This window comes from Oryx dammah, unplaced genomic scaffold (assembly GCF_014754425.2).
Source record: "Oryx dammah isolate SB20612 unplaced genomic scaffold, SCBI_Odam_1.1 HiC_scaffold_25, whole genome shotgun sequence".
NCBI classification, from domain to species: Eukaryota; Metazoa; Chordata; class Mammalia; order Artiodactyla; family Bovidae; genus Oryx; species Oryx dammah.
Window position 1 is genome coordinate 37,512,836 of NW_024070209.1, and position 285,653 is coordinate 37,798,488.

At 37.3% G+C, this 285,653-nt stretch overlaps 3 protein-coding genes across 6 annotated transcripts; 1 reads left to right on the top strand and 2 right to left on the bottom strand.

The window, feature by feature from the left end:
• The first annotated feature begins 19,755 nt into the window (after nt 1-19,755).
• Nucleotides 19,756-50,938, top strand: CFAP36 (cilia and flagella associated protein 36). Of its 2 annotated transcripts, XM_040224873.1 has the most exons (10): nt 19,756-20,092; nt 22,996-23,060; nt 23,661-23,762; nt 34,324-34,438; nt 38,096-38,183; nt 39,976-40,027; nt 45,366-45,468; nt 48,912-49,051; nt 49,243-49,392; nt 49,867-50,938. In XM_040224873.1, exons 1-10 carry the CDS (start codon nt 19,978-19,980, stop codon nt 49,966-49,968), a joined length of 1,032 nt encoding a protein of 343 aa, XP_040080807.1. In that variant the 5' UTR covers nt 19,756-19,977; the 3' UTR covers nt 49,969-50,938. The 2 variants fall into 2 exon arrangements, with proteins under 2 accessions (XP_040080807.1, XP_040080808.1); XM_040224874.1 differs by lacking the exons at nt 22,996-23,060; nt 23,661-23,762 and having other exon boundaries at nt 19,782-20,092; nt 49,867-50,030.
• A 2,454-nt stretch (nt 50,939-53,392) lies between these two features.
• Nucleotides 53,393-104,571, bottom strand: PPP4R3B (protein phosphatase 4 regulatory subunit 3B). 2 transcript variants are annotated; one of them, XM_040224862.1, is made up of 16 exons: nt 104,033-104,571; nt 102,682-102,737; nt 91,999-92,097; nt 86,631-87,254; nt 83,440-83,517; nt 81,991-82,107; nt 78,678-78,794; nt 74,851-74,982; nt 73,436-73,538; nt 71,080-71,121; nt 69,561-69,719; nt 64,189-64,358; nt 62,158-62,297; nt 61,592-61,776; nt 59,946-60,148; nt 53,393-53,719 (listed from the first exon to the last, which is right to left on the bottom strand). In XM_040224862.1, exons 1-16 carry the CDS (start codon nt 104,172-104,174, stop codon nt 53,624-53,626), a joined length of 2,463 nt encoding a protein of 820 aa, XP_040080796.1. In that variant the 5' UTR covers nt 104,175-104,571; the 3' UTR covers nt 53,393-53,623. The 2 variants fall into 2 exon arrangements, with proteins under 2 accessions (XP_040080796.1, XP_040080797.1); XM_040224863.1 differs by having other exon boundaries at nt 61,592-61,755; nt 104,033-104,516.
• Nucleotides 104,572-114,523: 9,952 nt separating this feature from the next.
• PNPT1 (polyribonucleotide nucleotidyltransferase 1) lies at nt 114,524-155,329 on the bottom strand. 2 transcript variants are annotated; one of them, XM_040224864.1, is made up of 28 exons: nt 155,140-155,323; nt 150,832-150,892; nt 150,151-150,225; nt 149,356-149,461; nt 148,172-148,221; nt 147,222-147,285; nt 147,075-147,122; nt 145,996-146,109; nt 142,271-142,457; nt 141,196-141,247; nt 140,845-140,902; nt 138,461-138,557; nt 137,872-137,974; nt 133,479-133,549; nt 131,498-131,534; nt 128,749-128,815; nt 128,576-128,665; nt 127,345-127,398; nt 122,306-122,412; nt 121,777-121,848; nt 121,628-121,691; nt 121,222-121,305; nt 120,822-120,905; nt 119,829-119,935; nt 119,681-119,736; nt 118,118-118,196; nt 116,574-116,621; nt 114,524-115,397 (listed from the first exon to the last, which is right to left on the bottom strand). In XM_040224864.1, the coding sequence occupies exons 1-28, from the start codon at nt 155,298-155,300 to the stop codon at nt 115,239-115,241; spliced, it is 2,355 nt and encodes a 784-aa protein (XP_040080798.1). In that variant the 5' UTR covers nt 155,301-155,323; the 3' UTR covers nt 114,524-115,238. The 2 variants fall into 2 exon arrangements, with proteins under 2 accessions (XP_040080798.1, XP_040080799.1); XM_040224865.1 differs by having other exon boundaries at nt 115,119-115,397; nt 150,151-150,221; nt 155,140-155,329.
• Nucleotides 155,330-285,653: the final 130,324 nt, after the last annotated feature.

Sequence of the window (285,653 nt, forward strand, 5' to 3'; positions counted from 1 at the left end):
CCGATGCCTTGTGATAGCAGCTTTCGCACTTCTGGGTAGCACTCCTTTTCTCCTCCTTTTTCCTCTAGGCCTCTCAACACCTTTGTATCCATTTCCTAGAATTAAGTCCCCTTCTGTTTCAACTACATACAGTGGTTTCTATTTTCTTGACTCAACTGATTGAACTGATTACAGACGAAATTATTTCCTAAACTACCAGAGCTTTGGGAAACTGCAATGTTTGTAAGTCAAAATAGTGGAACATTTCTCTGGAAGCCATTGCTCCCCACAAACTCATATTAGGCAAGTTTACAAAGTTCTTAGTCATAAGGACACATGAGAGTCCGCCCAAGTGAAATGGATTGTGGAGTCTGACTGAGTCCTGTTTTGGGGGTACAAATGAGATACCTAGTGTGCAGTTTCAGTACCCTGAACATTGGCTATAGGTATCACTGAAAGTCCTTGGCCTGTGGGGAATACAAACAGCTAGGTTTATCTGCTCTTCAGATACTCCAGACTGAGGTCTCAGCTCTGGTAGTTCCTTGAAAATTCATTGAGAATATTTAGTAATTTGCAAGTGGGAAACGAATTTGGTCAGGCAATAAAAGGTTTAGGCACCTAACTGAAGGTGGAGTGGTAGGTTAAGTCTGTTCTACCCAGGTTTTCATCTGTTTGACAAATGTGTCCAGTAGGACCCTCTCAGTCTATTTTGAATCCTTGTTTCAAAAATCAGGGATTTGGGATGGGCAACTCCAAAGGGAATGGTGTCAATTAGGGTTGGATTTCCTGTGGGTAGTTAAGGTCACACTGGAGAGGGTTCTGTGGCTACCATGATTTCTGGGCTCCTCAAATTCTCCACTCCAGGAACAGATGATGTATTTATCAGAGTGAGTCTTTATTTAATGTCCATCTACCCTTGAGGTCTCTTTTTCTCATCAGTAAACCTTCAGAGCACAGGAGGTGCTACATGTATTCATTCACTTTATTAATATTAAACAAATGCCTTTTTTATTGATTGCCAACACACCAAGATAACAATAACCTCTTCAAAGCTTCACAAGTTTATGGCAACAAAGTTTCAAATACCCTGAAAGTGATCTTTCCTCTAATGAAATCTTCCCCATGCACCCTGGAATGTCTAAGCAGAAACTGCTATTTCTAAATTGATTTGTTGGTATTCTGGAGTATAATTTGCCTATGTTATTCTATTCTTCAGGCAAGAGCCCTTTCTCTATATGATAGATCAGTGCTATCAACCCTACTGAGTCTTGAACTTTAATGAACATTATGTGCATGAAATGAATAGATGTTATTTTTGATTAAGAAAATAGAAAACAAAAGAAATTTCTATTTTGGGGAAAGAATATAGAATAAAGAGTTCAGAAAAATGCTTGGAAATAAGGTAAATATATAAAATCGAAATAACATTAATATATACCAATCATACTCAGTTTGATATACTTAATTAAATAGGAATCCTAATTTGTAATACCAGCAGATATGTTAATGAATCAATGGGAAATAGATCATTCAGTTCAGTTCAGTTCAGTCGCTCAGTTGTGTCCGACTCTTTGTGACCCCATGAATCGCAGCACACCAGGTCTCCCTGTCCATCACCAACTCCCGGAGTTCACACAGACTCGTGTCCATCGAGTCAGTGATGCCATCCAGCCATCTCATCCTCTGTCGTCCCCTTCTTCTCCCGCCCCCAATCCCTCCCAGCATCAAAGTCTTTTCCAATGAGTCAACTCTTTGCACGAGGTGGCCAAAATACTGGAGTTTCAGCTTTAGCATCATTCCCTCCAAAGAAATCCCAGGGCTGATCTCCTTCAGAATGGACTAGTTGGATCTCCTTGCAGTCCAAGGGACTCTCAAGAGTCTTCTCCAAAACCACAGTTCAAAAGCATCAATTCTTTGGCACTCAGCCTTCTTCATAGTCCAACTCTCACATCCATATATGACTACTGGAAAAAGCATAGCCTTGACTAGATGGACCTTTGTTGGCAAAGTAATGTCTCTGCTTTTGAATATGCTATCTAGGTTGGTCATAACTTTCCTTCCAAGGAGTAAGCGTCTTTTAATTTCATGGCTGCAGTCACCATCTGCAGTGATTTTGAAGCCCCAAAAAATAAAGTCTGACACTGTTTCCACTGTTTCCCCATCTATTTCCCATGAAGTGATGGGACAGGATGCCATGATCTTCGTTTTCTGAATGTTGAGCTTTAAGCCAACTTTTTCACTCTCCTCTTTCACTTTCATCAAGAGGCTTTTAGTTCCTCTTCACTTTCTGCCATAAGGGTGGTGTCATCTGCATATCTGAGGTTATTGATATTTCTCCCAGCAATCTTGATTCCAGCTTGTGTTTCTTCCAGTCTAGCGTTTCTCATGATGTACTCTGCATATAAGTTAAATAAGCAGGGTGACAATATACAGCCTTGATGTACTCCTTTTCCTATTGGAACCAGTCTGTTGTTCTATGTCCACTTCTAACTGTTGCTTCCTGGCCTGCATACAGATTTCCCAAGAGGCAGGTCAGGTGCTCTGGTATTCCCATCTCTTTCAGAATTTTCCACAGTTGATTGTGATCCACACAGTCAAAGGCTTTGGCATAGTCAATAAAGCAGAAATAGATGTTTTTCTGGAACTCTCTTGCTTTTTCCATGACCCAGCGGATGTTGGCAATTTGATCTCTGGTTCCTCTGCCTTTTCTAAAACCAGCTTGAACATCAGGAAGTTCACGGTTCACGTACTGCTGAAGCCTAGCTTGGAGAATTTTGAGCATTACTTTACTAGCGTGTGAGATGAGTGCAATTGTGTGGTAGTTTGAGCATTCTTTGGCATTGGCTGTCTTTGGGATTGGAAAGAAAATTGACCTTTTCCAGTCCTGTGGCCACTGCTGAGTTTTCCAAATTTGCTGGCATATTGAGTGCATATAGATCATAAAGATCATATAGATCATTAATATGAAGAAAATCAGAAGATTTTCTTGAAAGATACTAAGTGCAAGAAAAGAAGTACCGTTATTTAAGACTAATATTTTAATAATGCCACCCTCCTACCAATTCATTAACACACTTAAAGCAATGTGGCAAAATCCCAATTTGATATACTTTCAAAGAACTTGATAAAATAATTCTGAAATTTACCTGAAAAAATAACAGGTAGGGAATTCCCTGCGGGTGTAGTGGTTAGGATTCTGCGCTTGCACTGCAGGGAATCCAGGTTTGATCCCTGGTCGGGGGACTAAGATTTCACAAACCACACAGAGTGGCTAAGAAAGCCAAAAATAAAAACAGGTTAAAAAAGTTAATATCCTGAGCCAATATAAAAAACGATCTTACATTATATAACTCTAATGAGGTAATCACAGAAAAATAGATTAATATAAAGGACAATCTCATGTTCTTATGTTATTTACTTTGTTCACATTATTATTCTGATAGCAAAATGTTTTCCTAAGAAGCAGTGCAAACTTACATTTTATATCATAAATTGTGAGCTAGTGGGGACCAAGGTAATAAGATTACGTTTTATCAAGAAGCTAGACTAATCTTCTGTTACTGATCTGAGTGAGGTACAGCATCTCTTTTCTGAAGAGTTTGTGAGTTACCTCCCTCATCATTATTAGAATGACCTCAACCACCAGACTCAGCATCTTAATAGAAACTTGGGTTCTTTTAGTATCCAGCCAGCCCAATATTTCAATGTTTTCAATATGTGAATTCCAGTCACAGATAATTTCATTTAAAATTAGCTTTTTTAAAAAACGTAGGTAGTGATCATATTCTCAACTACTAAATGATGCAGGTTTAGCTTCAAATGAATGGTTATTCTGATCTCTCTAAAATAGTACTCTGCAATCTGTTAATCAAAAGATAATTAACAGAAATAATTCCTGCATCTTATTAGATCATTTGAAATCATAAACCTTCCAAGTATACATTCAGATTGCTGCTACAGAAATACAAGCAGCAGTATATGTAGTATTGTTACAAAAACATAACCACCAAATCTTAAAATTTTAATAATACTGGAGTTAGATGCTGAGACTACATATAAAACTGGTATATACTGGAATGTATATTCTCAGAAAGTTTAAAGTATAATTATAGTAAAGGATTAAGCAAAATGACTTCATTTTTGAAAAGCAGTTCAGTGATATAGCTGCAATTTCCTTACTGAAGTGCCAATTCTGTTCTTATAAATTCTCATTAAAATTTTTTTTGCAAATTCTTCTTGATTATTTTTTACCCATGACTATTTTACTGATATAATTCTGATATTATTATCCATCATAATACACGGCAGAATGTTCATGTCCAATTTTTGAACCAAATCACTTTTTTTAAGAACGTGACAAAAACTCAGTTGGTTTGGATACAAATTACAAAGATACCTAATGGCAGAGCTAAAAGCATGTAAACAAAGGGGAACCACCACAACAGCAAATGCTTAATGACAGGAAAAACAGAACATGTCTCAGAATGGCAAAAGAAGGTGGATCAGATAGGAGGAGGTAAGTATTAAATCAAGTTTTTAAAACGAAAATATAAATAATTTTAGAGAAGTGAGCAGAGACTGATTTTGATTCTCAGTTGTCAAAACACTGGTAAGTGAAATTTACTTATGCATAATAAGGAACTGTTTAGTGGTGAAAACATCCTGGGTTTTTTGATGTAACCCTACCAATTAAATTTTGTACCTTAAAAGTTGAGCTGTTCAACCTGGTAGTCATTAGCCACAAGTGGCTATTTAAATTTAATTAAAAATAAGTAAAAATAAAAATTTATTTCCTTATTTGCACTAGCCACATTTCAAGTCCTTACAGTCACCGCAGAGACTGGACAGAGAAATAGAACATTTCCAACATGGCAGAAAGTTCTATTTAACAAAGCTGTAATCTTTCAGAAGTTTATCAATATTATTCATCTGGAAGTTTACCATAGCTACCTGCCACGAGCGACTTCAACAGGCAAGATGTACAACTAGATAAAACAAGAACCAAAATTCTTTATTGCCATTTTTTGCCCCCTAAGAAATGCACTTCCTTGGAACAGTATTATCTGCCAGTTCCCAGGTGCTAGTGGTAAAGAACCTGCCTGCCAATGTAGGAAACGTAAGAGAGGCGGATTTCATCCTTGGGTTGGGAAGAGCCCCTGGAGTAGGAAAAGGCAACCCACTCTAGTATTTTTGCCTGGAAAATTCCATGGACAGAGAAACTTGGCAAGCTAACAGTCCACGGGGCCACAAAGAGTTGGACATGACTGAGCGACTACACACATACACAGTATCTAAGCAATGCAATAGCTTATTGTGAAAAATATATAGGCAGCAACTTACTTTTGACTTGGTATACCATTTCAGACGCTGAATCACTAGGCATAATTTTCTCTCCATGATTGAGCAGAACAGCTGAGAAAAAAAGGATTCTGTTTGCCTTATGTAATGTATAACCCAGAGCACACCCAGACAGAGATAATCTTTTATAATGGGTTTGGGAGGCATGTCTTTAACATTTTGGAGTGGGGAAATAACTTTTATTACAGTTCTTTAAGGTTTTGAATTATAAAGCATCTCTAATACAAGCCTTTGTTTACTTTCATTTAAAATTTAAAAATAGCACTTCTTTCAGAACAGCCTTAGAAATATAATAATAATACAATAGATAAAAATCATTACATATTTATTCCGGAACATAAAACAGAGAAAATGATTGGATGTTATCCAATTCTTTTATAAGCTAAACATAGTTCCAACACTATAACATAATAAAGATGTCACATGCCAAAAAATTTTAGACAAATCTAACTTATGAAGATTAGACACAAAATAAATGAAATGATAGCAATTTTAGTTCAAAATACACCAAAACTTTAACTCACAAAATCAAGAAGAATTTGCCTTAGACTGGAAAGCTGGCAATGTGAGGGAAGCGTTAATAAAACAACCATATCAATTGATTAACTAAAAAAATTATATGATCATCTCAGTAGATGCTAAAAGGCCACCACTGAAATTCAACGCCCATTTATATCCTTATAAAATACTATATAAAATTAAAATAAACATGATGAGTGTCTATTCCAAATAAAAATTCAATTATACATACTAAAGGGCTTCCCAGGTGGCTCAGTTGTAAAGAATCGCCTGCCAATGCAGGAATCACAGCAGACCTGGGTTCAGTCCCTGGGTTGGGAAGATCCCCTGGAGGAATGAAATGGCAGGCAACTCTAGTATTCTTGCCTGGAGAATCCCCATGGAGAGAGGAGCCTGTGGGCTACAGTCCATTGGGTACCAAAGAGTCAGACATGACTGAACACACACATACATACTAAAGATATGCTACTTATAATTATTAAATATTTCATAGTTTTATGACATTTTTAGGTAATGCAATGATGGATAAAACAGAAATAAGAGAAATAAATACCAGAAAGGCAAGCATAAGAATTTTATGATGTTTTTCAGATTAAGTTATTCCACAGTAGGAAAATTAGAAAGAACTAACTCAGGGCTATTTCTTGATAAAAGAATACAGAGAATAAACACTAACCTTACAAAAATCAATATATGTCCAAGAAATCATCAAAATCCAGTTATAATATATGCAAAATAAATCTGTTCCCAAGTAAAATTTTTAATGAGGGATGTGCATGATCTTTAGAAGGGAAATTGCAATCCTTATTCAAAGATATCAATAGCGTAAGGATATTAATTTTTTCAAATTAACTTGTAGTTCTGGTGCAATTCCAATTAAAACATTATTTGGGGGGATTTCACCGGTGATCCAGTGGTTAAGACTCCGTGCTGTCAATGCAAGGGACCCAGGTTCGATCCCTGGTTAGGGAACTAGATCCCACATACCGCAACCAAGAGTTCGAGTGCTGCAACTAAAGATTCTCCATGCCACAAGGAAAATATTTTGCATGCCACAACTAAAGTACCAGCAAGCCACAACCAAGATTGAAGATTCCTTAAGAAGCAACTAAAACCTGATGTATCCAAATAAATAAATAAATAAGTTATTTTTGGAGGCCTAAATATTCATAGGAGAAGGCAATGGCAACCCACTCCAGTACTCTTGCCTGGCAAATCCCATGGACAGAGGAGCCTGGTAGGCTGTAGTCCATGGGGTTGCTAGGAAAAAAACTGAAAAAAATATAAAATACATCAGATAATAAATGACATTACTATCAAATAATTAAATACATTATTATGGTTTAAAACAATGTGTGTGACTAATCTCCCCTTCCTCCTACTACTAATAGGAAACAAAGTTCCCTAAACCTTCTGAACCACCCTGAAGCTGGGTCTTGGTAGGTATGGATTTCTTCTTTTTCTTTTGCCCTGTGGTCTGCCATCTGGTGACCTCAGTCTGCAACTACATTTTCAGTGCTGCAACATATCTAGGATTGGCTGGTACCCTTTAGTTTACATTCCATCTAGCTAACCAAAGAATTAGAGCTGAGTGCCTGGGTCAAAGGGCTCTAAATGACATTTTTCAATCTTTGGTACAAGAACTCCCATATAAAATGACATGACGGGTTTGGCAAAAATGTTGGTAACTGCTGAAGCATGGTGTTTCTTTTGGGTACATGTGCAAATTTATCCAATAGTTAAAAAAGAAACAAAAATTATTGCTCTTACAAATATAAATGACCAGTTAATACATGAAAATATCCTCAATCTCATTAACAATTAAACATAGGTGAATTAGGCTTCCCTGGTGACTCAGACAGTAAAGAATCTGCCTGCAACGGGGGAGACTTGGGTTTGATCCCTGGGTTGGGGAGATCCTCTGGAGAAGGGAATGGCTACCCACTCCAATATTCTTGCCTGGAGAATTCCATGGACAGAGGAGCCTGGTGGGCTACAGTCCACGGGTCACAAAGAGTTGGACACAACTCAGCGACTAACACTTCACTTTCACTCAGTTCAGTCGCTCAGTTGTGTCCGACTCCTGCGACCCCATGGACTGCAGCATGCCAGGCTTCCCTGTCCTTCATCTCCCAGAGCATGCTCAAACTCATGTCTATTGAGTTGGTGATGCCATCCAACCATCTCATCCTCTGTCATCCCCTTCTCCTCCTGCCTTCAATCTTTCCCAGCATCAGGATCTTTTCCAGTGAGTCAGTTCTTCACAGGTAGTCAGAGTATTGGAGTTTCAGCTTCAGCATCAGTCTTTCCAATGAATATTCAGGACTGATTTCCTTTAGAACTGACTGGTTGGATCTCCTTGCAGTCCAAGGGACTCTCAATAGTCTTCTCCAAAACCACAGTTGAAAAGCATCAATTCTTTGGCATTCAGCTTTCTTTATGGTCCAACTCTCACATCCATACATGACTACTGGAAAAACTTTGACTAGATCGACCTTTGTCGGCAAAGTAATGTCTCTGCTTTTTAATATGCTGTCTAGGTTGGTCATGGCTTTTCTTCCCAGGAGCAAACATCTTCTAATTTCGTGGCTGTGGTCATCATCTGCAGTGATTTTGGAGCCCAGGAAAATAAAGTCTGTCACTGTTTCCACTTTTTTCCCACCTATTTGCCATGAAGTGATGGAACTGGATACCACAATCCATGTTTTTTGAATGTTGAGTTTTGAATCAGCTTTTTCACTCTCCTCTTTCACTTTCATCAAGAGGCTCTTTTATTACTTTCATAGGTAAATTAAAACAAGAAAATTTTTTTACCTTTCAGATGAAATGAAATCATTAAGACACTAACAGTCTCTGGTGCTGAAAAGGTGTGGAAATGTAAACACAATCTCTTGGTATCAGCTTGTACTGCCTTTTAGAAGGGAATTTGTTAATACTGATGGAAAATTTTATTGTTCCCAAAACATTTCATATCCTTACACCCAGAATTCTAATTATTTTATGAAATGATTTGGCAAGAATGCAAAAATTCATGTACACTGGTGTTTAATGTATCAGTGTTTATAAGAGCAACATATTACAAATGAGCATGATACAATATTCATTTTAAAAAGATACCTCTACATAATAGAATGCTATGCATTCATTTGAAAGAAGAGTTTCTTTGTATTAATATTGAAAGATCTTCGGAAAATAAAGTAAAAGCAAGTTAGATAAATGAGACTGGCCTCATTTTGGTTAAATAAGGAAATAATATATGTCAACAGGTACATTAAAAAAAATTGGGAGCCCAATAAGCACACAATTACAGTGGATTTTTTATTTTAGGTGGTAGGAAAAATAGTCTTTCACTTTCTTCATTGTGTAGTTCTATACCATTTGAGTTTTTTTCAACATACATAGACAATCATTCTTTGTTATCCATGGGGGATTGGTTCTGGACCCCTGTGGATATCAAAATGGATGCTCAAATCCCATTATGTAAAATATAATATAACATATAACATCTGTATATAACATATATATTATCCTTCTATTTAAATAATCTCCAGAATACTCATAATACCTAATACAATGTAAATGCTATGAAAATAGTTGCCATTGTGTGGCAAATTCAAGTTTTGCTCTTTGGAAATTTCTGAAATCTTTTTTCAAATACTTTCGATCCATGTTCAATTGAATTTGAGGATGCAGAACCCATGGATATGAAGGGATGGCTGCATGACTTTTCCAACAGAAGAAGCAATAAAGATTGTTGTTGCTGTTTAGTCGCTAAGTCTTGTTCAACTTTTCTGAGACCCTATGGACTGTAGCCCACCAGGCTCCTCTGTCAGTGGGATTTTCCACGCAAGAATACTGGAGTGGATTGCCATTTCCTTCTCCAGGGGATCTTCCTCACCCAGGAATTGAACCTACATCTCTTGCATTGGTAGGTGAGTTCTGTACCAGTGAACCACCGGGAAAGTCCAGTAATAAAGATAGATTTTTAAATGAATAAATAAAAGAAAGTTTCCTACCCATCCTTAAAAAATGCTCCATTATTAAGCCCAATTTCCTACTGCTTCCCATATCAGGATGGTTCCCTGTCAGTAAATCCAGTTCTACCACTTGTAAAGGTGGAAGAGGCTTCTGTCATCCCTTTGTTTGAGAGTCTTGATCTCAATGTTCTGGGCTCCAAATGTGAATCTTGAAACTTTATCATTTTTTCCAGATATTCAAAATGGGACTAAAGCAAATAGGACACTCAGTGGTTTGCTTACTACGCCAGAAGTCCACACTATCAAGTTTATCAGGCCTCAAGTAGTGGCCTCCACAATGGGTCCACAAGATTATGCATTGGCACTCAGGGAAAAAGTATTAGAATTTCAACTTACATATTTTTAATCTCATCTTTTGTCAATTTCAATTTTCAACTTTTGTCTTTTAAATTATATTCCACAGTTGTTTATATTCATGTGTGTATATGTACATGTCTGTAAGTCATTAATAAATATATATTCAAATATTTTATTTTACTGATGGAGTAGCTCATCAAAAAATTCAGAAACCATTAATTAAGGCTATAGCTGCTTTTCAGAGAACTAAAGACAGATCTAAGGTCCATAAAACATGTTCTATAAATTAGTCATTGTCCCCAAAGTCACTAATATAATGAATAGTTAAAAGAAAAATAGAAAATAGATAAGAAAACACAATAGAAGACAAATGCAAGAGTCAACTTAGTAGGTAATAAAAGGTACAAGGGAAGAGAAGAAAGTAAAACATTAAAATTATCTACACATACACAAATAAAACAAGGAAAAAAAACTCTTATGACAAAAGAAAGGGAGGTCAAAGAGAAAGAATAATTCACACAAGGATCCTGAACATTTAGAGATAAATGAAAATAAGCAAACCATCATACAGTTGGAATTGAGAATGTACCATATTTGGAGCTCTTTATTCTTAGTGTCTAGCATGATGCTTGGCACATAGTGTGCAGTCAGTCAGTAAAGTAAGGATTCTAAACTATGCCATTTTCATACCAAATCAATGTGTTAAGCCCAATTTGAGAAGTCATTGCATTTTTATTTCCTTGTCGTTGTTTTATCAAGTTGTTGAATACTTTATATGAGGAACACAAAACAAAAGACAATGAAATGACAATGGAAATTCTGTGATGCTACATCTGCAAATGCCATAAAAATCTAAGGGTTCGCTGGAGAATTTGAAGATATGGCAGGTAATTATTTATTTGCCAACCCATGGAAACCTCCTCCATCCCTTTGCTGCTATATAAACCAAATAATAGTGAATATTTGGTAAGAACCTATAATTTAGAACTTCTAAAAAGTCTTTCTATAGCCAGGAAAAAAAGCGATTTGGAGGATTAAAGCTGTGACCTTTCTTCTTTCTTTACTTGAAAGCTGAATTCATACCATTTGGAATAGCAATTAGGTAGTTCATTAGTGATGTTTTATATGTTCTGTAAATTATATATGAAAATGACACTTCTGTTGCATTGGTATTTTTAAGCCTATTGCTAATAATAACTTTAAGCCATCTGATCTAGATTGCAACCATGTTTTGTTAAAGAAATAAACCCTGCTCTGCTAGTAGTTACACCTTTACTTTCTTCCCCAGAAGCAGAAAAGCGAAATGGATTCTTTTTAGGCAAATATGAGGTACTATGTACTCCAGTCACCATTCATATATCCATCAAATATTCATTGTGGATCTCTTAGGGTGAAGCATTGTATTGGAGTTGGAGATATATTTGTGAAATTAAAGAGTTTAATTCTCTGGACTTCTCTGCTGGGCCAGAGGTTAAGATTCTGCCTTGCAATGCAAAGGACATAGGTTTGATTCCTGGTTGGGGACTAAGATCCCACGTGCCTTGGAGCAACTAGGCCCACAAACCACAACTACTGAGTCGGTATGCAATACCTAGAGAGTCTGTGAGCTGCAATGGAAGATTTGGCATGACGCAGTGACAATCCTGCGTGCAGCAACTGGGACCTGGTGCAGTCAAATAAATAACTAAATAGTTTACTTCCTTTGGAATTTACAATCATTTCTCTAGTTCTCCCTTAATTAAATTAGCAATCTTCCAAGTATCTGAGATACGTCTGTGCATAACCATAATTACTGCAGAATGCACAATGTTTCTTCTTAAAACCGAAACCCTTGGTACACAGGTCTTTAAAAACTGCTTGCTGTATGATTTTTCAATTCCACTTTTAGGAACACATTTTCACAAAATGATAAAGATTAGGTGCCAAGATTTAGTTACAAGGGTGTATTTGTTTTTAAAATAGTGCAAGAAACAGCCTAGGTAGATATGGAATTGTTTAAATAAATTGTATTACAGCCACACAATGGAAAAGTAGGTTGTTGGTATAGGCTGAATTGTTTATGTACCCCTAAAATTCATATGTTGAAACCCTAACCCCAAAAGTGATATTAGGAAGTAGTGGCCTTTGGTAGGTGATTAGGTCATGAGGGTAGAGCCTTCATTAACAGAATTGGTGCCCTTATAAAGAGACCCTGTTGGGCTCCCTGACTCCTACCACTTGTGAGGACACAGCAAGAGCATGGTGGTTTGTAAACCAGGAATTGGGCTCTCACCAAATCTGCTGATGCTATTATTGCCCAGCCTTCAGAACTGTGAAAAAGAAATTTCTGTTTATAAGCCCCACAGTCTGTTGTATTCTATCAGCAGCCCAAACTAAGACAATAGGTTTCCTTCAAAGGGATCATGTAGACGGAAAAACTTCTGTGATATATTATAAAAGGAATATTGGAAGTTACATTGTTGCTTAAGTATCAAGTACAGGGAAATGCAGGCCCTGACTTTGTGCTGACACTGGGCAAGAAACTTAACCTCATAGTTTCAGTTCTACCTGTTATGGGCTGGATCATGTCCCCCAGATTCATACATTGAATTTCTAACCCACAGTACCTAAAACTTTGACTGCATTTGGAGGGCCTTTCAAGGGGTTATTAACCTCAAGTTAAAATGAGGTCATGGGCAGGGGTGGGGGAGTGGCTAGTGGAATATGATTACGTAGGGAAAGAGAAAATTTTCCTCTACTCTTTTAGGTTTAGTTGTTGGGGCTGGTGTATTAAACTGACAAAAGACAGACTGACAGGAGAAGAGGCTATAATTTTATTAATATTTAAAATTTTATATGCATGGGGGCCTCACCAAAAAAGAAGTGAAAAAAATCAAAGGGCAGACAGATTTGGGGGCTTACATATCATTTCAACAAAGGCTGATAAACTGGAGAAGGGACTACGCAAAGAAAACAGGGCTTGGGCTTCTAGGGTTGACAAACTGTGCAGAAGTGACTTGGAATATATGGAGAGGAGGTGGTTAAGAAATCTTCTAATGGAAGACAAGGGTCATTTTAGTAGAGTCTGTTATGTAGACGCATTCCAGCATTGACTCCTCATCCCTAGTGATGAGAGTGCTCTCCTTGTCTCTGCCTAGTAGGTTTCTCATGGGAAATTTATGCCCCATTTTACACAGATGGAGAAGAGTAGAGAGCTGTTTCTGCATCTGCTGTTTCTCAGCTGACTTTAGCTCAAAATAATCAACATGCCAAAGTGGCATATTTCAGAGTGCCACATTCTGAACCCCTCCAACTGATGTCCTTATGAGAGGAGGAAATCTGGACACAAATGAGTACAGAGGGAAGACCAAGTGGACATGGTGAGAAGGCGGCATCCAGACACCAAGGAGAGAGGCTTTAGAAGAAACCAACCCTGCTGACACCTCAAGTCAGCTTTCCAGTCTACAGAGCTATGAGGGAATAAAACTCTGTTGTTTAAGCTGTTAAAATCAGAAACAAAGGGAGACTGGCTTTGAAAATTCCCTCAGCAGATAAAACCAGTTTACTCATATAAACAAGGCTTAATTTAGCTTGCTGTGTGAGACCTACTTGACCTGGGTCATTTCTTGTTTACACCTCTGGAAATCATAGGCAAAACTGGAACTGTTCCCCAATGTTGATATGAGATAATTACTGACAAATTCTCTATCATTTAAGAAAATTCTAACATTATCATCAATCACTGTAAAGAATAAACAGTCACTACTTTCTCACTACATAAGCTGCTTTATGACAATATATCCCTGGGCCTCAGTCCATGTTTTAGCTGAAGAGCTCCTCCTCTGCAAACTGTCTTTTTCATGTGTGCACAAAAAACTTCAACTAATTACTACTTCTGTGATTCACTGGTTTTATTTTGGGTATTTCTTAACCTTTGACAAAGCCACCCAGAGTGTAGTACTTTGCTAAGCTGTCCAAGCAAACTAATACACATTGTCTGTAAGATGGGTGAATCTTAATACCATCTTCACTTAGCTCTTAAGGGTGCCCTGAGTCAAACAGACATAAATTCCTTTGTAGATGATGAGGTCCTATACAAATATAAGTAGTTGTTATTCACAGGGTCCCTGAGAAACCTGGAGGAATGGTGGCTCAGTGGTAAAGAACCTGCCTGCCAGTGCAGGAGATACAGGTTCAGTCCCTGGTCTGGGAAGATCCCACATGCCTCTGAGCAACTAAGCCCATGTGCCACAACTATCGAGCCTGTGCGCTAGGGCCATGGGAACGGAAGCTGCTGAGCCCCTCGCACTGCAGCTACTGGAGCCTGCTCACCCTAAAGCCCACGCTGTGCAACAGAGGAAGCCACCATAGTGAGAAGCCCAAGCAGCACCCCTAGAGAGTAGCCTCCGCTCTCCACAACTCAAGAAAAAGCCTGCACAGCAACCAAGACCCAGCACAGCCAAAAACAAAATAAAGAAAATAAAATTATATATATAAAAGCCGCTGATTCACGTTGATGTTTAACAGAACACAACAAAATTCTGTAAAGCAATTATCCTTCAATCAAAAAAAAAAATAAAAAAAAAGAGTTAGACACAACTTAGCAACTAAACAACAATCTTAACAAAAAAATTATCTTGTTAAGATTGAACTTTTGGGGGGAGTTCTGATCTTTTTAAAAAAATTTTTAAAGAAAGTTATTTAATAATGATAATCAATTAATTAGTGATAAAAATGAGAACATAAATGCTGTGCTTTGGTTTATCTGCTATTTTTCCTTTCATCAGAATTCCTATTTTCAAATTTTAAACTTTTTATTTGGTATTGAGTTATATAGCCAATTAACAATGTTATGGTAGTTTCAGGTGAACTCAAAGGGACTCAGCCATACACATACATGTATCTATTCTACCCCAAACTCCCCTCCCGTCCGGGTTGCAACATAACATTGAACAGAGCTTCATGTACTATACAGTAGCTCCTTGTTGGTTATCTATTTTAAATATAGCAGTGTACACATGTCCATCCCAAACTCCCTAACTATCACTTCCCTTCCCTTAGGCACTGGTAAGCCCCTTCTTGAAGTCTGTCAGTCTCTTTCTGTTTTTAAGTTCATTTGTATCATTTCTTTTTAGATTCTACTTATAAGGGATGTCATATGATATTTCTCCTTCTCTGTAAGACTGAACTTTATAACCCTTTAGTAAGGTAGAGGTTCAGTTCCCACAAAGGGACGGAGAGAAGCAAGAGATTTCAGTAAGACTGCAGTAAAGATCACAACTGACTCGTCAGTGGAGACAAAGAGAATGCAAATTGTTAAAGATGTAACTTACATATACTAACATATATTGAGCATTTACTAACTTACCAACACATGGTCCCAAGTGTTCTCTAATTAAACCTCTTATCAACTTCATGTAAAAGTACTGTAAATATTTATGTGTGTGTGTGTGTGTGTATCCAGAAGGGTATGCTTATTACCTATTTCGGTCTTTTCCATTACAAAACACAACTTCAATATGAAAATCTGTTCATATGTAGCAGACAAAATTGCCAAAATAAGAAGCTGTGATTTTTATCAAGAGAGACTCTGATGTGCAGAACTGCACAACATGAAAAACACTACTTGGCTGGACAAAGTGATATATGGTAAAATGCACAACACACACCACCTTTCCTTTACATTCTTACTTCAGGGCATCCACCTGCATTGCTCTAAGAGTATGAGCACTGTTCTTTTGAGTTTGTGTTTATTTCATGATAAGCATATTGAATATATTACATTAAATCTGTATAAGCATCCTGCCTGTAAAAGCCCAAGGACTGAATAAAAAGAAAATCCTTACATTTTGAGGAGAAAATTGCATTAATACAATGTTTTGAAATAAATGATAAAGCTTGCAGGCTTGAGGGAATTCACATTGGCTATATTCAAGAAAGACACTAAGAAACTTCCCTGGTGGCTCAGTGGCTAAGAATCCACCCTCCAGTGCAGGTGACTGGGGTTCTACCCCTGATTAGGGAACTAAGATCCCACATGGTTTGGGGCAGCTAAGCCTGCCTGCCACAACTAGAGAAAAGCCAGCCAGCCAGGACAGAGGATCCTGCGTGTCCCAACTAGGACATGACACAGCCAAATAAAACAAGTGAATAAATATTTAAAAAAAAAAGAATGATGCTGAGAAAATAAGTGAAAGGAGATTTTGTACATTCCAGTTATTATCTGCTTTGGGTGGAACTTGAAAGCACTTGAGACTAAAGATAAAGACCCTAATGCCAGGTAATGCTGAATGCAGTTGGACAGAATTTTGTGGCCTTCAGGCTCATTAGCAATCTTACAAGTAACTTCTTCATGAAAGGAGGAAATTGGCAAAATAGAAGTGGGCTTTCTCTTTTAAGCTGCTTTAGAAGACAGAAAAGGAGAGCAATAAACCATAGTAATCCACCGCTGGTGTGACAATATATTGGCTCCCCAAAAATAACGTCCTTCTTTCCTTTTACGTCTTCTCAGTATTAAAAAATCACCACAATTTACCACACCCATTTCTAGTAAGTGATATTTGGAACATGGCTATCCATTAAGGAAAATAGCTATTAATAACTTACTGGCTACCATTTAAAGTCTACATAAAAAATATAAAACTTCTATATGGCAGAAGACACAGTGAACTAAAAGACAAATGACAAATGTGTCACTGCAACTTATGATGAAGAGTTAAAATTCTTGTAATAATGTATAAAAATCTCTTTCAAATCAATAAGAAAAATAAATCCCAATAAGAAATGGTCAAAAGATATGAAAAATAACACAGGAAGAAACCAAAGACTAATCAACATGAAATAAAGCTCACATTCAAATTTAAAAATTCAAGTTAAAATTATGTGTCATCTTTAACCTAGTAGATTGGTAAAGCTATTTTTCAAAAGGCTTTTAAAAATAGGTTCAGAAATCTTTCCTTTGGGAATTTATCCAAAGTAAATAATTAGACTAGAGTTGAAAAATATTTGCATGTGTGTTCATTATTTAAGAAACTGATGAAATTTAATCTAGCAATTGAGGATTGGTCATATAAATCAAGGTATATATACTCTCTCACTTAGCAATTCTGCTAGACTGTATTCCTTGGAATAGTCAATAAAACCAACAGTTCTTAGAGACACAAAGATGTTCATTTCAGCTGTTTATAGAAGGGAAAAATGTCATGGTACATATATCCACACCATGGAGGGAGAGAAAAACGGCACACTAATCACATCTATGCATCCAAGTACGGTACTGTGTGTATATTTGTTATTGTTTAATCTAAATTGTGTCTGACTCTTATGCGACCCTGTAGTCCTCCAGGCTCCTCTGTCTGTGGGATTCCCCAGGTAAGAATACTGGAGTGGATTGCCATCTCCAGGGGATCTTCCCTTTCCAGGGATTGAACCCACGTCTTCTGCATTGGCAGGCGGATTCTTAACCACTGAACCATACATGAAATATGAATTTTAAAATGCTAGTTTATAGAATATCTTGTAGCTGTAAAGAAACAATTTAATGTTTACATGGAGAGATGATTATACTAAGCGAACAAAGCTTCCTAACTGTACATATGATCCCTTGTATGTAAATACATACAAAGTTGTTTGAAAACATTTTGGAGTGCCAAGTACCCTGGCAGAGACCTTTGAAGACCCATTCCACAAAGGACTCCAAGCTAAAAGTAGTTAGTGTTATTTAACATTAAGGGTTGATTACTTAGACATTTATTTAAAGGAATACTGACTTTGATTTTACTCCTGAAAAATTCCTAATTCTAGTTATTTCTATAAAACTCAGCAGTGGCCACAGGACTGGGAAAGGTCAGTTTTCACTCCAATCCCAAAGAAAGGCAATGCCAAAGAATGCTCAAACTACCACACAATTGTACTCATCTCACATGCTAGTAAAGTAATGCTCAAAATTCTCCAAGCTAGGCTTCAGCAATATGGGAACTGTGAACTTCCAGATGTTCAAGCTGGTTTTAGAAAAGGCAGAGGAACCAGAGATCAAATTGCCAACATCTGCTAGATCATGGAAAAAGCAAGAGAGTTCCAGAAAAACATCTATTTCTGCTTTACTATGACAAGCCTTTGACTGTGTGGATCACAATAAACTGTGGAAAATTCTGAAAGAGATGGGAATACCAGACCACCTGACCTGCCTCTTGAGAAACCTATATGCGGGTCAGGAAGCAACAGTTAGAACTGGACTTGGAACAACAGACTGGTTCCAAATAGGAAAAGGAGCACACCAAGGCTGTATATTGTCACCCTGCTTATTTAACTTCTATGCAGAGTACATCATGAGAAATGCTGGGCTGGAAGAAGCACAAGCTGGAATCAAGATTGCTGGGAGAAATATCAAGAACCTCAGATATGCAGATGACACCACCATTATGGCAGAAAGTGAAGAGGAACTAAAAAGCCTCTTGATGAAAGTCATATAGAGTGAAAAAGTTGGCTTAAAGCTCAACATTCAGAAAACTAAGACCATGGCATCTGGTCCCATCACTTCATGGGAAATAGATGGGGAAACAGGTCAGACTTTATTTTTTTGGGCTCCAAAATCACTGCAGATGGTGATTGCAGCCATGAAATTAAAAGACCCTTACTCCTTGGAAGAAAAGTTATGAGCAACCTAGATAGCATATTCAAAAGCAGAGACATTACTTTGCCAACAAAGGTCCGTCTAGTCAAGGTTATGGTTTTTCCTGTGGTCATGTATGGATGTGAGAGTTGAACTGTGAAGAAAGCTGAGCGCCGAAGTATTAATGCTTTTGAATTGTGGTGTTGGAGAAGACTCTTGAGAGTCCCTTGGACTGCAAGGAGATCCAACCAGTCCATTCTAAAGGAGAGAAGCCCTGGGTGTTCTTTGGAAGGAATGATGCTGAGGCTGAAACTCCAGTACTTTGGCCAACTCGTGCGAAGAGTTGACTCATTGGAAAAGACTGATGCTGGGAGGGATTGTGGGCAGGAGGAGAAGGGGACGACCGAGGATGAGATGGCTGGATGGCATCACTGACTTGATGGACATGGGCTTGGGTAAACTCTGGGAGTTGGTGATGGACAGGGAGGCCTGGCGTGCTGCGATTCATGGGGTCGCAAAGAATCGGACACGACTGAGCGACTGAACTGAACTGACTGACTGACACCGTAAAGACTCGCTGGCAGCTACAGGATGCAAACTGACGCTGGGACAATCAGCAAATCTTACAGAACTACTTTCCTCGGGTTTGTATTTTCAAAAAACAACCTTTCAATTTCAAACGTTTCTGGCTCAGCGGGTCGGAAAATGGTCGGGAGTGAGCAGTGGGGATACAACCGTGAACTGAAGCCTTTAAAACTTTCAGTCAGAGACCACGTGAGACGGGCCTTCATGGCGCCATTTTTAATCCTTGGTCCCACGGACTTCTCCCGTGAGAACATTGAGATTCCTTCCAGGATTTCCAGCCAATGGCTTGTACAGCTCCGGGCCAATGGGCGGAAGGCTATCTTTCGACTGGCTTCTACTCCTTCCAGCCAATCGGAAACATTCTTTAAATGCCACTTTCTAGGCTGCGCAGGCTCTGAGGAAGCCGGCTTCACTTCCGGGCGGCTGCCGGAGGCGGCTCCGCTTGTTGCCATAGCGACCGTTTTACGTTAAGTGGTTTGTAGATTTCAGCCAGGTGACTGCGGAGACTGCTGGGGCACATCGTTTCCCTGTCCTCTCGGTTCCTTGCGGCCGAAAGGCCTTCTAGGATCCGGGGATCTGGCCTAGGCTTCCGCGGCGCCCCACGGGGGCGGAATGGCCGCGGAAGAAGAGGATGAGGTGGAATGGGTGGTGGAGAGCATCGCGGGGTTCCTGCGGGGCCCGGACTGGTCCATCCCCATCTTGGACTTCGTGGAGCAGAAATGTGAAGGTAAAATACGAATCTCGAATCGTCAGTCCTTGCTCACCTCTCTCACACCAACAACCTCTCCACATACCGCCTCTCATCTCCTCGATCTCCCCTCCTGTCGACCAGGTTTAGAGCTGGATTTTTAGGATGTGTTGCTGTCACCGCGCCTGTCTTTTCCACGGTAATGAAAAGGGGGACGACATACCTCTCCCCGCTGGGCCCAAGCACGCATTCGAAAAACAGTAGACTTTAATCCTGTGTTGGGCCTCACTCCATCGTGCACCTTTCTGCCTTGGCCAGGTGACTGCGGGTTTCTTCCTTCATCAGCTTCCCCAGTGACTTGGCAGGAGAGATGTCAGTTGGTTCTGATTCCAACTGTTGGCCAAAAAGGGGGTGGGCGAGGGGTATGAGGTTACTCCGGTAGGCCTAGAGCCGGTAATCTCGGTGGCTTGTATTCCCTTTTTTGAGCTCTCTCTTTCGGTTATACCAAAAAGGGAGGGTATATTCCAACAAATGAGGTATGTAGACGTGGCATAACGTTCCCTGTGAGGAAAGAGTACCTCCAGGTTCTGGAGCTTTGCATTCAGTTCTTAGAGATAGTTTGGAGCCCATTTATGGAAAAGGAACCAGAAGCGATGTCATAATAGTAATTTCAGGCTGTTGTCCTGGTTGTTTAGCTGGCCAAGACCTTAAGGATAGTAATATCCATTAATCGTTCGAACGTCTGTCGTATGTCGGAGGGATTAGACTTTTTTTTTTTTTTTAAGGTTCAGTGGGCTAGAGCTAGCGCCCGTGGGTACAAGCTACAGGTAAACAAATTTCTGTGAAGGAAGTGCTTCATAACAGATAGTATCCTGGATAAATTCGCCTGTCTCAGAAGGTAATGAGTTCCCCAGGCCTTAGCAGTGTTTGAATGAATCTGATAGCACCTTAATGGAGTTATTACAGAGGGGAATTCCACTGTCAAATGGTTGGTTATCATGAATGATCTGTTAAGAGTCCTTTCAACCTGAAGTTTCCATGAATCTGGTAAAGATGAAATTTACTTTGACCACTGAATCTTTTCATTACATTCTCATTGCCATGAGCAACATTCAAATAGTATTTACTAGGTATTGTTCTTGCAGGTAATTTTTAAAAGAAGTTCAAAATAACTTTTATTTCTGCTCTATTAAAGAATTTAAAATGCTGTTTTGAGACTGAGGAAGAATGTGGTGTTTTGATCTCCTTTAGGAGAAAAAAGAAATTATGTCACTGTTTGATTCCACTTATCCCACTGAACCTAAATGCTGAAATGGCAAAAAAAAAAAAAATTTATTCCCACACTTTAAAAGTGGCTGCATCTCAGTTATAACACACCTGATTGTGTAATTTTATAGGGAAATAGTAATCTTCAGACTTGTAAACATGTAATGTAGTAATTTGGCTTCAAAATTATCTCAAAACAGGTTTATTAGCTGCTGTATTGCATGTATGCCCAGTGCTATGTAGAATAGATGCCAAGAGAAATGGAAGTAACATTTCAGAGGCACTTGAAATAATAGTGTTTATATTTCACTGACTTTGGTTTGTCAATGTGGTATTCTTCACCTTAGGTAATTTAAAAATTAGTTTTATATAACTTTGTAAATATCAGCATTTCTTTGTTTTTTTTTTTTTCAGCATTTATTTCAACATTTATTGAGTGTCTTTGAGCCAGAAGTTGAGGTTAGAAAAGTTAATAAAACAAATCTTTGTCCTTGAGAAGTTTATAATTTGGTGGGGAAGACAAGTACGTAAATGGAATTTAAATGTAAAGTGACCAGATGTTATTATAAAGGTGGACATATGGTGCTGTGTATTCAAATAGTTCTGAGGAAGGAATCTAAATAGCCAAGGGAGTTGGGAGTGGATAGCAGATCATGGCGGAGAAGGCAATGGCACCCCACTCTAGTGTTCTTGCCTGGAGAATCTCAGGGACAGGGAAGCCTGGTGGGCTGCCATCTATGGGGTCACACAGAGTTGGACATGACTGAAGTGACTTAGCAGCAGCAGCAGCAGATCATGGAGAATGTGCCTCTTACAGTATTTTGAAGAATGGTTGGGAGAAGAGGTATTAGGTAAAGGCAAAGAGATCCAAGAAGGGCTTGAGCAAAGACCTGGGGCTTTGAAGCACCTTCTATGTTTTTACATTTGTCCACATTCCAAGTAATTGTGTCCTGTTATGAGGGCAAAGTTTGGGTTTTGGAGTGGTGGGAGATGAGACTTGGGATCCAGTCTTGAAGAATTTTGTCTGGGATTCTAAGTATTTTATACTTATTCGCTAGGCAAAGAACTGAAGAGTTTTAAATAGAAAATTACCGATGTTAGTTTTGTATTTTAGAAAGAATGGGGGAATTTTTTTTAAGGGTGGCTTATGGTTTACAGTTCATGAATTTGTCTTTTCCTTGATCACACTGTAGCTTTGTGAAGGAATATATATCTTTCTAATCTACATTGTTTCACACATATGATCATTGAGTAAACATTTGTTTTTATTCATTTTTGTTTCATTATTGATTTATATGTAATAAAGAAAGAGTCAGTTTCAATAAAATTTGGATCAGCAAAATTCCAATATGGTAAAATAATCTGGAACCTGTTGTGAAAGGAATTATTTAGAAACTTACCAATAATGTTCCATTTAAAGTTTGTAAAGAAATTGTTGCCTTGTATTATTGATTGAAAACTGGCAAATGAATGCTCCTCTCCCATATGAAGTAGCTCTTAGGTACGGACAAAAACTTGTTTACAATTAATTATTATTATTTTAATCCCAAGAATTTTAAAGTGGAAGAGCCAGTTTACAAGAATGAGTATTCTATTTGTAAGTTCTGTTTGTGGAGCTGACTTTCATATTTAATGAAATTTTTTTACACTATGCAATATTTTTCTTTTAAATTTAGTTTTTGATGATGAAGAAGAGAGCAAATTGACTTATACAGAGATTCATCAGGAATATAAAGAACTAGTGAGTATTTTTAAACTGATTTTAAATATAATTTGAATAATATTAATTCAGTCTGTTCTGAATTTAAAAAATAGACTTGTCCATTTAAATTTCTTAAAAAATTCCAGTCTACCTTAGTAGTGCTATCAGTTGCATCAGACTCCAGGGGTTCTCTGGGCATTTCCTCCATAAGACTCTGGAATGTAAGGAATAGATTTAGGACAACTATTTTAAGGGATCTTGCATCTGATCTTTAAATTTTATTCCTGTTCTTCTGCTGGTATATCCAGGGGAGTGTTCATTATTAATTTAGCCATGTTGTCTTGAGATTTTAAGAAATGCCTCTGGGTAGCACAAGGATTATACCACATCAAACTTCATAATCCTGACTTCAGTTATTTCTGGTAGAGGAAATACAATTTCATTTGATTCTCTGCAAAGATTTTCACTTTTAGTTGTTTGGGGTTTTTTTGGTGAAAAAGATTGTCACTGCCATATAATATAATTTTATGTAGATTAATAATTGCAAGCAAGCATTTGATTATATTTTTCTTAACTCAATATAAAAACTCATTTGGACTCCTTCAATGTAAATTGTAAAAGTTAAACTTTTTTTTTTAGGTTGAAAAGCTGTTAGAAACTTACCTTAAAGAAATTGGAATTAATGAAGATCAATTTCAAGAAGCATGTACTTCTCCTCTTGCAAAGACCCGTACATCACAGGTTTTTGTGTTTTTCTGCTAATATATAATTTTAACAAAAATGCCCAGGATTCCACTTAGATTTGCTATGTTTGATTGTCAAAATATAATATTCTAGAGACTGTAAGAGTGAAAAGCCAGTTTAACACATATGGATTCTTTCTTTATAAGTACCTTGTGAAAAGATAGTTTGAAGCATTAATAAACTGATTCTGTTAAAAAAGAACTTCCTATCAGAACTATAATAGATCACAGGCTTTATGCAAAAAAAAAATATTTATATAAGTCTCTAATGGTTTTGCAGTTGCCCCTTTTTTAATCTTAGCAGATACACAGTACATGGTTCCTGGGGCTTTCTTCTGTAATAATTTTATTGTCTCATTTGTTCTGCAGTGCTGAATTGAAATAGGTTTTAGGTGTATTTGTAACTAATATTTACTGGGGGTTCATGCTAGCTACTGTTTTAAGCACTTGACATGTATTATTTCATTGAATCTTCCTAACACTCCTTAAGAAATTGGTACTATTTATTTTACTTTGTTAGAATTGAGAAAACTATTGCACATATATGTTAAGGAACTGGTGCACAGTCTACAAGTGAAGTAACAAAGCCAGAATATCAGCTCAGGCTCCGAGATTGAGTATAGGGATATGTTATTACTACCCAAATAGCCTTCTCAAATAGTTACTTTAGCTTTTCATCTTCTACCAAATTAACTATAATTCCTTAGTGAGATGATAGGATTATCTAGGATGTAATCTCAAATTATCATTTTCAACCTCCTGCTGTCATTCTATAGTACATTACATACTATAGTAGTTCTGGCTACTTGCTTTTGTAAGCATTGGTGCACCTGGCTTTGCTCATGGTGGTTCCTTAACTGGGAATCCTCAGCCCCCACCTTCTCACTACTCCATCCTTTCCATACCCAGAGAAACCCATCTCATCATCATGGCCTGCTGCAGTGCAACTTTCCTGATATCTCTAGTCAGACCAGTACTCATTCTGTCCCACTGAGCACTTTTACATTTTCAATTCAGTTTAATTGCCTTGAATTGAAGTTTTTTACAAGTCTATTTACCTTGAGGAATTTATTGAAAATTATTAATTAGTATTTAGATTTCTTTTAAGGCATTGGTATTTGTTTTTTTGTTGTATTTCCAGAATATTTTCTTCTTTGGTTAATATTTGTCAACCTCTTCATTAAGCTATTATGAATGAATCTGAAATACTTTGTGAAAAAAGATGTTCATAGTAATAGTAGTCACATCCATCTTTTGTTTTCATCATCAGGATAACTTGTGAATGAAGACATTCAGAATTTTAAAATACTGTTTTCAGATCAAAAGTAACATATCTTTCTGCTTTGTTCTGTTACATAACACCTTTTGATTTGGAGTTGGTTCGTAGTACAGTCTTGTTATGTACAAGCATGGAAACCTTCTGACACAGACAGACTTGGATTTGAGCTTAGATCTTTTGATTACTTTCATTTATCATGGACAAAGTTGTTTTACGGTTTTCCTGTCTTGTCTATTCTGATTCTCAGTTTGAACATCTGTAAAACAGGGACAGTATCTACTTTGAAAGGTTTTTGTGAAATTTGAGCAAAAATGTTCATAAAACTTTTAGCACAATACCTGACACACATAAAGTGGTCTATAAATGGAAGCATCTTGTAATTAATGGTAGCTATTTTGGTGGTTGATTAGCGGGGTGCTAATTAGGCCAGGGTCATGTATTCAATCCCCATGTGGACTAGTTAGCTTTATTCTCTTCTGGAGCAAACTTAGCCCCAGATACTAAGGGCTGCAGCTAAGTCGCTTCAGTCGTGTCGTACTCTGTGCGAACACACAGATGGCAGCCCATCAGGCTCCCCTGTCCCTGGGATTCTCCAGGCAAGAACACTGGAGTGGGTTGCCATTTCCTTCTCCAATGCGTGAAAGTGAAAAGTGAAAGTGAAGTCGCTCAGTGGTGTCCGACTCTTAGCGACCCCATGGACAGCAGCCCACCAGACTTCTCCGTTCAGGCAATATGACTGAATCAGCACATGGCCATCTCCAATAACCAGAAAAACAGCCCAAAGCCGGCTAGTTACTGCTTTGCAGCAATAATCTAATCTTTGTAAATAAAGATCAGAATGCTGATTCCATTATGCTAATTTAGAGTGCCTATAAGGAATTCAAGAAACCAATTGTTTGCCCAGGGTAGTTTAGGAGGTACTTTTTCTTTTGTTTTGGTCTGTTTGGTTTGATTTTTATTTTTATAAACAGTTGCTCACTCCCCTCTCATTGAACTGTACTGCTAAAGATGACTTGCAAAATTCTTTTCACCTGGTTTGGTCACCATTAGTCCTAGACCACTGGTCCTGGCATTCTTGTGTATTAAAATCAGCAGGAGTTGTAAGAAGTGCATCAGATGAAGATGTCTGGTTTAAAAAAAAAAACCAACCTTTTTTTTTTCCTTCCTTCCTTCCTTTCTCTTTCTCTCCTCTCCTCTCCTCTCTTCTCCTACCCTCCTCTTTCCACCCTTTCCATCCTTCCTCTCCCATCCTCTCAACTCTCTTCTCCTTCTCTTTCTTCTCCATACAGCTTGTGGAATTTTAGTTCTCCCACTAGGGATCAAACCTGGGCCCTCTCTGGTGGGAACACAGAGTCTTCACCATTGGCCTGCCAGGGAAGTCTCAACAACAGACTTTTTAAGAGCATGTTTTCCTGTCATATGTGTGTAGCTTCTCAAAAAATCCTCATAAATTAAGATACCTTTCTAAAAAATTCAGAAAAATATGATAATAGAATGCATATTGAGATATTATTTCAGTTGTATTCAGTTGATTTTGTAATTTCATGGTGCTTTCAACTGAAATAGGCAAAAGTGGCTTTTTTCATTGCTTGTAATATTTTTTGGTGAGGATAGAGCTCATCACTGATTTCTATGTATAGCAGGAGCCAGGGATGACTATATGGCAAGAGACAAAAGTATTTTTTGTTTTTGTTTTTCACTTGATTTACTTTGACTTTTGTAAATTAGAAATTAACGCTTTCAGAAACATTTGTCTTCTAATATTAATTTGGGAAAATTATTCTTTTTTTCCCCAATAACTTGTATCACTAAAATGATTACATATATGGTATAACTTTCATTTTCTAAAAACACACACTTGATAATATTTTGTCTGATTGCTCATAAGATTTTTAAAAATTAATAGACTTTTTTTAAGAGCAGTTTTATGTTTACAGAAAGTTGAGCAGTTAATGTAGTGTTGTCTCTTTTTATTAAAGTCTTTCATTAGTGTAGTGTATTTGTTGATGAGCCAGTATTGATATTTGATTATTAAGTAAAGTCCATAGTTTATATTAAGGTTCACTCTTTGTGTTGTACAGTTGATTTTGACAAATACATAATGTCATATATCAATCATTACAGTATCATACAAAATAGTTTCGCTGTCTTAAAAATCTCATGTGTTCCACATACTCATCTTTTTCATCTTTGCACCAAGCCTCTGGCAACTGCTGTTCATTTTACTGTCTGTATAGTTTGGCTTTTTCCAGGATATTATGTAATTGAAATCATAAAGTATGTAGCTTTTTCAGACTGACTTCTTTCATTAAGCAATATGAATTTAAGTTTTTTCATTGTTTGATAGTTTTCTTTTTATTGCTAAATAATATTCCATTTTATGGATGTACCACATTTTGAAGGTGGTATATAACCTTTTGAAGGATATTTTGGTACATTCCAGTCTTTGGCAATTTTGAATAAAGTTACTATAGCTATTCATATTCAGGCTTTTATGTGGATGTAAATTTTTCATCTCATTTGGGTAAATACCTAGAAGCAAGACTGCTAGATCATATGTTAAGATTCCCTCTTAACTTTGTAAGAAACTGCCAGACTCTCTTCTAAAGTAGCTATATCATTTTACATTTTTACCAGCAGTGAATGGAAGCTCCTGTTGCTCCATGTCTTCAGTAACACATGATATTGTCAGGTTTTTGGATTTTAGCCATTCTAATAGATATGTAGTGATGTCATTGTTTTCTTCTGCCCATTTTTAAATTGAGTTATTTATTTTCTAATTGTTGGGTTGTAAGAGTTTTTTGTATATTTTTGATTCAGATCTTCTTTATCCGATATGTTTTGCAAATATTTCACAAAATATTCTCCTGTGGCTTTTCTCTTCATTCTGTTAACAATGTCTTTCACAAATTAGAAGTCTTTTTTATTTTAGTGAAGTCTGATGTATTGATTCTTTCATTGTTTATGGTTTTGATATTTTATCTTAAGAAGTCATTGCCAAAAGCCAAGGTTAGCTAGATTTTTTCTATGCTATCTTTCAAAGTTTTGTTTTTACATTTAAATCTGTGATCCATTTTAAGTTAATTTTTGTGAAAGGTGTAAGGTCAGTGTTTAGATTCCTTCTTTTTTTCCATGTAGATGTCAGTTGTTCTAGCAGCATTTTCTAGAAAGATGATCCTTTCTTCATTGGATTGCCTTTCTTCCTTTGTCAAAAATCAGTTGACTATGTTTTTGTTGGTCAATTTTCAGGTTCTATTCAGTTTCATTAATCCTTTGTCTAATCTTTGACCAATATCATACTGTCTTGATTATTGTAGTTTATAGTAAATCTTGAAGTCACGTAGTGTCAGTCCTCTGACTTTGATCTTTATCAATTTTGCGTGACTGTTCTGAGTCTTTTACCTTTCCATGTACATTTAAAAATCAGTTTGTTGATATCCACAATTGCTCGGATTCTGATTGGGGTTGCATGAATCTACAGATCAAATCTGGGAGAAATGACATGTTAACAATGTTGAGTCTTCTTATTTATTAACATGGAATAGATCTCCATTTATTTAGATCATCTTTGGTTTCTTTCATAGGAATTTTTTAGTTTTCCTCGGGTAGATCTTGTGCATATTTTGTTACATTTATTCCTAAGTACTTTTTTGTAGTGCAAATGTAAATTGTATTGTGTTTTTTGTTTCAAATTCCAATTGTTGATTGCTTTGTTGTTGTTGTTTAGTCACTCAGTTGTGTCTGACTCTTTGCGACCCAATGGACTGCAGCACGCCAGGCTTCCTTGTCCATCACCATGTCCCAGAGCTTGCTCAAACTCATGTCCATTGAGTCAGTGATGTCATCCAACCATCTCATCCTCTGTCATTCCCTTCTCATGGCTTCAATCTTTGTCAGCATCAGGTGGCCAAAGTATTGGAGCTTCAGCTTCAGCATCAATCCTTCCAGTGAATATTCAGGGTTGATTTCCTTTAGAATTGACTGGTTTGATCTCTTTTACTATCCAAGGGACTGTCAAGAGTCTTCTCCAACATCAGTGTTTGAAAGCATCAGTTCTTTAGCGCTCAGCTTTCTTTATGGTCCACTCTCACATCCATATATGACTACTGGAAAACCATAGCTTTGACTAGACAGACCTTTGTTGGCAAAGTAATGTCTCTGCTTTTTAATGTATGTTGTCTTGGTTGGTCATAGCTTTTTTTCCAAGGAACAAGCATCTTTTAATTTCCTGGCTGTAGTCACCATCTGCAGTGATTTTGGAGCCCAAGAAAATAAAGTCTTTCACTGTTTCCATTGTTTCCCCATCTATATACCATGAAGTGATGAGACCAGATTTCATAGTTATACTTTTTTCCCCTTAGTCCTTTGAATCAATAGAAAGGCTTTCACATCATTTCTATAGGCTATGCTATTGAATTTCTGCAAATAAATAATCATTGTTCTTTTGAGAAGTAAAAGGAATCTATATCTTTTCTTTAAAGTTCTATCTTTATTTGTATAGAATTGTAAGAATTGTATAAAATTCTTTAAGTGTTTGATAGAATTCATCATTGACCCCAGCTGGGCCTGGTGCTTTTTGTTTTGGAAGATTACTAATTATTGATTCCATTTCTTTAATAGATACAGACTTATTCAGATTGTCTGTTTCTTGTGTGAGTTTTAGCAGGTTGTGTTTTTTAAGAAATTGGTCCATTTCATCTGGACTATCAAATTTGTGGTCATAGGGATGTTCATAAAATTCCTTTATTACCTTTTTAGTGTCCATGGGATCTGTAGTAGTGTCCCCTATTGCATTTCTGATATTTTTTAATTTACGTCTTTTTTTGTGTATCTCATGTCCTGGCATGTGGAACCTCCCTGACCAGGGATTGAACCAATGCCTCCTGAAATGGAAGCACAAAGTCTGAACTACTGGACAACCAGGGAATTCCACACACCCACCCACTTTTTTTTTTTAAACTTAACCTGGCCAGAGGTTTCTCAGTTTTATTTATTTTTTAAATAATTATCTTTTAGTTTTGTTGATTTTCTCTATTGATTTTTTGTTTTCCAATTTCATTATTTCTTCTCCAATTTCTATTCTTTCCTTTCTTTGGATTTAATTTGCTCTTTTTTTAGTTCCTAAGGTGGAAGCTTTGATTGTTGATGTTGGTTATTTTTTCTTTCCTAATATATGCTTCAGTGCTTTAAATTTCCTTCTAAGCACTAACTTTTGCTACACCCCACACATTTTGATAAGTTGTATTTTCATTTAGTTAGAAATATTTTTAGAGATTCTCTTCAGACTACTTCTTTGATCCATGTGCTATTTTAAAGTGTGTTTCTTAATCTCCCAAGTATTTTAGGTTTTTCTACCTGTTGTTCTGTTCCTGTTTTCTAGTTTAATTCTGTTGAGTCTGAGAGTCTCCTCTATATGACTCCTGTTCTTTTTAAGTTTATTAAGGTGTGTTTTATGGCCTAGAATGTTGTCTATTTTGGTGAATGTTCCCTGTGAGCTTGAAAAGAATGTATTTTTCTGTTGTTGGAAAATTATCAATTTGATCTAGTTGACTGAAGGTGCTGTTCAGTTCAATTATTTCTTTGTTGATTTTCTGCCAGCTGATTCTGTCTGTTATTGAAGTTTCCAACTATAGTAGTGAATTCATCTATTTCTCCTTGTGGTTCTATTAATAGAGCAGCATAAATGCATGAAATCACTTGTAACTTCAGGCTAAGTATGAACATGTTTGGAGGTTTTTTAAACTCATTTAAGTCAGATTCTGAAAGACTCAATGTTCATATTTTTGTCAATGTGCTTTTTTCAAATATATATGACACCACATTTATTTATTTATACCATTTATCTCATAGTCTTCTTTCAAAGTAGTTTGACATTTCAATTAATTTAAAGGATACTTAAGATTGTTGTTGTTTTTAAACCACTTGCTAGCTTTTTGGAGTAACTCTTGTATTTAGTTCCTCTAATTACCCTTATTGGAAGCTCTTAGACAAAGGGTGTTCCATTTCCTTGGACCAGTGTAGCCCAATTGCTGTACAGTTGTTAGGTTTAGCACACCAGTTTGATATTTAATCAAAAGGCCCAGAAAATTACTTTTATAGGACTTCTTAGTTTTAAAAAAATGCTTTCTTACACTGCTCAATTCTAACACCCAGCCAGAAAGTTGCTATATTTCCTTCATTCTCAAATGAAAATTTTCTATCATAAATATCTCATCAATGAGAATGCATTTTGTAATTGATGGCATGTTATAATTTAATTGATAGGGTTTTTTTCTTTTCTTATTGGTACATGAAATAATGGTTTATTTTGCTAATCTATTGAGTCTTAGAATTGACAAAATACTCTATTATTATTGTTGTTATTATTATGCTAATTTTCAGGTGAAGAAACTAGTGCCCAGAAGTCTAAATGATGTATATGGAATCAAACAACTAACATATGGTTAAGCTCAAAGTAGCCCCTTGATATCAGGGGCTTATTTTTTCCCCCCATTGTATCAGTAGTTCTCAAACTTAAATATTATAAGAATTATCTGGGGAGATACATGGGTACCCCTTGTCCAGAAATTTAGATTATGTCTAGGGTAGGGCTCAGGAACATGCATTTAACAGTCCGTCTTTCCTGCATTTCTTAGAAGGGTTAAACATACTCTTTGAGAAGCCCTGCATTATATGTTTAAGGATCAGCTCAAATGCAGACTTGCTGATAGCTCTAGCTGACACAGTGGCATCAGTAGCAGTGCCCTTCAAGTGTTTGTCAGTGATGAGGATAGAGAACTTGATATTACTAATAAGTCTAAGAAGACCAAGAACAATGTTATGTGGTTGTATAATCCCACAAAGGTGCCCTGGCAGATCAGATATACTATGCTATTACAGTGGCTGGCTACAGTTGTCTTTATTTATATATTTTTTATTTTTAAAGGAAATTAAAATTTTTTTTTAAAAATTGGGGTTTAGTTACTTTACATGGCTGTGTCAGTTTCTGCTATACAGTGAAGTGAATCAACCATAATGAATACATACCTGTATCCCCTCTTTTTCTGGATTTCCTACCCATTTAGGTCACCACAGAGCACCCCAGAGTTCCCTGTGCTACACAGTAGTTTCTCATTAGTGGTCTGTTTTATACTGCACTTGTCTTTAATACTGCTCTATGGGCTGTAACTTTCGGGTAAACACCAAAACACCAATGAAGCCTATTTGCCGTCCCCTGCCCTTGGCCTTTTGAACAGTATATGTGAATTTAAAGGATAAGAAACTTTCTTTTTTTCCTACAGTTGACTCCTTGTAAATGTCACTACTTTTGCACTTTATTTTGTTTGACTGTATTGCTTTTGTCTAGAATGTGAGCTGGTTGCTGCTGGAGGGACTCCTTCCTCTTTGCTTAGCACTCTTTGATGGAACATTTGTTGCGGTGTGTCTTTGACATTATCACTGCTGCCTACCTGGTGAGCAGTAGCACACCTTTGGTTGCCTCTGTATGATTCCTGTGGTCAGCTTTTTCATGAATGTCATGTAAAGCTTGAAATAAGGTTTAGTAAGGTGAATAAGGTCTGAGTGTTTTCTTTTGGGTTTTCCTACATTTCAGAGCTTATTCTTCTTACTGATTAGCTTGGGAATTTGTTTGCTTTTTTATATGATAATAGTTCTCTGTAGTTCTCTGTAGCTAAAGGAGTGTTAATTTGCCTGGAGAATCCCCTTGGACAGAGGAGCCTGGCAGGCTACAGCCTATGGGCTTGCAAACAGTTGGACACGACTGAGTGACTAAGCACAGCACAGTGCGGGGTAGATACTGTTATTGTTTCCTAACTTATTACACTTCAGTTTCATCTAGAAAAAGATTTCACATAATTTCTGTCTCTTCCATGAAACTTTTTGCCTATAGGACTACTCCTGTTGTGTTCTCACATTATTCCTACCACGTTACGCTTATTTTTCAGACTCCATTTTTTTGGCATTTCACTCAGTTCAGTCTCAGTCGTGTCCGACTCTTTGCGACCCCATGAACTGCAGCATGCCAGGCTTCCCTGTCCATTACCAACTCCCGGAGCTTGCTCAAACTCATGTCTATTGAGTCGGTGATGACGTCTGACCATCTCATCCTCTGTCATCCCCTTCTCCTTGTGGCTTCAATCTTTCCCAGCATCAGGGTCTTTTCCACTGTCAGCTCTTCACATCAGGTGGCCAAAGTATTGGAGCTTCAGCTTCAGCATCAGTCCTTCCAATGAATATTCAGGACTGATTTCTTTTAGGATTGATTGGTTTGATCTCCTTGCAGTCCAAGGGACTCTCAAGAGTCTTCTCCAACACCACACTTCAAAAGCATCTTTTCTTCAGCACTCAGCTTTCTTTGTAGTCCAACTCTCACATCCATATATGACTACTGGTAAAAACCATAGCTTTGATTAGACGGACCTTTGTTGGTAAAGTAATGTCTCTGCTTTTTAATATTTGCTGTCTCAGTTGGTCAGCTTTTCTTCCAAGGAGCAAATGTCTTTTAATTTCATGGTTGCAGTCACCATCTTCAGTGATTTTGGAGCCCAAGAAAATAAAATCTTTCGCTGTTTCCATTGTTTCCCTATCTATTTGCCATGAAGTGAATTTTGGCATTTATTCTTATTCAATTTGGCAGTTTTATTAATTAAAGGATTATTTGTAGTTACTGCTTTATCACTAAACAGTAAATTTCAAGTGGTTGTTGTTTAGTCACTAAGTTGTGTCCAATTCTTTTGTGACCCCATGGATTATAGCCACCAGGCTCTTCTGTCCATGGGATTTTCCAGGCCAGAATACTAGAGTGGGTTGCCATTTCCTCCTCCAGGAGATCTTCCTGACCCAGGGACTGAACCCACATCTCCTGGATTGGCAGGAGGATTCTTTACCACTGAGCCACCAGGGAAGCCCCAAATTTCAGATTGACAGAATCTAAACCAAGTAGTTATCATTATTTTGACTGAAAAACAGGTTTGTATACTGCAGTGGTAACTTTAAAAGAGTAAGACTCATTCCCGTGTTGTTTATCAGAGTTGCTCAGCACTGGCTCATTTGGAAAATGTGTCACTGTGTGCCCTAGCCTTGTGGGTGTGGGAGGGGTTGGAAGATCAGCCTCTTGAGAACCCTACTTTAAAGGCTTTTAGAAAAAAATCTTAAAATTGTCCTTTTGAGTCATCTAGTCATAAATAATAATGCAGCATTCTTGAATTAATGCACCTTTTGCAGTGGAAATGATTTGAGTGTGTGGGAAATAGTTCTGTAACTTCCTGACTTCTTTCTACAGGCCATTTTGCAACCTGTATTGGCAGCAGAAGATTTTACTATCTTTAAAGCAATGATGGTCGAGAAAAATACTGAAATGCAGCTGCAAGCCATTCGAATAATTCAAGAGAGAAATGGTAAAAGGTTGAATTTAGAAATCTAAGTGCTAAGTGAATTTTGTTTTGGTGTTAGTTTTAACTAATATGATCTTAATGTTGCTGCTTTGTATAAATTTATTTCAAGTTTGAAAATCTAAGACTGACTTAAGAACTATTAGAGTGTAAACTTCCTGATAACCGATTGATTGACATCTCAAAGAAAGCAGAGCAGAAATTGAGTTGACGTTTTAGGTTTCAGAGAGCTCGGTTTTTCTGCTCAGCCATCATGTTTATGAAAGTCAGTATTTTTGAGTGGTCACAGTTACAGTTACTGTTGAGTGTACAGTTACTTTTTCCCTCCTGGCTTATAGTGGTTCTAAAGCTTTAGTGAGCAATTAGAAGCAGTTGAGGGCTTGTTGAAACACATGCCCGTGTCCCAGTTTCTGACTCAGTAGGTCTGGAGTGGGGCCTAGTACTTTGTATTTTTAACAAGTTCCTAGCTGATACTGAAGCTGCTGGTCTTGGGGTAGCACTGAGAACTAGGACAGTGGGCAGATAGCATTATGACACCATAAGGTGGGAGAGAAGACAGCTCACAGGCCTGGTGACCACCTTTAGCCTTATCTTTTCCTTAATTCTCTACCTGAACTGAGTTTTTTCCTAGCTCTTTCTGCTTTTCTTCCCTTCCTGTGCACTTGAACTCTACTTGACATCTTGATTCAAAACGTCAGAGTTTCTAACCATACTTCTTGTTACTGTACTATCTCTTTTTCAACCCAGATGCATATCTAAGTTTCCCATTTTGGACTCTAGTGACCTTAATACCTGTGTGTTCCTTTGCTTAATAGATTGCCACAGATATTCCTTATCATGGCTATATACTCTCTAATGTTTTGGCAGTGGGGCCTTTTCTTTGTTTATTTCTTGAGCATATTAGAGCTATAGTTTAGTTGTACTATTTGCTTTTAAGGTTCTGGAATATGCAGCAATAGGGCTTCTGTTGTTATGCGGCAAACATTAGACTGTTGGAGGGTCTATTGTGGGTTAGACTGTTGTGGGTTCTCCTCTCATTTGTCTGAAGTGAGTAAAGACCACACCCCTAGAGCCAACCACCATCATATCTATTCTCTAAAATGCATTTCACAGCAGGAAAGACTGTTGTCCCTGATGTGGAGATAATACCACCCTAACCCTTAACAATGCTCGACACTGAACTGCAGCTTTTGTGTAAAGTTTGGAAAACAGTCTCTTTCTCTTGGTTTGTCTACCATGGTTTGCTTCATAAGATCCTTTTCTCTTGTGTTTTCCTGCAACTAGGCTTTTTATTCTGACCTATAGGATAGAGAATCTGAATAATTACTTAATGCTATTTCACATTGCTTTAGGGGACCTTTTGATAAAAGAAATAGGAAGCTTGATAATGGCACTCTGCAGTCTTTAGAATTTAACTGGAAACAAGGAGATTTTAATTAAAAGAGAACAGGTAACCATAGCTTGTATCAGCTGGGTACCTCAAGTTGCCATTAGCAGAATACCTCAGAGAAAATGGCCTAAGCAATCATCTCACAGAACCAGAAGTAGAGGAAGGGAAGGAAGACAGGTCCAGGCTTGGTTCATTTGGTGGCTCAGTGATGTTTTCAGGGACCCTCACACTTTTCCACTTTGACTCTGCCATTCTCAGGATCTTCTCTCATGATCGCACTTGAGCATCATTGAGTGCACACTCAACAATATCTCATGAAGAAAAGCAATACTTCTTCCTGTACGTCTCCTTTTATAAGCAAGACCACACTTTCATAGAAGCCCCTTAGGAATTTTCCTCTCAGGTCCTATTGGTTAGGATTCGATTCACATGGCTTTATAAACCCTCTCGCAGGGGGAATGAGACCATGGTGATTGGCTTAAATCATGACTCACTCTTGTGGGGTGGGGTTGGGACCTTCCTCTAAGTACTTGGCTGCCTGGTGGCACCCCACTCCAGGACTCTTGCCTGGAAAATCCCATGGATGGAGGAGCCTGGTAGGCTGTAGTCCATGGGGTCGCTGGGAGTAGGACACGACTTTCACTTTCATGCATTGGAGAAGGAAATGGCAACCCACTCCAGTGTTCTTGCCTGGAGAATCCCAGGGACAGGGGAGCCTGGTGGGCTGCTGTCCATGGGTTTGCATAGAGTCGGACACGACTGAAGCGACTTAGCAGCAGCAGCAGCAGCAGCAGCTGCACACAGATGGCTTCTATTAGCAAGGGAGGACCAGGGGAATGATGTGGAATGCTGCTGCAGTCAAACTGCAGGGTGGGACAGTTTGGTTACATTTAAACAAAAACTAATGCTTAGTTTTTGCCACAGAACTTTTAATACTTGTATTTAAGTATCTCACTTAACATAAATCCAGGATTGTACTCAAAACTGCAGACTGTTTGTGTGAGAAAAATTCAAAGGCTCTCAGAATTCTGGTTGTATCTTATCAAAGAATTTGGGGCAAGTGCAAATCAGAGCAATATTTTGATGGTTTTGAAGTATTGCACACTGTTGTTTTATTCTTTCCTTAGTTTTTAAAATTTTCCTTAGAAAGATCAATAGGAGAATACTAATTATATAGCTTTTGACTAAGGAAAAATGCACTTAAGATCGGTGGGTTATATAGAAGTCAGTTTTCTGGTTGTGATACTATACTACAGTTTTGAAAGATGTTTCATTGAGGGAAACGGTAAAGAGTGCATAGCATCTCTGTATTATTTCTTACAACTGCATGTGAATCTGCAATTATCTCAAAATGAAAAGTTTAATTTTAAATGTACTTAAACATCAAGGGCATTAGAATAATAAAGCTACTTTAATTTAGAACAGATCCAAAATCCCATCATCATATATGGATAAAGAAATGAAAGGTAAAAATTAGGGGATATACTGTTAACGTTTTGGGAATATACTAATTATAGATAAAAGCAGAACACTTATTACCATCTACCTGCTTATCAGGAAGATATAGGTAATAAAGTAAATTAAACCAATACTTAAAATTACTTGCTGTGAATTGCTCTGCCTTGGGCTAAAGTTGGTACTGCCCTAGTTTATAGTTATTAGCCCACTATCTGAATAGAAGGTCTGAGAGCAGAGACTGTTTTATTCATGTTTATATTCCCCTTAAGTGCTTAGCACCATGCTTTTATGCATGTAGTAAGCTGGGCTCTTTTGGTAGCATATGTTGTAGTATGAATGAAAAGTGTTAACATGCTGTTTCAATTAACAAAGTATTTTATATTTTGCTTTGTAAACTCTTTTCCCTTTTAAATAATACTTCTGAGAGCATAGTTTCATTATTAGGAGCTTGTTAATTTCATTGGTATGTCCTGTGTAGTATATGTTTATGGAAGACAATAGATTATATTAATTAATTTCTGTTATCATATATTATTATTATTTTAAACAGACAATACATGGTTACCAAGAGTCATTTTTTGGTACAGTTGTGAGGTTTTTTGTTTTGTTTTGTTTGTGGAGCTGATTCCTTAAAAGAAGAAAAAGTTAAAAAGACCATAGTCAAAAAGATAATAAAACATAATAGCATAAAACTTACTCTTTAAGTGATAGATCTTAATAAACTATTTGGTACTTCTTGATGAACTAGAATAGTGAGAAATAAAATGTTTTCAGTTGAGTTGATGTTCTCCTGTGTGATCTCTGGTTTTGAACAGGTGTATTACCTGATTGCTTAACAGATGGTTCTGATGTGGTCAGTGACCTTGAACAGGAAGAGATGAAAATCCTGAAAGAAGTTCTTAGGTATCCTCTTTAATTATTTGAATGGATCATTAATAACATTGCAATATGATCTGTACATAAAATCTAAATTCTTTCCTACAGTCCATGAACATGATTTATCATTTTATTTGTTATGACTATGTATGTATTACATTTCTTAATGGACATATCAGCCCAAATGGGAGGGTCTTCCTCCACTCCCATCATGGGCCTAGGAAACTAGCACCAATGGAAACAAGGTGCGGTGGATGCAGCCTGATGCTTGGAAGGGCTGTGTGGCCTGAGCTGAGCAGGAGACTGCATGGCTTCTGGATCTTGGCATTGGAGGAGGCTCATGCCAGGTGTCTCATGGTAGGAGGCTGGACATCCAGGCTCCACAGACCAAATAGCTGACTATTTGCTGACTTATCTATGGTCTTCCCTTGTGGCTCAGCTGGTAAAGAATCTGCCTGCAATGTGGGAGACCTGGGTTTGATCCCTGGGTTTGGAAGATCCCCTGGAGAAGGGAAAGGCTACCCACTCCATTATTCTGGCCTGGAGAATTTCGTGGACTGCAGAGTTGGACATGACTGAGTGACTTTCACTTTCTTATCTATTATGTGATTGTCAGACCAATGCCTGGCATGAAATGTGCAGTCCAGTAAAGGGAATTTTTTTTTTCCCCTAAAGCCTGTTGTCCCCTGACCTCTATGGGAGTTTGAGAAGGGAGGGGCAATCGCAACATGTAATATTTAAGTCTATGGGGATGTATAGGTTTAAGGCAAAAGGATTCCTACAGCTGCTATGTCCCCTGCACAGTGGAACCTTGGCCTTTAGGGGCCCTGGCTCTCCATTCTAACCACATACATGACAATCTTATAGCATCCTGTGGTCCTCCCACCTTCCCAACTTGTTCACAGTTCCAAAGCAGGAGGGGAAGTGGTTAGAAGGATGGGCCTAGTGGGAGTTTGTGGCAGGAGCTCTAGGATTTAGTCCTTCATTTCAGGGGATTTGAGTGAGTGGGGAGGGAGGCAAATGTGTGGGTGAACCTAGGCCTTTCCTGCCATGTCCTCCTTTCCTATGTGCCACGTAAGGGTATATAGGAGCCTGAGACAACACAGAGAGCTTTGAGTTTACAGATTGGAAGAGTTCAGGATATTTGGTAGTTGGTTTAGAAGACACTTAGTTTTGACTTACACTGGTTGCTTCTGTTGGTTGATTGGTGCTTTGAAACATGATCAGTATTGTACTTTTAGATTTTATTTTCTGTAGGCTTTTGGTGGGGGTGTGCTACTGTATAAACAGTGGAACTTAATTATGGACATGTAAGAGAGCTGACTTGTCTATTTTCCTAAATCAGATGGCCTTTGTGAGCAGTTTACAAAGATGAGAAGGCTTTGGTGTAAGGGCATCAGGAGAGCTTTGTGATAGCTCATCTGCCATGGGAAAACTAAAATGAGGAGAGAAATGGATCTTATCAGGGGACATGTAACTGATCTGTCTAAAGTAAGAGATCAGAGTCCATATTCATGGAATTTGCCATTCAGATTTGGGTTTAGAATTTCAAACCTGTTAAATTTTGTTCAGCTAGGAGTCCTTCACACAGGATATGAGTAAACCTGTGTTTTATGTAGCTAACCATATTATGCTGTTTATGTCTGTGTATATCTTTCTCGATTGTAAGCTGCTTTAAGTGAAGCCTGATTATTTCCATCTTTGTTTGCAAAATTCCTTGCACATATTGTACGCTTTGGTTAGCATGTTGCTTGTTGAATATTTGTTCTTTGACCAAAAGAGAAATTTTACTTTTCTACTTTATTTTTGTGTATTTCAGAAAATCAAAAGAGGAGTATGACCAGGAGGAAGAAAGGAAGAGAAAAAAGCAGGTGCCTATAAAACATACTAATATAAAGAAGTATTTCATTGCTGTTATCCCTTAAGTTCACACCTAGGATTTCTGTTCAAGTTTAAGCTTAGGTGAAATGACACAGTTCCTTAGAGTATTCATATTTTCTTGGCGGTTCTGAGCATTTATACTTTTTTATTCATTTTATAATTGTCCAATGACCAGCCTTTTAAATTCTCAGTGAAGAATGAGATTATTCACTCCAAAAAAACTTAATACTGTTCATATTTGGGGGAATTTTAATAGAAATGCCCCTTAAGTTTATGAATAAAAGAAGATTAAGAAAATATTTGACTTCCCCACTAGCCTTGATTCCTTTACTGTTTTGGAACAGCAGCTGCAGTTACTATTGGGGGTCCCCGTAGACTTTAACGTTGCTAGCTTAAAGCAGAATGACTCCGTTTCACATTTCCTGATGTACTGTTCTTTCATTAAAAACTTCTTCCCTAAAGTGCCTGATTCTTCCTAAGGAAAAATTAAACATGTATCTTGTTGAGGTGAGGGAAGCTAATATTTATTTTTTCCTTCCCCCTTTTCTAGCTGCCTCTCTATCCACATTTTCCCAAATCTCCCCAAAGGGAGAGGGAAACCTAATATAAACTAATTCTCAGTCACTTGATAGTCATTTTCCTTTTTTTTTCCTCAATCACTGTGATTCATGCTTATATCATTTATTGTCTTTGAAAAAACCTATTTTACTCCAAGGTACCCAATGAAGAGCAGAAGAGAGATTTTTAGGATTTACAGGGGATTTATTTCTCTTTGACTAACTATCCTTTCAGTAAGTGCAGGTGAAATTCATAGATAATACTATTTTTAAATATAAGAATATAGAACAGAAACTATTCAAAACTGGTATCAGTAGACAGTAGTATTGGGAATTCCCTGGTGGTCCAGTGATTTGAACTCAGTGCTTTCACTGCTGTGGGCCTAGGTTCGATCCCTGGTCAGGGAACTAAGATCCTGCAAGCTGCATGATGTGGCAAAAAAAAAAAAAAAAAAGAAGAAGACCGTCTTAACTTTCTGATTTATAAATAAACTATATCAGGATTCTTGAATATAATATGTTTTAGGGGCATATGATTTTTTTTTAGACTTTTTTTTAATGGGAACTTTCAAACACACTAAAGTAGAGCTGATAATAATTTCGGTCCTTGTGTTTACATCACTCAGCATATATAGAGACTTATGACATAGGTATCCATGAATTACCTAAAAAGTTACATGCGATTGGATTTTCCTATTTTTATGGGAAAATGAATTATTTTACTTAGTTCTTTCCAAGATTTAAATGATTTCTTTGGTTTAAATGCAGCATCTTATTTTAGAAATGGAAATATAGGCATACCTGAGAGATGTTGTGAGTTTGGTTCTAGACTACTACAATAAAGTGAAGATAATAATACAATAAATCACAAATGTATTTTGGTTTCTGAGGACATATAAAATTTAGTTTACACTAAACTGTAGTCTTTTAATTGTGCAATGGCATTATGTCTGAAAATTATGTACATATCTTTATTAAAAATTATTTTATTACTAAAAAATGCTGACCATCATCTGAGCCTTTGGTAAGTTGTAATTTTTTTGCTGGTGGAAGGTCCTGCCTCTATGCTGATGGCTGCTGACTGACCAGGGTGGTGGCTGCTGAAGGTTGGGATGGCTGTGGCAGTTTCTTAAAATAAGACAACAGTGAAGTTTGCTGCAGTATTTAACTCTTCCTTTCATGAACAATCTCACTGTAGTATGAAGTGCTGTTTGATTGTATTTTACCCACAGTAGAACTTCTTTCAGTATTGAAATCAGTCTTCTCCAACCTGGCTGCTACTTTATCAACTAAATTTGTGTAATGTTCTAAATCCTTTGTTGTCATTTCAACAGCATCTTCCCTGGGAGCAGATTGCCTCAAGCAACCATTTCCTTTGCTTATACCTAAGAAGCAACTCCCTGACTGTTAAAATTTTGTCATGAAATTACAGCTATTCAGGCACATCTTCAGGCTCCAGTTCTAATTCTGGTTCTCCTGCTATTTCCTCCACATCTGCAGTTACTTCCTGCACTGAAGTCTTGAACCCCTCTTAAAGTCATCCAAGAGGGATAGAATCAACTTCTTCCAAACTCCTGTTAATGTTGTTATTTCTACCTCTTCCCAATGAATCACAGAGGTTGTTAATGGCATCTAAACTGGTAAATTCTCTCCAGAAAGTTTGCAATTGCCTTTGCTCAGATCCATGAGAGGAATCACTATCTATGGCCTCTGTAGCCTTATGAAATACATTTCTTAAAGAATAAGGCTTGAAAGTTGAAATTATTCCTTGATCCATGAGCTGTGTGTTGTTGTTCAGTTGCTCAGTTGTGTCTGACTCTTTGAGACTCCATGGACTGCAGCACGCCAGGTCTTCCTGTCCTTCACCATCTCCCAGAGCTTGCTCAAACTCACATCCTTTGAGTTGGTGATGCCATCCAACCATCTCATCCTCTGTCATCCCCTTCTCCTGTTTCCAGTCTTTCCCAGCATCAGGGTTTTTTCCAGTGAGTTGGCTCTTTGCTTCAGGTGGCCAAAGTATTAGAGCTTTAGCTTTGGTGTCATGAGCTGTGTAGCAGACATGAAAACAACTTGAATCTTGTACCTCTCCATCAGAGCTCTTGGATGTCCAGGTGCACTATCAACGAGTAGTAATATTTTGTATAGAATCTTTTTTTCTTTTTTGGAGGAGTAGGTCTCAACAGTGGACTTCAGATATTCAGTAAACCATGTTGTTAACAGATATGTTATCATCCAGGCTTTTTTTCTTCCACTGATAAAGCACAGGGAGAATAGATTTACCATAGTTTTTAAGGGCCTTGAGAAACCTGTATGCAGGTCAGGAAGCAACAGTTAGAACTGGACATGGAACAACAAACTGCTTCCAAATAGGAAAAGGAGTACGTCAAGGCTGTATATTGTCACCCTACTTATTTAACTTATATGCAGAGTACATCATGAGAAATGCTGGGCTGGATGAAGCACAAGCTGGAATCAAGATTGCCGGGAGAAATATCAATCACCTCAGATATGCAGATGACACCACCCTTATGGCAGAAAGTGAAGAGGAACTAAAAAGCCTCTTGATGAAAGTGAAAGAGGAGAAAGAAAAAGTTGGCTTAAAGCTCAACATTCAGAAAATGAAGATCATGGCATCAGATCCCATCTCTTCATGGCAAATAGATGGGGAAACAGTGGAAACAGTGTCAGACTTTATTTTGGGGGGCTCCAAAATCACTGCAGATGGTGACTGCAGCCATGAAGTCACCTTGAAAGGAAAGTTATGACCAACCTAGACAGCGTATTAAAAAGCGGAGACATTACTTTGCCAACAAAGGTCCGTCTAGTCAAGGCTATGGTTTTTCCAGTAGTCATGTATGGATGTGAGAGTTGGACTATAAAGAAAGCTGAGGGCTGAAGAATTGATGCTTTTGAACTGTGGTGTTGGAGAAGACTCTTGAGAGTCCCTTGGACTGCAAGGAGATCCAACCAGTCCATCCTAAAGGAGATCAGTCCTGAGTGTTCATTGGAAGGACTGATGTTGAAGCTGAAACTCCAGTACTTTGGCTACCTGATGCAAAGAGCTCTCATTTGAAAAGACCCTGATGCTGGGAAGATTGAAGGCAGGAGGAGAAGGCGACGACAGGATGAGATGGTTGGATGGCATCACCGACTCAATGGACATGAGTATGGATAAACTCTGGGAGTTGGTGATGGACAGAGAGGCCTGGCATGCTGCAGTCCATGGGGTCGCAAAGAGTCAGACAAGACTGAGTGACTGAACTGAACTTAAGGGCCTTATTATGCATTAGCCTCTAATAAGACAGTATGTCCTTTGAAGCAAAACTTTTAAGCTGGGCATTGACCTATCCTCACTTGCTACGAAAGTCCTAGCATCTTCTTCCAGTGGTAGGCAGTTTCATCTACATTAAAAATCTGCTGATAGTGTTGTTGTTTTAATCACTAAGTTGTGTCCGACTCTTTTGCAACCGCTTGGACTGTAGCCCACCAGTTTCCTCTGTCCTTGGGATTTCCCAGGCAAGAATACTAGAGTGGTTTGCCATTTCCTTCTCCAGAGGATCTTCCTGATCCAGAGGTTGAACCTGTGTCTCTTGCATTGGCCGACAGATTCTTTACCACTGAGCCACCTTCATTAATTTTGCTAGTGAGATCTTCTGGATAGCTTCCTGCAGCTTCTACATTAGCGCTTGCTGCCTCACCCTGTGCTTGTGTGTTACAGAGGCAGCTTCTTTTCTTCAATCTCATGAACCACCCTCTGCTAGCTTCACACTTTTCTTCTGCAACTTCCTCACCCCCTCAGCCTTTATAGAACCTTGCTCTGGATTAAGCTTTGGCTTAAAGGAATGTCGTGGCTGGCTTGTTCTTCTATCCAGACCACTAAGACTTTCTCCATATCAGCAGTAAGGCTGTTTGACTTTCTTATCTATCTTGTCCATTGGAGTAGCAGTTTTAATTTCAAGAGCTTTCCCTTTGCATTAACAACTTGGTTAACTGGTACAAGAGGCCTAGCCTTTGATCTGTTTTAGCTTTCAACACACCTGCTCACTAAATGTAATCATTTCTAGCTTTTGATTTAAAGTAAGAGACCTGTGACTTTTCTTTTCACTTGAACACTTAGAGGCCGCTGTAGGGTTATTAATTGGCCTAATTTCAGCATTTTTGTGTCTCAAGGAATAGGAAGATCTGAGGAGAGGGAGAGAAGGAACAACCAGTTAATGGAGCAGTCAGAACACACACAACTTTCGTCTGTTAAGTTCACTGTCTCATATATAAGGATGCGATTTGTGGTGCCCCCAAACAGGCACAATAGTAACATCAAAGGTCACTGATCCCTGGTGATATGATAATAAATATGATAATGAAAAAGTTGCAAATATTGCAAGAATTACCAAAATGTGACAGACACAGTGAGCAAATGCTGTTGGAAAAATGGTGCCTATAGACTTGCTTGATGCAGAATTGCCACAAACCTTCAGTTTGTAAAAAAGAAAAAACAAAAAAACACAGTATCTAGTAAAGACAGTAAGTTGAAGTGCAATAAAATTAGGTATGCTGTAAATCAGTTTGTGGCTGCTTCAGACATATCATAATACTGGTAGTATTACTATTGTATTTTTTAGATAATTTTAAGTTAAAGCATCAGTTCTGTGGTGCTCAGTCTTCTTTTTAGTAGACAGTAATTTTTGAAACTAATATGTTTGAATCTGTTAAGTAGTAAATTATTTAAAATTAATCTAAAATATTTTCTAAATTGTGTTCCTGATGCCTGAAGTTATCAGAGGCCAAAACAGAAGAGCCTCCGATGCAGGCCAATGAAACGGCAAAAATGAATAATTCCCAAGGGGATGGTGAACATTTTGCACACCCAGCATCAGGTAAGGTTGAAGTGTACTGAAATTTCTGAATAATATGAATACTTAAACACTGTAAAGAGTGTATTGTTTTCTCATACATGCTTCAGCTTCAAAAACCCTGTGAGGGCGTGTTCAGTGGCCATTGGTATTTAATGCTCTTTGTGAATTTAGCTAAAGAGTTTGCCTGTAGGAGATAGTCAGCTGACAGAGAGGGTGTAGCCCCTAAATTTCTAAGTGAAGCTTGGAACCCAGAGCAGTGAGCAAAATTCCTTGGGGGAGCCCCTAGCCTGTAGGCCATGACTACAGCATTCAAGGTATGGTCATGTAACATTTGGTACTTTCTTCCTTTATCACAATCAGATGATGTGTGGGGTTAGAAGCTGAACATGGAAAGATAATATTAACTTATTTTCCTAGTGAATTAACAGTAAATAAAAGTTATCCAGTTTGTTCAGAAATTTAGTCTTAAACTGTCATTGAAACTAAAATTGAGGAGACTCCTTGTGGGAAATGTTAGTGGATGATCTTGTTCAGCATGTGGGAAACCATTTCCAGTATATGTATCCTGATTTGTTGTATAAGAAGACAGGTAATTCTGAAGCAGAACTTGAATATGATGATGCATTTAGCTCATTTTTATTTTGGATTTCTACATTTTTTAGATACATGTCCTTTTCTCAATTTAAAAACCCTGTAACTCCATGAGGTAGATATTATGATCCTTACTTTTCTTTTTTTAAACAAGAAATTCAAGGAAGTTTCAGTTTAGTTCGGTTCAGTCGCTCAGTCGTGTCCAACTCTTTTGAGAACCCATGAATTGCAGCATGCCAGGCCTCCCTGACCATCACCAACTCCCAAGTTTAGCGATGTCCAAAGTAACTGAGCTCTTAAATAGTGAGACTGTGACTTCCTTTGGTCTTCTGACTTCAAGTCTTGTATTTTTCTGCACTTTGCAGAAGTTTTATAATTGAGATAGATAGGCTTGATGTTTATCAACTATTTTAAGGAATTGTATTCTTAGTTGATAAAATAATGGGCATGTGAAACAGAAGCAGGTTTATAAAGTTATTGTGCTTTTAGATTCTTAGCAAATCTAATACTTTCTTTTGTTTGCACACCCTGAGTAGAATAACCTCATTTGAATTATGTCTGTAAAAGTACCTGCTTTAGATTTGAGTGCTTTTAAGATTTGCTGGTCCAAATTTAACTTTTTGTTTTATATAGACCTAAGCACATGTAGGGGCTTCCTTGGTGGCTCAGATGGTAAAGAATATTCTACAATGTGGGAGCCCTGGGTTTGATTCCTGGGTCAGGAAGATCCCTTGGAGAAGGGAATGGCAACCCACTGCAGTACGCTTGCCTGGAGAATTGCATAGACAGAGGACTGGCGAGCTACAGTCCATGGGGTCACAGAGTCGCACATGACTGAGCGACTGATACACACAAGTACATGTACTGTTCAAATCTCATGTCTGACATAATTTGAATATATTTGCTTATCAGACTGTTAAGCTATAGAAAACTTAATTTCAAACCATTTGTATCTCAGTTATGCACATTAACCAGAGAAACAATGGAAGGTAATTTTAAAAGTAATGACTTTAAGTTTTAAAAACTGTTCTATTTTTAAAAATGAGTATATCTGATATTCCAGGCAATCACTGCATACAAAGTGATAGGAGCCCAAGAGAAAGGCCTAACGTGGTAGGAATCATAAAGGTGTTTGGCTTCCTGCTTATCCCATTGCCCACATCTTTTCTTGGTTCCTGCTGCTGCTGCTGCTGCTGCTGCTGCTAAGTCGCTTCAGTCGTGTCTGACTCTGTGCGACCCCATAGACAGCAGCCCATCAGGCTCTGCCGTCCCTGGGATACTCTAGGCAAGAACACTGGAGTGGGTTGCCATTTCCTTCTCCTGCTAGAAATGGGTGACTTCTGTTTTTCGGTAGATTCAGGGTTGCCAGTGATCAGTTGATCTTCTTTTAAGCTGGCTGGCTTTTCGAGTCTCCATTCATAGAAATTAGACAAGCTAAGTATTTTGGTCTCAGGCATTTTTTCCTCTAGGTTCAAGTTAGAATATAAAAGATGTTCATGACAACAAACTGAAGGCAGGAACTGTCCAGAACAAGTACATGAATATAAATGCTTATGTGCCTGGAATCCACCCCACCCCACCCCGCGCACTCAGCTCTGTGGTTCAAGTCCATCTCTGCTTAAAGTCACTATCATGTGAATGGCATTTTAACTTTGCATATTTTGACCAAGTTGTTGAATGAAGCTCATCTTCATTTCTGTTATAGTTAGTCCTGTAGCTTCCTGTATAGGTTGGTTGGAGTGTTAACGGCAGCCTCATATCTTTCATGGAAACTTCCCTTTCAGTCCAAGAGCCCGAAGAACTTTGCCTCTAACCTCCTTGGCCCTACAGTCAGTCTGCTCACCCCATGCTAAACAGTGGTCCTTGTGCAAATTTCTTGCTCATGCAAAGTTCTATTTCTGGTTTTTCTGTGCTGGCAAGATTTTTAATCATTTAGAGACGTATATCATGTTCTCCCATCATGCCTTTAGTTCTTGGCATCATTTTTATGTGAGTCTTTGCTCTCACTTGCTGTCTTTCATAGTCCATGTATTATAGTGAAAATGTTTTGTTTTTAAAATCTCCACCTTATAATAAAAAATGGGTCAGAAAAGCAATTAGCATGTTAATCCAGTCTCTTGGCACAGTTACCAGATAATTGGAAGGTGTTGAGTGCTCATATTATATCCGCTTCCAAATTCTACTTTAAAATCTTTACATTTTCTTAATATGTTAGTAGGTTTATAGTTATCTTTAGGATGTACTTACACCTTATTGATACTACTTGTAGCTTTATATTAATTGTTCTGCAAATATAAGGTCACTTTAACAGTTTTTGCCTGCAGGCCAAAGTTTGAGACAGTTACACTGTTAGTAAGGGGTTTTAGTGCACTTTATTCGGCAGATTATTTCTGACTCTTTGCAATCCCATGGACTGTAGCTGGCCAGGCTCCTCTGTTCATGATATTTCCCAGGCAGGAATACTGGAATGGGTTGCCATTTCTTTCTCCAGGGGATCTTCCTGAACCAGGGATCAAACCCGCATCTCCTGTATCAGCAGGTGGATTCTTTACCTGGCTTATATGGCAACCTTGTATTACAATAGTTCTAATCTTTAGACAAGAATTATGTCTTTTTGTAGCTATAGTATCAAACGGCAGGAGCTTGGTATTTGTCAAAATGCCAACAAGAAACCATAGTTAAAGCTCCTTAAGGCCCCAGACCATGTTTATTTGTTTTCACCCAGTGCCTAGCACAACAGAGGCACTGAACCAATGCTTGTGAATGAATGAGAGAAAAAACCTAAGTATTATTAACATTAGCTCATTTTGGTAAATCTAGCATAACTTAATATTTCTCATAATATTCTAATTGGTCTCTCTAATTACTGCCAGAAGTTAAAGTGCATTTTGCTAATCAATCAGTCCAACCTTTGACAAGAAAGCTGGAAATGTTGCCTGAAACTTCTTCCCTCCCACAAAAAGGCCTGAAGATTCCTGGCTTCGAACATGCAAGCATGGAGGGACCAATAGCAGTAAGTGAAAACATTATTTTTTAAGAACTATGAGCAAATGACAAAGTACTAGAAACATTGTAAATGGCCATAGACACCCAGCTTTTGTTATGGTCTTGGACTCAAGCTTCTAATCTGATCAGTCAGCGGGTATCTGTGCCACTTATTATGCAGTCTTGAATTTAAATAGTTCCTGCTCTCATTTGACCCAGACTTTATCAACACTTCGAACAGAAGAGCTCCGCCAGCGGGAACACTATCTAAAACAGAAGAGAGATAAGTTGATATCCATGAGGAAGGACATGAAGACTAAGCAGAATCAAACTTCGGAGCAGAAAGGAAAACCTGCTGGGGAGGTGGAGGTATGGCCAGCTCTAGTATATGAAAATTTGCACATCTGTGGGTAGGATTCTCAGAGTATGTGCTCTTGTAGATGCATTCATAGTAGCCTCCCTGACTGTAGCACTGCTACACTGAGAAAAGTAAGTCTTTTCTCAGCAGTGAAAGGGTTGATAGGGTTTTGTGAGGTAGAAATTATAGCAATTTTATGATTTACTTGCCCTGCTTTGAACACTGAAGGGTCAGCTGTTTTACCTAAGCCTTTTGAAATACTTTATCATAGAACAGCATCAGTACCCTAGCCACTACCTCTAAAAGGCTTCTCTAAAGAGATTTTTACAAAGAAGAAATTTAAGGAACTCAGCCCATATGTGGCTTTTTTTCCTTTAGTTCACTGAATGCTCTACTGTTTGTTCAAGGCAGTATGCTAGGAATTTTAGACAAATGAACCCATCTTCTGCTGTAGCCAATATTTTTCTTTTTTTTTTTTTTTTAAGGAAATGACAGAGAAACCAGAAATGACAGCAGAGGAGAAGCAAACATTACTAAAGAGGAGATTGCTTGCAGAGAAACTTAAAGAAGAAGTTATTAATAAGTAAATTTAAGAACAATTTAGCAAGCAGTTCAAAATTTCTTAAAAATAAATTATTTAATCCTTAAACTGAACTTGTATATAAACTGATTACTTTTATTAGACTCTTCAGGTATAGGGCAGTGGGTTACTTATGTGGACCAGTTCAATACAAATTTCTGAGTAATATTCTCTTGTGGAGAGAAGGTATAGAAAGCTAAGTGATAGGGCATTCATTCATTCATTCATTGTTCGCGCTAATAATCAGCATTGTGCTGCATGCTAGGGATACAGTGATCAAGTAAATCGACAGGGTCCCTGCTTTCAAGTGGCCAGTGTTAGATGGGAAGAGTGCAGTGTTATAAACAGGATCCTGCAGTCAATGAGAAGAGGAAGTTAGCATATGAATTGGAGATAGGTGAGGTACTGATTTGCAAGGCCTGTAGGGAATGTGAGAGTTTTAAACATTTTATAATAGTAGTGGGAAGTCACAGAAATGTTAAAGCAGGGAAGTTTCATGATCAAAATGTCCATTTTAAAAAGATGTGTAGTTGCAGTGTGGTGATTGGGTGAGTTGAGTAGGTGTGGGTGAACAGGTATAGGGTAATCAATGTAATGCAATAGTGGTTCTGTGGCAGAATTTAGCACCCTACATTCAGGAAGGAGCAAATGGGACTTCAAAAATAGATGTGGACGATGTTCAAAATATTCAGTCACTCTTTGTAGAAAAGCAACATTAAAACAGATAAAGGAACAATCGCTTGAGCCTCCTTGAGGGGGAATTCTGCCATGGGTGTAGAGTCTTCTGTGTTTGACGTGATCCTGGGGTGGTGTGTAGTCCATTTGCTAAAAGGTAACACAAAACAGCAGGAGAAACCTTCCTTTCAGAAACTGTGTTTTGTGTCATCTGTAAGCACGTTCTTTTCTGGTTACAGGCCATTCCCAAGGTTTAATTTATAATTCCATTTAATTTCCTTATATCTATAGTTACAAGCTTTTAAAAAAGGATTCTAACACTTCCCTGGTGGTCCGCTGGAAAGACTCCACGCTTCCAATGCAGGGGGTGTGTGTCCCATCCCCAGTCAGGGAACTAAGATCCCACATGCCCAAAGGAATGGCCCCCCCCCCAAAACCCACCCAAAATGGGATACCAAAATTACCTTAGTTCCAACCTTCAATATGCAGAGAAAACCCAGCCTTACTTTATATTTGTCACATTTTCATCGCTTACATGGACAAGTGGAAAACTAGTGATTGAAACACAGAAATTTATTTCATGAAGCTTTTTATTAAAAATAGGTTTTATATTGCATACATGTTTACAGATAACTATTTTAAGAGAACCTCAGGCATACAAATGTGGGCTCTGGCTTGCTTCACTGAGTGAAGATAAAAAATCTCGATCTGCCTGAGGGTAGTCATTTAGGACAGCAGCTAACATACGTCATCTTAAGTTATTCTTTCAAGCGATATTTTTAAGTCTTGCTCTCATTTCACTGTGGCTGAGCATCTGTACCATGGAAAGTGTTTTCCTGTAATTCAAGAAAATATTCACAATTATGCTGTAAGAAAAGGTTCCTATGATAATAATGCTTCACATGTTTCACCTGTGGCAGTTCTTCAGAAAGAAAAACTTCCTAAAGATAAAACTTCCTGCTGGAACTCAAAGTTACTTTACCAGGAAGAGTCAAGAGTAGAAAGGGAAATGTTTTAAGGCTGGGCTTCTTAGATTCTAAGAGGAAATTTAACAAGAACTAAGAAGAGGAAAGGGGCTTGATAAAACTTGCTTGAAAGAAAATGTTTTCCTGTAGTAACTTTACTGATGTTTAAGTTATCCTGAGTCACTTGACTGATATGAGGTGGAGTTTCCATTATATGCACCTTTAATCAAAAAGGAGCTACTGCCCCCATGCTGTGATCCTTCGGTGCTAGGACTTTAGGACTCAAGGCATACCTTCTCTTAGTATCAGCGGTATTTAATGTGAGGTTGGCCTTTGTTTAGAATTCTTTCATTCAGATTGGTGTTATGACACAGTGGTCTATAATAAATATCTACGGAAAACATACTGGCTTTTAAAAAATACTGTAAAATGAATATAACTCAAAATGGAGTTTACTTATACTTACAACAAACCAAACAAAAGCAACAACCATAGAATTACAGGGTCACATTTTAATTCCTGAATTTTACAGGTCAGCATTAATATCACCACATGTATACAAATGGTGTAAAACAAGTACAGTGGTATTTTTAATACAAAATAAACATCTGTTTTATGGAAAAACTATACTTCGTATCTACACAACAGCCCATCCTCCAAACAATAGCCAAAATTAAAATTAACTACAAAATCTCCAAAACAGGGGAAACTGCTTCAGTTTAAGCTATTCCAGGAAAAATGGACCCATAACACATTACAAGGGTGATCTGAAGACTGTAGCTGGAATTACTAATTTTATTTTTTTTTTCCCCAATGTATTAATAGTTTGGGGGATGTTTTTCTCACTTCAGCATGATCTCAGATCACAGATGAGCAAACTAACATTAAAATATTTAGTTAACTCGCTGTTCTAAAAATAAAACCTCTTAACTGTTTGCCTCAGTTTATTATTTTAAATTTCATTTTCGTACATGGAATGTGCTTTTATTCTTTTAAAAAAAAAAAGCAGCTTTCATATTACACCCTTGTTTATGGAAAAGCTTCAGGTACTGCATTCTGACTGACACTGAAGTAACTTCTTGGACCAAAATGGCCTGTAGATATTAAATGCCACTTAATTCAGCACTATTCTTTGTATGTTAGTCTTTACACCTTAAAACTTGCCTGCAGGTCTGCAGAGAAAACTTTACTAATGAAGTAGAAAGTGACTTTAAAGTATCTTCCACAAAAGATTGTACTGGTAGGCAGTGGAAAACGTTCTGTTCAATATACTCCCGTTTCTAGAGAAAATCACTTTGGAATACTACTGTACTGATTCTTGGCATCTGTTATCTCTAAAAGTGCTGATTTTAAAGTTATAGTAACAAAACTGTCCATTTTAATCTAGCTTGTTTTCATCAAAATACACACAAATCTCCTGATGGAGAAAACTCAACATGTGCTGTAACATAGGGTGTATTTCCCTCCAACTACCAATAAGGCTGAATTTTTGTTAGATCTTCAAAGAAATGGTCCCAACAGCTTAACTTCATTTTTTAATGATAGTTGAATGTTTTCCATAAAAGTTAGAGGCAACTGATTAAAAGAACAACATGGCCAGCACCATTATACAAGTAATGTTATTGGGTTTTCAACTGAAGTTTTATAATTGTTTCTAGATCAGAAACCCCCCTGGAGCAACCCTGCATTAATAATACCTTACCAACTTTATCCCTTCCCTAAACCATCCCCAAACCAGAGGGTTTTCTTGCTGAGAAGCTACCTCCCAGGTTTCTTTTTTTTTTTTTTTTGACATTCTGAAGGGCAAACCTCTTAATTACTAGCAAGCGATCAAGTTCCTGGGAAGCCTGTTTTTGTTTTTTTTTTACAGAACTAAACTCTCCTAGCTGATATACTGAGTGTCTTTTTCTATTTCTTGTATACTTAGTTCAAGTGAGAAAGCTTTCTGATTCAGATTTTCAGCTCATTGAACAGTTGCAGCACTTTTGTTCAACCACATGTTGAGGGGCCCCAGTAGATATTTTATGAGCCAAGACGAGGTCTTTTCCTGGGAGATGTTTCTTCCTCTTCCTCTTCCTCTTCATCATCTGGATAATCCACTAAACCAACCAAACTTCCCTAGTGAAGAATAAAAAAAAAATTTAACATATGTAACTAAAAAATCATTTTTCTAAACTAATCACATTATTATATCTGAAACAGATTATTTCTGAGTTTGATAAAGGAACTGCTTGATATTATGACTACTTAGTACAATTGGTGGCAGTCTTAAATTACCCTCAACTTAGGACAGCCAGCCAGTGACAAGGAGTCTCCTTTTAGTCTCTGTTCCGCATGCATGTATTTCATCACTAAGTACACGTCATTGTTTTTGTTCTGCTTTTGAAAAATACTTAAAAATGGCTGACATAATAAACACATGAAATGGTTTCTAAAAACTAATGACTAAAAAATTGAGGGCTAGCTCTCTCTAGCCAAAAGAAAAGGATGCGGTATTTCAGGCGTTGGACCTTTCATGAGTAATGGACCCCTTTGAAAATTCTATTAAAGCTCTGGATACTTTACCCAGAAAATTATATGTCCTTGGGTATGCACTAGTATGAGCCAACCCCATGAAATTTATACACTACATCTAGTTTAAACCCTTAAGATTTCTATTGGATAAGCAAATACAACAGAAATAAAGTCATATTTCAAACCTAAGTAGCTTATCCAGGCATCTGGCATTAACACTATATCAGAATATAACTGAAGCACTGCAACATTAATCAACAAAGGGCTCTGAGCAGCTAGAAACATTTATCAGAAAGTCTGTGAACCAGATAAAACTTACATAAGTGAGCATCTTTCTGCTGCTTTCTCAGCTTGATAACACAGGATAAACAAGAAGCAGTATGGCTAAATTTAACTTATAAAGCCCTTGGTACAGTGCTTGGTATGTAGTTACTATTTGCTAATTGATATCAGCTACTATTACCATAATCATCATCATTTATTTGGTTTCTAGTTGGAGGAGTGGAGGTAAGAGGAAGAAGACATAATTACAGTACAAAAAGCACCAGTCTGATAGTCACAGGAATGACAGCAAATGAAAGTTTTAATTCTGCTTTTAATCCTATATATCACAAGGTACACACATTTCAGTTCCAAAAGGTTAACAATTAAAAATGATTTTTGGCATAAGATCAATATTCTGTCTGAAACACTCAGCTACACAATTTTTCAATTTTATCTCTTATCTATACATATACACACCATAAACTCATTATACATTTAAAAATCATGTTTAGCATGCAGAAAGAATAAAAATACAAAATAAGAAATATTGGAAGTAAAAGGAACTATAAATCCACAGATGCATACTGTGAAGAATTTGATAGGTTCCAGACTTTTCATATACAACTATAAATGTTGTTTTTAAATAAATATCAGCTTTCAATGTTAGTTTACAAAGTTCCAAATCATTCTTTTAAACTCTAGTATTCCATGGTACGGATACATCACCAAAGTTAAATTCCTTGTTGGATTGCTTTCCCAGGGATTATTATACTCTCTTGAAAATTTTTTGTTTCTGACAATAAATATATCAACAAAGACCAAAAAGGAATCGAGAAAACAGCAGATCAAAGATGTCAAGGCATTTTTGGAAAAAGAAATCAGAGAGGCAAAACAACTCATTTTTAATAGAGAACAAAGTCAAGAAAGAAGTATTTCAGGAGAACATAGAAATGAGAAGGAAGCAAACTGATTCGTCTTAATCCCAGAAGAGAGTAGACAGAGTACCAAAATACTAGGGAAAGCAGGGAAGATGGTTAATGGTCGAGTCAGTGAAACAGACAACTGAGTCCTCAATTCTGTAATTCATTCCCCTACCGCATGCCCACCCCCACCATGAAATCTCCCACCAGGAGATTCCAGCTCGCCCACCAACAATAACCATAAGGAAGAGGAGCCAGAAAGGTTCTGCATTTCAGGACTTTGGACACAGTGAAGGGCAGGTAGGGTAAGGTGCCAGGGTGAAAAGGGACAAATAAATTTTTTTACATAAACATGTTTTAAATGAAATCAGAATGTTTACTAATACCATATACAAAAATAAACTCGAAATGGATTAAAGACTTAAATGTAAGGCCAAATACTATAAAACTCCTAGATAAAAACAAAGGCAGAATGCTCCATGACATTATTTTTGTGGATCAGTTTCCTAAAACAAAGCAAAAATAGACAAATGGGACCTAATTAAACTTAAAAGCTTTTGCAAAGCAAAGATGAAAAGACAACTTATTGAATGGGAGAAAGTATTTGTAAATGATATGTATGACCAGTAAGGGGTTAAAATCCAAAATTAATAAATTGTTCAAGGCAACATTAAAAAAAAAACCCTATTAATAATTGGGCAGAAGATTTAAATAGACACTTCTCCAAAGAAGACATACAGATGGCCAACAAGCACATGAAAAAATGCTCAATGTTGTTAATTATTAGAGAAATGCAAATCAAATCTATAACGAGATATCACCTCCTCTGGTCAGAATGGCCATCATCAAAAAACGTCTACACATAATAAATGCTGGAGAGGGCGTGGAGAAAAAGGAACCTGCTTACGGTATTGGTGGTAATGTAAACTGGTGCAGCCACTATAGAGAACAGTACAGAGGGGTTCCTTAAAAAACTAGAGTTACCATATGGTACAGTAATCTCACTCCTGGGCATATATTCTGACAAAACTATAATTCAAAAAGATCCTTGCACCCCAAAGTTCAGCACAATTTACAATAGGCAAGACATGGAAGTAACCTAAGCATCCATCAACGGATGACTGGATAAAGATGTGGTAGGCATACACAGTGGAATATTAATCAGCTATAAAAAAGAATGAAATAATGCCATTTGCAGCAACATGGATAGACCCACCCTACTCCAGTACTCTCGCCTGGAAAATCCCATGGATGGAGGAGCCTGGTAGGCTACAGTCCATGGGGTCTCGAAGAGTCGGACATGACTGAGCAACTTCGCTTTCACTTTTCACTTTCATGCACTGGAGAAGGAAATGGCAACCCACTCCAGTGTTCTTGCCTGGAGAATCCCAGGGACGGGGGAGCCTGGTGGGCTGCTGTCTATGGGGTCGCACAGAGTCGGACAAGACTGAAGTGACTTAGCAGCAGCAGAGATTATCATATGCAGTGAAATCAGAAAAACAAACATGGTATTGCTTATACATGGAATCTAGAAAGAATGATACAAATGAACTTATTTACAAAACAGAGACAGACTCACAGACATAGAAAATAAAATTATGATTACCAAAGGGGAAAGGGAGGAGGGAGAGGATAAATTAGAAGAGTTTGGGATTAACATATACACAATACCATATGTGAAACATAACCAAGGACCTACTGTATAGCACAGGGAGTATATTTAATATCTTGTAATAACCTATAATGGAAAACAATCTAAAAAAGAACTTATCTATCTCTGAATCAATTTTCTGGACACCTGAAAAACAATGATGGTGAAAATGGTTAAAGGACCATTGGTGATAAAGAACTTGCCTTCACTTAGAAATGTGGTCAGTTTATTGAAAAAAGGTTGAGAGCCAATATAACTAGTGCTTTACTCTGTGAGCTCCTATCTTGCTTAATATCAAATTTTTGTGATAGTCTTGAGTGACTGAACAATTAATTTGTTTTCTAAAAACAACTGCTATTTTTCTACCTGTTCCCCCTAAAAGTGTAGATCAAATGTATTTGGCAATCTGCCGTTAGTGTCATAAGGGTGAAATAAGCATTTGTGCTTGCACTTGATTTTGCTTGTTCATAAATAAAAAATTATCTGGAAGGATAATAAACTGAAAACTCAGGGAGACAACCCAGCGAACAGAACGATTTAAAAAAATGAGTAAATGGAGAGAAAAATTATAAATATTATCAGATAAATTAACAAGGCACAATATCCAAACAGAAAGCTATAGTAAAAGAATATAAAGTATCCTAAAACTAAGGGTCATGACTTAATTGAGAAAGTCCAAAGTATTTCATTTTTAAGTTTCAGAATACAGGGATAAAACCCCAAATGCTTCCAAGAAAGACAAATTAAATTCACACACAAAGAATTAGGAATAAGAATGTCTCTGGATTTCTTGGCAGCAATATCTTCAAATTTTTGGAAGAAAATTATTTCTAATTTGGTTCCTTCTACATTCAGTTAAACTGTCAATCAAGTATGGGGATACAATAATGACATCTTCCTACATGCCAGGTCTTATACTTCATCTCTCATGGAATCCTTTTCTCAGGAAACAGAGAGGGTACGCCCCAATAAAATGAAACGGAAAATCAAGAAAGAGAACAGAGACTTGACATCCAGGAAACAGTCAATGTGAGAAAAAAAGAAAGGCAAAGCAAGTATTAGGGTGATGGCAGAGGCAGCCTTTAAGACAACAGCTGTGCAAGTCTAGAGAGCAAGCAATTCAGGCTGGGATGAGATGGGAGTCTTCAAGAGAGACATCTCCAAGGAAGAGACTATGTGGAAACTACTTGAGAGGTCCTGAAAGAATGAGTAAGAGGCACATAACTGTTGCAACTAATGAAAAAATGGTGGCAATTAAATTATTTAAAAAAGGAAGTTACAAAGCAAAATACACTATAGAAAAAAAGAGCAGGAAAAAAAATCAATGAATAAAAATATGTACAGTTATAGATATAAGATTACCAAATATTGTTTTAACCAAAAATTGTGATACAGAGAATAGTAAGGGTGAGGATGTGGTAAGGAGTGGTAAAATAATATGGCAGTATTGGCACACTGCTTAGAAATAGAAGAAACAGGTATTAACAGAAGAGATCCAAGCTTTCTCTGTGGAGAGGAAAAGAGGACTGTTTTTTCCCCAATAATTTTAATACTATTTGCTTTTTAAAAGCAAGTACATGTATTACTTTGACTTAAAAAAAAAAAAAAAGGTAGTATATATTGAGTTGTGCCAAATAGTGTTCTAAGCTCTTTACATTTATCAAATAATTTAATCTTCACAACAAATTGATAAAGGAGGTACTGATTTATTCCTATTTAAAATGAGAAAACTAAAGCCTGCAGAGATTAACCAGCTAAAAGGAGGCAGAGTCAAGATCTGAATCCAAACAATGTAATATTCTTAATACAGTGTCACAATATTTCACTAAATTGTCCTATCAAAAAAATGAAAACTTAAAAATTCTTGTTCCATAACATAAACTGTTTTACAAAACAGAAGAATCCCATTGAAAATGCTATTTCTGTGATATTTAGTCAAGAACCCACCTTGCTACAAATACTTAAGAAAGATTCTACATTTTTGTAAATAAATAAATAAATAAACAAACTCAGACTAGTATTTTGTGTTTAAAACGATCTTGACTTCAGTTAGGTTTTTGACTATGGCCTTCTCTTGTCCTTCTACCCTTATACTGAAGTTGTCCTATATTTATGCCTTTTTATTTTTAAGCCACTCCTTTTTGGGGAAAAGGATATTTTTACGTATAATGATAACGTAAAGGAAATAAAAACATTTTATATACAAGTTAAACTATTTTACATAAAAAAGGTAACCACTGGGAAATACATTTGCTCTGTTAATGACAAAAAGGTTAATAATATTCTTAAAGACTCACTAAAATAACAAACCAATTTTAAAAAGGCAAGACTATGAACAATTAACAGAAGAGCAAATCAAAAAGGCTAATATTCAACTTTACTAGTAACAAAAGACACAACTGGGGAATGAGATATATATTAATACTGTTTCTGCTACTGAATGAGTAAAGATTAAAAATTATTATAATAACACTGCCAAAGCAGCAGTGAGCCAAGCACACTCATACAATGCTTATGGTAACTAACTGGTATAGTTTTTCTGGAGAGGAATTTGACAATATGTTCGAAAACATTTTTACTCATCTATCCAAGAAAATAATTTAAAATGCAAGAGCAGCAGTAGTCAGTGAAATATCCGAATCAACTTATGTGCTCCAGAGTACTGGTCGGGGGTGGGGATGCTTACAAATACTATGATACAGCTAAATAAAATGAAATTCTAGTCATCAACAATGTTTTAATAACATAGAAAAATTCTTGTAACAAATAAAAGCAAGATACAAAACTATGCTTATACAAAGAAGGTAACTGTCAGATAAACGCCCCCCCAAGAGCAGGCAGTCGGAGGTCAGCAGTCATTTTCTTATGACTATGTGTGCAACTTTGTTTCTTCTTTTAAATTATTTTTATTATCCAATTTTTCTTCAGCAAGCATGAAATAATTTTACAGATGAAAACAGCAAAGTTTGTTTGTGTGTAGAGCAGTTTCACATACCTTGGTGGCTGTTACGGATGTGGCCAAGTTTGTAGTTTTGGAAGAGGATCCATTAGAACTTGCTGGTGGTGTCTGAGCCACTACAGATTTGCTGTTTGTACTGTTTGTTCCATTAGCAGCACTGGTGGAGTGGGAGAAAGTAAATTTGAAGCCACCAGAAGATGTCCTTTTTGGAAGGTTTTCCTTATCTTCACTTTCCTTTGCTAAAGCAAACATAAATATTTGAATCTTTGTTGGTAAATACTGCTAAGTCAAAGCATCTGAAAAGAACAATAATTTAATTCTTTTGCTTTTTTGTAAGAACTAAGAGGGCAGAGCATGATGAGTACAGTGATATGTCTTCATTAGCTGTCATCTCAGAAATCCAGGGGTTAGAAAAGACCTTAAGAATCAGGTGACTGATTAGCCACCCTACCCTAGAATTCTCCATTGCTCTATCTAGGACCCTTCCAAGGTCTCACTTGCTGTCTCTCTCTCTATTTTTATTGTCTCTCTAAAGTGTCCACTCACTGAATCTACACTTCCATACTCATGAAAACCTAATAATCTCTCTCACAAGTCAAAAATGCCTAAAGAAAATGATTATGATCATGCTTATTTATTTTCTGAATATTTTAGATTCCTTTATCTGTTTCCTTTATGACAGGGGTGTCTACTATCTTTTAACATCTGGCTGCTACTATTTTTATATATGATTCTTATGCAGTACTTCAGGTATTGCCTCACTGCCTCTCTTGACAGTAGTCAGGGCAGTGGGTGTAATGAGTAAAAAAAGAATTTGGCTACCAAAAGGTACCTGTTTCTTAGGACATTTTCACAGGTTATTTGCTCCCCTAGGCTGAAGTAAACAGAACCTAGCAGTGAGTAGAAAATGAGTGAGGCTTAGTAAGAAGAGTTTCAAGGAAAATGTAGTAAGAAATTAATGAAACACTAACTCCTGAGAAATGCCTTAATAAAAATCTAACATTGAAAATCACAAACTTACATAAAGCCTAGGAAGTGCTTTTGCCCTTCAAGATATAAATTTTTTGAAACATTTAAACGATATATGCAGTAAGGTACTAATAGTGGTAATTTCTCATGTCATAGAATTAAAAGTGATTGCTTCTTTTGAAAAACGCTAGTAAGATCTTAGTTTTACAGACAAGTTAAGCATATTTGAAAGACAGGAAATAGTACTTTTCCTCTTGACATTTTATCTTTATGAATGTTTTACTAACAGTTAAAAAATTTCAAAGAGTAAAGTACTTCTCTCTTTAAGCTTAAGTTTCCTCAGCTATAAATGACAGAGTGCACTGGAAAGTTTCTTTGGCTCTCTATGATCTCTATCATTATTGGAGACTTCAGTATAAACATAAAGCCATAACTGTTCACAGAAGGCAAAGTGTAAACAGACAATGCAATTTCTAAATAGCAAATGAAGAGCATAACAAAAGACCAAGTTTCAAGAAAAATATTTTAAACATGAGAAATGTTTTGAAAAATCAGATTTAAAAAAAGCGATAATTTTATTTAAAAGGTTTTTATTTAGCATAAAATTCATGTCTTTCATGCTTTATAAACTGTGATCACAACCTCACAAGCAACTATATAATTTCTATACTGAATAAGAGAATGAGCTAATCAAAAATTCAACACTTTAATACCTTTTTTAGTCTCCATGAATTTTTCATAACTATCTGGAAAATCATCTTCTGCTTTAGATTTTTCCACTGGTGCAACAACTGTTTTTCCTTCCTCCTCATCATCTTCATTAAACCACATTTCTTCATCCTCTTCCAATGTCTTTGCATCTCTGCGAAATCTGTTACTACGTAATATAGATGGTACACTGTAAGAAATATATCACAGGTATTGAGTAACGACTTAAAATTCCTGACCAGTTTAAATGAGAATAAATACGTATAACCAACAGGAGATGAAATAATTTTAACTGAGTATAACTTATAGCCAGTTGTGAAAGAATATGTAACCAGAGAACACTCCAAGGATGTTTGTACACTAACCTAAAAATTTATTGAGTTAAGATATGGAGCAGTAATTTTTTACATAAAGGATCCAGAGCAGGGAGAAAAGCCTACCCTCCTATACAACCCTGTATTTTCTAATGATAGAAAGGAAATTCCTGGGTAAATTTCATATGTAAGATCAAACTACATATGGCTTTGGACATAATTTTATAGATTATAAATGTAAAACACTTAAAAAATACCTGTTCAGTTTCTGATTTTGTCTGTCTTTTTCTTGCTCATATTTAGTCTTCAATCCTTTGAATGTCTGAACATATTCAATCGATTCAAGTGCTTTATAAAAGTTTTCAACTATATGTGCAGTAAGAGACTTGATATCTTCCTGTATAAGCACAAAATTTATATTTCAAATACAATACTTGCTAGAAGAAAAACTTAAAAAAAATTTTTTTATAGTTCCAAAGCTGATCGAAAAAAAGGTTTTTCAAATCACCTTCCAAAAATAAATGTCCTAGTTTCTTTATACATGAGCCAGGACTCCAAAGAAAACTTGGGGAAAAAAAGAAGCAATTTCCTGAAGCCCTTCTGGGAGACTATATAGAACATTTGAAACACAAATGTATTTACTTTATATCACCTATTTATTTGTTCCATTTACATAATAGTACTTTACAACTTAAAATAAGCACTTTCACATATAATTTCACTTGACTCTCATAACAATTCTATGAAACGGGCTTTATTATCCTTATTTTACAGACGGAAAATTGAGGCTATAAGAGACTAGATGGCCTGATCAAGAGTGCACACCTAGATAGAAAGCAGATTTTAAAATTATATTTTCAAAAAACACTGAAAGATATTATTTAATGACTCCTTGTTTAACTATCAAAGCAAGAGAAGTCTTACTAAAAAATAAACAGATTCTTCCAACTATATCACAATCACATATCTGATAAAACAACTTGACTTCCTCCTGTGTACTTCCAGTTCTCTAAACCAACGTAATAAATTCTAAACTCTTAATGAATGATTTTAAGCGATCAATGCAGATGCATGGTGAAAAGCAGGCTCATTATTAAAAACAGGTTGTGATCTAGGACTAAAGTATACATGCTGTTTCTTTAAAAATAAACCATAATCTGGACTTTCAGGATTTTTAAGTCTTTAAACTAGTTCCCCTGAATATGTGGATCAAAAAATATGCAAAGGAGAAAAATTAGAACCCAAGGTAAAATGGTTGTTATATATTGAAAGGAAAAAAAGCTAAGTCTTGGGATTCAAAGTATATTTATCAACCACTCAAAATTATTTTCAGAAAAACAAATTCAATCATAGGAATAGGGATGGCGTTATGAACCCTACACTTCATTTGATCTGTATCTCACAAAAATTTTAAAGGGAAAAAATATAAAAATTAATCTCTAATTCACAGAACAGTGCGCTGTGAACCTGGGTTCAGAAAGTAGTTGAGCTAATTAACTATTTTCCCTTTTTTCTAAGGCTAGTACTTCTATCTTCTTCATCCTTTTTGCAAACTATACTCATAGCAAATGACTACTCTAAGAAAATCTGCCAAATAATGTTGACATGAGAATAGTGTGTCATCAGTTCAAATTTGACTTGAAAGAAACAAAAGTAATTTCTAGCTTTGATTTTCTTTTTTCAAGTTCTTTCTGATCATGTGGCCATGTCCGCTAGTAGAATCATTTCAGTGTGTGGGACAGGGTAAATTTACTGTACCAGTTCTTCAGTTTTCATCTTATCCCTGCTATTCACATAGAGCTTTCTCTAGATCTTTTATGACAATTATCTCATTGCCAGAGACTGAGCTGCACCATATCTTCAAGCCCTGACTGTGCTCCTAAACCAATGAATGCATTTGAATAGGTCAGCTAATCACTTTGGGTGTCTCAAGCCCTCATCAATAAAATAAGGCAGTTGGAATAGTTCACTTAACAGTCTCTTCAACTTTAAATTCCATCATAACATCCTACCTTTTATACATCTTGTATCAATGTCTACCAAGGGAATTATTTTCAGCTTTTCTATTCATTTTTATCACTACCCTTACAACAGATCACAGAGATCATATGAATGGCATGTCAGAGTGAATCCATATATGCTAAATATCCCGAGTCATTTAGCAAAAAAAAAAAAAAGGAACTGAGAATATAAACATGATTTAAAATACTATGATGAATTTCACAATGTAAAATATTAACATCACTAAACATATATTTTTTACTAAGAATCTTTTAATATAAACTTACCACTCTTATAAATTCAAATAACTCAATAACAGCTGAATTCAATAGATTGTACCGAGTTCCATTATCCAGAAGAGCATTTATAACTGGCTCAAAAAGATTTCCCTTGGTGATGTAACGATTGTAAAATTCATCTTTAAGGCCAATTATTCGCCTCATAAAACGAAGAGCACCTAATTAAAAAAAGATATAGGGAATAACTGGATAATCTTACTAATATTAATTATTATACAGGAATTTCTACATAAAGAAACATATATGTTCATCTAAAGTAAAAAGCAAAACTGCATTAAGAATAATTGGGTTTTGAGAAAAACAGAATTAAGGAAAGACCACTCAAAACTTGTAAAACTTACGTAGGGAGCTAACAAAATTCCAACAACTGGTAGGCAGAGAGCTACAAGGCAGAGAGATTAGAAAATACACAAAACCCACACAAAACAAATGCTGGCACTACTTAAGAGTAGTGCTGGTGGACATGAGACAATATAGTGAAGACAGCTTAGAATCAGCAGGGGCTGTCATTAGGAAAGGGACAAAAATGGTGCAACCTGCCAAGAGCCAGGACTTCCTTAACTCTTTGAGGGACAGCGGGGAGAAGGGAGTGGGGGAAGCTTTTGAAGTAGGTGCTTCTTTTAAATTTTCTGAAAATACAGCCAAAAGTGCTCCTGTTACCTGTATACAGGAGAGCTAAGGGGTTGCTTTACTTTTCTGGTGAAGGCTATTCCAGTTTTCTTTGCCTTGGGAAAATCATCTGTGAAACAACACTACCTCCAGATTATAATAAGCTGTTTAACCTTTGGAAAACATGTACTATGGCAGATCAGACTGTATTTGTAAAAGAGTGACAGAGTCATAAGTAAGCAGTATAATTTGGTCTTCACATTTTAGAATACTGAAATGAAAATTTCCCTTTAACTGTCTTTTCCCTGGTTAAATAAAGCTAAACAAATTTAGCAATATTACTAAAACTTTGATGAAACACAAACTAATTTCAATCCCTTATTTTTAATGTTTATCTTTTAACTTATAACCTCTCTCCTAGGTAGCTTAATTTATTCTATAGATACCACTAAGCCACATCCTTTAAAACACAAAGCTTCTGATTTTCTTAGTTAGTCTCATTACAAACCCTCGTCACAGATGGAAGTTACTAAAAGAAGTTGTGTCTATCGAAAGAGGTTCTAAATATTATCTGAAAATAAAACAGAAATAGGCCATATAAGGTATGAATGTGTGATCACTGTAACACTTAAAACAGGTGTGGACAAAAGTGCTAGACTTGAAACATCACCTCTTTTTTATAGTAGGGTAAGAACTAGTTTATTCAGGACTAAAAAGACTGAAGTACTGGCAAAGACCTAAGAAAATAGGCAATTTCATATGTTGCTGGTGAATGAACATGCACACAAAGCTATAGTTAAAATAGCATGTTTATAATTGAAATCTTAAAGCAATATAAACATTTAAATACTGGATATTCATTCAGTCATGATCAGTTCAGTTCAGCTCAGTTGCTCAGTCATGTCCGACTCTTCGCAACCTCCCTGTCCATCACCAACTCCAGGAGTTCACTCAAACTCACGACCATCGAGTCGGTGATGCCATCCAGCCATCTCATCCTCTGTTGTCCCCTTCTCCTCCTGCCCCCAATCCCTCCCAGCATCAGAGTCTTTTCCAATGAGCCAACTCTTCGCATGAGGTGGCCAGAGTACTGGAGTTTCAGCTTTAGCATCATTCCTTCCAAAGAACACCCAGGGCTGATCTCCTTTAGAATGGACTGGTGATCCATTTAAATAGGACCAATAAGCAGTCATTTCAGAAGAGACTATTTATAGAAAGCCATACAGGAAAATTTAACATGAGAACATCAATTCTTTCAAAATATAAAGGTTTAATTTAAATCTAATCAGGATGAACTGGATAAAGTTATTTTTACATTGCTGTGGAAGAACAAATGTCTAAGAACCAAGGAAATTATGAAAAAGAAAACAGAAGACGTGCTAGGCAGATATTAAACTTTACACCAGAGATACTATAATGACAAAATAAACATTCTCATTCATTTTATCTTGTGAAATAAAAGGACAGATGATTCAGACATAAGACAAATGTATACGGTAACTTCTTATGTATCAAAAGTATTTTAATTCAGTAAGGAAAATATAATTTATTTAATAAGGTATTAGTACAGTTGGTTATCCATCCAGAGAAAAGCTAGGGGACTTCCCTGGTGGCTCAGATAGTAAAGGATCTGCCTGCAAGGCAGGAGACATGGGTTCAATCCCTGGGTTGGAAAGATTTCCTGGAGAAGGAAACGGCAACTCATTCTAGTATTTTTGCCTGGAAAATCCCATGAATAGAGAAGCCTGGTGAACTACCATCCAGGGGTTGCAAAGAGTTGGACACAACTGAGCAGGTGTGCAGGAGACTCTGATTTGTTCCCTGATGGGGAAGATTCCATGTGCCCTGGAGCAACTAAGCCTGTGTGCCACAACTATGGAGCCTGTGCTCCAGAGCCCTGGAACTGAAACTACTGAGCCCATTTGTCACAACTACTGAAGTCTGCGGGTCCTAGAGCCCATGTTCCCAATAAGAGAAGCCATTGCAATGAGAAGCCTGCACAAGGCAACTAGAGAGTAGCTGCCACTCCTTGCAATCACAGGAAAGCCCCTGCAACAATGAAGACCCAGCACAGCCCCCCCCCCCAAATCAAATTATTAAAAAACAAAACAAAACAAAACTCCACACTCCCAATGCAGGGGACTATCCCTGGCCAAGGAACTAAGATCCCACATACTAAAAAGGTGTGGCAAAAAAAAAAAAAATATATATATATCAGAAGAAAATCAAGGAGTGTATTTGTATAAACTTAGGACACAGAAGACTTTAAGCAAGACAAAAAAACCCATAAAGACATATTTGTCACCATGAAGAATTTTATAGCAATTATATGGAAAACAATGCCACAAGTCAAGGTAAAGACAAATGAGACGGGATATTTTGTTCCCCAAAATGTGATAAATTGTCAATATCTCTAATATATAAGAGCTCTAAGAAAAAGATAATAGGCAATTCAGAGCAGATAAAATACAAAAGCACTAAAATGTGAAAAGATGGTATCAAGGAAAATATAAATTAAAACACAAACAGAATACATTTTCCATCATCATCTGCATAACATTTAAAAAAGCAGCCACATTGAGTGCTGTTCAATGAGTGCATTTTTCAACCTTTTGAGAAAGTAATCTGGAGGCTATTATGTTAAATTAAAATTGAAAAAGGATATATTAAAAATATAGTAACATTTTGCCCTGGCAATACCAATACTGAGGATCCTACCTTATGGAAATAAACAGTAAAGATTTATGTACTAGGCTAATTACTACAATTATTATTTGGAATGGCAAAATACCCAAACAATCTTGTAATCCATATAGTGGAGAATGGTAGAATAAGTTGTGGAAGAGCCACTTTATGAACTGTTATTCAGCTATGTTTAGGAAAAATATTAGTTCACACCATATCCAATGAGCTAGAGTAACATGAAGGGGCTGAGATATGCGTTAGCATGATCATGTTTCTATAAAAATAAAACAAGAAAACCTATACATGTGTGAATGTTTCTGTAAATTTGCACAGGTATGGAAAAAGGAATGGAAAAGAAGTAGTGCAGGCAGTTAACACTGGCTTTATTAAGGCCTTAAAAATTAAGGTTGTAGTAGGGAGATCATGGAAAAAGCAAGAGTTCCAGAAAAACATCTATTTCAGCTTTATTGACTATGCCAAAGCCTTTGTGTGGATCACAATAAACAGTGGAAAATTCTGAAAGAGATGGGAATACCAGATCACCTAACCTGCCTCTTGAGAAATCTGTATGCAGGTCAGGAAGCAACAGTTAGAACTGGACATGAAACAACAGACTGGTTCCAAATAGGAAAAGGAGTACGTCAAGGCTGTATATTGTCACCCTGCTTATTTAACTTCTATGCAGAGTACATCATGAGAAACGCTGGATTGGAAGAAACACAAGCTGGAATCAAGAAATATCAATAACACAAGCTGGGAGAAATATCAATAACCTCAGATATGCAGATGACACCACCCTTATGGCAGAAAGTGAAGAGGAACTAAAAAGCCTCTTGATGAAAGTGAAAGAGGAGAGTGAAAAAGTTGGCTTAAAGCTCAACATTCAGAAAATGAAGATCATGGCATCCGGTCCCATCACTTCATGGGCAATAGATGGGGAAACAGTGGAAACAGTGTCAGACTTTATTTTTTTGGGCTCCAAAATCACTGCAGATGGTGACTGCAGCCATGAAATTAAAAGACGCTTACTCCTTGGAAGAAGAGTTATGACCAACCTAGATAGCATATTCAAAAGCAGAGACATTACTTTGCCGACTAAGGTCCGTCTAGTCAAGGTTACGGTTTTTCCTGTGGTCATGTATGGATGTGAGAGCTGGACTGTGAAGAAGGCTTTTGAAGTGTGGTGTTGGAGTAGACTCTTGAGAGTCCCTTGGACTGCAAGGAGATCCAACCAGTCCATTCTGAAGGAGATCAGTCCTGGGATTTCTTTGGAAGGAATGATGCTAAAGCTGAAACTCCAGTATTTTGGCCACCTCATGTGAAGAGTTGACTCACTGGAAAAGACTCTGACGCTGGGAGGGATTGGGGGCAGGAGGAGAAGATGACAGAGGATGAGATGGCTGGATGGCATCACTGACTCGATGGACGTGAGTCTGAGTGAACTCCGGGAGTTGGTGATGGATAGGGAGGCCTGGCGTACTGCGATTCATGGGGTCGCAAAGAGTCGGACACGACTGAGCGACCGAACTGAACTGAACTGAGGGAGATTAACCTCTTCTCTATACATTAAATGTTTACATTTTAACTATGATTTTCATGCTCAGAAAAAAATCCACAAAGCTCTTATTTCAAGAGCTGCTCTATCTGCAGGTGCAATTATGAGGAAGAAAAGGAGTGTGCCAAAAATCCACTTTTGAGCAAACATCAGCATTAAAGTTTGATTTTTATTGGTCCAAGTAGTCTGCTGAAGGGCTACCCATAACTTAATTTTACAAGTTTAAATAACCTGAGTTACAGAAATACATATCAAGGCCCATATCTCAAAAATAAGAGTTACTACTAAATGACAGTTTGATGAAACAGATGTAAAAGATGGCAGGAGAGCTTCTGTTAGTGATATCACTGCACATGGTATTATATTACAACTGAATCTAAATGTGAGCAATATGTGGGTGGGAGAAGCACTATGACCTATTCCTCTTGTCCTTTAAATAAAAGACTAAAACAATTAAAAATGTTGTTCCATAAGACATGTTACAAGAATGTTCATTAAAACTGTTACTTACACAAGGCCAGGAAAGTGTGCTTTGAATTCATCAAGACCAAGACTCTTCTTAGCAAGTCCTTGTTCATAATATAGTTTTTTATGTGATATGTGTGATGTTCCACACAAAATGTGAGTAGTTCTAAAATTAAGGCAAGCAGCTGTGCTGTTTGATAATTATCTGCAAAGAAAATCATTGTATGAAAATATACACTGCAACACATCTAGACAAAGAGAATACTAAGTATAAATCCTTTATTTTAGAAGAAAAGTAAAACTGTTTTCTCCTAATTTTTGTATCAATTAAAGAAGCTACAGATTTTTATTTTTTCATTAGGTAGACTCTCCAGAAGTATTAGTAGTTTTACCTACTAAATACTTTCTAAGGCTCTAATATAAAATATTTAAGTATGTTAAATAAAAGTCTACAAACATGATAATAAGACCCTCATTGCACTGAGATTTTCTTAGTAATGATTTTGTAATATGTGCTATCATTATTAACATTAATGGGTCTATAAAAGGATCTACCCCATAGTAAAGAGGAAATATCTTAAACTTTTTGCCTAAAATGGTGCAACACAAATTTCTCAAGAAAAATTAATATGCTTTCTTTAAAGACATCTTTAAGAAAAGGACATTTCTGACTGTTTGAATATCAAGTGAAAAATATTATATCAAGACTTTAAGACAATAATCTTTTTAACATCATATCATGATATCGATGAAAGGCCTACTAAAATATTCCAGCTTTTTCTTCCTCAAGAGGCTTTTATTTACATATTCATGCAATGATTTATACCTGCTTCTTTAATATCAAGATTGAATATATAGGTAATTATCCATACCTACTGTAAATATTTTAAGCAAGAAAACATTATTACCATTAAAAACAATTCTCTTTAATTTCTCAATTGCCAGATTTTATTTACAAAAGATTTTGCAACAGCAATCTGTAGTGTTAAATTAAATGTCTTGTTTTCACTTTCCCAAATTAGGATGTGAAATCACTCACTATGTATCTAATAATTCAATCTCTGAATTCCTTTCTTATTTGAAACTGGCTTCCCTAGAACTCTGATGAGCCTGGTAGAAAAGACAGGATGCTTAGGTATACACAGCATATTTTCCATATTACCAGGTCAATACTTAATAACATATGTTCCAAGTAGAAATAACAGTGCTTATACTTAGATTCATGAGCCATCTATGTATGCAAAGACTGTTATGAAGACTTCCTAACTTATTTGCCTTAGTTTACTGTATTTAAAAAATAAGAAGGAACTAATCCTCAACTTTTAGAGGTCTTCTAAAAAAAAAAAGCAGGACATAAGCTCTAAATTTACAGAAAAAAAAAAACCAAAGTTTCAAATGGATTTTCCATCTTTGATATTAGAGTTGAATTTTTTCTTTAAAAAAAATCTAATTTTGGATTTTTGGGTGAAAATAAACCTTTCCTAGTTTTGTGTAAATACATTATATTCTGAATAGGAAAAAACTTATAATTTGCATTAGTTCATAAAATAAGAATGTATACTTACCAGGACAAATTGTGCTGCTTTTGTTAGATCCAACTATATTATCTAATAAAAAAAAATTAAAATCAGTGACTTTAGTAATAATACCTCACACTTCCTTAGGACTTTACAACATGCAAAGCACATCTTTGATCATAACCTCATTTTACCAGCATAATAACCATTAAGAATTAGGAGCCTCAGTCAAATATTATACCTCTATCTGCAATTTTTTTAGAGACTTGGGTGCAGATGAACAATTATTAAAAGATGGTATCATATTCTGATATAACACAAATTTTAACAATTAGTCACTTATGCTTTGAATTAAAAAAAATTAAGAATATTAAAAGTTTCGATTCCTAGGCTCACATCTTAGAGCATATTTATCTAAGGAAACATAATAATGTACACCAGAGCATTGTCTGTAACAGCAGAAAGCTAGAAACAAGTTACTGTGAAAAACAACACCACATTATACATGTCACAGTAATATAAAAAACAGGGGTGAAAAACTCCAAATTCAGCATTTCTTGAGGGATGGGGATGGGGTAAAATGAGAATGCATAAGAAACTATGTATAATTTATTTTTTTTAAATGGAAAAAGCACAAGTCAGTACTGACAAAGCCAATGGGAAATATGTATCTGTGATGCTATTATCTAAATATTTCTGTATGCTGGAAACGTTTTACTTTAAAATGAAAGCTAAAAATGCATTTAATTTATATAAATGGAAACTTTCTGAAAGAAAACATTGTGACATGCTTTTTTTATCTATTCAATTTTATATTTTTGAGAACTAATCAGTTGACAGATCAAAATTCAATTATTTTGACTGCTAATCATTTTCATTTCCTACCGTGAACAATGCAACAACATTCTTATATCTGTCATGCATATGCATAAGTGCCCCCTGAGACATAAATTCAAAAATGGAGCTGATAGTATTATCTAGGGTGTACAATTTTTATTAGTTTAACAAACATTTTAACTGACTTCCTCTTAACTGATGTAACAGATAAACCATTATTTTCTGAGCTTATGCCCCCCAACATTTCTCATTTCACCAGTTGAGCTGTATACTTCTCAAAGAGTCAGTTCTTTAGCTAGTTATATTTGGCACATGATCACATAATTTAAATACTGCAGACTGATTAAATTTCACAGAACTGTAATATCTATGGCTAGGTTAAATATAGCAGAACTCAACTTAGATGCACAAAATTATGAATACTTAAACACTTAAAGGGAAAGTACTTAAAACCACAGCAGAATTCTACAATCAGACTGCTTAAAAAATGTTTCAGTTTTTACTCCACTTTAATAAACTGAAACCAGAAATTATAGCTGATAAATTATATGTAAGAATGCAATATGGAAATACAATTGAAGAAAAGAAAGTGAAAGTGACAGTGTTAGTTGCTCAGTTGTGTCCAACTCTTTGCAACCCCATGGACTGTAGCCTGCCAGTCTCCTCTGTCCACAGAATTCTCCAAGCAAGAATACTGGAATAGGTAGCCACTCCTTTCTCCAGGGTGTCTTCCCAACCTAGGGACTGAACCTAGTTTTCCTGCACTGCAGGCAGATTCTTTACTGTCTGAGCCACCACAATGAAAGAAAACCCATGTACAAAAAAAAAGACTTCCCAGGAGCTCAAATGCTAAAGAATCTGCCTGCAATATAGGAGCCCAGATTCGATCCCTGGGTTGGGAAGTTCCTCTGGAGAAGGGAATGGCAATCCACTCCAGTATTCTTGCCTGGAGAATTCCATGGACAGAGAAACCTGGTGGGCTACAGTCTGTGGGGTAGCAAAGAGTTGGACACGACTGAGTGACTAACATACACGCACGTGCACACACACACACAGAAAGAAAAAAACAAAAACAAAAAAGGACTTGACCCCATTTGAACTATCACTAAGAGTCAGCATGTAAAGTAAATGTTTAGTTTATTTTAAAAATTATTCTCTGCTTTAACCAACTTAATTAAACTTCTGATCCTTATGTTCTGAAATTAAAGCATTTTTTTACTGTATTGCCAACTCTAAAATGATGGTTCCCTTGGATTTTCTAAAGTAGGCAATATACTCTCCACACTTACTCTGATATTAACTCTTAAGAACTTTGGGAACAAGCTTCTTTTGCTAAGTGTTTACATTTCTCTTCCTCAAGGTGTAATACTTTCTGCCACATTTTGTATACACTTCTCTACCCACAGATACTCTAAAACATGGAAAACCATGATTTTGTATTGCAGGTTAAAATTTTAAGTAATAATTTCCCTGTCATAAAAAGCATCAAGTAAAGAGCCTGTTAGGTTTAATTCTTATCTTGATCTTTTAAAACAGAAATCATAAGCAGGTAAGTAAGAGGCCCTACCCTTTTCACGTCTGTCTTCTGAAGTATTGGTCAAAAGTGGTGCTGTGAGGACATGCATACAATGGTTGTAGAAGAAATTTAGAAATTCACTTTTTTCAGTTTTCTGAAATATACAGAATTAAAATAAAAACTTTATTATCTTTATAATTAATAGAACATCTCCAAGAATTAGCAGTGCAAGTCATATACAAATAAGAGATACTTTAGGATACTGTGAAAGACTCAACAAAATTATATTCACCTTAATCTTATTTCTGAAGAACTGACAAACCTATTTCATATTACTTATTAAATGAAAAAAAGGTTTCTCCAGGGAAAATTATTCAAAATCTTTTTTTCACGAGTATGATTTGAAATGCAATGAAAATCTATCAACAGAGAAAGCAATGGCAACCCACCTCAGTACTCTTGTCTGGAAAATCCCATGGACGGAGGAGCCTGGTAGGCTGTAGCCCATGGGGTCACAAAGAGTTGGACATGACCATGGGGTCACAAAGAGTCAGACATGACTGAGCGACTTCACTTTCACTTTTCAGTTTCATGCACTGGAGAAGGAAATGGCAACCCACTCCAGTGTTCTTGCCTGGAGAATCCCAGGGACGGGGGAGCCTGGTGGGCTGCTGTCTATGGTGTCGCACAGAGTCGGACACGACTGAAGCGACTTAGCGGCAGCAAGAACAACTTAACTGCTTAAAATTTGATTTCACAACGTATCCAAATTTGAACAAACACCAAGTTTATTTAGAAATGGTATAGATTTTATATATTTTAAAAATAGTTTTAAGAATTTGTTACTTGGAAATTTGGAAAATAGTGCCTTTTGGTTTTTTGATCTTTTTTTTAAATATAATTGGCTCTATAAACTTGTAATGATTTGAAAACATACTTTTTCTCTAAATTTGAGGGAATTCTATAAAGGAGAAATATTCAAGCATTTTGAGATAACCACTAATAATATTTTGCGATATTTCCTTAAGTCCTTTTTTGGTAATCACTCCTTTCACCATGCAATTAACATAATCTGATACATATTGTTTCTTTTTTATTGTGATAAAAAACATATAGAAGTTACCATCTTAACCATTTTTAAGTTTATATATAGTTCAGTAGTGTTAATTATATTCACATTGCTGTTTTAATTTTTAAGATGCTAACATCAGAGGCCAAGAAACAAAAATAGAAGTGCTAGCATTTTACCAAGATTTTAGCAGATTACAATCTTGTATTTTGCAGCAAAAATAACTGCTAGAGGAGTATTACCACTACTTGAATACTGAGTGTACAAATGCTTGAATGCTTTTCAAAATTGTACAAATTTTCAAAGTTTAAATATTTACATATAATTTGTCTATTTATACATAGTATATATAAAATCATCTAAAACTGACTAGACCAAAATGAGAGTAATTTCTTACATTAGTTGTAGCCAGCATGTTTTCTGGATCAATTAGAGTACGAAGAAGTCCCATTAACTGAACAGCACCTCCTAGCTCAGGATCAGTGTCACAGATCATTTGTTCAATTACTACATTAATAAGAAGGATATCCTGAAAATAAAACAGGTTTCTATGAGACCTGGTTTGGATATAAGACAAACACACCAGCTGAAAGAACAAAATCAGAATCATACAGGAAGGGATGAAGTTATTTAAACTTTCTAATCCTCATGTCTTCAAAGTTCTATAAACAGAGTAAAAAGAAACCCACTCAAAACCAAATAAAAATCAGAGCACATAACAGCTTACAGTATCATCAATATAGGCAACAGAAAGCAAAATCATTTACCAGCAATTCTTATTCGCTAATGTATTCTCAATCTCAGTAACAAAAAAAACACTGACAAAATATATGAAACTACAACTGGTAATACAGTAGACACCAGACAATGAAAGACACTAAGAGATGAGTAACAAATGAGATGAGCCCTATGATATATGTTAGGTATTATTATTAGTATTAATTAAACTGGATTCTGCAAACTAAGTAAAAATCAACTTCTAAAAACACTGGCATTAACCATGTGGCTAGAGATTATGTTGTGGAGAGTAGCATGGAATAGCAAAATGGTCTTATCCCAGAAGTACACTCACCTCAGCAAACAATTAAAATTAGTCTACCTATAATGCATGACTAAACCCACTTCAAAGTAACAATGTGCTGAGACAATGAACAAATAATTCCTAATATAATGAATGATTTAACATTCATCAATGAGCTAAAAGCATTACCAGCATTATAAGTTAGTTGTCTGTAAAACGGGCTTCCCTTGTGGCTCAGCTGGTGAAGAATCCGCCTGTAATGTAGAAGATCTGGGTTCCATCCCTGGGTTGGGAAGATACCTTGGAGATGGGAAAGGCTACCCACTCCAGTATTCTGGCCTACAGAATTCCATGGGGTTGCAAAGAGTTGGACACAACTGAGTGACTTTTCACTTTCACTGTCTGTAAAACAGGCTTCATTTTCTTAGCAAACTTGATGAACAGGAGGAATAGCTAAATTAAAGGACCAAGCCTCTAACGGCAGTACAGCTAATAACCAGCTAGGTAAGTGGCCTTATTTTAACTCTTCCATGCTGTTTTCTCCAATGGAACTAAAATTCAGCAGTCATTAAGTCAGACCACTCTCAAAATTCAAGGCAGCATTTCTAACTGCATGGTAAAGTGCTTTTCTGGTTAAAACAAATCTAATTTTCCTTAGTGTGCTTCTCCAACAATGGCATTCATCACACTAGAAAACTCAACATCAAGCAACTTACAGCAAAATAATGGAGATTTAAGACAAACAACAGGAAAATCACTTCTTTGGATGTCACACTATGACTTGATCTGAAAATAGGCCATTAAAGGGTAACCACAGTGACATTATTCCAGTGCTAGGTCACCAAAATCTACTCTTGAGAATACTCTCTTAAATTTGTAGTCTTAGGAGAGGCCTCATAACTCCTATCCCATTAATGTTGCTTTACTACCATGGTCTCTGAGTTTTACTTCTCTTTATATTATCAGAGAAGCTTTGCAATTAGAAACTTCAATTTAGAACCAGCTTCCAAATGCCACCACTGTTTACTTGGAATATTCCGGAGTCTAAGCCAGGGGTCATTAAACTACCAAACTACCTGACTGGTTGTTCACTTTGTAAATAGCTTTACAATAAAACATTTACTGGAACACAGCCACACCTATTCATTTTCAAACCATCTATAGATGGTTCATACTAAAAAGGAAGAGTTGAGTAGCTGCGACAGAGCCTAAAGGACCTACCAAGTCTTATTTACCTTTTGGCCCTTTAAGAAAAGTCTGCCACCCTTCATCTAACTAGAATGAGTGAGATTAGTTACAGCTTCTGGGAGATGCTTCAAAGCCTTGGTATAATAGTTTCTAAATCAAGTTTTAGAGAAACAATACTTCTGTTGGTTTTATCACATTCCAACGTCATAGTATTCTTAGAAATACATACTTTTATTTTTAAAGTACATTTAAGTGGGTTTAAGATTTTTTCAATTCTTAAATAATTAGCCACAGAGGAAAATAATTAGCAACAGAAGGAAAGTTCTGGGTATCTACACATGGAATTAGGTATTATCCAGATAATCGGCTGGCCTCCCTGTTTTCTGATTGGGAAACAACATACTTTATTCCATTGCTTCCAAGGTTTCTTAAAAACTTTTTAACTTCTAGATGCTAAGATATATTTTATCATCTACAGCTTTATACAGTCACTGTTAGTCAAGTGGCAACCATGACAAAGTTACATGACAGATTTGCACTGACACTTTCTGATAAGATCAAGAAAATATTAGAATCTGTGCACAATCTGTGTATAGATATAATGACTATAGTAAAAACATTTCCCTGTATCTTAACACACTTTAATCCTGTATTCCATGTTGCTAAAACCAAATCTGCTCTATAGTACTAGAAAGAAAAGTTTGAATGTTGTACGTTTATTTTGAGAGAGCATTAAAACATTAATTGCACACTGAATACAGAGGTAAGTTATTTCTTCAATGTTACCACCTATTTAATATAGAATTCAGCATGTAGACTCCTTAATTCTGGAAATTAAAGAAAAAATAATTTAGCTTCATTTGTGGGCTAACTTATTTTGATGTAAACAAAAATTTTAAATTGGAAAATTGTTAGACCTCAGAAAATTCAGGGAAATCAGACTGAAGACTGTGACTACAAGAAAAAGAGAAATTAAAAAGGGACTTTTTAATGTTAAAAATGAGTAACTGTTTCTCCATGCCTCATGCATCAGTTAAATGTAAACAAGGAAATATTTCTAATGAAAACATAAATAAAAGATTTAAGTTAAGAATTCTAAGTTACTAGGTTTTTAGAGATTTTATGATGAATGTTCATAATCCCATGCATCACTGAGGATGAAGTAACAGATGTGTTTGTTTCAAAGTTACCTTTTGTAAAAATGACACTAAGATGGTATCAACAGTGACATGGTAAATTGATTAACAAACTGAGTATTTCTTTAGTCAGCTTTAGCATCATTTAAACTTTAAAATATACTTAATACAAAATATTTCTTCTATTTCTTTCCTACTACCTGAACAACAGCATTAGTCCTGATTCTAAAAACTGCCTTAAAAAAATTGGAAATATCTAACAAAAATAGAATGCAAAAATCTAAACAGACATTAAGAAATTAAAAATAACACATAAAAAACTAGAGTTTAATTCAACAGTAACAAAAACATAAAAGAATCAAATTAGCATTGGGAATCTAGACCGTCTTTAAGAAGGAACATTATTAAATTTTAGTTATTTTCTACTTAACTAGCATATTTAATATAAAGGTACTTCATTATGAACATATGTTCATTTTGTCTTTAAAACAGTTTAAGGGGAAAGTTTGGCATTTTTGTAGTGGAAAACACAACACTGGTTTCATTATTAAATGTTCATCCTCACTAAAATAACAGACACATCTGAACAAGCAAGAGCAACTTCTAAGTTATACTAGAAAAGTCCTTGACCTAAGGGTTTAGAGTTACATTTCATTAGATTCACTAAATCTATCTCAATACGAGTTTGAATGTTTTTTTTTTTTTAAACAATAAACACATCAACTGCTATATATTCTGGGCTTGCCAAAGTCACAACTGATTAGAAATCCAATTATTCTTTATAAAAGATTAAAATTATGGTTCTATTCCTTTTCTCTCAACAGTCTGTAAACATTTTTCTATAGGTAATTCACACAAAACCAAAACAGTACCACTTACGTCATCACTCTGCTGGGCTTCTTGCATTACAAATTCTCGGACCATGGATGGACTAAACTCTACTAGATAAGAAAATATATCTGTTGCAGCTGACCTGACTTGCAAATCGTCCATACCCTGATAAAAGGAGAATCAGATTACTTGGGAGAATGTTGACCCCCTTTTCTCCCAGATCTATGTCAAACATATTTTGGATTTAGACATGGTACTAGAATCAAAATACATACCTCTCTTATCATTTTCTTTTACAAATACTAAAAACTTTAGGCAGCTTAATGATTAGTGTCGGCCAGGTGTGTTTTTTTTTAACCACTACAAATCTTAAGATTCATAGAATTCAAATAAAAGAATGAGCACAGGATTATAAAGCACTGCTCTATAAATGCTGCAAAAAATTTGGGGGGTAAGAAGGAAGATTCTTGATTTAAACAAACGCAAAAATGTGAATGATGTCTCTCAGATAAAGCTTCAAAACTTTCTAGAATCTGTCTTTAGCCCTGGATTTGCCAGTTTACACCTGAATAACTGAGTCTCTCTTTTACTCTTTTAATAGAGAATGCTTTTGAAAACAATCTGGGTATTTTCATTCCTTTCCATAACTTAGTTTTCTAAGGTAGTGATCCTGAAGGATTTTTCCCCATTAAGTAAGTACCTAAAGGATCGCCTTCTTCAGCGATCAATGCAAAGAAATAGAGGAAAAGAACAGAATGGGAAAGACTAGAGATCTCTTCAAGAAAATCAGAGATACCAAGGGAACATTTCATGCAAAGATGGGCTCGATAAAGGACAGAAATTGTATGGACGTAACACAAGCAGAAGACATTAAGAAGAGGGGGCAAGAATACACAGAAGAATGGTACAAAAAAGATCTTCATGACCCGGATAATCACGATGGTGTGATCACTCACCTAGAGCCAGACATCCTGGAATGTGAAGTCAAGTGGGCCTTAGAAAGTATCACTACGAACAAAGCTAGTGGAGGTGATGGAATTCCAGTTGAGCTATTTCAACTCCTGAAAGATGATGCTGTGAAAGTGCTGCACTAAATATGCCAGCAAATTTGGAAAACTCAGCAGTGGCCACAGGACCGGAAAAGGACAGTTTTCATTCCAATCTCAAAGAAAGGCAATGCCAAAGAATGCTCAAACTACCGCACAATTGCACTCATCTCACAAGCTAGTAAAGTAATGCTCAAAATTCTCCAAGCCAGGCTTCAGCAATACGTGAACTGTGAACTTCCAGATGTTCAAGCTGGTTTTAGAAAAGGCAGAGGAACCAGAGATCAAATTGCCAACATCCGCTGGGTCATGGAAAAAGCAAGAGAGTTCCAGAAAGACATATATCTCTGCTTTATTGACTATGCCAAAGCCTTTGACTGTGTGGATCACAATAAACTGTGGAAAATTCTGAAAAAGATGGGAATATCAGACCACCTGACCTGCCTCTTGAGAAATCTGTATGCAGGCCAGGAAGCAACAGTTAGAACTGGACATGGAACAACAGACTGGTTCCAAATAGGAAAAGGAGTACATCAAGGCTGTATATTGTCACCCTGCTTATTTAACTTATATGCAAAGTACCTCATGAGAAATGCTGGACTGGAAGAAACACAAGCTGGAATCAAGATTGCCGGGAGAAATATCAATAACCTCAGACATGCAGATGACACCCCCCTTATGGCAGAAAGTGAAGAGGAACTAAATTAAAAAGCCTCTTGATGAAAGTGAAAGAGGAGAGTGAAAAAGTTGGCTTAAAGCTCAACATTCAGAAAACGAAGATCATGGCATCCGGTCCCATCACTTCATGGGAAATAGGTGGGGAAACAGTGGAAACAGTGTCAGACTTTATTTTTTGGGCTCCAAAATCACTGCAGATGATGACTGCAGCCATGAAATTAAAAGACACTTACTCCTTGGAAGGAAAGTTATGACCAACCTAGATAGCATATTCAAAAGCAGAGACATTACTTTGCCGACTAAGGTCTGTCTAGTCAAGGCTACGGTTTTTCCAGTAGTCATGTATGGATGTGAGAGTTGGACTATAAAGAAAGCTTAGTGCCAAAGAATTGATGCTTTTGAACTGTGGTGTTGGAGAAGACTCTTGAGAGTCCCTTGGACTGCAAGGAGATCCAACCAGTCCATTCTGAAGGAGATCAGCCCTGGGATTTCTTTGGAAGGAATGATGCTAAAGCTGAAACTCCAATACTTTGGCCACCTCATGCGAAGAGTTGACTCATTGGAAAAGACTTTGATGCTGGGAGGAACTGGGGGCAGGAGGAGAAGGGGACAACAGAGGATGTGATGGCTGGATGGCATCACGGACTCGATGGACGTGAATCTGAGTGAACTCCGGGAGTTGGTGATGGACAGGGAGGCCTGGCGTGCTGTGATTCATGGGGTCGCAAAGAGTCAGACACGACTGAGCGACTGAACTGAAAGGACATATGATTCATAAGTTAAAAATCTCCAGGTTTTTCTGAAAACATTCCCTAAGTTTGCAGTTCTCAAAGTGTGGCCCAGGGAATCCTGGGGAAGGGTCTAACAACTCCAAAAGGGGATTATAACACCTTTTTGAAAAGTGCACTAGAGTAGAACTATTTTTCATAGTACTTATGAAAATAAGTATTAAGGCATTACTGGCCTTTTTCACTCCCAGTCTCTCAGAAGTCTAGTGGGGTTTTCCAGAGGCTATAAAGTGTGATATCCTAACAGATTAAATGCAAAGCTGCTATGAGAATCTAGCTATCTTCTGTTAAGCCAGACATCAAAGAAACTGGCAAAAAAAGTGACAACAATGCCACGTCTCACCAAATTTTTTTTGTTTCGGAAAAATTATTTGTTCATCAAAGTTACTTAACTATAATGTGTTATTAATAAATGAGTTAATAGTTTAAAATCTGTTAATTTTTCATACAATAAATGCCATTGTATTTAGTTCATATAAACCGAAGTGGGAAAACCACTCCCTCTACCCCATATTGCAGCACAGGCCCCCTTGGTCATCTTCCCTCCCCGTACTCACTGGTCTAAAAAGGAAAGGAATTTTATTAGTTTCTATGAAACAGACTTAACTTTGTTATAGGAAAGATAATAGTCTTGTAAAAACGTGGGATTTTTACTCACTTGAAGTCATAGTATATGAATCACACATTAATATTATAAATTTAATAAAAATCTGAAGATGACTCACTACCAAGTGAATTACAACTTAAAACATTCAGCATGCATTACTATAATAAATTATTTCCCATCCACAACATAAAACTATTACAAATTTTCAATTTCAAAAACATGAAATGAAGCTATATAATTACCATTACGATTTCAAGAGCAGGAAGAATCCCCAACTTTGCCAGAGTTTTGAAAAATGCGTCTCTGTTTTGAGGTTGTAATGTCTGAGAAAACGCACAAAATTCCTTGAAAAAATTAACCTGTAATGTTAGAAAGTATAGTGAGAAGCCCACACACATTAAAAGAAACCTTAGGGCAAACTGTAATGTGAACTACCAATGTGGAATTAAACCTCAAGGACCCGAAAACCCAGCTACCATTTATTATAGCATGGTTTCTATGTTCTTTAGGTTATGAGGAGCCAGGATACCCTGACTTCAAATCAGCAAATTCACCTTTGGTATAGTTATTTATTAATGGCATATTACTTTTTTCATTTATAAAATTACTCCTTTACACTGCTGCTGCTAAGTCGCTTCAGTCGTGTCTGACTCTGCAAGACCCCATAGATGGGAAGCCCACCAGGCTCCCCCGTCCCTGAGATTCTCCAGGCAAGAACACTGGAGTGGGTTGCCATTTCCTTCTCCAATGCATGAAAGTGAAATCACTCAGTCGTGTCCGATTCTTAGTGACCTCATGGACAGCAGCCTACCAGGCTCCTCCTTCCGTGGGATTTTCCAGGCAAGAGTACTGGAGTGGGGTGCCACTGCCTTCTCCTAGGAAACCTCTAATTCTCTTTCAGTATTTCTTTAGCATCTGACTATAAAGTTTAAAAAAATGGTAAACTGTTGGTAAACAGTAGTCACCATTCTCTTTTCCCTAAGCATGGTTTATATCTCAAAAACCTAACTATCAACACATTTGAAATAAAAACATCCCTAAGAGCCAAATTATTTAACATTTATTCAAGAAGGATTCTCCCTTTTTATTTTTTTAACATTTATTTTTAATAAAAGGATAAGTGCTTTACAATATTGTGTTAGTTTCTGCCAGGATTCTCCTTACCTGTTTTTTTAAAAAAGCATCTCAATAATGTTCCTGCAACCACAAAAATAGATGAGTTCGTAGTTCTGTCCTAACATAATCCGCATGCCTGATTTTATAAGGCACATATTCCCTCACTGGGGGGAAAATTGAGTATCTCTAAAAACTTCTAAGATATAAAAAATAATAAGTTTTAGAAATTTTGAGAATAATCATTTTATAGTATAATTTAAATATAGTAAGGGGTTAGGGAACCCACCCTCCACTAAGTCAAACACCTGCAGGTAACTTTATAGCAGGCCCTCCATATCTATTGTTCCATATCCAACCTTGGACCATGTAGTACTGTAGTATTTACTACTGAAAAAGAAAAACAAAATCTGTGTCTAGATGGACTCCTATAGTTCTAACGTATGTTGCTCAAGGGTCATCTGTTCCTTTTATACTAATTATAATAATCTTCTTAAATTAACAAGCTCAATATTAAAAGCTATGTATGCCAAAAGAGTAAGTGCTCTTTAAGAGCGTCAATTTCAATAATAACTTACCAATTCACGTCGTTTATCATCATCCGTGGCCTCATCTGTTAATTGTGCAAAAACTTCAGACAAAAATTTCTCATCTTCCTACATGAGAAGAAATATTACTATGAAATATTAAGAAAAGTATAAAGTTATACTCACTTATCTGATTTTTAAAATTGTAATAAAAGTAGATGAAAACCTACTAGCAGTTTCATTACAAACTTAAAACTCCAGTATATTCATGTTACAAGGTTCAAAATTTGACAATACCTTTCAATATTAGCTAGACAGATATTACTACCTCATTCACATTTAATCAGAAACCCCTAATGAACTGTTTGAAAACCAAAAATTTGATGTTCTAAAGGGCATGCATGAAAACTTTATTTACCTTAACTGAGTGCTTCTCTAGTTCCTGTTCAGGGTCTATTTATTTATGCTTAATTTAAACATAATTCAAACAAATTTGAAGATTTCATTATTAGTCCATGGTGGATCAGAATAATGAGAGTTACAAATTCGGCAATAAAGAATACTGAAATCTGACAGCGGTAAGATTATAAATGCTAACAGTGATTATCTTTTGGTAATGGAGTTTGAGTGATTGTTTTCTTTGCTCATCTGTATTTTCCAATTTTCTAGAATAAGTATGAACAATTAAATTACAAAGGAAAAAACTGACATGAATATTGAAATTCACTTTAGAGATTTTCATCAAAACCTGCTGAAAGTCATGCTTTAAGCTTTAGTAATCTTCAAAATTCACTTTTATGAAATATAATTCAAATAATTTAAATTAATTAAAAGAACATAACCTAAAAGTATTTGTAATAATGGTAACTGCATGGTTGATAATAAAAATCAAACCATGACATAGTAAGGATATAGCTATTGAGTATGTTGCGTACAAATCACTTCAGTTGTGTTTGACTCTTTGTGACCGCATGTACTGGGGCTTGACAGACTCCTCTGTCCATCGAATTCTCCACGCAACAATAATGAAGTGGTCTGCCATGCCCTCCAAGGGATCTTCAGACTCAGGGATTGAACCTGGGTCTTTTATGTCTCCTGCACTTGCTGGCAGGTTCTTTACCACTAGCTAATATACCTGCCCCTTTTCTTACTGTGAATCCCCCATGAAGAGCTATCAATTCCTTAAAGCCTTTCTAAAACAAGGTAGAGCATATATGAAAAAATGAATGAAAAGCACTAGGTATGACTATGGAAAATGTAATATGCTCTCCCAATAAATATCCTTTGGTGCTACTCAAAGACACATCATTGACAAATAACCCCTTTCACTGACTCAGAAGTGTTCATTAATTTGTTGATTCCCTTTGGACCTTATGTATGAAGGTCTGAATCATTCACCTTCTGAGAGAGTGCAACTGTATCAATCACTTATCCTTCAAATCATTTATCTGTCTCAATATTTTAGATTTTAGTGAATAAGTACACATTTATCTCAACACCTTTTATAAATTTTTCTTTTCCTGCATTGCTCCCAGATTAAATCCTTCTTTCCTGTCTAAAGATTTTTAACTATTTTCAGAATGTTTTCATTGGAAAATAGTTCCAGTTCTTTGATAAATGCTATTTCCCATTTAAATTCTTCTTATAGGATTCATTATTTGTGTGCTGACAGCTAAAACTCCATAAAGGATTAGAGAAGCAATTTCAAGTATTACATTCAGCTAGGAGAATGCTTTCTGATTCCTAGTTTTTTTTTTTTCCCTGATCTCTATTACTAAAAAAAAAAATTTTTTTTTTTTTTTTTTAAATTTGGCTGCACTGGGTCTTAGTTGTGGCATGAGCACTCTTAATTGTGACTTGTGGGATCTAGCTCCCCGACCACGGATCAAATCTGGGTCCCCTACGTTGGGAGTACAGAGTTTTACCCACTGGACCACCAGAGAAGCCCGTTATTCTTGATAATATTCTACAAAAGCTCTCTGTTCTGATATATGTATTAAGGAAGCTACTGAATGACAGCTTAAAGCCTATTATAAATACAGCTGGGAAATATCCCCCTAAATCCCTGCTTCTCTAAGTATTAATAATTAAACTAGTTTCCTTAGATCATTTCAGTTTTTCTTTACCATTTCACTTTAAAAGCTTTTAATAAATCATAATTATTCTAAGTCAAATTGTGCATGTGTTGGAGAAGACTCTTGAGAGTCCCTTGGACTGCAAGGAGATCCAAATAGTCCATTCTACAGGAGATCAGCCCTGGGTGTTCTTTGGAAGGAATGATGCTAAAGCGGAAACTCCAATAAGGCCACCTCATGCAAAGAGCTGACTCATTGGAAAAGACTCTGATGCTGGGAGGGATTGGGGGCAGGAGGAAAAGGGGACGACAGAGGATGAGATGGCTGGATGGCATCACCGACTCGATGGATGTTGAGTTTGAGTGAACTCCGGGAGATGGTGATGGACAGGGAGGCCTGGCGTGCTGCGATTCATGGGGTCGCAAAGAGTCGGACATGACTGAACGACTAAACTGAACTGAACTCAACTACTTCAGGTAACAAAACCTTAAGGGGAAAAGAGGAGCTGCTCCTATAAAGTCTGAAATAAAACCTTTTTTCTCTGCAACAATGTAAAAATGGGCACACGCACAAAACCAAAATGCCAAGGACTCATTCACCATTAGAGGTACAAAACTTCCATTATACAGTTCAAGGAAACAGAATAAAATCAGTTAGTCTCAGTCCTGGCTGCATATCTGAATTATCTAGGAATCTTTAAGGACACACAGTCACACATACCCACAATAATAATTAGGTCTCACAAAATGGCATAAAAGGTATTTTTAAAAATAAGCTGGTTCTGTTTAAGATGGAAAAGTTTGGGAAATGGATAGTAGTGATGACTGCATAGCACTGTCAATGTACACACTGCTATGAACTGTACACTTAAAAATTATTAACGTTCTGAATTTTATGTCACATATACTGTACCACAATGTTTTAAATGCAAAAAAAGTAAAAAAAAAACCAAACTCCAGCTGCATGACAGATTTAGAAATATAAAAGATCACACTAATAAATGACTCTACAGAAAACTATGAGATAAAGCCCTGTTTTCTGTGTTTGATAGTACATTTAAAGTAAACAAAATAAATATTTCAAAAAGAAGGAACAAACACCAGCTTAACTATTAGGGTAACTACATATTTGAAAACAGAATTGTGAAGAACACCTCAGTTTACTTACCTGCAACATGCTGACTATTTCAACTTTGTTGAAGAAAATAAAAGATGTAAGAGTAGAAAGAAAATTCTCTTCAAAAACAGATGGTGTAGGCAAAATGATGTCCTGAATGTACTGTACCCTGTAAGTCTGATGTATTTTTTGCCTTAGCTCAGAGTCTGTTATTGGTATAACTTCCTTAAACTTTGCAGTTTTGGTCAAGAATTCTCGGTGCCTTTTTGGCTGAGCCAAAGCAGGGTCATATTCAAGACATCCCACAACATCCATGATACACTCATCAGAAAACATAACCTCGAACAGAGTTGCCTTATTTAGGAATAAGATTCCTCTAATAATTTCATACAAATGGTGTAAGCCTTCAGTGTTTTCCAGGTTCTCACAAGCTTGGAATAGCTGCAGTAGTTTTTTAATATAGCCTTCATTTTCCAAGGCCAGAGCCAGCTTTTCCCTACGGATAGGTGAGGAGAGAACTGAGGTAACTAAGTCAGCAATCTCTTCAAGTTTATTGAGTTCACACGTGGGGAGGTCAATCAGATGACTGGTTTCAGGCATTTCTTCAAATCGTTCTTCTTCTGATTCATCAATAAGGTCCTGTGTGACTTCCACTGATGGATCCTTACCTTGAACCTAAAAATATACAGCTGGTTACCTTAAAATACAAAAGAATTCAAAATTTTGGAAACCAAATCACTCACCACTGAATTTAAGTAAACATACCTTTTAAGGAATTAATCCTAATACACTGTTAATTAAAAGTGAAGTGTAGAGGGGGAAATACTACTAGCTTACAGTCAGTTATTTGAGTCTTCAGTCGCTGACTGCAGATGATTTCACTTCTAAATTTCCCGACTTATAACTTGAGGTTAATTCTGATACCTAATAACTTGAATATTTGATAATGCGGAGTGAACTTTGCAGAAATTAACTCTTCTCTCAGTCCCCAAAATTATTATGTATAACAAAGCACCACCACACTGGCTTAACAAGGACACTTCCTCAAAATATTTTTGAAAAAATATTTGCTTTTGCTCTGAGTCTGAAACTGATAAACAGACTAATAAAAAAAAATCTATTATTTCAAAAACTGGCATTCATTTAACATCTGTGATAAAGCCTCCAAAGGTTCTAACATCTAGATAAAAATTACACCATAATGAATAAAGAACTGCAGGTTGACTGATTTATGATTGAAGAAAAGCAAGGCTAACAAATTTTCTAGTGAATTATTCTAAAAGAAAAAGTTTAGAATTTGACTTTTCATAAATTTTTCTAATTCCTAATCCAATGTGTAATAATCTTCTATTCTCCACCTTAAAACATCCTGAATATCCTAAATAGACAAAGTTCCACAAATTTCCAAATTCACCAAAGCAACACATGAAAAAAGATCTAAGAACTTAAGAGAAAAAAGTAGACGGATATACTAATGCATCTGTATTTTTTTTTTCTAGAGGAGGAACAGTATTTTTTTTACTTCTGAGTTTTCAACAGAGTATCTGGGCCTAAGGAGGATGAACATAAATTTAAGGTACACTATAAGCAAGGTCATAAGAACAGTTCAGATAAAATATCTTGGAAACTCAGAGGAAGGAAAATTCCTTCCAGCTCTTGGGGTAGGAGTGAGCAAAGAATACAAGGAAGGGATTATAAACGCCATGACATTTGAGATTTTAAGAAATCTTAAGAGGGAGAAAAAGGTAAGATTCAGAGGGAGAAAAAGGTACTCAAAGTGCAAGGGGAAAGAGCACAGAGCCAGAGAAATGAAAGTACAGGATATACACACGGCAAACAGCAAAACTGGAAATGCAGAGTGAATGAAACCAGATCATGGAAAGTCAAGCTAAAATATCTGGACTGTTCAGGGAAGTGAATGTGTAGCACTTTAGAAAGTTGACCTAGCATCAGCTGCATGAGATAAATTTGAAAATATAGGTAAAATAGGTTGTTATTCCAAAGGCTAAATGAACAACTGAATTTGGATTGTGATGTTGGAGCAGATGAGGAATAGCTATAAAAGAGAAAAGGAATTGCAATGACCCCACAGTTTTAAACTTGTCATTAGGAAGATCATGGCTTCTTTAACCAACTGATGTGAGTTTGAGGTGTTTGAATATCCAGCTGACAACTAAACCTGTGGGGCTACTGTTGTTTAGTTACTAAGCCACGTCTGTCTCTTTTGTGACCCTATGGATTGTAGTCCGCTAGGCTCCTCTGTCCATGGGATTTTCCAGGCAACGATATTGGAATGGGTTGCCATTTCCTTCTTCAGGGGATCTTCCCGACCCAGGGACTGAACCTGCGTCTCCTGCTTGGCAAGTGGATTCTTAATAACTGAACCACATGGGAAGCCTATGGGCCTATTACTCTGGAAAGATAAGACAGAAGATAGATATTTGGTATTAGGGTAGCAGGTAAGCCCAGAAGACTCTAACAGAAACCAGAGAAAAGAGGAATGGAAGCCTGAGGGGAAGGAAGAAGAATCAGAGGTTACAAAAAACAAAAAAGAGGAAACCAGAGGATTTAACTTACCCTTCAAATGAACACGGTTTGCATAAGTTTAAGAATAAAAGCATAGCTCTGGAACCATTAATTTGGTTATAGCATGTTTTATTTGTTATCTAGTATTAACCCTTACAAGCTTCCTCAATTCTCTCCTAAACATAACTCTGATCTGTCAATTGCACACAAACCCAAGTATCTATTTGGATGTCAAAAGTGTTGTCCACCAGGCTTCCCTAGTAGCACAGGTGGTAAAGCATCTGCTTGCAATGCAGGAGACCTGGGTTTGATCCCTGGGTCAGGAAGATCCCCTGGAGAAGGAAATGGCAACCCACTCCAGTATTCTTGCCTGGAGAATCCCATGCACAGAAGAGCCTGGTGGGCTACAATCCATGGGGTTGCAGAGTCAGACATGACTGAGAGACTAACACACAACAGTGCTGTCCACCAGGTATTTCTGGTTCTGTCTCTTGTGGCATGTGAGTTCATTGATTCAGTGAAGGTACACGGAGCTGTGTGACTTGCTTTGGCCAATAAAATGTGAACAAATGCCATGTGTAACTTCTGGAAAGAGATTTTAAAAACCAGTGCCCTTGATTCATCACTTTTCTTTCCCACTTTGCAATAACCTTGGAAATATTAAAATGAATTATCTTATCAACTTGGGTCCCCAAGTGACTCTGCTAAGCAAAGTTCCTTCTCTCCAATACTGGTCAAATAGCATTAAGGGAAAAAACCAAGCTTTTGTTGTGATAAACCACTGAAATTTCAAGATTTTGTTATTACAACATAAACTGTCCTTAACATTCTTAAAGTCAGTCAACTTTATGCTGAAAACGTTCATGGCAAGTCCACTATCAATAGGATTCTCAATGAAAATTTGTATTTCCCACACACCAATCACAGTCATCAGTGCCTTATAGTTACTGCTTTAAATTGTTTTCCTTTTCAACTGTCAAACACTATTTCTCCTTTAAGTCTCACAAAAGAGATCTTTTTCTCCAAGAGGCCACTGAGTATTCAACTTCTTCCAACATTCTTCTTTTCCATCTTACAACTTAAATCTTCACTCACTCCCTTCATCTGTTTCAAAGAAAACGTCCCTACCATTTTCTAAGGTTAAAAGTTCCATATGTATTTTTGACTATGCTTTCTAAGAGCTCGATATATTATTATCTGAGCTCCAGGTTTCAATAATTTCTTTCTTCCCAATGATTCTTTCTATCATTCACCATTACCCTTAAGATACTTAGTACCCCTTGAGCTATCAATCTTTTTCAGAGAGGAATTCTATTTTCTCATGATAAGGAGTTAAGAAATGACCAAGAAATGCGCTTTTTACTGAAATTGTTCTTTCAAAGTCAGGAATGACCTCCCAGAACTAAAACATAATGTATGATTCTGTAGAATACCACACAGTAGCTGGGAGCAATAAACTAAATGTATACTCAGAACATGGATAAAAGTGTAGAGTTGTGCAGTAAAAAATTAACCTTGGGAGACCAGCAGAGTAGTCAAACGTAACATTCCTTTCAAAGGTGGAAAAGTTTGGGTAAAAATCAATGACAAATAGGGAGGAGAAATGATAACAGAGAGCAAAGTAATGAATAAGTAGGTAATGTAATGAGAGAAATCAAGTATTAACATGGGTGCCTTAAAAAAGCTCAGGGTAAGAGATGGTATTCTCTTAGCTCAATTATAACAGATGCCTGGAGGCTGAAGCTATATATTTACTAAGTCTACCGCTGCTCCTGGGACTCAAAAAAGTTGAATGGAAGTTTGTAGGTCAACCAGACAGAACTGACACCACTCTGGGAGACACTGCCATACAATATGATAAACTCATGGACTAATTATTAACGACTAAGTGGGATTCTACTGGTTTGGCCAAAGAAGCTTATCCTTTCTACAAAGAAGCTTTGTAACATCTTCTGGAAAAGCCACAAATAACTTGGCCAACCCAACAGTAATGTGCAGTATCCACTTGGATTCTTACTTTTCAGATTATGTCTACTACCACACATGGTATAACATTGCTACTATTGATCCAACTACCTTAAGTACATAAGCTTTATGATAATATTGATATTCATAATCAAATGTACTGGAAAGTTGAAGTAAAGCTCCTTAGCATGTAATGTCAATAGAAAATGACTAACATGAAGAATAAATGGACTTACTAGCTATTAACCATCAGCTAATTTCTATACTAAAGAGTTCTCTTAAGAGTTGACCGTAAGGTATTAAAACAAATTATAGTAGATGAAGGAGGGAAATGATCAGTCAAAATAGTGCAAAAAAGTAAATCATGGCTTTATAGGACAGAATAGTTTTTTCTTTAAATCTATCCCTAGGCCAGACTGGCTCCTCCAAACGTTAGGCATGTTGATACCAGTACTACTGCTCTGTCGCATATATGCTGCACTACATGTACATGCTAAGGCAAATATGATCATTTTGGTGTAAGAGTCTCAGCCAAGGGGCCAAAGGGTGATCTCTGCAGTCAAGGAGCACTCTTGCCTCAAGAAAGGTTTGGACCTTGTCTAATTCGTGAGAGGTAATCCCTAAGCACTCTGAACATACGGTCTATTAGGAGTGGTTTTGTTTACCTGGGCGCGTTGTGCTATGCCAGATGTATCATGCACATACATGTATGGCTAACTGTATGGTTTATGGTGGAGATCTTGGGCCACACCCTATCAGCTCAACATCTGGGAGTGCTGGAAACTAGAGTCAGCCACATGGGCAGTCAGCCTTCTTATATGTTTGTTTTCTGTTTTATCTCTCCACATTTTAACATACTTCTTTTAGATAAAATGGAAAAAAAAAATCAAGAATGCATGCAAGTTAAATATTATTAAAATAACCTTACCTGACAAATTTTTTCCCAGATCTCATCACAGCCAGCTTTTTCCTGGAAACTTAGTGCCAGATCATAGTTTTCAGCTTCTGACCAAACAATTAATGTATCCTGTTTAAAAATAAAGATTTGTGTCATCACACCAGAAGAAATAACTACAAAGTATAAATAAAAAATCAAGCGGACAGGAAACAGCAAAGCAATGCCCTCAGATAAGTGCAATTAATGTGCACTCAATTGACACCATATAATTGAATTTTGTTATCCTTTGTAACTTTAGTATTATACTGGCAAAGAACTCATAGCTTTGACACTAGAAAGTGTCAGTAAGCAATCTTCTGACACAAAAAATATCAAGGTATGTTAGCAGGCTCATGTTACCGAGATAACGTTTAATCAAAAGTCTAGCACTTGGCCAAAGTATAGTATACACAGTCAGATGTCTTTAATTATCTCTCTCCCAAAGGTTATGCTTTTGGGGAAAAACTGTCAGCTCTCTTATTAAAAACTAAAGTTTGGTTTTAAATTAAAACACAAGTATAAACCCTAAAATCATTATGAGAACCTAAATGAAATGGACTTTTGAAGGATACATAATAATGGAAGTTTAATATGGCTAAAACTTTGAATTTCAAAAAAATGCAATCTGAGCTTATTCCAATTATCAAAACTATAATTTATGAAAACATTTATTAATTGTTCAGTTAACCAGTATTTATAAATATTATAGCCTATTAAAAAATAGAAAACTAAAAGTGAGCCCCAATAAAGACAAAATTTTCAAAATGAAAACATTTCAGTACTTTGGTAGCTCTAACAAGAAAGTAAAAAATATCTTTCAATTAATCTAGGTCTCAGATGAACACTTATTTGTTGTATAACCAGGTAAAAAGAACACTGAAAATCTGTGTTCTTGCTTCTTATTGGCCATGCTTCTTAGAAGGGGTTATTTGCCATCATGCTTGTGTGCTAAGTTGCTTCAGCCATGTCCAACTCTTTGCCCACCAGGCTCCTCTGTCTATGGGACCTATAGCCCCACCAAGCTTGTCTGTCCATGGGATTCTCCAGGCAAGAACACTGGAGTGGGTTGCCATGCCTCCTCCAAAGGATCTTCCTGATCCAAGACTGAACCCCTCTCTTTGTCTCCTGCACTGGCACAAGAGTTCTTTACTGTTAGCACCACCGGGAAAGCCCCTTTATTTGAGCAGGCCACTCTTTGATTTAAAAACCTTTAGTTGCTCCCATCATGTACAGAAGAGGTTTTGAATCTTTTTTAAAAATCAAGAGAGCTCTTTTTATCATCAAAATTTTACTAAGAATCTCCATTAAAAAAAAAAAAGCTAAAAACAAAGCTATTCTGGTTAAAGCACTAGGGCACCTGCAGAGGGTCCATGTTCTTTCCTTAGTTCCTGAGTTTCTCAGAGCTCAACAGAAAAGCAGCTGCAGAAATAGTGATCTCCAAACTTTTAAAAACTGTGTGCCTCAAATTACTTACATATTATTTAAGGAATATAATATTAGTAGAGTCATACGTACTTTATAAAACATTAATTTCATACTAAAACAGAAATTAAAAGGATTATATAAAGCTTAAAAAGATAAGCCATATTTTTAAAATGTTTAAACTGTAATGGCTCCATATTATTATTACTAAGAATTTTAAGACCCAATATAGTTAGGGCATAGTACATCCATAAATGACGGGAGATACAAATCCATATTTAATGCCATCCTTTTAGCAATTCTGAATTTGGGGGGGAGGGACAAGTTTTTATACTATCTATTTTAATCATTGTTTTGGCTTTGTCACTTGGCCAACAGACAGATTACACTAAGTGTAAATCAGTTTGACAACTATCTTGTTCACTTGCACTTTCGTTACTGTCTTCAACCCATTTTAAGGCACACACACATTTTTGTTAGGGTTATGTTATTTTAGTTGGAAAATATCTGTAAATATTTATCTGCATATACAGGCTATAACAACTCATAATAGGTGGGGAACAGTCTTTCATGGCAATGTTACTCTTCTCTCAGAAAAGTGAAAATTGCTCAATCATGTCTGACTCTGCGACCCTATTCTCCAGGCCAGAATACTGGAGTGGGTAGCCTTTCTCTTCTCCAGGAGATCTTCTCAGCCCAGCGATCAAGCCCAGGTCTCCTGCATTGCAGGCAGATTCTCTACCAGCTGAGCCACCAGGGAAGCCCAAAAATACTGGAGTGGGTAGCCTATCCCTTCTCCAGTGGATCTTCCTGACCCAGGAATTAAACCGAGGTCTCCTGCACTGCAGGTGGATTCTTTAAAAGTTGAGCTACCAGGGAATCCCCTTCTCTCAGAATACTATGCTTAGTTTTGATTCTTCACCATGTGACTTCATTAAATATTAGCGAAATTCAATTTTTGATGAACAGGTTTCTTCTCCAATGATTCATACTGTGAATCATATTTTTCCAACTAAAATAACATTTTGGAAATCACTAGTATAGCAGAATGAATGAAATTCAAAACCCTTTCTTTATCCAGGTATTAAATGCCCCTTCCATTTTGGTTCCAATCTATCTTCTGAGAAAAGTCCAAGCAAGCAACAAAGTCTGAATTAAAATGATGCAGTATCTTTCTTCTTAACCATTTTCTTTTGTTCTTTCCCATCCTTAACAGTAAACTCTTTATCCATAAGCCAATCAAAATCCCAGAAACTAAATAGGATTTATATTCAGGATTGTTTTCAATGCAAAGGGGACTGACCTCAGGAGATGGTAAAAAATATAGATTCCCATGCTTCTCCCCTGGATACAGGTCTGGAGTAAGTCTAAGAATCCGTATTTTTAACAAGGATCTCAGGTAATTCTTTGGATAAGTCAAATTTGAGAACATGACCTAAATACACCACCAGTTGGTTAACAGAGAAGAGGGAAATGCTGTCAGAGTAGAGACACCTTCCATCTTTATGTTATTGTTCAGTCAAATGATGACAAAATCCATCTTTCCTTTTCTCTCTCCTACGTATGTGTCTCGGTAAAAAAGTACCCGTTAAGAAGGACTGTTTAGAACTGCTTATTCCAAGGGTCAAATTGTTGGGTAAGGGAACATATATAGAGAGCTGGCACAAGAATATTTATACCAGAATGAAGTGTCAAATGGCACAATTTCTTACATACCAAAAAGCCTAAATTGAGTCAAGCCCAATTTTTCATAGTAAATTCTGTTTTCAATCACTGTACGTTGTGATCTTTCATTTTTTTCCTAATCAGTGTGTGGCACACGTATCTTTGGGATGTTATTAATGTCCCAGTTTAAACCAAGGAAAGCATAGTCTTCCTCTATTAACTAAAACAGTTAATCACCACTATATCCCTATGGAAGTCAGATTTAAAATGAACTTTAAAATTTTACTTGGTCTGATTGTGTAAAAAGAAAGAAGAAGAAAAAATAAAGGTGATTATGTTCAAGCCCAGCATGGGAGTAAGACATGAGCTAGAGAAACCTGACAATTTAGCCTCCACTAACAGGTTTTCACAATGCAGTTTTATTATGAGAAATAGTTATTTTCGATTTTATATATTAAAAACACATTCTTGAGCCAAATACTGTTTAAACCAGAGGTTCTTAATCCAGAGTCTACAGACGCCTTAAAATTTTATCTAAAACTTGATTCATAACATCTTTTTTGGGGAAAGGGTCTCCAATTTTTATATATTCGCTAAGAAATCCATGACACATTTTTAAAGGGTCTAACAAACCAATGAATTATGTTTCAGTTCTCTTCCTTAGTACTGATCCACTTCATTAATATGAATAAAATCTACTCATAAAATATTTGAGATCCTACTGCTTGCCAGACTAACCCTATCTTTGCTCCCAATGACTTTGACAAAATCGATATAGGAAGAGCTAAAGTTTTTCAAAAGGAATACTAATTTTTTCTAAAATAGGAAAATAATTAGATTTACAGTATTCAATTTACAGGTTCAAAATCAATGTGATGCCTGAAATCAGTGAGATTAACCAGAAAATGCAGCACGTATCTCTCCATTGTTGTTTAGTCACTAATTCCTGTCCGACTCTTTTGTGACCCCGTGGACTGTAGCCTGGCTCCTCTGTGCAGGATTTCCAGGCAAAAATACTGGAGTGGGTTGCCATTTCCTTCTCCAGGAGATCTTCCTGACCCAGGGATTGAACCTGCATCCTTGCAATGGCTGGTGGATTCTTTATCACTGAGTTATCCAGGAAGCACCTGCAGTTTATAACAACAGTTGGCTTAAATGCTTTCTGAGATAGTTTTAAATGTATGCATAGTATTACATACAGTATGGTATAACATATAGTCCAAGACAGACATGATGACACCACTTACAGCAGTAGTGTCTTATTGTCTCAAAATCTGATATATTTGGTGCAATGGGAGTAACCCTGAACTAGATCGAGCACCTGGTGGCACCACCCACAGTTTCACTGTCCACTATTTCCATGACTTTCAGCTGAATATTTAACTTGTCTTTCCTTTCTGGAAAAGAGGAAAATGCTGCCTACATAAGGACTATTATAAGATGACCATGAATACAGTTATCTTACTGTGCTTATGTGTCAAGTACTGTGCTAAAGCAATTTTCATATATTAATTCTAAACTATTACATGAGTCAGGTAGTATCTCCATTTAAAAAGGGAGGTTCAGAGAAAACTTGCTCAAAATCATAAAGATAGAAATAATGGAATTAAAAACTGTTGAAGAGTATCCATGAAACTCTAAACCCATGTTTCTATCACTATGCCCCACAAGAAATGTGAACAAATTCTAAAAGATGGCAAAATATACTTGCTTCCCAAGCATCTCTCCTGTTGCATTGTAAGAAACAAGTGAAGTGAAAGTGTTAGTTGCTCAGTTGTGTCCAACTCTCTGCAACCCCAGGGACTCGGGCCTGCCAGGCTCCTCTGTCCACAAACTCTCCAGGGAAGAATACTGGAGTGTGTTGCCATTTCCTTCTCCAGAGGATTTTCTCAAACCAGGGACTGAACCTGCATTTCTGGCACTGCCAGCAGTTTCTTTGAGCCACCAGTGAAGAAAGGAAATAAATAAAAAGGACCCTAAATAAGAAAGACCTCTCCATATGATATCCAGATTCCTTCTTGGTTCCATTCCAGACCACTACCCAATCACTCTGCCTCATGTTTCATAATCATTCATGTCCTCTACTTATGCACTTGATTTACAGTTCAAAGTGCAGACTGGATTCTACTCATTACAAATTCATGCAGCTATTTTAATGCAACATTCAAAATTTTATAAACTTCTTTACCTCTCACATACTCATTAGTTCATTCCTCATAATGGTTCTTAGGCTAAACCTCAATATCCTCAATTTTATTGGATTATTTTGCCAATTCAGAGAGAGATACAGTAAGACTATTTTTATTTCTACCTTCATTTCAGTGGACATTCTTCTAACCAAAATGTAGAATATTCTCAGTCTTTCTCTTGAAAGAATATGAAACAGCATTTGCTGCCTGACTGGCCCTTCTTTCCTTACCAATTATATTTTCCCTTGGTTTGAAGACAACATATTTTCCTGATGCTCTATTCTTTCCAACTGCTTATTCCTTCTTCTTCACTGTATCTTCCTTATTCCTGATTACCAAACATCTAATCCTGCAGTATGCCCTGTCAATTCTATCTTCACATATATCTCAAATCTAACCACCCCTCCTCTTTCCATCTCTACTGCCATTATCCTAACTGGATTCAACATTCTCTCTAGCTTACTAGACTCTGCTGCACTCTCTCAACCAGTCTCTTATTTATTGCTTGTCTTCAATTCTACAGACTGATTTACTATTTTGGATCATGTCATTTCTATGCTGAAAACTCTTCAAGAGCTTTCAACCGCACTTTAAAAATCCAAATTACTGATAGTAACCAAACCACAAATAGCTCTCAAACAAGTATTACTGGATGAATGAGTAAATGTAGACAGTTTAACCAGATTCAGCCTTAAGCTCTGTTCTTTTCTCTATACCTACTCTCTCAAAGGTAATCTCCTCTTGTTGCTAAAAATAACATTCAATGATTCTCAAATCAGAATCTCCTACACCAAATTCTTACTCTAATTCTAGTCCCAGAATGTTTAATTTTCAGACCTATTCATTTTACTCACATCAAAGACGAAATGAAAATAAGGTACAGAACAAATGCAGTTTGCTACCACTTATGTCAATAAAAGGGGGAATTTTATGTAGATGATTGCACGCGTATTTGTTACATATGCATAAAACCTCTAGCAGGGTATACAAGAAACAGGTAACACTGGTGGCCTCTAGTAAAGGAAACTGTATGGACAGAATCCAGAGTAGGAGAGACTTCAAAGATACTTTATTTTAAAAAACATGAATGTATTACCTATTCAAAATAAAAACATAAAAAAAAAAGCAGCACATAACCATATGATAAATGTAAACCTGCTTTCTTCTCAACGTCCCAGTTTCTGGAGAGAACCATCATTTTCATGGCCCCAAAACTCAACACTACTAGTAACATTTGATTCCCTTAACAAAATTTTTTTTGTGTGTGGTTAAAAATTTTTTAATTGGAGGATAATTACTTTATAATGTTGTGTTGATTTCTGCCGTACAAAAATGTCAGTTCTCTTCCATATTTAATCATTACTCAAATTTTCCAGCACTTTCTTGAAAATATACTGAAGTTCCGTTTCTTCTTTTCCAATTCCACTTACTACACTTGAAGAGACTTTCATTTTCTTGATCTTAATTACTGCAAAAGTCTTGCTACCTAAAGCTCTTCTGTTTCCCTCCCTACCCTCAATTCAATATTCATAACACTGCCACACTGGGTTCCTAAACAGAGTATTACTTTCACGTTAGACTCCTACTCAAGAAACTATACTGGCTCCCTTTTGCTTAGCAAACCAAGCTCTCAAATAAGAAATCTCTGCTGCGAAGAGGCTTAATACCTTTTGTGTGAGGTGTACTATTTCCTTCCCTATCACAGATCCTTCAGCAGACACCACCAAGGAGTGAAGATTTTCTCAATGATTCTGGCTCAAATCAGTTTCTCTCCTCTTATTTTCTACTGCTCAAGTCTCTGGAATAAAGTCACTTTTCACAGTATTTTGTGTTGGTGCATACCTGCTGTATAACCTCAGTTAAAAAACTTAAAACTTTCTGTGCCTTAGTTGCCTCATCTGTGAAATGCTTTCATGGGCTCTCAAGAAGGACTGGGTTAAAGCATTTTATTAGCTATTGTATTATAATTCTTTAATTGTTTCACTTGTTGTGTCTTGTCTCCCAGTAAGACCCAGGACGAAGACTTCTTTATACATCTCTCCCAAACCCAATTAACACAAAATTATGTTCAATATACAAAGTATACACCCTATAAGTCTGCTTCTGATTTAGTCAAGATCAACTGAAACTGATTCTAAATAACTTATAATTCTGACACAGGTATCAGGCACTATATTTTGTGTCACGCCGTATAATCATTGTCTTTTCCTTCTAATGTGTTTATTTAAACACTTTACAAGTTTATGTGCTACTTAAGGTTAAGTATATTTTCTTCCCATTAACTACTTCAATACTGCCCATAGTAAGCAAAGGAAGTGACATGAATCAGTGATTTCTTATTGAGTCATCTGACATTAAACTCAACTCATTCTAACTCATTTTGAGCCCATAATTCAGTACTTAGCTCATTTTAGAACTGTAATGTTAAAAGAAGAATGTTAAATATTCCTTTCTGTATTTAATCAATGTACTTTAATGTAGCAAAATATCCTGTAACTATGAATGTCTCATTAACTCACTGAAGGTATTTCTTTTTTAATTAAAAATCCACTAATGGAGGACTTCCCTGGTGGTCTCGTGGTTAAAATTCTACACTTCTAACACAGGGAGCATGGGTTTGATCCCTGGTCAGAGAACTAAGATCCCACATGCTACAAAGCATAGCCCAAAACATAAAAAAACCAAAAATTCCCACTAATGATCAATATATTTCATATAAATTTTGGAAATAAGGGGCTTCCCACGTGGCACTAGAGGGAAAGAACCCGCCTGCCAATGCAGGAGATATTAAGACACATGGGTTTGATCCTTGGGTCAGGAAGATTCCTTGGAGGAGGGCACAGCAACCCACTGCAGTATTCTTGCCTGGAGAATCCAATGGACAGAGAAGCCGGGCAGGCTACAGTCCACAGGGTTGCAAAGAGTCGGACACGACTGAAGCAACTAAGCAAGCACACAATTTTCTAGGCTAATTTATTGAATACTCAAATGATAACATTTAAAAAAAAGATAATTCTAATGAACATAGAAAAATATTAATGTGCTTGGAAACCCCAATTTGTGTAACTTGGTAAAAAGGCAAATGAAACAAGATCTGGTGAAACAAACAAACGTAACATAACCCTTGTATAATTTAAACAAATATAAAGATAATTAAACAACTGACCCCATCTACATAGGTTTTTCATTCTTATAAACAAAGCTTTTCCAGAGTATTCTTACTGCTGAAGAGCTCTTAAGCTTTATTAGTAAAAGTACTAAATTATTAGTACTTTAATGTTATTTAGTACAATTATTAAATTTTCAATGAGGGAAATATTTTTTTGAAAGTCCTAATGGTATATTATTTAAGTGTGATTAATTACAAAAACTACTCCCCTAATGGCATTAAAAAATTTTTTTTAAGTAAAGATCTCTCTCCTATATTATTTAAATTTTCTAGCAGAGTAACAGGACACACAAAATTATGTCCCAAAGTTTCTAAAAATATTCACAGAACCACTGTGTAATTCTGAACTAATGATGATGGATTATTTTATACACAAACCTCCACCATAAGGGGATCTTTCCAGTTAAAACAACTATAGGGATTTCATATACAATTTGAAAAGACTCCATAATATAACTAATTTGTAGGGAATCATACTTAAGAAAACAGTTCCTGAGAATTTAATATTTATGCAGGTGGAAAACAAAATGATTACAAAATATTAGTCACGAAGCAAGCAAGCAAACAAAAAAAACAAACTCAAAGTGGCTATCTGGTATAAGTCAGTATAAAGACAGAGAATAACTATCTGACTAGCTGACTTAAAAGAAATATCTTCAGGGTTCAACACAAAACAAATGTTTGATTCTCCCTCAAAAAAACACATAGTATTTTATAAGCAGAAAAAAAAATTATTACTTGAGTATTAAAAAGTCAAAAATATCTCAAATTACTGATTAAGAATGTACTGTATACACAAAATAATTGTTTTAACAGTAAGACTTTTACTAACAATGCACTGTGCAATAGACATATAATTTCATTTCTCCAACTGTAAAGTATTTGTTTCTGAGCATCAAGATTTTCACTGATCTTGAAGAGAGTAGGCACTGACGATATAAATATAATGATCTTTTCCTTCAAATTATTTATTTTTTCCTTTAAAAACCTCTGCCATATTCACTTTATACACTGCACACACACACAAAATACACTGGAAAATTATCTTTTCCTCCAAAAGTCTCTGCCATATTCACTTTACACATCAAACACACTAAAAATTAGTAATAATCCAAATTTCTAATAACAGGTGTATATCATGTATCATACAGCGTTTTTTAAAAAAGCCCAACTAGATCTGCATTGTTAACATGAACAAATCTTCAAAATAGTGCTGAGTGAAAAATGAAAGCTGCAGAGTACATGTAAGAATAGGAGATCAATTGTGCAAAGTTTAAAACAAACAAAAGACTACATATTATTTATGGATACATACATATGCAGAAAAGGTATAAAAGCATGTACAGAAATAATACACATCAATTTCAGAATAGTGGTTACCTATAGGGAGGATGGAGAATGGATAGAATGAAATGGGTACAAAGAGAGTTTTAATTCTATCCACAATGTTCAACACTACAAAAAGATTTGAAACAGATATGGTAAAATGTTAACATTGTCAAATTTGGAGGTGTTACACAGACGCTCATTATATTATTCTCTGTACTTTTCAATTTTGAAATTTTTCATAATAAAAAAGAAAACATTCACAGAATAAAGGAAAGCTTGAATCACTGCTGCCATTTCCAGATTAGATAATTAGGCACACTAATACACAACACAGATTTTCTTTTCCCAGATAAGACAATAAATATTAACAGAAAATGTTACATAATAAGCAGTGTACACTTTCATAAAATATCCATTGGTTATTATATTAAAAATATACAACAATTAAAGAACAGGATGTTAAGTGCTTCTACTTCAAAGTTTTACCTCTGTATGAGTCAAAGAATCTACTTTCACACCACAAACAGGCTTTCCCTGCTTTAAAGAGTACTCCTATGAATTTTCTTTTATGCCATTTCCTTTAACTGTGAGAATAAAAGGCTTAGTGTACAGTGTATAGAAGATACCTGACTAGCTGCAGTTAAGTAAGACTAATGAATACATTGTATTCTACTAAAAACTAACAGTGGCTCAATTCAAAGATAATAAATTACTGCCAGTACAAAAGCTTGCACTTTTCAGTTTGAAAACTTTTAATCTGCAAGGAAAATACATACAGTATGTAACTTTGTTTACCAAATGTTTTTTTTCTTGTCAGGGAAGCTTTCCCATTCTTTGTCTGATTAATACTTCCTTGATCACAGATGAAGTCTTTCAAATTAAAGATAAACAACTACTTGCCTGCTGTTTTTGATATGCAGTGTTTGGATTTATCTTTGATTCCAAGAGTAGTGATCCTGAAAGTTAAAAAAATAATATTTATAAGTTTCAACTTATAAAACCCTGAATAAAACATCAGAATACACATTAAAAAACAACTTTTTTCTTCCCCCGGCAAGACATCTGAAGTCATCAAATTTACTCCAGTTTACATTTTTCTCTCAAGATCTGGACTTTGCATTAGAACATATCATTCTATCCCCATAATACTCTTAAGGGAAAAAAAATCCATCTAAGACCAACATTCAGACCAAGAATATACAGAGACTAGATGACTTATAGTTTTATTGAAAGGAAAATTTTTAAGGTCTAAATGACCACCTGAAACCAAATTCTTTTTAACAAAGTTATTTTTATTGCATTTCCAGTTTAACAAATAAAACAAATTACAAAGTACCACAACAGGGATCTTAATACTTTGCACACAAATTACAAAACTGCATTTATCCTTTTCTCTTTAAGAACAAAAGGCCACCTCATGTAAAAATAAATGTCTATGATTAAAAAAAGGTGCAAGAGTACAAGATGTGTCGAAAATAAACCGAAGACTATTATTCTTTTATCTGCACGTTATCAGCTGCTCAAATCCAGCGGTCAGATTAGTGAGGAAGGTGTCTTCATTAAGGCTATACATTTTATCATTTAAAAATATTTCACATTAGACTCGTACAATAAATCAAGGAATACAAGTTTACAGTCTGGTCTGCTGTCCTAACTTGTTTAAGTTGTAAAGTATTCACTTGTTCACAGCACCCTCTACAAAGATAGCCTGGAGGGATCCCAGTCTGAAGATGTATGTGCTTGTGAGTACATGTATCGTGGCAACAATCTGCAATAACCCCAGGAAAACGGCGTCTTTTGGTTTTTCCCAGCACCTGTCTACTGTGGCAACTGGAGCTTGTTAATAAAATCAGTTTTTTAAAAAAGAGTAAAGTTTCACTAAATTTTTTGTACCAGAGATATAATGTGTAAGAAAATAAAGGGGGACGGGGAGGGTCAGGAGAGCACTAAATTGTTTTTCATTACTTCCTCCCTTCCCTCCCACACTCTCCCCGCTTCTTTAAGAGGCCAGACTGCAGAGAAAGGGCTCAAGTGTTTTAATAAGGCTAGCAAGAGGAGGAACAGAGACTCGGCGTCCGACTGAGGGTCAATCCGACAAAGTAGTTTGTTTTTACCTTACTGAAGTGAAGACACAAAACCAATGCGCTGTTCCAAATGGCTGGCAGTAACAGTACTCGGCTCAGGGCCTAAACCCCAGGCTGTGCCCAAACCGGAGGCATTGTCCCCTATGCTACGGTTCCAATAACCTTACCGTCGGACTCTGCCCGAACCAGCAGCGACATTCCCTTGAGCTCCTCCACATAGGTAGAGGAGACGTGCCCGGTGCCTCGGTCGTCCCATTGCCGGTCTTCGTTCAGGGTATAGACCTTCACTCGCCGCCGCGTATCCGACATGGTGACTGCTGTCCCCACTGTTCCAGCCGCCGCCTCCTTGCTCACCTCCTTTACGCCCCTCACTCTTGAGAGACGGTAGCGGCGGTGGCGGCAGCGGCGGCGGCGGCGGCTCCGGAGAGGCCCGAGTTCACCATGGCTCCCAGGTTCAGCCGCGGCAAAGGGCAACAGGAGCCACTGAGACCTTGCCGCCCAGATTCCCAGTTACCTCTCACTTCACCCCCGAACGCACCCACCCTCCCCACCCTTTACCCCCCAGAGCTCGCTCGCTCTCCCGCCGCCGCCGCCGCCGCGGTAAGTACTAAAGACCCGCCATCTTGTAACCCGATTCTCTCTGCCTTTCTCTTCCTCCTCCAGCAGGTTCGCACGGGCTGTCCTAGCAGGGGCTACGGCGGCCGACGAGTCCAACGTGTGACGCCTCCGTTTCTGCACGCGCTACCCCGGTCGGCCGAGCTCAGTATTCTCGCGAGGAGGGGTAGTGGAGTGAGGTGGGTGGGTCTAAGTGCGACTTCCTCCTCTCTCGGCCCCGCCTGCCGGCGTGGGCTCTCGCCAGGTGGGCGGTTCTCGCGAGCTCCGGGTCTTGGCTGGTGCCGCGAGACTCTGCACTGGCGGCGAGAGCGGAGTTGTGGTTTCGGCTTCGTGTGGTTTGTTTTGGCTGCGCCCGGCGTGTGAGGAGCCGTGGACTCCAGCTCTGTGGAAAAAAACGAAGCAAGTCTGGGAGGTACGCATCCTTGGACGGGACTCACCCTGAGCAGAAGGGAACGAAATGTGCTCGCACTCCATAACGGAAGCTCGCCCTTTCAGCCTGTGAGAGAAAAATAGTTTAAACTTCTGTGAAGACGTTAGCCCTTTACTGCGACTCGAAACCCACTAAAACTCGCTAAGGAGTCTGCTACAGTTAAGCATCTCCTCAGGATGTTCTGTGGATATCCAGGAGATTATAACATCGCACAAAAGTGCATTGGCAATTTATTTCTCGTTCAGGCGTTATTTCTCGTCAGGCTTTTGGTGGCTGGCATACTTTCCGCTTCTTGAAAACAGTGTCCTTCCTGCGTTGGTAACCTCGGAACATAAGTCTTCAGATAAGTTTAGGCAAGTGGCGGGGAACTACCTTCCTAACACATCCAAGAGCACTGTTTCCATATCTTTGAGTGTCTCCTGCTGGCATTTCTAGCGTTCTCTCTCGGGAGGTCTTCCGCACTGAATAAGCGAGGGAGCAGTCCTCTGGACGGTCACGTTGGTTGTCACACATCACATTGTCAGACGCTGAGCGGTATTGTTTGTCAGTCGCTGTTCGTTGTTGGTAGATTCTTTTTGTTCGTTTTTAAAGACAGTTTCAGTTTGTTCTGCCGCCAGCTCTTGACAACCCTTTAGTCTGAAGGGTGAAAATCAAGCGAGAGCGACAGGTTTTACCCTGGGGCGCATCTTGGGAGTTGTTGTCATTTCTTACCAATGGTGTTGTCAAAACGTGCTTCTCTTTTGACCAAACCTTGTGCGTAAACCCAGCATACGAACTGACACGTGACATGCTTACACAGAGTAGGTTCCTGATGAAAAATAAATTCTCATTTCAAAATCTGTCTACATAGGGTTTTCTTTTAATCTAAAGAGAACCTAAGAAAATCCACTTGAATTTAAGTAGTTATATATGTTGGGGACTTCCTAGGTGGTGCAAGGGGTCGCAAAGAGTCGGACACGACTGAGCGACTGAACTGAACTGAACTGAACTGCAAGGGTAAAGAATTGCAGGAGACGAGATGCAGGTTCGATTCCTGGGTGCGGAAGATCCTGTGGAGAAGGAAATGGCAACCCACTGTAGTATTCTTGCCCGGGAAAACCCCAGGAACAGAAAAGCCTGGTCGGCTACAGTCCATGGGGTCACAGAAGAGTCTGAAATGACTTAGTAACTGAGCACAGATGCGTGCAATATATGTAGCAAAAGAGCACATTAATTACTGTGACTAATGTGCACAAAATGCATTTTGAACCCAGAGAAAATAACATCTCTATCTCAGGTCAGAGAAGGCTTCACACTGGTAACTTTTGGACCTGATGTTAGAGGATCCCTGAGTGGAAGTTTGGCTTGAAAGGTGTTTAAGGCTGTGGGGACCAGGTGAACAAAGTCATAATGTGTTACTGACCTAAAAGAATTTATGAGCAAGTTATGTATTAATATTGAGAATGAGAACTACATAGAGGTCACTTTGACACCATACGTTAAAAGCTTAATATCCTATGCTGCTACTGCTGCTAAGTCGCTTCAGTCGTGTCCGACTCTGTGCGACCCCACAGATGGCAGCCCACCAGGCTCTGCCATCCCTGGGATTCTCCAGACAAGAACACTGGAGTGGGTTGCCATTTCCTTCTCCAATGCATGAGAGTGAAAAGTGAAAGTGAAGTCGCTCAGTAAGTGTCCCACTCTTAACCAGAGAGTGAGTTTGGGAAGGGTAATAATGTTCATTGAGGGAGGCTTCTGAGGGGAGGCAGTGTGCTATGCATTTCCCTGGGGGCAGAGAGAGCCAGAAAACAGCAACTGCAAGTACAAAGCCTTGAGGCTGTAGCATGCTGAGTGAGGGGGCTAGCAAGGAAACGAGTGTGATTGAAGTGGAGTGAGAAAGGGGGAAAATGGTGGGAAGTAAATTTGGGAGTAGGAGAGAGGCCGTTTTGGGGCCTTGGATTTTACTTTGAATGAGTTGCAAGTTCACTGGGGACTTTTGAACTAAGGAATGAAATGACCTCAGCAGTGTTTCAAAGCATCGCTTCCGTCTTCCCTATAGTATCCCTTTTCTGCTATACTCCCCAAGATCTGAAATTAGGGAACAGAGTTAAACCCTTGGGACTCATCTCTGACCCTTGCTGGATCCTCTGGCCCAGGTTCTGTTTCTTTCTTGTTCTAGGTCACAGGGGTTCTCTCTCTCTCTCCTGCAGCAGGCTGACCTCTAACATTGCTAAGATCCAGGACAGGCATACAAATGGAAGAACATATACTGTGTGTCTGAAGATTTTAATTTTTTAAATCAATCTATTAAATGAAAATATATTTTCTTTTCCTACCTTTGGCATACCTTGAGAAATATATATTTATATGGTCTGGAAGCTAGATTCAAGTCTAGAATTCTTGAACTCTTCAGAGTTCCACCTTCTCCCTTTGGCCCTTGAAGTCCTTAGTCTGCCTTCTCTTTCACACTTCAGCTCTGTCCTGCACTTTGACAGCTCTCATGTACACAAATAGGATACCCTAACCTTTTGTCCAAATTCTATGTTTGCACTCCCTGAATGTAGTCACCCTTGGCTGTTCCTCAAGAGGACAGAATTTGGGAAGAGGACTGTGCAGACCCTGGGAGCAGGCTTGGCCTTTGGGACAAGGAATTTCAGGGTGGCCAGAGCATGATCTGGAAGGGAGAGTGGATTCCAGCTGGACACATTCCGTTGGTTTCACTGACTTCTCTTCCCATGGAGACAAGCACAGACAGAGGGCCAGAGCAAGATTCTCTAAAATACACTGAGGGCAGTAATGCACTGCAACACTGTGTTTTTCCCAGCAAAAAGTTTTTTCAGGAAGGTTCAACCCCAAAGGGTAAGATAGATAGGTATCTTTATCTATATATGTAACATTTACTTCTGCCACTCTTTTTAAAACACAAATAATGGAATATCATACGTACTGGTGTTCTAGTGTACCTTAGTTTGTTTAAACCTTCTATATATACGTATGTCATTTCCAGTACTTTGTAATTTCAAACAATAAATGGTTGTACAGAAGTAGTTTTATGTGTGTCAATACATGTGTGGGTTAAATTTCTAGAGCAGGGCTTAACAACTTTGGCACCACTGAAATTTTGGGCTGGATGATTCTCTGTTGTGAGAGGCTGTCCTGTGCATCACAGGATGTTTAGCAGCATTCTTTGCTTCTGCCCACCAGATGCTAGTAGTATTGTACCTCATCCTCCTGTTGTGATCATCGGAATTCTCTCTCATCCTTGCCAAATGTCTCTTGAGAGTATATTACACTTTTTAATTCTTAAGGATTAAAAATAGTTCTCTCTACAGAGTAAACTGGGTTCTCAATCTTATTGCCTCATGTCCTTGAAATGTGAGGCTTTCTGTTTTCACCCTTCCTAATTGTTTGATAATTTTATGCTGCTGCTGCTGCTAAGTCACTTCAGTCGTGTCGGACTCTCTGCGACCCCATAGACGGCAGCTCACCAGGCTCCGCAGTCCCTGGGATTCTCCAGGCAAGAACACTGGAGTGGGTTGCCATTTCCTTCTCCAATGCATGAAAGTGAAAAGTGAAAGTCATGTCCTGAAATGTGAGGCTTTCTGTTTTCACCCTTCCTAATTATTTGATATTTCTATGCTGCTGCTAAGTTGCTTCAGTTGTGTCTGACTCTTTGCGACCCCATGGACTGCAGCCTACAAGGCTCCTCCGTCCATGGGATTTCCAGGCAAGAGTACTGGAGTGGGTTGCCATTGCCTTCTCCGGATATTTTTATGAAAAAACTTTTATGAGAGGTTTTTTGCTGTATAGTTTTTCCTTGAGGTGACTAATCTTTTAAGGCCATCCCCATTTAAAAAGTCATCAAAACTGATAACCTATATCTTAACTGATATTCCTATTTCTTTGCCTCTTTTCAGCCAAACTCTTCAAGGGTTGAAGTTGTTTTATACTCATTTCATATTTCCTCACCTCACCATTCACTCCTTAATTGGACCCATCTATTCTGATTTCTGGGCTTCACCAGTGGCTCAGCAGTAGAGAATCTGCCTGCAATGCAGGAGACTCGGATTTGACCCCTGGTTTGGGAAGATTCCCTGGAGGAGGGCACAGTAACTTACTCCAGTATTTTTGCCTGGGAAATCCCATGGACAGAGGAGCCTGGTGGGCTACAGTCCATAGGGTCATGAAAAGTCCGACACAACTGAAACGACTGAGCATGCACGCATGTGCATACACATGCATATTCTGGTTTCCATCACTCAGCCCTCACCAAAAAGCTCTTGTTAAACTCAACTAAAGACCTCTATGTAGATAATGCCCACAAACATCTTTCAACCTGTTTTACTTGATCTAAGTTAAAATTGACATTTTTGTCTGAACTTCCTTCTTTCCAATCATCTCATGATTCCTGCTTTATCCTTCAGATGTCACTACAATTATCATTTATGTAGAGGAGCCTTCCTTGACTTCGTTCCATATCCCCTTGGAATGTACCAAAAAACCTAATTCACTTTAGTTTAAATGGTAAGAGAACTCATTGGCTCATGTGAACACAAAGTCTGAAGATTAGATGAACCTCAGTGTTGATTTATCAATGAGAATTTTATTTTCTTCCTCTTGATTCTACTTTCTGCTCTGCCTCATCAATCCTCAGGCTGAATCCTTACCTTTATTTGTATGGGTTTTGATTAATAACTTGTCTCCACATGTAGATTAAAAAATTTTCATGAGTCTGAGGAGCTATGTTTTTCTCACCATTGCATCTCCAATAGCTAGGATCTCATTCTTCTGAGATGGTCATGGCAGTTCTACAAGAGCATGTATGGGTGTGAGTGTGTGTGTGTAGGGTGATGGTAGTCCTTTGGTAATGTGAAATTGGGAAGGGAGTCAGGCATGTAAGTCTCTGTATAGACTTTTAACCCGCTCTCAAATTCTCAGCCCTGATCTTTTTTTTGGTGAAGATGATTTGTGCTGTTTCGCCTCATCACCTCTGTGGGTCATATAGATTGTGACTTCCTCTGTTCTGCTGAATTTACCACTGCTTTTCTATTTGCTTGTCATGCAACCAACATTTGTTAAAATCTCATATCTGCTGTTGTCTTTTATTTGCCCTTTGGACTCTACTTTTAAAAAAATTAATTAACTGTGTTATTCATTTTCCATGTTTCACCAAGGTATTCTGTCATGTTTTTATGGTTTTTTAATGTTTAGTTTTCTAATTCACTTGAAACCTTTTGTATATATGAAATAGGATGTCAATTTAAAATTTTCCTTCCAAATGGGAGAGTCAACTGTCAACATCATTTACAGATGAAATTTGAAATGCTACTTAAATTATATTCTTTATTAAATTCACAGACATATATCTAGATTTGAGTCTGAATTCACTCTTTATTCATTGTTTTATTTGGCCAACTCTAGTATGCCAATTAATTGCTGTAGCTTTAGTTTGTTTTGGTTTTTGATTGGTGTGGTGGCCATATACATGCACCATTCTGATTTCCTTAAAGATACTGTACTCTGGAGAACAGTTATTTGACAGCAAGTCACCCCTTTGGGTGACTTGTCCTTTCTTGTCCACAGAACTCCTCTAACGGACAACTTTGGCTTGGGGAACTTATCAGCCAGGATGAGACTTTCTTGGAATTAAACTAGTCTGAAGTTCCACTCTGTATTTTCTTCCCTTCCTCCTTTTACAGGCACCATGGTCTGTAGGCTCTCCCTGTCAATCCTGAGCCCACCTGTTCTATCCTTCACAGACATTTCTCCCGATCACTATCTTGCATGTGATGCCCTTCTTGGCATCTGCTTTTCTGAGGATCAGGACTGACAATAGGTGATACAGGGAATGGTGTCAGAGATCAGACAGTAAGATGTGGTTTGGGAAATGTTTACTCAGTCCCTGGTACAACGTGGCCACCTGACTACTGATTTCACCAGTAGTGACCTAGTAAAACAGCCTAGAAGGGGTGGATGCTGTCACCTAGTCAACAATTCAGGATTTGAAAGATATGGGGGAAACAATGCTTATGAGAGCAGAGCTGGCCAATTAAGTTATACTACTTCTTTGAAGAGGGATAATGAATTGAGGGCACTTAATGCTTAATGCACCAGTTAAAAACTAAGTTTGGAAAAACAAAAACTTAAGTGTGAGCCAGAGGGGGCTCTTTGGGCTTCATAAAGAGGCCCTTATTTCCTACAGTGAAAAAACTGACATGGGATTAGACAGTTACAAGAGCTCTGAAGATACTTGGATCTTCAGCCAAGGGAGGTTTGCTCTACAGCTAGGGCCCTGCTCTTGAGAAAGCCTGAAGCTTTGAAACATGGGGTGGGTGCCCCTGAGGATTTTGGCTTTGTAAACATCCCTGGATCCTTGGGGATTGCAGAAGTGGCTTATAACTCCTAGAAAGAGATAACACTTGCCCCCTTGTAGAAAGTTCTCTTCCATATGCTTCCATTTCTTCTGGCTGAGAGGCTGTGGTAACTAGGGTTAAATCTAGTTGTAATATGCCTGGGGACTGCTTTGCCTGATAAGGGAGGAGATTACACACCAAAGGAACTGAAATAATAAACTAGCATGTACTAGCAGGAACCAGAGTACACTTGGGCTTGAATTTTGAGGGTTCTTGATCAAGAGGACTGGGGCTAAGACTGGATAATTAAGATTTCATTGACCTTGGGACGGAAGATTTAATCCTGATCAGTACCCCAGGGGATGGGGCAAACTCACTGCTGGTGTAGCTCTTTGAAACCTGGAAAAAGTGAGATAAGTGGAAATGAGCTTATACCATAACAGCAGCTGACTGCTATTTATTTTGGCAGATACATGTGGCCTGTTTTATAACAATTTAAAGTGTGTTTTAGATAATCATCTGCAAATGTTTTTTCTTTTCCACCTGTTTTTAATCTCATCACACTGGTTAGGACCTCAGAACACTGATGGTGTATTATGTTCATCATTCAACACTGATCAATCAAATAGTGGTGATTCTTGTTTTGTTCCTGACTTTAATGGCAACATCTTCAGTGTTATATACATATTCTTCATTGCTGATAGATACCACTTACCAAGTTGAGACAAATACTAATATTCAAAATTCTCTAGGAAATGTACATTGAATCCTTTAAATTGCCTCTCTTGCATCTGGTTATCATATGGTTTTTCTCTATAATTCATTATAGAGATTATATGCCTACCCATCCTTGCATTCCTGTACACTATTTGGTCTTAACAGCTATTGCCAATATTTTATTAAAATAATTTGTCTGTTTTCACAAATGATAATGGTCTACATATTTTAGTGTTTTTAAAAATATCTCTTCTGAGTCCTTGGCAACTGCATTCAGTTTTATGGCCACAATATCAAAACCTTAGTCGGCTATGCAGTTTTGGTTTTCATGAAACAATGGGTATTCTTTAGTGTTTCTCAGTATATGCAGAATAAAGTTCAGAATCCTAAGTCTAATATCCTAAACCCTTCTACAGTCTGGCCTCTACTTACTGCCTTCTTCATCCACTGCTAAAACTGTTCCACTCCACAGGCAGCCTTTCCCTTTATAATCATTCTTAAAAGCCCAACTCAAATATCACCTTTCCCTAATGATGTCCTATTCAAATTCCACTTCTTAGAAACTTTCACTTTTTCTCCCAATTAGAATTAACCTATTCTTTCCTCTATAGACTGCTCATCAATCAGCTTTTCATAAACTACTGACTCTATATGTAAATCCCAGAAGGAAACTATTCCATAACTTACTACTGTGCTCATAATAGGTAGTTTTAATTACCTTTAATTTTGTAAATTTCAGAGTTACTTTGAAACCTGTTGCAGTGATTTGAGATATGCTTGAGATGGTAAAACTAAGATTGTTTTAAAATATTATCTCTGCAAAAGTCATTTATGCCTAAGTTGGTTTTTCAGATATTCAGGTGAATATCCAACCAATATGTTGGTGATTTCATGCTCATATTTAATAAATCAAACACTTTTTCTTTAAAACTATTTACCCCTCCAGGTTTACTATTCATGTCATAGATCTGCCTGTCTTCACAACCCTCAGGCTGAAATCTGCCTTTTCTGCTCTCACCTGCATCCTCTACTATCTGAGTTAATCTAAGTCTATCCATTTCTTTTTATGTTTGTTCTGCAGTATCTTGGGTATAGGCTCAGTCCATTTTTTCTGTACATTCTTCTCTCCCAGGAATGAGCCCTTAACAATTCCTCCTTGCACCAGGTTTAGGGTTATCAGATTTAGCAAACAAAAATACATGAAACCCAGTTAAATGTGAATTTCAAATAAATGAGGAATAACTTTTTAAAAATATAAGTATATCCCAAATATTATAGAGGCCATACTATACTGAACATTTGTTTACCTGTAATTTCAATTTCACTTGGCATTCTGTTATTTTATCTGGCATTCCTGATCAGGTTTGACACCTTTCTCAAGCCTGTCCTTTTCTTCTCCAGAAGTTGAACTCAGAGACAAGTAACTTCCTGTGGAGAGCCATCTTTTGCCCCATGCTATGAAAATATATTGACTTAGAAGAAAAAAGCTGTTATATGGAAAGAAGCTCAAATGAGAGGTCATGAGACTCCATAGGTAGGGAAGAACCGTCTTAGTTCCTAATAATTACCTGACAGTCCTGGTTCCATTCCACCATAGGGACTGTGACTTATTTTCTGTGAAATAAATTCATGGTCCTATGATAAAATTCCCTCTTAGCTTTAGCTTAATTTAGATTGGTTTCTGACCCTTGATGCCAAGATACATTCTCTTTTCCATTTTCACTGCCTACCACCCTAGTCTCTCATGAGCCTGGAATTTTGTAAAGGCCACTTAAACTTACACGACCTTCATATCTTTCCTCTTCTTACAAGTAAACATTATTCTTTCCAGATTAAATGCTTTGAAAATTATCACCTTGCGTTGATTATATCTCCTCTTGTTTTATATTCTTTTATAAAATTTGTTTTCTAATTTTGGTGAACAATAGGCACAATACTAAGGAGTAAAAGGACTATGTGAAATTGGTTCCTAGAATAGAAAGGCTGCTGTATATTCTGCACATACCATACTAATAAAGTTGTTAGTCCCTTTATCCGGAATCTTCTTTCCAAAATTGCTGTATATCTTCCTCCACTTCATTTAGGTCTCTGCTCAAAAGTTACCTATTCAGAGATGCTATTCTGGATCATTTTATCTACAATAGTACCTTTTTTTTAAATTAAAAAAAAAAAATCACTCTATCCCCTTACCCAGTTTTTCTTTAAAGAACCTACCACTATCTGACTTATTTAGTTATTGTTTCCATCCACTAGAATGTGAGCATTGGAACTTCGTTTCATTTACTGATATACCTCCTGTACACATTCTAGAACTTGGCACATAGTAAGTATTGAATATATGAATGCTATGCTTGGCTGAACTGAAGTAAGAAAGATGATGATGTTAGATCCAGAAATTCAAGATATTCTATAAGAGAAGAAAAAAATTTTGTATTAAATCTGTGATTTATGGGCAGGGAAGTGTTAGTAACAAAGATTATAAAGGAACAAGTCTTGTGAGTACCTATACTGCATTACTACCAAAGATAGTCAGTTTGAGTCATTATAAATTAGAGATCTTAGCATATAATAGCCCTCACAGAAAAACTTTATTGGAAAGCAGGGAAAACTACCAAGATATGAATGAAGACAAAAAATAAAAAAAAGTTCAGACATAAAGTATATGACCTTGGTTCAAGTGGAAATGGAACCCTTTAGTGGTTTGTAGTTAGTGACTTATATTTTCACTTTGTGGCACTGATGCTGCTACAGCTAAGTCGCTTCAGTCGTGTCTGACTCTGTGGGACCCCATAGACAACAACTCACCAGGCTCCTCCGTCCCAGGGATTCTCCAGGCAAGAATACTGGAGTGGGTTGCCATTTTCTTCTCCAAGGCATGCATGCTAAGTCGCTTCCCTAGTGTCTGACTCTGTGCGACCCTATGGACAGCAGCCCACCAGGCTCCTCTGTCCACAGGATTCTCTAGGCAAGAATACTAGAGTGGGTTGCCATTTCCTTCTCCATTGGTCTCTAGAGGTTAAGAACTAGTTTTATTTTTCCAAATTATTAGCAGTTGGGAGTCTTATATGTATAAATGATTTAATAATAAATATGTATTGATTTATAATGTAAATAATAATACAGGTAACTCGGAATTTAAAAAATGGAACACCTAAAGTGAGCATTTTCATACAAATCATTAGACTATATTTATATTATATATAAATCTACACGTTAGAAGATGCTACTGAAATTTTGCTCTATAGAATATCACTCTAGAATTCTTAAAAAAAAAAAAAATCACCGGGAAGAATTAGATGACGACTGTGAAACAGATTCTCCCATTACAATACTACTTCTGTCATTTAAAGTTTTGACAACAGTTGTAGCTGGAGACTGGAGCACTTTACGAGAAAGCCTCATTCTTCCATCAGCTGGATCACGTCCAAAGTATTTCACCTGTGTTAAAAAAACAAGTATACTTTAAATATACTGGTGTGCTTCAGTCCATGGGATTGCAAAGAGTTGGACATGACTGAGTGACTGAACAACAACACACTTTAAAAGTTATAGCACACTGACTGATACCCAAATTAAAAGATACTTGGTCTAAAAAGACAATGATTAAAGTTTTTACTTGTTCACTGAAAGCATACTTCAGTGCTAATTGGAGGTATATGCTAATAAATACTTGGTTAAGGAGTGACTATAATCTTCTGTTAGACTTATCTGTGCCTTTTTGTTTGTCCCTATTATGGAAGAACAGTAAAAACCATGGTGAATGAATCTAGACAAGAGCTTCTTGACCCTAACTGTGCTACACTCTATATAGGATTATGCTTGGGTCACTCAGACTAACACTCAAAGGACCACCTATCATGCTGAAGGTTATTTGGCTTGACCTTAGACACTGAAAGTCAGGGGGGGATGTACTAACTTTTAAGTCCCTTCTGATGTAAAAAAAAAAAATCTTATACAGAGAGATTATGTCGTAGTTCTTACCTTTCCCTGGAGGCTTTGTGAATAATGGAATGACAGATATGTCTTAGTTTTTACTCAGGTCATAGGTATTAGGTACTACTGGAACAGAATGTAGTGTAGCCAAAAAAACCAAAAGCAAAACACCAGACTGGCAACCACTTCTTTCATCTATTCATAAGGACTATTACAAAGGTCAATTTGGTTATCAAAATTCCAGAACTGACATCATGGCTTTCATCAAACTCAAAAACTTTCAGCCTCAACCAGTATATACCAAAGCAGTTCAAGTCTTAACTCCTCAAAGTTATCTATCATGTTCCTCATGTCCTATCTCTGAATCACTGATTATACATATCCATCACTGAGTTGCTCATGTATTTTTAAAAGCTTTAAAGGGGGACTATTGTCCTAACTAACCTGTAAGCTCTCTGAGAGTAAGAACTGTATCTAAATCCCTAATGAGTCTGTTTTAAGGAAGAAGTTAAAAAAGAAGACAGCATATAAATAATATAAAAAAGTTAAAAAAGAAGACAGCATATAAATAATATAAACCACAAATGTAGATTTGATTCTTTCAGCTTATTTGATTAAACAAATAATTGAAACTTAAAGTATAATTTACAACTTTAAGGCTAAAAGGATGAATACAAGTACCTGAATTTCTTGGCCAACTTCTAATCCTAAAGCACTGGGATGTTTAATCTGAAAGACAACATGTTAATCTATTAGTTGTCATGCATAACTACCTACTATCCATGGTAGTACACATTTTTTTCAAAGTGGAAAATAGCTTTATTGGTTTAATCTATGAATCTAGGGAAAGGTATATGAGTATTTGGTCTATTATTTTTTCAACTTTTCTGTAGGTTTAAAAATTTTCAAAATGCTGAGAAAAAATAAATTGCAGTCTTATAATGATTATATATTCATGTCTTCATCTTCTCAGAACAATGTCCTACATGTGATGGGACTTGTACCAAAGGTACCGGTACCTGTACCTTTACTAGACACTCTCCAAAAAGTTTGCCCCAATTCACATTTCTGTATGTCCATTTCTATCTCTACACTCTGATGCACACTGGGAATTTTCAACTATCTGAAAAGCTGAAAAATGGGAACTTGGCTTTACTTGCATTTAAAAAAATTGCTATTGATACTGAATATCTTGGTCAGCTTAGAAAACAATTTTTCCATGTTCTTTGCTCATTTTTCCTATTGATACTCATCTTTCTTACTGGGCTATACAAGCCCTCAGTATATGAAACCTCTGTCATATGTTAAAGTATTTTTTTCCCCTAAACTGCTGCTTGTCTTTCAAACTTACTATAATTTTGCCATAATTTTAAAAAGTGATGGGGTCAAATGTTATCACTTTATTTACATTTTTGGCTGTGATATCATGCTGAAAAGGATTTTTCCAGTTCCAAGATTAATATCTATATTTTCATTTAGTGTCCTGCCTCAACCCTTACCCTTCCTGAAGTCCAGATTCTCTTTTTCTGCCCTCACTGCCTTAAAATTTTTTTTTTTACATTTAATTCCTTGAGCCAAATAGGACTTGGGTATAAAAAGAGGAAAGATCCAGTTTTATGAAAACAGGCTATTCCAATATGATTTATTGAATAATCTCGGTTTCTCAACTAAAAATGAAACTTTTATTATATATTATATTCTTATGCACATAACTGGGTTCATTTCTGATTTTTGTTGTCCATTTCTGGGCCAGTAATCCATTGTTTGATCCTGTATTGCTTTATATAATATTTTAATATTTGGTAAAACACCTGTTATTTCTCTGCCCCATAGTATTCTCGAATGGTTTCATATTCTTAAGTCTTCCAAATATAGACTATAATAAAGATTAAGGACATCCTAAGAATTATCTTTCCATGACTGGCTAGTCAGGAAAGTTGGGAAAACAGGGCTATAGCTAGATATTTTTAGAAATTGCTATGTGTTAACTCTAGAACTGTTCCACCTCAAAACATTCAAGAATGTTTCTACTCCATCACTGAAGGAGAAACATTATCTGGTAAACAGAGTAAACCCTTTTGTCAAGCAGTATTTCTGTCTTTTTTGTTTTTCCTTTGTATTTAGTCTAGTAGTGGACAACGTGTACAGTCCTTATCAACCTAGGTAATTTCACTATGGTTATTTTAAGGCAGTTAAAATAATCAAATCTGCCTTTCTGTTTTTACCTTTCGTTGATCAAGTTGTGTGTTGTGAAGTAGTACTGCAGTCATATTTGGATAGAGTTTAACCATTACTCCAGTGTCTCTATAGTAAGGAAATAAGCCTGATTAGAATAATAAGGAACTTTATTATCTACAGATAATTAAACTGTGGTTATGTTTTCACAGGAGAACAAAGTAAAAAAACACATAAAAACCACTCTCCAGTACATGTTTTTTATAACTATAAAAAGTATGATTATCTAAGTGGGATACTTATTTTTCCAATGGAAAATACACCTTGTATTTAAATACTTATGGATCAAAGGACAGAGAGAAGATAAAGGAAAAATAGGTAGGGAAAAGCTTTTGGAATATACATTCTTTTATATTTCTTTTCATAATATTTTCCAAAAACTTTTGAAATGGCATTAAATATTTTAAAGTAAGTGTAGAATGATCAACCTGTTAAGTAGTGATTTAAGGAAGTGAAGTGAAGTGAGTGAAAATTGCTCAGTCATGTCCGACTTTTTGCAACCTCATGGACTACATAGTCCATGGAATTCTCTAGGCAAGAATACTGGAGTAGCCTTTCCCTTCTCCAAGGGATCTTCCCAACCCAGGGATCAAGCCCAGGTCTCCCACATTGCAGGTGGATTCTTTACCAGCTGAACCACAAGGGAAGCCCAAGAATACTGGAGTGGGTAGCCTATGCCTTCTCCAGTGGATCTTGTCGGCCCAGGAATTGAACTGGGGTCTCCTGCACTGCAGGCAGATTCTTTACCAACAGAGCTGTCAGGGAAGCCCGATTTAAGGAAATGGGTTAGAGAAAATCGGGTACTTATTTTATTAAAAAAAAAAATATCTTTTTTCCTCTGACCTACTAAAATAAGCCAGCCCATTTCTTAGTTTTCACCTGTGATATTAAACTAACTATTCCATTGTCTTTTATGATTCATTTCCATTAGTTCTGAACATTTATGTTACATCTGATAATTTCTTTTTTTTTTTCTTAAGTGAATTTTCTTCTGGTGGGAAGGCGGGAGAGAGGAGATGTGGGATCATAGTTCCCTGACCAGTGATGGAACCCACACCCCCTGCAGTGAAAGCCTGCAGTCTTAACCACCGGACCACAAGGGAAGTCCCCAAAAGGTAATTTTTTGATTGAGAAAATTCAGTCTTTTTAGCTACTTTAAAAAAATGAAGTTGAAACTGGCATTTAAAAAATTGTACTACTTAGGCATTTAATACTATCTTTAAAACAAGTCAACAAGAAACTACCAAAAAGAAAAAGTACAAAGAGAAAAGAAATATCTTTACTGGAAGATTAAAATGGTGGGAAATGTGGTTAAAGAAAACAATTCAGTCAGAAAAATCTATTAGTATAATAATCATCACAGAACCATGTTCATGAAAATCTACAAACTGGTATAGAAAATAAATTTTATCTTAAGAATAATGATTATATGGTAACTGACACTAATCTAAAAACCTTACACTTTCAAAATAAATAATGCAAATGTGAAGTTAATATGAGGTTATAATATAAAATCTTACAAAACAGTAGCATAGTATTTTAGTTGACATTACCTGATTTCAGTTATTGTGGCAGTGTACACTGCTCCAAATTCTAATTGCTGCTCTTGCTGTAAGTACAAAATAAACCATAAGATTCATAAAGAAAACAGTAACAAAAGGTAGAAAAAAAAAAAGTAACTATCAAAAGCTCAATACTTACATCATCTTTGCAGATATCAGTAATGAAGTCTCTTGCTTCATGCATGGCACTAGGTGTTGGTGCAAAGATAGAAAATGTTTCTTCATCTACCTGGCTAATAGTGACTCCTTTTAAAAAGATAATTTTACATATTGAAGTTAACTTGCTCATTCCAGTGGAGAAAAGCCTTAAAAGTAAATTTGAGAGCAGGGTGTGACCTAGAAGTAGCTGGGCAGGGTTGTCTGTTTAATCACAAGGAATCACGAAGGGATTCGTTCATCAGCAAATACACATGGCACACCTGCTATGTATCCAACACTGCACTAGGCCCTGGGGATACAATAGTGAACCAGTGTCCCTACTTTCTTGGTGGGAGAAAGCATTAAGTTCTAATTTTGGTTCTGTGCTTTTAATTGGAAGAAACTATAGAACACTTTCCTCACCGTTTCTTCTTTTTCCCTCTTTTTAGAGTGGTCATCAGATGGATGAGGGATGAAATCATGTCATTTCTCAATCTTGGGAACTGCCTGAGGTTACTTGACTTCTAATGCTCCTTCTAGAACCTCAAAGCTGGTAAGTGACTAGGTATCCCAAAGATTGATTCCAGAAAAAAAAGCAAATTAAAGCATACTACTTCTACACATTCTCTAAAGAAAATAAGAATCTAAATAAATAAGACTAAGTGAAAAATAGAACTCATAATAAGAAAAATTAAAGAAAACTCTTCTAATGTGAAAAAGTAGTTTTTCTAAATGTCTGATTTTAAAATGTTGAAGCAAAAAGGATTAATTCTAAGTCACCCTTCTTGAATATAATTAAAGATGATCATTTACTAATTAAGAGGCATACACAGAAATAAAGACATGTCGATGTTACATCCTTTTCTCATCTCATTGAAATGTCAATGTTACATTTCTCATTTCTCAAACGTATTTTTGGAGAAACACAGTAGAGATATAATGGCAAACTTACATGACCTAAATAAAAAAATCCCAAACTTCATACAACTCTTACCTGTTTCAGCCTGAAGTTTTTTTAAATGATATCCACCCGGTCCAACAAATTTTGCTCGTTTTGATAACGGAACCTGAACAGTTTCTGAAATGTAGCACAGACAAAAATAGAAATAATTCATATTCATTCATATATATATATATATATGAACCTAAAAATGTACTGTTCAGTCAAGACTTGGTTAAGACACTTGTACAAATATTTTAGTATGAAACAGAAAAAGTTTACTACGTGACTAAAAAAGTTCTTATGTTTCAGATTATGCCCTCAAGTTTAAAGTATTTTAACTATAAAAGCATTTAAATTGTTTTGTGTATGGATTTTTAAAAAGTTTTTAAATAGCAGTGTACTTCCATATAATGTTTACCTTATCATCAAATCAATCATTTTAATGTATTACCTACAACAGGTCCATTTTCTTTTCTAGATCCTCGAGGTTTTGAAATAGTTTTGTTCATTATCTGTAATATCTCCTTTTTTGCCACTAGAAGAAATAAAAACATAATAGTCAAAGTTCTTTGCATCTCAATTACCTTAAAAATTCTACTTGTATTCCCCTCTCCATAAATCCTATCTTGGGGAGTCAATTTGTAAAAACTGAATTTTCACTGGTCATCCACTGTGGTGATAGTCATGTACCTAGAAACTTAATACTTCTTGATTTAGGTTATTACATTAAATTTCATTTTCTGAAGCAGTATTTTAGAATAAGCCTATTTTAAATAATAAGCCTAATGGGAAATATAATTCACATTTAACACATAAACAGTGATGAAAGAAGAATCCGGCATACTGGCTTGGCGTACCTGAGGCTTGCTGAATGGCTTCCATTACAATTTTTATTGGTATTCCAGGTAATTTGATGTCAGCCTAATATGGAAAAGCCAAAAAATTATATAAATATTGATTTCTGATATAATTTAAGTATTTAAAAATAAAATAGGTTCTAAAATACCTGCAATGCAGTTATTCCTTTAGAAGTGCCAGCTATTTTGAAATCCATGTCACCATGGTAATCTTCAATCCCCTTAAACAATTAAAAAAATTATGATATAGTAATAAACAAAAGTGAAATTTACCCATAGTCAGTGTAGAGGAATTTTTAAAAATAGCTTTATAAATAAACTATGTCCTTTAGAACATATATATTTCACATATTAATAAAATAAAAAACTCATGTATTATATACAAAAAAAATATGGAGTTTTAAGTTACATATATTTCATTAGAAAGTTTACTTTTAGATAATGTCCCGTAAGTGCATAAGGACTAATTTGTAATCATCCTAAAGTGAGCCAATATGAATACTTATACTGTAATATTTGTTTTTAACTCACATCCTATAAAATACAAGGCAGATATGAAGGAGGAAAATTAAGAACACAGACTTCTATTTTTCCAGCACTAGCATTCTTCTAAGCACTTTGTTTACAAAGTGTGTATAATCTTCGCCACTAAACATTTGAAAATGTGAATATACTTGCCAGAATATCTGTCAGCAAACGATAGTCTTCTATTTCACCTTTGTCAGGATTGTTTTTGGTGACCAATCCTATTGCCACACCTGCCACAGCAGATGAAATTGGAACTCCTATAATTGAGAAAAAGAACTTGCATACAGTGTATACATATCAGCCAAACATAGGTTATTCATCGTTCTGTTGACATTTATTTTAATATAACTGGATGGTGTTCTATATTGACAATTATCAAAACTAAGAGGAAGTCAAAGTGAAAGTCACTTAGTCGTGTCTGACTCTTTGCGACCCTGTGGACTATACAGTTCATGGAATTCTCCAGGCCAAAATACTGAAGTGGGTAGCCTTTCCCTTCTCCAGGGGATCTTCCCAACCCAGGGATTGAACCCAGGTCTCATCATTGCAGGCAGATCCTTACCAGCTGAGCCACAATGGAAGCCTTAATAAATCATCTGCCTGCCTCATTTCTTCTTAAATATATAATAAAAGTCCTTTAACATAATTCTTTGTTCTCAACAAAAACTTCTCTAATAATGGCAAACTTAACTTTGAAAGTAATCCATTTCTTTGTGCTTTGCTTTTGGAGCCTTCTTTTTGAAAAATAATCATGTATTTGATAGATCTTTTTAGATTTTGTGTATCCTCCCAAAACTTATACCCAGGAAATCTAAATGTGAGTCTAATCTTTTCTTTATCTTATTCTTTTGAATAGCTGCAGAGTACTCCCTGGATGTGTTTATAAGCTACACAGTAGAAGTGGGTTACTGAGTTGAAGCGGGTGTGGATTTACATTTCTTATAATGTCAAACTGTCTTCCACAATGTGTAGTATTTTATACTTTTACCAGCAGTATATGATGCTCCTTGATATTCTACAGTCTTGTTAATTTTTGTTAAATCTTTTGACTTTTGCCATCTGGATGATAAAGATGGTAACTTACTCTTTTTAACTTGATTTCTGTTTTTATGATTGAAGTTGAACTTTTTAAAAATGTTTTTAAACCATTTATATTTCTTCATCTGTGAACTGGCTCTTCATGGCCTTCAGCCTTTTTCTTACATGGTTGTTAGTCTTATTGTTATTGGTTTATAAGAGTTTTTAATATGGACCAACCTTTGTTAAATATGTAGACTGTTAAATAAAATACAAATATGAAATATACTATAAAATATTATTTTCTAGTCTGTTGATTTTCTTGTGTTTTTTCTTGTATAGGATTTTCTATGTAATCATAGTTCCTGGATTTTGCTTAGAAAGGTTTTCTTTTTTTTTTTTAATTTTTTGGCTGTACTGCATGGCTTGTGGGATCTTAGTTCCCCAACCAGGGGTTGAAGCCAGGCCACAGTAGTGAAAGCACTGAGTGCTAACCACTGGATGGCCAGGGAATTCCCCGCTGCTGCTGCTAAGTCGCTTCAGTCGTGTCCAACTCTGTGCGACCCCATAGATGGCCACCCACCAGGCTCCCCCGTCCCTGGGATTCTCCAGGCAAGAACACTGGAGTGGGTTGCCATTTCCTTCTCCAGTGCATTAAAGTGAAAAGTGAAAGTAAAGTCGCTCAGTCATGTCTGACTCTTCGAGACCCCATGGACTGCAGCCTACCAGGCTCCTTCGTCCATGGGATTTTCCAGGCAAGAGTACTGGAGTGGGTTGCCATTGCCTTCTCCAGGGAATTCCCTAGAAATGCTTTATTTTTTTCTGTCCAAGAGTTTCATAAAATCTTGTTTAATTTTTTAAAAGGAAGTTTAAAGTTTTGATCACTTGAAATTTATTTGGCATAAAGGAATGTGGTAGAGACCTCATTTCATATTCTTTACGCCCACAGTTTAAACTATCACCTATAATGTTGATGACTTAAAAATCTATCCCTCCTACCTAGTTCTCTCTGATAAACCTAGATCTGTACAACCCATCTGCCTGCTAGATATCTCCAGCTAAATGTCCCTCAGTTCAGTTCAGTTCAGTTTAGTCGCTCAGTTGTGTCCAATTCTTTGCGACTCCATGAACTGCAGCATGCCAGGCCTCCCTGTCCATCACCAAATGTCCCTAATGCATCTTAAATATGTAAATAAATATAAAATATAAAATTTCAAAATTTAATCACCCTCGATAAATCCCTTTTCTCCTGCATTCCCTGTCTTGATTGAAAGCAATGACATATTAGAATCAACACTTTTTCCCTCATTTCCTTCATCTTAATCAAGTCACAAAAATATAATTAGAGGTACATCCTCTAAATATTTTTTTGTAGAAAATTTGTCCTTTCCTCCGAATACTGAAATATCCATTGCTACTTCTTTAGTCCAATTCGCACTATTTGTTCCCCTGGCAAGAGTTTCCTGTCCAGTTTTCAGATTTTTAGCTCCCTTACCCCTACCCCAGCTCCTATTCTCTCCCACGTCATCACCTAGGTCTATCATGTAAGCTAGGAATAACTACCCCCAAAAGAATAGCAGATTCACATCATGCTACTTTTCTCTATAAAATCCTTCAAGTTCCCCATTACTTACTTTCAGGAATTTTTTATGTAAGTTCTGTGGTCAAAAAGTTTGGGAAATATCCTGTTCCTAGAGATTCAATATACACATTAACCTATTTAAGTTTATTTAAACCATATTAACAAACGTGTTTAATCCCATGTAAACATATTTTTTTTCATAGTATATAATAATCAACATCCTGTGGTACTTTTTTTCATGGAATAGTGAGTTGGGAAAATTTCAAACTCCTTAGTATAATAATGATCTTTGAAATAAGGTCCCAGTGTATTACATCATCACACCTTTCAAATATATTTCAGAAACACACTGTACTGTTTCATAACTCTACACATGCTCCCTTCACATGAAATACGGGCCTTATTGCTAAAATGCCTGGTCAACAACCACTCAACCTTTAAATTCAAATGAAATGTAGTTGTCTCTATGAAGCCAATTATGTTCAACCTAGTTAGTTCTTCATCTATATTGTACATATTTGTGCCTTGTACATATTTGTGTTATCTCTTTGATGTGTTAGTATCTTTATGTTTGTTTTTGTTCCTGTAAACTTTAAAAAAAACTGGGTATCCTTGTAGTGTAGATAGTGTCTGATGTAAGACATTGCAAGCACTCATGTTATTTGAATTGAATACTGTTTGTTGGCTCTTCCTGCAGAATCTGACATTCATTCTTGTCAACTTTTTCTATTTGGCTCCTTATTTTTTAATGTTGACATTTTTTTAAAGAGATCAAAACTGCCATTTAACACATTATTCACATACTACTTTTTATCAGTATCTTTTTTATTGGCAGACCAGTATTCTTAGTCAATTCAATAACAGTTTTAGTCAGTTTTTAAGGACAAGGTTTAGGATGGAGCATCTTCAAGCTCCAGTTCAGAACTCTCTCCAACCTACTGATCAGATTATCTAGTCCTGGTTGCTCACCCTTCAACTAGTTATACACGGTATACTTATCACCCCTTATCAATTTCTGCATCCTTTTCTGCCAAGGTCACAAACTGCTAAGCTGAGCTGTAGATATACTGTACAAGCCCCATCCTCCCTTTGCTCTATGGCATGGCTTGGAGTGACTCTCTTCTACCTCCTTGTTAAAATACTTATACGCTAGGGTCACTGTCAAGTTCACTGGGTTATTACACTTTACAGGAAATACATATATCTTTGAAAAGTAAGAATTCTTTGTTTCTTTGGTATACTAACCTCCATGATTTCTCCAATACTGCCAAACTGGTTCAGTTATGTTATCCTGAAATTCTCATTACTTAGGATGAATTTTTGTCTAGACCTGAAGATCTGAATTCATTTAGGGCAGATAAAGACTCTTGTGATCTTTTATCTTTCAGTTCACCTTTTTCAGGATTTGTTCTGTATTTTCCAATATGAGATTGTAAGAGTGATAAATGCAAGCTGCATGAGACAGAGACTTTGTTTTGTTCACCACCTTGTTCACCACCAAGTCCCAGGAGTTTAGATCAGTGCTTGGCACAGAGTTAGCATATAATAAAGATTTCTTGAATTAATATATGAAGGTGAAAATAGAAATGGTATTTTAACCAGCTGCCTTAAATATCAGGTTATGTTTTCCTTCCACTGAACAGAACTAGAAAAGTGCCTTTAATTGCCTTTAGCTTTTTTCGCTTTGCCTTGTTTTAAGCTTTTTAGATAATGGTATCATGGTGGCTCTGTGGTAAAGAATCCGCCTGCTAATGCAGGAGATGTGGGTTCAATCCCTGGGTTGGGAAAATCCCCTGGAGAAGGAAATGGCAACCCACTCCAGTATTCTTGCTGGGAAAATTCCATGGACAGAGGAGCCTGTGGGCTACATATGACTCATAGGGTTGCAGAGTCGGACATGACTGAGTGATTGAACACACATTATACACTTAAACCATTCTTTTATTTCATTCTTCATTATATCATCCTTTCTATCTTTCTCCTTTTCTGTACTGTAAATGTGAGAACTTATAGGGAACTCTGTGTGTGGCCTCTTTGAGTGTCTTTAGGTTCCTCTTCTCTTTCTTCTTAAATAGCATCACTGGTAATTGGCAGATACTGTTTTCAGAGTCTCTTAACATGCTGCCTCTTTCCTTTTTGGTGTTTCAGATCCAGAGATTATACTGAACCACTTGCAGTCTTTCTTCCTAAAGTTCTGTGTACTCTTCTATGAGTGGCATTCTTCCAGGGTTTGCTTAAAATGACTGAAAGATTACATAAATTATTTTCCTTTATGGGTCCTAATACTGCTGCTTGCTAAGCCAACCTTCCTTAGTGAATGGTATCAATTGCAGAGCTCTCAGAAACCTAAGGGGTCACCAAATAAATAATTTCAATTTATTACTTTTAGCCAAGAATAAGAATTTCAGCAGATATCTGTAGTTGAAACTGTGCTTTTTAATTATCTTCCTTCTGGCCTGGTTTGGTAATCTGTAATTTGATTTCTTCAAGTCTTGCTAAAATACAATTTTTAAAAATCCTATATTTTATTACTGATTAAGTCTATATTATATAAATAAGCTTTGGTAGTTTTGAGACATAATTCTTTTACCTGCATCCATTAATGCTAAACTTCCACCACATGCAGATGCCATAGAAGATGACCCTATAAAAATAAAGGAAAATACTTGCTTTAATACTGATTTCTGTTAAATGTAGAAAATTGCTACTGTTAGTTATTTCCTTACAATTACTCATTTATAATTTAAATATTCAGTATTCTTTCCTTCTTTTTACAAGCACTTAAGGCAAGCTCTCCTAAACCACAGACTACAGAGAGCTGCCCAGACAATGTGACAGCCATTAGCAACGTGTGGCTAAATTTAAATTACCTGAAATAAATTCAGTCCCTTAGCTGAATTTAGCACAGCACAGAGATAGAGAATTTCTGTCACCACATAAAGTTCTACTGGACAGCGGTACTAGAGACTCTGCTTCTAAGAAACTACCAGAAAAACCAGCATGCCTCTTTCGTTGCTTAACTAGGAGGCAGTTAAAAATACAGGGCTCTAGCTCTCTCGCTGGGCCATAAGCTATAGCTTAATCACACCCAGTAAAGAACTCAAAGTCCTATTTTAAATTTTGAACTTTGGTATTTTTTACAAAATATCTATAACCATCTGATCTAGGTAGGCTACATGTTTGAGAATCCTGTGCCCTTTCTGCCTTTAATGATTATGCTACCTTTCCTTGACCTGCGGACCGAGTTTCAATTTAAATTTGACTTTTGGGAATTTCCTGGCAGTTCAGTGGTTAGGACTCTGTGCTGTCACTGCCAAGGCCTAGGTTAAATCCCTGGCTGGGGATCTAAAACAACTAAAATCCCACAAGCTGCATGTCATGGCAAAAAAAAAAAAAAACTTTTCTCTTGAAAAAATAAAAAAAATTTGACTTTTTAAACCCAGCCTCTCTCTGTGATATCTTCTTATATCTGTGATTATGACAAGTGTCCCCTGCTTAACAGTTCACTATATTCCCCACTCCCCTTCCTCTTTCCAAGCTGGCCTTGCTCTATGGTTTGTTTATAAAAATAAGGAAACAAATAACCAAAACTTGATCTACTGTAGAAGAGACACAAAGAAAAACATTTTTTTATATTATATTGTTTTCAAAACATTAGGTAAGAACAGAGATTCAGACAAGTATATGATTAAACACATTTTTCTCTTGCAGTGGTTTTGGGTACTACAGTAATAAATGTAATGAAACACTACTTATGAAAAGCTAAAACTATAACAGGGAGTCCATTCTTTTTCATTAGGAAAAATGTTTCAAAACCATACCATTTGACTCTAGTACTTCCGATGTGACTCTTATGGTGAAAGGAAAATCTTTAGGAATAACGGGATACAGAGCTCTCTCAGCAAGAGCACCTAAATCAGAACAGAAAATAATGAGAAAAAAAAATGCTAAGTCTCTTTAATAAAATCAGGTACATACTGAGATTTGTACTTACCATGCCCAAGTTCTCTTCTATTTATACCAGTGACTTTGCCAATTTCATTAGTTGCATAGGGAGGAAACTTAAACAAACAAACAAAAAAGCATGTACATATACAGTTGACATGGAAAGATATCCCATATATATAAGTAAGTTACAAATATAAATAGAATCCCGTATTTGTTAAAAAAAAAAAAAGGAAAAAAGTACATTCATACACGCAGAAAATGTCTGGACCTCTAAGACATATACCAAACTGCTAAAAGTAGCTATTTCTAGTGTTTATATGACCTAGGGTAAGAAATGGATGGTTATGAGGATTTACAACTCAAACTTCTATAATATTTAAATTGTTAATAATAATACAAGAAATATACATTTTAAAAAAATGTACATCAAGGAAACATCTTTTCCAATAAGGGTATTACTTTAGCCAAGAGTTGCAAACTATTTTATTTGACTGATATACTGTCTTAAAAGAATGTAAACTAGATGTAGTTGTTTAAAAAACTGAAAAATTTCCTGTAAAAATCTGGAATTCCACTTACTTTAAATAGTTTTTAAAAAGAGAGATGGAACATGAATCTGATAAAGCCTCTAGATCTAGTGGTCAATTTGCAGGAGATAGACCACTGAACTGTACCACGAGTGCAGTTAGCGCCCAGGCTGTGGGGAATACTATAGGTCAGATGGCTCTGGGAGTTCAACAGAAAGACTGTAAAGAAAAGAATTTGATGGAGGAGAGACCTATAGATTAAAAGAGACTTAAAGAATATCAAGTTAAAAAAAAATGGACAAGACTACACTGTTGTATCTAGGGATGTGTGACAGAAACCCAAGGGTGAGATTACTATTAATATAAAACTTAGAAGAGTAGTTACTTTTAGGGAAAGAAGGTTTTTAAGACTGGGATGAAAAACATGGAAGGACTGACTGGACACGTTCTATTCTATGACTTTGGTGGTAGTTACAAGGATGTCTGTCTTATGAAAACTCATTAAGTCATCCTTTGTTTTATATGGTTTGTAGTATCTGTATTTTATGATAAAAAGATTTAAAAAATGAAATAAAATAGCAATACAGCCTGTATCTTTCTCCTGCCTCTGCCCTCACCTCTTTTCCCAATTATCAGCTAGAGCTGTATATTTTGCAGGTGCCCTTTTTAAAGACTTTATAAAGATTTTTTTTAAAGATTGCCATGTGCTCTTCAGTTCTTGACCTAAGATTTGCCTTATCAATTATAATTCCTCTCTGGCTTCTCTAGCATCTATATATATCCCAAACAGGATATTAGGGATTTAAAACTTGTGAGAATCTCCAGGTTTAGATATTCTCTAGCATATATTTTCTACATGAAGGATTCTCTATTAGCTATAGCAGATTCAACAAAATTGAGATGCTGGGATTCTGGGCAGCCAACAGCAGCCCCTCAAGACCTGCTGCTGTACACTAGTCTCCCAAACTGTGTGCTTCAAATACTAAAATTAGAGTGTTGTATGGCTGTGTCACGTCTGGTCCTGAGAGGGTAACAGGCAGGAAGGCCAGGGGTCTCCAAACAGAAGAAATAGCCTGCAAGTGTCAGATATTTTCTCTCTCTTATGTGGCAGGAGGAAACAAACTATCGATATTTTTTCCTTATCTATACAAATTTAAAAGGTTTCTCTTAAAATTCTGTGTTGCCATAATGACACCTGGTTTCACCTGAAGTTAACCAATGCCTTTTTCTTATAAAAATGTTTATCTTAAGCTATGCTAATGTACTATGCATTTACCCCGAACTGTGTCTTCAAGTCGGTTCCACCTTTTGGGCTCAGAACCTACTTGATAAACCAGTATGTTATACTCCAATATTGTTCCTCTAATCTATGTAAATGAAACTATTTGTATGGTGATCTGCCCTTCTTCAAGATTCAAGTTAATCATTTTATGGCGCAAGATAAACCATTTGGTGCCAAGATTATCCCAAAATACATCTTATGGGTGAGGGGCCTGGTGTCATTCTGAGTTCTGAGACATTCCTTTCTTTCATTAACTGGCTGCTTGTGACTATATAACATCCAGCTGAAGACTAACAGGGGGGTACTCTTTCTGCCCCCTTCTGATGCCTATGTCAGAAGCTTTCTCTATCTCCTTTATACTTTAATAAAACTTTATTACACAAAAGCTCTGAGCGATCAAGCCTCATCTTTGGCCCCGGATTAAATTCTTCTCCTCCGGGGGCCAAAAATCCCGGCGTCATAATTCAACAACAACCTTTCAGTCCCTTAGAAAAGCTAATCAAAAACTCAATTACATGTACTGATATCATACATAAAATAATTTAACATTAAATACCTCGGTTCTTTTGCTGCTAATCAACTGAGTAAAAATATGAACATTTAAATGAACTAAAGGGAGATGGTGATTTGCCAGTTGAAGTATTTGAAAAGCCTCACTTGTTGGACATATGTGTGAACAGTTACAACTCTTTGACTAATACAATATTGTCTACAGTTACAACTCTTTGACTAATACAATATTGTCTACTATACTTTAGCCTTTATGTATTGACTCAGAACAGGATGTTGTTGGTTGGAAAGGTATTACTTGTCTCTCTACTCTCTAAATCCCTCTGCAAGCATCAAAATAAGTGCCCAAACCTTAACAGATATATGATAAAACTGGCATAGTAAAATGTTAATGGCAGGAACCTAGGTAGTGGATATACGGGTTATCTACTGTAAAAATCTTTAAAAATAAAATACTGGGGAAAAATTCACCTTACCTCATAGTGCAGCATGAAATTTTTATCTTTTATCCCACTACAAACAAAAAGCATAATATTAAAGACACCATGCAGATATAAATTTATTCAATAAACAATGAAAAAAGATGTAAGGGAATTTAAAAAACAACTGGTTATTAAGGTAAATTGGTCTGCAACTGAATACCAGAAGAATTAGAAGGATGAATGTCAGAGACAGGTGTGTCCCCCGACCAGGGCTGGGGCTTTTGAAGGAATTCTATACAGATTTAAGAAAACAATTTTGCTTCAAATAAAGACTTATTTGATATAGATATCCAAACTTAAATACTAAGACAATAGACACATTTTAAAGCATTAATAACTAGTGAGAATCCTAAATGTTATAAACATATCATTTAAATCTCAGTTATGATCTTCTAAGTCAAACATGTGGAATGAAAATCAATAACTGAAATGATATAACTGAGAACAATCAGAGGATCTGACAGGCAAAGATTTTTTTCACGGTTTGAAAAGATTGAAAAGAGAACTGTTATTGAATGTACAACACTGGGAATAAAGATGAGAAAATTCCTGGAAGCAGGAAACCAAATTTTTCTTAACTGAGGAAAAGACAGGCATACACAGGTTCTTGGCACAAACAGTGTTCCCTTTGAGTGGGATTACAAAAGGCACCTCTCTGTACAGAGGCTTTAGAAAGTCTTGAGCCAGGGCTGGATCTATACAACCATAAATTACAGCCTTTTGAAAGTAAACTTGAAAACAAGACACCTCCAGAAGACTAAAGCAATCATAGATTCAGGGGGCTACAGAGGAGCCTAGGGATCATTAGCCAAGTACCTGCACTTCATAAGGTGAGAAGACAAAAGACCAGCATAGATGTGTGATATGTACCACCTCACTTACAGAGGTTAGAGACCTGGGACTAGAACAGAGAGAGGTACCCTGGCCAAACCCAGTACACACACTTATGAAGCTGTGTTGCCTCCTAGAAGAAAGGAGTCAGCATGAAGAAGAAAAGGGCAATCAAGTTTTGGCCTAGATGGGAATTTAAAATACAGAAGTTTAAGAGCTCCCCTGCCACAGAGAATCATCATTATGATGAACAGTCAAGTCTTATACATGCAGCTGCATTGTTATTTTTATTAGGTACATGAAAAATAATTAGTGATGCTGTCTTGAAGATGGGCATCCCTGGTGGCTCAGTGGTAAAAAAAAATCTTCCTGCCAAGGCAGGAGACACAAAGACATTTGGGTTCGATCCCTGGGTCAAGAAAATGCCCTGGAGAAGGAAATAGCAACCTACTCCAATATTCTTGCCTGGGAAATCCCACGGACAAAGGAGCCTAGTGGGCTATAGTTCACGGGATCACCAAAGAGTTGGACACAACATGGTGACTAAACAACAACAATCTTGAAGGTACTGGGGATTATCTTCATCAGCTGGGAAGCAGGAAATGGGAGGTGGTCCTTTGGTCATTTGAGACCCTTAATAAAGGAAAGGGAAGCAACCCTGTTAGGCACTGAGGAAAATCTGAGACTGTGAGTTCAGAACTCTGCTGCAAAAATGTTGGTGAGGACTGTAATTCTGATCATGTAAAATTGATCAACATGATTTTACTGCTGACTTTTTTGGAACAGAGGAGGAGAATCAAGTATTTTTTAAAACACAAGTTCAAATGTACCTTAGAAATAGGTAAGTTTTTTTCATTTAACAACTTCCAGACTCTTTTTGGGAACTGGGATTCTTGCTTATTATTAATAGAAAAATCTATCCAGAGTAATGATTTAGAGATAAGAGAATAAACTAAATGTACCCATGCTAGAGAATTAAATGCTTTGTTTGAATAAGTAAGTCAGGAGACAAATATAGCACAAAAAAACCCTTGCAATCACTATTACATAAACAGAAAAATTAGATATAGAGATACAGGCTTTAAGAAATAATATGCCACATGAATTATATATTGTAACATCATAACCAGGAAACATAACTTACTTTATAGCTGTTATAATTCGGTCTGACTTAAAATTGGATTCTAATGAATCAAATGTAACAGTACAAAGCACCTAAAAAAGAAAAAAATAAAATTCTTCAGGCTTTAACTTGCTAACAACAAAGATGAAAATGAAAAATGTGAAAAACTCATTTAGCTTTTAAAGAAATAAGTACATTCTATTCAAAGCTTGCCAAGGTACAATAAACATTTATTCAAGGTACAGTAAACATTAGAAATTATATAATTTACATATAAATATTATATGTAAATCTCAGTAATCCAGATGTCTAATATCACATAGACTACATATGAAAGGTATAGGAATGCTGGGGGAGGAGAAGAAAAGGAGTATTTAATTTATAAACCTGCCCATAAAGGAATCCTCAATAAAAGTTCATCCAATAAAACTTCCTGCTTAAAACTGGAAAAAATTTTAAAAAGCCAATCTAAGAAGACTGGAGGGACATAATATAATCCAGACCCTACACTGTATTATTCACAACATCTAGGATACAACCTACAAGAAAACGGAAAATAGGGGCCCATTCTTAAAAGAAAAGACAGTGAATAGAGACAGATCCTGAGTGGATTCAGATGCTGGATTAAAAGACAAAAGATTTTCAACAGCTAGTATTCAAGGACATAAAAAAGAACCAACAGAAATTCTAGAACTGAAAAATAAGATAATGCAAATAAGATAATGCAACAGTCAGTGAATATGAAAAAGGATTAGAAGAAACTGCCCAACCTATAGAACAAAAAGCGGGGAAAAAAGAACACAGCCTCCAGGACCTATGGGACAATATCAAAAGGCCTAAACATATATACTGGCAATCCCAGAATGAGAGAAAAGTGAGAATGAGATAGAAAAAATATTTGAAGAAATTACAGCTGAAATTTCTCAAGTTTGATGAAAGATACAAATTTACAGGTTTAAAGCTCAGGAAACTCTTAGTAGGATAAATAAAAGAAAACCACACTTGTCATAGTCATCTGCTGAAAACCAAAGATAAGGAAAACACTGAAAGCACCCGGATAAAACAATAAATTACAGGGACAACGATAAATGAATGAGTCCTGACTTCTCAGAAAAAGAAAAACAAAAAGGAATCGGCCATTTCTTTGAGTGCTAAAAGATATCAACCCAGAATCCATATTCTGGCAAAAAGATTCTTTGTAAAAAGATAAAGACATTTTCAGATAAATGAAAAATAGTAATTTGTTATCATAAGATCCAAAGGACAATACTAAAGTAAGTCTTGTAAGATTGAAGGAAAATAACACCAAATGGAAACTTGGATCTTCCGGAAGAAATAAAAACCATCAGAAATGTCAAATATGTGGGTCATATAAAAGTCTATCTTTTTTTCTTTAAATACATAATTGTTTAAAATAAAGGTCATAATGTTGCCTTGTATAGTTGTTAATACATATAACTCATGAAGTAAATACAGCATAAAGGACAGAATGAGGGGCAAATATACCTAAATGGTTGCACTTTACTCACTTTGTGTGAAGTGGGAAAAATTAACTGTAAAAAGACTGAAAAGTTAGGATGTATACCATATTCTCTAATAGTAACCATATAAAATAATATAGAAGTATAGCTAAAAAGCAAATACACAAATTAAACTGGAGATCTTAAAAAGTATTCAATTAATCCAAAAAGAAGGCAGAAGGAATAGAAAAAAAAAAAAAGTGGGGTTAGACAAAAAACAAATAATAAAATGACAGACTAAATTCAATTAATAATTAAACTGAACCTTAATGAACAAAACACTCCAGTTAAAAGGCAGAGATTGTCAGAATGGTTAACAAAAGTATACAAAATATCTTAATGGAGCTATTTATTTTAATTTTTGGGAATTCCCTGGTGGTCCAGTGGATAGGACACCATACTCTCATAGTGAGGGCCCAGATTCAATCCCTAGGTGGGGAACTAAGATCCCACAAGTGACTCAGCATGGCCAAAAAAATAAAAATAATAAACTTTTACTAAAAGGCATAAAAGAAAACACAAATCAAAGAAGACAGGTTATATTTATTGAAAGACTGACTGAAATTGTAAAAATACCATTTTTTTACTCATTCCATAAAGTCAGTGCAAAGCCAAATCTAAATCACTGATTTAAATGAAGGAACAAAGGTACTAGAATAGCTAAGAATTTTGAGGGGGAGGGAAGGAAGAATAAAAAGGGAGGTTTTGTCCCTCAGGTATTAAAATATATTCCCCAACTATAATAATTAAAGGAGTTTGACACTGGCCCAGGGAACTCACAAATAATGGAACAGAGTATATAGTTCAAAATGTACATTTTTCAATATGATAAGGCGACAAATTAATGGGAAAAAATGAATTTTTAGTAAACACTGTTGCAAAACTGATTCACACTGGAGGGTTTTGCCTCACACCATGTATAGGAATAAACTCCAAGACAGATATAGCTAAAACTAGAAAGTTAATAGTAGGTACATAATTCTGTGCCTTTGGAGTAAGGATTTCTTAAAGATCTCAAAATTAAAGATTTTAGGCTCATTGTAGACATATATAGGCATGCCTCATTTTACTGTACTTCACTGTATTATGTTTAACTTTTTAGTTATTTGCCAATAATGATTTTTTTAAATAAATGATTTTTGTGGCAAACCTGGGTCAAGGAGGTATATCAGCACCATTTTCCCAACAGCATTTACGCCCTTCTTGTCTTTGTGTCACATTGTAGTTAATTCTTGAAATTTTCAAAACCTCCACCAGCAAAAAGATTATGACTTGCTGAAGGCTCAGATGATGGTTAGTGTTTTTTTAGCAGTATTTTTAAATTAAGATTTGTACAGTTACTTAAGACATATGCTATCATACTATGTACTACAGATTACAGATAGTTTAAAACGTAAGTTTTATATGTGCTGGGAAACCAAAAAATTTGTGTGATTTGCTTTGCTGTGATATTTATCGTGCTGGTTTGAAACTGAACTTGCAGTATATCCGAGGTATCCCTCTAGTAGACTACCACAAACAAAGCTAGAAGGCTTATGGCAAAGAGGGAGATGATACATACAAATTATGGTGGCTGAAAAGGATTCATATTTAAAACACATAAGAATTCACTAAAAAATTGCATGAAAAAGACAGTAAACTATATTAAAAAAAAAGAAAAATCAGTCAAAGGATTTAAGCAGGTAATTCATGAAAAAGCAAAACTAAAACTAGGGCTACCACTTTGTTGAACTCTAGGGACACTATCTATAGGAGTGCCTTGGAGGTATGCACCCCACAGGGTATGGTTTATACCTTTATCATGTTAATTGGCTATCATATAAAGAGATGTTCATTCCTCATCAGGAAATATAAACGAAAGCAATGACATACCACTCTGTACCCACTGCTAATTGCTAAGTCACTTCAGTCGTGTCCGACTCTGTGCAACCTCATAGATGGCAGTCCACCAGGCTCCCCCATCCCTGGGATTCTCCAGGCAAGAACACTGGAGTGGGTTGCCATTTCCTTCTCCAATTGTACCCATTAGGTGGGCAAAACATAGTGATTTACATAATTAAAGCGTGCATACAAATATATGTTAAATATAAGAGAACAGGTGCGTATGTAAAGGAAAAGAATAGGACTGATGTTCAGGCTAAATGGAGAAAACAAGTGAGAGCCTCAAATAGACCAACAGTGACAATGTCATAAACTGAGGAGTAAACTGAGTAACTTGGGACTTCCCTGGTGGTCCAGTGGTTAAGACTCCACACTGCCAATGAAGGGGACAGGGGCTCAATCCAAGATCCTACATGCCATGTGGTACAGCCAAAAAAAATGTGGGGCTTCCCTCATAGCTCAATTGGTAAAGAATCTGCCTGCAGTGCAGGAGACCTGGGTTCAATCCCTGGGTCGGGAAGATCCCCTGGGGAAGGAAATGGCAACCCACTCCAGTATTCTTGCCTAGAGAATCCCACAGACAGGAGCCTGGCAGGCTACAGTCCATGGGGTCGCAAGAGTTGGACATGACTTAGTGACTAAAGAGAAAAAGAGAGAAATGAGTGACTGACTTAGTGACTAAAGAGAGAGATGAGTGACTTAATTTCTTATACCTAAGATTAAAAGAAAAATGTAATAAAACCACCAGGTATTTCTAGAAAATGCAACTAATTCGCAGTGATGAAAGTTGCCTAAGGAAAGGGAGGGGAGCAGGAAGAAGAGACCAGACAGCAATGAGGAAATTCTTGGGGGCAACTGATATGTTCATTATCTTTAAACATATTTTTAAAAAATCATATCTTCTGAATAGATAATATATTCCATATGCTAAAAACCTACATAAATGTACTTCTATTAAGACTATCTACACAATCATGTATTAGCAAATAATTGTAGCTTTTTACATATATTACCTGTGTCTGTCCCCTCTGAAATAATGATGATCCGTGAAGAATTTTAAACATATCTACCTCACAATTTATATTCCTAAGTGAAGTCAAATCTCGACCGTCACACCTAGAGTAATAAAGGAAATAATTATTTACAGCAGTGTTGTAAGTCAGAAAAATCACATATTATCTCTTGATCACTACCACAAAGTTCTCTGCTTGAACTGCATATCATAATCACCTGCAGAACTTAAAAAATAATATAGATACCTGGGCCCCATCCTAGGTCCCACTGAATTAGAATCTCAGAGGTTGTGACCCATACACCTGTTAAAAAGCTCTGCAGGTAATTCTGACATGCAGTAATGGCTTTGAAGCAATGCTCTACACGTGAAGCCTAGAGAGAGATAGTCAAAACATATCAACAGAATCCACACACTTGTCAACAGGTATCCATTTATAAAATAAACATTATATAATAATTTCCTGTTATTTGAAGGAAAAAATCCTAGTTTCTAGCTTTCAGCTAGTTGTCACTTTCAAGGAAACTTGCAGAGAATACATGCTTCAATTCCATCAAAAAAGGATATGTAAAAAAAAAACATATGTTTACCTTTTGTACTCATTCAAAATAATACTTCTAAAAACATCCTTTGTAGCAACATTGAAGGATTCTATTATTTCACAGGAATCAACCTCTGGAAATTTTTCTACAGAAGAAAGACAAACCAAAACAAAGATTTTCTCATTTTGGAAGATAAAATTTCTCTTTAAGTTCACAGTGTTAAATCAATTAACTACGGAATTGAGCCAAAGGAGCTGACTGAACATTAGTCCTCTAAGCAAAAGTTTTTAAGTAGGAGAGACACAACTATTATACCTCAAATGTACCATTAATGGGAACCTAGTTTGCTTTCCACCAGAACAACAGTGCTTTAAAATCAACTATTTCATCGTTATCTGACATATCCAGCCAACCATTTTATGAGAAGATTTAACTGATGTTTTTAAGAGTAGACTCCTTCACTGTTTTGCTTTAGGAACTTTTATTTTAGTCCACAAATACAGGAATAATTTTCTTTATACATTACAAATCCCTATTATTTTTTTCAATAGGCTTTCTTTTCTGTCTTTATTTTTGGCTGTGCTTGGTCTTTGTTGCTGCATGAGCTTTTCTCCAGTTGTGGCGAGCAGGGGCTACTCTCTAGCTGTGGTGCGCAGGCTTCTCATTGTGGTGGTTTCTCTTGTGAAGCATGGGCTCTAGGGCTTGACTGCTTCAGCATTTGTGGCTCCTGAGCTCTAGAGCACAGGCTCAATAGTTGAGGTACATGGGCCTAGCTGCCTCACAGTACGTGGGCTCTTCCCCGATCAGGGATTGAACCCACGTGTCCTGCACTGGCAGGCAGATTCTTTTATCAGTGAGGAAAGCCCCCTGCTGACTAGTTTTTAAACATTTATCAAGTTCTTTCATAACCCAGGTATTTTACACGTTTTTATTTAAATACCTTTAATCTTTATAGGAATCTGTGAGATAAATGCTATTACTATTATCTCTGTTTTACAGAAGAAAAAACAGGCCTGAAGAGAAGCAAGTTGCCTGAGATCACCCAGGTAGTAACTGACAGCTGTGACCTGAATAAAGATGTCTACCTAGGCTTATGCTTTTCAACATTAAGCTACTTTATCTTATTATCTTAACGTAGTTGATTCATGCCAAGTTCTAAGCACTGTTCTCTCAAGCATTTGGTTTATTAAATATAACTTGAAAGTGGGCAGAACATAAGAAATGGCCACAGAGAGATATATATTGTGTCTCTGTCAGACAGGAATAATTTTTAATATGAATTTTTATGCTTTAACTAGGTTGCACTTTATTTTGTATTGGGGTACAGCCGGTTAACAATGTTGTGATAGTTTCAGGTGAACAGTGAAGGGACTCAGCCATGCATATACATGTATCCATTCTGCCCCAAACTCCCCTCCCATCCAGGCTGCCACATAACTTTGAGCTGAGTTCCATGTGCTATTCAGTAGGTCCTTGTTGGTTATCCATTTTAAATATAGCAGTGTGTACATGTCCAAACCAAACTCCCTAACTATCCCTTCCCTCCTTTCTTCCCCGCTGGCAACCATAAATTCATTCTCTAAGTGCATGAGTCTCTTTCTGTTTTACAAGTAAGTTCATTTGTATCATTTCTTTTCAGATTCCACATATAAGGGATGTCATATGTTATTTCTCCTCTATCTGACTTACTTCTAATCCTTAATAGGATGAAATATAGTGAGAAAAGACCAAATTTTTTCAATGGCAATTACACATATAGATAATGGATATAAATAATTATAGAAATACATAATGGCCTTATTATTGATGTTAGCAGCAAAATTTTTGTCTTGAGATATGCAGGTGAGAGGATATTTGTCTATTAGAAAAATTAACAAGAACTATATGTCATGCGTGGTACACATCAGTTTGTGTGACTGCTATTAAGCAATAAAATCCTTTTGTTTAATAATTTTTAGAGAGAGAGAGTCTCTAAAATCTAAATTTTATAATTCCACATGTTAATAACATCAGTTAACATTTACTGAAAACCTGCTATGTGCCAGGCACAGATGTAAATGGTTTATTCATTCAATCCTCACAAACCGTATTAGAATTGCAATTTTATAAATTAAACTCAAGAATTTTAAAGAGTATCTTTTAGGTTTTCATAAGACAGGATACAAGGATACCCATTTTGGAGTATAAGAGTTTGATCTAGAAAAGATTAGGAACACATCATACTCAGCATTTATTGGTGCTCACTTTGGGTCAGGTGCAGTTCTTACCCATTCACAGAAGTCAGTTTAACAGTAACTTCCGGATGTATCATTATCACAAGTTTATTAACGATGAAACTAAGGAGTAATAAGAATAACTGATCTCTTAACAACTGAAATTTTAAAATCTATTATTTCCTTTATATTTTTATACTAGAAAAAACTAAAATTTACCTTTTAGTTGTTCCTCTGTATCTAATCTAATCTTATTAATAGCTTCATCTCTGGAAATCTAAAAGAAAGTTGAAGTTCAGTTGTTATATATGGCTTTTATATTTAACATTTCTATTTTAAAAATTACTATACAATTAACACTTTGTAATAGTAATCAGATTTCCCTAATGGTAATAGTCTTTAGCAACTGGTTATTGATTTGTAAGAAATATTACCTGTTTAATTCATTTAAATGTATTCACACACTGCCCTTTTCATAAAAATGATAATTATTCATAAACAAAATTGTGTGAGCTATGACAAAAAAGAATTCCCAGAACAATTATATAAACAAAATTCAGGTATACCTACTTTATCATGTTTATGATCTGTAAAAACTGTGTAGAGTTTTTCCATGGCGAGTCTATTTTAAGCAAAAAGTAAAGGTCAGCATAATATGTAGAAACATTAGGCAGTGTTTATTATAAACAAGACTGAAATATTTAACAGGCTAAAGTACTTAACATTTCATAATTAAAAATATGTATTTATTGCTCTGTAACACTGCTAATCTGTTTACTATTTATGATGAAGTGAAAGTTGCTCAGTTATGTCCGACTCTTTGCGACCCCACGGACTATACAGTCCATGGAATTCTCCAGGCCAGAATACTGGAGTGGGTAGCTGTTCCCTTCTCCAGGGGATCTTCCCAGCCCAGGGTTCAAACCCAGGTCTCCCACATTGCAGGCAGATTCTTTACAAGCTGAGCCACAAGGGAAGGAGAACACAAATTTCTTTCTCCTCACATATTAGGGGAATCACTCAAACACACCTTCCCTTAACTGTTCAATTAATTTCATCTTAGATTTTTCTCTCTTCAGTCACTCTCATGGAACCAGCTGCTTTTTTTTTCTATGCATTTTGGCTGTTATTGCAGGTAACCCGTTGATTGGGTAGTGTTAAAACTCTAATCTCTAAGTACTGGCTGTGAGACTCATACTAAGAGAAGTATTAACCTTTTCAGTTTATTTCAAATGAAATAATTCTCTGGTCATTCATTCATAATTTATGAGTACTTTATGTACAGGCACTATTATAAGGACTGGGCATATAGTGGTGGCTGTATTTGAGAACCTCAAAAGTTTCCTTAGATATTCAAATATCTTATGCTTTATACTCTTCTTCCTTGACAGAGAGAGAGGAGAATTATCTTAATTTTGACAAGTACACTCACTCTCCCCTTTGAGATTTAAACTTAGGTCCTTGAAGAGAGATGTAGGTTTATCCTTCTAAAAGCATTAGACTGCTATTTATGGCAATGACTCTTAAAATAGAAAGCTGGTATTTAGGAAGTAATGTATGGACAGTGCTTCTATGAGAAGTTATTTCTGAGAGGAAATTAAATTTGGTGATACTTTCATATTTTCTTTTATACAGATTTTCTTACTTATGAGCGTGTTTGACAATCTCTGGCGAAGGGACAAATAACTTCTGAGGTATCCTCTTGGTAACACCATTTTCTTTTACCAACTGCTGGATGCCCTGAATTATTTGTTGTGTATGTTTTACTCCCACTTTGATAGCATGGCAAAAGTCCTGCTGTAAAATATTCTCTGCAGAGGCTTCCAACATGACTAAAAAGAAAAAGAGAACAAGACTGCCATTGAACCTTTTACCAATTTTCAAATGTTTCAAATTTGAATTTTCAAATATCAGTTTTACCATTTTCAAAGACCATGACATGACAGATACTACAGATCAATTTTCTACCTTTTTGATTTCTTTCCTCAGAATTAACACAATTCCAAAATATAAACAGTAGTAAATGAATAAAGAAACCTTGATATTTGAAGTTAAGTATATATTCTTCATCAATTTACTGAGGAATTTCTCATTAAAAAAATGAAACAGAAAATGAAATGTGCACACAGTTTTTTGTAACAGCTCTATAAGATATAATTAAAATATCATAAAATTCCATCCTTTAACATATACAACTGCATCTATTTTTTAAATGTATTTAAATTGAAAATTTAAAATATTAGCACAGTAGGTGTCCAACAACATTTCCTGTTTAACAGTTATTTGATGTGACCTCTCTCTGAATTTGGTCCTTGTCACATTTTCTAATTCTTACCTGGGTCAGGAAATCTTTGCAGTGATATTGTTTCAAGTTAGCCAACTAGAGGACCCAAGCTACTACCATAAAATGGATGTTTTTAGTTTTGTAAAGTATAACTTCTGTGGAAAGCAGGCAAGCTCCAAAGTAAGACTTCTAGCATTTTAGCTTTGTTTCTATAAGGCTGAATATGTGTGCCATTTCTGGCATCTCTCAACTTGTCCAAAGTCTAAGATCATGTAATGCATAGCTACCATCAAACTAGTGTGTTTAACCACATCATGTTGTCATTAAGATTTATTATGGTTAAAAAGTCATAATGAATCACTTCTAAAAAGTCACTTCTAAGGCTTCTAAGCATAATCAAGAATGGAAAAAAAAATCTTATATGCTTTACATGTTGGAATTACATCAGTCAGCTGAAGCAGATCTGTGAAACTATAACAGAAGATCTAATATTTGTGTCACTGCTGTCTTGGAAAGAGGAGAAAGATGGCAGGGCTGAAAAGTACTGGGGGAAAAATAGCTGGAAATTTCCCCAAGTTGGTGGAAACATAAACCTGCATATTCAAGAAGCTGAATAAACCCTACATAGGATAACCCAAGGAAAGACATATCATAATTAAACTTCTGATAACCAAAGACAAAGGAAAAAAAAATCTTGAAACCAGCTAGAGAAAAATGACACCATACCAATATGGGAAAGCAATTCCCAACAACAGCAAATTTATCATCAGAAACCATGCAGGCCAGAAGGAAGAGGCATAATATCTTTCAGTTGCTGAAAGAGAAGAACTGTCAACCCAGAATCCTATGCCCAGTGAAAATATTTAAGAGTGAAGGAGAAATCAAAACTCTTAGATGTAGGATAAAGAAGAAAATGTGTTACCCTGAAATGGCTAAAGAAAGGTCTCTAAACAGAAATAAAACAATAAAGGAAGAAACCATGTTAAGAACATATTAAGCAGAAATATGGGTAAATACAACACACTGGAATACCTGTCTGTAATTTTATAAACTGTTTGATGGTTAGAGCATAACACTTCCCTGTTGTGGTTCTAAATGTAGAGAAATATTAAACAAATATACATGGAGGAGGATGAAGGGAGGTTAGGTTTCAATCATTCACTTGAGGCACAAAGAAGCTTCCTCTGATACCGTGATATGGAGATGGTTATAGCCTTTCTCTTATCTGTGTTCCCATGACATCCCCTCTCCCTTTCACAAAATTGGAGATTTAAAAACATGCATTTAATGTATGTAAACTGTACCTCAGTAAATTAATTTTAAAAAGAGCATAGGAACAGGTCAGAACAACAGCTGGAAGGCTGCCTATTGGGTTTCTGCATGCTGCAGATACAGTAAAGATCCTTAGTTCATTCCTCCAGTATCTCTTTAAAATTAGAGTGGTTCAGACACAAAGGCAGATAAAGGTATATGACCATTTAGAAGACGGTTTATTTTGCATCTTAACAGTAATATTAACCACTTGCTTACTAGGTTCTAGGTACTATGTAGGGTACTCTACAAACCTTGACTCTAATCTTCATAATGGTCCTATAAAGTAGCCAAATCAATTTACTAATTGATAAATTAGTAAATTTCTTTCTTTTTTTTTTTTTTACTAATTTTGCTGAAAGTTACTAACTTTCAGCAGAAAAATGTCAGATATAGACCAAGTAAACTTCAAATAGCAAACCAACACTCTCCTTAGGACCCTTTTTGAGATGCTCAAATATAATGTAGGGATCATTCATTATTCACAGCCTCCCCAAATCTTTAGAATCTTTTCTATATGGTGATAGTTCCCCACCTTCACCTTTAAAAGGGAGGGTGACTTACTCAGTAGGCACACATCTTTTTACTATTCCTCCTGGTCTCTTGCCCCTGCCTCTTTTTCCCCCTCCTGCCTGTAAATAAGATAAGTTGGCCAGAGTTCTGTTAGCTAGAGTTTTGGAATCCCATGGTCAGAGAAGCCTGGCAGGCTGCAGTCCATGGGTTGCAAGAGTTGTACTCGGCTTAACGACTACACCACCACTGGTAGCCAGTACATAACCATGAAGATGTGGGCAACACCCTAAGCATAACAGAGTGGAAAGCTATAAAACAATCTAGATTTCTTAAGACATTAGGGGAGCTGCTATAACTGTCCTGGACTCATTATCTTTGAATTTTTGTTACTTGAGAGAAAATAAGTTCCCATCTTGTTTAAGCCTTGTTATTTAGTTTCACCACACAATTCCTAACTAACATGTAGATAATACACAATTCCTCTTTCATGTATTTTGTCTATCATCTAGTTCTAAGTCATTATGAACATTCCAAAAGCAGCAGCTGGAAATGAGGTATTTTACATGTTAACGGAACAAAAAAAGCACTAAAAGTTTAATACATTTACATTTCTTCAAAATGTTCCCACATCAGAAGATTCTGTGTCAAAAAGTTCCAGACAACAAATATCAGGTAGCAGGATAAACTAAGAGACCTTAATTTATTTGTCCAAGGTTGCATGGTTAACTATGGCAGATGCTGGGTTTCAAACCCAAGTCATTCTGACTGTTAAAGGCTATTCCCCTTCAACAGAACCAGCCTCTGATTTTTGTTCATGTTGATTATGGCATTTTAGTTGGAAGGAGTACAGGTGACCCATGGTCCAGTGCATATCTTTATCACTAGTTTCCTATGAGGAAATATGATACCTCTTTCTCAGAGGACAACAGGCTTAGAATGACTGCATTAGCTAAATTAACATATTTAAACTAATAAAACAATTAATTTACTACCATATTTAAAACTTCAAATTTTAGACTAGCTTATCAGTCTAAAAATAATTACTAAAATTATCTTAATAAAGATTTTTGCATTTCAATTAGTTATATAACATTCTATAATTCTAGGTATTGTTTGACATGAAGCAAGAGCACTACCAAAATAGGGCAGCAATAAAACAAAACAAAAATTTTTATGGCTAATTAACAAAACACACATACATTTTTTAGAAGCCAAAACCTGTACATAAAATCCAGAACAAATCTACCATATAAACTACTTACCAATCTGACTTTTAGGTGCTCCAGTAACCACTAAATTTAAAGTACTGTTAGCCATTTCTTTTCGTGTTGGGTTAACTACACATTCTCCATCAATCATTCCTATTCGTACTGCCCCTAAAATATATTAAAATATTGGCAATTGTTTAATAAAAACTCAGTTTTCAAGACACTCCAGTAATGGCTTCAATCCCTATCTTCAATTGTGACCACAATAAAATCGATATTTCTATCGTGGTATTTAAGGACCACTGACTATACGACCTCACCTTATCTTCTGGCCTCACTGGGTGACTCAAGTTCAGCATTCATCTCAGTGGTCTTTTCCTAGTCTTGACTGTATTTTCTCTTAAGACAAAGTGCTTACCTTCTGATCCTACTAAGGTAGAGCATAAATGTCAGTGACTCTTAAGAACCCCTCTCTGACACCTAACCACACAAATATAAACCTGCCCTTGTCTATCATTTTCTTAACACTCTGACTATACTTTTACAGTATTGTTTATAAAAAATTGTTTCGCTCATGCTGAAACCAAGAACTGTCTCATTCATCTTTGTACTACTGATACCTAGTCCACCTTAATTTTTTCATTGCTAAGTCCAATATTGGGCATTTAGGACACTCAATAATTATTTACCTGAGAAATCATTTGTATATTGTATGAATACAACTTACATGAGCTGTAAGTTACAGACAAGTTTGTATTTCAATATTATCTTGAAAGAGTGTGTACCCTGACAATTTCTCAGTCCAAAAATAGAGAAATTCTTCAAATAGAAGAGGCAACTAAGAAGTCACAGTATCTGAGAACATAAAATAATCTCTAACACATAACATATTGCTATAAGAAACAAAACTCAAAGATAAAAGTTTCTTAAAAGAGCTGAAAGGACTCTTCTTAGAATGTCATCTAATCAGACTCCCCAAGAAACAGTAAATCAAAGCTAATAAATCTATGTCCTTGCTATAGCATGCTCACTCCTATTTTTTGGGGGGGCGGGGGGGAGTTTCTTCAGTGCTCTTAGCCAAAAAGCTGAGAAGTGATAGAAAAAATGGTTTTTATTTTCAAATCCTAACTTACCAACAGGTCCATTCCAAGGAATATCTGATAATGAGAGGGCTACAGACGCTTTAAAAAAGAAAGAAAATAAGAGCTGAAATAAAAATATTTCATTGCTTAAAAAAGAAAATTAATAGTAATAATTTTAATCTTTATTTTTATACTTACCACCATTAATTGCTAGGACATCAGGTTCATTAACACCGTCTACTGCTAACAGATTACAAAGGATCTAGTGCAAGGGAAAAAAATGCAGAGCACTTAAAAAAGAAAAAATCTACTTGATGTGGGAGGATTATCATTTGGAATAACATTTTGGCCTAAAATATAGGAAAACTATATGATATGGTTCAAAGCAAAAGCTTTGTAGTCAAACCCCTTACTTCTATCATTTAACTACATGCTTGACCACAGAAAAAATTACTTAAATTAAGCCTCAAAAGTTTCCTCATCTTTAAAAGGGAAAAATACTGGTATCTTCCTAAAAAGTTCTTAGGAAAATTATAGGAAATACTGTGTATAAATTATTTATAGTACTGAGCAGTAAATGTTAGTTATGTTAGTAAATGTTACATAAAAATATTGTTGTCTTCTGTTTGTTAAGCATAGACAAATTACATTGTAATAATATGCTTATGTCATGTACTTAGGAAAATAACCTATTGAAGCAATGACATTCTAACAAAGGAATATTTGCAAGGCATATTTATTTTTTTCATACATAAAATAGTTAATTAAAGTATATAAATGGGTCATTACAAAAGAAGGTAATATTCAGAAAGTAACAAAATATAACAAAGTAGAGGTTTAGAGAACCCCAATTACTCTAACCTTTTTTCAAATTTACCAATTTCTTTCCTGCCGTAGGATTTTGTGCTTCCTGTTCCATCTGCCTCTACTCCTACATTGGTTAATTCCGACTCATAATTCAGGTATCAGCTCATATTGATACCAAATAAATGTTAGGTTTTAAAAATTAATGTAAACTGCAGCAGCATCACCAAAAATTCTTATTTTATACTGTTAAAATGTTTGGCCTAGGAAGTATTAAATAGAGGTTACATCTTTTTTTTTTTCTTTACTGACCTGGAAACAAATAAACCTAAAACAGAATATACCTGTGTATCATAAAAGTAGCCAGCTGGAAAGAGAGGTCTAATTGAACGATCTGCCAAAAGAAAAAAAAAAGAGATTAAATCGTTACTAGCAGAAGTTGCTTCACAATTCAAAACTTTTCCCCCATTAAAGACCAAGCTAAAAAGTAATGTAACTAGCCATTCAATAAAACAAAACAACAGCAAAAACAAAACCCTTGGACTAATTTACTCACAGGGACACAGGTAAATATTAATATACACCAGGTCCTAAAGATGAAAAACCAACAGGACAGGAGCACCCAATTGTAAAATTGGGGAGCAACTTTTCATTCTGGTTCCACAGACATCAGAATTCATTGCTTGCTGCTGCTGCTGCTAAGTCGCTTCAGTCGTGTCCTACTATGTGCGACCCCATAGACAGCAGCCCACCAGGCTCCCCTGTCCCTGGGATTCTCCAGGCAAGAACACTGGAGTGCGTTGCCATTTCCTTCTCCAATGCATGAAAGTGAAAAGTGAAAGTAAAGTCGCTCAGTCATGTCCGACTCTTAGCGACCCCATGGACTGCAGCATACCAGGCTCCTCCGTCCATGGGATTTTCCAGGCAAGAGTACTGGAGTGGGTTGCCATTGCCTTCTCCAATTGTTATTTATTTATTTAGCAGAGGAAAGAGGCTTAAGACCAACAGCACACCAAAATAAAACCCTTCCTTGGAATTCTGTGTCTGACGAGTGCGTATAAATATACATAAAGTAGCAATTTTGGTTAGAAGAACTATAAACTACAAATGATCCCATGATATTTAAGGATATCAAAGATCTGAAAAATCATAAACATATTTCAGTAGTTGATGAATACAACGCTTTCAGGAATTACTATGATGAACATACAAATGAAAAATACTTAGGTTCAACAGAGTAGAGGTGTGAGCCACAGAATTTATATGATTAATAGAGATTCATTCATTTGGTTAACGAATATTTGTTGAATGCCTATTTGGTTCCAGGGAGTATGCTAGGTATAGGGGATTCAGTATTAAACAAAAATTTTTTTCTCATGAAGCCCACATTTGAATCAGGGGATACAAAAAGTAAATAATCTTAGGTTGTGTTAATGTAATGAAGAAAATTTAAGAGATATTATAGAACACAGATGGAAGAGAAGAGATACTAACACAGGTATATATATTAGAGACCTTAATATCTTACCTATTACTCGACTTGTAAGAATTTCTTTATCAGAAGATCCAATCTCTCTTCTGAGATAGTTTGTGGGAATCCTACCTGCTGCAGCAGCCTTCTGTCTATAGTCAACCTGAAAGAGCGAAGAAAAAAAAAAGCTGTTCATTTGACTGACTTTTGTAGTAGCAAAATTTTCCCTAAGAAATTACTATGGAGATACAATTGTCCTAAGGTTGCCAACAACATATTCCAGACTAAGAGTGAATATCTTGCTTACTTTTAGTGTTTTGTATCTCTTAGAGAAAGGAGAGGTGACAGAAGTAGTCAGTAAATTGATTTTTTTAAAAGCCTTCCACTACCCAGTTAGATGACTGTGTAGACTCAATACTTCCCACAGTAGCTTATCCTGGTCAAGTTCAACACTGCCTTTTTTTTGTGTCAACTCTGTAACTGCATTCCCCTTATCATAAGAAAAGCCATAAAATACTATTTTCACCAAAAATATACTTGTAGACTCATACAAAGGGAAATCTACAAAAGCAATGAATTCACTGCTTACTAAACATCAAAGTACTTCTGCACTTCCACTGTTTCTGTCAACTTGATAAACCTGGATCTTTAAAAAAGTATGATGACCGCTGATATAAGAACTGGTTATGAAGCAATCAGTTTAAATTCTTTCAATGACTCAATATCAAACAATTAAGGAAAATCCTTTATTGTGCAAAGTTTACAATTTGTACTCACTAGACATTGGACAAAAATATTACATATTCTATATTTATTCTATATTACAGTTCAGAAAAATCAGCAAATACTTACCACCAAAGGCATGAATTGGGAAGGTGAAGGTTTTGTTTTACTGACTGCTGTGACCATCACTGCAGTGTCACCTGACTTAAACATAAACAACACTGGTAAATTCCTTTAAAATTAGATATTAACATATAAGCAGTTATTCATATAAGACTGAATCCTCCCTCAGTTAAACCCAAGGGAAGAGAATTGTTATTCTGTGACACTGTGACTATGAAAATAATTACTCACAAGCAGTCCAATCTTAATCACTTCTGCATAATCATGATCTATATTAGAATAGTCACTAAGTTTTTCAAAAGTAACAGAACTAAAAGGGAAAAGGCTCACTGATAGCTTAGTCACATCCAATCATATTTCCTACTTCTTATTAGGAAATTTAGGCTATAAATAAAGAAAAAATTATTACTATTGAAGAAACCAGTAAAATTACTTTCTCTAGAAAAGCATTACAGAATTTATTAACAGAATAAATTAGAACCCCAAGTTTGGAAGAGACCTTAAAGGTCATTTAGTATACTTAGTCCTCCGACTCCCTGGTTGTCTGGAATGATTCTGACACTACAAATGGTCTGAATTAATTTCCAGTATCAGAATTCTAAGAAGTTACATGATGTTATAAAGATATTCAGTACCAGTCTCCATAACCATTTTTAGGATGAAAATTTAACAATTTGGACTTTTTACCTGTACTACAGCAGAGCCATCTGCAAATCTGGCCAGTTTTCCAGAGGATATTTCTAATTTTCTGTTCAAAATAAAAATCCAATACAAAAGGACTTCGGTCATTAGTACAATTCCTAACTTAGAATAAATCAATTAAAGATTCTAAAGAACTAAAGGTCCCATAGGCCCCCAACTACCAACAAACAAACAAATAAACAAAAAGGGACAGAGCTCACTATCATTACCAAAGATTCAAGGGGAGGTTAAGATCTCCTTTAGAAAAAATACAGAAACCGAGGCACAGGAGTAATCTGAATGACAGAGTATTTCTGAAGGGAAGAAGCTCCTTTCTTAAGGTTAATTTCCCATTTATCACATCTTGTCTCCTGTCTTACCACTCTTGCCTTGTTGACTAAAGTAGTCTTTTAACACAAAAACTTTATCATTTCTCTCCTTAATTCCTTTAAAATCTCCCTCATTGCCTTTAAAATATAAACTCCAAAACTTCCAACAGAAACTTTCATGTTCTTCAACAGTGCCAAGATAACTCAGTGGGGGAAAGAAACAGTCTTCAACCAATGGTGCTGGGACAACTGGATAACCATATGCAAAAAAGTAAATAATAGTTGGACCCTTTCCTCATATTATAAATAAAAATTAACTCAAAATGGATTATTGACATAAACGTAAAAATTAAAACTGTAATACTCTAAGAAAAAAACACAGGAGTAAATCTTCATAAACCTGGGTTAGACAACATCTTCCTATAGATGATATCAAAAGCACAGATAAAAAAGAAAAAAAATAGATAAATCTGACTTTATCAAAATCAAAAACTTTCATGCTACAAAGGACATCATCAACAAAGTGAAAGAAAATCTACAGAATAGCAGAAAGTATTTGGAAATCATATACCTGATAAAGGACTTGTATCTAGAATATGTAAAGAACGCTTACAACTCAAAAATAAAAAGAAACCCAATTTTATAAACTGGTAAAGGATTTCAATCAATGTTTCTTCAAGGAAGATCAACAGTACTGCATGAAAATATGCTCAACATCATTAGCCGCTAAGGAAATGCAAATCAAAACCACAATGAGATACTATTCACATCTACTAGGATGGTTATGATGGGTATGTGTTGATGGGCGTGTGGAGAAATTGGCAGTCTCATACACTGCTGACTGAAATGTAAAATGGTGCACCTGCTTTGGGAAATAATCTGGCAATTCCTCAAAAGATAAAACACAGAAGTACCCCAGATGTTCTCAAACACAGGCTTGGATTAATAGTCAAATACCAAATCCTCCCACTTTCTTTGTTCTTTCTGTTGATCTACACAATGTCTCCTTTAGGGGTCCCAGACCACCTACCAGATAGTTCTGCCTTAGTGACTGACCTAATTTAAACTTTTTTCCCCCTAGGTGGTTACTTTCCATTATGTCTCATGATTTCAGCTGGTGTCTAACATGTAATTTTTTCCTGTATTTCATGGTGATTTTACCTCTTATCAATTTACTTGCCAATATTTTAAGGTATAAAATACCTCCAAATATATATAAAAGATTGTTAACATATCAATGGCTTCTGGAATTGGAACTGGATGGCTATGGAACTGTATGAGAAGATTTTTGAGCTTTTTAAATATTGAACGATGTGAGTGAATACCTAAATCAAAATATACTTTTGAAAAAAATAATAAAAAGGATAAGATGAGAAAGGAGGTTCTACTGGTGGGCAAAAGAGTAGGACGAGATAGCTTAGGAAGTGAGAAGGGAAAAGAGGAGCCATCTGCCACAGGAAGTAGAACTCCTGGGAGAGAGATGCAAGTATTTTTGGAAACACTTGCAAAATGCTATAGAATGTGACCACCTTCCTCCAAGAAAAATTCAGTAGTTCAAAACTCACGCTACCCCACCCCCATTCCAGCAAAAACAAAACAAACACCCACCTTTATGATTTGGCCTTGCCTTTGCTGCCAAACTCATACTTCACTTTTAACTCTATCCACAGTGAGTTATTTGTAGCTAGTCAATACACTCTCTCACTTCTCTGCAATTGCACTTGCCATTTTCTCTGCTACTTTCTCCTTGCTAATTCCTTTTTTGTGTTTCAGGATTCACCTTCAACAGCAAGCTTTACAGTGGGATAAACACCCCTTTGTGCTCCTTCAGCACGCTATTCATACCTTTCCTACAAACTGATTTTCTCAACACTGAATCTGTGTTCTTCCTCATCAGACTATCTCTAGTTGCCTTGGAACTCAATATAGTAAATGCTCAATAACTTGCTGAAATGAAAATTACTACAAAGTTTATTGTGTGTAGTAAAGATGTTTACCACAATAGTATACAACCTTCTAGGACATTGTAAAGAATACACATAACAAGTATCAAGTTGGTGGTATAAAGCAGTCACCCAAAAAAGTTTGTTGCAAACTTATGACAAAGAAAATAATTGACTCAGCAGGTATGATATTTATGAATCTCACTGCTGCAACACATGACACAGGTTTAAAAAAAGGTTACAAAAAAAAATCCCAGTTGACTAATAAATGAGATTCAAAGTAGACTATTATGAAAAATTTGGAGGGCAAACCTAACCTTGTTGTTTTGAGTCCCTGCTGCTGCTGCTGCTAAGTCGCTTCAGTCGTGTCCTACTCTGTGCAACCCCATAGACGGCAGCCCACCAGGCTCCCCTGTCCCTGGGATTCTCTGGGCAAGAACACTGGAGTGGGTTGCCATTTCCTTCTCCAATGCATGAAAGTGAAAAGTGAAAGTGAAGTCACTCAGTCATGTCTGACTCTTTGCGACCCCATGGACTGCAGCCTACCAGGCTCCTCCGTCCATGGGATTTTCCAGGCAAGAGTACTGGAGTGGGGTGCCATTTCCTTCTCCTTTGAGTACCTAGTGCCTACCAGTAGATGTCTGTGTAATGAAATGTTCCGGGGCATTTCTTCAGAGAGGAATAAATTTTCAGTCCTTGAAGGATGGAAGAGATTATCTTTCCCCTCAAAAATCAGAATCAAAGAATGCAAGAGGTGGAAAGAAAGACCTTAGAGATCATCTAGTCTCACAGTCAACAAATTACAGCTCTTTTCTTTTTATAGTCTTTAACCTAACAACTTTTTTTTCTACATTTTTAGAGGGTATGTAAACGCATATGATTATGTGACTGACACACAGTAGGCAAAACTAAAACACCCAGCTTTATGATTTGGTCTAAAATATTTATTATCTGACCCATTACATAAAAGTTTGCTGACTCTTGATCTAATAAAACTCTCCTCATTCAGGGGAGTGGAAGGAGTGGTGACATGGTGACATAGCTTGTTCAAAGATCATTCAGTAAGTCAGGGAGGAAGTGTTGGATTCAAAGCCAGATTTTCTGACTTTTCTATGAACTAGGGTCAACGTTTTTTTACAAATACATGTGAAAAGTATATATAAAGTATTAGCAGTTTCATTTTTTAAAATGAATCCCATACTGCTTTTATAAAAGTCATTTTAGAAATGAATTCTGGCAAACAGACCCCAAGAGAAAGTATCAATCTGAAACACAAATTTAAAATCCACCTAGTCTCATAGGAGTAGCTTTGACCCTGAGAAAGTTACCTAAGCTTCTCTGAGCCTCTGTTGCTTTAACTATAAAATGAGAGTAATAGTACATTTACTACAGGCTTCCCAAGTGGCTCAGACCATAAAGAATTTGCCTGCAATTCAGGAGGCCTGGGTTCCATCCCTGGATTAGGAAGATCCCCTGCAGAAGGGAATGGCAACCCACTCCAGCAATCTTGCCTGGAGAATTCCATGGACAGAGGAGCCTGGTTGGGGTTGCAAAGAGTAGGACAGGACTAAGTGACTAACACTTTCACAGGCTTTAACAGAGTATCATATAACCAGCGTCAACAAACTGACTTTGTCCTTCCCTTCCTACCCAGAGTCATACGGGCCAAGCTTCTTAGCCAGTAAACTGGATTGAAGGACGTAAGCATCAATTGTTAACGCGTTATCTTTTTCATTTCATAGCCGAGGAATCACCAAAAGTGAAGAGAATGGAAATCAGGTGGGCAAACTCAGTTGGGGAAAAGAAGCTCGGAACAGGGAGGGAGGGAGGGAGGAAGCAGCAGCAAAGGGCACGGTACTGAGACAGCAAGAGAAGTAGGGGTATGGGGCTGGGGGTGCCAAGAAACAGGTTCCAAACACGGAAAGGGAAATTTGTAACTTAGATTTAGGGTGAAGAGATTGGGTTGCCGGATTCGTACTCTAGGAAGTGAATGTACTCGGACCCGCCTTGTGAAAGGACAGAGAACACACACAGTTCCTTACCTGCTGCCTAAATCCACGGCCACGGATCGCGGCCCGATGCCACCCCATAGTGCTCGCACCTGTAACTGGGTGAGTTTCCTATTCCGCCCTGGCAGACGGAGGGGACCATCTCCCAGAGGCCGCAGCCGGAGGCACGAGCAGCAATGCCTGCAGGCCGCCATGACACCTGGCACGCGATCAACCCGGGCCGGGTCCTGATTGGGTTAATCTGCAGATAGTGGGGCGGAGCCTGATGCAGTTTCGTTTCCGCGGTACCGAGGGGAACGCCGGGGAAGCGGATACCTGGGCGCTTTCTACGAACCGTAGAGAGGGTCAAAATTATCTGAACGCAATTGAGACAACTCGTCCTTTATTAGCCAATCAACAACAATTAGTAAAATAATGTGAGCTTTTTGGTTTGTTTTTCATTTTTCTATCGTAGTTTAAAAGAGAATCTAAAATAGCACAAGTATTTAAAAGAGTATTGCAGTAATAGAAGTAATCACCAAAGATGTTATCTGGCTTCTGCCAGCTGAGAGGAGAATTTGCTTAGTGGGCCATGGAAAGAGACCTTTCTGTCTTCCATCCTACCCCTTGGCTTTTATTTTATAAATTTCAAGCAACAAATATATTACTACTTTACCAAGGGAGTACCAAGTACCACCATAGGAGCCCAATTTTTTTCTAGTAAGTTAATTTCACCTCTGGTTGACCTATGTTATCATTTTATATATCATTATGCTCATTTTGGGTTCATTTCCATTTTAATATTTAGCAATTAATTTCTCTATTTTTGTCAAGTGTTAATACTTTCTAAACCAACTTGCCACTATTTTTTAAAAGTTTTGGAAAATGAAAAAAAAGTTTTTGGAATTTAATTTGATAAATTTCTAGGGGGTGGATAAATTTCTCCCACCCCTCTTAATCCAGTCTGTTGGAGAAATCTTTATATGGTTCCTGGAATGAATCAAATGATTATTCTTCTGAGGGTCATATTTCTCTTTTAAGGTCATAACCCTGTTCTCCAAAGAAATCCGAACAACAAATTGCTCTCAAGAGCAATTCCAATCACTGATTTGGAATTTCCATGTCAATAGAGGGATTACAGATAACTCTGTTTATAGGTATTTAATGTTAAAGTAGTTTTTGCTTCTTTTCTACCTTTTTCTTTACCTTGTGTTGCCAATGTTTTCAAGACCAATCCACTGAAACCTGTCATAAGGACAAATCTATCAGAATCTACGTCCACAATTCAACATGATTTTAGTTTTATAAATTAAGAATATTAAATCACCTTTTGGTAAAGGACCTAAATACTGTATAATCCTTTTCATTTAGGCCTAATAGTTTAGAGCATAGAATTGAAGTTGTTGCTGCTGCTGCTGCTGCTGTTGCTAAGTCGCTTCAGTCGCTTCAGTCGCTCCCCCATCCCTGGGATTCTCCAGGCAAGAATACTGGAGTGGGTTGCTATTTTCTTCTCCAATGCATGAAAATGAAAAGTGAAAGTGAAGTCGCTCAGTCATGTCCAACTCCTAGCGACCCCATGGACTGCAGTCTACCAGGCTCCTCCGTCCATGGGATTTTCCAGGCAAGAGTACTGGAGTGGGGTGCCATTGAAGTTGTTACCAATCCCCAAAGAGTCAGTGACCCCTCAATTGGTCCTTTGCCTGGAGTTGCAAATGCCACTCAAATGAAGCCAAGTTTGGTATAGTACAGCAGAAGTTTTATTTATAGATCAAGGAATGGAGAAAGGAGAACTCATACTTCAAAAACACCTTCTCCCCAAAGGGAGGAGGAATAAAGGAATTTTAAGGGGTAGGAGGCAGATAAGTCATCAGGGCTCTAGGAAAGGAGTGGAGATTGCCAGCAGCTGGGACATATGTAGTCATTCACATTTCTTTGCAGAAGGCAGGAAGTATGCTTAGTATGCCTAGCATAGTACAAATCATCCCCTCCCCACCCCTTCCTTAGGCAGAGATAGTAGCACAATAATGAAGCAAAAGTAACTTTTGGATACTTCCAAGTCTTACCTGTGTAGGTGAGTTCCTGTGGTAAAGTCAGAAGGAGTTCAGGGCAGTTGACCACTACATATCTCTCAGCACAGCAGCAAAACATCTCTGTTAAATACCAGATGATTTTGAAACCAACAGAGATAAATCAAGGCAAGGATCTGTTAGTTCTCAGGGGCTGGTATGGGTGACAAAACATCTCCTTTCTCTATTCCTTGATGAATGAATAAAGTTTCTGCTCTACTACAAGGAACCTGGTTTCATTTGGTTGACATTTTCAACTCCAAGCAAAAGACCCATTGACCCATTGAGGGATCTCCAACCCTTTGGGGATCAGTAACAAAGTTAGTCTTGAGTGGTCCTAGTCTTGGCTTTGCCATTTCCTAGTTGTCTGACCCTATCTCTCTGAGCCTTAGTTTTCACATCTATACAAATGGATAATAATACAAATCTCACAGGACTTTTTTTTTTTAAGACTAAATGTGACAGAGGGTGTAAGGTGTTTACAGTACCTGACACATTGTCAGTTTAGTTCAATTCAGTCTCTCAGTTGTATCTGACTCTTTGAGACCCCATGGACTGCAGCACACCAGGCTGTCCTGTCCATCACCAACTCCAGGAACTTGTTCAAACTCATGTCCATCGAGTTGGTGATGCTGTCCAACCATCTCATTCTCTGTTGTCCCCTTCTGCTCCTGCCTACAGTCATTCCCAGCATCAGGGTTGTCTCCAAAGAGTAAGTTCTTCACATCAGGTGGTCAAAGTATTGGAGTTCAGCTTTAGCATCACTCCTTCCAATGAATATTCAGGACTGATCTCCTTTAGGATTGTCTGGTTTGATCTCCTTGCAGCCCAAGGGACTCTCAAGAGTCTTCTCCCCAACACCACAGTTCAAAAGCATCAGTTCTTTGGCACTCAGCCTTCTTTATAGTCCAACTCTCACAGCCATACATGACCACTGGAAAAACCATAGCTTTGACCAGATGGACCTTTGTTGGCAAAGTAATGTCTCTGTTTTTTAATATGCTGTCTGGGTTGATCATAACTTTTCTTCCAAGAAGCAAGCGTCTTTTAATTTCATGGCTGCAGTCACCATCTGCAGTGATTTTGGAGCCCAAGAATATAAAGTCTCTGACTGTTTTCATTGTCTCCCCATCTATTTGTCATGAAGTGATGGGACCAGATGCCATGATCTTTGTTTTTTGAGTGTTGAGTTTTAAGTCAACTTTTTCACTCTCCCCTTTCACCTTCATCAAGAGGCTCTTTAGTTCCTCTTCACTTTCTGCCATAAGGGTGGTGTCATCTGCACATCTGAGGTTATTGATATTTCTCCTGGCAGTCTTGATTCCAGCTTGTGCTTCATCCAGACCGGCATTTCGCATGGTGTACTCTGCATACAGCAACTCAATAAATGGTAGATTCAGCTTTGGTTCAGTCTTTTCTTAATTTTCCCTCTAGTTTTCTCTGTTTGAAATACCTAACGACCTTCTTTTCCTTAGAAAAGAAGAAAAATTTCTTTACAGTCATAAAGAAACCATGGGTCAGTTAGTTTTCATCCAGTTGGAAATGCTAGAAAGCAGAAATCGCACATTGAACCCATCTATTTCCTCCCACCAATCCAAAATAATTGAAATGGTAGTAATTGGATCATAAACTGAAAGGCAAATGTAGATGCTGAGATATTGTGGCAGAGCTTTGTTATAAAGTAGTCATCCAGACTGAGAGACTTCACTTTCACTTTTCACTTTCATTCATTGGAGAAGGAAATGGCAACCCACTCCAGAGTTCTTGCCCAGAGAATCCCAGGGATGGGGGAGCCTGGTGGGCTGCCATTTATGGGGTCGCACAGAGTTGGACATGACTGAAGCGACTTAGCGGCAGAGGCAGCAGCAGTCATCCAGATGATCCAGATTATGTTCATATTAAGCATTTTAAGATTGACTTAGAAACACATGAGGTTTACATTCTTGTGGTTGCAGCCACCAAAGCTGTGATCCATGAGGTTCAATCTGAAATGTCATATTCTAGAAGTACAGTTCTGCCAAGTCTAGTTCAACAGCCAAAATATAATTTAAAATCAACTTATTTACCTTGAAGCACATTAAAGGTGATCCAATTTAAATCCACCAGCAATGTTTCTCAATGTTTCTCTGTTCCTTCTCTCTTTTCTTCAAACTCCAGTGAATCTACATCAAAACAGTTAAGACCCTCTGAGTAGCAATTTCATTTAAGTAAAACACCATTGCATTAAATGATTGCTAATTAAAATTTAATTTGGTTTGTAGCTTGGTTTAAACCATATATATATATATATATACATATATATATATATACACACACATATATACAAATTTGTTGTTGTTTAGTTTCTAAGTTGTGTTCTACTCTTTGTGACCCCATGGACTGTGGCCTGCCAGGCTCCTCTGTTCATAGCATTTCCCAGGCAAGAATACTGGAGTGGATTACCATTTCCTTTTCTAGAGGATTCTCCTGAGCCAGGGATCAAACCCATGTCTGCAACATTGGCAGGTGGATTCTTTGCCACAAAGCCACCAGGGAAATCAATATATAAATATATGTGTATATATACATACTTATATATTTATTTAGTTTAGTTTATGACTAAGATACCAGAATAAGGAGCTTATGGTTTGTTATATATATATATATATATATATATATATGTGTGTGTGTGTGCCTATTTAAGCAACATAATAAAAAGTGTCTTCAGATACTGAAGGAATTGATGAAAAAAGTTTTTTTCTTGAAAGAATGTAGCCTATTCAACTTTAAGAAAGTCTGCTCAACACCACTGCCAGAGGAATCTTTCTAAATCACAAATCTGTGTCTGCACCTTGATTAAACTTCTTCAATGCCTTTCTAAGTCCTTAATCTACACAATAAAATTTCAACTGCTTTGTGTGGACTATGAATTTTTCCTATTCAGCCTTATAAATTTTTTGAAATAAATTTATTTATTTTAATTGGAGGTTAATTACTTTACAACATTGTATTGGTTTTGCCATACATCAACATGAATCCGTCACAGGTATACTCGTGTTCCCCATCCTGAACCCCTCTCCTTCCTTCCTCTCTGTACCATCCCTCTGGGTCATTCCAGTGCACCAGCCCCAAGCATCCAGTATCATGCATCGAACCTGGACTGGTGATTCGTTTCATATATGATATTATACATGTTTCAATGCCATTCTCCCAAATCATCCCACCCTCTCCCTCTCCCACAGAGTCCAAAAGACTATTCTATACATCTGTGTCTCTTTTGCTGTCTCGCATACAGGGTTATTGTTACCATTTTCTAAATTCCATATATATGCGTTAGTATACTGTATTGGTGTTTTTCTTTCTGGCTTCACTCTGTATAATAGGCTCCAGTTTCATCCACCTCATTAGAACTGATTCAAATGTATTCTTTTTAATGGCTGAGTAATACTCCATTGTGTATATGTACCACTGCTTTCTTATCCATTCGTCTGCTGATGGATATCTAGGTTGCTTCCATGTCCTGGCTATTATAAATAGTGCTGCAGTGAACACTGGGGTACACGTATCTCTTTCAATTCTGGTTTTCTCAGTGTGTATGCCCAGCAGTGGGATTGCTGGGTCATAAGCCAGTTCTATTTCCAGTTTTTTCAGAAATCTCCACACTGTTCTCCATAGTGGCTGTACTAGTTTGCATTCCCACCAACAGTGTAAGAGGGTTCCCTTTTCTCCACACCCTCTCCAGCATTTATTATTTGTAGACTTTTGGATCGCAGCCATTCTGACTGGCGTCAAATGGTACCTCATTGTGGTTTTGATTTGCATTTCTCTGATAATGAGTGATGTTGAGCATCTTTTGATGTGTTTGTTAGCCATCTGTATGTCTTCTTTGGAGAAATGTCTATTTAGTTCTTTGGCCCATTATTGGGTCATTTATTTTTCTGGAATTGAGCTGCAGGAGTTGCTTGTATATTTTTGAGATTAGTTGTTTGTCAGTTGCTTCATTTGCTATTATTTTCTCCCATTCTGAAGGCTGTCTTTTCACCTTGCTTATAGTTTGTTGTGCAGAAGCTTTTAAGTTTAATTAGGTCCCATTTGTTTATTTTTGCTTTTATTTCCAATATTCTGGGAGGTGGGTCATGGAGGATCCTGCTGTGATTTATGTCGGAGAGTGTTTTGCCTATGTTCTCCTCTAGGAGTTTTATAGTTTCTGGTCTTATGTTTAGATCTTTAATCCGTTTTGAGTTTATTTTTGTGTATGGTGTTAGAAAGTGTTCTAGTTTCATTCTTGTACAAGTGGTTGACCAGTTTTCCCAGCACCACTTGTTAAAGAGGTTGTCTTTTCTTCATTGTATATTCTTGCCTCCTTTGTCAAAGATAAGGTATCCATAAGTGCATGGATTTATCTCTGGGCTTTCTATTTCAGTGGTTCTCTTGAGCTCCCATTGCTTAGTTTGATTGAGGTGGGAAGGGCAGGGAAGACTCTGTCTTCCTCCATGGAAAGGGCAGAAAAATGCCATATCATTCCTCATTAGGCTAGCAAACCTTTACCTACATGCATGCATGCATGCTAAGTCACTTCAGTCATGTCCGACTCTGTGTGACCCCTTAGACAGCAGGGGTCCTTTGTCCACCAGGCTCCTTTGTCCACAGGATTCTCTAGGCAAGAATACTGGAGTGGGTTGCCATTTCCTTCTCCTTTACCTACATGGCTCTTCTTAATTTGAGTTCCAAATTGTTAGTGTCCTCTGTTTTGGCTGGAATGGCTGTTGGGAGTTGACAGTTATGGACTGGTTCTGCTGTCTTGTATCTTGTAGAATGTTGGGGTAATTATCACTAATTATTTTTATTTTTGGAACCTTAACCCAAAGTGTGGTACAGTAGGAAAGGTCCTCATTTAATACCCTGTTTTACACATACTGGGAGGAAATTTTCCTTCACTGAAATAAGGGAGAAGGTAGAGAGAGGAGCAAATGCAGGTGAGTTTGAAGGTTTCCCTAAAGGAGAATTAAGGAAATTTGTTTTACTTCAGTATCTTTAATGAAGTTTGAGATAAAACCAGTAGCTGAGAGTTGAGGGTAGAGGGTTGTGGGGGAGAGAAGACATATGAAGTTTAGGAAGAAAGTTATTTTGGGGGATAGAAAATTGAATCTTCTCAGGAAGTATGATGGGATTGCCAGACACTGGGGTTGCATGGCTGTGTGCCCTTAGAGATTTGTGATCATGTATTTCAAGGGAAACCAATCTATTCATTTGGGTGAATTTTTTTTCTAGCAAAGTCAGCTGTTTGGGGAATAAGATTTATTTTGAGCTGAAGGAAACTAAGAACCAACAAATATAAGAAAGATTCTTTCTCTCCCCTTATCTGCCCAGAAATAGGGCAAAAATTTCCCTTTGCGAAGGTGGCATAAATTCCCCTCTACCCCTTGTGGTGTATCAGGATGAGGAGAATGGATTTTATCACTGGAAATGGAAGGCTGGAACTGAGATGAATCTGAATAAACAAAACCTTACTAAAATAGCTCTCATTTTCCACTGGTTTCCCTCAATTGATTACTATAGAAGCTTAAACCCCCCCTTTCCTTTTGTCTAGTTGCTTTTCTGCAATTTATCACACTTTGTTAAAATGGTACAGCCCCTGGGTCTAAATGCTTTGTGTTTTCATTTGTTTCCTTTGAAGCCTCTTTTTATGTGTAAATATTAGCATGAGTAAAATTTATATACATTTTCTTTTATGAATATATCTTTTGTCAGTTTAATTTATAGATCTCACTTAACCTAAGAGGGTAGAGGAAAACTTTAAAAAGCATCTGTTCCTCCTTGTCATGGATTATTAAGAAAGCTGTGACTGGATATCACCACTGTCCCACATTTTCTGCTGTGAGGAAAGCAATAATGGGGATTAGGAAATTTTCCTTCTTTGGAATAGTCACCCAGCCTTTCTGATACATGAGATAGCAGATATCTCTTTGGTATCTTCCCCAGGAACCAAGTGAACTGAGCAGTTTTAGGGCTTTGAATCATTTAGATAACTAAAAATTCCCACCTTATGGTGGAGGGTAGGAGCTAGTAAAGTAACACAGAGATACTACTTGCTGCTATTTTTGGGAGGAGAATGTGTGCTAAATCACTTCAGTTGTGCCCAACTCAATCATGCGATCCTATGGACTGTATCCTGCCAAGCTTCTCTGTCCATGGGATTCTCCAGGCGAGAATAATCAAGTGGGTTGTCATGCCCTCCGCCAGGGAATCTTCCAAACCCAGGGATCAAACTAGTCATTGGCAGGTGGGTTCTTTACCACTAGCGCCACATGGAAGGAGAATAAGGGATAGTAAAAATCCCTTCCACTTCTCTTTATCTTGGTGTACTGAAATTTCCCTCCATCCCAATAAAAGAAGAATCAGAAAGAGGTCTGTCCCAATGAAGGTATCACCCTAACTTTTCCATACCTTAAAACAGCTTAGGTTCTATATCCAGATCCTCAGTCTCAGGGGTGTTCCTCTGTGTCCTGATACCGTCAATCACCATTATGGTTATTTGTTACTTATACTACCACTAGTCATTTTCACTTTTCCTAATGGATGGGTTTTCCTATACTGACCACATTCCTGATGCATTCGCTCATTGTTACTGTCTAGGAAAAAGTTTTCTAGAATTTTAATGAATAAAACCAATTTACAAATAGGTTTTTGCATATGTTTGTGTGTCTTTTGAATTCTAACTAATTGCAACCTCCACTGGATTGTTATTTAAATTTTATGTTAGTTAGTCTTTGGATAATGGAATCATTGTTCCTTCTCACAAAACAGTTTCTTTGAAGTCCGCATGAAGGAACAATAATTGAGCACAAAGGCCTGACCTTGCCAACACTGCATTGCCTGCTCAGTTAAATTAGTTCAGGCCACGATAGGTTATAGTAACTGTGTTTGTCATTTTTAATTAACATAGATTAAAATTTGGAGATTTTTGGAGCTATTTTTTAGTAATGCTAGTGGAAATTTCAGACCATATTAAAATTTTCTCTTGCTTCTTAAATTTGTTCTGTGTCTTAACAGAATAATTATATCTTTGATCTGATTTTGGAATAGACTGACATTAATGTTTGGTCAGGAACAACACAGAGCCATCTTTTGCACAGTTTTCTCCTCTTCCTTTTGACAATTCACACAGAAGTCTGATCAGGAGAGAAGCAATCCACACATTGGAGTTTTGGCTGATTGGGTAAGATGATAATGTTGATACAAATTTGGAATGTCTTGGAGAAACTTAAGGTTTTGTATTAAAATACACTTACTGTGTCTTGGATGTGAAATAGGTGACTCTGCAGAAAGGTATGAGCTGTTGCTAATAAGTGGACTATAGTGTGCAAAGTAGCTTTATATTATCATTGTTAACCCTCATTAAAATCACAAGCCTTTAGCCTCTCACAGCTTGTTCTTTTTTAAAGAGATGATGTCTAAGGTCACACACTATTCCTTGAAATACTTACATTTAAAATAAAGCTTCTCTTGTGGTTGTACACATGCGTCAGTCTTATGAGAGAAAAAGCTTTGAAGTTGAGTAGCAATATTAGCTTTCATACTTTGTTGTCCTTTTCAGTCTTTCATATAGCTTTCAAAAATCAGTAGGCATGTAAGAATTCCATTTGTGCATCTTTATTTTCTCTTCCTTTAAACAATTGGTATGTCTTTTTTCCTATTTCAAATATTCATCATTCTTATTTCCACTAAACATTTATGAAGCCCACACCATTACATGAGAAACCAGAGCAATTTTTGTAGCAAATGCCTGCACATTTTTGTTTCTTAAATACAGACTCTCATGGACTCCAAACAAGGCAATTCCAGGGTGAAGAGGGCAAATGAGATTTCTTTCAGCCTGCTGCCTAGTTCTCATTAAGCCTCCTTTAATTTGGTTTTGGCATTAGACACATAGCTTAGTTTAATTTTCCATGGATGGCTTCCCATCAAAGTTTCATCCCCCCCCCCCATATTTTCTTATGGAAGACTTTAATTTTTATCTTTCATAAAGTTTGATTGCTTTGACTGTTAAGAAAGTATACTTCATTCAAACCTTGATTTCAGTATTTTGCTGCTGCTGCTGCTAAGTTGCTTCAGTCGTGTCCAACTCTGTGCGACCCCATAGATGGCAGCCCACCAGGCTCCCCGGTCCCTGGGATTCACCAGGCAAGAACACTGGAGTGGGTTGCCATGTCCTTCTCCAATGCATGAAAGTGAAAAGTGAAAGTGAAGCCACTGAGTCGTGTCCGACTCTCAGCGACCCCATGGACTGCAGCCCACCAGGCTCCTGCATCCATGGGATTTTTCAGGTGAGAGTACTGGAGTGGGTTGCCATTGCCTTTTCTGTGATTTCAGTATGCATTTCAATTATTTTTCCTTTTGATGAAGAGGTAAATTTGGAAAAGGTACTTAAAGTATTAGGGATTCCCAGGTGGCTCAGTGTTAAAGAATCTGCCTGCCAATGCAGGAGATTCAGGAAACCTGGGTGTGATCCCTGGTTAAGGAGGTCCCAGAGAGTAGAAATGGCAGCCCACCCCAGTATTCTTGCTGGGAAAACCCCATCGACAGAGCAGTCTGTGAGGGAGGAAAGAGTCAAAGGTGACTAAGTGACTGAGCATGCACATGCAGATACACACACACATTAGAGTTCAGTTTCAACAATAATTTATTGAGTATGTTGGATATTAGCACTATACTGTTTTCACATTTATTATTTTACATAAATTTGGAAAAGGTACTTAAAAAAGTATTAGGGTTCAGTTTCAACAGTAATTTACTATTTTATCTAATTTTAGAGAATAGGGGAGCATAGCCATGCAGACTTGGCTTAGTATAAATTCATGAGCTACAGGGAATTCAAATGATGCAGAAGATTGTCCCTCTTGAGACATTTGCAAGGAGACATACAAGTATAGGGAAATTATATTTTCAGATACTTATTAATCTTTTCTAGTATTTTCTGCTGTCTTGCCATTTTCCCTCACTCAGGAGGTAACTTGGGTATAATATTCTTACTGTCTCTGGGAAAGGTTATACGAAAGAGAAGATGATAGATACTTAGTTTATGAGTTTAAAAATGGATGCAGAGAATACTTTGAAATAAATTATCTGTGAAACTTAAGGCAAAAATTTATGCATACCATAAAACATAGATTAGAAAGAATATTATATGATATAGTAATTATTTTTCCAGTTTGTGAAAAGGTCTCTAGTGAGTGGATAAATACAGGTGGGAAAAGAGTGGCAATAGAAACATCATGGAAGCTTGAGGATCTGTGAGTAGAGGTGACTTCATCCATGAGAGCTACTTTCATTCCCTTAAAGAACCATGCTCACTTATGCCTTGATGATTTTGTTCTTACTTCTACGCTTGCTTTCTCATCTGTATTTATAGCTGATTCTTTTCTTTCAATATGCAGCTCAAATGTTCTATATATTAAGAGGTCCTCCTTAGCCCACTTCAGTCTACTGAGTTTCTGTAAATTGAGAGGGATTAACTCAGCAGGCCTGGGTTTCCCAAACCCTGCACATTCTAAAGGTCTTGAGGATGGGCCCCTGATGAATGACCTCCTGGCACATAACCTCTGAGCCCTTGAAATAATCCTTATTGACAAGAGTATATAACTGAGACTTTGTACTGTGCCAGATACAGTTATCCTAGGACATTCCAGAGTTCTCTTTATACCACTTCACTTTCACAAAAGACCTGTGTTAGTTCTTGTGTTTGCTAACCAAAAGAAATCTGAAGAGGATTTTCACTTTTATGAAAAAAGAGAAAATAGTGTTCAGCGTTTGTTCTGTAGTGAGCAGTTAAGTTATAGAGGTAGGGGCATTCCCAGCAGCAGGAGTGGCACCACTAAGCTCCTTCCCCAGAGAGCTACACTCAGCATCTCAGCATCCAGCTGCCATAGTTTTGAACTGGCTTTATTTTGATTTATTTTGTACATCTGTTAGCAAGGTGTTTCCTAAGGTTATTGCTGCTTCACTTTACACCATTTGGCTTATGAAAGTTTTCATAGACATACTTTATTTTTGCCTATCTGGGGAAAACAATGGTTTATACTAACAGTATGATTTGTGGTGAATGCCTTTTTTTCATTTCTTGGGCTTTGAGTTATCCTGTATCAGTTTTATCTTTAGGTTGGGAACAGGATACTGAATAACTAAATTCAGTCATGCAGGTACTTTATGCCTTTGTGACTGACTGCCCCAGTAAAAATTCTGGAATCAAAGCTCAGATGGGTTTCCCTGGTTGGCAACACTTTGCATGTGTTCTCAGACATCTTTGTTGGGAGAATTAAGTGCTGTCAGTGAGACTCCTCCGAGAGAGGACGCTTGGAAGCTTGTATTTAGTTTCTCCTGGACTCTGTTTTATGCACTCTATTTCCTTGCTGATTTTAATCTTTATTCTTCTGTAGCAAATCATAACACACCTTTGGTGAGTATATTCTGTAAGTATAACACACATTGTGTCTTGTGAGTCCTTCTAGTGAATCATGGAACCTGAAGGTGGTCTTAATACCTAGGATAATTTTATGATAAATATATAACACTTATCATATAGTATATTCATTAGTTCATTTATTCTTCCACCCATCCATTTGACCAATTAACTACTGAATTGTACTACCATGTACTGAGTATTGTGTTAAGCCCAGAGATTTGGGAGTGAATGTTATAGGCAAAACCTCTACCTTCAGTGAGTTCATAATCTGCTGGGAAAATAGACAATTAAACAGACAAGCACAATTTAGTAAGGTAGCACTGATGATGGGTATAATACAGAGAGATTAGAATCCAACATAAACTGGTTATGGAGGAGGAGGTATCAAATAAGCTTCTAGATAGGTAGAAAAGTGGCCAAGAGATAGAAAAGGTGGTTAATGCAAATGCAGCATACATATGGAAGCCAGAAGTGAGAGGAATGAAATAAATTCACTGTGTCTGGATAAGGATGTCTGAGGGAGAAAGTGGCAAGAGATGAGGCTAGAGAAGGGGCCAGAAAATGCAGCATTCTTTTAGCTGTCTTAAGGGGTGTGCCCTTTATTCTACTGCAAATGAGGAGCCATTGAAAAGTTATAAACAGAAGAATGAACTTATTAGATTTGTTTTTTAGGAAATTGGTTGTGGTTTGTAAGAATGAATTGGAAAAGCATAAGAGAGCATGGAGGGATACCCATGACAAAGCTATTTCAGAAGTCCAGATATGAGATGATAGAGGTCTAAATTGGGATGTTGGAAGTTCACTGGAGAAAAGTGGACAGATTCACAAGATACTTAGGAGGTAGCATCTATAAAACTAGGTGATACCTTGGATGTTGGGGAGAGGGCATGAAAAGAGTCAAATGTGTCAGGTATGCCTGTCTTAGAGAGCTATGAGAAAACATGTCTCTCTTAGAGAAGTGGGAATAAGGCCAGATTTGGGGAAAAATATGAGTTCCAGTTTTGTCATGTTGGTGTTTAATGATTTTTTTTTCTTCTTTAGTCTGTAAGCTCCATTTGATAAGCCAGTTGTCCCAATGCCCTTTCCTTTCTGCTATAACTGAATAGTATCATTCCTGAGATACTTCTCACTATGTAAGTATGTTATCAAAACAATTGTTTCAGTAGAAAAAGGAAATTAGGGGTTAGAGAGTTTTAGATTGGCAATAACCAAGTTATTTTTTGCTGCAGGGATTTCAATAATAAAGGAATTTTGAATATAAGTGTATTGAGTTATTAAACACTAAAAATAATAAATTATATTAAAATAGAAAAAACAAAGCAATCTGCTTCATTTTCTTTACATTCCTCTCACTCCAGAGCCTCATACCACTTTAATCTTAAGCCTTGACCTGGCAATTTTTCTTGTAGCATTACTTACAAACACCAAAAGTAAATATAATAGCAAATATTATGCCCAGGTAAATAAATATTGGACATGCCAACAGAGAGGTTAGCCTTCCTCTGTTGTCCTATGCTTTATACACATTTTCTATACTTAGTGTTATCTCCCTATCACAATTAAATGATTAAACTATTGATCACAGAATATCTTATGGATATGATAAAAATTAGCACTATTGGAGAAATAATTGCTATCCTTCCCCTCAGCCCCCAGTACTATGAAAGGTCACCTTTGTAATATACTCATTTCTCAGAAACTGTACTTAAAACTCCTCAGATTCTGATAGTCAGCTTTGTGTATGATGAGTATAGAGAATGGAAAGATATGTACCAGAAGCCAGAATTCCTCCTCTCTAGGAAACCACAATCCTGACAGCAAAATGTCATGAATATAACATTTCAGTTTAACCAGTATTTATTGAATGTGTGAAACACTGGGTTGGAGCTACAAGGATGAGTAAATCATGGTCTTCACCTTCAAGTCTGTTAATGGGAGAGGCAAACACATAACCAGATGATTAAAAAAAAATATGGCAACATGCTATACTAGAAGCCACATGCACAGACTACTGAAGAATTCCAGAGAAACTTTCTGGGAAAGATGAATTTCAAACTGAACCACAATAACAGATCTGAATTCATCAGGTATAGAAGTGGGGCTGGGGATGCCAGGGGTTACTGCTGGCACAGCTAATTGTTGTTCAGTTGCCGAGTCATGTCAGATTCCTCGTGACCCCATGGATTGCTGCACGCCAGGCTTCCCTGTTCTTTTCTTTCCCTCAGAGTTTGCTCAGATTTATGTCCATTGAGTTGGTGATGCTATCTAACCATCTTATCCTCTGTCACTCCCTTCTCCTTTTGCCTCCAGTCATTCCCAGCATCAGAGTCTTTTCCAGTGTGTTAGTTCTTCACAGAAGATGGCCAAAGTATTGGAGTTCAGCTTCAGCATCAGTCCTTCCAATGAATTTTCAGAGTTGATTTCCTTTAAGATTGACTGATTTGATCTCTTTGCAGTCTAAGAGACTCTCAAGAGTCTTCTCTAGAACCACAATTTGAAAGCACTAATTCTTCCCTTCTTCATGGTCCAACTCTCATATCTGTACATGACTGTTGGAAAAACCATAGCTTTGACTATACGCAGCTTTGTTGGCAAAGTGATCTCTGCTTTTTTATATGCTGCCTAGGTTGATCATAGCTTTCTTTCCAAGGAGCAAGCATCTTTTAATTTTATAGCTACAGTCACTGTTTGTAGTGATTTTGAAGCCCAATAAATTCAAATCTGTCACTGCTTCCACTTTTTCCTCTTCTGTTTGCTATGAAGGTTTTTGAATGTTGGAACTAGATGCCATGAACCTAGTTTTTTGAATGCTGAGTTTTAAGCCAGCTTTCCCACTCCCCTCCTTTACCCTTATCAGAGGCTCTTTAGTTCTTCACTTTCTGCCACTAGACTGGTATTATCTGCAAATCTGAGGTTGTTAATATTTCTCCTGGCAATCTTGAGTCCAGCATGTGATTCATCCAGTCCAGCATTTCTCATGATGTACTCTGCACAGAAGTTAAATAAACAAGGTGACAATATACAGCTTTGTTGTTCTCATTTCCAAATTTGGAACCATTCTGTTGTTCCCTGTCCAGTTCTAACTGTTGCTTCTTGACCTGCATCCAGGTTTCTCAGGAGACAGGTAAGGTTATCTGGTATTCCTATCTCTTTAGGAATTTTCCATGGTTTGTTGTGATCCAATTAAACATTTTACCATAATCAATGAAGCAGAAGTAGATGTTTTTCTCGAATTCCTTTGTTTTCTCCATGATCCAACAAATATTAACGATTTGATCTCTGATTCCTCTGCTTTTTCTAAATCCAGCTTGTACATCTGGAAGTTCTCAGTTCATGTACTGCTGAAGCCTAGCTTGAAGGATTTTGAACATAACCTTGTTAGTGCAATTGTATGGTAGTCCCACTACAGCACTCCAGGCCTCCCTGTCCATCACCAGCTCCTGGAGTCCATCCAAACCCATGTCCATTGAGTTGGTGATGCCATCCAACCATCTCATCCTCTGTCATCCCCTTCTCCTCCTGCCCTCAATCTTTCCCAGCATCAGGGTCTTTTCCAATGAGTCAGCTCTTCGTATCAGGTGGCCAAAGTATTGGAGTTTCAGCTTCAACATCACTCCTTCCAATGAACATCCAGGACTGATCTTTAGGATGGACCGGTTGAATCTCCTTGCAGTCCAAGGGACTCTCAAGAGTCTTCTCCGACACCACAGTTCAAGCTTTTGAACTTCTATAGAAAGAAAGGAATCTAATAGAGCAACAGGTTTATAGAGGTAATATGTGCTAGAAGTACCAGGGGGCACCTTCAAATAGAAGACTACCTATATCCTCGCTTGTCTTTTTCTTTCTTAAAAGCAAAGAGATAAAAAGAAAACAATAAAAAGGGAGATAGTGTGCCACACTGCTAAGAGTATAGTTAAGGCTTCTTGGGTTTAAATCTCTGTTCTGCTCTTAATGAGCTATACTTGGGTGAGTGCTCCAACCACTGTAAATCTGAGTTTCCTGATCTGTAACATGGAAACAGCAAGAGTGCTCATCACATAAGGTTGCAGTGAATAGTTATGGCAGTTATTAAGTGCTAAGTGTTATTGTTAAAATCCTAAAAGGAAAGAAATACTGCTAAATATGTCAGTTACTATGTTAAAAATATAGTTCATTCAAAATTTTCATCAGCTCTTCTAGATGGATTGAAGGTTGGTAGGAAGATATCAATATCATGTAATAATATTCCAACTGGTGGTTACTAGCAACTGAGCAAGTGCTAGAGATTACCTCTTAGACTTTATTACTAATTTAAAGATGTTCTGAGCTGAATCCCTTTGTCCTGATTCTGAACCTGTAGGTGTGTGCTGTGGATTCAAAGAGATATATACAGCCAGTCAGTATGCTTTACAAAACACAAAAGAGGGCTTTTCAAAATGTCAAGTAAATTGAAGCAAGCCTGGTGACTTAAACAAAAGACATGGGCATTTTCAAGTGAGACCAGCAGAATATTTATAACTTGAGATAATTTCAAGAGTTTACTAGAATCCTAGGTTTGTAAAATCCTAGGACTTCCCTGGTGGCTCAGATGGTAAAGCATCTGTCTAGAATGCGGGAGACCCAAGTTCAGTCCCTGAGTTCAATCCCTGGGTTGGGAAGATCCCCTGGAGAAGGAAATGGCAATCCACTCCAGTGCTATTGCCTGGAAAATCCCATGGACAGAGGAGCCTGGGAGGCTACAGTCCATGGGGTCGCAAAGAGTCGGACACGACTGAGTGACTTCACTTCATACTTCAGGTTTGTAAATTAACTATTGTTCAAGTGCTTTGGAATCTATAATATAAATAAAAATATTTTTCTGTCATCATCATAGTAATTGATTCAGGCAAGAATCATCAGTAAAGCTAAGACTAGTGGGTAAAAATTTGAAGAGGAACAGATTTGATTTAGATCCATATGTTAGATCTAAAATTTAGCTATTTTCATAACAGTGCTCTCCAAAATCTCTCTTCCCCAGTAATCTTTTCCTTTATATTTGTTCTCAGAAAACATTCTCCAATTTCAAAGGGTTGGAAAAAAAATGAAAGTTTATTGGTTGCTTAGCACAGGAACACTTTCGCTTGGGCAGTGGAGAATTCACTTCCCACCAGAGGGCGCTCGGGTGTTACTTAAGTTATCTCTCTCTTTCCAGACCTTGTAACTCAAAACGTAAAATGGAATTTTTATTGTTTTGTACTTGTGTAAGTAAGTAAGTGTTAGTCGCTCAGTCGTGCCCGACTCTTTGCGACCCCATGAACCGCAACCCTCCAGGCTCCTCTGTCCATGAGATTTTCCAGGCAAGGATACTGGAGCGGGTTGCCATTTCCTTCTCCAGGGGATTTTCCCAACCCAGGGATTGAACCTGGGTCTCCTGCACTGCAGGCAGATTCTTTACCAAATGAGCTACAACTTAGTTTGAGATTTTGGGATAAATGTAACCCCAGTGTTTTGCAACTGGACTATGTCTTTTTTCCCCATCAAATTAAAATAATTACCCAAATGACATATTAATCAGAACCTATTACTATCACCACCACCCCTGAAAAGAATAAAAAGAAAAAAAATTTCAAATTCCCACTACCTAAAAATCCATTGCTTTTGTTTTTCAACAAACATTTCCAATGCTGGTTCATTGCTGGTTTAAGAGCAGATTTCCTTCTCCATCTTAGCCACCTTCTGTGGAACCAGATTGTGAGGGCAGAGTTAGAGCAGGTTGAAAGGAATCTCAGTTTCAAGGGTTCTGGTGCCAGAACCCTGATGACATTCCTATGAATCCTGCTTCCCAGGATGGTCATGCTTTCTATTAGGCTATGCCAATGGTTCTCCACCCTTCACCCTCCTCCTGCCGGATCTACTGAATCAGAACTTCTGGGCTAGGCCCCAGGAGTATATGTTTTAACAAGTTCTCTAGGTGATTCTGATGTATATTACCATTTGAGAACCACTAGGCTAGACACTCCAGTACTCTTGCCTGGAAAGTCCCATGGACGGAGGAGCCTGGTAGGCTGCAGTCCATGGGGTCGAAAAGAGTCGGACACGACTGAGCGACTTCGCTTTCACTTTTCACTTTCATGCATTGGAGAAGGAAATGGCAACCCACTCCAGTGTTCTTGCCTGGAGAATCCCAGGGATGGGAGAGCCTGGTGGGCTGCCGTCTATGAGGTCGCACAGAGTTGGACATGACTGAAGCGACGCAGCAGCAGCAGGCTAGACACTGTTTTCACAAGGTGTGCTGCATTTAGGGAATCAGAGCTTCAGTATTATTGTGTAGCCCTACTCTGAGAATCAGAAGCAGACTTCCTTCCAGGCTAGGTCTCAGACTCTTAGGCAAATGGTAGTCAGCATCAAGTGGTTTTCTAACAGCTTCAAACTTCTAAAGGAACTTGTTTTTACTGATCTAAGCAGGGATACCATGGAAGGAAAGTTTGGAAGTAGATCTCTCATGTATAAAGGGGGCCAAGAGAGTCAGTTGAAAGTCTAGAAATAATATAAAGCTTGGTCGTTAGGTCTACAGATTCTGGATCCATTTTGCCTGCTTCAAATAACAGCTCTGTATAATGTTGGGCAAGTTATTTTACCTCTCTGTAATTCAGTTTCCTTATCTGCAAACTGAAGATAATAATAGTACTTATAGGATTATTATGAGGATTAAATTAGATGAGATTTCTAATTCACTTAGAACAGTCCCTAGTACTATTTAAGAGTTTAAAAATATTGCATTTTGCAGAAGTCACCTACCATCCTGACAATACAATCCTATCATCTTTGGTCTGCCAAAAAGCAACATAGTCCCCACATCCCCAATTGTTACAGGAAAATCTTAATATAAGCAATATTTATCACATTTACATTGGTGACAGTGACATAGGCTGGGACCTAGGACCTTTTGCTGTAGTGCTTGCACCAAGACAAATGGCTCCCTGAGCAACAAAATACAGAGAAATTTTAAGAGATTAAAAACAACAGTGTGCATGCACAATTGGGGCAAGTTCTAGACAACAAGATACAAAAGACCAGAAAAACTCAGCTATACTTCTGAAGATCTGGAGCAAAAAGCTGGGTGTTGGAAGAAAAAGCAGGTTACTGTGCATGCCCCCTGCACTCAACATTACCAAAGAGGTGGGCAAACCACCTAAGCCACCCCTTCAGCCTGACCCGTGGACATATCACTTACCCTCACTCCATATAGGAACCAGCTTGCCCCTACCCTACCAAGGGAGTCAGCAAGGGAAACTGTTTTCCCTTGTTTTCATTCCCTCTTGCTGCAGCAGGAGCCCCAATAAAGGCTTGCCTGAATTTTTTGACTGGCTTCTTATCAATTTCTATTGATTGGGAAAGGCTAAGAACCCTGGTCAATATCAACGGGAGTCCTAGGATCTTCTTTGGAATCTGACAGACCCATTCGTTTAATCCCAGCTCTTCCATCTAATAGATGTCTGATTTTGAATAACTTACTTGACCTGTCTTTAAATCTCACTTTCTTTTTTAAAAATGGGGATTATAATACCCATCTGGTAAAACTAGTGTAGAGAAAGGAGCACAGTCAGAGGGTAAACTGTGGAAATAAAGCACATTATCTGTATACTACTGTTCCAGGAAATTCTGTAGTGTAGAATAGTGCTTGGTACATAATAGGGCTCAATATACATTAGTTCCTTTTCATTCACAGCTTTATACATTTTAAGTACTCAAGGATCTTTTAACTCACCAAAGCTAATTATGTTTTTATACTGCTAACTTCCAGCTTTCCAGTCCAGCTTTTGGATTTCTAGCCTGGAGTGACTGGGAGAGTTCTGTTTCCCCTCCTCCACTTGAGCCCAATTTTCTAGTCAGCTCTTTACTACTTCTTTAGGCTGAGTTTCCCTGCAGATCAAAAAGCTTTTATTTTTCATCATAGAAAATTTAGAACATTCAGTAAAGCATACATGAGAAAATAACATCACCAATTATTCTCTAAAAGAAAACATCATTAATATTTTGGTGTATTTCCTGCTAGACTCCCCCACCTTTGCTTACACAAAATTACTATCATAAAGTATGTTCATTTTCCTTCCTGCCCTAGGGCTTCTATAAATGTGATTCTCCTGGCCTGGCATGTCCTTCCATGACCTGGAATGCTCCTTGTTTCCCCACCCCTTCCCCCTATCCTAACCATTCCTAGTGTTTCAGATGAGATTAGGTCTCTCTGTTAGACACTTTCAAAGTATATTGTACTCATTCTGGACAGTGTTATTCCTGATTTGCACTGATAGATTTACTTGTGTGATTTTGTGAGTAGTATCTATCTCCATGACTTAACCATAAGCTCCAGGGGAGTAGGAACCATGTTTGGTTTACTCATGACTACATCCTAAATGCCAGCACAATGCCAGACAAATAGTATGTTCTCAACCAATAAATTTGAATGAATGAATGAGTAATTGGAATATATTGTAAGCATTCTTCCATACTGGACATGATTTTGAATGACTGATTTTTATCTGGCATGATTTTAACTGGTTGATGGCAGGGTGATAGATGAGATGATGTCAGCATTTCAGAGAACTTCATGGATTTCTGAAGCAGTCTGTTATGGTGGGAGGATTCTGGGCTGGAAATCAAGAGACTCGAGTTTTCCTTTCTGCTCTGCCAGTTCCTGTCATCTTGAGCAAGTTGCTAACCACCACTGAGCCTCGTTTTCCTTATCTCCTATGCTCCTCTTTCAGGGAATCTCATACACCAAATAAAACAATGTATATGAAAACATGTCTTAAAGTGTAAAGGACCGTATTAATATGTGACTGACTTTTTAAAAGACATTTTTCTTGGTTGATAAATAGAGCCACTTGCAGATTTGCAGCAAGTCTCCAATATTCAAACTTGAGATTGAGTTTGTCCCTAAGAGAATCTCCTATTTCAAAACTTAATGATTAGAATAATTGTAGCCAAAAACATTAACTACTATAACTGCCCTTTATTAAATACTATAACTGCCCTTTATTCCTTAAGGGCAATTATAGTAGAATTAGGTTCAATTTTGTATTTAAAGATTGCAATAAATTCTTAGGTATATTGTGACAACAGAAGCTTAGATTTCTGTTTCTTTAAAATTTTAGTTGACTAATGTGGTCCAGATATTTTTGGCAGACTGGCCAATGATAAACTGGTAAATTAAATAGATTATTAAAAAAAACAGTGGTTTTTGAATATACTTTTTAAATTATTCAGCAAGCAAGGAATATGCAAAGGCTTGAAATTTTCAAAATGGAATGAATATTCCTGTGGTAAGATTAGTGTTCATATTTGAAGGCAGTATAGAAGAAAACATTCCACCATTATCTTCAGTTCTGTTCAGTTGCTCAGTTGTGTCTGACTTTTTGTGATCCCATGCATGCCAGGCTTCTCTGTCCATCACCAACTCCTGGAGCTTGCTTAAACTCATGTCCATTGAGTCAGTGATGCCATCCAACCATCTCATTCTCTGTCGTCCTCTTCTCCTCCTGCCTTCAATCTTTCCCAGCATCAGGGTCATTTCCAATGAGTCAGTTCTTCCCATCAGGTGGCCAAAGTATTGGAGTTCAGCTTCAGCATCAGTCCTTCCAATGAATATTTCCTTTAGGATTTCCTTTAGGATTGACTGGTTTGATCTCTTTGCAATCTAAGGGACTCTCAAGAGTCTTCTCCAACACCACAGTTCAAAAGCATCAATTCTTCAGCACTCAGCCTTCTTTATGGTCCAGCTCTTACATCCATACCTGACTACTGGAAAAACCAGAGCTTTGACTAGATGGACCTTTGTTGGAAAAGTAATGTCTCTATTTTTTAATATGCTGTCTAGGTTTGTCAAGTAGACTTCCCTGGTGGCTCAGATGGTAAAAGCATCTGCTTACAATGCGGGAGACCTGGGTTCGATCCCTGGGTTGGGAAGATCCACTGGAGAAGGAAATGGCAACCCACTCCAGTATTCTTGCCTGGAAAATCCCATGGACAGAGGAGCCTGGCAGGCTACAGTACACGGGTTCGCAAAGAGTCGGACACGACTAAGTGACTTCACTTCACTTCACTTCTAGGTTTGTCACAGCTTTTCTTCCAAGGAGCAAGCGTCTTTTAATTTCATGGCTGCAGTCACCATCTGCAGTGATTTTGGAGCCCAAAAAAATAAAGTCTGACACTGTTTCCACTGTTTGTCCATCTACTTGCCACGAAGTGATGGGACTGGATGCCATGATCTTCGTTTTGTGAATGTTGCATTTTAAGCCAGGTTTATCATTCTTCTCTTTCACTTTCATCAAGAGGCTCTTTAGTTCCTCTTTGCTTTCTGCCATAAGCGTGGTGTTTCATCTGCATATCTGAGGTTATTGATATTTCTCCCTACAATTTTGATTCCAGCTTGTGCTTCATCCAGCCCAGTGTTTCTCATGATGTACTCTGTATATAAGTTAAATAAGCAAGATGACAGTATGCAGCCTTGACATACTCCTTTCCCAGTTTGGAACCAGTCCATTGTTCCATGTCCAGTTCTAACTGTTGCTTCTTGACCTGCATACAGATTTCTCAGGAGGCAGGTAAGGTGGTCTGGTGTTCCCATCTCTTGAATTTTCTACAATTTGTTGTGATACACACAGTTAAGGGCTTTAGCGTCCATTATCTTAGATGTAAGGAATTGGAATAAGTAACTCCTATGACCAAATTTTATTGGCTGATTCCCTGGAAGTTTTCCATTGCATCTTTAGTCATTTCCTTTCTGTGTTATATTATGTAAAGGTACTTGAGAAGGTAAAGCATTCTGGAGAACAGATGAGAATTGAGTGTAATGAAAGGGAAGAACAATCTTTTATACTCTGAAAATTATGAGTTCACAGATAGAATGAGGCAGAGTTTGCTGATTTTATTCATTAATGTTTCCAGTAATGTTTGCAACTCTGTTGCAAAGTGAGAATTTTCTTCTCTTTCTTCATAATGGTAAATCCATGGCGTTTTAGAAGAGGAAATACTTTGTGAGACTGATGTACTGCTGGCTCTGCTAGGAGGGCAGCTTTAGAAGAGGAAAATAGTGTAAAGATTCAATGTCCTCATTTTGTAGATAATATCTAACATTTACAAAGAAATTTATAATTGCTACCAGATAATACAACTCCATAGAATCTTTGAACATGAATCTTAGATTCTTTCTTTGGAATTTTATTATTATCCTTAATTAAACACAAGGAAATGGAGACTCAGAGAGCTTAAATGACTTGTGTAAGGCCAGAAATAATAGTAATAATAATGGATGATATTAATTGAGCAATTACTCTATGCCAATCCCTCCTTATGCGTGATAAACTTAATTCTCACAATAGTCCTGTAATCTCATACATAATGGCAACAAACTGGGATTATAAATCAGTACTAAGAAACTGGCATACTAACTTATTTTTTAAATTGAATGTTATTCTATAGATGCAACCTAAATACTGAATAAAATTAAAGTGATTCTATGTTTTTAGAATGTATATGAATGAAGCTTATTAATCAAGTAAATAATATTCTCATTTTACAGATGAGAAAATCTGGAGGGTTAATACTCCCATCATAGTATTATGCTAGTTAATGCTCACTTTGGGCTTCCCTCGTGACTCAGTGGTAAAGAAGCTGCCTGCCAGGCAGAAGACATGGGTTCAATCACTGGGTCAGTAATATCCCCTGGAGAATGAAATGGCAACCCATTCCAGTATTCTTGCCTGGGAAACTCCATGGCCAGAGAAACCTGGCAGGCTACAGTCCATGGGGTTGCAAAGAGTCAGACACAACTTAGTGACTAAACAACAACAACAGATGCTGACACACAAAGGCAAGAATCCAGTTCTCCCCAATAGACCAGGTTTCTTTTCTCTGCCATAGGTATCAGAGTGTTGAGTAGGCAATTGGCAACTAGGAGCCAAAGCTCAGGAAAAAGAGGTATCAATTACCCTATATTCTGAATATTGAAGACCAGTATCACTTTTAGGATTTAATGAGTCAGACAAACTAATTCTGCATCCCCCTGCATGCCCCACTCTCTATCATCCTCTGAGACTGAACCCCTCCTCATGCCCAAGCCACTTAAACTTTTGACTAGACAAGGGGAGATGGACATGCCATTAGAGTTGTGAGTCTTCAGCCTGGTGGAAAGTACTATGGCTCCTCCTTTGAAACCCTAGGGCTTCCTCTGAGGACCACCTACAGAGAAGGTCACTAAAAGAGGAAATTGATGCCTTATTTCTTAGTCATCAAACCAGCTTATCTGACCCCATTGCCTGTGCAAGAAACAGAACAGAGAATCGAAGTGAAGTAAGTGGGCCGAGAGAAGTGAGGCAATGGAACAGCTGTTCCCACCTTATGGCATGGCACTGATGTATGGGTTTTGTAGGGTCGAGAAACCCCTGGGGAAAGTAGCCAGACTTGAGCTGACTTGCCTGTACCCTACATAAGAGGTTGTAGGGGTAATGCCAGGGGTAGCAACTGAGGGGGTATTAGAAGAGCAAGGTGGAGACTATGCCCTGGGGAGGCCCCTCCCAAACCGCTAAAAATTCCTCACATGGAGGAACCAGTGCTAGGATGTCTGTCATACAGATGCCAATAAGCAGCATCAGCCCAAAGAAGGCTACAAGGCTGCGCTGAAACAGACGCTTGTTCCTCCCCATCTCTGCTTCCATGATAAGCTCCAGCCCCCAAGCCCACTACTCTGGAGGTAAGAGAGAAGTGAAGGAGGAGACTAAGCCTTTTCTCCATTTCTCAGGCTCTGGCCACAAATGTCTGAGCTGCAGAAAGGGCCAAGCTAAAAGGAAGTTTTAAACTGGGATTGGACTTCTTAATAACATCATCATTTCAAAGCTGTAGGAGCTGCCCAGAATGTTGTTAAAGGATAAGAAAAGAAGATTCAGCAGACAGGATTAAAGTAGTAATTGGAAAAAAGAGAGTATGTTTGTACTCTACTGAGTTCAGGCTGTTTAGAATGGATATTATATATGCTTCAAAAATATATGTAATGGCCATAGCTTACTTGGACAGCTCTGCATCCTTTTCAAATATGCAGAAAGTTTTATGAGATGATGTTATCAGGAATCAAGAAATAAATATCTTTAAAATCCATAGTTATTGCACATCCAAGGGATGAAATTGAGAAAATGTGGCTCAGCCAAAAAAGCAGCCCTCTTCTTTTGGTTTTTCTTTTTGCCACAGCAGATATTTTGGCATTTGACCTGCCAGAATGAAATGTCATTCCAAGCCAGGTAGATCACTTCTGCATTAAGAAATCCTGACAGATAGATCTAATTAAACAGTCATTAGTTAATGTTTGCCTTCCATGATAATACCATAGAGATTAGAAATATACAAAAATGGTCCCTACTTTCAAGAAGGTTACAATCTAGATAAGTATATACTATATACTCATTAAAGATAGGATACAATACTATTATTGTACACAATAGTGTACAACAGGTGCCAAATGAATGGAAGTGACAGTTAAAGTACCGTATGAATTTAGATTACTTACATGCCCTCTTGGGCTTCCCAGGTGGCTCAGATGGTAAAGAATGAGCCTGACAATGCAGGGAAACCAGGAGACACAGGTTCAATCCCTGGGAAGATCTCCTGGAGGAGGAAATGGCAACGTGCTCCAGTATTCTTGCCTGGAGAATTCCATGGACAGAGGAGCATGGTGGGCTACAGTCCATGGGTTCCAAAGAGTTGTACATGACTGAGCACACATGCACAGATACCCTATTGCAGTGGTCATTAGATCAGAAAAAGTGAAGGCTTGAACCATGAAGAATGAATGAAGAGTGGATGGCTCAGTGGTAAAGAGTCTGCCTGCCAATGTAGGAAACAGGAGTTCAATCCCTGGATCTGGAAGGTCCCTGGAGGAGGACATGGCAACCCACTCCAGTATTCTTGCCTGGGAAATCCCATGGACAGAGGAGCCTGGTGGGCTACAGTCTGTGGGGTTGCAAGAGTCAGATATGACTTGGCAACTAAACAACAACAAAAGTGGGCAGAGACTAAAGGGATTCTTCATGAGCAAATGGGCAGAGATCAGGGTAGTTTGAAAGTCATATTTAGAGGCAATGAGTGCCCCCAAACAAATTCTGCATCTGCCTACTTTTCTTTACGAGTACCAGAAAATGTAAATCAAACTTATTTAAAAAATAAAAGGCATTTATTTGTTGGCTTAAGTAATTGAAGGCAACTAGAGGTAAAGTGGCCTTTAGGTGTGCATTAATTAGGGCTGTAGCTCCATTTCTTTATGATCCTCATAGCCCTTTACCTTAGGAGAAGGCAGTGGCATCCCACTCCAGTACTCTTGCCTGGAAAATCCCATGGATGGAGGAGCCTGGTAAGCCATGGTCCATGGGGTCGCAAAGAGTCTGACACAACGGAGCGACTTCGCTTTCACTTTTCACTTTCGTGCATTGGAGAAGGAAATGGCAACCCACTCCAGTGTTCTTGCCTGGAGAATCCCAGGGACCGGGGAGCCTGGTGAGCTGCCGTCTATGGGGTCGCACAGAGTCGGACACGACTGAAGCGACTTAGCAGCAGCAGCAGCAGCCCTTTACCTTTAGCTTAGTGTTCTTAGTTTCTAGAATGATTTCTCAGGTGTATGAGTTATCTATTGCTGTGTAACAAAATTACCCTAGTGAAGTGAAGTGAAAATCTTTTCCAATGAGTCAACTCTTTGCACGAGGTGGTCAAAGTACTGGAGTTTCAGCTTTAGCATCATTCCTTCCAAAGAACACCCAGGACTGATCTCCTTTAGAATAGACTGGTTGGATCTTCTTGCAGTCCAAGGGACTCTCAAGAGTCTTCTCCAACACCGTAGTTCAAAAGCATCAATTCTTCGGTGCTCAGGTTTCTTCATAGTCCAACTCTCACATCCATACGTGACTACTGGAAAAACCATAGCCTTGACTAGATGGACCTTTGTTGGCAAAGTAATGTCTCTGCTTTTGAATGTGCTGTCTAGGTTGGTCATAACTTTCCTTCCAAGGAGTAAGTGGTCTTTTGATTTCATGGCTTCAATCACCATCTGGAGTGATTTTGGAGCCCCCCAAAATAAAGTCTGACACTGTTTCCACTGTTTGCCCAACTATTTCCCATGAAGTGATGGGACCAGATGCCATGATCTTAGTTTTCTGAATGTTGAGCTTTAAGCCAACTGAATTACTTTACAATATTGTAGTAGTTTTTGCCATACATTGACATGAATTAGCCATGGGTATACATGTGTCCCCCATCCTGAACCCCCTTCCACCTCCCCGTCCCATCCCTCAGGGTTGTCCCAGTGCCCCAGCTCTGAGTGCCCTGTTTCATGCATCGAACTTGGACTGGTCATCTATTTCACCTATGGTAATATATATACATGTTTCAATGCTATTCTCTCAAATCATCCCACCCTTGCCTTCTCCCGAACCTCATTGTGGTTTTGATTTGCATTTCTCTGATAATGAGTGATGTTGAGCATCTTTTCATGTGTTTTTTAGCCATCTGTATGTCTTCTTTGGAGAAATGTCTATTTAGTTCTTTGGCCTATTTTTTGATTGGGTCATTTATTTTTCTGGTATTGAGCTGCAGGAGCTGCTTGTATATTTTTGAGATTAATTCTTTGTCAGTTGCTTTGTTTGCTATTATTTTCTCCCATTCTGAAGGGTGTCTTTTCACCTTGCTTATTGTTTCCTTCGTTGTGCAAAAGCTTTTAAGTTTAACTAAGTCTCATTTGTTTATTTTTGCTTTTATTTCCATTACTCTGGAAAGTGGGTCATAGAGGATCCTGCTGTGATTTGTGTCAGAGAGTGTTTTGCCTATGTTTTCTTCTAGGAGTTTTGTAGTTTCTGGTCTTACATTTAGATCTTTAATCCATTTTGAGTTTATTTTTGTGTATGGTGTTAGAAAGTGTTCTAGTTTCATTCTTTTACAGGTGGTTGACCAGTTTTCCCAGCACCACTTGTTAAAGAGGTTGTCTTCTCTCCATTGTATACTTGCCTCCTTTGTCAAAGATAAGGTGTCCATAGGTGTGTGGGTTTATCTCTGTGCTTTCTATTTTGTTCCATTGATCTATATTTCTGTCTTTGTTCCAGTACCATACTGTCTTGATGACTGTAGCTTTGTAGTATAATCTGAAGTCAGGCAGATTGATTCCTCCAGTTCCATTTTTCTTTCTCAAGATTGCTTTGGTTATTTCAGATTTTTTGTATTTACATAAAAATTGTGAAATTATTTGTTCTAGTTCTGTGAAAACTACTGTTGGTAGCTTGATAGGGATTGCATTGAGTCTATAGATTGCTTTGGGTAGTATACTCTTTTTCACTGTATTAATTCTTCCGATCCATGAACATGGTATATTTCTCCTTCTATTTGTGTCATCTTTGATTTTCTTTCATCACTGTTTTATAGTTTTCTATATATAGGTCTTTTGTTTCTTTAGGTAGATTTATTCCTAAGTATTTTATTCTTTTTGTCACAATGGTGAATGGAATTGTTTCCTTAACTTCTCTTTCTGTTTTTTCATTGTTAGTGTATAGGAATGCATGGGATTTCTCTGTGTTAATTTTATATCCTGCAACTTTACTGTATTTATTGATTAGCTCTAGTAATTTTCTGGTAGTTTCTTTAGGGTTTTCTATGTAGACGATCATGTCATCTGCAAACAGTGAGAGTTTTACTTCTTCTTTTCAATCTGGATTCCTTTTATTTCTTTTTCTTCTCTGATTGCTATAGCTAAAACTTCCAAAATTATGTTGAATAGTAGTGGTGAGAGTGAGCACCCTTGTCTTGTTTCTGACTTTGGGGGAAATGCTTTCAATTTTTCACCATTGAGGATAATGTTTGCTGTGGGTTTATCATATATGGCTTTTATTATGTTGAGGTATGTTCCTTCTATGCTTGCTTAATGGAGGGTTTTTTTTTTTTTAATCATAAATGGATGTTGAATTTTGTCAAAGGCTTTCTCTGCATCTATTGAGATAATCATATGGTTTTTATCTTTCAATTTGTTAATGTGGTGTATCACATTGATTGATTTGTGAATATTGAAGAATCCTTGCATCCCTGGTATAAAGCCCACTTGGTCATGATGTATGATCTTTTGAACATGTTTTTGGATTCTGCTTGGTACAATTTTTTTTTTTTTTTGAGAATTTTTGTATCTGTGTTCATCAGTGATATTGGCCTGTAGTTTTCTTTTTTTGTGGTTTCTTTGTCTGGTTTTGGTATTAGGGTGATGGTGGCCTCATAGAATGAGTTTGGCAGTTTACCTTCCTCTGCAACTTTCTGAAAGAGTTTGAGTAGGATAGGTGTTAGCTCTTCTCTAAATTTTTGGTAGAATTCACCTGTGAAGCCGTCTGGTCCTGGCCTTTGTTTCTTGGAAGATTTTTTATTACAGTTTCAATTCTGTGCTTGCGATGGGTCTGTTAAGATTTTCTGTTTCTTCCTGGTTCAGTTATGGGAGGTTATACCTTTCTAAGAATTTGTCCATTTCCTCCAAGTTGTCCATTTTATTGGCATATAGTTGCTGATAATAGTCTCTTATGATCCTTTGTATTTCTGTGTTGTCTGTTGTGATTTCTCCATTCTCATTTCTAATTTTGTTGATTTGATTCTTCTCCCTTTTTTTTCTTGATGAGTCTGGCTAATGATCTGTCTATTTTATTTATCTTCTCAAAGAACCAGCTTTTAGTTTTGTTGATTTTTGCTATGGTCTCCTTTGTTGCTTTTTCATTTATTTCTGGCCTAATTTTTATGATTTCTTTCCTTCTACTTACGCTGGGGTTGTTCATTTCTTCTTTTTCCAGTTGCTTTAGGTGTTCAGTTCAGTTCAGTCACTCAGCTGTGTCCAACTCTTTGCGACCCCATGAATTGCAGCACGCTAGGCCTCCCTGTCCATCACCAACTCCTGGAGTTCACCCAGACCCACATCCATCAAGTCAGTGATGCCATCCAGCCATCTCATCCTCTGTCGTCCCCTTCTCCTCCTGCCCCCAATCCCTCCTGGCATCAGAGTCTTTTCCAATGAGTCAACTCTTCGCATGAGGTGGCCAAAGTACTGGAGTTTCAGCTTTAGCATCATTCCTTCCAAAGAACACCAATGAATACTCAGGACTGATTTCCTTTAGGATAGACTGGTTGGATCTCCTTGCAGTCCCAGGGACTCTCAAGAGTCTTCTCCAACACCACAGTTCAAAAGCATCAATTCTTCGGCGCTCAGCTTTCTTCACAGTCCAACTCTCACATCCATACATGAGCACTGGAAAAACCATAGCCTTGACTAGATGGACCTTTGTTGGCAAAGTAATGTCTCTGCTTTTGAATGTGCTATCTTGGTTGGTCATAACTTTCCTTCCAAGGAGTACGCTTCTTTTAATTTCATGGCTTCAATCACCATCTGCAGTGATTTTGGAGCCCAAAAAAATAAAGTCTGCCACTGTTTCCACTGTTTCCCCAACTATTTCCCATGAAGTGATGTGTAAAGTTAGGTTATTTATTTGATTTTTCTCTTGTTTCTGGAGGTAAGCTTGTATTTCTTTGAACCTTCCCCTTAACACTACTTTTACTGAATTCCATAGGTTTTGGGTTGTGTTTTCATTTTCATTTGTTTCTATGCATATTTTGTTTTCTTTTTTGATTTCTTCTGTGACTTGTTGGTTATTCAGAAGTGTGTTGTTTAGCCTGCATATGTTTGTATTCTTGACAGTTTTTTTTTCCCTGTAGTTGACATCTAATCTTACTGCATTGTGATCAGAAAAGATGTTTGAAATGATTTCAAATTTTTTGAATTTATCAAGGCTAGATTTATGGCCCAGGATGTGATCTATCCTAGAGAATGTTCTGTGTGCACTTGAGAAAAAGGTGAAACTCATTGTTTTGGGGTGAAATGTCCTATAGATATCAATTAGGTCTAACTGGTCCATTGTATCATTTAAAGTTTGTGTTTCCTTGCTAATTTTCTATTTGGTTGATCTATCTATAGATGTGAGTGGGGTATTAAAGTCTCCCACTATGATTGTGTTAGCGTTAATTCCCCCTTTGATACTTGTCAGCATTTTCCTTACATATTGCAGTGCTCCTATGTTGGGTGCATATATATTTATAATTGTTATATCTACATCTTGAATTGGTCTTTTGATCATTATGTAGTGTCCTTCTTTGTCTCTTTTCACGGCCTTTATTTCAAAGTCTATTTTATCTGATATGAATATTGCTACTCCTGCTTTCTTTTGGTCTCCATTTGCATGAAATATCTTTTTCAGCTCTTCACTTTCAGTCTGTATGTATTCCTTATTTTGAGGTTGGTCTCTTGTAGACAGCAAATATAGGGGTCTTGTTTTTGTATCCATTCAGTCAGTCTTTGTCTTTTGGTTGGGGTATTCAACTCATTTACATTTAAGGTAATTATTGATAAGTATGATCCCATTGTGCAGGAGGATTCTTTACCAACTGAGCTATCACATGTTTGAGTTATCTATTGCTGCATAACAAAATTTCCCCAAAACTTCAGCAAATTAAGCAATAAACATTATCACACAGTTTCTGTGTGATAGAAATCTAGACACAGTTTAGCTGAATAGTTCTATCTGAATCTCTCACAAGGAGGTTATCAAGATGTCACCTGGGGGGTAGTCATCTTAGGCTTCACTGGGGGCTAGAGAACCTGCTTCCAAGTACATTCATGTGGCTGGTGGCTGGAGGCTTCAATTCCTTGTCACATGGGCCTCTATTTCAGTTTCTCATGATGTGGCAGTTAGCTTCCTCCAGAGCAAATCATGAGAGATAGAGGAGAGGAGAGAGAACCCAGTCTGTTATTATGTAATCTCAGACATGGCATACTATCACTTCTGCCCTATACATACAGATGGACATATGTTTGTCTGCCATACAGACAAACCCTGATACATTGTGAGAGGGGGATTATACTAAGATGTGAATATCAGGAGGCTGTAATCATTGGGGGTCATTTTGGAGTCTGGCTACCACATTGGCCTATGTGATTTCCTTGTTCATATTCAAAAAAGAGTTGCTTTTTTTTTAGCCACTGAGCAAAAATTGTCATATTTGCTCTGATTGTACCATCCTGAAGCCAGTCACAGTGGCTGGTAGAATAACAGCTACTGAATGATTTGATACTGGGTTACTGAGCTCATGTTTGTTTCAAGGGCGATAAGATGACAATGATTGGCTTAGAGAAATTAGTGTCCACCTAGAGCTGGAGATGTGGTTTGTTGCCACTCAAACAGCATGGTTTTTCTACAAAAGGAGCAGATAATTGGGGGAGGTTCTCATAGAGTCCTCCATAATCTGTTTCTGGCTCAGCATCTGTCCATATCCTGTTTTCCTACCCATACACTGTTACATGCATTTACAAACTCTCTCCAAAGAAAGATAATCCAAGTCTAATTCAAGTTCCAAGTCCAGGATCTTTAAATGTTTTTCCTTCTTCTCCATCAGGTGTGGACACAACTCTTTACACTTTAATGATATGTGAGCTCCACTTCCAAACAAAACAACCAATATGGAATTGTGGGAAAAGAACAGGATAAGTTCAATAAAACTCCTATTAGTAAGAGTGATTAGAATACAATACATAGTTTCCCCTGGTCCACAGCACACGTCATATCCCATTGGATAGGAATTTTAAGTTCTTCTTGTCCTGGTTGGAAGAGAGAGTTTGGGTAGAGAGGGTAGGAAGTGAGAGCACTGTCACTAACTGCTGCCATATTGTTGAGGAACTTTTAGAACTTTAGCCTGTAGGCAATGGAGAAATCATTGAGGGGTTTTGAGTAAGGTAGTGACGTGATTAAAATTGCTTTGGTGAAATTAATTTGGAGGCGTTATGCAGTTTAAATTCACAAATTACCTTAAAGTAATGCCCTGGGGACAAGTTTCCTCACATAAACTGAAAGTGATACTTGAAAAAGAAATACTAACAGATTCCACAGTAAAAGTACATGTATAACCCAGATTTGTCTCTTTCCAGATAGAAATTATAAGTTGTTTCTAGACACCTACATGAGACAAACAGGGTGGTTCATGTTGTGTCACTTCCCTGGCATTAATTCCAAGTAGAATGAATGAGCTTTTAAGGCTTTTTGGAAAGGTTTGTATTAGAGGTTGACTTGGTAGGTAGAGAATGACTGGAACTAAATTTAACTTGAAAAAGTAAGAAAAAATTAGTAGAGAAAGCATTTTAGATAACAATAACCCTTCACTTACCTGTGCATAGAGAAGGAAATAATATGGCAAACCACTCCAGTATTCTTGCCTGGGTAATCTCGTGGAAAGAGGAGCCTGGTGGGCTACAGTCTATGGGATCACAAAAAGACGGACACAATTGAGAATGCACTGTTTAAAATATTTTACTGTTGTAAGCCCTAGACACATTAATTTGTTAAAGGTTTATGTAGGTTGTGAAGTATTTGTTTTTTAAAAAAGAATCAATTCACTTGAAGGGTAAGTGAAGCAGTGAATCTGCAGCATTACCTGCTATTCTGAGGACCCTTTACTAGTTCAGAATATGAAGGAATATGCTCTTCATAGAAAACCTATGGGATTTCTCTTCAGATGGCCTGGAAGGAATCCAAGATGGAAAGTGGTGGAGAAATTGATTATTCCTGTTTGAAATTTCAGATATTACAACTGAATTTTTATTTGACTTATTCCTCAGAAACATGATGGAAATACCCACACCCCTCAAAAAATAAGGTTGTTATTTCTCTGGTCTACAGACTTGAATGAATATGGGTGAGTGAAATGTATAAAAGAAAACATTTTTTGAGGTAGGAATAGATTCATCATTGAGTTTCCCTGCCAAATTCAGAATTAGATAGTGGAAAAATTCTATTTATTTTGAATTTGTGAATCTGCCAACAAACTGTTGGGAAAAATAAAGACAAGCCAGATGAGGACTTGGGTTATGGAATGAACCATAGATGACATATGAATGAACTTTTAAAAAGAAGAATATAGTTGCTCATAGTTTTATTTCCTAGTTTTAGAGTTTTTAATAACCTATCTGCAGTATGCTTTCTATTACACTGAACTCTAGCAGCAAAATGGAAAACACAGCGTATTATAGTATTGAAATCAACCTTGAGAGTCAGGAAATTGAAAATATCAAGTTTCCATAGTAACACTAATTTAGTCAAATCACACATTTTGTTTCTGAGCCATTAGTTTATGCTTATGATGTTAAAAGAACATAATATTCAATATTTACTTTGTAATGTGGTTAAGCTAATATTAAAATACAAAATATTTCATATTTTCTTCATGTACATTTTAAATCATTTTATTATGGCAGGCTTGACTTTTGATTGTTTGCACTGTTTTGGAAAATGTGAAAATGTTGTAAATTTTTTTTTAAGTTTCTGAAGAAAAATTAAACAGGAAATCATGAACAAATCACAACTTAGGAAAATGATAAGATAAACTGGAGTTTAAAGTTAGCAGAATTCTTTGCTGAATTTCCGAGAATTTATTTGATCTTTCAGCTGGGTAGCTTTGATGTGATCTGATTTTAGTTTTCACACTTATCACATTCTACATGGTGTATCCTTGGTATCAGCTAGAGATTTGTCCCAAGTCCTTTTTGAATCCTCAAATTCATGAATACTACTATAGTTTTGTTTGCTGACTGACTTTTTGAGCCCACTTTCCACAGAGACACTTTTTCCTCCACAACTTTATAGGAGTTACTACGAAGGTAATGATCTAGAAAAGGGCCAGTTTGCCTTCTCAGCAGACCCCCTTTTGGTGCACATTCCAAGCATATCTTCATGATTGGTCTTCACGTATTAGTTTCTCATTGCATGTGGTTCAAATTTGCCTCTTAGTAAAATGACAAAATGTTACATCTTCAAGGCCACTTATGATGATCACATTGATTTTCAGCCATTAAATAACTTTGCATTCCTGGGATAAATCCCAGCTGACCAAAGTGTATAATTCTTTTTATATGTGCTGTATTTGGTTGACTAGTATTTTGTTGAGGATATTTGCATCTGTGGGTTGTCCAAAAAGTTTGTTCAGGGTTTTCCCTAAGATCTTATGGCCAACCCAATATACTTATAAGTGATACTGGTCTGTAGTTTTATCTTCTGATGACATTAATGAATATTAGAGTGTACTCTTCCCATTAGGTTTACTTTGTTGTTGTTCAATTGCTCAGTCATGTCCGACTCTTTGCAACCCCACGGACTGCAACACGCCAGGCTTCACTGTCTTTCACCATTTTCCAGAGCTTGCTCAAACACATGTCCATTGAGCCAGTGATGTCATCCAACCATCTCATCCTCTATCGTCCCCTTTTCCTCCTGCCTTCAATCTTTCTCAGCATCAGGGTCTTTTCTAATGAGCTGGCTCTTTGCATCAGGTGGCTGAAGTCCTGGAGTTCAGTTTCAGCATCAATCCTTCCAATGAATATTCAGGACTGATCTCCTTTAGGATTGTCAGGTTTGATCTCCTTGCAGTTCAAGGGACTTTCAACAGTCTGCTCTAACACCACAGTTCAAAAGCATCAATTCTTCAGCACTCAGTCTTCTTTATGGTCCAACTCTCACATCCATACATGACTACTGGAAAAACCATAGCTTTAGCCAGATGGACCTTTGTTGGCAAAGTAATGTCTCTGCTTTTTAACATGCTGTCTAGGTTTGTTATAGCTTTTCTTCCAAGGATCAAGCATCTTTTAATTTCACGGCTGCAGTTCCTGTCTGCAGTGATTTTGGAGCCCAAGAAAGTAAAGTCTCTTACTGTTTTCACTGCTTCCTCATCTATTTGCCATGAAATGATGGGATCAGATACTATGATCTTTGTTTTCTAAATGTTGAGTTTTAAGCCAGCTTTTTCACTCTCCTCTCACTTTCATCAAGAGACTCGCTAGTTCCTCTTTGCTTTCTGCCATAAGGGTGGTGTCTCATCTGCATATCTGAGGTTATTGATATTTCTCCCTACAGTCTTGATTCTAGCCTGTGCTTCATTTAGCCCAGCATTTCTTATGATGTACTCTGTGTATAAGTTAAATAAGCAAGATGACAATATACAGCCTTGACGTATATTTCCTTTCCCAATTTGGAACCAGTCTATTATTCCATGTCTGGTTCTAACTGTTGCTTCTTGACCTGCATACAGCTTTCTCAGGAGGTAGGTAAGGTGGTTTGGTATTCCTATCTCTTTAAGAATTTTCCACAGTTTGTTGCGATCCACACAGTCAAAGGTTTTAGCATAGTCAATGAAGCAGAAGTAGATGTTTTTCTGGAATTCTCTAGCTTTTTCTATGAGCCAACAGATGTTGGCAATTTGATCTCTGGTTCCTCTGCCTTTTTAAAATCCAGTTTGTACATGTGGGCATTCTCATTTCACATACTGTTGAAGTCTAGCTTGGAGCATTTTGAGCATTGCTTTGCTAGCATGTGAAATAAGTACAGTTGTGTGGTAGTTTGAACATCATTTGGCATTGACCTTCTTTGGGATTGGAATGAAAACTGACCATTTCCAGTCTTGTGGCCACTGCTGAGTTTTCCAAATTTTCTGGCATATTGAGTGAAGCACTTTGATAGCATCACCTTTTATGTAACTAAAACTGATAAAAGCAAGTTCAGTTCAGTTCAGTTGCTCAGTCGGTCCGACTCTTTGCGATACCATGAATTGCAGCACGCCAGGCCTCCTTGTCCATCACCAACTCCTGGAGTTCACTCAGACTCATGTCCATTGAGTCAGTGATGCCATCCAGCCATCTCATTCTCTGTCGCCCCCTTCTCCTCCTGCCCCCAACCCCTCCCAGCATCAGAGTCTTTTCCAATGAGTCAACTCTTCGCATGAGGTGGCCAAAGTACTGGAGTTTCGGCTTTAGCAACATTCTTTCCAAAGAAATCCCAGGGCTGATCTCCTTCAGAATGGACTGGTTGGATCTCCTTGCAGTCCAAGGGACTCTCAAGAGTCTTCTCCAACACCACAGTTCAAAAGCATCAATTCTTTGGTGCTCAGCTGTCTTCACAGTCCACCTCTCACATCCATACATGACCACTGGAAAAACCATGGACCTTTGTTGGCAAAGTAATGTCTCTGCTTTTGAATATGCTATCTAGGTTGGTCATAACTTTTCTTCCAAGGAGTAAGGGTCTTTTAATTTCATGGCTGCAGTCACCATCTGCAGTGATTTTGGAGCCCAGAAAAATAAAGTCTGACACTGTTTCCACTGTTTCCCCATCTATTTCCCATGAAGTGATGGGACCGGATGCCATGATCTTCGTTTTCTGAATGTTGAGCTTTAAGCCAACTTTTTCACTGTCCTCTTTCACTTTCATCAAGAGGCTTTTTAGATCCTCTTCACTTTCTGCCATAAGGGTGGTGTCATCTGCATATCTGAGGTTATTGATATTTCTCCCGGCAATCTTGATTCCAGCTTGTGCTTCTTCCAGCCCAGCATTTCTCTGATGTACTCTCAGTTTAGTTTAGTCACTCAGTCATGTCCGACTCTTTGTGACCCCGTGAATCGCTGCATGCCAGGCCTCCCTGTCCATCACCAACTCCCAGAGTTCACTCAGACTCATGTCCATGGAGTCAGTGATGCCACCCAGCCATCTCATCCTCTGTCGTCCCCTTCTCCTCCTGCCCCCAATCCCTCCCAGCATCAGAGTCTTTTCCAATGAGTCAGCTCTTCACATGAGGTGGCCAAAGTATTGGAGTTTCAGCTTTAGCATCATTCCTTCCAAAGAAATCAGTTAAATAATCAGGTTAATTCAATGAAAAATGACAGCCATGCTTTTTGATAGATACTGTGAATATGAATATGATTTTTTTGATTGACCAGATTATTCATTCCTTGCTTGTCTAAGTAATGTGAGAAATTAAATTCAAGAAATGTGTATCAAATGCTTATTATGCTAGGTATCATGCTAGGTACAGGGTGTATATTAATGAATAATGAATGGAAATAGCATTACTAGTAATAATAAGTTGCATATTGAGTAAGAATACTTAGATTTGACTCTTGTCTCTACTACACTGACAGACCACAAGCAAATTACTTAACCTCAGTTTCCCCATCTGTAAAATGATACTACAAATAGCATGTCATTCATAGGATTGCTGTGAAGATTAAGTAATGCATGTAAAGTGTCTGGCACTTGGTAATTACTAGATACGGTTTACCTATTATTACTATTATTATTATTTGCTTTTCATTTGCCATAACTTATTTACATTACTTCATTTAATTCTAGTAACAACCTTGTTGAGGAGATTATTAGTATTATCACCACTTTTATAGCTGAGAAACCAGGGCTTATAAAGGCTATGTAACTTGCCTGTGATCATCAATATGGTGACTTGTGAAGCAGAATTCACACCCAGAATATGCTTGACTGCCAAGTTAGCATTCAAATATATTACCCTATACAGCCTGTCTCTCGCTCCTTAAAGGAGTTCTCATCTAGTTTTCCAGGAAGCCCCGTCCAATAACTGGCTTAGATTCTTCCAGATTTCCAGAGGAGGTCTTTTGGTGCCATATTCCAGTGGCTTCTTCACCTAAAGTAAGTCAGAAAAAAATAATCTAACACAAATTTCATCTATTAAACTTGAACTCTGTTTTTTCCTTAGTATAGAGAAGGAAATATATCTATTCCAGTGGCAACCTAAAGTCAATATATTCCAGTATTTTCTGTTACATTTATTAAGATAATTCTTTTTTCAGTGGGGGAAAAACACATTATCTATGAGCACTTTGTTTTTCTGGATTTCTCTTTAATGTTATAAAGCTCAATTAAGGAACTGATTCTTTTGTTGTCTATCTAGATACTCTTTCTGCCCTTGACTTTGATCCTGTTTTAACATTATTTTCCAGGGCCTTCTGACTTGGTAGTCATGGATTAGGCTCCTACCTTGTAGTTTTTAAATGCTGTCCATTTTCCCACCATCTGATGGACATAAGAAGTCAAATGAAAGTGGGAAGAGGGTCAATAAATAATGTGAAGGCAAAGGTAGAAACATTGAGGGCCACATTTAAGGCAGTTTCTCTTGTGAAGAAACAGATTTTCTGTGGTTAAAAAAGGCTCTCATTTTTGGGGAAAGATTATAGGACTTTAGATGCTGAGGCATCAGGGGAAGGAGTTTAAGGACTGAGACATAGAAACATAATGCAGAATGAAGGTAGGGTAACTATTGCTTCTACCAAGAGACATCCTATGACTTGACAATAGTCTTGTTTACACTTCAGGGAAAATAACATTTAGAAAACCAACTTGATTTTCCCAAGGGGAGAAATTGTTTAACATTTCCTTTCTTTCTTCCCATCCACTGACTCTTATAGGTAATGTTTTTAAACTGTATCTCAAGGGATTGGGTTAATATTTCCCCTAAAAATTCAATATTATGAGCAATATATACTTAGAGTTGAAATTCTCTGTGAAAGATGGGTGAATACCTAAAAACCAGACAACTTTCTGAGAGGAGAAAAAAGTCTTTATTTTAAAGGAAGAAAAACTACCAAGTATGACACAAGACTGATACCCACCCAGTGGCCAGATATGTTTTCCTGAGGGATTTCACTGTGTTTATTCCTCTAGCATTTTTTCATTCCTGACTTTTGGGGTGGCCCTTCTGTGAAGAGTTTCCTCATCCCAGCTGTTATGATGTTTAATCTAGAGTTGCCAACTTCTGATCTGGCGGTTCCAAGACACAGGGTGAGGAAAACAAAGCTTTCCAGTATTTCTGAATCCTGTCCTCCACCCCCACTGGAATGAGCGCTTTCATCTCTGGTCAGTCCTGAATTGTTTTCAACCCTAGCTTCATCCTTCCTCTCCCCCAGAATAGCAGAACAATTACTAATGGTAAAGATCCATGTCCATGTTCAGAGTTCAAATTACATATGCCCCACGCAAATCTCAATTTATTCTTTTTTTCCTTTTCTGTCCCTCTCCTCCCCTCTACCCAAGTGAATTATAGAGGTTTTCTTTGGGGGAAATATTTACTTTAAAGAGATTTTTTTTCAAGATAAAAATTAAATTTTGTTTTTTAAACTAACTAGGAAAAACAGGGTAATCTTTAAAAAGGATAATCATCTGGTTTTGATACTAAGGGATATCATGGGATGGCTTGACACTTCCAGTAAGGGAAGTCATGGCATTTCATTCTAGAAATTCACAAGGATGGCTCCCTCCTGCCCTCAGCCTGAATTGTTTAATGTTAAGGAAGAAAAGTTATGACAAACTTAGACAACATATTAAAAAAGCAGAGACATTGCCAACAAAGGTCCATCTAGTCAAAGTCTGATTTTTCCAGTGGTCATGTATGTATGTGAGAGTTGGACTATGAAGACAGCTGAGCGCCGAAGAATTGATGCTTTGGAACTGTGGTGTTGGAGAAGACTCTTGAGAGTCCCTTAGATTGCAAGGAGATCAAACCAGTCAATCCTAAAGAAAATCAGTCCTGAATATTCATTGGAAGGACTGGTGCTGAAGCTGAACTCCAATACTTTGGCCACCAGATGGGAAGAACTGACTCATTGGAAATGACCCTGATGCTGGGAAAGATTGAAGGCAGGAGGAGAAGGGGAAGATAGAGGATGAGATGGTTGGATGGCATCACTGACTCAATGGACATAAGTTTGAACAAGCTCTGGGAAGTGGTGAAAGACAGGGAAGCCGGGTGTGCTGCAGTCCACGAGGTCATGAAGAGTCGGACACAACTGAATGACTGAACAACAACAAGGTGAGGTGGTCCTGGCTGGTATTCTATTTTAAGCCTTGTCTGCTGCAGAAGTAGGCAGATGAGGAATTAGAGGTAAGCAGAATTAATATTTGAAGACAGAAAGCACAGCACAGATATAGATGAAGAAACAGCCTCTTTTACCAAATGTGGAAAGGCATAAATCTTACAGTACTAAAACATGCTGCTTTCTTCTGGTGTGTTCAACTTGCTATTATTACTATGAATTTATTTACCCCTGGCAATGGAAAATATTTAGGAGATCAAATAGTAAAGTAGAAATATGTGGCTCTTTGGTTCTCCTACTATTCCCAAGTATCTGTTATAACATGGCTTTTCCCCCGTGGCTTTATTTAAGGACCCCACACTCAGAGCCCCCACAAATTTGCCTTTAGGTCATACCTCATTCCGAACTTCCCTGGTGGCTTAGACGGTAGAGAGTCTGCCTGCAATCCGGGAGACCCAGGTTCAATCCCTGGGTTGGGAAGATCCCCTGGAGAAGGGAATGGCAATCCACTCCAGTATTCTTGCCTGGAGAATTCCATGGACAGAGGAGCCTGGCAGTTCACAGTCCGTGGGATTGCAAAGAGTTAGATATGACTGAATGACTGACACATACACATGTACATGTACAACTGGCTAGCTGGTTGGAAAAATATTAGCATTAATATAACATTTTGTATCTTAGCAATACAAATCTTTCAGAATTAATTCCCTATGCCCAAAGACACTCTAATATAACAAATTAATGGAAATTTCAGATGGTGTCAGGCTAATTGAACAGGTGTCTAGGAACAGGCAAGCTCTAGTGTTTTCTATAGGATCTTATGCATAAGATCAAAACTGCCTTTGAATTTTCATTTGTTTTCCATTGAGAAAAATTCCTATAACTGCCACTGAAAGGTCTTAATGAAAACTGCAAAGAAAAATGCAGATTTGTAATGAAGAAAAGATGTTTTAATCTCAAAATGCAAAGATTAAATTATGTCCCCAGTATTTCACAGCAGTCTGGATGGGAAAAACACAAGATTCCTATAATGTTTTTGCTATATAATTCTAAGACTTTTGTATGCCTGATAACTCTTGTTCATGTTTCCTCTCCTTTCTGCCTCATCTGTATTAATAATACTTTTGTTTCCATATAAAAAATTCCTTTCAAATATTTGAAATGCCTATAAAGTTTTTGTTGTTGTTATTATTATTTTAAAAATAAAGGTAGAAATGTACCTTTGGCAGAATGGAAAGTATTTAGAAGATCTTAGTCACATTTAAATTATTATTGGGGGACTTCCCTGGTGGTCCAGTGGTTAAGAATCCACCTTCCAATGCAGGGAATGTGGTCAATCTCTGATCAGGGAACTAAGATCCCATATGCCATGGGGCAACTAAGCCTGTGGGCTGCAACTAGAGAGAAACCTACTTGCTGCAATGAAAGATCCTGCATGCCACAGTGAAGATCCCACATGCTGCAACTAAGACCCAAAGCAGGAAAGAGAAAAAAAAATTCAGGATTAAAAGACTACTATTGGTGTTAATACTGTATATGATATCCTTCAATATTAAATATGTTGAAAACCTTTTATGAATGAAGATTGTGTTGAAAGGATCCAAGTCTGACTTATAGACTAGACATGCCTTCTTTGGAATATTTGTTTTTATAAAAACATATGTCATGTACTATATACTTGAATTTGCATAATAATTAACTTCTACAGAATTTAAGAAAATAATTCCCTCCTGTTTAAACATTAAAATGTGCTTCTTAAATTGTATATTAATATAAAGCATAATTATTTTGTTTACTATTAAGAAGTTACATTGATCAACATATTAAACTATTTTTGGTTTGTTTACTCATTTTCAGTTGTCAAAATAAGTATAATTGGAAACAGCTGCCTCAAGATTATTTCTGACTACTCATGCTCAACTCTAAAATAGATAACTTTAAGAAAATGGGCCTTGTATAGTTATGATTTTTCCTAGAGTATATATTCAGATTGCTATTCTGCAAATAATTAAAACCAGAAATAAATCATTTTAAAACTAGTACCACAGTTTTATAGAAAGACATTTTCCATGGCTTTCTTGTTTTTATATAAATTGATTAACTTCGTTTGGCTATTTTACCATATTTACATTTTACTATTATTTGGAATGATTAAAATGTGGTAGAAGACTAATGAAGTGTTTTTCTACCCTTTTATTATTGTCTTCAAGCTATATTTAAACTTCCTTTCATTTCTAGAGCAGCTTAGCAATGTGATTTGATATTAGCAAGAGGTTTAGGAATTTTCATTATTTTAATAACTTCTATGATTAAATAAGTACATTCATTTTTATAGTTTCTCAGATTAATTTATCTCATTCTAAGTGAGATCTTGATTAAATTAGAAATTAGGAAGTTATTGGAGATATTTTTTTAAATGCCAGTTTAATATAAAGGTCTTTACTATTGGATAACTTTATTCTAAGTTTATCCTTATAGTATTTCTAATTTATTTTAGAAATTTAAAAAGACATATTTTGCGCTTTTTTTTCTTTCTTAGAACAGAGAGCCTGGAAAAGACCAAAATAAAGATAGTCAAAGATACCATATCTGAAAGTATGGAAACTGCTTATTTTACTGTTAATGTTATGATTCCATTTCTATGCACACATCACATACAACTGACTCCTCATGTTTCCTACACTGTCCATTTCAAGCATTTTATATTTTTCTAAAGATCCACACTTTATGACAGACAGAAAAACTCACTGACTGCAGATGACTGTAAATTTGCTGCTACTGCTGCTGCTAAGTCACTTCAGTCGTGTCCAACCCTCAGTGACCCCATGGACTGCAGCCTTCCAGGCTCCTCCATCCATGGAATTTTCCAGGCAAGAGTATTGGAGTGGGATGCCATTGCCTTCTCCGGACTGTAAATTTGAGAGCAACACAAGTAGCATATCACAAACCACAATAAAAGCAAACAAAATGCAGGAACACTTTGTCTAACATGAGCCCCGAATAATGAAGCCTGAATTCTTTCCGAGGAAAATAAATTTACTTCTGACTTCTGTCATCTACATGTAGGTGGCCATCCTTGCCCACATGGTAACCATGTGAGGAAATGGCTGTGTAAACAGATTTACTGTTATCTTTATAACCTTGCTTCCTCTCCTCCCCTGCCCCCGCAAATACATTCTGTATTCTTTTTAGGACTTCCCTAATGGCTCAGCAGGTAAAGAATCCATCTGCAATGCAGGAGACATGGGAGATGGGGGTTTGATCCCGGGGTCGGGAAAATTCTTTGGAGAAGGAAATGGCAACCCACTCCAGTATTCTTGCCTGAAGAATCCCATGGACAGAGGAGCCTGGTGGGCTACAGTCCATGAGGTCGCAAAGAGTCGGACATGACTGAGCAACTAGGCATGCATGCAATATTCTTTGTTTGGAGTAAATTCTTTTAATGACTAGACTCCATTACAAGGGGCTTCTCAGGTGAATCACTGGTAAAGAATCTGCTTGCCAAGCAGGAGACTTGAGTTTGATGCCTGAGTCAGAAGATCCTTGCAGTAGGAAATGGCAACCCACTCCAGTATTCTTGCCTGGGAAATCCCATGAACAGAGGAGCCTGGTGGACAACAGTCTGCGTGTGTGCTTCAGTCATGTCCAACTCTTTGCGACCTTGTGGACTGTAGCCTGCCAGGCTCCTCTGTCCATGGGGAGTCTCCAGGCAAGAGTACTAGAGTGAGTAACCATGCCCTCCCCCATGGGATCTTCCCAACCCAGGGATCGAATCTGTGTCTCTTATATCTCCTGTATTGGCAGGTGGGTTCTTTACCACTAACACCACCTGGAAAGCCCAGTGGGGTTACAAAAGAGTCAGATGTGACTTAGAAACTAAACAACAACAACAAAACGGCACCACTACAAGGCATTAGCTGTAAAAACACTTCTTTCCCTTCTGTTTTATAAGATTTACCCTCTTACAACTTTCAGTTATGCAGTACAATATTATTAACTATGCTCACCATGCTATATATCCTCCCAGGTATTTATTGTATAAGTGGAAGTTTGTCACCCAATTTGCACCTTGCCCCCTCTAGTAACCACTAACTAGTTCTTTGTTACTATGAGCTTATTCCACATATAAGTGAGATCATGTGGTTTTGTCTTTCTCTGACATTTCATTCAGCATAATGCCCTCAGGGTATATTCCATGTTGTCATAAATGGTAATATTTCATGATTTTTTATGGATGAATAATATTTGTATATATCATTCATTATATCACATTTTCTTTATCCACTCTTCTGTCAATGAACACTTAGGTTATTCCCATATCTTGGATATTAGAAATAATACTACTATGTACATGAGGGTGCATATATCCTTTTCAATTTTTTGAGGGACCTCTGTACTGTTTTCCATAGTGACTGCACCAAGATACATTCCTACCACAGTGCACAAGGGTTTTCTTCTCTTTTCTTTATAAACACTTTTATCTCTGAGTTTTCCTTTCAGGCTCAACATTTTAATAACAAAGATTCTTCTGCCTCAGACAGGGTGTGAGAACCTCCTTTCAGACTCACTCTTGCACTTGTGCTCTTATGGTTCTTAGATCATTCCTTCGTTTACCTGCTCTGACCACCGTTCTGCAACTTTAGTATTCCTTCATTGTAGTAGTCTTTGTCTAATAAAAGGCCCTTTTCTTTTGACTTAATTACTCTCCTGTTACTTTCCTTTCCTTCACATTTTCACTACCAAAAGTTTTGAAAGCATCACGTTTGCTTCCTCTGCTTTAGAGTGATTCATAAATTCCATAACTGTTTGTATCCTGACTTCTGTCCTCAAAAATGTGCTGAAGTCACTCTCTTTAAGGTGTTAAAACTGGTCTATCACTGAGCACAATCACTTTCTGTCAACCTTCTAACCCACTGTTAGAAATAGAAACTCTTTCGTCTTTTGGTTTCTTTACATTATATTCTCCCTTTCTGCCAGTTCCTTTTCTGTCTCATCGTTCTTTTTCTATAAATTTAGTTGTTCCTCAAGGTCTGATCTTAACATCTCTTTCTTCGTTTTTGTTCATTTTTAGACTTGTCCAGTCTCTTGGGATGCACTATTAGCTGTGTGTGGCTGACGTCTAAATCTTTATCTATACCTCTACTTTCTCAACTACATGACTTTCCCTCCCTCATTTCTTCCCATATTGTATTAGTCACCTCAGGCTGTAATAACAAAACACTGTAGACTGGTGGTTTAAACAACTGGAATTTATTACTCACAGTTCTGGAGACCGGGAAGTCCAAGATCAGGGGCCAGCCAATTTGGTTCCCCTCTAGGGGATCTCATCCTGGCTTGTAGACAGCTGTCTTTTGGCTGTGTCTTCACATAATGGAGAGAAAAAACTGGTCTCTCTTCCTCTTCTTATGATGACACTAATCCTATCATGAGGCTTTACCCTCATGGCCTCATCTAAACCTAATTATCCAAAGGCCCTACTTCCAAATATCATTACATTGGGGGTTAGAGTTTAACATATGAATTTTGAGGAGACAGAAACATTTAGCCTTTAACTCATATTTATAGAGTATCTAACAGGTCTAAATCCAATGGTCAGCTAAATATCAGCAATGGAATATTTTTCTTTCTTTTTAAAATTTTATTTATTTATTTGGCAGGCCAACTCCTAGTTGTGGCATGTGGGATCTAGTTCCTTGGCCAGGAATCGAACCCAGGACCCCTGCACTGGAGTTTTAGCCAGTGGACCACCAGGGAAGTCCCACAGTGGGATATTTTCTGGTACCTCAGTATCATTATGTACAGAATGGAATTTGTCATGCATATGCTTAAATCTCCCTTGCCTCACATACTTATTTTTTTGCATTTAATAAAACCATCCATAGAAGTTGCCTGGAATTGAGACCCTGGAGCCATATTTGACTTTTCTGTCTTTTTCTTTGCTTTATTGACCAATTGCTAAGTTGTACATGGTTAACTTCCATACCACCATTTCCATTTTGTTCCAACAGATGCAATTTTGAGCTCTCATGTCCCCTTATAGTTCTCTTGCTGTCAACTGTTTTCCATACTGCTGCCAGCTGAGCTGTGACATTGTTAATTCCCTGTTCAAAGGTCTTCCGTGTTGTATCTATTTGTGGCTCCTAGAAGGATCTCTTTTCAAGAACTACAGTCTCCTTACTGAACTCTTATACTCTCAGGGCCTTGACTATGTAACTGACTTCTTACTCTCCTCCAGACCATGTGGACTTTAACATTTATGTATAGTTTAACAAATATTTTTAAACACCCCTGTAACTATCACCCAGGTCAGAAAATAGAACAGTACTGGTATACAGAAAGCCTCTTGTGTATGTCTTCTTAATTATCCTCTCTCAATCCCAAGCTCCTTTCCTTCCCCTCAAGATAATCATTACCTTGACTTTTATAGAAGTATTTCCTTACTTTTCTTGATAATCTTACCACTTCCTGAACAACAAATTGTTTCTTGGTTTTTGATTTTTATATAGATGAAATCATTATTGTATGCTTTTTGTGTGTGACTTGGTTTTTTGGTCTTGACATTATTTTAAGAATTATTCATATTGCTGTTTGCAGCTATGGGTTGTTCATTCTCACTGCTGATTAAGACTACAATTTATTCATTTTATTGCTGATGGAATTCTTTACACTTTTTGGTATTTTAAAACAGTGCTTCTTGGAATATTTTTATTTATATATTGTGGTAATTATAAGGTAGGCATGCGGGCTAAATCACTTCAGTTGTGTCTGACGCTTTGCGATTGTATGAACTGTAGCCTGCCAGGCTCCTATAAATGTATATCTCCAGGGTAAAGATTTGAAAGAATTGCAGAGTCATAGGATATGCATGTCTTCAACTTGACTAGACAATGCAACAGGTTTTCAAAGAATTTATACCAATATACACAATTCACATTATTAAAATTCCTGATGGTCCATAATTTGGCTGATAGTTGATAGTTTTGGCTGATAGTTTTATATTTTTTCTCATCTTATGAGTGAGTAGTGGTATCTCATCATGGTTTTAAAATGCATTTAAAAATTAGTGACACTGAAAAATAGTGACACTGAACATTTTAAACTGTGGGATTGGTCTTTGGGATTACCTGTTTTGTGAAGTGCTTTTTCAAATCTTTCCACCATTTTTACTTTTGGATACTTTTCCCTTGTTATTTGTAGGAGTTTCTTTATATTCTGGATCCTGGATCTTTATTTATATATTTAATTATACATATTGCATATGTCTTTTCCTACTCTGAGGGCTGACTTTTCACTCTCTCTCTATTGCCTTCTTAATTTAAATTTAGTTTACTAGTAACTTTCTCCATTATGAAGAATTTTTGTGTTTATTTAGGAAAACCTTCCTGAGTCCGAGGTCAAGAAGAAATCATCCTGTATTTTCTAAAATTCACTGGGTTTGATTTTTGCATATGCAATGAAAGAGGGGTCCAATAAAAATTTTCTCATTGTCCTAGTGCTTTCTTTTGGAAATCCATTCCATTCTTACTGTTCTGCAGTGCTGTCTCTGAAATAAATCAAGTATAACACAAGTCAGTTTCTATGCTGTTTCTAAGCTCTCCTATTCATCTATTTTTCTGCCCCTGTGCCAAAACTGCACTGTCTTGATTACTATAACTTTGTAATATGTCATGATGCCTAGAAGAACAAATTTTCCTTTTTGTTCTTTTTCTTCAAGATTGTTTTAAACTGAATTGTGTCCCTCTATAAAAAGATATGTTGAAATATCTGGTACCTCAGAATGTGATCTTATTTGGAAACAGAGTCATTGAAGTGGTTATTAGTTAAGATGAGGTCCCTACTTCAATATGACTGGTGTCCTTATAAGATGATGGCCTTGTAAAGACAGAAACAGGGAAAATGCTATGTGATGATGAAGGTAGATATTGGAGTTATGGCAGCTGCAAGCCAAGGAAAGCCAAAGAGTGTCAGGAAGCCATAGAAACTAGGAAGAGACAAGGAAGAATTTTCTGTACAGATTTCAGAGGAAGCATTAACCTGGTAACATCTTGATTTTGGAATTTTAGCCTCCAGAACTATGAGATGATAAACTTATTGTTTAAGCCCTCCAATTTGTGGTGGTTTGTTAAGCAGTCCTAGGGAGCGCATATAAGTGCCTTAACTGCCTTTTGGGCTTGTATATAAATTTTAGAAGTAGTTTGTCAAGTTCCATAGATACTTGTGATTTTGATAAGATTGCATGAATCTATAAATAAATATGAGAAGAAGTTACATATTTTTAATATTGAGTGTTCCAATCCTTAAACATGGTATGCTTCTCCATTTCTTAGGTTGTCTTCAGAATTTCTTAACAAAGTTTTATGATTTTTCTATAAAGGTGTTGGAAATCTTTAGTTAGATTTTTTATGAACTAATTGGTAGTTTTTGATTATAAAATTATATTTGTAAAAGTAAAACTTTGATTTATTGCTGGGATAGAGAAATAAAATGGATTTTTGTACATTGATTTAATATACAGTGACTTTGCTAAAATTTGTTATAAATTCTAACAGTGATTTTGTGTAAAATCATTATCATTATTTATAAATAATGATAGCTTGATTTTTCTTCTATAATTTCTTACCTTTAATTTCTTTCTACTTTCTTATCCATGGGCCCTTCAGTACAATGTTGTAAGATTGCTAGTAGACTTCCTTGTCTTGTTCTTGATCTCCAGTGGAAAACTTTCAGTATTTATATTAAGTATGATATTTGCTGTATGTTTTTATAAATATTCTTTATCAGATTAAAGAAGTTTCTTTCTGTTCCTAGTTTGCTAAGGGTTTTATTTGATTGAATCATAAATGGGTGTTAAATTTTATTCAGCACTTTTATCTGCATCTATTGAGACAATCACGTGATTTTTCTCCTTTAATTTGTTAACATGGTGAATTACATTACTAGATTACTGAATTATTATTAAAACAATCAGGAATTTCTTTTTTTTTTTTTATGAATTTCTGAGATAAATAAAACTTGATCATGATCTACTATTATTTTTATATGTTGCTAGATTTGGTTTGCTAATATTCTTTGTTTAGGATTTTTATATCTATGCTCATATAAGTGAGTTTGGTCTGTAATAATCTTTTCTTATATTGTCACTGACAGGTTATGCTATCAAAATTATGCTAGCCACATTAAATGAGTTGGATAGTATTTCTATTTTTCTAATCTGAAAGAGTTTGTATCAAAGGAGAATTATTTACTCTTTGTATGTTTGGTAGAATTTAAGAGTAAAGTTATCTGGGACTGGAGTTATCTTTGTGGGAAGGCTTTATCATTATTGATTTAATTTATTTAATGGCTAAAGGGCTTTAGAGTTTTCTGTTTCTTTTGATGCCAGTTGATACAGTCTGCTTTTATAAGAGTTTTTTAATCTCATCTAAATTTTCAGATTTGTTGGCAGAAGTTGTCAGTAACTGGCCATTGTAAACTTCTATGTGTGCAGCAGCAGTATAGTTGTCCTTCCTTATTTTTGATAATTGTTTTTCATTTCTTCTCTTTTTTCCCAATTAGTTTCACCAAAGGTTTGTCAATTTTGTTAGTCTTTTCAAAGAAAAGACTCTTAGCATTCTTGTTGCTTCTCTATTAGTTGCCCTCTATTTGTTATTTCTTTCCTTCTATATTCAATAATTTTATTTTGCTTCTGTTTTTCTAATCTCTGGAGATTCATGCTTAGATTATTAATTTTCAGTCTTTATTCTTTTCTAATTTATACAGTTTAAGTTGTATGTTTTCTTCTTCTAAGTACTGTTTTAGCTGCATCTTAAAATTCTAATATTCAGATTTTTACATTTTTATTCAGTTCAAGTTATTTTCTAATTTCTTACATTATTTATTTTTTACCTATTTGATTCACTTCATAATTTCTCAAACAAAATTTTTGAAGTTATCTTTTCACATTGTACATGGTCAGAAAACATCTGTTTAATTTTAGCCATTTGAAATTTTTGAGATTTGCTTATTGGCCCAGTATATGGTCAGTTTTTGGATAAAGGTTTCTGTGTACTTGATAAGAATGTGCATCTCACAGTTGTTATATTCAGTGTTCTAACTGAATCTAATTCAATTAATTTGTGTTCAAATATTTTTTGTGTTTTTAATTGTTTTACCACTTACTGAGAAAAGTATGTTATATCTTTCTGCATGATTGTGGATTTGTTTTATTTAACCTTGTAATTCAGTTTTTGTTTTACATATTTTGAAGTCATGTTACCAGGTGCATACAATTCTAAAATATGTGTTTTTGGTGAATTAAAATTTTTGTCATTAAGAAGCCTCCTTATTTCTAATTTTCCCATAAAGTTGATTTTGTGTGATATTTATATATATATATATATATATACACATCTATTTTATTTTGGTTGTTATTTGCACAGTATATGATTTTTCATCTTTTTATTTTCAGCTTTTCAATGTCCCTTTAAAATCCAGTTTGAAAATCATTGTTTCTTAAACTGTTAATAGTACATTTAGTCTGTCTCAATTGTATACAGCTACTGATATATTTTGTTTAATTCTATTATTTTGTCTATTTTTCTATTTGATACACCTGCTCTACTTTTTTCTCTCCTTTTTTTTTTAATTGATTGAGTATATTTTAAAAATCATTTTTCCCCTTTATTAGTTGGGTAGTAATACACTGTAGTTTTGTTCATTTAGTATTTAACCTATGTATTACAACATGCATAATTTACTTTGCTTACAGGTAGCACTACTGGTAGAGAACCTGCCTGCCAGTGCAAGAGACATAAGAGATAAGGGTTCAATCCTTGGGTCAGGAAGATCCCCTGAAGGAGGGAGGGCACGGCAACCCACTCCAGTATTCTTGCTTGAAGAATCCCATGGACAGAGGAGTCTGGCGGGGTACAGCCTGCTGCTGCTGCTGCTAAGTCGCTTCAGTCCTGTCCGACTCTGTGCGACCCCATAGACGGCAGCCCACCAGGCTCCCCCGTCCCTGGGATCCTCCAGGCAAGAACACTGGAGTAGGTTGCCATTTCCTTCTCCAATGCATGAAAGTGAAAAGTGAAAGTGAAGTCGCTCAGTCGTGTCCGACTCTTAGTGATTCCATGGACTGCAGCCTACCAGGCTCCTCCGTCCATGGGATTTTCAGGCAAGAGTATTGGAGTGGGGTGCCATTACCTTCTCCAGCGCTACAGTCTATAGGGTTGCAAAGAGTTGGACACAACTGAATTGACTTAGCAGTAAAAATTTACCCTTCTTCTAGATGATACAAGCAGTTTAGTATATCATTGCCTAACCCTAACTTTATTTTTTCCCTCCGTTTGGACTTTTTGGATAATTTCAACTCAGTTGTTCCACAGAAACAGAAAAAGCAATTTAGAAAGACATTGTAATTTAATACTGTTAGATACAATTCTTGCAACATTTTAACTGGAAATCCCAACTCCATTGAGTTTCAGAGCTGCTAAGGAACATTTCAGTCAGTTTATGAATTCTTAAGTTTTAGACTTCTGAAGATTTTTTAAATGAATAGTACATTCTAAGGGTGGGTTGTTTTTTGCTTCAGCATCTTTATTGCAATGGATCAATTCCAGACCAGATATATCCACTTGTTCTGTGTAGCACTTGGTGGGCATTTTAAATTTGAGGACCCCTGTATTTCTTCTATTTTGGAAAAGTTTATGCCATTTCCTTAATGTTCTTTTTTCGGTTGTGCTGCATGACTTGTGGGATCTTAGTCCCCTAACCAGGGATTGAACCTGGGCCCTCTGCACTGAAAGCACTGAGTGCTAACCACTGGACCACCAGGGAATTCCTTTAATGCTCTTCTTGTGACTCTCTCATTAGATGTATGTTGGAGATGTCCAACTGACCCTACATACTTTTAAACTGCTTTATCATAATTATGGTTTAGCCTCTTTATCTCACTGTGATAGGTTTTGGGGAAGTTCCTCGATATTCTTCCATTTTAGTAATTCTCTCACAATTATCTTGCCTATTAAAATTTAAAAAGTTAACTTCTATTTTTCATTTTGTAGGGTTTCTAATTTTTTTCAAAATGCCTATTTTCATTTCATTTCTGCTTCTTAATTTCATAATTTCTTTATCCATAAATGTGTTATTCCTTTTTAAAAAATCTCTTTGAGCATTCTAAAATCATGTCAAGAGTCCTTTTATTTATTTTCATTTTGTTGCTTCTTAGTTTTCTTAATGTGGTATAAAATTTTAATTTGTAGACTCATCTTGAGGGCAAGTATTTTTTCCCTTTATCTTTGTTTGCTCATTCATTCTTCTCTGCTTTGTTGCAGTTGTCTGTATACAGCTCCTGTCTCCTGTCCGGAATCAGGTCTTTTAAGGACAGCTCAGGGCACTTACCTCTGGTGAGTAGGTAGCAGCACAGAGCCAATCACTTAAGTCCTGACTGTGTGAGGCTCTCCATTGGTCTCATGTTGATGGGTACATAGTTATAGTTATAGCCCCCACAGCAATCAGTTATAACTCTTTCCAGCCCCCTTTCCTCTCCAGTCTGTTATTTCAAGCAGTAAGGCTGGTTCTGGTGTTCTGCCTTAGATAGGACACTTTTAGTCTCCATCACCCTCCTAAGGAATTAAGCTCCTGGCTGCCTTTGCTTGCTGCATAAACTTGGTTTATTGCTTTGTGTTTCTATAGATTTCCTTTCAGATTGTAAGTTCCGTAAGGGTGGAGACTTTGCTTTGTTTAGTGCGGTATCCTGTGTCTAAAACAATATCTATCACACATAGGTACTGAATAAAAGCTTGCTAAATGAATGAATGAATGAACAAATGAATGAATGAATGGTTACTGATTCACAGAGATATTGATCTCTTTGTAAGCTTGGCTACATTTTAAAGATCTCCACTTTTTTTACTTTTTATCTTTCATTGCTCTGATCTTCTTTGGGATGGAGAGTGGCTCAAAGCATGCATTTACAACACTGTGATCTGAAGTTGTGGCCAAATATATACGTTAATACAGTTAGTCATTTGCCTAATAGGGATGGAGAGTGTGTGCTGCAGTTATTAGTTCTTATGCTCTCTTACACAGCCAAATGCTTTAAAGATTTAAGAATTTGAGTTCTACAAACTCAAACTAATTTCCTAAGCACATCTTTACTTAATTTTCCTCCATGCTCTATTGGTGGATAGCATTAAAAATTTCACATTATATTTTGCTTGATGGAAAACTGCCAAATATAGTCATTGAAGAAAGCTTTTCTAATTAGCCTTTTTCTGTACTGCAATTGTGAAAGTGGTGGAAGGTTCTGTAGAAAATAGCATGCCCAGAGAATTAATTAGAAACATGCTACCAAGGAGGATTTGACATATGTTAGTTTTCTACTGATGCTGTAACAAATTGCCACAAATGTAACAGCTTAAAACAATCTCCATTTGTTATCGCATAGATCCGTGGAACAGAAGTCTGGCATGGCATAGTTGAATTCTCTGCTCAGGGTCTCACAAAGCCAAAATCTGGACTGCATTTCTTTCTGAAAGCTATTGGGAAAAATTAATATGCAAGCTGCATTAATTATGCCTTCTTATTTCCTATATTTCTGATGCTTTGACATCTTGGACTTTGTTAGCCCTGAAAAGGGTGCCCTTCCCAGGGCTAGCCAATTGCCAAAGACCGTAAATGACTTATGAGGGTGGCTTTCATGTGTAAACTAACCAGTCCAGAGCTCATATCCTCATTCATCCTATAATGGGCTGTCACAAGCAGGGCCAGTATTCCTCTGCTCTAATCAAGTCACTCCTGGGTACCAGGCAACTAAGGACAGCCTCTGTGCCATAGAACCTGATGAAATTATTCAAAATAGCCAATGCCAAGCCTGTTTTTCCTGCCTTGACCTTTTTTTCCCAACTAAACTACAATGTAAGACAATTGCCCACATAGTCTCGGGTTATTCTGCTTCCTGAGTGACCCTAGTGCTTCCCTATGTGGCCCTGTGTGGTGTAGAATAACCCTCCTCTTGGCAACTGTGAGTAACAAATTATCTTTTCAATAGTCATGGTCTCCTGATCTGTTGTCCTTACCTTACTTAAATAATAATAAAACCTATATTTCAAAACAAGCTTATTCAGGTTGTTGGCAGAGACCAGTTCCTTTTCATGTCTTCCATGTGGCCCTTCTGCCTTCAAACCATAACATCATATCAAATACTTCTCATGTTCTGAATCTCTCTTACTTCCTCTTCTGCATTTAGGGGCTCATGTGATTACACTGGGTTCTTTTGGATAATCCAAAATAATCTCCCTATTTTATGATTAGGATATCTCCCTAATCATATGATTAGTAATCCTAATTACATTTCCCATGCAGTGCAACCTAGTTACAGGAGTAATACCAGGGGGCAAAGATCATGGATGTCAAAATTCTGCCTACCACGGTGTTTTAGACGTTAAATAAGGAAAGAAATACTGGCTTCACAATTTGCATTGGGAAGACATTATAAGAAATTGTAATATTTTTTATCTGTTCAGACTGCAGGCTATGTCTCTCAGTTTATCTGTTTAGAATTTCTGTGGCTGAAACAGCTTTAGATAACGCTATAACTAAAAGAATTACACTGTAGAGAATTACTCAGATATGAGTCTAGTTTTGATGCTATCATGCATAAAGCCAAGATACTAAGCTTGTTTGACAGTTAGACTGTGTTCTCCTCTATTTGCAATTACTCACATTTCTCTAAAGGGAATCTTAGGTGTTTGCTTCCCATCATGTACATTTATCCCCAACAGGACATCTCAACAATTATCTTACTTTTGCATTGTAGTTAACTTTATACTGACTGCCTATTTTCTTATATACTCATTGGGGGAAAATTTCTGAGACATAATCATACATTGATAGTTTAAAAGCTCTGACTTAACTGCCTAGTGCAAACACAGTTAAAAATATACTATCCTCTGCAATTAATATAGGACCAAATAATGCAAATGTAAAACATCACATCACAGAGGCAAACATTTTCCAGGATCACTTAATGCCAGTATGCAGGGGCTCTTTGAAATGGTCACACGCGTGTTCTCACCCTGTGAGCCCTCATCCTCATTTCCTCTCACACTGTTTTCTTATGCCCTTTTCTCCTTTTCTTATGTCTACTTCTTGTCTATGTCTTCTGATTTTTTTTTCTGTATATGCATGTCCTAATCCTGCTTTATGGATTTTATCACTCTATGATTTCATCACTCATATTACATTAGTTTTTCAGCTTCCTTAGTTTGTCCTCTTATTTTTCCAAGTATTGTTGCCTTATATTGTCTGTTCCTCAAATACAGTATTTCCCTTAGAGCAGGCTATGCAACCAGTTGTTTGGCAATAAGTCTATAGTACTTGCTCAAGTCTGTTACTTGGTGAGGTAAGAGAAGTCAAAATAATAATAAACAGTTGGTAATTTGAGCCTGGATTTCTATAGCGGCTTCTTTACCCATAGTGACTAACCTTGTTTTCTTGAGTTTTATCTTCAATTTTCTGACTTCAGAATATTACAGATTAGAATATGATGAGGACAGATAACCACTTGAAGTTTAAGCGTTTTTCAGATACTTGCCAAAACAGGAGGGCATGGCAGCCTTATGAGCTGGCTCAGGTTCAGAGACATGCTTCTCATGTTTTTCGTGCTTTTATAAAAGGAGTTCAGAGCTGCTCCAGGCCTAACATCTCATGCGCCAAGAGTTCTGAATTGATCCCAGTAGGGTACACTGTGGTTAGTACACTGTGTGCTTAATGAGCCTCTATTTAAGGATAAAGCTTTGCTCTGAATGCCTTCAAATCTGAACTGTCATTATTTTCCCAGTGTAAGTAGATTTAACATAGCCTTTCCGTTTTCTTAGTGTGCTGCTATGCTGCTACTTTACCTGCTAAAAGATGAGTGAAGTTTTTCATTTGGTTGTGAGAATTTTAACAAATACAGGCTTGGCCTTTGCAAAATCATTTTGCTTTTAAAAAGTTAAATCTGGTCTTTGAACACCCTTAGGGTCCTTTGCAAAGGTTTTAAGAAAAAAATTTTGTGAGAGTCAAGTCCTATTTGTTTTATTTGCCACTATCATGGGAAATCTGAGCAGATGAATTCCCCCTGTTTCAGAGTTAAAGCAATGCCATACATAATGCAAATAGGTTGCATGCATGAGAATTCTTCGACCATTTTTCTTCTGCTACACTTATAAAAACAAGGAAGACATTATTTTCCTATTTAACCAAATGATTCAGGCCCTTTCTCTTTGTCTCTTGGTTTTTCAGAGTGTAATCTCTTTCCTCAGCTACAGAAATGGGATTTTCTTCCTGTCTACTTGAGATAATCGGGTGGGACAACTGACATGATACTTTGAGGTTCTGATAATTGTGCTGATTGAGAGACATTTTTCTGTAAGAGCTAAGGTTTATGTCCTGAGAAACCCATCATAAATTGAAAATATCTTAAGTTGAAATGCATTTAATACACCTAACCTATGGAACATAGTTTAGCCTAGCCTACCTTAAACTTGCTCAGAACACTAATGTTAGCCTGCAGTTAAGCAAAATCATCTAATCATCAAATGTAAATTCTATCTTATAATATTTTATAAATATGTGCATATATATAAATATATGGATGGATATATTTCCACAGTGTGAAAAGAAATAAAAAATAAAATGTAGCAGGAAAGATTTGAGCACAAAATAAGGTAGAATTTCTTGAATGCTGAGGTTGTTAAAGGATTTAGCATTGACTGAGTGTCCACTATGTTTCTACACTTTTTGTATATTATTTAATTCTGCTAACCACCACATGAGGGAGGTATTATACTCCTCATTTTATAGATAACATGGGGACTCAGAGAATTCTACAAGTATTTAAGGTGACTAAGAGTGGGGAAGTTGGTATTCAATACCAGGACTATCTTTTTTCCAAATTTATGCTCTTTTCAGTACAACAATAGCTGTGATTTTGAAGTTTTCTACCCCTGCAAGTCTTTATATTCTTATTCACAGCAGTCCAGGATCTTTTAGTTGAAGTTTGCAGGTGGAAATAATGCAGAGAGTTCTCCTTGTAATCAGGAGATTGGGGTTCTAGAGCTGACCCTGGTTTCCACATGTGAAAGCAGAGATGCAGCTGCTGGCTTTGCCTGCACTTTGTCAGTTGTAAAGTACTCTTTACAGTCAAGGTGGCATTACTGAATAAGAAAATGTCAGCCTGAGTTTTCTTGTGAGATAGGATGGCACAATTTAGGATTTTCCCACTACAACTTACTTTACTTAATCCTCTACTGTCTTTTGGACTCTCTCAATCCCTTGAAGCTATGATTTTGTAATATCAACATTTGTCAGTTGAGAGAAGTAAAGAACCACTTGCCAGTGATAATGATCAATTTAGACAGTCACTTGGAATTAGTGTTTGTTTTTTTAAAATGAGGCTCATTTTAAAAATGCCTCTTGAAATTTCAAAGGGACGTTGGGAACTTTGTATCTTCAAGTGCTTTTGGCAGAGAGGTCTGAGAGATGAGAGGAATAGGGTAAATTTGTCAGTTTCATTGCTTGACTCCAACCATTGCTGCCCTTGTTTCTCATCTTCTGATGGTGGTCTGATAAGTGTTCTATAATTTGGTTATATCAAACTTTTGCTCCAAAGGGCCAGATAGTAAATACTTTAGGTTTTCTGGATCATACAAAGTCTCTGTTGCAAATTCTTTTTTTCCTTCTCCATCTTCTCTTGTTTGTCCTCCTTAATTCTCTAGAATTGTAGAAACCATTCTTAGCTTGCAGGCAGTACAAAAACAGACTGAGATCCAGGGGTCCATAGAGAGCAAATCCCTGTACTATACCATAGTTATTTTTTTCTTAAACAGTTTTCTATTAATAGACAGGCTTTTGCATTTTTCACTATTTAAAATAATGCTGCAATTAAAAATTCTACTACTCACTTGAAAAGATGCTAGCATCACTAATCATGAGAAAAATGCAAATCAAAACTACAATGAGGTACCACCTCACATCAGTCAGAATGGCTATCATTAAAAAGTCTGCAAATAACAAATGCTGAAGAGAATGTGGAGAAAAGGGAAATTTCTACACTACTGGTGGGAATTTACGTTGGTATGGCCACTGTGGAAAATGGTACAGAGGTTCCTCAAAAAGCTAAAAGTATATTTACCATATAATACAGTAATCCCTCTCCTGGGCATATAATTCAAAAAGATACATGCACCCCTGTATTTATAGCAGCACTATTCACAATAGCCAAGATATAGAAACATCCTAAGTGTCCATTGGCAGATAAATGGATAAAAAGATTTGGTACATATATATAATGGAATACTACTCAGCCATAAAAAGAACAAAATATGCTATTTGCAGTTACATGGATGCAACTAGAGATTGTCATACTAAGTGAAGTGAGTCAGAAAGAGAAAGACAAATACCATATAATATCACTTATATGTTTAATCTAAAATATGATACAAATGAATCTGTCTATGAAAAAGAAATGGAATTAGGGACATAGAGAATAGACTATTGGTTGCCAAGGTGCAGGGGGTGAGAGAGGGATGGATTGGGAATTTGGGATTAGCAGATGTAAACTGGTATATATAGAATGGACAAACAATAAGGTCCTACAGCACAGGGAACTATATTCAATATCTACTGATAAACCATAATGGAAAAGAATATGAAATATTATATAATATATATTATATTCTTTCATATGTATATATATAAATATATCTGAATCAGTTTGCTGTGCAACAGTAATCAACAAAATTGTGTAAATCAACTATACTTCAATTAAAAAAAAGAGAAACAAAAGGAATCCTACTATTCATGTGTCTGTTCACTTGTGCCAGTTGAATCCTAGAAGTGAAATCAATCCTTAAAGTGTATTTGCATTTAACATTGCGACAGATATTGTCAGATACCCTCTGTTAAAGTTGTACCACTTACATTTCATAGTATTACCATTACCGCTCATAGTAACATTGCTGTTCAGTTGCGTCCAACTCATTGCAACGTCATGGAGTGCAGTATGCCAGACTCCCCTGTACTTAGCTATCTCCTGGAGTTTGCTCAAATTCATGTCCATTGAGCCGGTGATTCTATCTAACCATCCTCTGCCACCATCTACTCCTTTTGCCTTCAGTCTTTCCCAGCATCAGGGTCTTTTCCAGTGAGTCAGCTCTTCACATTAAGTGGCCAAAGAATTGGAGTTTCAGTTTTAGCATCAGTCTTTTCAGTGAATATTCAGGGTTGATTTCCTTTAGGATTCACTGGTTTGATCTCCTTGCAGTCCAGACTCCTTTTGCAGTCCAAAGCCTTCTCCAACACCACAATTTGAAGCATAAATTCTTGAGTTCTCAGCGTTCTTTGTGGCCCAACTCTCACATCTATACATGACTACTGGAAAAACCATGCTTTGACTATACACACCTTTGTCAGCGAAGGGATGTCTCTGCTTTTTAATGTGCTCTCTATGTTTGTCATGGCTTCCCTGGTGGCTCAGACAGTAAAGCGTCTGTCTGCAGTGCAGGATGCCTGGGCTCAATCTCTGGGTTGGGAAGATGCCCTGGAGAAGGAAATGGCACCGCACTCCAGTACTCTTGCCTGGAAAATCCCATGGACAGAGGAGCCTGGTAGGCTGTAGCCCATGGGGTCACAAAGAGTCGGACACGACTGAGCGACTTCACTTCACTTTATGTTTGTCATAGCTTTTCTTCCAAGGAGCAAGTGTCTTTTAATTTCATAGCTGCAGTTACCATCTGCAGTGATTTTGGAGCCCAAGAAAATAAAATCTGTCATTACTTCCACTTTTTCCCCTTCTGTTTGCCATGAAGTGATGGGACTAGATGCCATGATCTTTGTTTTTTGAATGTTGAGTTTTAAGCCAGCTTTTTCACTCTCCTCTCTCACCCTCATCAAGAGGTCACTTTCTGCCATAAGGGTGGCATCATCTGCATATCTGAGGTTGTTGATATTTCTCCCGGCAGTCTCGATTCCAGCTTGTGCTTCATTCAGCCTGGCATTTCTCATGACGTACTCTGCACAGAGGTTAAATAAACTTGGTGAGAATATACAGCTTTGTCACACTCCTTTCTCAATTTTGAACCAGTCAGTTGCTCCATGTCCAGTTCTAACTGTTGCCTCTTGACTCGCAGACAGGTTTCTCAGGAAACAGGTAAGATGGTCTGGTTTTCCTATCTCTTTAAGAATTTTCCAGTGTTCTATCTCTTTAAGAATTTTCCAATTTGTTGTTATCCACACAGTCAAAGGCTTTAGCAAAGTCAGTGAAGTAGAAGTAGATGTTTTCCCTTGCTTTCTCTATGATCCAATAAATATTGGCAATTTGATCTCTGGTTCCTCTGCTTTTTCTAAATCCAGCTTGTAGTCTGAAAGTTCTCAGTTCATGTGCTGCCAAAGCCTAGCTTGAAGGATTTTGAACATAACCTTACTATCATGTGAAATGAATGCAATTGTATGGTAGTTTGAACATTTTTAATACTGTTATTCTTTGGAATTGGAATGAAAACTGACCTTTTCCAGTCCTGTGGCCATTGCTGAGTTTTCCAAATTTGCTGGCATATTGAATGCAGCACTTTTACAGCATCATCTTTTAGGATTTCAAATAGCTCAACTGGAATTCCATCACCTCCACTAGCTTTATTTGCAGTAATGCTTCCTAAGCCTACTTGACTTCACACTCCAGAATTTCTGGCTCTAGGTGAGTGATCACTGCATCTTGGTTATCTGAGTCATTAAGACCTTTTTTGTATAGTTCTTTTGTATATTCTTGCCACCTCTTCTTAATATCTTCTGCTTCTGTTAGGTCCCTACCATTTCTGTCCTTTATTGTGCCCACTCTTGCATGAAATGTTCCCTTGATATCTCCAATTTTCTTGAAGAGATTTCTAGTCTTTCCATTCTATTATTTTCCTCTATTTCTTTACATTGTTCATTTAATAAGACCTTCTTATCTCACCTCACTGTTCTCTGGGTCTTTGTATTCTGTTGGGTATGGGTATATCTTTCCCTTTCTTCCTTGTCTTTCACTTCTCTTCTTTCCTCAGTGATTTGTCAAGCCTCCTCAGAGAACCACTTTGCCTTGTTGCATTTCTTTTGCTTTGGGATGGTTTTAGTCACTGCCTCCTGTTTAGTGTTATGAACCTCTGTCCATATTTTCTATGCTGCTGCTGTTGCTGCTAAGTCGCTTCAGTTGTGTCCGACTCTGCAACCCCATAGACGGCAGCCCACCAGGCTCCCCCGTCCCTGGGATTCTCCAGGTAAGAACACTGGAGTGGGTTGCCATTTCCTTCTCCAGTGCATGAAAGTGAAAAGTGAAAGTGACATCGCTCAGTCCTGTCCAACTCTTAGCGATCCCATGGACTGTAGCCCACCAGGCTCCTCCGTCCATGGGATTTTCCAGGCAAGAGTACTTGCATTCTCATATACTGTTTTGTAAAAATTTGATATTATCAAACTTTAAAAACTTTGCTCATCAAATGGGTAAAGATAGTGTCTCACTTAAAACATTGTATTTTCCTCATTTCTAGTGATGTGAGGGATCTTTTATTTTCTTGATGTTTAAATGTATATTCTGTGAATTTACTATTAATGTGCTTTTTTGCCTTTTTGTTTTTAGTTTGTAGGAGCTCTCATTAATCTTGTCTTTGGTTTATATGCCGCAGAGTTGCCAGTCTGTCACTTGTCTTTTAATCCTGTTTAGAAATCTTGTATTTTTATTTTAGACAAACTAAATATCTCTTACTCTGACTTCTGGGTTGTTGTGTATTGTTTTAGATGCCTCCACTATCAGGTTAAAGGTATATCCTTTTAAAATAGTACATTTGACTAAATTTCTATCAGAATTTGACATAAGGAAAATAATGGTTTCTCTCAAAAAACTTCAATGCTTTTCACTTTGATTGTCAGAAAATAACTAAATCTATAGTTCAAGTATGGTAACTATCCTATTTCTTAGGCTATGTAATTGTTATTGCAAGATGTCAGTGATAAAATGGCAGCTGTAAACCAGAAAACAGACACTGAGTATAGCTGAGTAAATATGAAAACTTAGCCCCTGACTCAAAATACAAGGCAGAAAAACAGGAGACCTCAAGTATGAGTAAAGAAGCTCTCAGTATCTGAGTTTTGGGACAAATTTGATCAGCAGTCCTGGGGGGCTGCTGGGGGCAGCCAAGGCCTGGGAATGGAATTAGATTCACACAATCTAGGGAAAACTATAGCCACAGTTCTGATCTTGTGAACTTGCAACTTCTATAGATTTACAACATTTTACCTGCAATTCTGAAATACCAAAAGCTGTAAAGGCCTCGACTTTAAAAAATTTTGTTCTCAAAATCTTACCTAAATGGTTGTATATAACTATTTAAAGTCTTTATCCAACTTAGTTTGAAAATTCAGACTATTTTTTTCTTAAATAACAATGTAGTTGATTTTAAGTTGTTTAGTATTATGTAGTATCTGGTATTTGTACCTCCTTACCTTTATAAAATTAAACAAATTTTGAATTCTAAAACTTATCTGGCCTTAAGAGTTTCTGTTAACGGACTATGGACTTGTAATAAATATCTTACCTGAAGGCCCAGCTGGAATTAGTTTCCTTCTTGCCTCTTTCTGGTTTCTGGTTTCATTTTCTAACATTATATTTAATAATCCCATTGCATATATATTTTTAGTATAAGCTCTCAATTTTTATAGCAATAAGAGGGCCTGTGGTAGTTTTTGCCCTTGTGTAGTCTCCTGTATTAACTCAGAGCTACTCTCTGTGTGCATACAGAAAATGGGCGACAGTCCTGGTGTGTGACTGAGGCCAGGCCATAAAAGACATTTTAGCTTCTGCTTTGCTTTTTTGGATTTTTGGTCTAGGGGAAACCAGCTGCTGAGGCGTGAAGGCACACAGGAGCTACAAGAAGTAGCCTAAGTGGAGAGGAATACATTTGCCAGCCATGGAAGTGAATTCTCCAGGCTCAAACAAAATTTTAGATGACTGCAACCCCAGCCAACACCTCAACTGCAAAATCACGAGAGATTCCGAGTCACAACTCTTCAGTCAAGCGTCTATATACACGCGCCACAGAAACTGTGAGAATAATAAATGACTATTGTTCTTTTAGCTACTAAGCTTTTGGGTGACTTTAGGTACAAAAATAGCTAACTGATGTAATGAATGACAACTAATGAATAGTTAGTTCTAAAAAACTCTTTGAAAACTGTTTTCTGCGGGACCCCAAACCAATGAATGAATAGATTTTATGTGGCAATTAATCCCTGCATTGCATTTCATGCATAATTTGCATATTGAAAAAATCTGGGATTTTATCCTTTATCATATACATTATATTTAATTTTTTTCCTCTTACCCCTCCGATAGAACTGTTGATATATTTTCATGAAACTCTTATTCTGATTCTGACCCAGAAATAGTTTTGCAGCAATAATCTGTTGCTGGGTAACAAACCATCCCAAAACTCAATGTTTTAAAACAAAGACAGTTTCTGTTTTTCATGATTTTGTGGCTTGGCTGGACAGTTCTTCTGCTGGTCTTGCCTAAACTCTCTCATGGAGCTGCATTAATCTGGTGGATCTGCTAGAGGTGGAGTCTTGAAGATCCCACCTCATGTTTGGGATCTTGGCAGGAAGGATTGGAAACCTGGGACCTCTCTCTCCACATGGTCTCTCATCAGTATTTGGACTCAAGCTTTCTTTTGATGTTGGCTAAGCCCTAAGAGGGCACAGATGGAAGCTACAAAGAATCTTTAGATCTAAGCTCTGAAACTTTCACAGTATTACTTCTGTTACTTTCTAAAGGTCAAAGCAAGTCACCAGGCCAGCCTGAATTCAAATGGGTGAAGAAAGAGCCCTGCACCTCTTATTGGGGAAGCGATAATGTAACATTGCAAAAGGGGCATAGGCAAGAGGGAGAAGTGAGTCCTTGGGGCCACTATTATAATGACAGGCCATCTGTATGCTTCATTAAAAGAAAGGATAAAAGTTAATTTGCAAATTTCTAACAACCTGCATTCTTTAACCATAGAACTAGAAGATCTATATTAATTTCATTAATCAGACATAGATATATTGAGAATCTACTACTTGACCCTGCTGCTGCTGCTGCTGCTGCTAAGTCGCTTCAGTCGTGTCCGACTCTGTGCGACCCCAGAGACGGCAGCCCACCAGGCTCCCCCGTCCCGGGGATTCTCCAGGCAAGAACACTGGAGTGGGTTGCCATTTCCTTCTCCAATGCGTGAAAGTGAAAAGTGAAAGTGAAGTCGCATGACTAGAAAAACCATAGCTTTCACTAAGCAGACTTTTGTTGGTAAAGTAATGTCTCTGCTTTTAAATATGCTGTCTAGGTTGGTCAGAGCTTTTCTTCCAAGGAGCAAGCGTTTTGTAATTTCATGGCTACAGTCATCATCTGCAGTGATTTTGGAGCACAAGAAAATAATGTCTCTCACTGTTTCCATTGTTTCCCCATCTATTTGCCATGAAGTGATGGGGCTGGATGCCATGATCTTAGTTTTCTGAATGTTGAGTTTTAAGCCAACTTTTTCACTCTCTCTTTCACTTTCATCAAGAGGCTCTTTAGTTCTTCCCTTTCTGCCATAAGGGTGGTGTCACCTGAGTATCTGAGGTTATTGATATTTCTCCCAGCAATCTTGATTCCAGCTTGTGCTTCATCCAGCCCAGCATTTCTCATGATGTACTCTGCATGTAAGTTAAATAAGCTGACAATATACAGCCTTGATGTACTCCTTTCTCAATCTGGAACCAGTCTGTTGTTCCAATGTCTGGTTGTAACTGTTGCTTCTTGACCTGCATACAGATTTCTCAAGAGGCAGGTTAGGTGGTCTGGTATTCCCATTTCTTTCAGAATTTTCCACAGTTTCTTGTGATCCACACAGTCAAAGGCTTTGGCATAGTCAATGAAGCAGAAGTAGATGTTTTCCTGGAACTCTCTTGCTTTTTTGATGATCCAGCAGATGTTGGCAATTTAATCTCTGGTTCCTCTGCCTTTTCTAAATCCAGCTTGAACATCTGGAAGTTCCTGGTTCATGTACTGTCGAAGCCTGCCTTAGAGAAGTTTTAGCATTACTTTGGTAGCATGTGAGATGAGTGCAATTGTGTTTGAACATTCTTTGCCATTGCCTTTCTTTGATATTGGAATGAAAACTGATCTTTTCCAGTTCTTTGGGCACTACTGAGTTTTCCAAATTTGCTGGCATATTGAGTGCAGCACTTTCACAGCATCATCTTTTAAGATTTAAAATAGCTCAACTGAAATTCCATCACCTCCATAGCTTTGTTTGTAGTGATGCTTCCTAAGGCCCACTTGACTTCACATTCCAGGATGTCTGGCTCTAGGTGAGTGATCACACCATTGTTGTTATCTGGGTCATGAAGATCTTTTTAATATAGTTCTTCTGTGTATTCTTGCCACCTCCTCTTAATATCTTCTGCTTCTGTTAGGTCCATACCATTTCTGTCCTTTATTGTGCCCATTTTTGCATGAAAAGTTCCCTTGGTATCTCTGATTTTCTTGAAGAGATCTCTAGTCTTTCCCATTCTATTGTTTTCCTCTATTTCTTTGCATTGATTATTGAGAAAGGCTTTCTTATCTCTCCATGCTATTCTTTGAAACTTCTGTGATCTTCACCATTGTTCTAATCCTATTCTATGAATGAGGGTGACAGTGCTGAAAAAGCCAAAGGAAACTGGGAGCCTACTGAGGTCACATGAAAAATGTTTAGGTCCCAGGTGAGGAACTATGCAGAGCATATGTGCCTCTTGGAGGGAGGACACAGAACCAGGCTAATGGTAGAAGCCTAGTCTGATTTTGAATGAATTCCAGATTTCCCATGTCTTGGTGAACCACGTCAGTAGAGTACACATGATCAGAATTTTTCTTTTGCACTGAAGACACTGCTGATAACATGAATGAGTTAAATCTAGACATTCCATGGCATGAGCAATAAATCTGGTTTTTTTTTCATACTCCACTTTAGAAATGATTAGATTTGTGGTTTGTTCATTCATTCACTCATTTCATTCAAGAAACTGAGCGTCAGTTTTGTGCAAGAAGACATTGTATTGGGCACTCAACCACATTTAGAAGCTGTCTCTACCTTCCTTTCAGCTCTAATTATGTCTTCCTATTTACCATGGCTCATGGTTCTTTCTTCACTTTTTGTTTTCTTGAGATAACAGCCAAAGTTTGAGATTCTTTTAATTTATTTGTTATTTGGCTGCATCAGGTCTTAGCTGTAGCAGTTAGGATGTTTGTTGTGTCATGTGGGATTTTTTGTTGTGGCACACAGACTCTCTAGTTTGTGTCACTTGTGCTTAGTTGCTTTGTGGCATGTGGGATCTTAGTTCTCTGAGCAGGGATTGAGCTGAAGTCTCCTGCATTGTGAGGCAGATTCTTAACCACTGGACCAACAGGAAGGTCCCTGCAATTCTTATTTAAGTTCACAGCACAAACAAAACTAGAAAGTCATATGTCTAAAATGATTTTTGATTTGGTATTTTTTAAGAGATTCCAGAAAGAAGGAACACAAATCTGTCCTTGGTCAATCTGAATGAAAAATTATTGTACCAGTTCGAGTATAGCTGCCTGATAAAACAATGATATTTAATGGCTAAAACATGATGATGTGTAATGTGTAAAGCATGAATAAGTTTGCTTCTTGCTTGAATAAAATGCCAAATGGGTATTTCTAGTAAATAAGTGGGTCTCTTCTAAGTGTTAATACATATGCCCATTTCCTCTCAAGGTGGTTGCTGTGTCCACATCAAGTTGGTAGAAGGGGAAGAGCATGGAGGGTGTCACACATGTGGTAGTTTTATGGGCTAGACATGGAAGAGAAACCTGTCATTCTATCACATTCCTTTGTTGTTGTAACTCAGTTGCTCAGTTGTGTCCAAACTCTTTGTAATCCCATGGACTGCAGCACACCAGGCTTTCCTGTCCTTCACCATCTCCCGGAGTTTGTCCAAACTCATGTCCACTGAGTTGATGATGCCAGCCAAACATCTTATCCTCTGTCATCCTGTTCTCCTCTTGCCATTAATCTTTCCCAGTATCAGGGTCTTTTCCAAAGAGTTGGCCCTTTGCATCAGGTGGCCAAAGTATTCCTTTGACTAGAACTCAATTACTTGGTCAAAACCTAACTGTGAGGCAGCCTGGAAAAAGACCATCATGGATGCCCAGGAAAAAAAGGAAATAGTTGAAAAAAGGGGAAGGACTGTGAAAGCCTTACTCCATTTCTCTCTTAATTCACTGACCCTTCTTTAAACCTATCCATTTTCCTGAATTGCATGTAAATATTTATATATTTAAGTTTTTCATATAATAAATTAAAAAAATTATATTGTCAAATTTCTTTCAAAATCATGTGCAATGCTTTTATTTTATAGATGAGTAATATGACACCCAGAGAGATTAAGTAACTTGCCTAAGGTCCCACAGCTTATGTACAACAGAACTAAGACTACAGCTTAAAGGTTTATTGATTTTCTCCTTTATTTTAACTTGATATAACATCAGTAGTATCTGTTCAAGCCCTGATTATCTGTTTTACATTTTAGCATCACAGAGAACAGTTTTGTTCAGTTCATTTTGCAGAGAGCCTGATATGAATATTTTTAATTAATTAATTTTATTTATCATTTATTATTTATTTTTCTTCATCAAAGATGTTCTCACTATAGCCTTTAGATGGCACAAGTTAGCTAATCCAAGGCTGTTTTGTAGCTCCAATAATTGCAGAAGTTTCAAGAAAGATTATTAATAATGGCAGCATTGAATAATAATTTAAACAAAGTAAATGTTACCAGCAAAGTATCCCTGCATTAAGAATCCATCTTCTGAATTAGTCTTTACGTATAGAAAGCTAATGTTTAGGAGTTTTTCCAGGAGTTCTCTAATCCTGCTAATGTTGGGAGTCACTGGTAATAAGTGATGTTTTGGGACAGATTTTGGGTTAAGAATTAGAATTGGAGAAGACTTTCTGAAGTGGATAGAATAGAAATCTGGGAGATAGGAGGTCTCAGTTTTCCATGAGCTCTCAAATATTCAGGAAAAGTTTTCTATTAGAATTATACTACTTATTATGGATCCTCATGGCATTTGCTAACCTCACCATGGTTTTCTGAAGACCTTTATGATTATGTCTGGAAATCTGGTATTTTATGTACAACTATAAGATGGTGCTGCAGCACAGTGCTTTGCCCTTGTTAGGGATACAACAATTATTTGTGGAGTTGAATTTTCCCACTTGATTTTCTTCTCATTTTTATCCCTGGAGGGATTATAAACATCTTTGCTAAGATAGGAAGGAAAAGTGCTATTTACCTATTGTGTTTTATGTTGACCAACACTCTTGTAGCCAGTGTGAAGAATCCTAGGAAAATTTGCTCTCTCTTGAAATCTAATTCAGCTGAAAACAATATTCAGCTAAGAAAAACAAAACAAAACAAAACAGAAGAGGTACTATAAACCAAAACACTGTGATATGTGAACAGTTAGTTCTTCTGCTGTGAGCATATGCAAATAGCCATTTTATACACCAAATAGATGAAAATGTGTTGAACTGAGGAAACAGACGATAAAATATTCCTCTAATATTCATCTAGAGTGTGCTATTTGTTTTTTTGTGTTTTTGACCTTGCTGTGTGTCATGTGGGGTCTTAGTTCCCCATCCAGGGATCAAACCCATGCCTGCTGGAGTAGGGGCACAGAGTCTTAACCACTGGACCACCAGGGAAGTTCCTTGGTGTGTGCTCTTTGAGTTCACTGTCTGTAACTTTCAAAATTTTTTGATTTTACATGAGTATTGGAATCTTAATTTGAGTTTGAATTTGTTAAATTATTTTCCCCAACAATGTCAGTTTCCAGGTTTATGTAATAATATGAAACAGGTAAAGCTAATTGTTGGTGATTTCAAACTCAAAATGGTGGGTCATTTCTCATTTTGGGTGATATCCCTAACCTCACCTTACTCCCAAGCAGCGAAAATCTTATTCTCTTCCTGTAATTCTGACAAAATCCACTCTCTCAACCTTCAAAATAAGGTGACTGATACTAGCCTCAATTGTTTCTGATATCCACAGAGTTTTCCATTTTAACCATTATCAACCACCTTCCAAGCCAGAGATATGAAGTTAATTAGAAGTACTATTTTTGTAAACATGTACACATGGTCACTATAAAAATTCAAATGGTATAAATAAGCATATCCCAAATTCTATAATCCAAAGATAACCACTACAGACTCTTCAGTGAAAATTCTTCCTTATCATATATACATGCATACAATATGCACAAAAATGGGATACGAAGTATTGTGGTGAACTGAAGCTCTTCAGCAGGTAGCCTATTCAAACAACTGTGTAATTCATTTTGTCTACTAGTAAGACACCTTGCGTAATGGGTTCAGTAACTTAAAATCCACTGTATCCAATTATCCTCTGTGATTTAATGATATCTCTCTCTTTTAAATGTTTTAAAATGCAAAGGATTATTTCTGATGATTCTCATATTGGAAAATAATTTATCACAATTAGAAAGTCTATTCCTATTTTGGTACATCTTATTGCACAGTTTTTGGTAAGAGAGAACAGACATGAACAACAATTCTATTAGGAGAGATTGTGAGTATGGTTCCTGTTGACTGTATGAGGGGAAAAGTTTAGAAAATGTTGGGTATGAGTCAGAGAAAAAGTGACTAGAAACATCTATAATAACTAGTCTATTGGTCCAGTCACTATTGTGTCTCTTAGAAGTTTGATGTCATGAAATGATGTTATGGCTTCACCGTACCCCTATTAAATTTTAAAACTTTATTTAAACTTTTATATGGAAATACCTTTCATGGAACATAAAATTCTATGCATCTGATTTTGCAAGTACTTTTCTCCCATTCCAAATACCTACCTATCATTTTTTTTCTTTCAGTTTTAGATTTTTCCTCTCTCATCTTTATTCTAATCTGAACCAATTTTTCTTCTTTTATTCTGAAAAATAGGGATTTTAATCCAGCTAAAAAGTTAATTAATTAAACAAGCTAGTTATGAGTATGTGTAAGTACACTGCCAGGCTCTGTGAAGGTTATGAGAAGAGGTAGTGCTACCTAGTGGTCTAGTGCTTAGATTTTCGATTCAGGCTGCCTGGCTTTGTATGCTTGTTTTACTGGTTGTGTGAACATGGGCACTTTCACCTCTATGTTGCAAAGATGACAATAAAAGTACTTCCAGCCAATATTGCTGATATAATTAATTGAGCTAACCTTTGTAAACCATTGACCCCAGTGCTTCGTACATAGTAAATAGTCAGTAGATGTTATTATTATTATTTATAATTATTCCTCATTATTATTAAAGAGTATTAAACATGAAGTCTGTCCTAAGGAAATTCGTGACTCAATTGAATTAATATTCATATGCAAGAACACAAAGAATGGAACAAAATAGTAAAGTTGAATGACATAGATTGTGATTTTGGCAATAAGAACCTTAACTAAGGAGGAATTCATGTGGATTACTAGGATTTAGCTGAGCCTTGAAAAGTGGGTAAGGTTTGGGTCTGCAATGAATAAAGAGAGACAAGATTCCCTTGTGTAGGCAATATGTGTTAGGGTTGTTTTTCTAGAGTATCGAGAGTTTTGGGATCCTTCCATCTTTTATGGATAAGGGCTAGGTTCTGGCAAGATCAGGAACACTATTGCTTCAGCACTTCAGGGTTTGATGAATTTGTTCTGTGGGGATTAATAGAGTAGATGAATGAGTAACAGAAAAGGTAATTAAGCAATATGATAGGACAGACTGTAGCATAACAATGATTAATGGGATGCCTCAGGTGAGCACTGAGGCACAAGGCAGAACTGAGAGCTCTTGGTGTACCATCGAAGTGTCATTAATCAGAATTACATCATGCTTGAGAGTAGTTTATTGAAATTATAAAATAGGTACTTAAAATAACATTAAAAGTATAACTTTAAGCGTGCACAATTGATTCTAGTGAAGTACTATGCCAGAAATGAATTCCAGCCTTCCAGAGGACTGTATCCCAAGAAAAAGAAAAAAAGCTACGCTCTTCAAAGCTGAAAGTAGCCCATTGACACAGTGTGGCCCTGCCAACTTTACCTTCTTAAAGGTGTTCTCTTCATTGGAAACCACAGTAGAGATCAGCAAGAACAGAAATGAAATCTTGGCGGTGCTCATGTGCCTTGTAATGTTGCCCAATGTGTCAGCCAAGGCTGGCTGTTTCTTTCAAACCAGATCACCAGGGAGTATGTAAAGGAAGGGGTCCTGGACAATGCACCAAAGCATTTGTTGAATTTGAGACAATCTATCACTTTTACACATCAAAGAGAAATGATGGAGCTTGAGTGCTGTGATAAGGGAAAAGGGGTCTGGTCTTTCACCTTGAGCTGCTAGAGTGGGTTCATCCCAGTAGGGGTACAGTTCAACATCAAGCACTGAAAATCAAGTGGTTAGACAAGAGGTCAACATCCAGAGTCAGATTCGGGTTGCTAGTTTGGTGTCTTAGGATCTAGAGGAATGCTCAAGGTTTGGAGAAGGCTTTCCAAGTAGTTTAGACAGATGAGGACAGGGAAAGCAATGCAGTACAGAGCTGATGCACCTGACAGGCCCAGAGGACTTCTAGAATACCTAGTAATGCCCTTCCCCCACCTATCCACGTTCATGGTTAGGCTCCTACCCTTAGCTTGGGTGCTCCTTTAAGGGACTAGGATATTGATTCATCAGAATTAATTAAATAATTATGCACCTACTTTTCCTCTTTTTCTATTTACTAAAAGAGGGGAGACTTCTCTGGTGGGTCCAGGGACATGGGTTCGATCCCTGGTCTGGGAAGATTCCACATGCGTGGGGCAACTAAGCCTGTGCACCACAACTACTGAGCCTGAGTGCTGCAACTACTGAAGCCCATGAGTGCTAGAACTGGTGCGTTAGTGCTCAGTCATTCAGTTGTGTCTGACTCTTTGCAACTCTATGGACTGTAGCCTACTAGGCTCCTCTGTCCATGGGATTTCCCAGGAAGGAATACTGGAGTGGGTTGCCATTTCCTCCTCCAGGACATCTTCCTGACCGAGGGATCAACCAGTGTCTCTTGCATCTCCTGCATTGGCAGGCAGGCAGGCTTTACCACTGCACCACCTGGGAAGCCCCCTAGAGCCTGTGTTCCAAAACAAAAAGAAGCCAGTGCAACAAGAAGCCTTCACATTTCAGTTAGAGAAATGTCCCCACTTGCTGCAAATAGAGAAAACCCATGTGCAGCAATGAGGACCCAGTACAGCCAAAAAGAAAAAAAAAGAGTTATGCTGCTGCAAACATCTATTCTCGTTGTATTGATTCAGATAGCTACCTCAGTGGAATTGCACAAATTTTTAAACTTTAATCCTGCTTTATTCCTTATAGTGGGTTGAATGGTGGCCTCCCAAAACATATGTCTGCCTAGAACCTTATTAGAAAAAAGTCTTTGTAGATGCAGTTAAGTTGAGGATTTGGGGATGAGATTATCTTGGGATGGCATGAGCCCTAAATCTAATGCCACATGTTCTTAGAAGAGAAGACACACAGAAAAGAGGACACAAATAAGGCAATATAAAGAAGGAGGCAGAGATTGGAGGGATAGGTCTACATGCCAAGTTTGTCAGAGGTCACCAGAAGCTGGGAGAGAGGTATGGAGTGGAATTCTCCCTCAGAACCTCCAGAAGGAACCAAATCTTGTCACACCTTGACTTTGGGCTTCTGACCTCTAGAACTGTGAGAGAATAAATTTTTGTTGTTTTAAGCCACTAAGTTTGTAGTAGTTTGTACAGCAGCAATAAAAACTTATGCAGCCTGGTGGAGCTTGCCTCAAGAAGCAATTTTGAATTGAAGGGATGCAGAAACTGACTCTCTTGGTGACCTTAGTATCCAGTGATGACCCCTTGAAGTCTGTTGATGTTCAGTGATGACAATTCACTCCTGAAGTCTGGGTTTCTGGTACCAAGGTAGCAGAGAGCTTTGACATGGATGAATGGATGGATCATTCTGTCAGTTTCATTGCAGACCATGTTATGATACTGTTTTTTTTTAATTTCCCCTGATATAGATGGAAACCTTTTATTCTGTGACTAATGGCAATCAGTTTGCTATGAGAACTGTCAAGTCAGATGACCTTAAATAGCTAAAATACCATCTTGAAATGCAAAGTTGTTTCTTATTTGTTAGAAGAGCACAATTCCAGAAACCACAGCCAAGTACTCTGAGCTCTAGTTTTACTAATTTATTCATTAAAATATATAATAGGTATATTCCATGTCTCCATTTTCCTGAAATCTACATTTTATAAGGTCATTCCATTCTGTACAATGAACTTTATTTGACTTGGTTTACTCTTCCTTCAAGTTCTTCTCAGTTGATATACAAAGATACAGACTTTCAAAATGGATACAAAAGAGGATGATGGTTTGCTTTACCAAAGGGCCCTTTGCTTCATGAAAAGATTAAATACATAGTCCATTCATTCATTCAGTGTGTGGTTATTGAGAATCTCTATGGCAGACAATGTTCTTTGCACTGGGAATACAGGCGTTAACAAGGCACCCTTCCTACCCTCACCAAGCTCACTTTCCTTTTTTTAAGTTAATATGTTTATTTTTGACTGTGTTGTTTCTTCACTGCTGTACATGGGCGCTCTCTAGTTGTTGTAAGTGAGGGTTACTCTTTGTTGTGTTGTGCGGTCTTGTCATTACAGTGGCTTCTCTTGTTGCAAAGCACAGGCTCTAGAGTTCAGGCTCAGTAGTTGTGGCACATGGGTTTAGTTGCCCCCAGGCAAGTGGGATCTTCCCCGGGCCAGAGGTAGAATCTGTGTCCCCTGCGTTGGCAGGCAGATTCTTTTTGTTTGTTTATTTATTTCGGCTGCATTGCATCTTGGTTGCTGCCTGAGGACCTTCTCTAGTTGTGGTGAGCAGGGGTCACTCTTTGTTACATTCTGTGAGCTTCTCGTCACAGTGGCTTCTTTTGTGGAGCACGGACTGTAGGGTGTGCGAGCTCAGTAGTTGCAGCTTGCAGGCTCTAGAGCAGGGGCTCAGTAGTTGTGCCCGATAGGCTTAGTTGCTCTGTAGCATGTAGAATTTTCCCTTGACCAGGGACTGAATCCATGTCTCCTGCATTGGCAGGTGGATTCTTAACCACTGGACCACAAGGGAAGCCCAAGCTTACTTTCTAATGGGAGAGACAGACACTGAAGAGATACACAATTATATACATTAATAAATGTATGTCAAACCATAATAAGTAATATGAAGAAGCCCTCTTTACCCCCAGGGTCTAGACATAGTTTGACAGGATGTGTTTATCATTTATGACTCTGTTTTTCAAGGAAACTTGGTTCCTCTAAAGGTAACAGCTTCCATTTGATTTCCTGGCTTCTACTCTTGAACCTCTTCAAATCTGCCCTTCACCCAGCAATCAAAGTGATTTTTCTAAAATATAAACTGGCTCATGTGCCCTTGGCTTTGTCCTTCAGTGGCTCCTCTTGGACTTAGAGTGGAATTCAGACTCCTGAAAGGTCTTGTAACCTTGTTTAATGCTACGTGCCCCTTGGCTTACTTGTTCAGCCACGTTGTTTTTCTCTCAGTTCACTGAGTACCCACACAGGTAGATTCCTTTACTTGCAATGCTTTTTGCTCCCACCTCCTTTCAGTAGGTCTCTCCTAGTATTCCCTATCACAGCATGTGTTACAGATTGGAAATATATATTTATTTGTTTGATACCCACTCCCTGCCAATATTCACTAAATCTCCTGACTTTACCAGTCTGACACTTTGTGAGGGGCTGGGATTACAGGTTTCTTCATAGAATCTTGTCCAGCACTTGGTGCACAGAAACTGCAGACAAATATTTATTGGATAAATTTAAAAAAAAAGGAAATGCACTGGGAATGAGAGCCAAACTTGCAAGAAATCAACACATTACAAACAGTGAGTTGCTTAAATTATTCTTATATTAAATAGTACTGCTTTGTACATTTATTAGTCTCAGTTCTTTTGTGCCTACTGTTGTAGGTCCGGAAAGGAGAAAATTTATGTAGTCACGTGATGTGTTGCCTTCAGAAATACTTTTGTCTTCCTTCCAAGAACCAATATGTTAGTTAACAAATAAAAGGAAGCTATCTGATAAATATGATTCGCTGTTGATTGTATGTGTCACTAATAAAGTAGGATATGATGAGACCATTCTAGTAAGCAGGCTCCCAGTTTGTGAACATTCAATCCACCAGTGACCTTTACACACTAAAGTCCTTTTCTTTAACCAGATGGTTTCATCTTCCTTCCAGCTATGGAAACTTTGGACACTCTTAATGCTGCTTGAAGGAGGAGATGCCCGTAAAACTGGTTGCTGTCTCTTTGTAAAGTCAAAGTTAGAAATCACCATTGCTTCATGCCCAATGTATGCCAGTGCTGGGGGTTCAGAAATGGATGGCAAAGTCCCTGCCTCCTAGAAGGAGCTTGGAATCTGGTAGCTTGGTGTCAGAGCCCTACCCATGCAGTTCAGTTTTGTTTTTCATTAGATAGGGTTTCCTGGGCTTATCTAGAAATCTATTGGCCTTTCATGATGTTATTTGAAAGGAAGAGTGCAACCAGAATGCTAGATAATAAACTTCCAAGGAAAATTTCAGAACTTAATTCACCTACAAAATAAGATTGGACTTTGCTTTTTTATTCTCTGAAGAGAATCAGAAAACAATTTTGGAGCTACTGGGCTGATTTCTTACTTAGTCAAGAACACCTCTGTATTTTCTAAATTTTAAAATAATGAACATGTCCTTTTTATAAAGAAAAAACGTATTTTTAGAAGAAAGGGAAGGTATTAGAATGGCATGAGTATAATAAATGACAGAAGGGCCCATTGTGGTCAAGGCGAGGGTAGGAAATGTGCACCCTGCTGGGACTCAGGCACCTTTGGTGCTGGCAGTCTTTGGGTGGCTCTCAGCCTCAGCCTGAAGAAGAGTGGACGTGAAAGAGCAGATTTGAAACCCACCCCTTACATTGATGTGATCTCCTGAGACTCAGTTTTGACCTTTCCCTTTGGAAGATGGCTCTAACTCTTGCAAGCATATTCTAGCCTCCATTGGACAATTCAGAAAGTGGCTAGAGACGGTGTATGTAGTCAGGCTTTGAACCTTCCGATTGTCCTGTGAAAATCAACCTGGACCCACTTTTTTCCCTCCTCATTTCTATTCTGCCATTAGGACTGCTGAAGTAAAGATACTACCATTTTACCCTAGGCTTCCCCTATTTTCATCATTTATTCAAGATATTCAGAGAGAACTAAAAATGAGTCATATAAAATCCTCTTCTGGAACTTGCTGATTCAGAAATTAAAAAGAATAAAAACCATCATTAATAGTTTTCATATGTGTGGCACTTTATAATCTACTGTTTTCTTCTTTAAAAATTAAAAAGTACGTGGTAAAAGCACATTACATAACACTTAGCATCTTAATCATTTTCAGGTGTATGATTTGGTAGTATTAAGTCCATTCACATTGCTGTGCAACTATCGCCACCATCTAGCTCTATAACTCTTCTCACCTCGTGACACTGAAACTCTGTATCCTTTAAATGATAATCTACCAAGTGTTTTCTCACATATTATCTTATATCTCAGGCTCTTCTCTATAGCCGTGGAGGTATGAAGGCATGTCACTCTCTAGCGTGCAGTGCTCTGGTAGAGTGCACTGCTCGCTAGAGTGCAGTGGTAATGGGGCAGGTTCTGAAATAAGGCCCTGGTTTGAACTTTGCTCATCAAGTACTAATGATTAAAAATAGAACTTGCCTTATGAGGTTGTTGTGAGAATTACATGAGGTCACTCATAGTGTTTAGAATGCCATAAATATACAAATGCTGGCATTAGTCATCCCCATTTTGTAGATTAGACAAGTAAGACTCAGAGAACTTGAGCAATTTGCCAAAACTCACAGAACTAATAAAATGCAAGTGGAAACCTGAGCTGTGGTTGACTCAGTGTTCTTTTATACCAGTCAAGAATTAGTCAAGTCCCACCTCACTACCGACATAGACAGTGTTTAATAATCCAGATTTTAGGCTAGTAAAAGGAGATGATATTCTATGTTTTAACTTCAGAGTCAAGGCTTTGCAAACTTCTTTATCAGCTCTGGAATCCCACTGGAGTTGTGACACAGCCCTGACCTTCAGGCATGTCTGGAACCCAGGAGAGTGAGAGCTGAGGATGGAGAAGTTAGAGGAAAGCTGAATGAAGGTCAGATAGGGGTGAGGAAATTTTAGTCTAGTTCTCAGCAGACACTGGAGGCTCAAAAGGAATTTCTTTTGTGGGGACTGCCCTAGGGGATGATTTTAAATTACAGAATAGCAATGGTAAAGGAAATAGGCAAAGCTGGGTTGTGCTAGAAAGCCTGTTTAAAAATAGGGCAGGGAGTAGAAGAAGTTCCAGACCCAAGGCACAGGTTTACATGTGTGTGTGCATGCACCTAAGCAGGTGCCCAAGATAGAAGGCAGGATTGTCTCCTCATCTTCCTGACCACTTGTTGTTTGTACTAGGGCCCTGGGGATGTGGACAAAGCTAGGCTGAAGCAGGCATATAGGGTATCTGGTCTCCTTATAGTTTAGGGATTGGTGAGGATGGCAAAGAAGTTTTGCTATTGTTAGCACCATTGAAATGTCTGAGTCTTTGGCTTTGAGGCATAAGAGTTCTACCACCTGTTTCCAAATCCCACTGGTTTGGAGATTTAAGACTCTTGGTTAATGATTCTGGAAGTAAAGTGGGGCAGTCATTACATAGCTGGATGCTCCCTTAAGGGCTGACATGTGCCTTGGACACAGCAGGAGATGATACACATAAGACTGCAAGATGAACTAGAGAGTCCTCCCATTTCCTGTTTTTCCCTCAGGGACCATCTTCATCCACTCCTGAAACCTCCACCTTTTTTTTTTTGTACTACTAACCTCTTCTTTTCTTTTTTGAAAAACTTTTAATTATATATTGGAAAAATAACTGATTGACAATGTTGGGATATTTTAACTTCTTGTTTTCCATGGCATATTTTTATTTTGCATGTAAGCATGTTCAGACCTCTCATATAATTAAAAACCAAAGAAATGAAACCGGAAAAGTAATCCCTTATCCTTAACTCTCTGTCTGCTTTAATTACTGTTCTTCATTCTTGCCTCTCTTCATGGTCACCCCACTTTAAAGAGTTGTCTCCATTCGCCACTAGAGCTCTCTCCAGTAAAATGGCTATTGCCAAAGTCACACAGTTTTATAATCCCAAATCCTATGGCTACTTTTTCTGCTTTTGATGATAGTGACTGGGTGTGTGCTTTTCACTGCTCTATCCTCATTACCCAGTAGCATGTCCCTGGCACATAAATATTTGTGCTTAATAAATATTTATGGAATTGACCTCTCTGTGGCATCTGATACTTTATCATTCTCTTTTTTTCTGTTCTTACTTTGGCTACTTTCTTGCTTCCCTTCCTTGACTAGTTCTCTAAAGGCCTACTTTTCCCACTCTGTAGACTTCCTCTGGATGATATAATCTAAACCAGAGGCTTCAACTGTCTGCTCTGAGACTATGACTTCGTAATCTGTATCTGTAGCCCAGACCCTGTATTCTAACTGTCTGCTAGAAACCTCCAGCTGAATGTCTGCTGTGTACCTCAAACTCAACATTTTCAGAATTGAATTCATTATCTCCCTCCTCAACCTGCCTTTCCTATGTGCCCTTAGCTCAGTGAACACCTGCAATGTACCTAGTTGTTCAAGCCAGAAACCAGCTATGTTTCATTCCTCATTCTTCCTCATCTCTCACATATAGTAAGTCATGAAATCCCACCAATTCTATCTTCCTACTAGCTTTCAGATCCATCTCCTTTTCTCTAACAATGTTATTACCCACGTTCAGGCCACTGTTACCTCTCTCTCTGTTATTCCAGTGGCTTCCTCATCGCTCTCTTTGGCCCCTGGCCTTCCTTAGCCTCTTTGTCTCATCTTCATCCTACTCGGCATAGATAACTTCCAGTCATCTCTCAGTTCAATTCAGTTCAGTTGCTCAGTCGTGTCCAACTCTTTGCGACCCCATGGATTGCAGCACCCCAAGCTTCCCTGTCCATCACCAACTCCCAGAACTTGTTCAAACTCATGTCCATCAAGTTGGTGATGTTATCTAACCATCTCATCCTCTGTCATCCCCTTCTCCTCCTGCCCTCAATCTTTCCCAGCATCAGGGTCTTTTCCAATGAATCAGTTCTTTGCATCGGGTGGCCAAAGTATTGGAGTTTCAGCTTCAGCACCAGTCCTCCCAATGAATATTCAGGACTGATTTCCTTTAGGATTGATTGGTTTGATCTCCTTGCAGTTCCACTCAATGTCACTTGCTTTAGGAAACTTAGCTGACTAAGCCCTCCTCACCTGTGAGCCCTAGGGTATGTTGAATGTTTTATTATGTGTGTTCCAAGCACTTAAATCATCCTATCATAATTGCTTGTTTAATTACTCAATTATCTGGCTACCCTACTAGATTGTAAATTCTCTGTTTGCACTGCTGTATTTTTTTAGCACCTAGCACAGATCCTAGAACACACAGTATATAGTAGCCCATAGTAGGTAATCAGCAAGTATTTGTTGAATGAATAAGTGAAAAGGTTCTCGTTCTCTAAGTTGAAGAAGCACCATTTTGTAGTTCATCTAAGAATAAACAAGATCAATAGTTTAGCAAATAAATTTATGGTATATGTAAATCTCCCACTCGCAGTTCATGTGCTTGATAAACCTCAGTTACATAAGTGAGACCTTATTTTCCAAATAAAAATATTCAGTGTAAATTGCAGCATCATAACTTTTGGTGCTCATGGCAACAAGCAGCTGCACCAAACAAAATGAGCAAAGAAACAAAGGTAACAAAACCTCACTTATTAATCCAAATCTTTTGTCTTTAACTCCACAATCTTAACAGTTCAATATTTCAACTGCAAATTTGTTAAGATTCATTGCTTTCCAAGCCTATCACATGCTTAGGCCTATTTGCTTTTCTCTTCTGGGAAACTATTTGTGTAGTGGCCCAGAAAACAACTTTATTCAATGTTAATTACTCAAAGATTAAGAAAAGTAAAATGAGAGTAATATAATAGAGGGTTTGTTTTGCTCCTGAATTACTTGGTAGTGAGCATGCATACCAAGTGAGTATGACTTTTGGGAATGCTTACAATGGCATACTTAGTCTTTATGAATGATAGCTTTTCATCCATTGTATTCATATTACTATGAATAAGATACTAATTTCCATTTTCTTCTCATAAATTAGGTAAATTTGTCCCTCTGTACCTCCTGTTCCAATAATTAAAGTTTTGAACTATTCACTATATATTATCTACTGTAATGTGAGAACTGCCAAAGGAGAAGGAGCTGTGTTTTAGGTCCTCAATCCTTGTGGAAGTGGTAATCCAAACCCTCATGAAGCACACAAGCTGGGTTTGAGGAAGTGATTGTAAATGAAACCTCAAAGGCCAGAGTTCCTATTAATTCCTCAACCATTGTTTTTGGACCTAATACTTAGGTCCAAAATCACTTAGATTGAGCTTGGACTTGAAAACCTGAACTCTGTACCTGAAATCTAAGGGTAAATTTTTTACAAACTGAAAAATTGTGAGCAGTTGGCTTTCTTATCGTAGAACTATGGTTGTATAATATGTTTATACCACAACATGTTTATAATAGCATGCAAATAACAGCATATTATTATTTGATTTAACATTTTTAGACATTATTTACTTTGGTCCAGGTGGCTGTAGTGATAAAAAAAAAAACCCTGCCAATGCAGGAGACATAAGAGATGTGGGTTCAATCCCTGGGTCAGGAAGATTCCCTGGAGGAGGGCATGGTAACTCACTCTAGTAATCTTACCTATAGAATCCCATGGACAGAGGAGCCTGGCACACTACAGGCAATTGCAAAAGAGTCATACACAACTGAAGTGACTTAGCATGCACATGTATATAAATCTATTTTAAAGGGGAAAGCTTCACTTGTCTCCCTTCCTTTCTTTCTTTTTATAAAAAATTATTATCTTCTTTTCTTCACAGTAATATGGGCACTTAGTCTTAAAGTCAAATAATGCTAACAGGTTTAGGCAAAATCCAATGTTCTTTTAATTCCTCTTTACTCCATTGCCTCTCCTCCTTCTGGCTCTCCCAACTCCCTTAGGTAACCATTTTCAAATTCTTCAGCTATTTAATTCAGTGTTGGCTTTTCATATCAAAATACTATGCATATACTGCTATTATTTGATTAAACATTTTTAGACATTATTTATTTTGGCTCTCTTATACTTCCTTTCCTCATTCCATTCCTTCCAAGATAGCAGAGTCACAATTTTTGGTTGAATTCATATTCAGTGATTTATTATAACTTTATATAGTTGTGTATTTATATAATTTTTGTATATATATGAGATATATGTAGTTTATACTGTATATATTATCAATAGTTACACTATGTATGGGCTTCCCAGGTAGTGCTAGTTGTAAAGAACCTGCCTGCCAGTGCAGGAGAGGTAAGATAAGTAGGTTCAATCTCTGGGTCCGGAAGATGCCCTGGAAGAGGGCATGGCAACCCATTCCAGTATTCTTGCCTGGAGAATCCCATGGACAGAGGAGCCTGGTGGGCTACGGTTCACAGGGTTGCAAAGAGTTGGACACGACTGATACAACTTAGCATGGACGCACTCATACAATGTATACTGTATATAGTTTGTACTATATAGCATATATATATAGTTTCTACTATATATTGTACATATATTTTATATTACATATGCTTATAGTATTTAGTCAAAGATATATATAGTTTATATGATATATAGATTATACTGTAAACAATATAATATATACTATGTAAAGATTAAACACACTAAAACATATTTTATATATGTTTATATATGTATATAGTGTATATATAGTTTATATGAAAATTGCATCTTATACAACTTCTAAGTTGTCTTGGAGTTAATAAGTGTTTTTAATTTCATTTGCTTAGCTTTTTAACTTTTTGAATCTATGGCTGATTCTTTCCTGTAAAGTTACTCTCAATACAGCTTTCTACATGATAAAATCTGTAGGATAATCTGCAATGTCCATTTTATTTCCTTCCTAGGGAAATCCATCCTGTTATCTTTTATCTTCCCTTTTCAATCAGGATTGGTTTCTTTTAAAATCTGTGACATATCTGTCTATGAAGTATTCCTTTTGACACCATCCTGAGGATTTTTCCTCCCCTGTGCTGGATCTGCCTTTCTTTTGGTTTATGCCATCACTTTAGAGGAGTACATTCCCCAGTAGCTTTCAGAAAAAGGGTGGCCAGGGGTTGGTGTGAGATACCTATGTCTGGAAAGGACTTTATTTTATCTCACACATTTTGATGTTGAAAATTAATTTTCCTCAGAGTTTGTCTGGGAATTTATTTGTTATAATTTTTCTTTAAATATCTGGCAAGCCTTGGCTGTTTGTTCATCATTAAGAGTGACCATTAGGGTTCAGTGTTTTGGTGCCTTGGTTTGACTGGGGAAGGAGGCACTGAGGTTGTTGTAACCCGAGAAGCAACACAAAAGGTTGTTTTCAAGTTGCCAATTATTGGTCTTTTCAATTCTGTCCTTTTTCAATTTTATTTTTATCCTTGAGATTTTAATATTTCCCTTTAAAAAAAATGTGTAAGTTTGTTTCTTTTCTAAAGCTCTTGAAAGGAAAATATACTAGCATCAGCTAAAATTTAATTTTAAAATATGACTAAAATCTCTTAATTCACTCATTCCCTTGATTATTTATTTAATGTGTGCTAAGAAATCACCTTTATTAACTACTAGGATAATAACTTATATTTCTCTTATAATCATACAGATATGACAGGCCTTTGACCATTTGGTAACTTTTAGTTGAAAGTTTTCTAACCTGACCTATAAGGTGTCTGGAATTATATTCCAAATTTCTCTCTGTATGCCTATATGTATTTCCTACTCTGATTCAAAGGATCCCTAGTCTAACTCCCAAGTATGTAAGAACCACTGCTAATGTAACTTGGATATGTTCCTCTTGCAGAAGACAATCAAAAATAAAACTGCAAAAATGAGGAAAAAAAAAACACAGCAAAAGAGATATCTTATGTCTTAGTATGGTATTTGGAGTTAAAGTTTTTGAGCTCATTTTTTACTTTTCTTTTTCCTTTATATGGTTTGTGTGAACTAATTTTCTTTCTTTTAAAAATTATTTATTTTTTCTTTGGCAATTAAAATTGATTTATAAAAATAGACCAGTTTGGGGGGGGGGAAGATCTGAATCACATAAATTCTACAGCTATATTTTTTAAAAATTTTAAGTTTTTAAAATAAATATATATACATACATATATTTGTATATATAAATATATACTCAAGTACATACATATATATCTGTGCATATGTATATATTTATGTAACACTTTTCACATACACTGATCTTAAATGAACAATTAATGAGTTATGACAAATAGATATATCTGTTTAATCAAAACCCGATTGTGAAATAATAGAATATATCCATGACCCCAGAAATAACCTTCAACTTAAAAGCTTTTAGATGTTGAAAGAAAATTCTAATCATATTCAGCTTAATCTATCTTCTTTTTAAAAAAAAAATTAGCACAGATATTAAAAAAGTGTTTTAATTAATAAAAATGCTGCAATTAACTACGTGGACTTTTAAATACTTTATAGAAGAGAAAAGACATTATTTGTTGTTTGGCTCTGATTTTCTCTTCATGCCTTAGGGTTTCCTCAAAAGATTACCAAGTTGACTTTGTATTGATAGTATTCTATTAATATTTTATCCACTTATTCTCAAGGGTCTGTCTTCTTTTTTTTAATTCCTTGATGGTTTTTTGCATTATTATTGTTGGTGTGGGACTTTGTTAACACTTAGTTTTAGGTCCACAATGATTTGAGATTTTTCTCTTTCTGACTTCAAAGAGAAAATTAACTTGGGTAGATATTGCACTTATGGTTATAAATCCATTAATCTTGGAGAGAGAGATCAAGAGAGCTGATTTTTTTTCCCCTTCACTCTGTGTACTTCATCTTAGTAATTACCCTAACTGGCTTTTGAGGTAGGATTATTGTATTCACTCTATAGGGTACAATAGAGTAAATGGAACCAAATTCACCTGTCTAGGACCAATGCAGCTGGGACTTAACTCAGGTCTTTTCGACTCTTTGACCTTTGTTTTTCCCACTCCAGTATTTCTGCTGAGCTTTGTCTGGGTTTTTCCTTTAGCTTCTTATTTCCAAGTGAGACGTACAAAATCACTCATTTCACCACTCTTTGATATGTCTTCTTTAGAACCTTTTAGGACATGAAAGCACGTTTTTATTATCATTTAAATCAAATATTTATTGAATACCTATACTACTAGGTGTGGGAGATACAGAGAGTTCTAAGCCACCCTTCACATTCACAGATGCGTATATAAACTTACCAATACTTGGCAAGTAGAGGTCTGTGTTTTGAGGGGGCAGGGAAGGGAACTGTCATTCTTTGTAGTATGCATCTGAGTGAAACTGTTTGACTTTCTTATCTAGACTGATGCTTTTTCAGATAAAAATTTAAGAAATGGTTTTCAAGTGCTGCTGGCCGTCCTCGTTTTCTTCAGTATACTTTGTTCTTGCTGGTTAGGTTTACGGTTCCATTTTCCAGCTATGATCAGTCTTGTGCATTCTTTCTCTTGCTTGTCTAAGCTGATTACCTTAGCGTAGCATTCCTTTGACATCTTGACACCACTGATTCTTTGCTGTGTCCTAAGTTTGCTGTCTTATGAGCCTTTGCTTTTATAAAAGTCTCTCTCATTTAATCACTGGTGTTCAACTGGGGGATGGTTTTGCCTTCCAGGGAACATTTGGCAATGTCTGGAGACATTTTTGTTTTTCACAACTGGTGGGGGGTGGGGGCTGGGGGCTGCGACTGGCACTTGTTGTTGTTTGTTAGCTAAGTTGTGTCAGACTATTTGTGACCCCATGGACTGTAGCCCGCCGGGCTCCTCTGTCCATGGGATTTCCCAGACAAAGAATACTGAAGTGGGTGCCACTTCCTTCTCCAGAGGATCTTCTTAACCCAGAGATCAAACCCGTATCTTCTGCATTGGCAGGCGGACTCTTTACCACTGAGCCACTAGGCAAGCCCACTGCATCTGTATACTACCATAAATAGGTCAGCCCCTCAAAACAAAGAATTATTTGGTACAAAATGTCCACAGTGCTTGACTATTCATGATAGTATTGAGAAATCCTGATTTAGACCATTTACAAAGTTTAAGGTAGTCACTTTCTTTAGATTAATAATACTTCTAGCATTATGCATGCCATGCTGTTTCTTATCAGAGATTCATTTGAAGCCTTCCTTTTTTTTCTCCAGAGATTTCAAAATTACATCTGACATTTGTTTTTTATAGAAAACAAAGTGGTCTCCTTTTTATATTAGTAGTTGCAGGTGTTTGTTTACTTTGGCACTTAAAACAAGACCCTCATTTGAGGCATTTCCAATAGCATATTATTTGTAAATCTTAACTATTGCTTCCCCCGCCCTGTGTACTCAAGGGACTTCATAGATCAATGAATAAGAAAGGTGATTACACTTATAAAGCTAACATAATAGTCCTTCTTTTTAACTTGGATCTTTTCCCCTTAAGTATTATTGAATGAAAAATACATTCTTAGCAAAGTCTTTTAAAGACTTCATCATTTTAAAGGGATTCTCAGCATGGACACACCATGACATTTGCTCAAGAAGTGATTTAGCATGTGTGTTGAAAATTCTGAAGTTGAGAAACTGAACTAGATCAATTTTTCTTTTTCTCTGGTTGAACTTCAAGTACTAATAAACACTGTAGCTTGAAAACATAAGGCTGATTTGGATTTGAGTCTTGGTGAAAGATTGTTTTGTTATTATTTTTTCTTGCACTTAGGATTTGAACTAGGATATGAAAAGAAATAGAGTTAATGGTTTACTCTGAAGTTTTAAAAAAGAGGAAAGGGAGAAATTGTGTTCACTCTATTTGCTGATTAGTACATCTGAAACCCCAACCAGCCAGATGACTTCCACACTTCCTGAAAAGAAGTGGAGTTTCTGTGTGCTTCTTATGGTTTCCCATGCACATGGCCTTTAGAACATGGGAGCACACTTTATACTGTATAAATCAAATGTTTATTGACTACATATTGTGCTAGGTGTGGGGAATTTTAGAGCATTAAAAGATACTGTCTTTGCATTTAAGGGATGCATACATTAATATATTAACAACTTTCCAAATCAGAACCTTTTGTTTGTAGAAAGGGTGGGACAGGCAGTTCTTCCTACTGCAGTTTCCTTCCCCTTCTCATGTGGCTGGGGTAGTCTGCTCTCAGAGGGATTTGCTTGATGTGACCCTCTTTCATCTAGTGTGCTGAGAACAATGCATCCTGGCTCTTGGATATCCACATGGACCCTGCAGATTTGTGTCTGTGGCTTGACCTCCTTGGTTTGGTGGTTGATTCAGACCACCTTTTCTGGATTACTGACTCTGTGCCTTGCCTGTCTTTCCCTTCTGCAGCCTGTCTTGATTTTGTTCTTTAGCAGCTTCTGTGAGGTGGCAGGCTGCATTGGCTTCATAGCACCCCTACCTTTCCTAAGCCTACCTTCTGCCGCTTCTTTCTCCCACCCTGTTTCCCCTCCTGCCAGGGAAGATATAAGGCTTCATGAAAGAGGTGGGACTTCAGCTGAACCTTGTGCAAAACAAGATTTTGAAAAGATTAATCTGAGAAGGGCATGCACAATGTAGTGAAGACAGGAAGACTTCATGGAAGTTTTACAATAGCCCAGGATCAGGGGATAAAGTCCAAGTTGGTGGCAATAATAAAGAGGAAATTGATGCTAGTGATGTTACTAAGAAATAATTCTCGAGACTGACTGAGCAAAAGGAAGAAAGGAGGACTCTTTGAATTCTTAGAAATTTTAAATGTAAAAATGAAAAGTTTTGCTTTGAAGGTAAAAATGATCAGCTTGGGGAAACATGAGAGACCTTTGATGCATCATCTCCCATCAGGATGACCAAATGTCCCAATTTGCCTGCAACTAAGTAGGTTTCCTAGACATGGAAGTTTTGGTTTCAAAATTAGGACGGTCCTTGGCAAGTCAGGATGAGTTGGTCACCCTATCCCCAACCAATGCCAACATGATAAAGTGTAGGGTTGAGTAAGAAATTTTATCTTTTTTTGATGAGATTTTTTTTGACACTCCAAGTCAGCTTTGCCTGGGTCATCTTTGCCTAGGACAGGCATTTCCAACAGCTGTTGGGATTTTAGCCAAAGAGGCTGAGATTTTATAACCTGGGGAGATAAGTGTCAGAGGCTTTTGTGAGCATAGCCAAACGTAATGCTTCCATTTTGATGAGAGGCAAGTTTAAAAAGTAAATCTTCCATTTTGATGTACTTTTATCCTTCTCCTGCCAATCATTTAACCACTGCCCACTGCCTCCCCAAAATCAAGATTCAGTTTGCATTGATTAAAATATTTTACTCTTTCTTTTATGATTTCTTTCCTTATCACAATGGATGATTTAATGCTTATGGAAATTGCTCAAAAAAAGAACCAGAGGGATGAAGAGAAGACAAGAACAGGAAGGAAAGAGGAGAACACTGAGAGTGAACAAATTGCTGAACTTGAATGTGCAATACTACCGAAGGACAAGTACCTGGTCATGTTCTTCTGTGGAATACAGATGAAGAGCTCAAATGGCTTTGAGTAACCAGAACAGCAGCTACACATTAATATCCTGATGCTTATGCATTTAGATCAGAAGGTTGAGCTTCATAATACCATTCAAAACTGATTTAATTTTCATGTAGATATTGTTACAGCAAATTTATTTGGGTTTCCAGCCATCTGCAAGCTGAAAGCAATGAACTCACAGTTTGCTTCTACAAACTGACATGTGAACATCAATGCAAAGTGAACACAGATAGTTTGAAAGAGTTTGATAGTATGGAAAGGGACAGAAATAAAAATATAAAAATTTGCCAAAGTAACCAAGAAAATATAGTGACTTCTGAATGTAGGAGCAAATAATTTTATGCACTGGTTATTATTATTATTTTTTTTTATGAAAGTGAAAGTGTGAGTTGCTTAGTTGTGTCTGACTCTTTGCAACCTCATGAACTATAGCCTGTCAGGTTCCATGGAATTCTCCAGGTAAGAATACTGGAGTGGGTTGCCAGTCCCTTCTCCAGGGGATCTTCCTGACCCAGGGTTTGAACCTGGGTCTCCTGAATGGCAGGTGGATTCTTCACTATCTGAGCCATCAGGGTATACTCCAGTGTAAAATAACTGATGGTTTAAAGATGACCCTAACTCATCAAGAGTCAAAAATACTTTTGGCATACCTTGTTTGAGACCCACCAGACAATGGCACCCCACTCCAGTCCTCTTGCCTGGAAAATCCCATGAACGGAGGAGCCTGGTAGGCTGCAGTCCATGAAGTCGCTAAGAGTGGGACACGACTGAGTGACTTCACTTTCACTTTTCACTTTCATGCATTGGAGAAGGAAATGGCAACCCACTCCAGTGTTCTCGCCTGGAGAATCCCAGGGACGGCGGAGCCTGGTGGGCTGCCGTCTATGGGGTCGCACAGAGTCGGACATGACTAAGTGACTTAGCAGCAGCAGAACTATTTAACATTTTAGAAAGTTTTTTTTTTTTTTTTAATCAAACTCATACTTTAGCAAGTCTTCAGTTATCTGTAAGGTAGCCTTCTGTGGAATACTTTATTCCAGAAACTATCAATAAGGGAAATGTTACTGCATGTTTAAAACAAACAAGATGGAGGAAGTGAAGGGAGAGTCTATGTTAGAATATTAGGGACCCTGAATTTCTGAGAAAATTGACTTGCAACCTCTCTGTTCAACTGGGGCTACACAATGAATGCCAACTGTAGGGCAAAGCTGGATCTTGTAGATATTCTGTTGCCCTGACTGCTGGCGAAGAGCCATCACAAGCTTCAGTACAGCCCCAAGGGGTGCATACATTAAAGAAAAAACAAGAGCCATGCTCCAAAATGGCTTATTTAAAATGCAAAGGGTAATAAGAGAGCTATATCTGGGGAAAGTCCAGCTCTCAGAAACAGTAAAGTAAAACCAAATCTTGGTTAAAGTTGCTTACTCTTGAACTAATTAGCTGGGGATTGAATTCAGCATAAGAAGTCAGATTGTGGGTTAAGAGTGAAGGAAAATGTTATTTTTTTTCTTAGATACCAGCCTGGCACTTAAGAATGTAGTAGCAGGCAGCTCGTGAGATTCAGCCAATTTGACAAAATCACAAAATTATGAAAAACCCCATGGTTGATTGAAAAGGAGTTCTAGAAATATAATTTGGGCCAGATGCATGATAAAAGGCATTTTTATCTTCTTTGGTGGTAGCCTCTTTGTAATAAGATATGGGCACACTTGTCATTAAAGAAAAAAAAAGAGGAATGAATAATACAGAATACAGAGGAACATAAAATAACATGGTCCCACTCAATCCCTGGGTCAGGAAGATCCACTGTAGAAGGAAATGGCACCCCACTCCAGTACTCTTGCCTGGAAAATCCCATGGACGGAGGAACCTGGTAGGCTACAGTCCACAGTGTCGCATAGAGTCGGACACAACTGAGTGACTTCACTTTTACTTTTCACTTTCACCACTTTTGAAATACTATTCCTACCTAGTATTGATTTACTATTCTTTTCTTTCAAATCTCTTTTCTTATTTTCCTATGGTGGGAGATTTGTGGGAAAATCATACATAAAAAAAGAAAGCCAAGATCTTTTGCTTTTTGTTTTTACTTGTGAACTTTTAAGAAAAGGATAAAACTTATAACAAAATCATATTAGCCATTGATGGTATCTCTCACTAGATACACACCCTTGACAGAACATGTCTGCATATAACAAGACCTTCTTAACAGGCCTGTGCTAGATTTAAACTTTTCATGTCTAATTAGCTGTGTAAACACATTTGGAATTTAGGGAATTTTCTGTGTCACAAGGGAGTGAAGGTTTATAACCTATTATGTAGATGGTAATTTTGTAGAAGGTTCTATTTTATAGATGGGAACCCCCACCCCCTAAATGTGAAATGTCTTCATTGTCTGAAATCCATGCTATTATTCCTGGTGGTGTTCCCTTTGACTCTACATTGTGTATTCCATATTACTTCTGCTGCTACCTCTGCATTCAGAAGTGTTTGGAGCCAGAACCAAGGGTAGAACACCTCAGGAAGAATAATGCTGCCTATAGAGTACAGGGTCCTTTTCAGTCGAGGGCTTCCAACTCTTCATTCTTGACCTGCCAAAGCCAAAATGTTATGTAAAATTCCCGTGTCCAGGTGTCTCCCAGATTTGGGGGTTCTGTGAATTTCTCTTTAGCCTATTGCTGAATGAAAGGAGAAGAACATGAAAAAAAAGTGAAGCTGTTAGTTGCTCAGTCGTGTCCAGTTCTTTGTGACCCCATGGACTGTAGCTCGCCAATCTACTCTGTTGATGGAATTCTCCAGGCAGGAATACTGGAGTGGGTTGCCATTCCCTTCTCTAGGAGATCTTATCAACCCAAGAATACAAACCCTCCTCTCCTGCTTTGCAGGCAGATTCTTTACCATTTGAGTCACCAGGGAAGCCAAATCAAGGGTGGGGAAAGAAATGGAATATTCGAGTGTACCCTTCCATCTGCAGAGAGTGTCCACTGCAGTATCAGCTGGTCGGAATCCATGGCAAAACAAGGGGTGGGGTGGGGGTCGGGGGAGCATGGTACTGGTCACCGGAGGTGGATTTATCCTCTATGACTGACACTTAAATGGGACTGCTCATTTGATACTGTTCCAGCCTTGCTGCTGGGTGTTTTTAACCATATATTTTAATTAATGTTTTCATTGTACTTGGGTCCAGAGGCTGTTTCAACAGAGCAGCTTATATTTAGAGGTCTCTGAATAAATAAATGTAAAACAAAGGAAAACTGACTCTGCTGAAATGATGAAAGTGATTGTTTCTAAAAAGATGGATTTAGGCCTCAGACTCTATTTACTGCTTGAGACTCAGTCCTTTGCCATATTACGGACTGTTACCTAAACGTACCTTTTTTGTATAGCAGAGCATGGTTTCAAAATCTTATCCAAGATCTGGCTTTAGAAAGTCTACAATCTGGGTTTTGAGGCAAATTTACTGTGTCAATTTTGACTTAAAAAAATTAACAATGAAGTAGTACGGTTATTAAGTTGGAGTAGTAGCAAATTTTTGAGGCAAAATTTATTGTGAAAGTTACTCAAGAACTATAAGGCTGGAGTGTTAGCACATTTTTTGGTGATTGTAACCAGGTTTGGTCCTGGGTGGAAGAGTGAGGTTCTGAAGTCTGGCTGGTTGTCTGCCATCACTTTTGCTTACCTTTCCTAGTGGCATCCCTTTTATTTCCTTTTCTCTATCTTCAGGCGTCCAAATTCTTTAAAATGCTCTGAATTAGTGGTTCTTGACCCTGAAGAAATATTGATGTCTGGACTTCACGCTTAAACCAATGAAAAGCACTGCATTGATTGTGTTGAAGAGCTAGGGTTGAGACTACAAATATCCAACTCTGTCGATAGGAAAAAAATAACTACATTAAAAGCATACCTTTTAGGTCATGACATGATTGCAGAAATATTATGGTGTGAAAGAGAATGTGGTTTTCAGTACTACATTGGCAGAGAACAAAAACTTTACCTGTAATTTTTTGAGGACCATTTGCATTGTGAAAGAGTTCTTGTTAAACCAACATATTGCAAATACTGTATTTTTTTTTTTTTTGTACTCTGAGGCATTTTATTTGTATTACATCCCTAGAAAAAGAATCCAAGTGTTTTCCCTATTGTGTTTTGTCTTGCTTCTTTATGGTCCATATGCCAGCTCAGGTTTTCAGTACAATGCAGCCAAACTGATGGGATGGGAGCAGATTATTCTGCCATTTTTCTAGATCTTTGAGTCTAGCATCAAATCTGAGGCTGATCACTCCACACTTATTTATTCTGCCTGTATGTTACAATTTTCCCAACCCTGTGATCATCAGTGATTTAAAATTCACCAATTTAACCATGCTTCATCCTCACAATTAGAAACATTAGCACAGCCTTATAAGCACCTGGTGTTTGCCTCTTTTTTCAGAATTGTTGATATTCTTGAGAGTATCAGCCAGGAAATTCATGCACAGCATTATGGCAGCATGGCAAGATGGCAGAAAGAGGCAAATACTATATTTTAAATGATAAACTTTCAAATTCGATTCTAGGCTAGGGAATCTTAGCACTAGTGACATTTTGGACTGAACAGTTCTTTGTTGTGGGGGTTGTTCTGTGCATTGTAGAATGTTTAGTAGTATCTGGTCTCTATTCACTAGATGCCAAGAGTAATCTTCCTTTTATATGTGACCCCAAAATGTCTCCAGACATTGCCAAGTTGAGAACCATTAGGCTAGTGAAGTAGATATTTTGGTAGTAGCAGCTTGTCTCAGTTAGTGCTCAGTTGCAGAGAACAGACACCACTTTAGCTGGCTTAAGCTGAAATGTATTAATGACAGGGTATTCAATGGTCTACAGAACTGGTCTGTGGGTAGAAGAAATAGAATCTAGGCTGGTGAGCTTCCAGAAAAAAATCCTGAGGCCACATCACAACTGAATCATCATAGAAACTGCTGTACTTGTCTTGATCTGGATGCTGCCTGTCAAACAGAGAAGCTGTGGTCAGGAAACCACTTCTGCTAAACTGGGGAGTTAATACTCCATTTGCAGCAGTAGAACGATACCTCATGTCCAGTCTCTCTCCTTGCTTTACAGAGTCTGAATTCCCATTCTGAAAGTGAATCTAATAATGGAGTCTATATCATATCTAGAACCTTAGTTATAAGAAAGTGTGGAAAAAGGCAGTTTTGTTTATTAGCCTCTGTAATACATAAGAAGGCATTGCAGAAGGAGGTTGGAACAGATGTTAAATGAGCTTATCTCTAGTATTTTCCACAGGGTTCTTCCCAGAACTTAACTCACACCAGGAGGTAGCCACCTATTCTAGATAACTGGGGTTGGTCCAAGGGTCTTCTTCACTTCCTTTACATTTTTGATATTTGTATTTATAATTTTCTTCTTTCTTTTATCAGTTCTCCTTCCTATTTTCTCTTTCAGTTCAGTTCAGTCACTCGGTCGTGTCCGACTCTTTGCGACCCCATGAATCGCAGCACGCCAGGTCTCCCTGTCCATCACCATCTCCCGGAGTCCACTCAGACTCACATCCATGGAGTCCGTGATGCCATCCAGCCATCTCATCCTCGGTCGTCCTCTTCTCCTCCTGCTCCCAATCCCTCCCAGCATCAGGGTCTTTTCCAATGAGTCAACTCTTCGCATGAGGTGACCAAAGTACTGGAGTTTCAGCTTTAGCATCATTCCTTCCAAGGAAATCCCAGCATTGATCTCCTTCAGAATGGACTGGTTGGATCTCCCCACAGTCCAAGGGACTCTCAAGACTCTTATCCACCACCACAGTTCAAAAGCATCAATTTTTCAGCGCTCAGCCTTCTTCACAGTCCAACTCTCACATCCATACATGACCACAGGGAAAACCATAGCCTTGACTAGATGGACCTTAGTCAGCAAAGTAATGTCTCTGCTTTTGAATATACTATCTAGGTTGGTCATAACTTTTCTTCCAAGGAGCAAGCATCTTTTAATTTCATGGCTGCAGTCACCATCTGCAGCGATTTTGGAGCCCCCCAAAATAAAGTCTGACACTGTTTCTACTGTTTCCCCATCTATTTCCCATGAAGTGATGGGACCAGATGCCATGATCTTCTTTTTCTGAATGTTGAGCTTTAAGCCAACTTTTTCACTCTCCTCTTTCACTTTCATCAAGAGGCTTTTTAGCTCCTCTTCACTTTCTGCCATAAGGGTGGTGTCACTGCATATCTGAGGTTATTGATATTTCTCCTGGCAATCTTGATTCCAGCTTGTGTTTCTTCCAGTCCAGCGTTTCTCATGATGTACTCTGCATAGAAGTTAAATAAGCAAGGTGTCAATATACAGCCTTGACGTACTCCTTTTCCTATTTGGAACCAGTCTGTTGTTCCATGTCCAGTTCTAACTGTTGCTTTCTGGCCTGCATACAGATTTCTCAAGAGGCAGGTTAGGTGGTCTGGTATGCCCATCTCTTCCAGAATTTTCCACAGTTTATTGTGATCCACACAGTCAAAGGCTTTGGCATAGTCAATAAAACAGAAATAGATGTTTTTCTGGAACTCTCTTGCTTTTTCCATGATCCAGCGGATGTTGGCAATTTGATCTTGGTTCCTCTGCCTTTTCTAAAACCAGCTTGAACATCTGGAAGTTCACGGTTCACGTATTGCTGAAGCCTGGCTTGGAGAATTTTGAGCATTACTTTACTAGCTTGTGAGATGAGTGCAATTGTGTGGTAGTTTGAGCATTCTTTTGCATTGCCTTTCTTTGGGATTGGAATGAAAACTGACCTTTTCCAGTCCTGTGGCCACTGCTGAGTTTTCCAAATTTGCTGGCATATTGAGTGCAGCACTTTCACAGCATCATGTTTCAGGATTTGAAACAGCTCAACTGAAATTCCATCACCTCCACTAGCTTTGTTCGTAGTGATGCTTTCTAAGGCCCACTTGACTTCACATTCCAAGATGTCTGGCTCTAGGTTAGTGATCACACCATCGTGATTATCTGGGTTGTGAAGATCTTTTTTGTACAATTCTTCTGTGTATTCTTGCCACCTCTTCTTAATATCTTCTGCTTCTGTTAGGTCCATACCATTTCTGTCCTTTATCAAGCCCATCTTTGCATGAAATGAAAATGTTCTAATTTTCTTGAAGAGATCTCTAGTCTTTCCCATTCTGTTGTTTTCCTCTATTTCTTTGCATTGATCACTGAAGAAGGCTTTCTTATCTCTTCTTGCTATTCTTTGGAACTCTGCATTCAGATGCTTATATCTTTCCTTTTCTTCTTTGCTTTTCCCCTCTCTTCTTTTCACAGCTGTAAGGCCTCCCCAGACAGCCATTTTGCTTTTTTGCATTTCTTTTCCATGGGGATGGTCTTGATCCCTGTCTCCTGTACAATGTCACGAACCTCATTCCATAGTTCATCAGGCACTCTATCTATCAGATCTAGGCCCTTAAATCTATTTCTCACTTCCACTGTATAATCATAAGGGATTTGATTTAGGTCATACCTGAATGGTCTAGCGGTTTTCCCTACTTTCTTCAATTTCAGTCTGAATTTGGTAATAAGTAGTTCATGATCTGAGCCACAGTCAGCTCCTGGTCTTGTTTTTGTTGACTGTATAGAGCTTCTCCATCTTTGGCTGCATAGAATATAATCAATCTGATTTCGGTGTTGACCATCTGGTGATGTCCATGTGTAGAGTCTTCTCTTGTGTTGATGGAAGAGGGTGTTTGCTATGACCAGTGCATTTTCTTGGCAAAACTCTATTAGTCTTTGCCCTGCTTCATTCCACATTCCAAGGCCAAATTTGCCTGTTACTCCAGGTGTTTCTTGACTTCCTACTTTTGCATTCCAGTCCCCTATAATGAGAAGGACATCTTTTTTGGGTGTTAGTTCTAAAAGGTCTTGTAGGTCTTCATAAAACCATTCAACTTCAGTTTCTTCAGCGTTACTGGTTAGGGCATAGACTTGGATAACTGTGATATTGAATGGTTTGCCTTGGAGATGAACAGAGATCATTCTGTTGTTTTTGAGATTGCATCCAAGTACTGCATTTCGGACTCTTTTGTTGACCATGATGGCTACTCCAATTCTTCTGAGGGATTCCTGCCCGCAGTAGTAGATATAATGGTCATCTGAGTTAAATTCACCCATTCCAGTCCATTTTAGTTTGCTGATTCCTAGAATGTCAACGTTCACCCTTGCCATCTCTTGTTTGACCACTTCCAATTTGCCTTGATTCATGGACCTGACATTCCAGGTTCCTATGCAATATTGCTCTTTACAGCGTCGGATCTTGCTTCTATCACCAGTCACATCCACTGCTGGGCATTGTTTTTGCTTTGGCTCCATCCCTTCATTCTTTCTGGAGTTATTTCTGCACTGATCTCCAGTAGAATATTGGGTGCCTAATGACCTGGGGAGTTCCTCTTTTGGTATCCTATCATTTTGCCTTTTCATATTGTTCATGGGGTTCTTAAGGCAAGAATACTGAAGTGGTTTACCATTCCCTTCTCCAGTGGACCACATTCTGTCAGACCTCTCCACCATGACCCGCCCATCTTGGGTTGCCCCGCAGGCATGGCTTGGTTTCATCGAGTTAGACAAGGCTGTGGTCCTAGTGTGATTAGATTGACTATTTTTCTGTGAGTATGATTTCAGTGTGTCTGCCCTCTGATGCCCTCTTGCAACACCTACCATCTTACCTGGGTTTCTCTTATGTTGGTTGTAGGGTATCTCTTCACGGCTGCTCCAGCAAAGCATAGCCGTAGCTCCTTACCTTGGATGAGGGGTATCTCCTTACTGCCGCCGTTCCTGACCTTCAATGTGGGATAGCTCCTCTTTGATTAGCATTAATTTCGTATATCTTTCCTTTTCTCTGATCCTAACTATAGGTTTTCTGAGAACTTGAAGAGTATGTATTCACACTTGGCTTTGTTAATAGATATGGCATGTAACATCTTTGTTGATGAGATATGAGCTGAGGCCTAGGATGTTCAACTAACACCATGTGTGTCTCCAGTTCATGGAAGACAGTTTGAGAACAGATATTTTGGTGCAGAGGTTTGCATCTTTAAACTGTGTTCTCTCCATCTAGAAGAATAAAACACCAGTTAATGTGAACAATCACATTGTCTGATTTGAAATAAACATTGATAAGTAGCCTTAAGTATAAGCAGGTAAAAATCAAGTGATGCTTTCTGCCTCTAGGTTGTAGTCTTTTAATTTTAGAAAATGTGACTCCTTATGGCTGGGCATAATAAGTGATTGCTTACCTGGTACAATATATTTTTCTTCTAGTTTGTTGCTAAGATCTCCTAATTATTAATTTAGTTAGAGCTATGGGGAGTTTGGGAGAAGGCAGTGGCACCCCATTCCAATAATCTTGCCTGGAAAATCCCATGGATGGAGGAGCCTGGAAGGCTTCAGTCCATGGGGTCACTGAGGGTCGGACACGACTGAGTGACTTCACTTTCATTTTTCACTTTGATGCATTGGAGAAGGAGATGGCAACCCACTCCAGTGTTCTTGCCTGGAGAATCCCAGGGATAGGGGAGCCTGGTGGGCTGCTGTCTATGGGGTCACACAGAGTCGGACTCGACTGAAGTGACTTAGCAGCAGCAGTAGCAGTATGGCGAGTTTAACCCTAAGTTAAAATTCAGGCAATAGCCTTGGGAGAGGTAAAAACATCATCAGCCATTTACTCTTGCATGTAGTCATTTACTTATTTAGTGTATAGGACAAACGCTAATTTTGAAATTCAAATAAACAGTAAATAATCTTAATATAAATATTTCCTAAATGTTGGATGAGACATGGTTGCACTAAAAAATAATTATTGTTTATGTGAAATTCAAATTTAACTGGATGCCCTGTATTTTTCCCCCTGTGTTTTTATTTTCTAAGTTTGGTGTGAATGAATTGATCAAGTTATTTCTTGCAAATACATTTCCTGAGATTGACAGAGGATGAAAAAAACATAAGGGTAATGGACTCCTGAGAGGAATAAAGATGAGAAAGTTGGGCTCCGTACAAAAAGCAAGAGGGACAACTAAAAACAAACAGGCCCTAAACTGATCCTGGTTAAGCTGACCATTCTTTGGGCATGCAAATAAAGCCCTAATGTGAAGATGAAACTCTCTTCCTTCCTTGTAAATGTAGCCACTTTCCTAAAGCACTTGGATCTGGTCCCAGTGCAGCATTCCCTTGCCCAGGCTGGACAAGCCAAGCTTCGAGGTAAGTGGAAGAGATGAGCAGCGCAGGCACTGGATACCTTGGAGCCTTGTAATCTTGCTTGCACAACCTCCAGATTGCATGGTTCTTGGCTTCAGTGCAGCTGGGCACAATTTCAATGCACATCTATGGAGACCATGTCACAACAACAAAACAAACCGATGTAGCTGAGAGTTACATTAATAGCTTGAAAAAACAAGTCAACAGACTTGAAGACTGCTCTGGGAGTCCCTCCCAGGGAGTCAGCCTTTGGCAGAAAGGGAGTTACTGTGCCTTCTTCTTGACATTTTTCAGCTAAGATTATTCTATATGATCTGCACCTTGTCCCTTTCAAAGAGTGGTTGTTTGTTTGTTTTGACAGAGCCCTTATTTGCTTTATTGTTGATCAGCACTAGATCTTCCTGAGGAGCAGAATGTCCTTTACTGCATGCAAATGTCTTATCCTAAGAGATGGCTTCCCTGCTGTAGGTTCACACTCATGAATAGTACATTCTTTCTTAAGCTCTTAAACTGCTATTGGTCAAAAATACAGTGAGCCAAATTTTCACTGTCTTCTGATACTTCAGTTACTGCCTTGTTGTAGACTGGTAGTCAGGAGGAGTTTACACACCTTGCAGCAATATTGCATAAAAGAATTCTGAAGATCTGTTGGAAACGTCTTGCTCCTTATAGAGAGTACCCTAGTACATGGAAACCAAGGCTGGTAGAACCTTCTCCATTACTGAACTAAGAGCAAATTGGCTTCTTAATGTTAGTGGGTCTAGCCTAAGAGTATATGTGAATTGGAGTCTTGCCAATATCAGGAACCTCCTGGGTTCATATATATATATTTATTTCTGATTTTTAATGAAAGGTTTGTTTTATGTGCCACCAACAGAACAACAACAACAAAAACAGCAAAGCCGTCTTCATTTTCCTTATTTTTCTTTGGTTGTCTTTTTTTTTTTTTTTAAATCAAGTCTCTCTGACTCATATCCTGGGCTATCTCAATTTGTGCATGTTTCCAGAATTCTTTTTAATTTTCAGTTTTCCCCTAATTCTTTTTTTTTTCCTGTTATTCATTTCCCAGCTCCTGTTTCCACATAGCCTCCCTTTTCTGCTCCATCTCTTCCTATTTCTCTACATCTTTGTGGAGAGATATAACCTTCTTTGCTCTTTTATCACAGAACTTTCATGAAGTTCTATGCCAAGTCTCCTTAAACTATGTGGGACAGATTGCCCTAGTTTAAGGGAACACTCAGGAGAGAAGCTTGGAGTGACTCATGATTGCAGGTGTGAAAGGTGATGGGTTATGACCTCTTCTAGGTCCATTCCACTCTTAGGACCCCATGATTCCGTGAAGAGATACTCGAGATTTGTGTATCATGTAAACTTTTTTTGCATGTTTAGATTCTCCTTCAAATATTATAGTTTTTAATTAGGTTATGGTGAGCTGAAAAACAGATGAAACAGTTTCTAAGCCATAAAAAATTTTGGCTCTTTTCAGAGAGGTCAAAAGATCAATATTGTCAGATGGTCAGAAATCCTTATAATATCTGAGAAGAGAGGAACTCTCAGAAGGGAGAGTAGCTGGGGCAAGAATAACTCCTAATGCAGTTAACATGCCTTGCTTTAGCACCTCCTGGTTTTCCCCACCAGTATGGTAACTTTAATCTCTCCCAGGGGAATTAGACATCATTGATCTCTGAAGTTCTTCATGCTCTCTCCTTGGATTCCTGTGGTGAGGGCTTTATTCAGGGTGAAAAACCTGCTTCCTCTATGGGAATGTGCCCCAAATGGGAGCTATGTATTGGAAGACTACACATTTATGTATCACAAATGATAAATATAAATTTAAATCTGCTTATTTTGTTGAGGCCGTTCATTTGTGTATTTGTTTCATAGTGCACCTACTTTGTTCCAGGCACACTGTTAAACAGTGGTGAACAATGGTGAGTAAAACCAGGTATGGAATTTAGAATTCAGTGGAAAAGACAGATGGTAATCACATAACCACACAAATACATTCAAAATGATATCAGTAGTAAGAGTTAAAAAAATGGAAGTACATGGAGCTATTAGAGCATAAAGTAGGTGGGTTTGACATAGTTGTGAGGTGGGAGGATGTCTGAAGGAAGAAGTGGAGTTACTTGGCTGGAGAGTGGGGTGAGCCATTCCCTAGAGGCTGTGGCCAAGTACCAAAGCTCTGTGATGGGGGACAGGGAATCTGGAATAGAGTGAGGATGAGGCAGCAGGAGGGGCTAATATGAAGATGGGCAGCCGAGCCCAGATCATCCAGAGGCTCAAAGGCCATGTTCTTTAATCCTAAGAACAATGGGGCTGTGGCTATGCTTAGTAGCTCAGTCTTGTCTGACTCTTTCCAACACCATGGACTACAGTCTGCCAGGCTCCTCTGTTCATGAGGATTCTCCAGGCAAGAATATTGGAGGGGGTTGCCATGCCCTCCTCCAGGGGATCTTCCCAACCCAGGGATTGAACCCAGGTCTCCTGCATTGCAGGTGGATTTTTTTCCATCTGAGCCACAATGGGGAGCCATCAAAATGCTTTGGGGAGAAGGTTGGAAAGGTGATCAGACTTCCATGTCAAAAATACTTATTTTGTTGTTATAATAAGCACCCTGTGAATTATTGGAGGTCCTCAAGCATTTAAAACTGAGATATGTTTTCTGTTTTATTTTATTAATGCAAGAACACTTAACATGAGATCTACTATCTTAACACATTTCCAGTTTACAATACATTATTGTTGGCTATAGACACAAATATTGTATAGATCTCTAGAACTTTTTCATCTTAACTAACATTTTATGGCTGTTAATTAAAAACTCCTCATTTTCTTTTTCTCTTAACCCCTGGTAACCACCATTCTAGTCTCTGGTTTTATGAATTTGACTATTTTAAATATCTCATATAAGTAGGATCATGCAATATTTGTCTTTCTATGCTCAGTTGCTCAGTTGTGTCCAACTCTTTGTGACCCTATGGAGTTTGGTCCTCTAGGCTCCTCTGTCCATGGGATTTTCTAGGCAAGAATGCTGGAATGGACTGCCATTTCCTACTCTCTTTAGTCTTTCTATACCTGGATTATTTAAGCATAATGTCCTAAGGGCCCACAGTGTTGTCAAATATTGCAGAATTTATTTTAGTTTAAAATGCTGAAGAGTATTCCATTGTAACTGTATATCACATTTTAAAAATCCATTCTTTTGTCAATGGAAATTTAGGTTATTTCTACCTCTGCTATTGGGAATAGTGTTGCAATGAATATGGAAGTTCTAATACCTTTTTGAGATCCTAATATCAGTTCTTTGGATGCATACCCAGAAATGGGATTGCTGAATCATAACAGTAATTCTATTTTTAAGTTTTTGAGAAACTTTCATAATATTTTCCACAGTGACTACACCATTTCACATTCCCACCAACAGTGTTCAGCTGCTCCAGTTTCTCTATATACTTACCAATTCTTATTGCCTTTTAGCATAATAGTCATTCTGACAGGTATCAGATAATATCTTGTGGTTTTGATGAACACTCACTTTTTCTGTATACCTGTTGACCGTTTTTATGTATTTGAAGAAATATCTATTCAAGTCCTTAGCCCATTTTCTTTTTGGACTGGTGTTCAGTTCAGTTCAGTTCAATCGCTCAGTCGTGTCTGACTCTTTGCGACCCCATGAACCACAGCATGGTGGGCCTCCCTTAGACAGGTGACGTTTACTATAAAACATTATTTTTTTTACAATGTTTTAAAAATGGGCTAAGCCCATTTTTGAAATCAGATTATTAGTGGGATGTTGTTGTTATTGAATTGTAGGATTTCCTTGTATCTATTGGAGATGAACTCTTTATCAGATATTTGATTTGCAAATATTTTCTCCCAATCCATAGATTGCTTTTCAGTCTGTTGATTGTTGCCTTTGTTGAGCAGAAGTCTTCTAATCTGATGAGGCCCCACTTTTTAATTTTGTTTTTGTTGCCTGTGCATTTGGTGTCATATTCATGAAATCATTGCCAAAACCAACGTCATGAAGATTTTCCCCTATGTTTCTTCTAGGAGTGATGGTTTTGGGGTTTCTATTTCAGTCTTTTTTTTTTTTATGGCATAAGAAAAAGATCCAGTTTCATTCTTTTGAATGTGAACATTCAGTTTCCCAAAGTCATTTGTTGAAAAGACTATCCTTTCCACATTGTGTGTTCTTGAAATCTTTGTTGAAGATCATTTGACTATATCTGTGTGAGTTTATTTCTGGGCCCTATCCTGTTCCATTGGTCTATTTGTTTTCATATTCATACCATACTTTTTTGATTGCTATAGCTTCATAATCTATTTTGAAATCAGAAAAGTGATGCCTCAACCTTTGTTCTTAGTCAGAATTGACTTGGCTATTTGTGACCTTTGGTGGTTCCATATAAACTGTAGAGTTGTATCTTACATTTCTATAAAAATTGTCTTTGGGATTTTGATAAGGATTGCATTGAATCTGTAGATCACTTTGGGTACAGATGTTTTAGCAGTGTTAAGGTTCCAGTACACGAATATGAGGTGTCTTTCCATTGTTTTTGCCTTTTTTAATTTTCTTCATCAATGTGTTATAGTTTTTAGTGTATAAATCTTTGACCTCCTTAGGTAAATTTACCCTTAAATATTTTATTCTTTTTGGTGTTAATGAAAACATGATTGTTTTCTTAATTTCCTTTCTAGCTAGTTCACTGTTAGTGTATAAAAATGCAACTGGTTTTTGTACATTTATTTTTTATCTTGCAATTTTACTGAACTCCTTTATCAGTTCTAACATTTTTTTAAATGTCTGGAGTTTTCTGTATATGAGATCATGATATCTGAAAACAGGGATAATTTTAATTCTCCCTTTGCAATTTGCATATATTTTATTTTTTTCTTATCTAGTTGCTCTGGAACTTCCAGTACCATGTTAAATAGAAGTAGTAAGAGCGAGCATCCTTGTCTTATTCTTGATTTTAGAGGAAGAATTTTCATTTCTTCACCATTGAGTATGATGTTAGCTATGGAGTTTTCATATGTAGTCTTTATTATGTAAAGGTATTTCCCTTTATTCCTAGTTTGTTGAGAGTTTTTATCATGTAAGAGTGTTGACTGTTGTCAAACACTTTTTTTCTGCATCTACCGAGAAAATCATGTGACTTAAATTCTTTGTTCTGTTGATGTATGGTATCACATTAATTGATTTTCTTATACTGAACTCCAGGAGATAGTGGAGGACAGGGAAGCCTGTTGTGCTTTAGTCCATGGGGTTGCAAAGAGTCAGGCATGACTTAGCGACTGAACAACAACAAGAACATAACTGAACCATTCTTGTATCCCAGGGATAAATTCCACTGGTCATATTGTATCAGTCTTTTAATGTGTTATTGGATTCTGTTTTGCTAGTATTTCACTGAGGATGTTTGCCTCTATATACATCAGGGAAGTGAGTTAACACACATATTGCAATTTTTAGGAACTGTGAGCAGTTGTTATAGCCAAAACCAAGTCACTAGGAGGTAGCAGTCTTTACTATGAATTACATAGTATTGTATTTTATTTTTTACGTAAATGAACTAAATATAGTCATTCCTAAGACAGTAAAATGGTTGCTAAATTATGATAGAGAATGTAATAATGAAAGTTTCTTCTTTCTTTCAAAGAGAGTTAGGTACTAGGTATAAATAAAACAGGATATTTTGATCCCACATTTTGATTTTGCTGCTTTGATCTTACCATTTTGACTCCATTACATTGATATCAATAGCATTTTGACCCTTCTGCTTTTTACTTAACACTAATAACAAAAGTGAAAAGTATAATAGCTGTGTTTATTGATTTCTAGGTGCCAGACTCTATTTTAGGTGGTTTGCATGTATTTTCTCATAGCAATTTATAAGATATGCACTGTTATAACTTTGATTTTATAAATTATAAAACAGAAACAGCCAGGTCATCAGGTTAAACAACTTGATCAAGATAATTCAGTCAATGATATAGGATGTAGACAGTTAGCTCAGGGAATACAGAGGTGATTAGAAGTATACAAACCATACAACTGGTTGACCATTAATAATTATGTTAATACTGGATTATCTGAGAGAAATTACTCATTATCATGAACCAACAAAGCAGTTATTTTTTAATCAAGATCATAATGAATATTATATATGTAAAGAATCAATAATAAATAACAATGACAGTTATTAAAACTTCACATTATAAAATGTGTTATTTACAAAATTTAACAGAAGAATAAAATACTGACAAAACTGAGATGGTAAAATGCTTACTTGGTGTGAAAAAAAATGGTCATGAAAAGAAAATTTGGAATGACTGAAGGTATAATCAGTAACATTTGATATATATAAAAATCTCATAAATGGTAAAAGCTTCATTGCAAAACTTACTCCCAAAAGAAGTAATCACACTGGAAATAGTATAGAAAGTGAAAACAAAGTAGAAAAATTAGAACTACTACAAGTGTATGTAGAAACTTGGTCAAAGAATTTTAATGATTTAGTGAAATTTACTACACTGTGTCTTTCTCCATTAAAAATGTAGTTAAACTAGTGGTGCTAAACTATTTTAGACCTATTTTAAAAATTTTTAGGTATATCTCATGAGCATCTATTATGTAGTCCTGTTCATCATGTTTATCTTACTAAAATAAGATACCATGCTTGGTATGCTTAGTTTATAATTTTTTTTTGAAATCAGATTTTTACTTTATCTTATTTGAAAAGTGAGAGAAAAAATGAACTGTTGAGGCTCATGTGCTACTTAGAGAAGAAGAGCTAAAAAGAAGTTGATCTTCCACATTTAATCAATAAGTAACCCTTTTATTTCTGCCTATAAATAACATGGATGCTTGTTTGTTACGGGTACTGACTAGTCATATTATATTCAACAAATTCTATTGAATTGTAATTACTCAGATTATTTTGTAAATTGAAAATGAATTAATTTGTTGTTTTTTGACAATGATTTATAATTTGACATTTTGGAGAATTCTGATCAGCTTAAATGTATGTGATAAGTATTTGACAGAGAAGCCATCTCCTATTTTGACCATTAAAAAAATTCAGGCTTTTTGTTTCAAAAAGTGAGCTCACTTGTAGTTACAGTTAATTTATCATTGATAAAATATGTAGTAACAATTGGCATCTTTTATTTACACTTGGTGAAAAGTAATCCCATTTACAGTCTGCAATGGGTTATTCAAACCAAGCATAATTTCCACTAATAAATTATGAGGACTGGAACAACTTAGGAACGATGACCAAAAGATAGAGGTGCTAAATCTCTAGTTTAAAAAAAGACAATATTTAGAGAAGAAGTCTGCATTCTTGAGAAATGTTAAAATAAGTCCATACCTTTATTTATTAAACTGGATGCAGTCTTATATTAATTAGTCATAAACATTAGCTAGTGAAATGAAATGCAACACATCAGTGAAGAGGACAGCTTGAAAACTGTGGGATATTGTATTATTCTACTGTCTTAGATCAACAGTTCCAAGATCTATATAAAAGTAGAAAAATTTTTAATTTTGTATATAGAATAAAACTTTAAAAAATTAAATCAATCTTATGCATATTGTTTATGGTTGTGTATATTAAGTCTGACTGATGGTGACTGCAGCCATGAAATTAAGAGATGCTTGCTTGCTCCTTGGAAGAAAAGCTATGACTAACCTAGATAGCATATTAAAAAGCAGAGAGATTACTTTGTTGACAAAGGTCTGTCTGAGCAACTGAACTGATTGATATTAAGGCTAGTCAGTACCAGCATAATGGTTAAGAGGACAATCTCTGAAGCTTGACAGCTTAGATCTAACTTTTTGATTTCTCATTGATTAGCTATAGAACCTGTAAACAATTGGGAAAATTACTTAACCTTTTTTGAGTCCTGGTTTCCTCACTTCTAAAATGGGGGTAATAATAATTCTGCTCCATAGGATTGTTGTCAGAATTAGGTGTGTTAATATACCTAAAAAATTCCACCTGTTTTTGTTGCTGTTATTATTTTACTAGCTACAGGTGAAAAATTTCTGGTCTATTACAAATAACCTTCTTTACAACTTAACGTTTAGTTGGTGTTTGGAGAATATTCTTTTCTGCCTAAATTATTTTTAATCCCTCTATGTGTGTTACTCCAGAAGGCCTGCTGGTCAACTGTTGGCTCTGTGTGGTGATTAAGATTATAAAGCGCAGCTATTCATATTATTATGTGGTTGTTGTCTAGTTGGTAAGTCGTGACTAAAACTCTTTTGCGACCCATGGACTGTAGCCCACCAGCCTCCTCTCCTCATGGGATTTCTCAGGCAAGAATACTGCAGTAGGTTGCCATTTTCTTCTCTAGGGGCTCTTCCTGTCCCTGGGATTGAACCCGTGTCTCCTGCATTGGCAGGGAGATTCTTTACCGCTGAGCCACCTAGGAAGCCATTATATTGTGATAGGAATCTAGTATTACAGGTATTAAAACCGTGGCGGCACAAGAGAATAACGAATTCTGAGAAGATACTTGTAACTATGTGAACTTGGTGAAATACTTTCTCTCCTGTCTTGGCTTGTTTAAAAATGTTTCAAGTCGTGTAAAATGCTGGCATTGGATTAAATCCCTAATTTCCTTCTTAAGCTTCAGATTCGTAGTAATACTCTTCTGTCTGAAATTCTCTCCTTACATGGCTTATCCCACATTAATGATGCCATGCCTGCTTGCCCACCTGTAGGCTGGGCTAGTGTAAAAGTGGATCGTCTATTTTTAAGCCACTCAGGGTTGTCAGTGGAAACCACAGTATAAGGGGTAAAGACATCCAGAGTGAAGTTTGCAATATTATATGCAATATTAATATAGAGGCAGTGCTGAATGACAAGATGACTTGATGAAAAGAAGGGACCACCCAAACTCCTGTGGTGCTGAATACTAATAGGCATTGACTAACATCTTACTGAACTGAACTTTCTTTAGGCAACATATTCCAGACAGAAACTGCTGGGAATTTTTATCTTTAACTTTCATCTTCACTACTCTTGTCTTCTCCATTTATAAAAAGGTACTGTGTAAACGGTTATTTGTTACCAGTGTAAAGTGTTACCACTATCAAGGACCCACCGTTTTTTAAAGTACTTTTCTGGGTATTGAATAAATATTTGCCAGTGTTCTAAATGCCAGGGCCTCTTGAGGACTTAAGAGGAATGTTGCGTAGGCAGGGATGGGGGAGGGCAACTTGCTGAGCCGCAAGTTTTGGAGGTTTAGGCTGAATGTCCTCAAAACATATACCACATCACTATTGCTTTAACTGTTACTGTGTTGGTGGCTGCATCTCCCTCAGGCTGCCTTGTTGACACTTGAAACGTGAGAATTCTTTTCTCCTTTGGGTTTTGCTCTGTGTTTGAAAAGGGAATCTTTTAAAAGTAGGTCTGCAAGAGCAGGAGAAGGCAAGCAGTTGACCTCACAATGAGAGCTCAGCAAGTTGCTTCGTGTTTTCCATTCCGAGCTGTCTCCTCTCTGTCAGCTCTTTTGAAGCACCTATAAAACAAAATAGGCTCATTAACTATGAAGGGATAAGTGAAGCTGGCAGTTGCACCTATTCAAATAGGTTTTCCTTTTTAGATATTTGCCCTCCAGAAAAAAGAACAGTCAGAAGACAAATGCCTCCCTATCCTTGTCTACACATGGCCTCCCTTTTGGGGTGAGTGAGGTCAGTCAGGATCTGGGGGTTGTGGGTATTTTGCTCCAGATCTGTTACTAACCTGGAGGTTATTGTCATGGTGAAAAGTCAGGATGAGCTTGTCACCATCATTTCATTCAGTAAGTTTGCTTATAAGGATAATGACTGTATCTCTTTCTAAACAATCAAGGGCAATGCTTCATGGCTTGTCAGTGTGGACACAGACTTGTCTTAGCTGTGCCATCTTGCTGATCAGGACAAGCAATAGTTCTGGCCTGTGGGCCAGCTCTTCCCATCTATAGATTCTTCTCTTTTCATGGAGATTTCACTGCAAATTTGATTCCTTTTCTGAACTTACTGCATTCACATTTTAATGAGCTTAGAGGGATGCCAAGGTACATAAGAGGTGGTTTTAACCCTCAAAATCTTAGTCAGTAAATGAGGTAACATGTGATGATGTTCAATAAATCACCACACAAATGTGAGGCGATTTGAGACTATCCTTGAAAGAAATATGGAAAATGTTTCTATGGTTTCTAGTTGTAGAATAGTTTGAGCAAAGGCACAGAGGTGTTTATAGTTAGGGGACAATCTTTTTGGTCCTCACTTTATTTGGCCTATTTGATACTGTTGACCCTTGGCTTTATCTTGAAATATTCTCTTGGTTTCATGACACCACACTCCGCTGCATTTCTCTCTGCTTTTCTGACAGCTTTTTTCAGTCTCACCCCCAGGTTCTATGACCAAATGTAGGCTGATGATGCCTCACCTGTGCCTCTAGCCAGACTGCTTTCTCAAAAGTCAGACCTATATAGCTAACTGTCTTTTGTACACACCCACATATCCAACTCTTATTTAAGTACCTTAAATCTAGCATGGCCAAAACTGAACTCCTTATTTTTCTCCCTAGTTATGTATCTTCCTTAGTGTTTTCTTTTTCAGTGAATAATATACATAGTTATTTAAGTCCGAAACATGATTTAATCTTTGACTCCTCCTTCCCTAATACCCTCCATATGATAAATCATAACACCTTTTATATTAGTTTCTCAATATCTCCTGAATTTGTCCAGGTCTCTTGGTCTCCACTGTTACCTCCTTGGGCCAGTTCTCCATTATCTTCTACTTGAATGACTACAGTAACCATCTGCCTTCAATATTTCCTCCAACTAATTTTTCCTTTACATTGTAGGCAGAGAAATCATTCTAAAGCACAAATGTGGTCATTTTTTTCTTACTTTAAAAGCTCTCTAATAGCTCTCTTCTGCCCTAAGGATAGTGTCAAGATCCCCAAATAAGGCTACTGTTCTTTCTTGTTCTGGTCCTGCTGGCCTTTCTTGCCTCATGTCTTGCTACCACCACTTAAGTTCTCTGAGCTTCAGCCGTTTTGAAGTGCTCTTGAAGTTTGTGGACTCCCCAGATGAGTTCTCCCATCTCCAGGTCTTTGTGCACACTCTTCCTGAGCTAGCACACACTCTTCTCCCTTGCTCTTCCTCTGGTCTCAGCTGGAAAGTCAATGTTCATACTGAATTCTCATGGCTTGTTCACTTGTCTATATCCATTTAGGTTTGTCAATACCTCTTCTAGAGTATGGAATATTTTAGATATTTAGTAGATACTTTGTGGATGAATTGGTTAGTGATAATGCATGGGATGTCTTTAAGGATGGCAGATGCCCTGGCTTGACTGAAATGTAGGCATTATATGAAGGACAGAAGTGAAAGATATGAAAGGTGTTTGGGTGTCTTAGGTTGGGTTCCTTGAACATAAATTCTGAGATAAAGATTTCAGTATAGAAAGTTTATTGGGGAATGCTCTTGGGGTCAACTCCTAAATTAAACTTTATTATGCCATGAGATGCCATTGAAGGTATTTAACAGAGAAATGATGTGACTTGGAGCTGAAATTAGGAAGTAATATTAATCTGGCTGAGGTATCTAGATTGGATTAAAGGTAGAGAAGTTGGAGACAGGGAGGACAGTGGGAAAGTTTTTAAATGGCCCAGGTGAGAAAATAGGCCTGAACAAGGGTGTTGGCAGTGGAATTGAAAAAGGCAGGTGGTTATTTGCAAGAAATATAACAATGCTAGAATCTACAGGCTGTGGGACTCTTGGAAGAGTAAATATGGGGTATATGGAATAAGAAGGAGACTCAAAAGTAAGTCCAAGGTTTTGAGCCTCATTGAAATGTGAGAATGCTGGTACTGGTGATGGAAGTTCAATAAGAATATAGTCTTGATGGTAGACTAGATTTGTTGAATTTGCAGTATGGCAGCCACTCAAGTAGAAGTGACCTATAGGCCGCTGGGCAAGGATGATGACGTTCTAAGTGGTGTTCAGTGGTTCAGGATAGGGCAGCAAGGTAGCAGTGCACATCACTTTTTCAGGGGACCAAGGGAAGACCACTTTGGCTAGAAGAGAGAATTGATTGATAGAAATATTGGTAAAAAAGTTGGAATATTGACTGTGGAGGTACTTGAATGACAGGCCAAATAGCAGTGGGGTTTAGAGGAGTTCTGGAGATTTCTTATAAAAATTGCCTTCTTTTCTGAAGTTTGATCCTATCTATTGTCTGAATGTGGGTCTCCATAAACCCAAAGAACTAGAGCTCTTCACTTGAGAGACACTGTTTTTTACACTGAAGTGGTTCAGAAGATTATTGGTCACTGACATTCTTTTTCATGGTGGTTATATGAAGACACATTAAAGGAAAGTCCAGTCTGCATGCGTTTCTGAGATTTATATATTCAGTCTTAGCTTTCATGAGGCACGAAGAATCTGTGGCCTAATTGGTCAGCTGATTTAGTGGCTCACCCTGTAAAGTAAATACTGTATATCTGCAAGTGGAAAGTCAGTATGTGTAATCTAACTGCCTAGTCACTCCTGCCCAAATGCTGTTTAAAACTTTGACCAAGGGCTATAAAACTGTTAAGAGCCAGGGCCCAAGCTTGCTTCCACACCAAATACCTCTTTATTGAAGCTATTGTGAAGATAACAGGGCATTTGACTTGCTGGGAACCTTTTTTGCTACCGAAGCATATGGCAGAGCTGAAAAACTTTGTGTTACATAATTTTGCATTTGTTGTTTTTTATTTACCCTCTAGTTCAGTTTATTTGACATCAACACTTATCCCACCCTCCTTTAAGCACAGTCATAGAATATAAAGTGTATCTTGATATCAGTGCAGTGAATTAAAAATGAAATCTTCAGATTGGCACTCAAATCATTAAAAAGACAAAACAAATCCAAAATTTCTTTGCTGTTGTTGAGCAGATGTTTGATTTTTACCTTCCTCCAAGGTGATCATGGGCTTCCCTGGTGGCTCAGATGGTAAAGAGTCTGCCTGCAATGCAGGAGACCCAGATTCAATCCTTGGGTTGGGAAGATCCCCTGGAGAAGAAAATGGCAAGCCACTCCAGTATTCTTGCCTGGAGAGTTCCATGGAGAGAATTCCATTCTTGCCTAGAGAATTCTCACCAGAGGAGCCTGGCAGGGTACAGTCCATGGGGTCACAGAGTCAGACACTACTGAGTGACTTTCACTTCACTTCACTTTACTTGACTTCATTTTACTTCAGTTTCATCCCAGAGTATTTAAAGCATCTCTTGGGGAAAGGATGAGAATTGCTGCTGAAGGGTTAACCTTTTTTTAAATTTTGAACAGGAGGAAGTAAATGATAGGTACTGGGGCCCCATGGTTACTTTTGGAATGGTCTGCTAGATTTGACCAGCACTTGGAGTGTATACACTCCGATGATTTGCAAACAATTACCTCTGTTAAGGTAAAGTGGCCTGACCATGTTTGTAGCTTTCTGCACAGCTAATTGCATGAGCTTTCACTCAACAGAAGAAAACATATCAAATCGACACATTAAAAAAAAAAAACAACTAAGCATGTTATTAAGTTACAACTGATATTCAACTGCGCTACATAAATCTCTGAGAAGCAAAGAAGGGAGTATTTACTCTTTTATTCATTGTTCAGCTTTGCCCAGTTGATTTTATGCTTCAGCCCACAGAAATGTTTGCTGTACTGTAAAGGCATTTTTATATTTATATTTTACTGTTCTTTGGATGTTTGGTCTAAAGAAGGTACAATTCAGTGATCCAAAGAAGAATTACATAAGGACTGTACATTGTGTTTTCAAACAGAAATCTTAATTGCTTAATACCTTACTTATTCCATTTAGATCCTTCCTGAATCTGGGCTAATTTTCATGGTTTCTTAGCCATCTCTAGTATAAACTTTTCATTTCTTCCTTATTTACCTTGGCTAGAGATAAAGAAGAGTCAACTTCAGAGCTTATGATATAATGTTAGGAATGCTGAGGAGACTTCGTTATTTTCCAAATTAATGCTCATAAATAAATATACATATATATATATTTCTTTTTTTAAGTAGTAATATTCTTTTAACAGGCATTGAAGGTTTTAATGTTCTTTACTCACCTATGGTTTCTATTATCCTCATCCCTGGTAGATAGGATTTTTGGTTTACTGACATGTTTAAAAAAAGAAGCACAGAAAATATCCATGGCCACAGGGAACCAACCACTGACCTGTAATGAATTGGTTAGGCCTATGAGCTTTGATGTCAGACTAACTTGGGTTGCAGACCTGGTACCACCACTTTCTACCTGTGTGACTTGGGCAGTGTCCCTGTCCAAGACTCAGTCTCTTCATCTTTCAAATGGGATAGAAATGCTCATGTCATAAAATGAGATAGTATCTGCAAGCATATAAAGCATTTAGTGCAGTGTAAGGCCACAGTAAAAAGCATATAATAGGTGCTCAGGAAATGTTATCATCATTACTATTGAAATATCAAGGCATTAAAAAGTACTTTTCTTGGAAAAAGGTAACACTGATTTGGTAATACTAAGCTATGATGTTTCTTTGTTAAGATGTTTGCAGGCATGCCTTAGATTTTCACCTGAGGCACAAAATTCCATCCTAGGAGATTAATGTGAACTCCTTGCTCCTCATCCTCACTTAACACTTTTGAGTCCAAACTGCTCCTGCAGCTTTGCCTTTTACTTCAACTTGTTCAAAGCCTGGACCTCCTGCTTTGCTTTTGTGTAGCCAAAGTCCAGCCTTTCCCCCAGTTCTCTTTTACTAGGAAGTTTGGCTTTGTTATGCCAATCATCCACTGAGGTCCAACTTTCTGGCCTCAGTTCTGCTTTTTGGGTTTGCCTTACCAGCACCGATGGAGCTGACACATCCACAGTGATGCTCAGCTGTGGGTGTGTCTGGTGGTGAAAGTAATCTGTGAAGCATGTAGGTCACCAAGATGTCATCAGTTCAGTCAGTTCAGTCACTCAGTAGAGTCTGATTCTTTGCGACCCCCTGGACTGCAGCATGCCAGGCTTCCCTGTCCAGCACCAACTCCCAGAGCCTACACAAACTCATGTCCATCGCATTGGTGATGCCATCCAACCATCACATCCTCTGTCGTCCCCTTCTCCCGCCTTCAATTTTTCCAGCATCAGAGTCTTTTCTAATGAGTCGGTTCTTCACATTAGGTGGCCAAAGTATTGGAGTTTCAGTTTTAGCATCAGTCTTTCCAATGAATATTTAGGACTGATTTCCTTTAGGATTGACTGGTTGGATCTCCTTGCAGTCCAAGAGACTCTCAAGAGTCTTCTCCAACACCAGAAGCATCAATTTTTTGGTGCTTAGATTTCTTTACACTCCAACTCTCACATCCATACATGACTACTGGAAAAACCATAGCTTTGACTAGATGGACCTTTGTTGGTAATGTCTCTGCTTTTTTTTTTTTTTAATACTTTACTTTATTTTACTTTACAATACTGTATTGGTTTTGCCATACATCAACCTGAATCCACCACGGGTGTACATGAGTTCCCAATCCTGAACCCCCCTCTCACCTCCCTCCCCATACCATCTCTCTGGGTCATCCCAGTGCACCAGCCTCAAGCATCCTGTATTTTGCATCGAACCTGGACTGGCAGTTCGTTTCTTACATGATATTATACATGTTTCAATGCCATTCTCCCAAGTCATCCCATCCTCTCCCTCTCCCACAGAGTCCAAAAGTCTGTTCTATACATCTGTATCTCTTTTGCTGTCTCACATACAGGGTTATCGTTACCATCTTTCTAAATTCCATATATATGTGTTAGTATACTGTATTGGTGTTTTTCTTTCTGGCTTACTTCACTCTGTATAGTCGGCTCCAGTTTCATCCACCTCATTAGAACTGATTCAAATGTATTCTTTTTAATGGCTGAGTAATACTCCATTGTGTATATGTACCACAGCTTTCTTATCCATTCATCTGCTGATGTACATCTAGGTTGCTTCCATGTCCTGGCTATTGTAAACAGTGCTGTGATGAACATTGGGGTACATGTGTCTCTTTCAATTCTGGTCCTCGGTGTGTATGCCCAGCAGTGGGATTGCTGGGTCTTTTTAAGATGTTATAGTCCCCAGTTAATGGGACTGGTAGGCTCTTACTACTATTGAACAGGAACTCATATAGAAGATTGTGGTAACCACCTCCAAAATTTTAGATTGAACCTTCAGCTTCACTGTCCATTTTTTGCTTCAGTTCAGTTCAGCGGCTCAGTTGTATCTGACTCTTTGTGACCCCATGAATCACAGCATGCCAGGCCTCCCTGTCCATCACCAACTCCCGGAGTTTACTCAAACTCATGTCCATTGAGTCAGTGATGCCATCCAGCCATCTCATCCTCTGTTGTACCCTTCTCCTCCTTCCTCCAATCCCTCCCAGCATCAAGGTCTTTTCCAATGAGTCAACTCTTCGCATGAGGTGGCCAAAGTATTAGAGTTTCAGCTTCAGCATCAGTCCTTCAAATGAACACCCAGGACTGATCTCCTTTAGGATGGGGTTGGACCTCCTTGCAGTCCAAGGGGCTCTCAAGAGTCTTCTTCAACACCACAGTTCAAAAGCATCAATTCTTCGGCACTCAGCTTTTTTCACAGTCCAACTCTCATATCCATATATGACCACTGGAAAAACCATAGCCTTGACCAGATGGACTTTTGTTGGCAAAGTAATGTTTCTGCTTTTGAATATGCTATCCAGGTTGGTCATAACTTTCCTTTCAAGGAGTAAGTGTCATAATTTCATGGCTGCAATCACCATCTGCCGTGATTTTGTAGCCCCAAAAAATAAAGTCTGATACTGTTTCCACTGTTTCCCCATCTATTTGCCATTAAATGATGGGACCAGATGCCATATTCTTCGTTTTCTGAATGTTGAGCTTTAAGCCAACTTTTTCACTCTCCTCTTTCACTTTCATCAAGGGGCTTTTTAATTCCTCTTCACTTTCTGCCATAAGGGTGGTGTCATCTGTATATTTGAGGTTATTGATATTTCTCCTGGCAATCTTGATTCCAGCTTGTGCTTCATCCAGCCCAGCGTTTCTCATGATGTACTCTGCATATAAGTTAAATAAGCAGGGTGACAATATACAGCCTTGACGTACTCCTTTTCCTATTTGGAACCAGTCTGTTGTTCCATGTCCAGTTCTAACTGTTGCTTCTTGACCTGCATACAGATTTTTTTCAGGAAGCAGGCCAGGTGATCTGGTATTCCCATCTCTTTCAGAATTTTCCACAGTTTATTGTGATCCACACAGTCAAAGGCTTTGGCATAGTCAATAAAGCAGAAATAGATGTTTTTCTGGAACTCTCTTGCTTTTTCCATGATCCAGCGGATGTTGGCAATTTGATCTCTGGTTCCTCTGCCTTTTCTAAAACCAGCTTGAACATCTGGAAGTTGATGGTTCATGTATTGCTGAAGCCTGGCTTAGAGAACTGTGATCATTACTTTACTAGCATGTGAGATGAGTGCAATTGTGCAGTAATTTGAGCATTCTTTGGCATTGCCTTTCTTTGGGATTGGAATGAAAACTGAACTTTTCCAGTCCTGTGACCACTGCTGAGTTTTCCGTCTGTGATTACCTATCATATTTTCAAGATTTCTGTGGCTTCTTTGAATTTGCTTTAATTTTTAAAAAGAAAACTTTTAATTTGATATTAATATCATTGTAAAAAAACAATTACAGATATAAGGAAGTACTGAGAGGAGACTACAATGTTCTTTTGATCCTATCTCAGAAATAACTATAGTTAATATTTGGTGTACTTCTTCTCTCCATACATATATTTATGTAATTGAGATAGTCCTTTATGCATTGCCCACTTAACACTATGTCATAAATATTCACCACTCCATAAAAACATTTTAATCACTGCATTCTAAACATTTTAATCACTGCATAATATTCCATTTTATAGGTGTGCCATAATTTAAATGCCCCCATTTTTTTGTACTGTTTAAACTGCTTAATTTGTTTGGTTACTAGAAATAACATTAAAGTAATCATATGTGTGTTAGTCGCTCAGTCATGTCTGACTCTCTGTGACCTCATGGACTCAAGCCCATCAGACTACTCTATCTATGGAATTTTCCATGCAAGAATACTGGAGTGGATTGCCATTCCCTTCTCCAGGGAATCTTCCTGATCCAGGGATGGAACTCATGTCTCCTGCTTTGCAGGCAGATTCTTACTGTCTGAGCCATGAGGGAAGCCCAAAGTAATCATATTTGCACATAAACATTTTTCTTATAAATTTAAAGTATTGATAACCTTTTTTTTTTAACAGTAAAAGAATAGTTTTCTTTCTTTCTGCCTTCTCTGGATAAGAAGTAATCAACTAGACTGAGACAACTGCAGACCCTTAAATATCCACTGAATGGATAGTATTGAAAAAGTGATTTGCTCTCATTAAAAATGAATACATACGGATGTGGAATTAAGTAATGCTCCTACTTATTCTTGAACACAAACAGTAGGGTAAAGAGAGGGGATATAGAGAAAAACAAATGAAACTGAAAAAATTCTAGGAGTTAGAAAACTGTTCTCTGCCCCAGTGGAACACTTCCATTGCCTTACTAAAGAATATATACTTGACCTTTGAACAATAAGAGTTTTTATTTAATGGGTCCTTTTATATGCACACTTTTTGGTAGTAAACTAAACAGTACTACACAGTTCACAGTTGCTTGAACCCATGGATGTGGAACCTTAGATACAGAGTACAAGGAGGGTCAAATGGATTTTTGACTGGTCAAAGGGCTGTTACCCCAACCCATTTGTTCAATGGTCAACTGTACTCATTTTCTAGTTTCTCCACTGAGGCAGAGACTGCTAGCTAGTGACAAAATCCCTTTGCTCTTCTTTCTGTATACACAACTAGATAGACTCTGTTTCCCAACCTTCCTCGAAAGTGTGGCCAAAGGAATATAGCAGAGTGAGGTAAGCCTCTTCCAGTCCTGCTCCATAAAAAGTTCTCATTTTCAACCTGCTATTGATCTAGCTCTTGATGTAGATGACCACAGGGACCTTGGAAGCCATCAGTTGCAGGTGGTAGAGCCCCCAAATGGAAGAAGCTTGATTCCTGAATCTCTGCTTAGAAACAATTATCTGCCTATTGGGTTACCAGAAACCTAGGCTTATTTCCAACAGTCCTTCTCCCTTACTCTCCACTTCCAACCTATCATTAAGTCCTTTATTTTGTCTCCTATGTACAATCTGTTCATTTCTCTCCATGCTCTCCACCAATTCTTTAGTCCAAATTAGCATATCATTTTTTCCTGGGTTGCTTGCATAGTCTTCTTCTTTTTCTTTTTAGTTCTTTTTTAAAAAATTGGAGTATAATTGCTTCATAATATTGTTACTTTCTGCTGTACAATGAAGGGTATCAGTTATATGTGTATATATATACACACATATATATGTATATATATTTACCCTCCCTTGTAGGCCTCCCTCTCATCTCCCACCCCTTCCCCGCCATCTAGTTGTCACAGAGCACCAAGCTGAGCTCCTTGTACCATACAGCAAGTTCCCACTAGCTATCTATTTTTCACATTGTTGTTGTTGTTCAGTCACTCAATTGTGTCTGACTCTGCCACCCCATGCACTGCAGCACACTAGGCTTTGCTGTCCTTCACCATCTCCTTGAGTTTGCTCAAACTCATGTCCATTGAATCAGTGATACTCTCCAACCATCTCATCCTCTGTTGCCCCCTTCTCCTCATGCCCTCAATCTTTCCCAGCCTCTGGGTCTTTTCCAATGAGTCAGCTCTTTCCTATCAGGTGGCCAACGTACTGGAGCTTCCACTTCAGCATCAGTCCTTCCAATGAATATTCAGGGTTGATTTCCTGTAGGATTGACTAGTTTGATCTCCTTGCAGTCCATGGGACTCTGAAGAGTCATCTCCAGAACCACAGTTTAAAAGCATCAGTTCTTTGGTGCTCAAACTTCTTTGTGGTCCAACTCTCACATGACTGCTAGAAAAACCATAGCTTTGACTATGTGGACCTGTGTTAGTAAAGTGATGTCTCTGCTTTTTAATATGCTGTCTCGGTTTCTCATAGCTTTACTTCCAAGGAGCAAGCACATGGTAGTGTGTAAAAAAAATTCATTCTGACTCCTTTCCAGTTTATCTGAAGATCAAAGGGAGTTTTCCCAAAGTGCAAATATGATGACATTACTTACCTGCTTAAAATATTTAAGTAGCTCTCCATTGCTCTAAGAATAAAGCCACAGATTCTTCAGTGGTACCCTGTCTAGCTTTATCTCCTATCCTCTTATGTTTTCAGCTTCACCTACACTGGTATTCCAGTCTCTTGGATAGCGCCCCACAAAATACTTCTTCCCTCCCAAGGGCCCTTGTGTATGTAGATCCTTTTCTGAACATCCTTCTCTCCCTTTTTATTTGGTTATCTCCTTCTCATTTCTAATAGCCCAGCTCTGGAAACATTTTTCAAGGGATGCCTGGTAGGTCATATGATTTCCCTCATTATAGACTCTTGGAGCATCACCTCCCTTTTTGGTAGAATCTGTCATAGCTGCAATTTTATATTTGTTTGTGGGATTATTTGACTATTTGTTTCCCCCATTACTAAATTTACTAAAAAATAGGAAGAGTATTTTAAAAGCCATTGTATCCATGCTTGTGGGAAGATTAAAATAAGGAGAGACATAAAGAAAGGTTGGGGAAATGAAAAAACTGATGGATGGAATGAGATTTGTCACCACATTATTCAGTATTAGGAGTCAGGATCTTGGTTAATTTAGGAGCTACAAGGTTTAAGAGGTTTCTTGACATGTCCCTTGTTGTGTTTTACTTCCTTGCCTTTGTGTGTAAATTCCCCTCTGCAGGAATAACTTTTCTTTGCTGGGACAAACTCATTCCACCTCTCAGACCAGCTCTGCTTTCTCTGATGTCCCCCAGTCAGGGTTAAATGCTCTCCGTTGTGCTCCCGGTAGATCATATTAAGGCTCTAGAGAAAGATAGGTCTTGTTTCCAGTCTTGATCCTGCTCCTGCTTGACATCTGGCCCTAAACAAGTCATTAAATCTGCTTCTTCACCAGTGAAATGGAACTAAACTTCATTGTTTAAAATGGAACTCCTTCTTCATTGGATGAATATGAGGAATGAGGTAATAGACTGAAAGCTAAATAAATAGTGACTATTGAAAAAAAGTTGAACTGATATTATTGTGTTTAATTTTCTAATCATGTTGTAACTTCTTTGAGGCCAAGGACTATGTCATATTTACCTTTGCTTCCTTAATACTTAGCACAGTGCCCTGTGTATAGTGGATGTCCAGTGAAAGTTTACTGAAGTGAATTACACTGGAATTATTATATAAGGCCTGGAGCTGGGATGTAACCAGGGGTTTGGAAAGCTTATCTCTTTGAGGTCTTTGTGAAAGTTAAAGTGAAAGTCGTTCAGTCATGTTCCACTCTTTGCAACCCCATGGACTATAGAGTTCATGGAATTCTCTAGGCCTGAATACTGGAGTGGGTAGCCTTTCTCTTCTCCAGGGGATCTTCCCAACCCAGGGATCAAACCCAGGTTTCCCGCATTGCAGGCGGATTCTTTACCAGCTGAGCCACAAGGAAAACTCTTATTAATGGCTAATCAACAGATCTTAGGAGGAAATAAAAGCAGATAATCACTGCTAAGAGACAAAGTGGAGGAACAGCACGTTTAATCACTATAAGAACACACCTAATAGAGGCCAGAGGTTGAAAGAGACTTTTCAGCTTTTGAGCTTGAATCAGAAATTAACAACTTAAATACACAATTGCTATTAACAAGATTAATTGATGCCTATGCATTGTGCTGCTAAATTTGAAATTAAGGGTTATCTCTTATACCCTTTTCCCCTGCCTATGCAAATATTCTAAGGCTCAGATTAAATATTCTTTTCTCTTTTCACAAAAGCCCCATAATTGCTAGATGCAGGACTACTTCATGTGATCAGGGATGCATCCAGGCTTTGAGCAAAGCCTATACATATTTAGAAGCTCACTTTACGGGAAAGAATACAAATTATAAATGCAAAATTAGACACAAAAGGGGATTCTTATTTAAAATAACAAAACAGATCACAAATCACAATATTTAAAAGCTGACAGTAAACATCACAAAGTCTAGGAAAATAATATTTTTTATTAATTAGCTACCAGGAACTCTTTGGTAATACTTTTCCTCCTACATTTTGAATACATATCTTTTGATTGCCTATGGCCACTACTTTGTAACATCATTTATTTTTCTTGAAATTTTTATTTTATATTGGAGTATTATTGATTAACAATGTTGTGTTAGTTTCAGGTATACAACAAAGTGACTCAGTTATAAATATACATGTATTTATTCTTTTTAAAATTTCTTTCCAATTTAGGTTATTGCAGACTATTGAGTAGAATTCCCTGTGCTCTACAGTAGGTCCTTTCTTATAGAAAGAATAGAAAGATAACCCAATCTTTCTTCTAGAATGGTTGAGAACAATTTTAAATTGACACATTTACAAAAAGATTTCTTTGGTTTTAAGAGCCATTTTGGCAATGTCATATGAAATTTTGAAATTGTTGTCAAATTTGGAAACCTCTAGCAAGCTTCAATCATATAAGATATATACAACTGTAAATCACTCCTAGTTTTCTTGTGCAAGAACTAATGTTAAGCACCCTTTGAAATGGCCACATTCACTTACCAATGAGTTGTCAATGACCTTGTTGTGGTGGTAAAATTATCAGTTTTATGTTTTCTTTACTGATATTAGTGTTCCATATCAAAGTAGTAGGACTCTTAAATTCCATCCCAACATGTTCATATAACTCATTCCTTTTTATTAATTTGATCAATGTAAGCATCTATTCATTATTTCTACTTGAAATTTATTTCTTCATTTCAGTGAATTACAGTTTGGGGGGGAACTATAGATTTGGGGGAATTATAATTCAATTCTCATTGTCAGAATAATTTCTAGTGAGTTCTTATAGAAATACATCGAAAATATTTTCATGATTGGTGCATTTATAATTGCATATGCTACATGCACTGTTCATTGAAGAACAGTGTATTCAAAACCCTAAAGAATGATGCCATCAAAGTGTTGCATTCAATTTGTCAGCAAATCTGGAAGACCTGGCTACAGTATTGGAAAAGGTCAATTCTCATCCCAGTTCCCAAGAAGGGTAGTACTAAAGAATATGCTAATCATTGAACAATTGCACTCATCTCCCATGCTTAAAATCTTGCATGCTAAGACTTCAGCATTATGTGAACTAAGAATTTCCAGATGTCCAAGCTTGATTTAGAAAAGGAAGAGGAACCAGAGATCAAATCACCAACATTTGCTGGATCATAGAGAGAGCTAGGTAATTCCAGAAAAACATGTACCTCTTTTTCATTGACTACAGCAAAGCCTTTGACTGTTTGGATCATAATAAATGGAAAGCTCTTAAAGAGATGGGGATACCAGACCATCTTACCTGTTTCCTGAGAAACCTGTATGCGGGTCAAGAAGCAATAGTTGAAACCCTATATTAAACAACTGATTGGGTCAAGACTGAGAAAGGAGTATGATAGTGTTGTCTGCTGTCACCCTGTTTGTTTAATCTATATGCTGAACACATCACAAGAAATGCCGGGCTGGATGAGTTACAAGCTAGAATCAAGATAGGTGGGAGAAACATCAACAACCTCAGATATGCAGATGATACCACTTTAATGGCAGAAAGTGAAGAGGAACTAAAAAACTTCTTGATAAGGGTGAAGGGGGAGAGTGAAAGAGACAGCTTAAGACTAAATGTTAAAAAAACTAAGATCATGGCATCCAGCCCCATTACTTCATGGTAAATAGAAGGGGAAAAGGTACAAGTAGTTATAGATTTCCTCTTCTTGGGCTCTAAAATCATCGTGGATGGTGACTGCAGCCATGAAAACAGAAGATGTTTGTTTCTTGGCAGGAAAGCTATGACAAACCTAGACAATGTATTGAAAAGCAGAGACATTACTCTAACAACAAAGGTCCATATAGTCAAGGCTATGGCCTTCCCAGTGGTCACGTATGGTTGTGAGAGCTGGACAGTAAAGAAGGCGAAGCACCGAAGAATTGATTCCTTCAAACTGTGGTGCTGGAGAAGACTCCTGAAAGTCCCTTAGACAGCAAGAAGATCAAACCAGTCAATCTTAAGGGAAATCAACCCTGAATACTGGTTGGAAGGACCGATGCTGAAACTGAAACTCCAGCAGTATGGTCATCTGATACGAACAGCTGACTCACTGGAAAAGTCCCTGAGGCTGGGAAAGATTGAGGGCAGAAGGAGAAGAGGATGTCAGAGGTTGAGATGGCTGGATGGCATCACCAATGCAATGGACATGAACTTGGGAAAACTTTGGGAGATGGTGAGGGACAGAGAGGCCTGGCATGTTGCAGTTCATGGGGTTGTGAAGAGTTGGACATGGGAAACTGAGCAACAACATGTTACATAATTAAATATATTCCTGAAAAGGTATCGAATAAACACCAAATTTTTTGGTTTTCATTTTACACCTCTGATGATTGGGAGAATTTTTCATAGATTAGCTCTGGCTCTTTCAAAACTTGTTTTTCTTCTACTACCTACTCTGCTGCTGGATACTGTGTGAAAGTGTTAGTTGCTCAGTCATGTTCGACTCTCATAGGACACATTAAACTGTGTTAAGACCCCTAGCCTTGAATCTCTGTGCATGCTGTTAGGTAAAATCAACATGGAGGGTGGGTGGTAGGAATATTTTTAGAAGATATTCCTATATCAGACAGGAACTGGAATTAAACATACATAGAAGTGTCGGAGAAGGCAATGGCACCCCACTCCAGTACTCTTGCCTGGAAAATCCCATGGACGGAGGAGCCTGGTGGGCTGCAGTCCATGGGGTCGCTGAGAGTCGGACACGACTGAGTGACTTCACTTTCACTTTTCACTTTCATGCATTGGAGAAGGAAATGGTAACCCACTCCAGTGTTCTTGCCTGGAGAATCCCAGGGATGGGGGAGCCTGGCGGGCTGCCATCTATGGGGTCGCACAGAGTTGGACACGACTGAAGTGACTTAGCAGCAGCAGCAGCAGAAGTGATTGTGAACTATATAGTTATATTTCTCTAAGGTGAAGTTAAATGTACTTTCTAACTCTATTTCCTGGGCTGGATTCCCCTAAATTCTTATGACCATCCCAGAGCTACATAATACAAGAAGTGTGAAAGGGGGCACCTAAGAGGAATGATCAGTCCTAACCCATTTGGCTAAAATGTATTACTTTTTCAAATTTTACAAAAATAATATGATAACATGGACACATTGTAGCTTCAGAGCCTTGGAAAGGATGATGCAAGGGAAAGGCCTTGAAGCTTTAGCTTTACTAGCTTCCGTGAAAATTCATCTTTGAATGACAACTAGTTTTATATAAAACTCTATAGTTGGACTTGTGCTCTGGAATCAGGCTCATGGTGTTAAGTGTACAATAACACTGTACATAATATCTTGTGTGTCTTTGCATCGAATGAACATGTTTGGGGCCTGATTTGCTAAATGAGTGATACACAGAGGAGAAGAAAACTTAGGTTTTTGCCAGAGAAAGGAAGAGGGCGGGGGAAAGATGAAGAACCAACAGAAAAAGGTTCAGGAAAGGCTTATGTGGTGTGAAACCATCAGGCCATGTGCTTCTGTGATCAGAATCCAAGCAATGTGGGTATTGCTGCCTGCCAGACAGTCCAGCAGCAAGAGCTTACTGAGGTTTGCAGTAGAAATTTCTAGCTCCCTGACAACATCCGGTATCAAGCCTTAGCCTCTCTTCTCCTCTGCCTGAGGGCCTTCTCCAGTGCCAGAAAGCTCACCCTGCTACAGGTAGTTGTAACTGGGTGTGTGTGGCATTAGTACCCCGGGGGTAACCCTCCCACGGGGATGGGAGTCTGTCTAGGCAGCTTCTGGTGGGAAGCCTTTGAGGAGAGTTCCACACTGTATCTCAGAGGATCCCCAGAGAAACTAAGTACTAATCTGCTTACAGAAGAGACCGACTCATTTACTCACTCAGTTATTAGCATCTCTCCCTTCCCTGACTCACTTTCCCTAGTTTCTCACCTGTGCTTCCTAAGTTAACCTGTCTAACTTTCCACACTCAGTTCTGTGACAGGGTCTTCTTCTGGGGCAACAGAAAGCAAGACACCTGGTTTAAGTCACTTTAAGAAACATAATATAAACATTAAAATAAAAAACATGGAATACAGTTTTTAAAGGAAATAGTTTGGCATTCAACAAAATTATTTATTTGTATTAAATGCGTCTGTTTAAAAAGAATGCTGAGATTCTGATGAAATTAATTTAGTTTCTATGGGAAGATAAAAAAGAACCAAATTATTGCATTCAGGGCTTTAAAATTCTCTTGTGTTTATAATCCAACTCTGGCTTATTAAAGGAGTCTGTGCTCTGTTAACATACACATGCGCTTATAATATAAACAGCTTAAATAGACATCTGTGTTGACTACGTATAAATGGCAGTTAACTTCTTGCCTTGTTTCTGTTCAGCAATCCTGATATTTTAGTCTGCTGGCCAGATGAAACAAGATTGGTTTTTTGGTACCAGATGTGTCACAGTTTGCATTTGTATTCTGCAGGTGCTCCCCCCAGCTGGGAAGATGGAAACTTGCCCTCTCTCTGAGATGATGAGTCAGGTTAGAAATACAAACGTGTTAAAAATAATTCAACATATTAATGGAAGGCCTTGTCCCTTGTGGGCTTCTTATGTGTAACATATGAGTAGGCCAGCAGCTGTTCTATATTTTAAAAAGAAGAACTAGAAAGTTAGAAGCATACATGGCCATTCAAAACATAAGCAACTGCTTGCAATCATGGAAACAGGGTTCAACAATAAACTTGTATTTGTGAAGCTTCCCTCCAGATTATAATCTCATTGGGTCATGTTCAGATGGTCTTAGGGTATTGAACAATCTTTCTATTTCCATCTTTTGCATTTACTAAAACAACTTCCTTGTAGAGGCAGAGTAGTAGAGATAACTATATTCTTTACATAAAAATGGGGATTGATTTCTAGCTTATTTCCACCCTCTAATATTTATATATTTTAAATCACAGTAAAAAGTCCTAACTTTTTTGGGGGGTCATTTTTCAAATTGAGGATGAGGTGAATTAAGTAAGTAAATGATGTCATCATAGTATTTATTTTGGCTGCACTGGGTCCTCAATGCAGTATATGGGCTCTTTGTTGGTGCACTTGGGCTTTCTCTAGTTGCAGTGAGTGGGGGTTTATTCTTTAGTTGCAGTGCGGAGGCTTCTCACAGTGATGGCTTCTCTTGTGGAGCACGGGCTCTAGGGTGCGTGGGCTTTAACAGTTGTGGTGCACAGGCTTAGTTGCCCCACAGCATGTGGGATCTTAGTTCTTGAACAAGGGATCAAATTCATGTCCCTTGCACTGGAAGGTGGATTCTTAACCACTGCACCACCAAGGAAGCCCCAGGGAGATCATTTTAACTTAAACATTGTGAAAGAACCAAAAGCCCCACAGTCGGCTGAGCTGTTAATAAAATATGGTATCTCTTATGTTATTTCAAGCCTCTAAAGCAAGAATGCTTTAGGTGATGAGGTGATGATGTTCGTTGTTTGCTCCTTCAACACCTAATGAATGTTAACTGATATCAGGACTGGCAGTAATCTTTCATTAACCCCTTACCTTCCACTGATCTTATGGGAGGAAGGACTCACTGTCTTTTGATCTAGTTTCTGAATGAGGAGAATGCTAACCCCTTTCCACCCTTACTGTCGCTCTCAAAGCTCCCCCGTGCAGAGAGTTCTGTTTGTACCTTTAGAAATAGGCTTTCTTTTTTCCTTTTAGAAATTTCTAAGCTCTCAAGTATAGTAAGGTCTACAGGATTGGTCCTTGAGTTTCAGTTTCTAGAGTTCAGAAGTATTTTGTGTAACAATTATTTTCGCCTCACTGGAGTTTTTAAGAGAACAAATGAGCAAAGTTTAACAGAGTAAATCAGAATCAGGTTAGTACCTGTGCTGTTTCAATCTTTTTGCAGTTAATAGTAGTGGTGACAACTGCTCGTGGTAATCAGCAAAACTGGTCCACAGTTTGGGGTGGATACTGCAGGAAGAAGCTTGGAAGGAAAATGATTGCTTGTTGGTGTTGAAATTTGGAGTATAGCCAACAAAAAGAGCCCTAATCTAAGTCATAAGACATTCATTCAAGGCACAGTGCTGTTGCTCAATAAACTGTGACCTTGAAAGTCTTTTTTAAAAAGTTTTGTTTATTTATTATTGGAGTATAGTTGCTTTACAATGTTGTATTAGTTTTTATTGTACAGCAAAGTGAATCACATTTAGGTCACCATAAAGCATTGAGTAGGTTGAGCAAGTGTTAATAACTTGGTTGCACCAGGTGGCATCTAAGTTTAGAATCCTATTATTATTAAAAAGAAGTGTAGGTAATGGGAGATTTTATATTTAGAAGAGATGAAGTCTGCATATTGTCAAAAAACCTATTAAAGAGGGAAATTTGGCAGATGAAGGGAAGTTATTCCCCTTTTGAGAAGTGTTAGCAACCAAGAGGTCTTTTCTAACTGCTATCAGAAAATACCTCTGTCCAGTCAGAGAGCATGGAAGTTTCAGGACCCAGGTATGGGCATTGGACTAGTGATGGAAATTACTAGTTCAGTCTTCATTATTGAGGCTTACTGAGTAAGAACATGTGGTTTTTCTGGAAGCGTGTTCGGAAGTGTGGGAACCTATGACTTGAATTTTTTGCTGGCAAAACAAAGTAAAATCATTTTCAGTTTAACATGAGAAATAATATTTCAGTTAGAATCAGTAGAAAGGAGCAAAACATGCATAATTTAACAGTGAAAACTAAAAAAAGTTATTTTGAATTGTAATTTTAAAATTTATAGCTAAACTGGATTATTTCTCATGTCCTTGTCCCTAGCAATGAACTCTCATTTTGAAGACATGTTTTGGGGTAGGAGCTATTAGTTTTCTTTTTTACCAATGTCCAGTGCTTCCCAAGGGAGAAGGCAGTGGCACCCCACTCCAGTACTCTTGCCTGGAAACTCCCATGGATGGAGGAGCCTGGTAAGCTGCAGTCCATGGGGTCGCTAAGAGTTGGACACGACTGAGCAACAACTTTCACTTTTCACTTTCATGCGTTGGAGAAGGAAATGGCAACCCACTCCACTGTTCTCGCCTGGAGAATCCCAGGGATGGGGGAGCCTGGTGGGCTGCTGTCTCTGGGGTCACACAGAGTCGGACACCACTGAAGTGACTTTGCAGCAGCAGCAGCAGCGCTTCCCAACAGCCACTGCATACAAAGAAGATTCAAATGTTGTAAAAATTTTGGCAAATAGAGCCACCTTTTCTTTCAATGCAGCTCAGGTATAAGGAATAGTTATCGTTTTTAAAGATGAAAAAAAACACCTTGTTTCAATATCCTAGTTTTATGTATAAAGAAACCAAGGTACCAAGAAGCTAAGTCTCATACCTCGTTAATGTTAGAATTGAGACTCAAACCTCGGTTCTTCTATGCTCCATCACACTGTTAGATGCTGGAAGAGACTACCATAGAAGCTGCTCAATTAATGTTTGCTGCTGAATAATAATAATGACTCTGATGATGAATTATTTTCATAATTCTTATTCATGGGAGCTGGTTTAAATCAGTGATTCTCATGGAGGAGGGAAGGTGGGAGTCACGTGTAGTTTGAAAACAAAACTTTGCTTTACTGCTTTGGTTTGTTTTCAGTGATGATATTTACTTTATTTTGAATTTCAAATTATGTTTGAAGACAGCACGAGATTTTTATGTTTACTGAGGACAACTGTACCTGTAAAGTGACTCATATGTTAGCTTCTTTCAGGATTTCGCTTCTGTGAATAAAATTTATTTTTCACTTGCTCTTCCTTTTAGTTAAAAATGAAACTAAAAATGGGTGATTTAGACTTTAATCAGTTTCCTTTTGGATACTCCAGATACAAAGAAATTGCAGGTAGAAGCAACCTATCAACTATAGTCTATCAACTGATGAATGGATAAACAAATGTGGTATATTTATACAATGGAATATCACTCAGTCATAAAAAGGAGTGAAATACTTACATATGTTACAACATGGCTGAACTTTGAAGACACTGTGCCAAGTGAAAGAAGCCAGACACAAAAGGATATCTATTGTATGATTCTAGTTGGATGAAACATCTGCTGCTGCTGCTAAGTCGCTTCAGTCGTGTCCGACTCTGTGCGACCCCAGAGACGGCAGCCCACCACTCCTCTGTCCCTGGGATTCTCCAGGCAAGAATACTGAAGTGGGTTGCCATTTCCTTCTCCAATGCATGGAGGGAAAGTGAAGTCGCTCAGTTGTGTCCGACTCTTTGAGACCCCATGGACTGCAGCCTACCAGGCTCCTCTATCCATGGGATTTTCCAGGCAAGAGTAATAGGCAAATTCAGAGAGATAGAAACTAGACAAGTGGGAACTCCCACCAAAGCTTGTGGGAAGGGGGAATGAGGATTGACTGCTGATGGGTATGGACTTAATTTCTGAGTGATGGACATGTTACAAAACTAGGTAGTAGTGATATTTGCAAAATATTGTAATATACTAAACACCACTGAATTGTACACTGTAAAATGGTGAGTTTTATCCATATTTTACAATTAAAAAGAAGAACAAGGATTGCATCAGTGACTCTTTACCAACGCTTTTCATGTGTTTATGGTTTGTGAACAGGACTAGGTGTTGGGATGAAAGGGAAACCATCTTGTTCGCAGTTATTGGTTTCTGTAGGTCCCCAGAAATATATACATAAAATATATTATTGTTTCATCATGCTGCTGCTAAGTCGCTTCAGTCTTTTTTTTTTATCATAGATTATATTTAACTTACACAAATATATAAATTATGTGTTATATAAATTATATAGATATACAAATAATATATTCTACAAAAAATATTTGTAGAATATATTACTGTGTGTGCTTAGTCACTCAGTATGACTCTTTGCAACCCTGTGGGCTACAGCCTGCCAGGCTCCTCTGTCCATGGGGATTATCCAGGCAAGAATACTAGAATGGGTTTCCATGCCCTCCTCCAGGGGGTCTTCCCAACCCAGGGATCGAACCCAGGCCTCCCACATTGCAGGGGGAGTCTTTTACTGACTGAGCCACCAGGGAATACTGGGGTGGGTAGC

What these genes read in the sequence shown, in the direction of transcription:
- PPP4R3B (XM_040224862.1), bottom strand. Translation starts at nt 104,174, where the DNA reads ATGTCGGATACGCGGCGGCGAGTGAAGGTCTATACCCTGAACGAAGAC. An exon ending in CTGCATATCAAAAACAGCAG is followed by an intron (nt 92,098 to 102,681) that starts GCAAGTAGTTGT and finishes ATTTTTAAACAG; the next exon opens with GATACATTAATTGTTTGGTC. An exon ending in CTGCTCTTGAAATCGTAATG is followed by an intron (nt 78,795 to 81,990) that starts GTAATTATATAG and finishes TCCTTTTATCAG; the next exon opens with GGTATGGACGATTTGCAAGT.
- PNPT1 (XM_040224864.1), bottom strand. Translation starts at nt 155,300, where the DNA reads ATGGCGGCCTGCAGGCATTGCTGCTCGTGCCTCCGGCTGCGGCCTCTG. An exon ending in GGAAGTACTAGAGTCAAATG is followed by an intron (nt 127,399 to 128,575) that starts GTATGGTTTTGA and finishes TTATTTTTATAG; the next exon opens with GGTCATCTTCTATGGCATCT. An exon ending in TTTAGCATTAATGGATGCAG is followed by an intron (nt 122,413 to 127,344) that starts GTAAAAGAATTA and finishes TCTCAATTATAG; the next exon opens with GAGTTCCAATTTCATCTGCT.
- CFAP36 (XM_040224873.1), top strand. Translation starts at nt 19,978, where the DNA reads ATGGCCGCGGAAGAAGAGGATGAGGTGGAATGGGTGGTGGAGAGCATC. An exon ending in ATCCTGAAAGAAGTTCTTAG is followed by an intron (nt 38,184 to 39,975) that starts GTATCCTCTTTA and finishes TGTGTATTTCAG; the next exon opens with AAAATCAAAAGAGGAGTATG. An exon ending in AACCTGCTGGGGAGGTGGAG is followed by an intron (nt 49,393 to 49,866) that starts GTATGGCCAGCT and finishes TTTTTTTTTAAG; the next exon opens with GAAATGACAGAGAAACCAGA.